The sequence below is a fragment of the Trematomus bernacchii genome, unplaced genomic scaffold, assembly GCF_902827165.1.
Source record: "Trematomus bernacchii unplaced genomic scaffold, fTreBer1.1, whole genome shotgun sequence".
Taxonomy (NCBI): domain Eukaryota; kingdom Metazoa; phylum Chordata; class Actinopteri; order Perciformes; family Nototheniidae; genus Trematomus; species Trematomus bernacchii.
This window is the reverse complement of record NW_022987342.1, coordinates 6,204,066-6,438,583: the sequence shown is the minus strand read 5'-3', so window position 1 is coordinate 6,438,583 and position 234,518 is coordinate 6,204,066. Positions and strand designations below refer to the sequence as shown.

Here is a 234,518-nt window from a genome sequence, read left to right as displayed (position 1 = left end):
TACAGTATATCCAATCTGACTGGCAAGACACACAAAAACTACATAGGATAAACCTGTAAGAAAAGCAGTGTTAAATAATAATACCAATAATCGGCTGTTATTACCATCTCTGTCATCATAATTTTAAAAAAGCAGTTGCAAGCACATCATAATGCCAAAATGCAACATGCACAAATATGTTGTATCTTCATGTGGTTATACTGACATAAATATAATGCACTACTCATCCAACGTGCATTATGCATATCTAGGCTGGGAATCAAACTTCTGAAAGTTGGACTAAAAATATAACTCAATTACATTTTTATTAGACTTTCCCAGTCTGGAAAATTCCCAAGTCTTTGAAACTACATGCCCGGTTTGTTTTGCAGGCTTTCAGTTAAACACTTGCAGTCTCTGAGTACATGTAGAAAAAATCAGAATCATGATGAGTAAATATCATGTGAAAATTGGTGGATTGTCAATTAAATAAAAAATGTTTGATTTGCAAGAAAGCCCTTTAGATGTATACATTACATAACTACAAATTAGTTTTCTCTCATTGACCCCTTGACAATCTTTGCCTTATTGGTAATCCATCCTTACATCTTCCCATACGCATATTAAATGACTTCACAACAAAGCAGTTCACACACAGTAGGCTTGGAGCTTTTAAATCCCCTGGGGCAGATGCCCAGTTGGAGTTCAAGCCTTAGGCTAGTGCTTACAGTAAAGTCATTATAATAACAACAGAACGTCTTAAAATGTGATACTTATCTGATCTTCATGCCATGAAAACCTGTTAAGGGGCTTAATTCATTTTAGGTGTTCAATTTAGTGAACTAAAAAGGAGTAATAAGTCCAAGCTTTAGCACCATGCCTGTGTTGCCGTGTGCACAGGGGGGCAGTGTTCGGTCGTTAATTGGCTCTTTCATGTAGAGCAGGCTATTTCTGATTGGTCGCCTGAGAAACATCTGTATCCATATCTCCAGCTGCTCGTGTCTCCGGCCAGAAAGCTGCTCGTGACTCAGAGACCGGAGAGTGTGAACAAAGTGAGCACAGCTTCATTATCACACCGGGAGAAGTAGGAACATTTCAATGAATAACCTGCAGTTCGTGTCGAATTCAGGCCTGCATGTTGAGACATTACGTTACTTTATTTAATATGCTCTGAAGCGGGAAGGAAAAGTTCTGGGGCCCCGGGGGAAGATTAGTGAAATGATAGGCCGAGTGTCTCCGCTCGTAACAAACACATCATCATTAGCCTTTGTCACAGTACGTTTCTTGTCGAAGAAGGCACAGGCAAATCTTTTTTTATTGGATGCTTCATTCCAAATCGCCCTGAGGACGTGTGTGAAGCCCATCCCACTCCGTTCCCTAAATTAACTGCGCCTGCTGGAAGGCAGGAGGAGGTTAGGCGCTGGATCTGCCGGCTCCCTTCGCATTCAGACACCCCGGTAACCTCCAGGTATACAGATGCCCCTCCAGTAGGCACCGCGGCAGACACAAAGGAACTCGCATCACTTTTTTTCTATTTTTAAGGTGACCGCCTTAACCAGCGCGCCGCCCGCCACCGGCCAGACTGTGCTGCTGAAGCAACGTGAACCCCACTCTGTGCTCGTATATTCGGCTGTGTGTTTCACCGCCACCGGCCAGCAAAAGCTCACATGTACTATTGATAAGTTTCTGATCATATGTATGGTCGTTGCGTCAGTCTGCGCCGACGAGGAGCTGCTGTCTTCATGGACCGCTGAATTTTTAAGTGACACAGCGATGAATGTGGTGATTTCTCTCCCGTGATACAAGATAGCTTATCCGGAGCCTCAGCAGCTGCCTGTCTGTCGCTTTTAATGCATAGCCTTTGCAGGGTCAAGATGCAGTTTAGGACTGTGCTGGACGTGAAAGTCGTGGACGTGCAGAAGAGGCGCAATCCGTCTAAACACTACGTGAGTTGCCTGCCTGCATATCACCTTATTCCCACCTTGTCCCATTCAGAGGTGTCAGCGGTGTCTCTGGCCTGTTCCCAGCCACAGCGTGACACCTAAACGCAGCATTTAGTCCATTAATGTAGCTAGCAGCTTCTTGGAGACCATCGCTAAGCTAACTCGTGTTCAGCAAGATACCTGCTTATAAATAATAAAGCAAACCGTTATTACTGTAGCTAACCCCCCTCAATATTTCAACAGACATGGTTCATTATCACAAGTGAGCTGTCATAAATGTGGACTGTCAAACAAGCAGCCTGGGCACCTTCAGCACTGTAACCTAATGCAGGCTATTACCTTCAATGTGTCAAGATGATCATGACTTCTTCACTAGTACTCATTATTATTTAGACTAGTCAGAGGTGTTTGGAGTCAAAACTAGTGTACATTCAGTTCTTTTTTTTAGGGTAAAGTGGTTACATATTTAATTAGTCACACCAAATGATTACATTCAGTAATGCCAGCTTACTGTACCTGTGTACTTCTGACAAGTTGTAAGGTGGAAGTAGGGTTGGGCAATATATTGATATTATATCTATATCATGATATGTGACTAAATATCTTCTTTGAATCTTCTTAAGTTAATTGTCATGCAATATGTCATTTTCTTAAGTGATCTATTATTTGCTTTACCTCTGTACATTTCTATCCACCTTACTGGTGAAAAAGTATTGATTGAATTGAGTAAATACTTTGTGAAAGCACCAATAGTCAGAACTATATTATTGTTGCATTATCGAGTTATTTGATCAAAACTATTGTTATATTTTTGTATAACTATTGAATAATTGATTTGCTCCATACCGCTTCCTCAACCAGATAGACAGATCAGCCTCATGGTGTTTTAGTAAACATACTATAGTCATAGTCCTATAGTACTACAGAAGTTCAGCAGTTCTATAATATAGCAACATTTTCATTATTCAGACTGAAATCTTAATGTGTATATCCGAATATTTCACACGCTCAATTAACCAATATTTCATATTATAATTTTAACTGACAATTTGATATACCTTCTCAGTGTTCAGCAGTTCCTGTCCAGGCTTCAAAACCTGTCAATGAACAGTTTCCAAAGTTATATAAGGATTATATTTCCATAAATGTTATCCTTCAGTTCAAAATTCAAGATAAGCCTGTCCGTATCCTGAAATGGTCTTGTTAACATTTTTTTTTGAATTATCTAGTCAACATTTCCCAAAATAATGTCAACACAAGGTTAATTTAGTTCTTGTTCTGGAGTTATTGTTCAAATGACATGAACTTCATCAATAGATGGTATCTGCCTAGTGAAATTGAAGATGTTTAAATAAAAACAATGTTTGCACTCGAGGGGCTTTTAGTCAATGTGTCTTAAAAATTAAGATTGACCTTGAAAACAGCAGTTGACAAACTAATATCACCACGTTCTGCATTAAGTAGCATATCTTTGAAAGATGTCAAACTAACTGTTTGAATGCACTTTTTGTTTTTATTTTAAGCTTGTCTGATCAATCCTTATTTTAAAGATGTTGGACCCTTAATTCTCCCTATTTCAGTGACTATCATTCCCTTCCTGATCCTTCCCTCCTGTGGCCTTCTTCATCAATACCTCACTTGTTTTAAGTGAGAGTCTGTCTTTGGGGCTCGGCTCTCCGTTAGATCCTATTTTGAGCTCAAAAACAAGACATAATAAATGACTTGCTCATATGCAATTACAGACCTGCAGACCCTTGGGCCTAACGATATGGACACAATTAACACTCTTATTCTCCTTGGAAAGTAGGAATTCACAGGGCTCTCCCCACATGTGTACTTTCTTTAGACATACTGCTACTTCTTTACAAGACTTGGAAAAATGATATGAATGTTCCCACCCAGAACATAACAGCATCTGCGAAATTGTCAGAGTCGATAATAGCAAACACTGCCCGTATATTTTTGTCACCTGGGGTGGCCCCTGTAAACTGATACCTCAACTCTTGACAGTGTAGAAGCATCACTGTACAGAACCAGGGGCACGCAACTAGCTTTGGGCCCCAACTGACAGCCCCTTCACTCCTTCTCCCCATTCACTGGGTGCTCGTACACTGTCGCCTTCAAGTACCCATCAAGTACAGTGCACGCAGCAGACTCCACATGGCAGCTTAATTATAGTTTGCCTGGAGCTCTTGAAACCACCAGTACTCCCATACTGGAGGACTACCTGCCCCAGGTTCACCGTGTGCCAATTAATTTGCGTTTATTTTATCAAACACAAACTTATCAAGGATGATATCAGCTGAGTTAATAATGGTCTTAAAACAAGATGTGGAAATGGATTTAAGATTAGTTAGCGATGCAAAAAAATATTCTTCTGTTCACATTGTGTTTCAGGCTAAATCACAAGAACACACTTTTTTTGGTTGAAAACTTAGCTTTTTTAAATAAAAACATGTGTACCTTTTAGTTTTAGAGAAAAACAAAAGCATTTTAGGTCATTGCAATTGCACCTCTTGTAAAACTCCTTCCACGTTAAAGATTAACCAACATTTATTTTTGGTGTCGCCAGTTTTGGAATAGATCCCCATATGTGTGTGTTTGTGTGTGGCCAAACTTAACTAACAGCCTTTTGATTGTATTTTGGTAGGTTTCTTTATGGAGATTTTTTATAAACTTTGCTTGTGTGGACAGGATTATTTTGGAAATGAACAAAGAAAATCCATGATTTTAAAAATAGCGGTGTACGCCTGGACTAGGCATGTTCTAAGTGCATATTCACGAACATATGTGTTTTCACATGACAACAAGCTAAACATGTAATTTGGTATAACAGCCTCTTATTGGCTTTGGTCTTGAGAAAATGTATGTTTTTAAACTGTATGTGCTTTTGTTTCAGACGGGCTTACAGGGTTGATTGGTTAGACTTGATGAATTCAGAAAATCTAACGATCAACATTTTATATTTTAAGATCCAATCAGTCACTTTAGAAAGAAGCGTCTGCAATATAGGCCTACAATATAATTTAAACAAATAATAGGAGGAATCTCTTTACAAAAACAATCTTGGTTGCTCTTGATGATCCTCAAAGTTATCTGTTTCAACTGGAACTCATTTCCATTACAGAAATAGTCCCTATATAAATAGCTTAAAGTGTGTTAAGGAGATAATACAGAGTAACCAGGCCAATGTTTCAGGAATGACACATGGCTATTGCAGGTTTTAAACTCATGTTGCAATGCTGTGCGCAATAACAAGCAGCAACAATAGTTTTAAAAGGTGGAAAATGAATAGCTTAGTATTAGAAATGGAAGCAAGGCAAATAAGCTAGTTCGGTCTAATGTTGAAAAATAGGCCAATAGGCGCTTTCACACCAAGTACTTTGCCGTACTTAGTTCCCAGTACTTAGTTTATCGGAACTCTGAGCAGATCGCGTTCACACCGGAATAAGTCCCTGAGGGAGGATTAGGCAAATGAATTTGCTGACGTCACTTCTTCTTCTTCTGCTTTGGGTTTACTGGCAGGCTGCAAACAACTTCACGGCGTATACTGCCACCCGAAGTCTCCGGCCGGAAGTCCCCGGAGTTGGGGACTGGCTTCAGTAGAAGCTGCTGGGACTCCAGCAGCTTTTACGTGTTGTTTTTGTTGTTAGCATCTGGTGCTAGCTAGCTGCGCTAACGGATATAAGGAGCTGTTTCAATGAAAACAGAGGAGCGACATTTCGCCAACAACTCCGCCGAGCACTTGACTTTATGCAGGTAGCCAGACAGTGGGACATTGTACGAAAAGTCAGCACACTCAGCACGGATAGTGCGCGCAACATGATTGCAGCGTCCAGGCAGCTCCCGTTCGAGCATATATGCCTTGAGCTGCACATAGCTCCAACGATCCATCACAGTGTCTCCACATTCACACACACAAACACACACACACACACACACACACACACACACACACACACACACACACACATACACACACACACACACACTTTGTATTGTATTATTGTATGAGAGAGGTTCCAGGTTGAATTGAGGCGAATATTTGTAATGTTCAGAGGTTGTTGTGTTTAATATTCATGAGAATATTTGTCATTGTTCAAATGATAATAAACAAACATATAAAGCATATTTGTCCACTCATATGTTGATAAGAGTATTAAAAACTTGAAAAATATCCCTCTAAGGTACATTTAGAACAGATAAAAAATGTGGGATTAATTTGCGATTAATCGCGATTAACTATGGACAATCATGCGATTATATATTATTATATATATATAATAACAATATGTAGGCTCAGCAGCAGACACACCTTAGTGCAAAGTGAAGTGTCAGTATTAATAACAGTGGCATATATATAATCACAATAATACAAAATTAACTGTCCCAGGTGTAGGCAATTTGGGGTGAAGTGTCTTGCCCAGGGACACAACGACATGCTGACAGCAGTGGGGTTTGAACCTGTGCTCCCCTGATCCGAACACCAACGCACCAGACCACTGCACCACACGCCTCCCAACAAGTCATTGTACAGTTTATCAACGACGACAAGTTTTTCTTAATTTTTTTATTGAAGGCCTGTTGGATTTAATCAGCTCGCTTTGCACTGCCAGAAGCCCAGCCTGAAAGGTATTTGGTTGCTCCACCTGGCGCGCCGCCGAGTCAGCATGGCGCGGCATCACCATGAGCAGCTGGTCGTCCGATTCCTGGGCCTTGTGTGAATGCAGCAGCCGTTCGTCGTGCATCTCCTTGGCACGCAGGTCCTCATTCTCCTTGCTGACCATGGCACGGCGGTCCATCGCCATGATGGTGTCAAGGAAGCTGTCATCCCGTGCCCGCTTTCCTAAGGAGAAATAAGCAAGATACAAGATCAGTTTAATCGCCTAGTAGGTTGTCAACAGAGACAACATTGGACATGGTGCAGGAAGGGACAGTGTACAAAATGCAGGTGTAAAGTAGAAGATAAGATAGGATCAAATAATATCAAATAAAAAATAAATATCAAAGTGCCCTTATTTATTGTTTTGTGCTTAATGTATGCTTGAACTTTGTTTTATAGGGATTAGTGGACATCAGTTAGATGTGTAACCTTCTTTCAAGGCCAGAGTAGTTACAGTGTAAGTGGATTGACATCTAACATAACATGGCTGAGTAAAATTATAACAATCAATAAAAAAAAAGGAAAAATAAATAGAATTTCAATTACATTTTTACTTAAATGTGCAAAGATATTAGAACATCAGTCTTTGTGGCATGCAGGTAATCAACAGTTTAAGCTTTTACCATTAACATGTAGAATGAATGTTGCAAATGACTTGAAATTATAGCAACTACAATGTATTGTTAGAGGTAGCATTATGTCCAGCTAGCATGCTAATTGCTAACGTTATATTATCGTTTTATCCCGGAGGGGAAAACTAGTTTCTAATCCAGAGAGAAACACCTCGCCTGAAACACACGATTAGTGCCATGAGTTAGTGAAGCAAATTACAGAACATTGCACACTTATTCACAAGTCAAAACGTGTTCATAGCGGGCACGGCTGAGAATAGCTAGCTAGCTAGATGTTGTTAGCTAGCTTGGACCTATGATAGCAAGTTCTAGCATGGCTAGCTCGATCTACTGAGCAAATAAAAGTACATCTAAGACCAGTATTGTGCAGATTAAAACAGTGCAGTGCATGTATTTTATTTTACCTTCGTAGTCGTCCCGACATGACTTTGCCAGGTCTGCTAACTTTGCTGAGCCACGGAAACTGCATTCAGTAGAAGCTTCTGAATGCGGCGCTTCGCATCCTCCGAGTAAATCGCCAGAAGCGCCGACACATCCTCATCACTCCACCGCTCCGATGATTTATTTAGTGTTGCTATAATAACTGCTTTCACAAAAGTAATCTCTTCGGGTGCGCTGCCCGAAGCGAGCAAATACATTGGCCGCTTAAAAAAAAAAAAATTCGGAGTCAAACGGGCGTGGTTTGCATTCCGCACAGCCAATCAGATGTATGAACTATTTTCTCCCATGACAATCCCTGCTCTCTAGCAGGGACTGAAAAGCGGGTCAGATGAACTAATTTGAACTACTTTAGTTCCTGGGGCTTTTTGGTGTGAACGCAAATATATCATAGTTCTGATGAACTATTGTGGGAAAAGTACTCCGGTGTGAACGCGCCTATTGTCTACTCTAAAGATCAATATTTTGAGACGGTGTGTTTGCAACATAAAAGCGTCCAGTAATAGTTCCACAACTTGTAATTTGGAGAGATTCAGGCTGGCTGTTTCCCCTTGCCTCCAATTTGTATTGCTAGTTAACATAAAAACCTAAGCTAAGGCTAATGTCTCATATGGTAAACAGGAAGCATCCAGTTAGCTTATCTAAGTCACTTCGTCTGGCCAAGAAGTTATCCAGCAGATAGCCTCGTTTAAATCCAAAACTTGTAATTTTTACATTATGGTTTTTTGGTTCCTTTGCCAAAAAGCAATGCAATTTCTCCATAGGATTTTGGAAAATAGCTCGGAATAAGGTCTGTGGTTGACACAAATTTAAGAGACAGATCACGTTTTGTTCTACGACATTCAATACATCAGCAGTGACCCCACTGGTGATTTTTGAAGAGTTTACGTGTCTGAAAAACGATGATTGTTAACATGTGGATGAATAGGACTACAGAAGTTGTCGAGGACGTTGTACGTCATTACACTGAACACGTAAACACTCCCTCTAAGTTTGTTTTGCCCTGTTCTGCTTGAAAGCAAGTACCTGCCTCCTGCAAACTGTTAAAACAAACACTTCAACTTGTACAATTTTGAATCTGTATTTTTGAATAGGGATCTTAAGTTGGCGTGACGTTGAAGCAGCGACCCTGCTGTAGTTCGTTTATAGCATAACGTTAGCATTTTGCTTCTGGCGACTAGATTTATGATTCGAAAAAATTATAAAAGTAGGGTAGACATGTGGATATTATCCGGCTGAACAAAACGTGATCCGTCTCTTAAATGTGTGTCAACCACAGACCTTATTTCGAGCTATTTTCCAAAATCCTATGGAGAAATTGCATTGCTTTTTTGTCGAAGGAACCGGAAGGAGTTTACTTCTGGGTTTTAGGACGCGTCACTGTGGCACTCTATAAACAAACAATATATGAAGTGCATGCTTTCGGTAGCTGTTTCCACCTGTTTCCAAGCTTTATGCTAAGCTAAGCTAGGTGTGTCCTAGCTGTAGCTAAATATTTGTTTTCTCCTCGTCTATCTTGGCAAGATGACCAACTATTCTTTTAAAACCCACACATTAAACCCACATTATATTTGCTTGGCAGGTTAATGTGACACTATCAGTGCTTAGAGACAGTGAATTAATGGTCTGCTGTTGATGATACATATAGTAATATGTGTTCGATGCAACTTGGGCTCTTAATGCACAGCTACTGCTTCCACAGAGTAGTTTAGTCGTGTAACTTGAGCCTCCCAAATCAATCCAACTGTACATATGATTGTTGGATAGTGTCTATAGTAGAGTTAAAGTGTAACAGGAGCTTCTCAGAGCTGTAGTTTGGTTTTTTTCTGTCTCAGTGGGCCAGCCATGGCCTAGTTTCCATTGCTCCCCTGTCTCAGGAGACAAGGAACAGTCACTGTGAGAAGAAAAAAGAGGGAAAGAGGGAGGGAGAAAAACAGAGAGAAAGACACAATCTGTGGCACCCATTGAATCTCATTTGTAATGTTTGTGAAACCAGCTGGAAATGCTTATCTTGGGAGAAGAGGGGGGGTGAGAATCAGGGCTTTGTGGATGGGAAGTGTTCGTTGGACCGTAGGGAAAGCCGGACCGCTGAGATGCGAACACACATCCTCTTCCTGTGAGCGTGTTCGTGTTTGCTGGAAGACGTGATAACAGAGAAGGCGAGGTGAGGCACGGCCATGTTTACTTTTAGCTTCTGTTTCAGTCTACAAGTCCCAGTCCCATAACATTTCATTTTCTAGAGACTCCTGTGCCGCGCAAAGGCCCAACCTGGAAGACGGTGTTGTTATTTGGAACGATAAAACATGTCTTCAGAGAGCTGTTTCCCACTCAAATATGTATTGGCCTATCAAACACAGACTGATATCTCGGCGAAAAAGGTCCCAGTTCTCAAATGCTCACCCCTAACTGGGATGGTCGGAGAGGTTTACGAGGGCAGTTTTCTTTTTTGGATTGGCAATTGTTTGGGAGACAACTGGCTGGAAGTGCTCAAGGGCTTTTGTGTGAGTGAGAAAAGAGAAGAGGGTGAGTCAGGGGCTTTGCTGACGTCTGTTTGTAAAGTCAAAGATGTTGATGCTCAGTTTGCAGAGCACTGACACTGATACTGACAGGCGGGTGTTTCTGTGCCACGAGCACCGGCAAGAGCGGTTGACAGAAGATGCGGATGTTCTCGCCCTTTTATTACCGGGACCTCACACACACGCTGGGGGTTGTTTTCATGTGTTCAGTACCAGATGTTGTTTGTGATTGTGGAACATTTTATTTGTCTCCTGTAGTATAGAACTCTTTTAAAGCATGACAGCAAGACGTCACCCACTCTTCTGTCTGTTTTCAGGGTAAAAGCACATGGAGTGGCGCTCGAATGTGGCCTCCAGCTCACGGTGTTCTACTCAACAGCTTGATTTAGGATTACGTCACCCAGAAATGTCTGTGGAGAGACATAGCATGTGTGGGCACCACATGTGCGCCAGTTCTGGTTTTGTGTTTATGGGAAATGGGAAATGGACTTAAAATGATCGTTCTCAACTCGTCGGGCCATTTTACTGTTGTCTAATGTGTGTTCTTTGTGAGGAAGAAGACAGAAATGTGAAGAAACCACAAGATCTTGCTCACAGCTCTCTTTACGAGATTATTAGATAGTCAGGGAAATTGGATAAAAGTTATTAAAATGGGACTGGCCTGATTAGCATGACAAGATATTATTTATTTACAAAAGCACTCAACGGTGATTTATTAGAAAATGTAGATCCGGTTAATAATAAATCCACCAGAAAGTACAGCAGAAGTTACTTCATCGTCAGAGATTCACACAAATACTTCAAGGGGCTCACTATAGACAGACTATCAAAAAGAATGGTTATAAAAAGAAGTTTACAATCTTTTTCATGTCGCATTTATCCAGAGACATGATAGACTTTCAGTCTGTTTATGAAGAATCATATATTTGTCTTGTTTCCAGAACCTGAGATTTCCATTGACTGACTTGACACTTGAACCGAATCGTCTCAAGTTACTTAAGACTTGAGTTGGACTTGTACCAACAGACCTAAAAACAGCTCTGATATATTCTCTGAAAAAAAGGGTTGACTTTGAGATTTGAACTGGAAGTGGTAAAATGCTAACTCATTTCTGGGTTTTGGGACTAATTTCTACACCAGTCTAAAATGCAATCTTAATTGGGGACAGCTGGGGTCTCTTTGGAAGGCTTTAGTTGTCTCATGTTGCTTTGAGAGTCACATTGTGCTTATAGCCAGACCTATACTTTTCTCATCTGGCTTTGTTGTTGTCTGATACAAAGTCACTTTAGGATTGTTCTCTTGGGAACAAATTGTGATGGTATCAAGAAGCCATGAAAGCACCTTCTGACCGGCACTTCCTTCAGCCACCACAACGGGACATGAGGCGTTATTCCATTACAAAATGTAAGTGAGCGCATTTAAGGAAAGTGGAGGCGTCGGCCTGGTGTGTGGTTAATAAAGGGCACAGTTTTGGCAGCTGATACAGAAACTCTGTCTTTAGGGTGTTTCCATAGACCCCCCTGCCAGAGCTTATGAATGGAATTGTCCTACTATTTATTTCACTCTTGTGACCATGTTGTTGGCTTTGCTGAGAAACAGCTTAAGCATTTGTAGTCTCATTTAGTCATTTGTTGGTGCTGTATTAGACATGTGAGTATATTTAGGTTGTGGTTCCATGTGGAAAAAGTTAAGAGGATTTTTCCAACCTGACTTTTTGTAGTTAAAACGAGTGAACTTTAATGGTCTGAAAGTATGATGTGTGTCTGTTTTATAGTTCACTTTAAATATAGTAGTTTAGGCGGGGTTCAGTGCATTTAGTGGCGGGGCCCACATTCTCTGCCCACCAAGCACTCACTCTTTGCCTTCTGCTCTTGAGAACTGTTGGACTAGTTCCTGGCTTTCCTCCGAAACTGTAAGTCATTTTCTTCATTATACTTTCTACACTACCTCTTACGGCCGTTGAACATCATATTATTAGAGAAATTATTCATCAGCAGAAGGGGAAAACAGTAAGCTCAACATGAATATTCATAGCCATCTCAGAAGAACATGATGAAATAATCAGAGGTCCAATTTGTTCTGTCGTAAGAATTCATGTTTTTGTCGCTGCTTCTGAGCTGAAATAAAACTTTTGTTTTCAAGTCTCGCTCCCTCCGTGGGAATATCAGATGAACAAGGTCTTTTTCTTGCTATCTGGCACATTCAAGCCCCCAAAGCTTTCTTTGAGTTGTTTAGTTTTTTTCCCCACTTTTGTGTTTTCCCTGCTTATGAAGCGATTTTTAGACTCCTTTGAAAATAAGTTGACAAGTCAGAAATGGAGTATTGACATGCTGTGTTAGGATAACTTGACTAATCTATGATCAGAAAGACTGGCTTTTAGCAAGTTGTCAAATATCTCTTGATGACAGGAGCTTTTTCAGTTGAACTAAAGCAGTACAATGTGGTCAAACATACTCATGCCGTAAACAGTCATCTACAGGGAGTTACTGTCCTGCCTCCTCATTGTTTCCTTATCCCTGTGTCGAACACCTTCCTGTTTCTAAATTGAGGTGTGGTTATTAACAGCTGAGTGTTAGAAATCAAGCGCTCATGAGGATCATGCTTCTCCATGTGAGCTTGCGTGGTGCCTCCGCGCCCCAAATTTCAGCCTTCATGTTGGAATTGCAGATATGCCTCATTGGTCTAGACATGCCTGCTGTGCAAAAAATGTCTTGCAGCAATCACAATATTATGCAGGACATTTTTATCTAGATATTATCTGGTTTAAATATTTCATTTCAACCTACAAAAGAAAGGAAGATGCATTTGAGACCTGTAGTTATTGTTGATCTCATGCTTGACAATATTTTTGAACATCTCATCTTCCAGTTCACCTTATTCAGCTTTTTTAAGATATTTAATAAATGGTTTACAACACTATAAGATAAATGTTTAACACTGTACAGTCAACAACAATAATTCATCCTGTGGGCAAACATAAGAAAATGATGATGTTTAAAGAGCTAATAGATAACAATATAGAGAAACACTGTTATAGTGATACAAAATGTGCTTTCATGAGAAGCTATATTTTGACAAATACTGTTTATAACACTTAAAATGACTTAAAGTGGTGGACAAGTACATTATATTGTTGTATGCACTATTTCTAAAATGTTAATTACTTTTTTGTTTAATGAGGACATATTATGCTAATGTTAAGGTTCATATTTGTATTATGTGTCTCTGCTGTGACATGTCTCCATGCTTTAATGTTCAAAAAGCTCTTTATTTTTCTCATACTGCCTGTGCTGCAGCACCTCTTTTCACCCTCTGTCTGAAACCAGAGCTCAGCCTGCTCTGATTGGTTAGCTGGCTGGCTCTGTTTTGACCACTAAGAGATGTTTTGGAAATGTCCTCCCCTTTAGCATATTACGTAAGATGTGTTGAAGTGCTAACCAATAGAAGTATGAGTGTTACATAGTGCTGTCACTATGTTACAGAAGTTAACAAAAGAGTCCAATGGAGGCGTTTCAGGCAGGGGGGAGTGAGTGGGAGAGAAACTCCTCGGAGGGAACTTTGGAATGTTAGCCTTTTGAGCCCATTTACATGTAGAAAAACCTATATAACACACTACAGGAAAGGGAAAAGCCCAAAAAGCATAATAGTAACATATAGTGGAATTGCCTTTCCATACCTTATTAAAGCTAGTGTTTGGTTATTAGAGGTTGTTCTGTAAGGGTATCTCTAGGCTAATAAGGGACAAAACATTGCGTTACAGAAATGCCAAAGATATATTTTAAGTAACTACCATGCCAGTGGCTCTGAAAAGTTGTACCAACGCTTTTCAATCATTAATGTACAATATGTATGGCCAATCTATCGATGTAGAGATATTTTGATGAATAAATGAAAGGGTGCAACAATCGAAATCGAATATCATCGATACAAAATGACAACATCAATATGTATAATGAGCTTTAAGATACATCTTTATTTTGGGAACATAAAACCTTTCAGGGCAGTCTTCATGATGTCAGCAAATAATGTATTGAGGTTGAAACACTATAGATAGTATTTTTGTGTGATGAAATGTTTGATTTACATCCCTTATGTTGGTGCTTTAAGATTAGTCACAGAATAACCAAAGCAATTAGAATCACTCCTCTACAGGTATATGTACCACATTTGATGGCAATAATTGTTATGACACTTTACATACAAAAACAACCCTCCTAGGGGCACCAAAGGGGAGCACCAAAGTCATTTGGATCCTCCTCTGGGGACCATGAATAATCATTGTGGTGGCTCAATTTCCAGTTCCGTTTGAGTCGCCGAGAGGCTAAGCTTGGCTATAAACTGTGACGCGTTTTCGAAGAGAAAGGCCACACTGAAGCAAGATAGTTTTACGATATTTAATAAACAAAATCAAAACACAGTAACTATGGACAAAACGGTCAACAGAAAAAATGACAGCACAAGCTCACCCTCTGTCATCCGCACCCGGCATGAAACAGGTGACTTATATACACAAACCACACCATGTGACAATTACCGGAAGTATTCAACAAACAAATAAAAGTGACGTAAACAAATAATAATAATACAAATAATGAACTTGGGCTAAGTAGCATTATGGGACCTACAATCATTATTGCCATTTCTAGAGCTACACCACCACTGTGAAAAAAACGTTAACTAATATATCGTTCTTAGACTGTAAAGCTCTCAAAAATAAATGTTGCTATTTACTAAATGTTATAACGGAAGGTCTTTATTACATGCTCAGTTTCACATATATTACACACTTATACACTTGCACACACACAAACAAGCTCTGACAAGTGCTTGGCCCATTCCCTCTGAGGCGTATCTCTGAATCATTTAGATAAGTGTTGGAATAGTATGCATAACAGCATAAAGGTATTTTTGGTTTCTCTGCCAGTGAAGTTAGGTCTTTACATAACATTTTAAAAGCTAGGATTACCTGAGGACACCTCAGCCATCAGCTACTTCACTTTTCCACCTTTTCAGTTTTTTCTGAAAGGTTCTCCCATTATCTTTGAAATGCTTTGTTAATGAGCTCTTTGCTTTACTCACAAGTCCTTGTTCTACAACAAAAGTCCCAAAGACACTTGAAAACCTCACTGATTGTGGCAGTAAGCCTTGACTGTTGGGATTTTTGTAACCTGGCAGTACCCCAGGGACCTCATTTTCATTGTAATAAATGCCAAAGCTAATCGCTGTAGTGACACACTACCGTGCTAAGAACAAGTTTGTCAGTGTAGCAGTCACAGCTTCTGGATGCCAGTAGCTGTGTTTGCATGGCAGTGAACATACTGGGATGGCTCCTTGCCAGCAGCAGCTGAGCCCCTTCCAGCAGCAACAAGGCCTTTTAACCCCCGGCTTTGTTGTGAAACCTCTTTTGTTTCAAGCTGCTGCCCTTCGTACGTCAACGTCAGGCTCTTTCACTCAGCCTCATTCATCTCGGCTCTGCTCTTGAGGCTCTTGGCAGGTACAGAGGTTGGGAGTGTCAGAGTAAGATCAGTCAGAAAGATGAAGCCTGCTGAAATAATTCGCAGGAATGCCTGATCAGTAGAAACACATTGACTTTATATAATCTGAATGCTATACAAGAGGCAAAGTCAATCGTTTCTGTGTTCACGGCAGCTTGATGCTAAGTGGATTTCTATTCGCACTGTGTTTGAGCCACTTAGCTGCAATGTTTGGGCTGGTTGACAACATCTTGTTTTATTGCAAATCACTTCTCAATGGCTGTTTTAACTGTACGTTCATGCTATATGTATAAAGCTTTGAATTTCTCAATGGGTGGTACATTTATAGAAACACCACAAATGCATTTTGTACAGGATAATCTGGCAACACAAATTGAACAAAAAGGTAAAACTAAGTCAGTATTGATGTTTATATTCTAAACAAAAGTCATGAATACATTCCCAATACAAACAGAGTCAACATTATGGTGATTGGGTATTTGATTATTAGTACACTTTATAGAACTGAATGCAAAAATGGATATCAATGGATAGTATTTGTATACACTCATACCATAAGATCGTAGTTAGTTACAATTTAAAGAGTACATGTGTTTCTCATTTGCAGGTTCATATTTGTATTATGTGCATCTATGTGACATGTTTACATGCTTTAATGTTCAAAACGTGCTATATTTTGCTCATAATAAATTGGAATAGAAGTGCAAGTGTTACATATCGATGTCACTTTGTTACAGCAGAAAAAGGTTAGGATGTTTTTTTAGCCTTTGCAGACCATTTACATGCACACAAACCTATAACACAACCCCAAAAAGCATAATAGGGCCTCTTTAACTACTTGAATAATTTGAAACCCAGAGCCCTTTTCTGAACAACTGTATATCAGCAGATGTGAGGTCCTACATTCTGTGAACATCACTGATGAAAAATTCCCGGCCTCCGGATCTGTTACCTTGGTTATCTATGTTTCATTAGATTAGAAATGATGGCGGCATCACTTACCTCCTCTTGACAGATAAATGGACTCTGTCTCAATCTTATCAGGCCTCTCAGGGCTACAGTGTGCTGCAGCGAAGGCTGAAGGCCAACAGGTCAGTGTGCTGACAAAGGAGGGATGATGTCACCATCTATTCTGAAGAAACAACCGGTGACATATTTACGAGTGTGTCATTGAACGCGCATGTTGGGGGAATTTGTATTGGGCTGTGTGTGCATGATGCTTGTGAGTTTGTTGATGCTACAAGCACACGTATGCCGCTACAATCAGTCCATTGGAATTTATTCATTTCATTTCATTTCAAACCTTTATTTATCCAGGTTGTATCCCATTGAGATCATTGATCTCTTTTTCAAGGGAGACCTGCTCAAGTAGGTTCCACATGAAACATTAAAAACATAAGCAGAACAACAAAAAGGACATCATACAGCATCATTACAGGGATTACAATTTACAATAGCTATCCACATGAACAGGTACCAACAACTTCCGATTGAGTAGCATCCAACCGAGCTTTAAAAACATTTAGTGGCACCAGATTGCTCAGTTTCCATTTCAATTGCAGACTATTCCACTTACTTATTGAAAAGATTAAGTAAAAGTCCGAAAACTGTTGCAAATCAACTCATATATTTGGGGTTTGCACTGATGGCTGGACAAAACTAGACAGTAAAAAGGAAAATAATTGAGTTGTAGCCACATTTTTAACCTTCTTCTGTGTTTCTTCTCTTGACAGGTATATCTCATCAATGTCACCTACTCTGACAACACCTCCCACATCGTGTACAGAAGATACAGCAAATTCTTTGACCTACAGGTAATCTTCCATCCCTCATTTATTCCTTCGTTCTACGCGTGTTTGTAGAACATTACCAAATTCTATTGACGCTGATGTATTTTGAACATGTCAACCCGGTGAACCTGCAGCAATGTTTTGTATAGATGAATGTGTAAGCCTCTCGACTGTTCACTGCCGCCGTGTCTATGCCCGTGTTCTCTACACCTCGTCGCCTCAATGAATCAATGTGTGTGTTAGTAATTGGTCGGGGAGCAGGGGAGACATGGTTTGTATCCCTCAGCCTCGTAGAGATGCAGCAATGCGCAGCATCCTTCTCTATGCTTTCTCTACACCAATACCCCTCCTTCTTTTGACCCTCTTCTTACTCTCTCATCTAATCTCTGCCTTACCCTCAAAACGTCAGGGAGCTGACAGGCCTTTTTTATAGTACAATGTAATGTTCCATGCTTTAAAGTGTGTTGCTGTTACATTCTCGGTTGCAGGCTGCTCTGATTTTTGGGTTGTTTAAATATAGTCTTATGTAGAGGAGTTTTCTTTTCCAGTTTTCCTGACTTTGCTATGATGCTTAACTCTCACATTTAAAGTGTTAGCTTCTCTCTCCAGGTCTCTATTTATTTTGGAACTGAGCAGAATGTGCAGTAAAAACCCTGCCTTGTATCTCTCAGATTGACTATTCCATACTGAGCGAATGTTTGCTTGTGTTTATGCCCATTGCACCCCGGGCCCACTGCAAGCTGATACCATATGTATATTGGACCAGAGGTCTCCAGGTCACTAGTAAATATGAAGAGGCCGCAGTGAGAGAGTTACAGGGGGCACATCTCAATAGCCCTAGTGTGCTAGTCCAGCAGGAAATGATGTTTCAATCAGTGGAGGAAGGTCCTTTCTGAAAGGTCCCATTGATAACCAGTGGGGCAGTGTGAGGAGAAAACGGACTCCCCCTGCAACTGATTACCCCCAATGTGGAGTAAAAGACAGATTCGGAATAAGAAAACACAAAAAAGCAAAGGTATCACTCAATGTTCCTCTATTCTGGAAAAGACAAATATGAGCAGAGTATGTCTTCCTCTTGATATTCAGCCTCTCAAATTGCCTGGGAAGAAACTAATGAACCTTAATGGTTCATGGATGGCTTGGCACAAAATGACTCCCAGTCAGCATTGGCAAGATTGATTTTGTTAGCTTTGTCAGATGGTGCGGTCAAAGGTCAACTAACTTGGTCTTTATAGAGTTGTCAAATAAAGCGGCTCTCAAAAGACCAAGGTTTGGCAGAGTTTGGTTCTTTTACTAAAAGTCTCTGCTACATATTTATGGGATTCACCAGATGTCCCTTTTAAGCAAAGGCTCTCGCATTATATCCCCACCAGCACTGCAGTGCTCACATCGTACTTGATTCCTTGATGTTTCCATTTGCACTGCAACACTCTAACTTCCGTGGCAGAACTGACACACCAACTTTCTAATGCTCAGTGTTCCTCCATCTCTGTTGGTATAAAAATAAATGTCTGCCCGCCAGCCTTTGAACTTGCTCGATGCCTTTGATGGTCCTGTTTGATCCCATTGTTTTCCCAGCAACCTGGAGCCTCTCCTGTCCAAACATGTATCCGGCGCAGAGACCCTGCTGCTCCCAGCAGAGAAACATGGATGGCAGCCCTGAAATCGTTGGAGAGCGTTTTTAACCAAAGCTTTGGCAAAGATCGCTGGGGATTTCAAGACTGTTTCCTAGTAATAACCAGAACAGGCTGTCTTCCTGGAAACACATTGGCGCTGGTTCTGGGCTCAAAAATGAGAGGGCCACAGATGTTGCATTGACTGACTTTGTTTAGCTTTTGTCCCCAGAAATAACTCTTTATGTTCTGTGTAAAATACATTAACTTGCCATTTAGACACACTTCTTTCATGTAACAGACAACAAGACATGTCACCTTGTCAGCAGCATTCCAACTTACTTGTTATACCCAGTTTAGTATGAGCGAGGGATGATGACAGGGAAGAGTGGGCAGGACCAAATGTGGATTGCACCGCAGCAGTGTAGCTGTTTTGTTATTATTTTTTCCTCGATTTTGTCAGTTGAGTATCTCAACATCGGCCCTTACAGACACAAGTTGTATTGTATTCCTGTAAATGGGCCTTCTTCTTTACCACCAGATGTTTTATTTCCTCCCATTTCACATCCGCCGTGATAAGTATGTCATCTACATTGTTGCAGTGAATCCCTTGGACAATTGTTATCTATTTACACATTGGCCTTAATTGGAAATGACGCAGACTTTGTAGGAAGGAGCTGGCAGGGTTATGTTCGTTGTCCAGTCCAAATGATTTAGAGATGTGCGTTCTCACATACAGCTTCTCTGGGTAGTGAATAGATAACTTCAGAGTTGCAGTGCATGTGTACAAGAGGCTTCTGTCTTTATCACCTTAAAAAAGGTTTGCAAGCTTGTCTTCTGTCAACACCTACTGGAAACTAATTCATTTGGATGAAACCAGTCACATTCTAAAGTGCCTCTGCCAGTGTGAAACAAGAAATGTAGAGAATGTGTTATGGTTAAAATACTTTTTTGCACTATTTATTTTCTTTCAGTGTAACATTATTGGTTCACAGCTAATAGAATGAATATATGAATGCAAAATGTAGCCAGACTCTCTGTTGTTTTGTACACTGATATTCTGTTAAGAGTGGCTCGGTTCACAAACTGTCCATGCCTTTTAGGAGAAATTACCATTTCTCTCTCTCCCATACTTTGCCATCCTCTTTCCAGTCGTTTTTTATTTTGACGGTGGTTTGGTTGGCTAAAGCTGCCCTGCTGGAAAAGAGGTTTAATTTGTATTTTCATTACCAAAGGAAAACAATCCCTGTACTAGGGCTGCACGATATATCGTGTTGTGACTTCCTTTTTTTTAGGAAGTGCGATATTAAGTAGGCAAATTAACTCAAACACGTCATGTTACAATTCTTTTGCTGCTTGCTACAAAAGGAAAACTCTCATGTCAGGGTTACTTGAGTGAGTGACATGCAGGCTCTGCATGCACAGCAAACCACCAATCACAATCAAATCTCCAAAGCAAACACTGAATAAAACACTGAATAAAGTAGTTTCATGTGTTTCTCCAGGGCAGTTCTGCGCTGCTAACCGAGCTAGCTCAGCTTGTTGCTCTGATAACTTAAGATCCAGACGTCCGTGACTAAAATCCTTCATCCGGTTAAATATAGTTAAAAAAATACCAATTGTATAGCATTAAAGTTCAAGAAAGGATGGTTTGCGGACAAAAAAAACTTTCTTCAATTCCTGTATTTTTTAATATCGCAATATATATTGCAGGGGAAGAAAAATATCATTTTTTTCCAATATCGTGCAGCCCTACCATGTACCTCAATTGCACTCAGGGAAAAAGGAAGACAAAAGTCAGTCAAGACAGAAAGATGCTTGTTTCTTTAATGTAAAACTATTTTTGTTTTACTGCTACTGAAATGTTTCTATTTCAGTACAGTTTTATTCAATGAAAATTGCTGACGTTTTAGTCTGTGTTAGCCACTAGATTTTATTGAACATTTTAAACAAATTGAGCCAAAATATCCTTTTTGATCATTCACCCAAGCCCTGTTGTTTTCAGCTCTAACTAAAGTAAGTAGGTTACTCCTGACTCTGCTCATTGTGTTCTGCCAATGAAGTCCTGATTCAGAGGAAACAGACATGTTCGATGCCAGCAAAATAATAGAGTTTTTGGTAAATAAATGTTTCCCTCCATTGTAAGTATTTAACCTGATAACATTGGTGCTATCTTAGTCATGGAAAGAAAATGTTGTTTCGGAACATATTTAGTCAAAATGAACGAAATGAAATCAGTTGTACCCTCATACCTGAAATATCAACACATATCTAGTCACCTGAATACCCTGCAGAATAAGGAAGGCCTTGGCTAGTATCCATCTCCTTATCCTTACCCTTAGTTTCTGTTTGCCCACTGAAGAACAGCTCATGGCTCTTTCTGGCTGCTCTGCTGTGCACTGATGTGGTTTTCTCTCAGCCAGACCTGACTAGTGAGTCGAACAATTTGTCCTTCTGTCAGAAGTAGGCCGCCATGGTCACTTGTCTGGAGGGAGGAAACCGGAACAGGGAGAGGAACGGGTCAGCCGGAGGGAGGACAATCACAATGAGGAGTTAGAGTAGGATGATAATGATTGTGGTGATAATGATGCAGAGGAGGACAGTTATGGAAGATATGAAAGCGATGATGGTAAGCAGAATGACAGCAACAATAGTGGCACTGATGACTAAGATTGAGGCTGTTGATCGTGACGACACTGATGATGCAGATGGAAGAATTTAAAGAAATTGTGGATTTCTTCAGGGAAACATATTCAAAATCAGCCTTTATAAGTGTGTTTAAGAAAACATCTGAGTAGTGGGCGATGTGCCCTTGGTGTCTTCGAGCCTTGAGCGAAGTGGTTATATTTAAAGCTGCGGCATGGCTTGCAACCTGAAAGAAGGACACGCTCTGACTCAAGCTTTTTACAAGGGCCTTTGGTTTGTATTCTGTCCGCACACGCGCTCACAAATCTTCTCTTTTATTTTTCCAAGTGTGCCCTCGTAAGAGCCTCCCCACAGCAACAGAAGATTGGTTAATGGAAAATTACAATATAACACCTCTTAACATCTCCTTTGTCAGTGTTTTGTTTACTTTTAAAGAACGATATTTGTCAGGTTTGCTCAGATAGTCATTCTCAAGGTCGATTTTCCGTCCTTTTGGAAAAAGCTGTACAGATGCTAGCAGCAGGCTGTCGGCACACAGCCTCTTATATTCAGCGCAGAAAATTATACAGTAGCTGTGGTCGTAGTGCTTAAAAAGAAGGTCACTGAATTGGGAATCGCTAACCCTTGTTTGATGGAAACATGTGTCTAGACCACAAGGCATTATCGGTATGCCATCCTCTAAGATAGATTGCTGAATAGTCAGGCCACTAGCTCAGCCCCTTGTCCTTGAGGTGTTCTATGGACATACTGTAACTCAACTCAATGAGGAAGCCCATTGTTTCAGGTCGAGGATAAAGGACTTTTTTTACTTAATTTATGGGGATCTGTGCGATAAAGAGAAGAGCTGGAAACACATTTCCGGCCCTTCTGAGAGGCAAAGGAAGGACATCCACCACCAATCACAGGAGCTGTTATGTGAGTTACAGTCAGGCACTTGACAGGACGGCCCAGGCCGGGTCCTTGCTGGATTGGGAGCAGAGAGGGGGAAAGTATGCAGTGTTTCCCACAGCTATGGCGAAGGGATCAGGAGAGTGGGCTAAATTTAGGATGAATAAGCACAGTTCAGCCGCTTGTGGGACATTTCCACAGTTCAAAAATCATGGCAGTGTGACGGTGAGGTGAATTGGACACATTCAGGGAATCAGACAGAAACATCGAGAAGAATGGAGAGTTGACTGATGATATTATGCATGGGAAAAGTAGTTATAGTTTGATCAAATATTTCGTAGGAAGGTACAAAAAACCTTCAGAGATGAGAGTTTCTTATTAGAACTGTTCTGAAAACCTCAGTACAATGCTGCAGGCTAGTTCATCTGAGAGCAGGATAAAGGTTTTTGTTGAACCAAAGTAGTTGCTAAATTAAACTAGAAAGCGCACAATTCTGGTAATAAGTCAATTTATGTACACAATGTTTGACTCAGCAGGCTGTCTAGATCTGGATCTACTCCATGAAAAAGAAAACGTGTTAACATATGTGCAAGAGTATTTAAATAGTGTGTTTACAATGTTTGAAATCAAGTTTCCATTCAGAAGTTATTGAGCTACCTAGCTAACATATCTGCCTACTGTATGTTGGTGGGGTGGATCTACTATAAGAAAAATGTTAAAGCACCAATCAATCTGTCTGTATTAACAATGGATCACATGCCTGCATAATGTCATAGAGGTTCCTTTCAGCTGTAATGAGGCTTTAAGCCTTGTTTAACGTTTTAATTTTATATCCATTTTTTGTTGTCATAGTGGGATATTTATAGGGCTATCAGCTGTTTTTTCATGCTAATCATTGCACCCATATCAACCTGGTTTTCCAGCAGCAGGTAGCTGTTTTTATTGACAAATAAAAGTCTAATGATTCACCTCTGAAATATTTGTTACAACTTACTATGTTGGGGTTCAACATTGCTATGCAGAAAGAACATGGATGTTTGTGGCAAGAGTGGGGCATTTTTCATGAGGCCATAACTCAAACTATTACCAGGTGATTTTTTATAACCAATCTCATCACCAGATGTGTCTGTTATATTGTCACTCGGCACATTTCAATCAGAAAGCCTCCTATACATAATGATTTAATAAAAAATGCAGAATGTAATCACCAACATAACAAGCAGTCAAGAATGCAATGCAAAACAGTGAGTTAGAAGCTTAGGCCTTTGCTCCATTGATACCATATATTAACTTGGAACATTTTGAAAAGAGGGGAAGTGTTGTTACTCTGTTCTTTGTGTCAAGGTGGAGCCCCCCCATTTCCAACAGCCTCTGCATGTAGGAGCATGAAGGAGTTCACAAAGAAGTGTCAGTTATTCTTGTTTGAATACCGTTTTCTGACATTTGTTGTGTGTTGTACAGCTATGTATCTATGACTAACTCGTCCTCTGGTGATTGACTCATTTCATTAGTTACAGTATAATGAACGGACAAAGTATATTCCCCGTTTGCTCCCTCTGTTTACACTGCTGCCTGTTATCTGGAGAAGTGTGTGGCAGCTGACAGACTTCCTCTGTTACTCTCTTCTCGTCTCTGTCTTGTTTTCTTTCCCTCTCTTCTCCCTTATGTTTCTGTTCAGCTCAAGGTCTCCCCCACCGAATAGCACGGGGAGGAGAGTCGATGAAAACTTTGAGCCCTTGTGCTCCTGGATGTCTGGCAGCTCTCCTCTGCCTCACACCGAGCCTCAAACAAAGAGGCTGTTCAAGGTTTTTTTTTCACATTGCTAGCTGCCTTTGTTCACTATTTGAGAAATCACAAAGTACTCATTCTATACTCCTAATGGGCAGCTTCTTCAGAGGGCCGGGTTGTGTTTTCTGTGCATCTGGATATTAAGAGCAGAGCAGCTTGAATGCCTCAAGGATAAATGTTATCAGGGACATGAGATGAAAGGAATATGAAACGCTATGAAGTTATTCACACAGCTTTTTGTTATCATCAGATATGTAGGTAGCAGCAATCCAGAAGGAGAACTATTTGATATGTCCTTCTGACATTATTCCTCTCTTCTTCCATAGTGGAACTTAGTTAATATAATATGTCATATTGACTCCTGTAGGCTAAAATCAGTTCCTGCTGTTTTGCTGGATCCATTAAAACATTCTCAAATGTCAGTCATAGCTCTTATTGGCTGATGTCAAACACAATTGGTTACACTCCATTCACATCTTCAATCTTACATTGCCTTCCCTTTAACCCCTTCTGATTTGATTTTCACTAGAGACCTTTGTTCCCTCCTCAACCTTACGGGATTTTGAGTAGCAGTGATGCGTAGCCATGGCAATACACTGCTTGTACCGGGGTTTCAAGAGCGAGGCGGTGCGAAAGTAAAATACACATCGTCGTTGGTGATATTGACAATACATGCGGTCTACAGCACACAGCTGACAATGCAAGGCAGAAGTTATAGTAAGCTGTTAGGCAAATCAGCCAGGGGAAGTTTTGGACCAAGGCAAGCACTTACATGCATTCAAACATAAATAGTCATCTCGAAGTGTGTTTCAGATGCTATAGTTAACCGTCAAAGACTTAGTTTGAATCATATTGGGACCTTAAAAGTGGAAACAAACAAGAGGTATGTTGCAAATTTCCAAAATGAAAGTTGGGGTTGAATGAAATCTTTCCTGCCAAAACGTTCGCAAAGGCACATTTTAAATATCTATGTTTGTTACCTTCTTATCTTCTTGTAAACTTTATTTTTGGGGGTTTTGCTATGTTACTTTGCGGGTTACTACCAATTTTAGATTTTCATAGTCACTTAAAATTGGCAGGAATGGGTATTGAGATGCCGGCTTTTATGTGCGTCCTCGTAGGAAACGAACCAAAACAGGATCCCTCTTGTAAAATCCTCGGTCCATATCCCTACTATTGGTCAAATCTATACAAGGTACCCAAACTGTTTCAGGTTGGAAACATTTACTTTTGGAAACCAAAAAAGGATGTTCCTTCAGTGGAAATACATGATAGTCTATTAAAGGTTTGTATCAAGCGCTTCTTTACTGACCTTTTTCTGACCACTTGCCACTAAGTCAAGACACTGATACTGGCCCTATGTGTTGTGAATGAATCTGGTCCTTTCTACATCCAGGACATGTTTAAACCATACACTCCAGCATGTGCACTCCGCTCTGCGTCGACCAATCGTTTGGCTGCTCCCTCACTGCGAGGGAAACCCTGCTTACCCTCTACCAAAACATACTTGTTTACTGTCCTGGCTCCAACATGGTGGAACAAGCTCACCATTGATAACAATACAGCAGAAGGTCTACACATCTTCTGTCCCTAAATGAAAACCCACCCGTACAAAAAATAAATAAATACGTTTTACTTCTGAGTGTAGCAACTTAGAAATGTTAGGCTTATTTGAAGCCAATGCAGTATCTATTACAATGATTTAGCTCATTGATAGCTAATGTTATGCTGGATTCTTGCTTTTTAAAGTTTGTATCTTAATGGTTGAATGGCCTATTGTCAGTCACTTTGGAGGAAAGTATCAGCTAAATGAAATGTTATGTAATAACTAGAGAATGCAATTCCTGAAGAAATTGCTAGTGGAAATGCTTTATGCTGAAAAGTAATGTGTAAGAAGAAAGTGAAGAATTTAGATTGAAATGATACATGAACACTGGGGGCTTGAATGTGTGATGAGAGAAGAAAAGAAAGTAAAAAGGCTTGGAAAAGCAGCAGAATATTTGAACTGCAAACCTTTGATCTAACTTGATGGTGAATGATCTGTCGCCATGCCAACGGCATTTGAAGAAATCTCAAAACTGTCTCGTAGATGTCTTCACGGCTGGACTGTTAGTACACATGTGAAGTTTGAGCACTTTTTGAACATTTTCATAGGAGTTATATCGTTATCGTCTTTTATGGCGAGGGATGCGTTTCCATGGAAACGGCATATGGTGAGATCTCAGATTTGGCGTAGAGCTGTTGAGGCATGGACCAGTGATATACAAGTGAAGATTGGGGGACGATCGGACCGTGTCCGTGTCACTTTCGGGTTAATAATGTGGCCTTTTTGGCAGTTTAAGAAAGGTGTGCGGCTGCTGCTGTGAGGAAATATCAGCCTGAAATTACAATGGGCTTTAATGGAGACATGTTGAACGTTTTTGTCACTTCATGCCCTCAAGAGGCATTTTGTGTAATTATTTTTGCTTAATTATTTGTCATTTTTCAAGCTACGAGATGTTTTCCTACGTTTCTCATGAAAAATTATGTCTCAGGAATGTAGGGTTTGGGAATTATGGCAGTTTTAAAAAAAAATATGAAGGGAAATTTCAAGATTTCCTACCCTCTAGCTGTGACATCACGCACTCTAACTTAACGAGCTGCGCAATGTCAAAGTTCAAATGTTAAAAATTTGATGAATTATGGGATGTATCTCTGGAATTATGAAAGTTATGAATGATAAAAGTAATAGCGCCCGATTCCCGACCGAGCTGAACGTTTTGATGTTTGAACGGAGTTTCTGCGATGTTGAATGTGGGAGGAGAAGACGGACAAAATAATTGGACGGAATAATAAACTTTTCGTCCGTAGCATAACATATAGTTGGAATGCTGTATCAGCATTCCCACTAAATTAAATAAAAGTCAATGGCAATACCCAGCAAAACCCATATATAAGAGTTATTCAAGCATGCGTTCCTATGTTAACTAACGCATCTATGTTCACCTGATGCCTGAACCCTACTCGTCCAGCATTCCAAACAGGTAAAAACAAACGTCCCTCCAGGGTTATTGCTTATAGTGGAATCTGTAGACTGCCTCTGCTTATCTGCAGTATCGGCCTTGCCCCTCTTTCTGCAGGTTAATGAACAGTGAATGGGTAAACAGCAGGCAGGACCAGACAGGCAGGCTTTCAATGCCACCTAAAATAAACGGAGAAACTGAGATAGAGTCACGCAGAGATACGAGGTGAGAGTTCCCACTGGAATTCAAAGTGAAACCCAGGTGTCTATCTTTCCTTCTGGAGCCGGTCCCCATCGGTCTCTCACTTATTCGTGTTCGCCTCCCTCCAAACACCCGACTCATCACGTCTTCCCCAGCATTCATATCTCATTCCTACAATTTCTCACTCTATCTCGCCCTGCTTCTCGCATATCTCTCTTCTCTCGTCCATCCGTCTCTGTCTCTTCTCAGTAGCTATTCTCTCAACCTGTCCAACCCCCCTCTCGGTCTATCTTAGGGGGTTTTCCCTGGCTAATCCTCCACGACCTGCACGTTCCAGGGGTCAAGTGAAATAGCTCACTCGAGCTATAGGCTACAGGGGTTTCTGCTTTCAGGCTGTTTAGCATGTTTTATTTGATGGTGTATATGTGCTGCAATACTGGTTTTTCTCCTGATTACCCAGGCAGTCCTTTTCATACATGATGATCCAATTTCCCCCCTAGTGGGGGCTCTTCATCTCAGTCGGATTACATTATATACTATAGTCACTGAAGGAGCTTCAAATTAAATAAAAGACCTTTGAATTAATCTCTTCAACATGATACAGTACCATTTAAGTTTGCCTATGGAGGATGACCCGTGTGGAATTAATTAGTGTCAAATAAAGAAACGTCATAAAATGAGTGACTGCATTGCAAAAAAAGAATAAGAAATATGTCAAAAAAGCTAAAATAATTGATGATTTTTTTCAAAATGTATCAGTCTTTGGTGAAGGTAGTTCCAAGCTGTCCAAACTACACTGTGTGCACAATTATTAGGCAAGATGTATTTTTGAGGATTCATTTTATTATAGAACAACTACAGTGCTCTGGGTCAATCCACGATCAACTTTTTGTGCAGCAGCAACCACAGCCTCCCAGACACTGTACACAGAGGTCTTAGTGTTTAATTAAGAAGGGCCCACAAGTTCTCAATAGGGTTTAGGTCAGGTGAGGAAGGGGGCCATGTCATTATTAAGGGGGCAGTATTTCGATGCCTGCGGTGGAGCATTGTCCTGCTGAACAATCATGGTCTTCTTGAAAGATACAGACTGTACCACTGCTTGAAGAAAGTATCTTCTAAAAACTGAAAGTAGGTTCGGGAGTTGATTTTGTGTCCATCTTTAACATGAAATGGTTCAACTAGCTCATCTTTAATAATCCCAGCCCATACCAGAACCCCACCTCCCCCTTGCTGTCATCGTGAGTCGAAGTGGAGCTCTGGGCCCGTTACTGATCCAGCCATAGGCTCATCCATCTGGTCCGTCAAGAGTCACTCATCTCATCAGTCCATAAAAGCTTTGAAAAATCGGTCTTCAAATATTTCTTGTACCAGTCTTGACGTTTCACTTTGTACTTCTGGGCCCTCCAGGTAGGTTGCAGTTTTGGAATATGACAGCACTGGAAGATAATGGCTTCCTGGTAGCTTCTCGTTTGATTCTTCTCAGATCTTTGGCAGTTCATTTGCATCTTTTTTCTCAACACGTCTCTTGCAACCCTGTTAACTATTTGCAACAAAATGTTCGATGGTTCTGTGATCACGCCGAAATATCTTAGCAGTTTCAAGAGAGCTGCATCCCTCTAAAATACTTTTGACAATTTTTGACTTTTCAGAGTCAGTTAAATAACATTTTTGGCCCATTTTGCCTGAGGAAAAGAAGCTGCCTTATAATTATGCACACCTTGATATAGGGTGTTGATCTCCTTAAGCCACCCACTCCATCATTACACAAATACACCTGATATGCTTAAATCCATCGCATTTAAGTTTATACAGCTTGGAGGCTGAAAATATGCAAAATAATTATGATGTGGTCAAAATACTCACTTGCCTAATAATTGTGCACACAGTGTGAATCTCGTTTGTGTTGTACTGCACATTGGAACCCATAGGCAATTGTTCGATTATGATGATTTAGCTTTTTATTAGAACCTAAAAACCCATATCTGCAAACAAATGCAGATACGCAAGCTGGTTGTAGACATTGTCTCACAACTCCAATTCCATTCTTGCATCTTAAAGTTTCTTAAAAGATGCTCCAACACACTGTACGTGGTAGGGTAAGGGGCGGAACCATTTTGTCACATCTCTTAGTGGTTGACCAATAACAACAGAAACTGACAACAATCAGAGCAGAATGGGCTCTGGTTTCAGACAGAGGGTGAAAAGAGTTAATAAAATAAAGACATTTTGTGTTGTCACAGAAAGAGCACAATATGCAATCACTGTGCAGCCCTACCAATGAAACCAATCTGCAGTGTTTTTATTAATTAATATCATTTAAAAACTTGAAAAGACAAGGAAAAGCTAACGCAGATAAGTCTACTTGTCTTTCTGGTTCCTCCCACTTAGTTTCCAGCATTTACTTCTCTCATCCCACTCACGGTTATGTTCCAAATTCCAAACATCCAAAACGTTTTCCCTTCCACACCCTTTTATTTGTGGCCGTGTTAGGGCGATGCCATCTGATTCTCCCCCTCTTGGAGAGTCTGTGGTTTGGCCAGGTTTACAGTATGGAAACTCTTGAGATTGTCAACACGGATAAATTAGATCCTGTGATACTCCGTTAGCGCTGATCCATGGCACAGGTGAGAGCCCTTCCTCTTTTCCTGCAGTAAATTGTAAATTGGCTGGCCTACTTAACGTAAGCCAAAGTGAAACCGTCCGAGTGTAAGACGACACTGTTCCTTTCCTCAGATCGAGGTTGCGGCTGATCTGGAAAGTGAGGCTGTTGTTCGGTTGCTCCTGCCAGCTGAGGAAGTAAATGACTTGAACAATACCACTTTTTAGCCAATACTTCTATTAAACATGAAGGGAGATTAAAAACTTTGGAATGAGGTGCAAAGCCAATAGGATTAAATGATTGGTTCTTCTTTTCAAAATGTAATCTTGGTTGGCGCGGTTCCTGTTTCCCATCCTTTCATAAGTGCAATTTATTATGAGCTAAATATAAATATTCATCTGTGTGCCAATGCCTGTGAATTAAAGTATGTGAGGCGAAAAGCAAGTGCCTGCTCGTTTTTCATTCTTCTCTTTCCTTGTTTGCCCACTGGACCTCTTCTCGCTTCAAGGTTTACTCACAGCTAATGCTGTTTTATCTCTTTGATGTATGTATTTTTAATGACTGTGTGTGTGAGTAGTGTTCTGAACGTCAAAACCCCCACCTCTACTGAACCCGGGAGATTGAGAAAGACATGTGAATTGTTCCAGAGGTTTAAGAACTCTGACTTTCACATTATCCTCAAGCAAGCAACGTTTATTTCCAGTGCAGTGTTAACACAACTGACACAATTACCAAACGTAGTTACGCAGTTAAACTAAAATCATTCAACAGCACCTTATTCTGCATTTTTTTTTAAACTATGCCCTTGAGTTAGAGTTAGAAGTACAATAAAATATGTGTGATAAAGTAAGGATTACATTTTACATATATGAATTTGTCAACAGCAAAATAAATTGACCATCATTTTGACAATGATATACTGTCCTAGTCATTTATCAAGCAAACCTTTTTCTACTTCTACTTTCGGACCTTTCAACAAAACAAGCAATTTACACATCACTTCCTTTCTTTGAGCTTCTTTTGTGTTCATTTCAGGTTTTTTCTGACATTTCATAGACTAAATAAAGAATCCAAGAGGTGAAAAATATAAGCCACAATTAAAATATCTTTATTGCCTTACTTAACATATTCAAAACAACCCGTCCTCCACCACTACACTATAGAACTTTTCTTATTGATACAAAACCATTGGTTCATATCACTCATGCAGTTACAGATGTCACCACATTTTATGATCAACTGGGATTCTGGTTAAGCCCCAGGAGAAAATGGGATCCTATTCCATTAAGGTTGTTTCTCTGTTGAAAAGGCCACAGCAGGCTCTGTAGCCCGAGAAGTGACGAATGAGCGACTGTGGACAGACTGAACAAACCGCATCCCTGCACCTGTTGTCTTCTTGAAACTGAGGGGAGCCTCATGGGGCGTAACACCCCACAGTGGTGACATGTCCAGGAACAGAGTTTATTCAAATCAAACTCCCACACATGCATCGACTGCATAGAAAACATTCAGGATATCAGGTTGCATCCAAATATAATGACAGTGATTTGTCCAGATCTAGTGCCAGTTTATATTTAGCGGCACAACTGCGAGTGATTGTGGCTGGAAAGGAACGCCCTCCCCCCCTTGAGCCCATCTCAGACATCTGCCTCTCTGAAACTGAATACTGCTGGGCGCTAATGCACGTTGAGACTTGATTTATGTACTTAGGTTCTATCCTGCTGTCTATAGGATTTTAGCCTTAGAAAAAAGGCATAAAATTGGTTCTATAGATGCACTCAGTTTTCCTTCCAGAGCTTGTGTTCCTCGAGAAAAAAAGGGGTCAGAGAGGCAAAGGGGAAAGTAAAAGTCAGAGCATGTTTACATCCCGGAGACAGGATATGAGATGGTTTATCATTACCGGGGCTTGCTTCTAGTGGAGCAGCGAGTGCAATGACCCTATCAAGTCATGCTGGGAGACCAGTGAGAACAAGCTTGCTATGTTTGTGGCCTTGCTTGCTTTCACCACATTGCCATTAAAAAAACGGTGCGAAGATCACATGGCAGCCTTGTTGTTCTGGTCATGAGTTGTTCCAGAGCTTGAATGCGTGTGTGTGTTTATTTCCATTCCATTCCGTTCCACAACTGCAAAGCAAGGAGCCAACCCTCATAGTCACATGATCGCTGACAGGAAGTCAGGCATCAATCTACTGCACAATAACAGTATGGCAGCCTCCCAAGTTTATGCCAACTGACTCTCACAGTTCCTTATATGGAGGCTCTATTCTTAGCACATGTGCATGATATGAAGAAGGAGCTGCAGTTGGTCCCGACACAGTACAACCGTGGCTCTGTTGTTCCTCAGGCTGTACAAGTTTGTGTATCTGGAACTAAGAAAAAAAGTATTTATGGACTACTCTGTATATTTCAGTTTGAATGAAACATTGTTCTTGATAATAAATAGGAAACTCTAAAGAATGTATTATGTTCAATGGAAGTTGCTTGATCTGTTAGGAAGTAGTTTGACCTAGAAAAAGGTTTGGTTGATAGTTAGTAGTTTTTTTCGTCAATTGTTGTCTCAGAATTTGACAAGATTTTTGTAACCATTCTGTTTGTAGTCCCAGTAGTATTGAATTGTCACAATTGAGCTGGCTCTGGTTGTTTTGAGGGAAACAGTCCTTTTGGAGAGCAACATATTTTTAACGCATTGGCTGAAATGCAATGTAGAAACTCCTCGACTATCGGTTTAAGATTATTTGGCTTCTTACTAACTTATAATAACTTATAAACTGGCTGCTTGTGAAAACAGGCTTGCTGAAGGTGTCATCCTTAACCTCCAACTTCATGCATCTCAAGGTGCAATTTGGACTGTAAACAATGACCAGCACACAGAAGAGGAAGTCTGGGCCTGGATTTCTGCTGGCTGCATTGGAATCCCTGAAATATTGTCCGTTGCGCTCGGAGGTTAAATCTTTGTCAGATCGATAGTCGATTGGTTCAGAGATTGAATCAGTTGTAAAGCAAACAGTCTCTTGGACCAGCATCTCAATGTTAACCTTTTCTTTATTGTGTCCTCAATCAATGACAGTAAATGGAATACCTTTGGATTTTGGACTGTTCTGACAAAAAAAGAAAACTCTCAGTCTCAGTTTTCTATCAATGTTATCAATACTTGAACAGCTATAAATATCTCATTATTAGCCCTGATTACTCTGTCATGAATGGTTCAATTCATGCATGTCATGATTGGGTAGGATTTTCATGATCCCGTTTTCGATAATATTCAACATTTCTAAACCCAAAACTGTCAAGGAGGACCAGATTATTGAATACTTAATGTCCAAAGACTATCTATGAAACTATTTTGAGTTATGCAAACAAATCGCAGGTTTTGTCTTCCCTTTATCAACTATTATTTATAGAGATCCTTAACATTCCTTCTGTGTGTTAAGATAATGCACTTATGCAGAGCAATGTAGTCCAGCATTTGGATCAGCTTGAATTCAAAGTTAAAATCAACAACAGAATCTCCTCCCTGATGTAGGAGCTTTGCAGAAAAGCTAAAGCATGAATTGGACAGTAGAGCAAACATTACGTCATTGTAATCTATACTCACTATGACAAGAGATAAAAGAACCTCTTGCCTTTTTTTTCCCTTTTTTTTTTTACCTGACTCCCAACATTTACACTAGTGGTCCAGAGCGGTGCAGCTTCATCCAATCACGTCCCTTCACAACTCTTCCTCACACTCTCTGTGCTGGTTACCAAGGAGACAGTGTGAAGGGAAGTCTGGGAAGTGGAGCAACGGTTTGGCATGAGTGTTTTTTTATTATTTTATTTATGTTCTTTCGCTTTCAACATCTTGGGAATGGACTAATACTACCTGGACTGTAAACAATTGTGTCATATTACAAGTTAAGGAAGTGAGACAGAAGTGCTGAAGAATTCCTCTACAGGGTGCATACATGTAGAAGAGCACTCGTGTCACCTGACTCCCACTGTCCCACATGTTCTCACCATTTTCTCTCTCTGTGATCCAACAATTCCTGGCAGGATAGGAGTACGTTTCATCTTGCCAGGAGTCTGTCAGCATTGTCAGGAAAAGTGTGAATTTTCGGAGGGCTCAAACCAACTGGAGAGCGTTTAAAATAATGAGTTGACCTTGCTCCAAGTGTGTGGGGGGAGGGGTGGGCTTGCTGGGACAAAGAATGCTGATCAAATATAGTCAGCTGTCATGTCAAAGAGGTGCTTCAGGGTGCTTCTATCCTGTGCTGTACTTGCACCTGTAAGCAGGATTGGGTGGGTAACCTTAAAAATGCATTCCTTTACAATTAGTTACCTGTTAAACATGTAGTAAGTAGTCTATACACCAACAATGAAACACATGAGCACATGCTACAGTTTAAAAAAGCAGAAATAAAAGCTGAGCTGACAGAAAATGCTCTGTTTTAGTTTAATCCATACAGTTAGACTCACACACACTATTTTATAAACATATAGTTTCACCTACTGAATTAAAAAAAGGACAAATTAACCAAAGAAAACCATAAAGCAAATTCAGGCAGCAGGAGTATATATTCACACTTAAAGTATTAACCTACAGAGCTTACAAAGAAGAAATAAAATCTGCCCCTTTTACAACAAACACTAAATGCTCAATACTAAAACATTTCGTTACAATGTTATCCTGCAAGCAATCCCCAATATCTTGAAACGTAAAAGTAATCTGATTACGTCTTTTTCTGACACAACCGTAAAGGAATACCTTTTTGTATCTCCTGATTACGTAATACTGTCATCCGTTACCCCCCAAGCCTGCCTGTACACACACCCCAAAATACTTACACACTCCTTGACCTTTTCCTCACCTCCAATCCTCCCCATTATTCACATTTGTCAAGAAGGCGGAGAAAAAGAAATGGTGCATTCACATTTGATATCTTTGCTGCAAATTCAGCACCTGCTTCTCTGCTAAATGTGTGGCTGCTGTTCTGTCATCCGTCGGGCCCTCTGTGTCTTTCAGAGTGGGTTGTAAATTCAGCATGAGTTCTTTTTGTTGTCCCGAGCAGCCTGGAGGGGGGTTGAGTTGGGGATTCAAGCATCTGGGTCTGCTGCAAGTTTTGTGCTGTCGCAGCACTGGAAGTTATGGTATAGATGCAGGAACCTGGCAGTTTAAGATATATATTTCTAGGAAGACTGGGAGTAGGGGAGTTGGGGAGGCTAGGAGACCAACCATGAATCTGGATCATGACCTATAGCATCTCTCTTCAAGTGTGTGTGTGACTAGACGTCTCCATACTAGATGTCTTGAAGCTTCACCAGGCTCTTAGCTCACTTAGTTCCCCAGGGTATTTTTCAGACTGCCCTCTGCCATCAGACACAGAGACAATGCTCCTTCTCATATATGTAATAAACAGTATGCTGCATTGCCGTACAGTACGTTTGCTAAACCTCTGCTTCTCTCCTCTGCTTTTACTTTCTCTCTAATCCCCCTCTTGAATGATTTATTTGAAGGGTGAAACTAGGTAAACACAATATGGCTGACACACTCATCTACACCCCCTGACCTCCTCTGCTTCTCTTCCTCTCTCTGTCTTATCTATTACCTTCTCTCCGTTTCTCTCTTCCCTTCCATCCTCCTTCGTTCTCTTTATTTTCTTCGGGCCTGCCCCTCCAGCTCCAGTGTCAGCACTTCTCCTCTCACCATGAGCGTGTCGCTGTGCTTTATGAATAAATCGGAGTGTGTTTGACTCCAGCAATCCCCAACTGCTCACGAGCCCCCGCTGCTCCTCGCGACCAAAGACAATTTGACAGGCTTTGATTTTTACAATGTGTGTAATGCGCTAATCTGGGGATTAGGTTCATATTAAAAATGCCATCCCCATAAGGAAGGTACCTGATTTAATAGTTTAATATTGTTTATTTGCTTATAATAGTCTTCGTTACCATATAATGAACCGTCTAATTTCAAAGAATACAGAGCATATTGTTTTCTTTCTGAGTGTAATGTCAAAATGTAGACATCAATATCATGTCTGTGCATTAGCTGTTGTGCTAGCTAGCTTAGCACTAAGACCGTTAACAGGAAAAATTGTGGTTTGTCACAAAGTTGTATAGGACACACATTACACATTTTGTTACATGTGATGGCCATGTTAGTACATGGCCATTTTAGCTTACATGCTAACGCATCAACCATTGATGGAAAGCGGCTATCTTCTTATTAGCTAGCTAGCTAGCGACTGTTGAGCTTGCAATAAGGAATCACCAAGTGTTGTTTAGAATTGGAGGGTGAGTGCTAAGCTAGCTGTTGATGGTCAGAGCATACTTACAAACCATGGCTGCTAGTTAGTTTTGCGTTCAGCAGGCTTCAGAGGTCTAATAAAGCCCCCTAGTCACAGTATGTATTGACTCCAGGTCCTATGGCTGTGAGGAAAACATGACATTTGGTCGAACACAACAACGTTGAAAATTGAATATATAATAAATGAATATATAATAAATGAAATAAACAGGGATATGGTCCACTATTATAATTTATAAACATGCAACACATACAGTTCATATGCTCTCCTAAAAGCCACCACACTTTGATGAGTTTGAGAGAAAGACTGGAGAAACAGATATAAAAAAAGGAAAGATGTTCACTACTGGCAAGGGTAAAGGAGTTTATTGCTTGTTTGTAATGTAAAAAAGTTGCGTGTTTGATGCTGTAAGTATTTTTTTGACAAAGAACAGTTTATATGTTTGCCCAGCATTTCTTTGCTGGTTGCCAGGCAACATCACTCTAAAGACACTGACTGCGAGGGAAGTTGCTGCTCTCAGCCATTGTTCACCAAGATATGGTTACACAATGTAACTCGTTCTAAAACCACTTATCGACGCTTTGCACACCCTTTTGTGTATGGATAAAATAGCATATTAATTGTTGGTAGGCAAACTTCTGAGCTTTAAAAGAGAGTGTATACAGATGAAACCATCTATAAACGTTGCTCCATCCTCGGTTGGACCTCAGCAGGTTCAATCCTGCCGGGAGGTCTCTGTGTTGATTAGGTGAAAGTGTGTCATAAATGTACCGTACCCTTGTCACATTGTCTAGAGTATTTTTGCAGGCCAACCTGGAATTGAGCATCCCTAGGGCTCCCTTGACAAAAATAAATGGGATTCTTTTGTTGGATTTTGGAATATTGCAGAAAATAAGATCTGTGGAAAACACAAGTTCAAGATACTAACTCGTTTCATGTTGTTAAAATCTTGTAAGGTTCGATTATCCACAGATTTTAATGCGGGAATCTTACCAAATCTCATAAAAGAAGAAGTTGACTGGGCATTGTAGCGCAGTAACACATTTTCTAAATCAGAAATCCTTTATTTGACCCGCAACGAGGAAATGTACATTATTACAACAGCAGAGAGAAAAATGGCTAAGTATGTACAAGTTATTATAACACAATAAGTACACAACTTAAAGAAAATAGCAGATATGTACACCATGGTAATAAACGTGAAATTGCAGATGGGTATATTGCATGAAGTTTCATATTTACAGACAGTGTTGTTGCACATCAGGGGTATTCCAGTCGATGTGAGTGGGGGGTCTACCAGGGGCCATGGTGGTTGTATAGCCTGACCGTTGCAGGAAGGAATGACCTAGACCTAGTTACGCTAGTTAATGACATGCTTGTACATTTTACATTTATCATAGTGCTAACGCCTTCAAGTGCTAGTCCTATTTAGTCACTTTTTAGCAACAGCTTTTTTTTTTTAAACTGAGAAGTTTCAAACATCCACAATAAGTGGTATTTACAGACATATTTTTAGTCATTCAAATCTCGGAAAACTCGTCTAGACGGATCATTGACATTGAGGAGAAGTGTTAAAAAGCGAACTAATTTCCGTGTATAAGACTCATTCCTGCACCACTCTCTTGGAACCAGCTGCAATGCTTTGAGCTGATAGACCTTTGGCTCCAACTCCAACAATTGAGAATTGAGATTGATATCGATCTCATCATCTCACTTTCAGAAATAGAGCCAAAAAAAACCGAAAGACATGTGATTAAAGTTGTTCTCTCCTTTCTTTGTTTCCCTAGATGCAGATACTTGACAAGTTCCCAATTGAGGGAGGGCAGAAAGACCCAAAGAAGAGGATCATCCCATTTCTCCCAGGTAACAGTGTGCTCCAGAGCTCCCAGTTATCTGAACAGGCTCCCATATTAATAATGTATGGCTGGGAGGGGGGGGGTCAATAAGAGCTGGTTTACTGATGCCTACCTGTGCTGCATGTGTGTGTACGCATGTGTTGTTACCCTGTTAATGCTGACTCGCCACTTTCTGTGACTTTCAAATTCCAGCTGTTTTTGCATGCAGGCATGTTTGCCAGTGTGATTTATTTTTCCCGATCAATTTGAATGTTGTGTCTTTCTGGCTGACATTGTGTGTGTGTGTGTATGTGTGAGTGTCCCAGCATTGATTGGAGTCCTTCCACACATGCTTGTCTCTGCTGCTGTAAGTCGGCGGCTGACATTCAGGCTCATGGCGACCTACAGAGTGGCAGTGATCGATGGTGGTGTTTGTGGAGGTGCAGCGTCGGGGGCAGAAGGGCTGACAGCGATTCTGCTAATCACAATCATGTCCTGTGTGTGTGTGTGTGTGTGTGTGTGTGTGTGTGTGTGTGTGTGTGTGTGTGTGTGTGTGTGTGTGTGTGTGTGTGTGTGTGTGTGTGTGTGTGTGTGTGTGTGTGTGTGTGTGTGTGTGTGTGTGTGTGTGTGTGTGTGTGTGTGTGTGTGTGTGTGTGTGTGTGTGTGTGTGTGTGTGTGTACACCTGTGTGTTTGCCATGCACATTTCTGCAGATTTATTTGGTATTAATATGTCTGTTTACTGCGGTTTATTTGAGTTGATGCTCTGTTTAAGCCCTGCAGCTGGTTGCAGCATCTACTGTAAAAGCTCTTCCATCTCCCCTCTAGCCCTCCTCCTCTTTCCCTCTTTTTCTGACACACACATTTGGAAACCACCTACCTCTTTTCTATGAAGACAGATGCAAACATTATTGACTGTCTGTGTTCGGTTGAGGATAGACTCTTCTCCCCTGCATGTATGACACTTGGGGGATTCAATAAAGGACTAACTTTCTATTATGGGGCATCAACTGAAATGAAAATGTTGCCTTACAGAGATATCTTGGTATCTAGGGCTGGGTATTAAACCTCAGCACTATTTTTGCTACTAAACAAAAGGGCCGGGGTGGTTGATGTTCTTAAGGTTAGTGTTGAATGACTTTGGTAAATCAATCAGACAATCAAATTGTATTAATACAGCCCAATATCACAAACTATACATATGTCCCAGGGGGCTTTACAGTTTGTACAGTATACGACACCCTCTGTCCTTAGACCTTCGCATCATACAAAAAGAATCTCCCAAAGAAACCCTACAATTAAAATATTTCTTTTTGAGAAAAACCTCTTAAAGACAAACTGAGGAGAGATCCCTCTTCCAGGACAGACAGATATGCAGTAGGTGTCATGTGTATATATTACAAAATATCCAAATATTAGAAAATAATATAATGTGTCTATATATAAAACATGGAAATGAAGATAAATCCAGGTGGATGTAAATCTTCTGGGTGCCTCCGAGAGTAGTTAGTTGATTTGTAAAAAACGGAAATGAGTTTGCATTTGACCACTTCCAGTTCCCTCGTCTTAAAGTCAACATTTCTTAATTTAAAAGTGTCTTTGGTCAGATGCCTGAAATAAGGTCTGTGCAAGCTAAAGAGATGTTCACAATTCGTTTAAGTCGTGAAATACGTCAGTAAACACGCCACTGGCAAATGTCTGAAGCTTCTATTTGTCTTAAAAACGGTGGTTGCATAAATACCTTAGTTAATGTTACCCTCCAAAATGTGTAACCATTGAATCGTTGACACTTTTCAGAAAACTCTGATGTTGGTTAAAAAAAACATATTGCATAAGTAGAGCTCCTTAAATAGGAGATCCATATACGCTTTTCTACGCTTGCAAAAATGAGTGCAGACTAGGGTAGGGTAGTGGTGGTGTGTCTTCGATGCTCCCCCTGCGTGGGATGAATGCAGCATGACCCATGTGTGTTCAATCCTATTTGTTATTTTAAAAGCCATGTCACAGGCAGAGGTCATGGAATCCATAGGAGGACAGCTGGGGCCTTGAGTCAGGGGCTGAGGCTGCTTTTGAACCACCAGCATAGATTACTGACATCTGCTGCTGGGCTGGGGGAATACATTCAGCGATACCTCACAGCTGGTGTATTTGTAGGGATGTATGTGTGATTATTACACCTCTTAGTTGAATACTTGCTTCTGATTGGTCAATCTGGACAGTCAGTGGTCTGTTCTCTTTTGATAGCAGACTGCAGCTAAGGACGCTCTTATCTTATGTGCAGTCATATCAATTGGCAGAAATGTTATATCAGCTGTGGCCAAAAATATATCAGTTTCCCTCAGTCAAAAAACATAATTGAATACCATTAAGTTTCATATTTGTGAAAAGTAGGAAACGTTGGCTTTGTTGGCTGAACTGTCCCCAGTAAAAAGAGAACAAGAAAACAAGAGAGGTTAAAAGACTAAAATCAGCAGAAGACAGACAGCTAGTAAACACTAATAGGAACAGCAGAAGAAGACAATACAGGAAGTAAACACTAAAGGGAACAGCAGAAGACAGACAGGAAGTAAACACTAAAGGGAACAGCAGAAGACAGACAGGAAGTAAACACTAAAGGGAACAGCAGAAGACAGACAGGAAGTAAACACTAAAGGGAACAGCAGAAGGCAATACAGGAATTAAAAACTAATGGGAACAGCAGAAGAAGACAATACAGGAAGTAAACACTAAAGGGAACAGCAGAAGACAGACAGGAAGTAAACACTAAAGGGAACAGCAGAAGACAGACAGGAAGTAAACACTAAAGGGAACAGCAGAATACAGACAGGAAGTAAACACTAAAGGGAACAGCAGAAGACAATACAGGAATTAAAAACTAATGGGAACAGCAGAAGACGACAATACAGGAAGTAAACACTAAAGGGAACAGCAGAAGACATACAGGAAGTAAACACTAAAGGGAACAGCAGAAGAAGACAATACAGGAAGTAAACACTAAAGGGAACAGCAGAAGAAGACAATACAGGAAGTAAACACTAAAGGGAACAGCAGAAGACAGACAGGAAGTAAACACTAAAGGGAACATCAGAAGACAGACAAGAAGTAAACACTAAAGGGAACATCAGAAGACAGACAGGAAGTAAACACTAAAGGGAACAGCAGAAGACAGACAGGAAGTAAACACTAATAGGAACAGCAGAAGAAGACAATACAGGAAGTAAACACTAAAGGGAACAGCAGAAGACAGACAGGAAGTAAACACTAAAGGGAACAGCAGAAGACAGACAGGAAGTAAACACTAAAGGGAACAGCAGAAGAAGACAATACAGGAATTAAAAACTAATGGGAACAGCAGAAAGAGACATACTTGAAATAAAGACTAAAGAGAACAGCAGAAGAAGACAGACAGAAAGTAAACACAAAAGGGTTTAAAGACTGGTTATTAGAAAATAACATTTTAACAGACTTGGACATTTATAAAAACCTTGATCAGCATTGCCGTCATTTTAAGTTACGACTCAGTTCAACGGATGACTTTTTCTTAGATTGAGCAAAACAGTAATTCTTCTATCAATAAAATCATGTTCAAATCAATATGTTGTGTCAAATTAATGATTTATTTAGTAAGTTGCTGTGTAATAAGACGGATGATTTTCAATCAGCGAAAAGAACCCTTTCAGTGGTGACTCAGGTCCTGTTAACCCTGTCAGATTCTTCCATCCCTTTTCCATCTTTTCTGTCTGTTAACTCCTCTACCTTTCCATCTATCATCACCATTTCCTTCACCTCCTCCTGATTTGTTTCTCCTTTCCCTCCCCTTCAGGCAAAATCCTGTTCCGGAGGAGTCATGTGCGAGACGTGGCCATGAAGCGGCTGCGTTTCATCGACGACTACTGCAGGGTAAAGAGACCTTTACTGTAAACATCCTTCAGTTCCTCATCTGACTCTGGGGAATGTCCTTCAGCCTGCGAGGGGTCAAAGGTCCTTTCACAAGCTCTAAACACAGCACATTGAATCAAATGTGGACGTTGAAACCTTTAACTCGCACTAAAGAGTTTGGTATCTGAGATCATCTGAGAAATCTTAAGAGTGGTGCTGCGTCTCATATTGCATGCATCTGTACTTGCACTTGCTGATATAAATGCATAAATGTGTCACAATGTGAAGTATGGCATGATGCACCACGAGTACCCAGATTGTGCCCTCGTAACGGTCCAAACATTTAGTGAGAAACACACTTTGCACACTCCACGACCGGCATTTTGGCTACATAACGAAATTACGTGATTTGCTAAGGGACGGGACATTTCCAACACATCTCTAAGCAGTTGACCAATCACAACAGAGCCGGCCAGCTAACCAATCAGAGCAGACTGGGCTCTGGTTTCAGACAGAGGGTGAAAAGAGGTGCTGCAGCACAGGCAGTATGAGAAAAATAAAGAGCTTTCTGAACATTAAAGCATGGAGACATGTCACAGTAGAGACACTAACACCTGAACATGAGCATAATGTCCTCTTTAAGTAATGTAGCACTATACTGATGGAAAAAAAAAAGCCACTGTTATTTTTATAGGGTAAATTTGGTACAGCGAACAATTGTTGATAGCAAGCTATCTAGCTAGCTTACATATTGGATCATCACTTCTGGAGCTGCTTTTAATTTTTTTATTAAGACAACACTACACAGTCAGAGTTCACTGCAAGTGCTCTGAGTGCAGGCCATGGCAGTTTACTTAGGGAAGTATCAGATTTGAGACACAGCATCAGTAATGTGCTCTTACACTTCAACTCTCTGAGGGTGCAAGAGCCCCGGCTCGGTGGGGAAATGTTATGATCTTTTCCTCCTACAGTCAAAGGGGGTTGTTTGTTTTCATGTGTGCCACAGTCAGAGAAGTGGGGCGACCTAGTTGTGCATCAAACTTATCCGTCACTGCACTACATGAGACAGACTTTGAGCCCTTCCATTATTTTCAAAGTCACGCTCACTAACGGCCATTTCCCCTCGTTTGCCACACTTAGTAAAGAAAGTTCTCCTCCAAATTAACGCCACCTTCCCAAAGGACGAAGAAACCTTGGAAATGGCAGCCTTTTGTCATTCTTTATTTCAAGGGAGACTCGCCTTGTCACTTCCTGTTCTCCCTTTTGTTAGTGTTTTATTTGATTTATGCCAGATTCAGATCCATTCATCCCAACATGTCCTTCCTTCCTTCCTCCTTTCCTCTGGTAGGAAGAGGGTGCATAAAATCAAATGTTAGATTGTTTCTATACACACAATTAGGAGGCAGAATTGTTGCCAAGCATTAGGAAAAGGTTAGCCCCAGAATTGGCTCAGTAATTGGAACCAAAAAAAAAGTTTGAAACCGAAATGCAATCACACACATCTGAAATGAACCTGATCCTTAGCTCAGCACACACAAAGGCCTCCTCATTACCCAAATAACCTGAAGCACTCTTATTTCTACAGTTGCTATAGCGAGACTGTTTTTTACCCAGTGTGCCGCACTGTTTACTTCCTGCATCCTGTTTATGAGGCAAACACGAGTAATTACTCCGTGTTCTCCAAGGACCGGCTCTGTGGAGATTGCAGGATGCTGAGTCCGGTGCACAGTGAGATACGGCCTCTTCAATCACGACCACAACAAGGCCCTTTCTCGCTCTATATATAATATATAGGATCTGATAAATGAAATATGAAGGCAGCTTGGACCGTGGTGATTGAAAAGGAAAGTCTGTACATACGTTATGGTCCAGCACCTTTGCTCTGTACATGAGCTGATGCATCATTAAATATAGATGGTTAGTCAGACATGTGATCCTCTCTTTGACTGCAGAGGGCCTTTATTAATGAACATACAGCAGTGGGAGGATGCTTTTGACCATTTGTGGAACTATACCTACTCCTGCACATTGAGACACAATTATTTTCCTAAAAAAGCCAAAAAATCTTCGGAGGCTCTGAGATGCAAAAGAGAACATTTCTCTCCTGTGTTTATGACTTCTTAGTAAGTGAACAGTATTGGTGATGTATTGTAATTGAAGCCCCTGTTCTTGACTTCTTTAAATCCTAACCTTGACACGGTTTTGAATCATATTCATCATTACGTTTCTAGTTATTTTCACCATAAGATTTGAGGTCTTTGGCCAAAATGTTTTTGGATAACTCGTATATATATATATATATATATATATGCTATAGAAAAAGATTTTGCTAGAATAAACTTTTTTGATTTCATGCTATGAATTTCTTTCATCTGAAAAGAAAATGTGGGTAAAACTGTTTATTTTAATTTTTTACTTGATGTAATATTAATTGAGTTTCCATAAAGTAAAGTTGGAACTGCAGAATTGGGTGATAATGCTCTGTTGGTTACAACATTTGATATATTGTAAATACAAAAACATTTTCTATAAACATGTTTGACCCCTTGTTCTCTCTCTGTCTCTGTCTTTAGGCGCTGGTGCGACTCCCCCCTCAGATCTCTCAGAGTGAGGAGGTCCTGCGCTTCTTTGAGACAAAAGCCGAGGACGTCCACCCCCCTGTGGAGTGAGTGTCATACACTGCACTGTGCATACACAAAGACACAGTACACATGTACACATACTCCATGTATAGACTAATCCACCATCGGATATGTGTAGCTATGCCATCATTATTGCTGTGCTAAACTCACCTGAATACACTTTTACGGCCAAACACAGAAAACTACGGTGGTCGACAGGACCAACGGCCCAAAACACTTACATTTGGAGAAACTTGCTGCACTTGCAAAAACTTTGCATATAAAAGAACAAAAATACATATGCAAATGAAAATACATCTTCACCAACTTGAGAAAACATGTGCAGCATTTACTAAAAGCACTGCCTAAACGGAATGCTGCAAATACAAAATGCTGCAAGAAGCTCAAAACACAAAAGAAAGAGGGTCACTAAAATAAGATGCACACAGCTGGGACCGGAGCGCTTGTTGATGTTTGAGGATTATAAAGTTGCCAAGTTTAGTCAAATAGGTGAATGTTTTCTAAATGTTGCGTATGTGTTGTCTAGTTGGTTAAGATGTTTCTTAATTTGCTTGTATTTTTATATTTGCATCCTTTTTAAAAGTGCAGCGCGTTCTATATCGTATAGGCTTCGCCCTCTAAGGCTATCGCTATTGGGTAATCCCACTGCGCATGCGCAGCACTGACAGACTTAATCCACGCCCACCTATCACGTGGGCCCCACCTACGGACTCACTTCCGTATAAATAGGAAGGAGGCCCGACGATCTGCTCCCATTTTTCTTCAGCACTGCGTTGCAGAAGCACTGTCAGGCACAAGCTCTTTTCAGAGCTGCAGGCTAAAAAGCAAAGATCCCTCTTCTAAAAAGCTTTTGTTCCAATTATTAAGATGCCAAACAGGATACATTATGAGTTACGACCGACGCTCACGGTGTGAGTCCTGCCTGGGTTTGGAGCACGCAAACGCGGCTCTCACTCCCCAGGTGTCGTGCACTCATTGTGTCCGTCTCCCTCTGGCCCACAGACAGTGGAGAGCGGACGCCGAGGATGATTGGCTAGTCCAGGAGTCTTATGCGCACAGCCTTAAGGCGTTGCACGGAGGAATGACAGTGGAAGACATTTGCAGTGCTGCATCTTGGTCTTCCCCCTGTTCTTTTATTTGAGGGATGTCTCCCATTCCTCTCTGACACACTCAATACTGAGTGTCCTGTCAGAGTGAGAAATGTCGGGGACTCAACTGTGCCCTCTCTCCTGCCTGTCGGCACTCAGAGAGCTGCCCTTTTTCCCTCTTTTATCGTTTTTAATAAGTAGGTCTCTATTTTTTATAACGACAGGTTTTTACCTTCATTCCCTTATGGAGGATATTCATTTTTTAAATGCTATATTTCCAGGGACTGTGATGCTCCATTACGCATTTACTGTCACCTCTCGGCCACTGTAGATGACGGTAAAATCAGTGTAAACAATCAAAAAGCTGGGAAACCTCAAAGATAAAGTGAAACAAGACAAGGCACGAGGAGAGAAACATTTTCAAAGTAATACAGGAAACACAAAAACAAGATCATGACACACACATACAGTATCTAAACTTGTTGAAGTAATCACTGCTTTGGTTACACATAATTGCTCTGATGCTAATATACCTAGCACACACACTGTTTCATTTTGTGGGTCTTAGCGTCTTTTGCATGTCATTGTTTCACACATCGGCCCAGAACTTCAGCATGGTTTGAGCGTGGCTAAGCTCATTAACTTTCCGCCTGTTCCCACTTTCTAGTCTATTCCCAAATCAGGTCTTTCTCTTCGAGTTCGTTAAAACCTCCAACAAGGCCGGGCTGACTGGGGGGTGTGGGGTTGCGAGATGGAGAGGATTTGATGGATGTGAATTTTGGGAGGACGAAAATGACTTGTTTCATAGCAGGAGATAGCCCCTTTGGGTAGTTTTTAATTAGAGAACACACTCTCCTCTCCAAACCTCATAGCAGTATCGCACCATTCATTTATAATGTGTTACTGTATGCATAGAGACAGCTGTACCCGAGGCCCTGTAACTCTGGTTAGACCTAGGATATGTCTTTTTTTGGTGTTTTAATTACTTTTCTCAGTATTTTCTCCTCTGCTCCTTTACTGTCAGTCTGTAGTTTTGTCCTCTGATTCTTTCCTCTTGGTAGATAGGAAAGGAACAAAGCAGGCAGGATTTAGTGACCTCTGCCTGCCAGTGTTTTTCAGCAAAGTGTAATAGGGTATCTCTGCCTATCGCCCTTCCTCCTCTAATTCTTGGTGTCCAACACGGCCTCATAAATTCAAACAAACGCCAATGCGGGTATTTTTTGATCAACATCTTTCGTTTCCTCGCTGTACACAGCTCTGTACACAGCTCTGTATACAGCTCTCCATCATGCCGGTGTTCTCATTTCTCTCTTACTGTCTTTCTGTCTCTTTTGACTTATGCCCTTCATCTCTTCCTATCCTTTTATTATTTTTCCCCATATGCATCATTCTCTTTTCCTTCTCCAACTCTCTTGTCACTGACTCTCTCTATGTATTTTGTAGCATAAATGAATAAATCTTGTTGTGAGGAGTCGTGGCAGATGAGGTCGTATACACATATGATGTGTATACATGCCAGCCCTATTTATCAATCACACAGTAGTGCACAGACAAATTGGGAATATTTCATTTTCAGCTAATTTTAACATGTAAAGGAATTTAAGGATTTCATCAAGAAATTCAGAAACACAGTAAATCCGACATATACATGTAATGCTAGCCAAAGTACCCACAAATGAATGTATAACAGTTGTATTTTAAACTTGGCTTACAATACCGTGTTGGTTAGCCTACTGTAAGATGCCATGTATTAACACCCGCGTTTATGATGAATATAATACTATGTATTCAAATATGAATACATAGTCGTGACGCACAAAGATACTTTGGTAACAGTAGCGTTGATGATAAAAAAAATTATGTCTGCTAATATGTTGGATTTATGTTACATTACATTACATGTCATTTGTTAGACGCTTTTATCCAAAGCGACTTACATACATTCAGTTCTGTGGACAATCCCCACAGGAGCAATTTGGGGTGAAGTGTCTTGCCCAGGGACACAACGACATGCTGACTGCAGTGGGACTCGAACTTGCTACCCCCTGATTCGAAGTACAGCATTCTATCCACTTAGCCACAGCCGCCCCATTATGTGTATTCTGGGACATTGTTTTGTTTTTGAAAAATAACGTATTATCGAGCAATATTACGATGGCCACTCTACAGAATTTTACAGTTAAACATTGGGAGCCAATATTAAAGAACCATGCCCTAAAGAGAGCATTTATAGAAAAAATAAAGGGTCTAAGGATTGACCCTTGAGGAACTCCACAAGTCAGAGCAGCATCATGAGTTTCTTTATCAGCATGGCATCCAGAGAACTAGTAATTACAGGGTGCGTACGGGTGCTGGAAATCCTTGAAAATGCTTGAAATTGTACGAGGTGTTTTCAAGGTTTGAAAAGTGCTTGAATTTTAGGAATGGTACTTGAATTTGGGATAAAGTGCTTGAAATTGTAAATGCTTTACTTCGCTTTTTAGATTAAAAGAAAATAAAGAAGTCGGAGCGCGCTTAATTGCTTCGCTTTTACATAAAACAGCTCCGCTCCGGCCTTCCCGCGCAATGCGCGTGACCGGCAAGTGTTTTTGTTACGTGTGTGACCTGGGCATTCTGATGAGAGTGATAGATGACAGTATGCCAGGAGGTTGCCGTTTCAACGAGCGTTGGCTAGCAGAAGACAAATACAAGCCATGGCTAAGACGAGGGTCAAGCGAAGCCCAAGAGTAGCCTCCTGCAAAGTGTGCAACAATAACGATGCGAGAGAGCATTTTAGATTAGGCTATCGTTGCATGTAAAATACATGACACTTTTCTCTGTGCGCGGCAAAACAAGCTCGCCAAAATGGCTTCACTAGTCTGGCAGTATTTTAAGTGTCCGAAAATGACAATAAAATAGCGGTATGCAACGTGTGTGTGAAGCAGAAATCCTGCAGCTCCACCCGCTGTGACGGACCGGTGAGCGGAGCAGAACACACATTAAGAGTTAGACCTAACACACTTAGCTATTTGATCTACCTCTGGAACAAGCTAAACTAGTTATAAATATATTTATTCTTCACTGTCGGGTCGCTCATTACTGGATCAGTGAGCTGCAGGAGATACTGACGGGCTGTCAGGAGAAAGAGAGAGGAAAAGAGAGCGATATCGGTATCGGCCGATACTGATTCCGGCGATCGGCTCCAAAATTGGCGATTAGCATCCCTAATAATTGTATATGATATGTTTTATAATGATTGATCATGAAAGTGTTATCAAAGCTGGTAAAGGTGCAGCTAGTTTGAATGACTTTGTATACTACAGAGTAGCTTGTGAATTTACTCCAGGTGGAACTAAAGTCTGATTTAACACTTGATTATATTTCACATCATTCATCCACATCTGTAAAGTAACTAAAGGTATTAAATACATGTAGTGGAGTCAAAGTACAACATTTACCTCTGACTTGTGTTTACTGCCAACCTAAAAGTACCTCAAAAATAGTAATCAATAATATATTGAAAAGTTATTTGGCTGATTGTTTTATATTGGCTCAGCCAGGTTATATGGGATGCCCAGTCTACGTACAGATGGGTCTCATTTTGAAATATTAAACTTAGTTTTCTTTTCTAACATTTTTAATTTTTCATCCTCATGTAGAATGCTATTATGAAACACACATTTGGTTGTTTATAGCATAAAGAACATCTGATTTAATGTGAGGTAAGGAAATAATCATTTGAGTATAAGTATGTGTATATAAATATGTAATTTACAACAGCTGTAAGATGCTTGAAAAGCTTGAAAATGCACCTTGAAAATGCTTGAAAAGTGCTTGAATTTGACTTTGGAAAAGGTGTAAGAACCCTGTAATTAGAAACATTTATAAATCATTATATAAATAATAGATTAAAACTGCAACTTTCAACAAGATTGGACTACAACAAGACCTTAACCTACCTCAGTCGTAACTTTGTTAACAGTGACAGTAAATATAACTTGGGTCTTGTCGAGAGAACATCTGGTTGGGCTCTCAATCTGAACATTACTTTATCCTTGCTTGTTTATGCTCACCATCCACAAGCTGACTGTTCCCTCGCTCACTGATTTCCCAGGGTGAGCACACTAATCGCCCGTCAAAAAAACTGACAGAGTGCTGTCAAAAGGAATTTGCGTTAACGTGTTGTTTTCGTGTTAAGTTTGATAGCCTCTAGAAAAAGGGGTTTCTTCCATCAGTTGTACTTAACAAGAACAAACTTTCTCTAACATTACATTTTGATGCATGGTGATGCAAGAGAATACTCTGGTTTGCTGGTGTTGGACCTTGCTGCATCTTACTGAGTACCACAGTATCCTAATAAACAGACTCAGGCAATGAGTGGGCATCTCTGGTTCTCCTCCTACCTCTCTGATGGGACCCTCAGTTGTTGCTGGTAACCTCTGCCCGAGAAATCTTCAGATTAAATGGAGCCAGAACCTCCCCTGGATTCTTTGTATACCTACAAGCCGTGTCTCTGTCTTACAGAAGGAAGAAATTACTCAGGGCTAACAGCTTTCCGTAAAAAAAAAGCCTTCTCAGTTAATGGCTGGTAAGACGTCATGATCTGACTGGCTACATTCAATGGGTTCCTTCCACTCCCTACCCATAACCCATCTACTAAATGATAATGAATCACGGGGGAGTGTGCTCAGGTAGGTGATTCGCCATCGATTTAAAGCGGGGATTGGAGAGTGTGTGTTAGTAATGTGTTTGTGTGCAACTGCACATGTGTGTCCTTGAGTGCTGTGGAGAAAGCAAAGTGATTTGAAACCCTGAGAAGGATGCTGGAGAATAATAGCAAACATCAAATACTTAACTGTCTTTTAGATCAAACCTGGTTGTTTACCTACATGCTTGGTACGATTAAATGTGCCACCTAATTGCAGCTTATTAGCTTCCCATGTGCAACTTGTTTTGTTAGTGTTTTCTTTTTGGAGTGTTGCTTTGACCATTTCTGCCGTCCATCGTTTACGGCCCGTCCACACGGCGGCGTGCATTGAAGCTTCAACGCTTCTGCCCATTCACTTTGAATGGGGTGACGTCACGCTTTGCCGAACTGCATTGTGGTTCCGTCGCTTCGCTTTGCTCGCGTTGCTCGCTTCAAAAGTTGAGCAATGTTCAACTTTTGAAGCTTCGACGGAAGCGTCAGCCAATCAAATCATATGCCAGTACAAGCTCAAGCCAATCAAACCGCGTGCTTGTGTGTCCGGGCCGGGAGATTCATGTGATTGGTTGTTGGTCGAGTTTCAGACAAGCCCGCCGGCAAGCTTCAACGCATGCCGCCGTGTGGACGCTGCGTTACACTGTTGTGATGAGAGCCATCCATGCTAACTTGTATCCAAAGAAATGCACACAATATTGCGTTAATGCCCTGTTTGCTAGCTGCTAGATATCTGCTCTGCTGCATCACAAGGGCTCAGCTCCACTCACATTTAAGCTTTTAGCAATTTCTTTTGGATTACACAGGTGTATGATGATGTCGTCACTGCCAAAATTGCGATGGCTATAAGAATGGGGGACGTTCCGTAGACTACGGCCATATTTATACATTATATGGTTTAAATGGCTCGTATTTCTTTACTTTTACAGAATTTATAGAGCACCTAGACCTGCTAATTAAAAAAAAAAACTCATATGTTACAATATGGGATCTTCACAATTAAATCTAGGTGTTAGTTTGGACCAATAAATGGACATTGACATGTTAAGTGTCGGAGATGATTTTTCATGATTTTGTTTCATCTTATCTGAACTAATCTGTGTTAGCAAAATGATCCTGAAATACTCACCAGCTGCAGGCATGTGTCAACAGAAAGGTTTCTAATTGGTGTTTGTTGAGTGTTCCTCACTCCAGGCTTCAAACTATAGGACATCTTCATTTTGGAACCATCTCATTTTGGACCTCAGATTTGTGCACCTTTAAATAAAAGAAAAAACAGCTCAAGTCCAACCTGTCTTGCCTTTAGTGAAGCACTGTACGACACTCTACACTTGAAAGGTGCTAAATAAAGAACTTCCCTCCATCTCCTTCCCTCCCAGTCTCCCACTTCTGTCTTTCTGCTCGCAGCCATCTGTCTGTTCCACTCCGTCTGCTGCGAGCAGAAGACAGGCGACAGACTAGCCAAGCTGTAATGGATAAGCTGCTCCATTCCCCTAACTATCAGGATCAATAGCACTAACTGGAGACAGCACAGCGCCGCACCGGCCTCTGCGGGGTTAAACACTTTACGTGTGTCAGAGTGGTGAGGAGTGGTCAGCCAAGCATGTGGCCTTCGGGAGGTTCTGTGTGTAAATGTATGTGTGAGCATTATCGACCGCTCGGAAACGGAGCAGTTGTACATTTCACGCAATTATATTTCAAAATGTGTGTGTTCACGGCCAGGCGATTATTCCAGGACTAAATTGCTCCTGCTTGTTTTGTGCTGCCTCTTTTGTTGTTCTCAGGCTATTTCAGTGGAGCTCCCATCTGCTTTATTTTCTCTCTCGCCGTAATCTTACATGGATGCACTCATTCACCTAGCCACCCACCCATCCGATGCGGTGTCTGACTCACTTGTGCTCACTCACTTACTCACAGGGTGTTGTCAAGGTGGGGTCCGGCTTGCTACAGTCATAGCTCTAGGAAGGGCCAGACTGTACATGAGTGTGATGAAGAGAGCGGGGCCAGGACAGCTGGAGCAGCAATAGTGATGAAATGTGTCCAATACATCACTTCCTGGAAGATGAGGAAAGAGATTTAGGGGACTGGGTTGGTCTCTTGAGAGATGAGGATAAATGGGGGAGTAAGGTTGCACCAAGCATCCCAAGATTACCAACAAAAGACTATCTACAAGGTAGTGACTGCAATATATTGACATTTAGGTAAACATATTTATGCCAAGCTGTGACGTCATATAATTTGTTTCCGTCTACATTCAATTTGATTAAATGAGTCATGCTTTGACAATAGCCAGCACCTCTCCTACTCCACTATGAAAGATTGAATTGTCTGACTATGATGTGATTATAAGAAGCAGTCACGTGTCTCGCAGCGCAGAACGGGAATCAATCCCATCAATCAAAGCTCAGAAAGCACACAGACCCTGGATGGATCCCATCAGACACAGTTTCATCTCTCCCTCCTACATGCGCCCCCTGTCTGAGGAAACAGGTACGTCAGCTCAGTGGAACATGAGACTCGGATCTAATGTCACTCATGGGCAATCAGCTGCACTCTTTTGAAGCCCAGCGCCCTTGATGTTTAATGTATTTTCAATGGACCCTGAGATGCATCACTGTTTTTGTTCGGTTTGCTTTTCATTCGTTGAAAGGATCTGCAGAACAAACACAGAAACATTTCTCTCCTGATATCAAAGGACAGACGTTATTACAGCTTTCTGACATTTTACGTGTTTTGCACAGATGTAGACATTTTAGGCACTTTCATAAACTTGGGGACTGCCAAGTGTAGCTCTGCTTCAGAGCAGTCTCTTCTTGATTTTCACCCTCTCGGTCAGTGGTTCCCAATCTATGGGTTTGTGCTACCAGAAGGAGTCCTGTCGTGGATCTAAGGGGTCACAAAATGTACCAGGGTCAAATGTTTTGCTATTAATTTTGTCAAAGCAACCCTGCCTGAAATGCCTCCATTAGACTCCTTTGTTTACTTCCATAACATAAGTGGAGTTCTCATTAATGTATATATATCTAACCACTCTATCCAGTATTGGTTTGCTAGGAGTTTGGAAAGCAGAGGGAAGACTCCTAATCGTATTTGGGCTCTAATATGCCATGATCACTGGACAGTGTGGGCGTGACCCGCTTATAGGTGTGCCTTCGTTACCACGTCTCTGTAGACTAATAATTCCAATGAACCTGTGTGTGGTTTTTAGCACTGATATCTGTGAATTATGCTCCCTGCAATGAGTCTTATTTGCATATAAAGGGCCGAATTTGAAGTCATATGTTTGCTTATTACCTAATTAAAAATATGTGTAAATAGCACCAGAAAACCGAGGCTGTTTGTTTGGCAGTTTAGTAAGGGGCTTTGAGAATTACTCTGTTTCGTTTTGTCTTAATTGGCTTTGGGCAGCTTTAGCCACAATAAACGGTGTATTCCTTTTATGAACTATGAGGCTGCAATATAATGCAATGCTGTTTTGTTCTTCATCGTGTTGACTGAGACCAAAGACTTCCCACATGGCTGACATTAAGTTAGGTTAAGAGTTTACTTTAAAATATGGATATACTGTATCTAAGGATAATAAGGACAAGAGGTTGGAAACCAGTGATATTTGCATCAAACTGCTGAAATCCCAGCGTTCCATCAAGCTACATTGTGTTTTACTGAACTTTCCAGGAACCATGCTTGGGGAGTAACGGATTACATTACATAATCACAATACAAAAGACGGTATCTGTATTCCCTGACAGTGACATTACAAAAGACGTAATCAGAATACTGTTGTATTTCTGAAGAATGGGGATTCTGTAGCTGTTCTGTTCTCTAATACTTTAAGTGTGAATCTATACGCCTACTGCCTGAATCTGCTTTATGGTTTTCACTTTCTTTGCTTCATTTGTTCTTTTTTTAATTCATTAGGTGAACCTTTATGTTCATAAAATAGTGTGTGTGAGCTTAACTATTCAACTAAAACAGAGCATTTTCTTATAGATTTTATTTCTGCTTTTTTAACTTTTTTACTTCCTGAATATGCTTCATGAAAGCCACGTTTTTAAAGGACACATTGCTGATACTAAATATCTTGGTTTCTTCTTTCTGAAGGTTGTTACAACTAGTAATTGTAACAGATTTCTTTTTTTTATATGAACCCTCCCAACCCTGCTGTTTGCTCTCCACATGGTGGTGTGCTTCACAAGAGTTCTTGGTGCCCTCAGCTGCTGTTTCCAGATCAGCCTATCCTATAGTCTGCTCTAAAACCTCCCAAGAGCTTCCCCTTCCTCTATAAATGTATCCAGTGTCTGACCAGATTCTGAAGCATTACTCTTTTCTGTCCCTCTTTCTGTATTTATGTCCATTTTGGCCCCCGCTTCTCCTGCATGAGCTCTATTTCCACTGGATGGAATTTCTCCCCAATGCTAGAGGTTGTTTCCCTCCCTTACTTGGCATTCTTTCCCCAGCATGTTGCATTTTTATCAAGTCAATTTGCATGGGGACGTGGGCTGTGATTTGTTTTATCTGTCTGGGCCTGTGGTTTAGCAATCATATAACTATCATCCTAAATGGCATTATCTGTCTTCTACAGACCATAACGGGGACAAATTCCCCAATTAATATGCGCATACGGCATTTCAGCCACAGTGAAAATATTGGACACTGCCCCTATAGGCTACCGTAGTGTGAGACTGGGGAGATGTTATCATCATTCATCATGCCCCCTCACAACCCTCCCCATGAATAACAATAGGGATCGACCTTGGCTTGTGCCTGGAGGAGAGAGATGCTGCAAGATTATCAGATTATTGCTGGGATAAAGTCATGCACTCGTGTGATTGGTCGGATTTTGGGCTCGTTATGGGATTGCCTAATTAGCAGGGCTGTCCCTGGTGACGGGGTGAAGACACGTTTTTTGGCAAATTAGGAATAAGTGGGTGATAATGTGTTTGTGTAGCTGAGTGAGGGTGAGGTACTGGGAAATTGGAAAGTTTTCCAGCTTTTTCACTGATAATGACATGATACTTATATTCAAATAGTACATGTTATGCTCATTCTCAGGTTCATGTTTGTATTTGTTACCTCTACTGTGACATGTCTCCATGCTTTGATGTTCAAAAAGCTCTTTATTTTTCTCATACTGCCTGTGCTGCAGCACCTCTTTTCACCCTCTGTCTGAAACCAGAGCCCAGTCTCCTCTGATTGGTTAGCTGGTCGGCTCTGTTGTGATTGGTTAACCACTAAGATATGTCCCGTCCCTTAGCCCATCACGTACAATGTGTTGGAGCGCTAGATAATAGAAGCGCAAGTGTTACATAGTGATGTCATTATGTTACGGAAGTAAAGAAAGGAGTCCATTCGAGGCTTTTCAGGCAGAGTGTCCCTCTGGAGAGAACTTTGAGATCTTAGCCTTTGCAGACCATTTACATGCACGAAAACCTATATAACACACTACAGGAAAGGGCTCCTTTAAAGGGCAACTATTTAACTTATTTCAAAGGAAGACATAATTGTCTTCCTCTTACAAAGGAAAAGTTGGATTCAACAGTAAAACACATGCTTGCTCCGTGAGATACACTCTACTGCAGCCCTACTTGTGACTATGTGGCTTGATAGGAAACTTGAGTTAGGTACCTCTACTAAGCTGTTATTATGAGGTCAATTTTATAGCAAATGTTACATCTCACATAGGTGTAAAAGTATTTTTTGAATAAAAACAGAAGTAACAAACACCCTATTTGTAACTGTACTGTTATAACCTTGTGACACAAATGGTCGGGGGAATGGATGCCAGATGTTATGTGACTTTATCTTATCAGTCAATTAAGTCAACATTGATTGTTTTACCTTATCATGTCTTTTCTGGACATTTTAAGAGAAACATCTTCATTGGTTGCAATTAGGGTTGCAGTTCTTCTTGCCATTTGTTTTACCGGCCTCATGACTCATGGTATGTTGCCGGACTCCATGTTGACTGTTACTTTGGTGCCTGTCATTAAGGACAAAGCAGGCAAGGTAGGGAGCTTGGATAATTATAGACCAATTGCTCTAGCCAGTGTGTTATCCAAAGTCCTGGAAAAAATGTAGTTTGATAGATTATGTTCTTATTTATGTACCTCAGATAACCAGTTTGGCTTCAGGGCTAAGCATGGTACTGAGCTATGCATCTATGCTTTGAAGGGAATGGTAGAAACATATAGAAGACAGAATTCCACTGTTCTGATTGGTTTTATTGATGCCTCTAAGGCACATGTGTCAAACTCAAGGCCCAGGGGCCAAATCAGGCCCTTGGTGGATTTAATTTCGGCCCGCAGGATAATTTCTAATTACTATTAGATCTGGCCCGCCGGTATATTGCACGCACACCTTCACTCCATCCTGAGGGTTTCCTCAGCTCAGAGCCTGACCCCAAACATTGATGAACTTGCACCCGAGATGAGATGCCAAGTATCTGGCTTGAACTAGCATCACAGAGCAGCACACTGAGTTTAATGGATGTTTCCTTCTGCACTTTTTGTCTTGTGACAACAGGGCATGTTTGTTTTTCTCTTTGAGGGAAATGGTTTTTTTGAAGCTGTTGTTGGCCTGTGGAAAAATGTAATCATAAGAAATGACTCCGGAAAAGCTGCAGATAGAGCCATAAGAAATGAATGCAACTGATTATTTAATGTTTAATGTTGTTTTTAGGCAATAATTTAAGCTTTGTTAGTTCCAGGTTTAATATGTGCAATAAGTTCATTTCAATACGTTTTGAAATAAACATTGAACCAGTCCGGCCCTCGACTAGTACTGATTTTTTTATTTTGGCCCACTGTTTATTTGAGTTTGACACCCCTGCTCTAAGGCTTTTGACCGAGTTAACCATCATAAACTGTTTTTCAAATTGAGACAAAGGGGTGTGCCCAACAGTATAATTAGGATCCTGGCTTATTGGTATGCCAACTAGAACATGCGGATCAAATGGGGGAATGCAGTCTCAGCGACATTTGGTGTTGGTAATGGAGTTCGCCAGGGGGAGCTCCTCTCACCATGCCTTTTTAATATCTATATGAATGATCTATCAGATGATTTAACCCTCCTGTCTTCGGGTCAAATCTGACCGATTTACTACTTTCATCAATCATAACTTTTTTGTTTTAGATTCGATTGCATTAAGGCTTTATGATATCCTTCACAGTAGACATTTGAACATATCAAATTGCTGATCACCACTTTCATTGAATTTTGGATGATTTAGTCAACTTTTTTTTTTTATGATTTAGTCAACTTTTGAAAATGACCGCCATAAAAAAAGGAATTAGTAACCATCCGGATCAGATAAAACACACACACAAACACCCACCCACACACACACACATACTCTAGATGTGTGTCCTCCCCTATGTGCCCAATCCCCCCATGTGAATCACACCTGGCACACACAAACACACACACACAGAACAGTTTGACACATATCCCGCTCTAGATTAGAATTAATCTAATAAATCTAAATATTCCAATTTATGTTTGAATCTAATCATAAATATCTTCTAAATACACCATTGAACAACATTTATGTTTAAGTGTTGTTTACAGAACATGACATTTAGATATCAGGGTTGGGGACAGCTACTTCCCAATAGAAATAGAAAGTACCCTAAATGATGTTTTTGTATATATTAAGCTTATCACTATCTAATGTAATGCCTTGTGTTTGAATAGAATAGTTTTTCTTGTTGTGGGACCGCACTTTGTAGTAATTCAGTAGAATGCCCCATATACACAAGCTAACATGTTGGCTAGAAAGTTCTCTTGGTGTTCAGATAAGGTTAAGGTGAACCTCTTTAGAGCTTATTGTACTCCTCTTTATACTGCCCCCTTGTGGGTCAAGTTTAAGAAGGCGAGCCTCCAGAAGCTCCAGGTTGCTTATAATGACTGTTTGCGTATACTGCTTAGAAAACCAAGGTGGTGCAAGTGAAATGTTTTGTAATGCACGAGTCAACACGTTCCATGCTCTCTTGAGAAATCTGATGTACAAATTCATCTGTCGATTGAATGTTTCTCATAACTCTGTCATTATGCTGCTTTCAAATCCGTGTCTCAGTGCTGTACGATACCAGTCACCTCTGTGGAAACATTGGTATAACTGCATTTTTTCATTTATATTTGAGTGTTGTATGTCTTTTAAATTTTTTTTACCTAGAGTCTCTTTAAATAAAGCTGATGATGATTGGTCATAATCATTTTCATGAGCAGCACACTTCAAATACTGCACTTCTCTTAACTTTAATAAATGAACCACACAACTGGGACTGTAATATGAGCAAAACAATAAACCAGTGAAATAATACAAAATAAATAAAAACAAACAAATAAAATAAATGGGATAATTAAGACCTAGCGTTCTGGTATCGCCTGCATCAAATGTTTCAAATGAATCAGGGCTTTGATGCTTCTCACATGGATAGGACACTCGTATGTAGTTAACAGTTCTTTATCCGCCAATTATTTTGTATATCTGCAACCTATGTGTTAACGTGGGTACTGCAAATTCGTCTGCACTTTGTATAATGGAGGGTGTTGAGGTTAATTGATTATCTGAACCCCATCTGGTGTGCTAAAGCCCCCTTTGAGCTTTAGCCATGGCCATGAAGGCTAAATACAGTGCATGGCTGAGAGTAATTTGGGGCTCTTGAGGGTCTTATAGGCGAGGGTTAGAGCTGGAGTCCGGATTTTGCGATGCTAAAGGACGGACTGTGGTGTGGAGTTCAGGGACCAGACACAGAAGAGCGAATGAGAGGCTAAGGCGATAATCTAGAGAAATGTTTGTTTACTGGTCTTGCAGGCTAGCCTAGCAGGAGGCCATTGAGAGCCATTAACTTGCAGCTGTTATGCTAATACTTGCAAACACATTGATTAGCCCTTTATCTGCCAACATTCTCATCCATTACCTAATGGATCCGACTCTTCTTTTTAAAAATGTATTCTAAGCTAATATATATAGAAATGTAGTTGGAATTTATAATTGCCCAAAATTAATCGTAGTAATACTGCTAGATTTGAAAGTATAATGCAACAGGTTATTATGTTGCCTCCTCTTCAAGCAGATCCAAGTTATTTTAGGATGCAAGAGGCATGGAGTTCCACAAAAACAAATGGCAAGTTCAAGCACGTATTTCTCTGTCTAGCAAGAACTTTATCAAAGCTAGTGATTTTCTTTAAGAGGCTTAACACAGCTAACAACCTCATTTCGTTCCCCCCCAAAAACCAACATAATCCTAATTCAGCGGCACTCCTTACTGCTGAGCCTCCTAAATAGTACAGTTCCATACAAATCGACTATGTCAATACATTTCCATAGAAACGTATTCAAGGGTAATTTGAATGAAGTTTAGTGGTATGGAAACTAAGCCTGGGCGATATACCGTAAACTATAACCCCACATATCAAATATACAAATATTTTTGACCAAATACCTCAATATTGATTTTGCGACGATATTTAAGGGCTGACTTATTTCATTAAACATTGATAGGCGATCTTCGAAAAATAATCATGAGCAATTTGGATATAATGAATTAGTAGGTAAAGACAAATATTGCTAATTGGAAAATGACATCACTTTACTGAAATGCAGCTTTTAAAAGCAGGGAAAGACACACATAATGCCATATTCAGATTTTCCAAAATGTAACATGGCATCTATTCTCATATCACTATATCGGTATATTATGTATATATCGCCCAGCCCTTAGAGTGGCCATATTATGCTTATTTTCAGTTTAATTTGTGCCTTGAGTGTGACATGCTTTAATGTTCAAAAAGCTCTTTATTTCTCTCATACTGCCTTTAATGCAGCACCTCTTTTCACCCTCTGTGTGAAACCAGAGCTCAGTCTACGTTGTTAGCGGCTGGCTCTGTTGATTGGTCAACCACTTAGAGATGTGTCGGAAATGTCCCGCCCCTTAGCCTATCACGTACAATTGTGTTGGGGCGCGTAAAATAGTGAGGTCACAGAAGTAAACAAAGGAGTCCAATGGAAGCGTTTTAGGCAGGGGAGGAGTTGGAGATGACTCCCTCTGGAGGGAACTTTCAGATTCTAGCCTTTGCAGACCATTTACATGCACTAAAACACACTATAAGAAAGGGAAAACCCCAAAAAGAATATTGGGCCCTTTTTTAAGGGAACATCGTTTTGTCGTGTTAGGGTTAAATCTAAATATGTGAGATTACACAATATGAAAAACAAAAAAAGAACTGTCTAAAAAAACCTAGATTCCAATCTTTGCTGTAAACTGTACATGCTCATTCATGAGGTTAAAATCCCTGACTAACTAGTGTGTAGTCAGCTGACCACTGACCTGCCTGACATGTAGACACTTGGTCTGCCTCCCCATACTCCCTCACATCTGTGTTGGCTTGATAATCAATGTGGGGACCTTGGGGCTCTGGAAATGATAAGACTTGCATGAAGTGCTCCTGCTTCACGGAGCCGTGGTCAAATGTCAGTATGTGATGAAAAGTGTGACCAAATGTATGTGAGCGTGTGTGTTCCACTGTTTTGCAACTGGCCCATCTGTTCATGTTTTTGTTCAGGATATACATACATTTCTTTACTGTGTCTGACAGATTTACACACACACACACACACTAAAAGAGATGCCATTCGGTCACTTAGTGAATACTGCGTGTCACTAAAACATGTCTGCTGTCGATATAACAGCCGCTTTTAATTGCACACGGAATTGTCAACATCAACATCTGTTTGTGCTAGATGATCTGTCTGCACAGATTCATTCTGAAACACAGCAAAACAGGTGTATTAGTGTTTGCCGCATCACTGCAGATCCTGGAGCTCATTAAACAGATATTCATATGGATGGCATTGATGGAAGCATGGTCATTTCTCTGTGAAATTCTGTATGTTTTTCACACTGAAAAACTGTATAGTCTTGGTAATTCTTCGCCTACTTCTCTCTTGGCTGCAAACAATGGCCTTAGGAGTCCACCTAGCTGCATAAAACACATTTTTCTGCATCACTGCAGTAGGTATTCTTCACGTCCCCTTTCACCCCTCGCTTCCTCCTCTCCATACCTTGAGGAGACGACGGGAAAAGAGCTGGCAGCCGAAGCTGGTTGCTCAGCCCTCGAGGGAAGAGTTGGATTTCAGCCTCAGGGACTCGGGTCACTGGATAGAGTCTGGACTCAGTGTTTCTGCTCTCCTTCCTCATCCTCCCACTCTTTATGTCTACGTTTCCCCCTCCTCTGCCCCTCCTTTTTGCCCTAATGCCTTGCAGATGCCTCCAAACCATACCTAAAAATAAAGCCAGTAGCACTACCACTGGCATGTCCCATTGTAGTGTTAAATGTTAGCAAGTCTTTTACTGTTTGGCAGAAATAATCTTCTTGATTAAACTAGGGTAATCTTTATTCTGATTAGCTTGCTAGCATGGCTAATGTGTTCATTTATGTTTGCTTCTTGAGCTGTTTCAGTGGGCTAATGATTGGATGTCATGCAGGCATGTTGTTCTAAAGCCCTTTGTGAATGCTTACTGCCCACAACCACCCACGTGTGACACGACCAAACCTTTACTCTGACCTGCTCTCTCACACCGACAGTCAAAGCACATGCTATTGATCCAATCAGCAGTCACTCTACTTGTCAGGATTAACAAAGGGCTTCAACATCTGTGTCTTCTGGGACCGTATGTGATCATTTATCAAGAACAATTAACCCCAGAGAATTAAACAGCTCCAGTTTACTTTAAAGTGATTGTGTTGACATCTAGAGTTGGAGCAGAACCTGCTCACACCCCTGCCTTTTTCTTGATTGGGACTTGTTTGGACTAGTTTATAGAGCTCGGAGGTCGTATTTGCCTTTCAAACCATGCACAGCATGTGTAGCTTAACAGGCTCCCTGGGAGTGTGCAAAGTACTTTTCATGCTGCTGCTGTTCTCCACCAAACAAAACTCATTCATTGGCCCCTGTCCTTACCTCCTTGATAAGTTACAACCAGCCATTTCCAGGTCCCACACTTACACCTATTGTGTTGTCACCCTGCGTAGATCATTCACCGTTAGCTTGTTCAATTAACCCAGCTGGATTGCAGCATGCATATCAAAACTACCTCTGCAGTTTGGCTGATGGACGGGCCATCCTTTTACACATTTGGTCACTTTTTTTCTTATTGGTTACCTGTCATGTATATACTTTGTGTAAGCTTGTTTCTTAATTCGAACCAGATGTGAACCATTTCTTTAAATAGAGTGAAAATGTATTTCTGTGTCAGGACTTGGGGTTTATTAAGCTGCCCAGTGCAGAGCTGGTTTTTAAGGTTCTTAAGGCTATTGCTACTGGCCTCTTGACCCTGCTGACCTGAATTCCTGCTTCCCAGTTAAGTCCTACAAACAGTGCTCCAGTACAACTGTATGCTCGTATTTAATGTTGGCAAATGAATAACCCGGAATAGAGGAAATGAACAGGAGTTTTCCTTTCCGTGCAAGCTTCAATGTTTGAGGAATGTTCCAAAATTAGGCCTCCAATTCCCAAAATAACTATTCCTCTTATTACATGAAAGCAATACTTACTTTGGAATGAAATGTAGTACCTAATTTTAGCATACCTAAATCATGACGATGCGTTTGATTGAGCTAGCAAAAGATCGAGGGTGGGTAAGAGAAGAGTACTGGGCACATGGAAATGTGAACACAGCTATTAACATTCCCTGAAAATGTAAAACATTCCCGACGCCGAAGAGAGGATATATCGGCATATTTAATGCCAGTGCTGCAAGCGTAGAGGGAAAAAGGGCAAACATCCTGGCAATACCCAGCCGACTCTGAGACTTCGTCTGTCCATGGAATTCTTTCCACTAAGACACTCTGCAGCATTTTGCCATTCACTTAAATCTATTATACCCAAGTTCCCATCAGCAAAAACACGTCTGTTTGCTATCCTGGCTCCAAAATGGTGGAATGAGCTCCCCATTGACATCAGGACAGCAGAAAGCTTACACATCTTCCGGGGTAGACTGAAAACTCATCTCTTTCGACTCCACTTCGAGCGATAGAATGACTAACAAAGCACTTATATACTAATAAAGGACTGGCTTATCTAAAGCCAGTTGAGTAGCACTTGAAATGTTTTGGCTCTATGAAACCTGATGTACTTATATGATTCTGTTTTCTTCAAGTTTGTATCTTCTTGGTCGAGTGCACTTATTGTAAGTCGCTCTGGATAAAAGCGTCAGCTAAATGCAATGTAATGTAATATTAACCGTCGTGTGTGGCTTGAGATTGCTGGGATGAGGGTAGGGGGGTCAAGTCCCGCTCTCTCTGTGCCCCACTTTGGTGACAATGAAGCACACAGTGATGGTGGTGGAGATGTCGGTATAAAGGCTTTATTCATCTGCTGTGGCTGGTCACAAAGAGGCAGATACATCAGATCACAGGATTCTGGATGAAGGGATGGAGGAAGAGCGAGTCAGGAAAAGCATAGTGACACTCGAGAATTTCGAGCTGGTGTATTTGAAATGAGACATGGCCTTGATACTCATGCATGTGTCATGACTGCCCTTCTATTTTTTCCTTACTCGTGTATCTGTGTGTATTCGTGTACACGGGCCGAGTTCTTAGAGTCATAGCGAGAGCCAAGAGGAGGTTTTCATTAACCTCCAGCAGAGAGAGGGCGCCATCTTGACTTGCTGCCCTCCTGGTACTGTATTATAATGTTCTGGGCCTATTTGCTCTGCATCATGCCTGACCAGATGAGAACTCCCTTATTAGTGAAATGGGCTGCTTTACAGGTGCTTGCCGGGTCAACTGTTCCAACCAGCGACGCGTTTAGCTGGGTAGTTGATGGTGAACATTGAAGGAACATCCACGATTAATCCGTTTGGAGACCATTTAAGTACAATAATGCAATGATAATATAGTAGCACAAAAATGCCGGTTCACCCTTTGAAAGAGTATAAGAATGATTCCATTATGTTTAGAAATTGGAATTTGATTGTTAAAAACATATTTAAATCCCATAAATAAACCATATACAATTAGGCCACATGTATGAGTCATTGCTTTGTTATCAGCTTTAATTTCATTCTAAATACATTATTGCTTAGATTTTTGTTTTTATTTAATTGTATTACTTATTTGTTTTATCTAACATTTTTTATTTAAGTTTGATCTTTTTTCTGGTTTCCTATGTTTTGATGTACCTATGCTAAATGTACAAATATGAGTTTATATTCTGAAAGTGCATCTCTTTAATGAAATTAGCTGATAAATAAAAAGGAAAATAAAATAAGACCACACAACCATAACCATCAAAATGGACTCTCAGGTGCTCTTTTTTAGACATTGCTATCATTTGTCGGGGTATAGAGAGACAATCACTCGTTAATGGGAATTTACTGCAAATCCAGATTAGTTATGGTTACGAATACTGTTAAGGAAAATATCTTTGTATTTGCTAAAATAATTGACATAATGACATCAACACTTTTAAAGCTTAAACCTAAAAGGTTCCCTTCTTGGTTTTAGGTAAACGCTAACTGGCTTAACATCTTCACCATTATGCGTACATACACCTATCACTGCCACACATCCCTCTGTTATCCTGGATGTACCGGTAGACCCCAGCTGCAGGGCTGGAACTCCTCTTGAAATGAGTCATGTTCCTATTAGTCATCCACAGAACACTTCACCTTCCAGCTCTTATGTTCTGTCTGGGGGTTGATATCACTGCCTATATGGTGGTTATTATAAACGACTGCAGATAAGTGGCATTGGGCTTTTCACTGCAGCATCATGCTTTCGTTTTTTGTCTGATTTTCAACCGTACTGCAGAACCATGACGTGGCAAGAGTTGAGGTTAGATGAGGGTTTCTGATTATTCCTGAGCAGCACAGGAGAAAAGGACAGGAAGAGTCAGGGAGGAAAGGAAAGGGAGGGATAATAAGGAGTGACGATGGACACAATGTCAGGTTTGCGTTTCTATAAATAGCTCACTGTCTCTACCTGATCTCTCCTTCGCGATCTTTTTTAACTCAATTGTCATGCTGCCAGAGTCCAGAAAGTCACTGTTAACAAGAGGCTGAGGCAGACTTCAGTAAACCTCACACACAATGCTGCCCCCCCCCCCCCCCCCCCATCTATAGTTTAACCTTGTAGCATAATCCCATTAAAATCCATTAAGCAATGCATCTTAAACTGATCCTCCTTCTTCCAAATGTGGGGAGAAGTCGCCTTCTCTGACAGGGTGAGGGAGGGAGGGAGTATAGGAAGAGGATGGTGGTGCCGCTGCCGAGTCACATGACCAATTTGTGTCTGTTGCGGGGAGCACGGGCAGCTGGCCAAAGTCATTCCTCCCTCTCCCTCCATCCTTCACTCTCCGCCTCTCTCCCTCAAACACATGCGTTTGTTAGCGGGCTAAAGCCGATTGCATGAATGTGTTTTTTTCTTCTTCGCGAGTGCAGTTGCCAGCTTCTGCCGTTTCAGGACTGTCAGAATCCACATGCGTTGAACGCACGCTTTTTTTGTTGTTGCTTGACCGGCATCTGCTGTCACTAACTATGTCCCTCTTGTGTTGCTTCTCCTTCAGGGACTATGGCTCCAAGCGCAAGTCAGGTAAGTCACCTGTTTTTCCTTCTCTATCCATTCCAAAAGATCATTCTCTCTTTCAACTTGTTGCTCCTAATAGAGCCTCTCCTTGAGATCTGAGAGGGTTGTGATTCTGCATGACGTATGACTCTCTCTGCGTCTTGTCTGTTATCCATGTGATGCCAGTGTGTGGTGTGTTTACTTGTCCCGCTGCAGGACGCTGACTTGCTGTCGGCTGTGTTTTGGGGTGGGTTCAAAGAGCTGTCAATCCCCCTCCTTCTGGCTGTAGATTTGCAATCCAGGGTGGGGTTTCAGAACTGCCTGGGGATGTCAAAATATAGTTATTTTTGTTAAGAGAGACCATATTTAGGTGGCAGTTTGGACATTTGACAGATTGTTTACCACTTCAGCTGAAGTCCTAATCTGACCAATGTTTAGTATTCCTAATAATTCAATAAGAACACATGATTGAAACAGGGATACTTTTGAAGGTATGTGCCTGTAAGGGGCTTTGGACTTATCCTGATCTGTGTGGTCTAAGTCCCTGGGTCTTAGGAGGTAAACAAAGCTGAAATACTTCCATTTGGTGCCACAATTGCAATTCAGTAGAATAAAAAGTAAAAACATCCAACCATGAACATGGTCACCAACATGTTCAACTGTTTCCAACATGCGAATCAGCAGAACTCGCCACTATATTGATTTTCATCAACTCATTAGCCATCTTAGCACATGTATGGCTCTTAGAGGGTATTAGCTACAGAATAGCTGCTTAACAAAGGCAACATGTGAGCCACTAACATATGCATCTTGGAACCCTGTGTGCTTATGGCCTGGTAGTAAATATCAGTCATACATATTATGAATTATTGAAGAGAAAATAGAGGAAATAGCTTGTGGTTGAATGGAAAATATGATCATCTTGCTACCTATGCCCTACAATATTGTCTTGATATTATAATAGCTTTAAGGTTGTTTATTGGAATGAAAATATCTTGAAATAGCTTTTGATTAAGTGTAGGGGTACAGCGATGCAAAATGTAATAGAGTGGTGCAGTGACGAGTCCTAAAACCCGGAAGTGAGTTAGCATTTTACCACTACCGGTTCCCTCGTCTCAGAGCCAATGGGATTTCTCCATAGGAGTTTGGAAAATAGCTCGAAATAAGGTCTGTGGTTGACACAAATTTAAGAGACGGATCACGTTTTGTTCTACGACATTAAATACATCAGCAGTGACCCCACTGGTGATTTTTGAAGAGTTTACGTGTCTGACAAACGATGGTTGTTAACAAGTGGCTGAATAGGACTACAGAAGTTGTCGAGGACGTTGTACGTCATTACACCGAACACGTAAACACTCCCGCTAAGTTTGTTTGCCCCTGTTCTGCTTGAAAGCAAGTACCTGCCTCCTGCAAACTGTTAAAACAAAAGCTTCAACTTGTACAATTTTGAATCTGTATTTTTGAATATCGATCTTAAGTTGGCGTGACGTTGAAGCAGCGACCCTGCTATAGTTCGTTTATATCATAACGTTAGCATTTTGCTTCTGGCGATTCGATTTATGATTAGAAAATTATAAAAGTAGGGTAGACATGTGGATATTATCCGGCTGAACAAAACGTGCATTTATCAAACAGGTTCGTTTTCCATAGACCTTATTTCGAGATATTTTCCAAAACCCTATGGAGAAATCCCATTGCTTTTTTGTCGAGGGAACCCATGCGCAGCTTATTTCCGGCTAAATATGTCATCCCTGCACCACTCTGTTCATATGTTTTGGCCCCTTTTTAACCTTAACACTACATTAAAGCAAATTCCTTGTAAGTGTAAACATACATAGCAATGAACCAGTTTCTGGTTTCTGATTCTGAATGTTTTGGGGTTTTCAATAGGTGAGTTTATTTTGGGAAAAAAGTAAATATGCGCCCCAACCGTACGGTGGTACAACGAGCGGATACAGATTTGCTGCCGATATGACTTAATTTTGGAAGGCGGACCCACAGAAAGTTGCTATCAGAAACAATGCCTGAAGTGTTTTGGACGTAATCTCGTCTTTGTTTACATTAGCAAGCCTCGCTAACACTCAGAGCTAACCTGTACTGGAGAGCACATGTATTTAAAAAGCAGGAAATAAAAAAAGGAACTCACGTTGTGGTAAACCCGCAAGAGAAAAAGCATTTGAGCTCCATACTGTTTCAAAAATAATCCTTAATGTGGTTTAGAACAGGATGGCGTTTTATCACAGCAGAATTTAACTTTATCTCCGGTAGAATTCTGATCAGGCATTAGCTCCGCCTCCTCCTCTCTTTTTTTTTTTTAAAGCTAAGGACACAAAATCCGCATTTCTCTAACAGGGCTGCAAAAGAGGGGTATGAGCAGTATGAGGCATGCAGTGGCGACTGGTCATTAGGGGCAGCCCCACCTAGTGTCAGCAGAAAGTATTAAAATAATAATTACAAAAAAATGCTAAAAAGATACATCTTAAAATATATTTTACGATCATGTTTAATCATCTGATTTGTCTGTAAATTGCTGTTTTAGTTTGTGTTCTTCTCGTTAGTGTCTACAGTGTGTGCCTATTGAGCCGTGCTCAGTCTTTTTCTATACAATGTGTGCAGCAAAAAAATAATCACCATAGGGGCACTGTGCTGACATACCCACCAAACGTCATCTCACATCCCACATCTGTGGGAAACGTACCTGTTAGATAAATGCACGTTTTGTTCAGCCGGATAATATCCACATGTCTACCCTACTTTTATCATTTCGAATCGTAAATCTATCGATCATAAATCTATCGCTTAGATTTATGATTCGACTTTTGAAACTACAAGAAGATAAGGAGGACTTTTACAAAAAAGTAATATAGATTTTTGTCCAGAAGGATAGGCAAATGGACTTAATCTTCAAATCAAGGTAAGACCACAATTTGATTGAAAATGGGATCTTACTAAGAGAGAACAATCCAATATTTAAAGGATAAAATTATATTTTTTGGGTATCCTTTTGTTGAACTGTCTGTTTAAAATTAATAGAAGCATCAGACTAAAAAAGCTTTTGAAAATAATAGAATATTTTGATTTAGGTCAAAATATATTATTTGTAAACCTGAAGAGTCAGTGCCAGTGCCTCACCAGCCATGAACCTCACTGCACGTCACTGCAGAAGCTTATATATAAACATCTACGTTTTTTGTGCCCCACCACTTTTGTACATATAAAAACGCCACTGCAGGCATATACAATGGGTGATCTGTTTGGTATTTTAAGCAAAAAACTTCACAGACATGTTTTGTATAGGTATGGCCCTACAATATATGTTTCCAATATAGCATAATAGGTCCACTTTAAGCCAGTTGGCGTGGCAACAGGTTGTCTATTTTTAAACCTTTGAACAGTTACATAAAATCTACATTATTTCTATGGGTGGAAACTGTAGGAACATTTATATTGAGAGAAAAATGAAGTGCACCTATCTTGGTTTGATTCTTGTAAAGAGACTAAATTGGTGTTATTATCAACATTATTACAGAACAAATCTCCATAAACCGAATGTCATCTTTAGGTTTTATATATATGTATAAGTGTGACTGTTACATAAAGTAAATTAAACCATATATTTATCCTAAAGGAAAGATAAGTGTATGTATTTATGGTGTTTCTTTTGTGCTGTCATCCCTCAGATGCTTTTGAACGCTTCCTGCTGAAAGTGTTTAGTAACCATTACAACCCTTTCAGCTTCCGCTATTCACAGAGAACCCACTAGCTGTGGCAGCATCTGTTCATTTGTTTCTATATAATCATACCCATTAGCATCTTCTTTTTCTTTTCACTTGTCACTGTGGTTCATACTTTGGTTTCAAAAGGTCTATTTTAAGAAATGGTTCAACATATTGCTTATTTGCAGTGGGGAACAGATAACATGGTACTGTTTAAAGTGAAATAAAACATCCACCACCTCTAAAGCTGACAAATGTACGTTATCTTGTTCTAAAGGAAATTGTATTTCAATTTCTTTTTAAATATTTTTAAGGGGGAGTTAAGTGTTGTAACTTAACTTCAAAAAGCTTTGACGGTGCGCAGGTTCTTCAGTCTAGTCTTGTTGTCATGGTGAGGATGCCATGGTGTCTGTAAAAGACATTGCATAGAAGTACTTGGCGGATTGGTTAACTGCTGTGTGTCCCTTAATATAGCACGATTTGTCTATTAACACGTCTGTACAAATGTAACTAATTAGACACATCACATGAGCTTCAGAGGTGCTGGTAGGCATTATGTTAAGCTTTCGGCCCTGTGTCCACAAAGTGTCTTTTTTGTGTGTCTTTTTTCAATTGTTTCCAATGAGGAGTGACACGTACAGTAGCATTTCAAAGCTCTGCACATTTTTGTGTGGCCTCTTTTCTGAAAAAAGTAACCAGTCGCTACTGGTTACATTTTTCAGAAAAGCACCCATCACATCACTGTAAAAATGAGATGAAATGCTTGTTTTGGCCGTGTCTTTCAGATGGAAACTATCATAACAAAGCTCATTTGTTTGAGCAGATTAGTTGGGCAGACATGGGATGATGCTGCCTTGTTGTGTAGTGTTGTGGCTTTATTGCCTATGTGCATCGTCATCCTCGCTCTATGGCTTTCAGACTGAGCAGTGAAGCTCATTCATACCAAGTATGAGATCAAGCATCTTCCGGTTGGTGTTCATGGTGGAAAAACAATTTCAACTAATATATAGTAGCACAAAGTAAAGGCAATAGGAGGATGCTAGTCTGTTTTATAAAATCGGTGATACCTTGTCTTTATGCTAAGCTAGGCTAATCACCTCCAGACTCCAGCTTTATTCTAACTAGACGCACATTTTGTCTAAAGATCTGTCAGAGAGAAAGTGTACTTTGTTGAACTGTTTCTTTAAAAAGTGGTTTTATTATTCTGTCAGTTCGGCCAAGATGACTATTGCTGCTTTCAACATCGGCCCTGCTGTTTTTCTGTTAAATCCAAACACATTTAGTTGTTGCTGCTGGAAAAACGAATGCATCATTTCCACTGCACCAGAGCATTTTTCTGAGGAAACAGAGGATGTTTGGAACATGTAAACTGGCTTGTTGACTCAATATTGTGTAATATCAAGATTCACATCAGGCAACTGTATTTATATTCCAAGACAATGTGACTAGGGCTGCACAATTAATCAAAATATTACTATTTGTAATGTACACATCGCTGAGAACAATAGTAATTAAAGACATATTTGTGAAAATATAGCTCTGAATTAGGTATAGTTGTGCTGCATACAGTAGATATCCCAACCTACACACTTATATAGACTTAGTAAAATATCCTTGTTTTGGTACAAAATCACACTATCATCATTTTTAAAATAATAATATGAATAGTGTTTCTTTCCCTACAATATCGCAAATCATATCGCAATTGCAATACCAGTCACTATAATAGAAAATCATTTTTTCCCCCAAATTGGGCATCCCTAAATGTGATAGTAACACTTTTTTGAAAGGGCAGTTCATCTAATATTTAAAAATAATTGTCCCCCCAAGAGTTTGTTTTTTCTTTGCAGCTTCCTGAAATAAAGCTAACACTTATCAGTGGGGTTACATAGATGTCAGACAATCTTTTTGCCTAACATGGGGTCATGGTAGTATAGGGAGTTTCAGGGTCACGGTTTGGACTCCCCCCTCTGTCCAGATGGAGCTTGTACTCCTCCATGTGAGAGCCACATTGAGAGGGAGCGGATCAGGGGGAGGGGGAGGGGGGGGTGCTGTTTGGGCTGAGGCTGCGGGGGTGAGCGACTGTCAGACAGGCGCTAGTTTGTTTACGTGGCGCAATGGATAAGATTTCAGACTGACGTATTTACATGGAGGTGGGCTGTGTCTTAATGTGTGTGTGTTTTTACAAGTGCAGTAAGTGGACAGTGTCACCATGGTTAATTATTGTATTTATTTATTTACTTTTTAAGAAATGATATGTCTACAGCATAGTCAAGAAAATAATATACATAAGAGGTGAAAAAAACAATGTATTGCCGTTAACAGATAGTGGATACATAATTATTTCTCATCATTTGTCATACCTAACCAGAGGTTCTGTGTTGTTTTTCCCATCTGTCTTCACAGATATTAACTTTATTTATAATTTGTATGGTTTTATTTTGTATTACATTTACAAGATCCTTCCTTTTTAAGTTAATGAAGTTATTATCTTTAAACCAATTCCTTTTGATTTCTTTAATTATTGCTGCTATTGTTATAAAAAAACAATCTTCATTTTTTTCTGGTGTTTTAAGTAGTAGGATAAATGGGTTTTTATTTCGTGAAAAAACACAAATAGTTGACGGTTCTTTTTTAGATATTCCCAGAAGTCACCAAATATATGACTATGGGTTGCCCTTTACTCACCGCATTCCCTCTAGCTTTTTGTAGTTACATTTCCTTTGAATTTACCATGAATTTGGGGTGTCTTATTTAATTAGAATCTTGCGTGTGTGTTTTTACACATCTGTTAAGCTGTCCCTGCTAATCAGTATCTTTTTTTTAGCATCAGGAGCTCCTCTATCCATAGACACATTTATTTGACACTTACCTGCCTCTATATAACAAGCCATGAGAATAAAACCCTCCTGTGTTGACTTTTACACATTTACCATCCAATTGAGCATTTCATTGTAGTAATAAAAATGTCAGCCCATTCTTATCACATCATTATAATGAAGCGTGAGTATTGATTTAGGCTGAACAAATTACTATTGTTTTTCCAAGCATTATAGCCGCTAGACAAAGTAATCTCTATATGGCAGAGGAGGGAGACTTCTTCACTGGGGGGTGACGGTGTTGCATCTGTGGCCGCTCCATTAAATCTAAAGGGGAGAGGTGAATAGGGGACAATATACAGTGTAACACCATTACATCTCCCCAGTTGTTGACTCACATAAAGATAAATACTTTTTGTTTGTGATAGTATGTTTAACTATTTAAATTAGGCATAATTTTATATGTGCTTATTAGCATACATTTCTGCAACATACATCGGAAAATTGGATAAATAATTTGCAAAATGTTTCTGTTTGTTCACATCATAGAATCAAAGGATTTAGGTGAGGGGATTTGGGATATCTTTTTGTGTCACTATAACTTAGAGAATAAGTACATTTGATATAAATCAGACTATGAGTGATATATGAACAACTCTCTCTCTAAAACCCTTCAATGAAGATAGAAATTAAACTAGAAAGGTTTCTGTAATTGTAATGCTACCGAAGTGGAGATTTCTGTATGATTATGAGAAAAAACATTGTCATATAATGTATGTAGGCTATTGTAAACATGCCATACATTTTTACAAGATGCTGGAAGTGAATAGGTTAAAAACTATTGACTAATATTGTATGATTCACCATGACAGTAACCCATTTGAATACTTACAGTAAGAACTTTTTAATTTATGACAAATCTTTTCCAAAATGTAATATTAAAATATGGTGAATTTTGGAGAAACCCAAAGACACAAATGGACAAAATTAGTCAAATAAACACCTATCTCAAAATTTTAAATTCATTGAAATTGCTTTAGGGTCTCTTATTAAAACCAAAATAAGTGAGTGAAGCACATAACGAGACAACAGGGAGAAAAAGAGAGTGAAAAGAGACAGATGTGGCCTGTAAAGTGATTTGATCATGTCACTCCGAGCATGCTACGGGAGCTGTTTGTCACTGCTAACGGCTACATTTAGCATTGTGTCACGGCTCAAGCAGGGCTCTTCATTGCTCCCCGGCCACTCTGTTTGCACACAAATGTCATTTGTCACCACAAACGTCAGTGTCACAATCACGGATGAACTTTCTGTTGTTCTCCCGTCCTCTAGCTAAACACTGTAACAATACTAGTTAGCTCCTGCCAGTGGTTTGACATTGTTAGCGTCTGTGTCACTTTCATTCGCTGCGCTTTTTCACAAGGGTCCATCGATACTAGTTAGCTGTAATTTGTTATTGGTCGCCTTTGTCTTGGTGTCAGGTGACAAGAGTTTATAATTTAAACTCCTGACTGTGTTGTGGCAGCGGCTACAGTTAGCTTTGGGTATGCTAACCAGCTAGCGCCATCATGAGGCTGCAGGTTCAGGCTGTTTTCTTAGAATTTACTGTTTTAAGTCCCCTTTTTATGTTTTTGTAGAGAAGACTGAGGGGCACAGAGTGAGTACATAGTGTTGATACTAACTGTCTTACATGTTTATGTGTAATTTAGAGCTTCAGTGACATCATTTGTTCCTCTATCTTCACTTATCCCCACTTTTAGCCTTGCCTTTCATTCTCTTTATTTCTCACACCTTGTAAAAACACCCTCATGGCAGCCCAAAGCAAACATATTTTCTCTCTTTTACTATACTTAGATGTTTTCAAAGTTTTGTAGTCCAGTTGTTAGTAAGGGAGTTTATTTAGCCACACTAGCAATGTAGCTTTATCAAAGGCAATATCAGTTTGTCTGTCTGTTAGCAGAAATTCACGGTCCCCAGAGGATGAAACTTCCTGTGATTTTTCACATCTAATCAAGTCAAAATTGTACGTTTACTAATACTTTTATTAAGTTTACGAACAAATGTCTGCATAACGAATGCCATAGGCCTATGGCTTTTCATGCTAATTTGTATGTCATGGCAGTAAGAAAATGATAGCATGCTTACATACTGAACTAAGAGGATGGTCACCAATTAGTGATTAAAGCTCGACTGTTACTGAATATTCAGCAGTATAACACATTTGACAAACAAAACAACTAAAAATCTTGATTAAGATCCTTTGTATTTGTTTGTTTTTAAGAATTGTGACCAAGAGGCATCATGAGACTGGATATTTTACACCCTCTGGTGGACCATAGTGTCACGTTTCTGCAGCTTCTTGCTAATTTATTTGGCCGACATACACACTGATATAATGTACCTGCCGATTTAGTAGCATGGCTGATACATTTGTCAAACTTTAAACAAAAACCTGCTAAACATTTTCACATTTTCATGTTGTATGTAAGCAAATTTACATTTCCACACACTGGCTGTAGATTATTGTTTATTGTTTTTCCTCAAAGCATTCCCCTTAAAATACTAATGTGTGCGCTTAAAATTGTTATTAATACTTTTTTTTTTGCGCTGGGGATCATTACAGGTGTTGCTTTATATAGAAATGTGTAATTGTGGCTTCTTTAATGTCCCTTAAATTGACTTAGTGAAGGCGTATTTCTGCCATCCACAGGAGAGAAGGTTGGGTATAAATTAATTATTTTGAGTACGATTTTGTCATTTTAAGCCTTGGAATATTTATACAAGGAAACAGAGTGGTTTACCAGGCTTTAGAGATTCTGCAAGTTCAAAGTCAGGGAAACATCAACAGTGTGCTTGGAAGCACTTCAACAAAACCAGGGAGTGTATCTTTAATGTTTCAGCATCAGCTAGTTTGTTTGATCTCCAAAGCAGAAATACCATAACGTTTCTTAATTATGCGGATCAGTTTGAACAGACAGATATCTTTCAAATCCTCAGGCTGCTGGTCTTAGCTTGTTGATGGACTGTAGTTGTTGGATGTGTGCGATGATCACAGCAACAGGAACTTTTCTTTCAAAACACAATCTACTAATCCACTCAACCGAAAAAACAAGATGGATGGCTAATAAGGCCCTCCAATCCAAACCTAAAAGAATGACTTGAGAGAGTCCATTTTTCACCGTCCCTAGGCCCTCAATTGCGGGGTAATGGAGACGTTTGGGGTCAGGATTCTAGGAAAATTACCCACTGCAGGAAAAGGACAGAGAAAACACTGCTGATTCTGCTGCTTTATGGCGTCATCACCCAAACCTGAAAGGAATTAAGCATCTGTATGTGTGTGTAGTTGTATGGAGGGACCAGAGCTGAGTTAATATCAATCAGATGTTGAGCGCTTCACTGGTGGGTAATAATCATGGTAGGGCATTAGTGAGCGGGGTTTGACCCTGGCTGACCTGGGACCAGCCTGTATCGCTCCCTCAGGGGCCAACATCAATCCAGCAAAGCTCCTGAGGTTCTGGTGGATAGCGAGAGGGGATTTGGCTTTTATTATCTCACGTGAGCCAACGGAGAGGCGCTGTCGGCCTCACAACAGGGGCAGCGCTCGCCAGGATCATGGAGTATCAAAACTGGGTCTCTTCAAAAGATGAGTTGATTATTTAGAAACCCACCCTGTTTTCACATTGTTAAATGTTGAGCATTTTCCAGGGGTTTCAATGTTTTTCATGGATCCTAGAGTGATAAAACTAGTAGTACTTTTTTAATGCTCCTCATTGCAGTTATAATGTGTTTAGCCTGCCTGCCTCCGGAGCATCCAGTTTAAAGTTTAGTTGAAAGAGAACCTCCCATTTTGCTTGTTTTTGCTAGAAAAGTCCATATGCTGTAGATCTAAGAACATGTAAGGTCAGCTTATTTTTCTCCTATGGTAAAATGCCTGAAGGGTAAAATATATTTGCTGTTTTCCAATTAAAAGCTCTTGAAACAAGATTGGTTACATCCAAATAAGTGAAGTGCTATGCAAAAAGATGATATTAAAAGGGCACTATTCTGCTTTTAGGAATTTCCCTTTCCTGTAGTGTGATATAGGTGTTCTTGTAAATGGTCTGCAAAGGCTGAATCTAAAAGTTCCCCCCCTGCCTGAATCGCTTCCATTGGAATCCTTTGTTTACTTCCTTAGTGACATCACTATGTAACACTTGCGCTTCTATTGGCTAGTGCTTTGTAGCACATTGTACGTGAAAGGCTACGGAGCAAGACATATCTTAGCGGGTGACCAATCACAACAGAGCAGGTCAGCTAATCAATCAGAGCAGACTGAAATACTTTTTTTTAACATTAAAGCATTTTAACATGTCAAAGTAGAGGCACAAAACACAAATATGAACCTGAACATTTGTATAATATGTCCTATTAAAGTCCAGATGAATGATGATAACAGACATTTCTCGTAATGTTGTGGAGGACATTCCTTCTTGTTCTCAGTGACCTGCCCTGCCCTGTCCTGTTCCAGTTCTTTCATATTGTTGTGACCTGTTTCTTTGGCCCAATCCCAAACCACTCCCTCGACCCTACCCCTCCGTGGCGGAGTGAACTCCGTCTGTAGCCACACTCGCAGCTGAATGAGGCTCCTCTCTCCGGCAGAAACAGGAAATGCCGTAACTGTATGTAACAACGGTTTCAAATCAGCATCTCTTAGACAAAAAATTTAAATTAATAACTCAAATAAAACTCCAAACATCTTTTATTGTGTTACTTTTTTGTAAAGCTCTTTTAGTTTTAAACCTGATGTTTATAAGCTTCTTAGTTTTTGCAACAGTCTGTAAATATACACAACTTTATAATAAAATGCACACATTTACCTTTTTCTAGACTAAACACAGGTATGATCCTAAGTTAAAAAAATATGAAGTTATCATGAGGTTGTTAACATCGCAATTTATCAGTGGATGTTTGCTGGAACTACTTGTAAACAGCGTGTTTCCTGACGGACACACACAGCGTGACTCCGGTCAGGTAGAGACCGGTCTCCAGTCAGCACCGCTGCAGACTCGCTGTTTGAGGGCTTGATAACCCACTCCCCCTCCACACCGCTCCACACTCGTTGGTTTGGAACAGCACTTAATGTGGCGGACCCTCCGTGCGAACGCGCAAACGGAGGGGTAGTGTGTAGGGGTAGGGTGTAGGGGGCGGTTTGGGATTGGGCCTTTGTGTCTGTTGAACTGCTGCAGTGCAAACGCTGGCTCACTTCCACACAATAAAATATTATTTGGATCTCAAATCATTCTTCCAATCGCGGCTTCCTTTAAATACACCAGGGTAGCTTTACCTTCTGCACTCCAGTCTTGTCCCTGTCTTCTCTGATGCAGGGCGTTTAATTTCCTGGTTGGGGCCTGAGATGTTTTTTTGGAGAAGGGGGGCTGCGGGGTCGGGAATGACTTAAGAAGTAGCTGACGCCCGTCTCAGACATTCCAGGAGGTCCAGATAGAGGGATGGAAGAAACAGAAAGATATGAAGAGGTGGAGGAAAGGGGATCATGGGAAGGGTGGAGCGAGCGTCTGAAGGAGGGAGGGTCTGGGTTGTTACTAAAACATTGGCCAGTCTCTTGCCCTCAGATGCACTTTATTGTCTTCAGCATGAAGCAAACAGGGAGCCAGGACTTTGAAGAATACACTTTGGATCCAAGATCCGTATAATTTGTGTTCAGTAGATGTTATGAAGGTCTGCTTCACCATGCTGTGGCTTCTGCATGCTGTCAAACTGAATAATCTCTCTCTGCTTCTCTCCTTCCTTCTCTCCGTCTGCAGTATGGATGTACGGCTTTACAGACAGCCCGAGGAAAGAGGCCTCAGGTAGCCTTGTGTGTCTATGTCAACATGTTGAATAAGCATGCACCACTGTGAGAGCGGGAGCTGCATCCCCTTTTGCTTTTTTGTTTGTTTATTTCATTTCACACTTCAGCTTTTCTCTCGACATCTGCTTTGCATGCGCTGTCCTGAGCCTCTCCTTCCACCCTTCTGCTTGCATTCAGCCTCTCTCTACAGTCTATCCATCCATCCTTCAGAGCTGCTTGACCAACAACAGCTGGGCACGGTGCCAGAGGGCCGGAACATGAACTTTAGTTCTGCATGTGGCAAAGCGCCTTGGATTGAAATGAGGTGTCAAGTCTGGTTCTTTACATTTGTCTGCATCATGGCTGTAGATCAGTGCCTGTGACCTCATTCAACTGTGGTTGTACAGTATAGGAATGATGGGTCAAGAGCAAAGAATCGTCCCTGTTGCAAATAGATGTCCTAGGGAATAACTTTGTTTCTCTGTCCTATAAACGACAAAAATACGATCGCCCATCTGGTGAATATTTAACCAATGTTCTTCGAGGCGCTTAACTGTGATTGAGGCTAAGCTGTATTTGAGACGGACACGCATATTGTTTCCTTATATTAGAGCTATCAGTGTGTCAATACTATTTAGGAATAACAAAGTGAAATCCCTTTTGAATGGAAATGACCATATTTCAAGAACTTGGAGGAAACAACTCCCCTGACATCAACAAGAAATCTTGTGCCATAAAAGTATTGGAATATGTAAAAGTGGTATGTAACAGGTCTTTAGGATTCATGCTATTTCTCAACAAGGCGTGGTTGCCATTACAACAGTGTAAAGTGTTTAAGTCGCTGGATCTGTGCTGCTTTATTACCTCAGGCTGACTTTGATTGCTCCCTCTACATAGGCTGCTTACGTTCTCCACAACATGTTTCTTTTCTTTATGCTGCCTCCGGGGAGAATGCTAAAGAAAGACAGAGATGAATGCCCAGCCTGAGCCAGTGGGGAGCTGAAGTTATGAGCTTTCCCTGCCTGTTTATTTGAGTAACAACATGTAGGGATGCTTAATTGTGTTTTAAGCACTGCGCAAAAGCTTCAACTATTCTCCCAGGCTGCCTAAATACATGCATTGCAACCTGTTTCAGACTCATACAACTATAACATTGCCTCTGTGAACATATAGCACACACTTGACTTTATGTTGACTCTTAGCAAGACATTTTCCTTTAGATGTGTATGGAAAGTGGCATCTAATGGCGCGTTTCCACTACAGCGCGGAGCACGGTTTAAGAGGGCTGTGACGTCAGCGGCCCGTCTTTGGTTGCGTTTCCACTTGGCCTAGTACCGGCCGGCGGGTCCTAATTCACAGTCTGGCCTCATAAAATCGTGGGTCTAGGGCCAGAGACAACGAGGCTGAGTCGGGCTGAGTATGCTAAACTAGAGAGAGCGTCGCTGGCAAGGGGGCTACAACTACAACAAGATGGACATATTTGACCGTGATTTAATTGTAATACACGTTTCAAAATGATGCCGAAGTAACAACATACTGATACCGGTTAGTAAAAACCATGAATTAATGCTTTGACAAGTCTGCAGACAGACGGCAGGCGGAAAACCTTTTAAAATGCGTGTTTTCTAAATGGAGATTGGCTAAGCTAACGCAGTATATGCTCCGACCATCCACACTCACAACAACGGCCTATACAGACATAAATAAAGCAGCGACTGTATTCACCATGACACAGGCAGTCTGTGGTTTGTACTTGTTTAACTTTTGTCTAGTTTCTGAACATATATAAGGAGCTGTGAGCTCTGAGTGCTAACAGCTAACGGCTGTGTTGTTTTTCTGGGGTTCTCATTGAAGATCACGTCACGGCTCCGCCTACACTGCGTTACTATAGATACTACCCCAGTTCCTAAACTGTAATGGAAATGCGCCATAAAGTGAGCCAGTCCTAACGAGGCCTAGCCATACCGAGCGAGGCCGAGCGAGGCCGTGTAGTGGAAACGCGCCATAACCTGCAGGATTTGCACAGCTTAACACATACAATTCATGTTCAAGGTCCAATCCCATTGACAATATGACAAAGAGGCTGACAGCAGAGAATTCTCATCTCAGATGCAGTCGATAGTGGGAATATGGAGAAACTTGCTGACAAAGAATGCTCCATACTTTTATTCTCAGTCGCAGTAATTAGCCAGCGTTCGTGTTTTCGCTCATCAAAGACTCCCCGTGAGTTCGGTTTTGTGTCATTGCTGGTGCTGACAGGCCTTTTTGTCTTGTCTTTTTTAACATTAGGTGAAGAATCTTCCATATCTCGTCGCCAACATGTGTCTTTTTATGTCTGATAGCTATCTAGCAAGCAAGGACTTATTTTCTTTAGGATTATTGTGCTGTGCAGGATTTACAATCAAAAAAGTTTTGAACACAGCCGAAGTTAAAGTAGACGGAGTTAAACATGATTTTTCTTTCTTTCTGGGGATACATGAGATTTGCTGAAGGAAGGAATGGGTTAATGATAGGAAGCAAAGGGATAACATCTAGCCTGAGTCTACATAAAGTTCGTAACAACTTAATAAACAGTAGTTTATCCGTCTAGCAAACACTTCTACCTATAGTGCAGGAATGATGGTTCCACACCAGGTCTTGTGATCTGGAGCCTGGGTGTTTTTCTCCAGTAAAAAGTTACAGCACATTCTGTTTCTGATTAAACAAATGAGATTCAACCTTTTAATTACTGAGCTTTAGAGGCGCTCGAAGGCCTTTTTAAAAATGTTGTTAACAGTTTTCCCTTTAGATTAAATGCTAATTTGATATGTTTCACTTACATAGATGAACACATGAGTGATTCCTTTCAAAAGAGTAACTTTTATTTATTTATTTTTTTAAATAATACATTTCATTTAAAGACATTTCAGTTGATCTTGCTCCAACTTTTGTCCAATCTTGGTAATTTTGTTATGTAGACCCTCAAAAGAGTTTGAAAACAATCTATGACATACATTGACGTGGTGGGACACAACACTTCTGAATCATGAAACACTTTTTTCTAGTAAGGAATATGTTTTGTGTAGTGCGAGGTAAATGAGGTGTTACAGACTGCTTTGTTTTCCTATTCTATTGGTCAACGTCCAATATTCAATAAAGCCATTCAAACTTCTGCATTTGTGGAGAGGCCATATTCAAGCTGAAGGGGGTTTGAAGTTGCTTGTTGACAAAACCTGCCATGTGCTAATGTTTAAAGAATAACTTATTAAATAAACAATTGGCATCCTAAGTTTAGGGCTGCAATAAGTAAATCAATAGATTACAGCATTCTGAATATATTTTATTTGGGGAGTAGGTGGAGTCATTTGATGATTTCTTATGATCAGCTGTTGGACACTCTTTGGACCTACTCACGTTAGGCTTAGTTATGGGGAATCATAACATTGATTAACCCACTGAACACATTTTGGGACAGATTCTTATGGCCAAACAAGATTTATTTATTTTGTCAGTATGTATAAATCTTCTGTCCCTGATCACATCATTGATACCCAGAACACAACAGGATGTGAAGTGTAATCTGCGTGGGTCATCTTTCTGTGGCCAAGGAGAAAGTCTTAGAGTCAGGCTCGGATCAGATCAGCACCACGTGAACTGAGTAAATGAAATCACTGCTGGTAATGAAGAGGTTAAACATCAGAGAGAAGGGGAGAGAAAAAACAGAGTGGCCTAACCCCAACTCAAATGCTTTCTTCTTTTGTTTCACATAAACATGGACCCAGCCTCCTTCCCTGTTCCTCTCTCTCCCCTTCTCTCTCGTCCCCTCATATGTTTCTATTTAAGGCCAGCAGTGCCGACTACCATGATTGGTGTGTTCGCCCCCCCTCCCGACCCGCCGTCCAACGGCTGCCTCCCAAAGGCAGTAGAGGGGAGGCCTTTCCTCTCAACCGCACTGTTGATTTTCCACAGGGAAACTTCACCATTCTTCCACTCATTGGCTCCCCAGTCTTCCCCTCCAAACTTTAGCAGCTCCTCCACTTCTTCTTTCTCTCCTCACTTGTTTTGGATCTTTTAAGTTTGGTCATGGATCTACTTTAGGTGTGAGATGCAGCCCCCGCAAATATTTTCATCCCGTTCCCTCCTTTTGTTTTGATTCCTTCCAATGCTCCTCTGTCCTTTGCTGTGGGCCGGGGGTCGACTCAGCTATATGGCCAGACGTTTGGGACTATGCAGCCAAGTCGTGAGCTCGCGTTCTGATTGGTCAGAGAGGAACAGCGGCAGGCAGCGGGGGTTGGCCGATGGCGGCGTACCGGGTGCGAGGCGGCAACAGTGTAGTTGGTTGCGGGGGACGATCTCGGGGGGCCACGGCTGGCAGGTGGCTGACAGCTTGTTTCTTCCCCTCAGGGATTGACAGCTCGGAGCCCATGGTGCTGGAGCAGTACGTGGCCGTGGCCAACTACGAGAGGCAGGAGAACTCCGAGATCAGCCTCAAGGCCGGCGAGACGGTGGACGTGATCGAGAAGAGCGAAAGTGGTGAGTGGACTCTTGTTTTGTTTTTGTGCCAAGCATGCTTCATTGAACTCTGACAACCATCAATAACAGAACATGAAAAGTAGGACAAAAAACGTGGCTCTGTTTAACATGACATGTTGTTAGAACATTTGGTTTGTTTCTTCCTGTTTGTATCTCCCCCTGTCTAAGTACACATTACAAGAATAAACATATTCTCCACATACACAGAGAGGCATGCTCACTCAGCACCTTCTCCTGATTTGACTCCCTCCTCCTGTAACCCCTTTGTCCGCATGATTCTCCTCATTGCAGCCTCCCTCTCGCTCCTCGGCTCTCCCTCAGTCTCTCCCCATCTCCCCATCTCCCCATCTCCCCATCCCCTAGCTGGGGCTTGGCACCACCTGGAGGTGCTGTTTGGCTGGCAGCAGTCAGTGTTTGAAGAAATTGCAGGGTTAGGGTTAAGGTTGCCTCTTGCTGTTTGAAACAACAATGTCAAGTTCAGTCAGAAGTCATTTTTAGGACCATTTTCAACTAAAGAAGTGATAATTACAATAAATAAGTTAATTTAGTTGATTTAATTGAGCTTTTTAACATGCAAAAGCACAAATTAAAATGTTGTGTTTATCAGAGGAGTGCTCATCGAGTTTCTTGAAAATAAAGCATTTAGCTTGAAAATGCATACACAATTACTAATCAACTAAAGAGGCTTTGGGTGGCTAAACCAAGCAAAGACTGGGAAGGCCTTTTATAATTCTTTTCAGCTGATGATGAGAACATGAAAGTTGAAATCTTTTAATTGGATGAACTGGGACCAAATGATGTAATGTGTCAATAGTGTGGATAGAGTAACTTCCCATATGTACACAGTGAACTACAGTGACAAATCAAGTGAACACTGCTAGTATTTGCATCACCACAAAAGCAGGCCTTCACTATTTACCTTGCCTCCCCACTGTCAAATCTTTTGTTTAGCACTCCCATATGCTTGTCCATACAAGCATCCACTAGCAGCCAGCAGCTTGCACAACTCAAGAAAGCTCAGCATAAGCTTGGCCCTGTCTTTATCCCCGCTCTTATCTTTACACTGATTACGTGCGTCAATACATTTTCTTTCAGATATCTCATCTTGCACATCTTTAACTGATTACGTGCCTCGATGAGTCTTTCTGTAATTTCGCTGTCTCTTTGTATGAGTCACATTTCACTTGATGCTTTTCAAATGTATCCCCTGCCAGGAGAAATTACATAATTGTTGAATTAAGTGTTGACAAGAGTAAAGAAGTTGCATGGGAAACGGTTTCTTTTGCGATGTGGCTTTTGGTCAGAGGAAGTCGAAGTCTTCAAGGACGTGGATGTCTTCATTTCCTGCTCTCTTTTCAGATTTGTTATTTGAGGTTTTCAAATGTCAAGTGTTAACTCTTAACTCGAGGGGAAATTAATTTTTCTCATGCAACTTTGAATACCCGAACCTCTTTGGAGTGATGCATTATTGAATGCTTTGTTTGATGCATATTCATAATTGTGCCTTAGTCGCACAGCCGTTCCTCTCTCTGTGATCCCGTTTCTGAAAGTCTGGCCTGACAGCATCTGCTCACCAGATTCATCTGAGAGCTCCACTTTGGATGTTAACATTTCATATAATTCAAAGTACTTACAGCAATATGAGCAACTTCTGAACTCAGAGGAACTTTTGCCAAAGTGGTTGATATGTAGAGCTGTCGTCATTTACTGGGCCTAAGAAGTGGAGCAACAGCCATGGTGATGATGGTGACATCACTCGGAGGCTGTGCCAAAACAAACACATCTGAGAGCTATAATATCCCATAACCCCCTTCGTGGGCTTTACTGCAGCCTCCTGTTCTGCGTGTGCTTACTTCCTTTGACGTTTTCTATGTAAAGACTCTGACTTGCTGTAAATTAGAGCTTATTTTTTTTATTTCTCAGTTGGGATGTGTGAACAGGGTACCGTGATATGGTTTAGTCTCCTCCAAGTCAGGCTAAAATCCATATTTTACCTGCTTTTTTCCTTAAAATGCTGATTTCTTTCCACCACACATTGAGCACAGATGGTATCATAGATTAATATGCTGTATCTCATTCCAGCACAGAGTATTTCAAGCAGTTTTTAAGTGTCTGCAGGCATGACCCTAGATCATTATGTGTTCAACTCCAGAGTCGGATGTTGTTGTTTGGCCCCTGTGAGAAGTTATTGACCTTGGTAGTCTAGACCCAGCTGTTTGATTGTAGCTACAGTGTCAAGAACACGCATTGTCATACTGCAAACTGGGTAAATGACGAGCTATATGTGAGGGGGGGGGTTGGTGTATATGTGGAAGAGTTTGCGTGGGCGGCCATGTCCCTCGAGGTTGACTTCTCGGTCAACGTATCTTGCAATTTAGGAACTGCTATCTAGCAGAGTGAGATTTATGAAGCACCAAGAGGGTGGGGGTGGACAGGCCATAATGGGCTGTCTGGGCCACTGTCCTGATTGCTCTGGTTCCTCCTTGGACATGGGAACCGTAGATTGTCTAGAGAGACGAATGTCCCAGCAGGAACAAAATAATCAGCATATGTGATCAGTTTCATTTTATTGTGAGTTTAACTAAGGAGAGATAAAAAGCCACAGACCTGTGTCAGATAGTGATTTAATTTTGAAGTCTCTCTTGGAATACCAGATGTTGCACATGGCGGTCAATTATTTGGAGAATGCACAACTTTGCGCTAATAACATGCTGGTACCAGGTCGCTACAATATTCACCATCTCAGAGTAGTGGGTTTTTAGCATGCTAAAATAATACAAATTAGCATTAAAAACAAAGTACGACTATGGCTGATTGGGGTGTCATTATTTTTGCAAGTTTATAAGACATACAAGTTTATTAGACACAAAATAGTAACTTCACTTCATATGTGGACATTCAACATTCACGGCAAACCAGTCTGAAGTTGTTGAGACATTTCACTGCCAGTGTCTTTAGGAATCATTGTCTCCCCAATGATAGAACTATCAAATTACATTGCAATCCATCCAGTAGTTGGGTTCTTTTATTCCGGGCCATAGTCGTAAACCAACGGACAAACGGACATTGTCATCCCTATAATAATGTCCATTTCTTATTCCTGCGTGGTCTGGGTTTTTGTGAGTGTATGAGGTTGAACACTGTTTGGTTAAATTGATCGATTTCGTAGAGGCCAATTCTATGAGTAGTTTATGGTACAGGTCCCTTTTTTTCAGATATGCAATTATTTATGTAGGACTTAGGTTTTTTCTTGATCAAAACCTCTACTTTGAGGGTTAGGGTTAAAGTAAACGCAGTTGGTAGTGGGTTGGCCGCTTATTTGTTGGTTTACGTGCCGAAGTTATGTACATTACATTTAGGAGCTTTGGCGTGTTGTGTCTGTCCTTCCGATCTGTGGCCACAGTGACAGATGTATGTAAGGAAAAAATGGCCTTTTTTTCCATGTCTCATCAGCCCAGACTAATGGATCTGCCAGGAGGACCTTGACACTGAACTACAAACAGGATCCTTTGGGTTGTTGTACCGCCCAAGCCACATCACCAGCCGGAGAAGCCATTTGCCCAAATATCTTGGCCTTCCTTGCTGCCAAGTTTCAGGGGCATTCTGTCACAGTGGATTTAAAAAGATGAGATCAATTGGTTTACCTTTCTCTAGACTTAACTGGACATCTTACAAAGAGTATGATCTGCTGGTATACTAATCCTCTATTTTGTAAAAGGATAGAAATTAGGCTTTTTGTGGACTTCAGTCAGAAATAGCTATGGTCATGAAAACACAAAAGACATATCTCAGTGATTTTATATTGCTTGTCAGGGGGTTCTAATGCTGTTTGAGGGAGAATAAAAGCCAGAGGTTTTAGCAACATTTAACACAGCACCATTGCCTGTGCTCCGGGTAGCACTCAGTCCAACCCATAATTATTTTCTAACGGTTTTTTTTGTGCTCTGCTTGGTCCGCCTCGAGACTGTCCCCTGTGCAGACCAGCTTCATAAGGAGAAAGCTTTCAACTCAAATGTAGTATCAGAACCTCACATTGAATTAGGTCATTTGCCCTGAAATCTCTAGTTTATGGTTAGCTTTACCCAAAGGCTATGAAATAATCACAGCTTTTGCAGTGACTGGAAAATAAGAAATCCCTCTGAATTAAAGTGTTGATTAATTCTGTTGTTTAAAACCTGGTTGTGATGTTTGAGCTCAAGTTCATTGTTATTGATTACTGTTTCGGAACGACAACAATAATCCAATTAAGAAAACAAAGATACAGGTAATACCTATATAAAGAGATAAATTACATATTTAGTCTATAAAACCATTGTAAAATGAATACTAAACACTTAACTGCATAATAAATGATATTAACTGTGGAAAACATCTACATAATCAAAGTGCAAATGGTGAAATGTGAAACAACTTTCTCTGGAGGGAGCTTTAAGAGGTGGTTTTGAATATAAGTATTTCTATACCCTTTGCCTTAGGCTGTCGAAACGACCTTAAGTGTTTAATCAAGGTGTTCTGAGGGCTAGCTTAAAGGATGTTCTGGATCAGAGAGGGCTGTGTTAGACAGAGTTCACATAGAAGGCTTGAGGTGAGCATTAGCATTGCTTTCAGGCTATAAAACAGACAGCCAGCATCAATCAGAGTGGTAAATCTTTAGCCAAGAGATAGCATTCTCACACTGTTGCTTACACGTTTTAGCTGAGTTCGCCCTCCGGCAGTAAGAAAGTTCTTAGAGCAGACCTCAGAGAATCTGGAGTTAGCAGAGGCTCAGGGGAGCCACTTTTAAGCTGAACAAGGAGCCACCTTTAGGGTTCAAAACATAATGTTTCAATAATCATAGCAAAGACATGGGTTCTGCATTTTGTTTTAATGGGCATGATGCAAGCCTGAGCACAGAGAGGTGTGTGCATGTATGTGTTAGAAGTCTATGGCTAGCATAAACACATGTAACATACAGAGGTTCAATGCAAAGGTTTAGCTTGACCCTACTGAACGTGATGTGTAGTCAACACTGGTTATTAAAGGCCTGCCAACGGCTATCCCCTTTCAGTTGTAACAAGCCCGGCTCAGTAACAAGACCCCGGAGTTTTATGAAAACTTCAACCAGGTAACATGAGCTTCAAACTGGGATGTAATGCTTCCATCTTACAGTGTCAATAAAGACCAGAACCTTGAAATCGGCACTGACTTTCTAGGAAGAAACAGCAAAGAAGGGTCTGTTTGCCCCCTCATATATCCGATGTTTAACTTAAGACAGGCTTTGAAGTGTCCTTAAGTGGTTTTCCACCCCAAAATCTAATTTTTTGAAATAGAACCCCTCTTTGTTTGAGAGGTAGTTGTAAAAAAAGTGTCATGTTGAATGGCAGTTAAAGGTTGTTGACAATACAAACTCCTCAGATAGTAGTGGATGGTGTGGAGAAATACAGTTTATTACCCATTGTAAGTTGACATTTCAAATAGATGGAGGAAACTAAAATAAGTCTCCTGGATTACTCGAACATACTATAGTTAACAGTCCTCATTTTTAAATATTTATTTATTTGGTTGGGCATTCAACTTGTAAAAATGTAGAGCAGCTAACCCCATTAATACCCTTGCCTAAAATAAATGTTTCCTATACACATTGTGGACTAACAATGTATGGATTCCCACTAACTCACTCAATTGTATAGATGTACTCAGCTGATGAGATATGATATATGTAATGGGGAGCAAAAGAAAGTCCCAAATGAAATCTTTTTGGGTAAAAAGTGCAGCCTATGTTAAAGGTAACACAGTAAGTGACTTCACAGCTGCTTTTCGACAGCAACAATCTTTGTGCTGCTATTTCAGCGATATTCTTTTTGAGTCTCCCCATCTGCTCACTCGGCAGAAAGATAAGACGGCAATTCAATACGTTGCCCTGAAAAGCAGATCTGTGTTCCAGCTCCTGCCGCTCTCCAGGGCATGTGCTTCTAATTAGACGCTGAGAGGAAGACACAGGGATGACAGTGACCTTGTGGACCCCCCCCCCCCCCCCCCGAACGCCACATTTCTAACACACGTCATTGTCCAAGCTATCTGACGAACCCTAGTGACGATCCCAGAATGAGTAACCGAAAGGAAAGTGTGCTGTGTTGTTTTTGGACTGGGAACTGGTGGTGAATACAACATCTTTGATACCCAAGCCAAACATCTGCTTTCTTTCTGACTATACCCATACCACTCTTTGAAATATCCTTCCTCCCCCTTCATTATCTTGCTCTCGTTCTAGCCCTTATTTTTCCCATCCTGCGTCACTTAATGTATCTCCGTTTCCTCCCATCTTCTCCCACGGGGCCCCGCTGGTGTCGTCAATGATAATCTCGCTCTGCTGAGTTGCTGTTACGGCTGTATTCACCCTGACCTCCGCTCTCCCTCCGCGGGAGAAAGCCGCCAATTATTGCCTGCCAAGACACGGTGTAGCTAGAAACCCCAATTAGAGCTCAACGCTGTACGAAACGCCAATTACAGCCTCGATACTGTCTTACATATTTATATTTTGTGCTGTGTGTGTATGTGTGTGTAATTGGAGGGAGCAGGTGTTGCTGCATAACCTTTCTGAATATTAGTCATTAGTTGCTCAGCGCCTCATAAATCCTCCAGAACAGTTGGGTCTGTTATGTCAGACAAACAAGAGCGTGTAAATCATTTTAGAAAAAATACAAACAACACAATTTAGATTTGCTCTATTTTAGGCTGTGCTTTAGTGATCCTCTTCCTCAGGCACCTGGACAATAAAAAGACCTGACACCTGACAGGAAATGAGCACTCAATGCTCTCATCCTATAGAATACCCACAGTGTAGCTCTGGTTCAAGTTGAGAGGGCTCACAGGAATTGCTTTGCTCATCGGTGTGACTAACACACACACACACACACACACACACACAGAGTGAACCAGCCACCAATAACAAGGTATGATGATTTCAACCTTTTAAATCCACAGTCCACCCCTGCGTTCTGCTGGTGTGCAGTATTCATTTCATTACCTGAACACCTTTTATTTGTCCTGTTCTTCATTTTCACAGCTGCCACCGCTACAGAACCCACCCACCCCACCTCCTAGGTCCGCTAGCGTGACTCTTGTTTTTCCACTGCATGCCATGTAAATGTACATGTGCAGTTATTTGTCATGCCCCGGAGGAAAAGTCTCCTATTTAAGAGGAACTTTGATCACTACTTGAACTTATTCAAGGGTGCACACACTGAACTCCGTAGTAGGCAAACATATCAAAACACATTGATTTTCATCCATGTGTTGAAAGTTCACTTTTTCCAAGACCAATACTGTACTTTTACTATGAACAAAAGATTAGCAATTTATTTTCATCAAATAAGGTCTGGAATCAGCAATGTTAATGTAGTCTTGAAGCTGATAACCAGTATCATGGGATATTACAAATATTTGGCAAAGTTCAGGACTGTGTTACTGTCAGATAAAGAGTAGCAATCTATATGCACATAATGAGACTTTGGCCTGACTGTATGTTGTTCTACAGGAAAAGTCCAAATTAAACCAATGACGCATTACATCATTGAGTTCAAATAAATCCCACAAAAGGGTTCGGCATGTTGCTTTGGTTTACAGTAAGATGACGAAATACAATCTAAGAAGGCAGATTTGAGTAGTAAATCCAACAGTGTGAAGAGTTATTATAGTTCAAACTATGAGGGAAATGTTTGGCAAGGTAACAAGTCGATTTTCCTTTTCACTAATCTGCTAAGAATGTGATCTTGCATGTAATCAATGGATGATGATGATGAGGCAGGGTCAACATTTTGAGTCTTCTGTTTTGGCACCCTAAATCAATGCAACCATTTCAGTATGATCAGCCCATTTAATGGCAATTATCACATGTTGTCACTACAATTATAATGCTTCAGGAGGTCAAACCTAAACCTTTCAACTTTTCAACTTGACCGTCGGCTGAAGTCTTTGCGGTGTGTTCCAGTGCGAAACATGGCCAAGACGCAGGAGACGTGAGGAGACGCGTCCCGACGGAACGTTCTTTGGTGTTATTTGGTGTCAGTTTGGTGTGTAAGAGGCTTTAACATTCCTCTTTCAGTCTCTTATATCCATATCTGCTTCTCCATTTAGTTTGTTCTTGTCTGTTCTACCCTCTGTGAGAGCAGAGTGTAGTTATGAGGGGGTCCAGCCCTTTCTGGTTCTCATTTATCTGCTTTTACTGTGCCCACATTTTGACCAGAGCTGGATTTATAGGGGAATTGGGCCCTGTCAAAACCCTGCCTTGCACTAGCATGTGTGCACGGGATAGAAGTTGGAGCTTGTCGTGTGTGAGTAATAGAAAGAGTTTCTGGGCTTCGGGATGTTTTGTTTTTGTTGTGTATACAATGTGTGAAGAATATAAAAACCCAGAAAAAAAAACATATGTCTACAACCAATTGAATTCACTTTGTTGCTCTGTTTTACTTGAACCAAGTACAATTTCAAAAAAGTTATATATCATTTTTATTCATGAGTTTAATTTCCCGCACTTGGTATCCAGCAAACCTCATCATTTTGGCATCAATCAAACATTTAGACATTGAGGACAGTGTTGCAGCTGTGATTTTGCCACGCAAGTCACATCATTACTGATTTGTGAATGACGAAGGGTCCCTATTATGTGTCTTATGTATGTACCAATGACAGCAGACTGAGCTCTGGTTTCAGACAAAAGGTGAAAAGAGGTGCTGCAGCACAGACAGTATGAGAACAATAAAGACCTTTTTGAACATTAAAGCATGTTACATGTCACAGAAAAAGCACCAAAAATACAATTGTGACACCTGAAATAGGCATTATAGGGCCCCTTTAATTTAGAATGTTTCACTTCCACACCTCGAGGATTATTCTAAAACCACACACTCATATCGGAGTATAAATCTCTTCTTACTGAAAGTAAGATACGTTCCACCACTGTTGACAACAGTCACCCTAATCCTCTATCACCACAGATTTATTTTTCAGTTTTTCCACTGTGTGGGCTTTGGAGATGAAGAGTTCGTGCGGAGCTACTCCTCTCCTCCGTACAGGTGGCTCCAATTCCTCTTTAGCTTTTTAAGAAGTTGCAATGAATCAGCCTATGAAAGCCCTAATGGGTTTCGCATGGAGAAAGCTATTCTTACTGCTAGGCAGACCTTTCACACTGCAGGAAAACAGCATCAATGAGAACCTTAAGGAATCAAAAGACACACTCCCCACTGAACTAGCCAACAGTTCACAAATGAACAAAGGAAATTCACAGTTCATAATTGATATTGACTAGTCAAGCCAGCTTCTCTAGGCTTTACCCCCCAATAAGAAAACCCTGAGTCCCTAAGTCCTTACAATGTGGCAATATCCAGTATAACACAGGACTTCTTAACCTGGGCTATGTTGTAAGATTTAATTAGCGCAGTGGTGTCAAATACAATTTGACTTGAAACCACAACCTCCAACCAGGCCAATTGGGGTCCCTAATTGCTTCTGACGGATCCAAACTGAAGTAAGCTGACCCCCCTGTGCAGCAGTCTACAGCACATTCACAGAAAGCTGAGTGTCTGGAAGCTCAAACAGGGGCTACACTGCATCTACTATGCATCACCCCCATGTGTATCAGCCCTCAGGTTGAATTCACTCCTGTGTTGACCGCTAGACATGACCCGCTGTGGGAGAGTTCAGGGGAGACAGTATTTCAGTTTAGTTTAGTGTGTGTGTTGCATGAAGGTGTTTTCATGCTGCACATAAGCTGTCAGAGTCCGGGTGGCTCAGGCTTCACGGTGCTTATATGTGTATAGGGAGGGACGAAGTGGCATGCAGGTCCTCTGTGCCGTCTGTTAAGTGTCCACTGTCCACCCGATAATATTTGAATGCATGTTATTATAGGTGTTGTTATATTCTGGCATACTTGATTTCATCACTACTTTCCTAGGAGGAACATTCAGATCCCTTTAGTGCTACTGTTTTAGCTCCTTTTCTTAATATATTCAGATTTCCTGTAAAATAACTATAGATTACCTTTAAATGAAGGGATCAACATAGATGTATCACCAATCATTGCCAGTTTCCCAAATAAGTACATTGTGAATGCAAAGATGTGTTTCTGTTTATCTGTTTAATTAGATGTTAAGTATATTTTCTCAAAGTTATAGTTATAAATAATATAGTAATATAGAGAAAATCGATAATGGATATAATCAAAGTGATCATTGCCAGCAGCTCTAAATATGTGAAACAGTAGTAATACAGAAGAGGTGCACAGTTATAATAAATTAACGCATACAAGCTGAAGTAGACGGAAGTGCATTATTTTCTGATAACCACACTACTCCATCTGGATTATACTGATAATATTATGGCCTCTAACAGTGATCAAAAATGTTGTTAAGGAATTGTTTATTTATAAATGCAAATGATCTCACAATTTCGTTTTTAGTGATTTACACTTTATCCTTGTTAGTATGTGTTTTCATTTATAGCATATGCGGTTATTTAAAAATAATGATCCATCTTTGTACACATTAACTCTTAGCTTCCCTGGTGCCAGGGTATGTATTTGCTCATAATGTTGTTGCGTATACAGTTGAAACACAAACACACATATAATACAGCTCATTGTCAGACAGGTCTTCCACACTTAATTTAATTTGTGTTTATGTGATTGGTTTCCTGCCGGGTAATAAAAAAAGGGCGTGATGGGTTAATCCGCCCAGGCTTCCCCAGCCACATTAGAGAGTGAGCCATGTGGCTGTAAATGTATTGGAGCAGTGATGACCTAATCTTTGGACTCATTTGGAGAAAGAAAGAAGGAATGGTTGCCACTGTTGCTCTACTTTTCTGCCTTTCTCCACCCATTGCTCTTATTCTGTCACGTCTACAGCTCAATTCAGGGTTCTTACAGTCATTAAAAACCTTGAAAAGTCATGGAAATTCAAAATGCTAATTCCAGGCCCTGGAAAAGTTATGGAAAACAATATTTTTCCCAAAGTTTTGGAAAAGTCATGGAAATGTAACTAAAGTTGCATAAAATATAATTTATATTTGATCTAATCGCCGAAATAGTAATACTATAATGATAATAAATGACTGTATCTTATTGTAATGAAACGTAAAATGGCATTTAACTGTCGAGGTATTTTGCTGGCGAGAGATTTTAGTTGCTTTAGCGTGTAGAAGCTAGTAAGCCTATTTGATTTGTTTTAGATAGGCACAACATGTTTCATATGCAGACCTTATTTTCCTGTTCCATGTTAAAATAAACCATTTTCAGTGGTACCGCTGAGAAAGAGTCATTTTTTTTGGTCATGGAAAATTAGCTAAAGGTCATGGAGAAGTCATGGAAAAGTCATTGAAAATCATTGGTGAAAAAGTGTATGAACCCTGTCAATTACACATCTATACACAATCTGACCATGAGTGCTTTAGTGGAGCTGCAGCGCCATCCTGAATACATTATTGTGCAATATTGTTGAACAACTTCCTATGATAAAAAGTCAAATCCTGAGATACACAGGAGTGGGATAATGCTATACATCACAGGATTTATACCCAGGGGACTGGCGTCTGTGTCAAAACATTATTTATTTGTTTGTCAACCTCCGTAGCTTAAGTTTCGTTACAAATGTACTTACTTTTACCACACTTTTACGTCACTAAGAAGTTTTGTCGCATTGACTGAACTGTCACCATTTCACAATGTTTTCCACATGCTAATACCTTACCCTTAACACGTTCTTTGCCAAAAGACTATGCATTATTGGTGGCTTCTACCCAAACAGGCAAACATTACAAGTTGGTACAAGATCATGTTGTTGTGAGAAAATAAGGGCACAGTTGGAAGATTTGTGTTGGAGGTTAGGAAGTGAGGAAGGATTGATCCCCTACTTTCCTCCCCTGGTCTGATACGGTGTCACGGCTAGTCCAATATCATCGGGTGACGGCCTGTTTTTGTTTTTGAGTTGAATGTCCCCACAATTATTGGATAAACAACCATAGCATTGTTGTGAATATTCATCTTCCCCTTGGGGTAATTGTTTAAACTTGGGTTAGCCCAAATAAGTATTATTATTGTGATCCATGCTGATAGTAGCCTTTCTCTCAATGCCTAAGTACAACCTCAAATTGCTATTTTCATCGCTGTAGACTTTTTTACCTTGTTTTGTTCGACTTGAAGACACTTAGCTCAGGGATGCAAGGGAGTTCTAGCTAAAACAGCGGAGGTAAAACAACTTTCAAATTGAGGAATAGGAAAAAATGAAGCACCTTCTTCATGCAACAAGAGCCTTTAACTTCTGTTGATCTACTGTATGATGAGCTTGGAGATCTCCAGCTTCTTCCTCTTTCCAGGATTTTCTTCGGTGTCTGGTTTAGTAATGATGAGAGCTTTCCAAGTAGGTGAAACGTCCAGCCATCATGAGCTCACATCAGATCTCTCTATCGTGGAACAATAAAAAAAAAAAAAATGCACTACGCATTTCAGTAGTTGAATGCAACCAATCAGATACTTTTCTGGGTCTCTGGGTAGCATATCCTTCAACCAAGGTATTCTATATCCTTGATAGAATGCCCTGGCCGTTACACTGAATGAGAGCGTACGGTTGGATTGACAGTTTGATCAACCAATCATATATTGATTTGTAGCCAATGGGCGTATTCTTTCAGAGTTTCCCTCGGTTCCAGGGTATTCTAGAAGGCCCGGTAGTTCACTGGCTCGAGACAGAGGATCTAGATGAATGCGACGTAGCAATTCATTTTTGCCGTTTGATTGTTTTTAAAGTTCAAATGGCAACAGGTGAAGATGATGTTGTTTCGGAATTGTTGTCAGTACCCTTTTCAAGACGGCAATTCAATGAAAAGACGGACATTATAACGGCGGGGGGTGTGTGTGTGTGCAGAAGGTCCCGTTGGGATAGACATGGTACGCCACTGGTATTAGATGTACTGTACATTAATATTAGATGCAGGGCCGCCCCTGGCCAACTTGTGGCCCCACGCAAATTTGTGTGATGAGGCCCTCTGTGTCGCAAGCGTCAACGGGGGGGGGGGGATGGTGCACGCGCCGGAGCCTCGCAGCGGCAAAACTGTGGCGCTTAAGATGAGGCACTCTCAGGCGGGCCTGATTAGATGTACAGTTTCACCACCCATACACACACTGAATTTGCTATATAAATGCTGGCTCATCTACTCTCAGTACATTGTGCTAAACTTGAGAGATGAGTAGCAATGAGTTGTAAACATCTAGGAACGATGTTCACAGCCATTCTTCATGCCATGATTAAAGACTAGTTTAGTGATGAATAGTTTGTGTGCCAATCCGGAAGTTTGCATTCATGAGTATTTACCATATTTGATGTTGTAGTACGAAACGTAAAAATCTCTTCAGCTTGTGTTAACCAGAACTCTTATTTCAGGCATTCAAAAAAGACTTTGAAAGACGAGTGAACCCGAAGTGTAAAATGCTAACTCATTTCCGGGTTTAAGCACTCATTCCTGCACAATTTTATTGTTAGCAATACTAATATGTTCATCTCTCTTTGTCCCTCTCCCTTTTTTCTCTCTCTCCAGGCTGGTGGTTTGTCAGCACAGCAGAGGAGCAGGGCTGGGTGCCAGCCACATACCTGGACTCCCAAAATGTAACCAGAGACGATTTGGATCTGGGCACTTCCAGGACTGGAGAAGGTTAGCGCAAACACACACGCATTGATAGATTCATAAAACACAGAAAGACTTTTGTCATTCTTGCCCAAATCATCCGCGTGTAACAGGCAATGCGGTTTCTCAATAATGGTTTTTGGTGCGCTTGTTTTCTATGCTTACACGTCACAGAAGTCAGCCCTAGACACAGACTCAAAACACACTTCCAGTCACACACTAGGAGCCTTGGAGACCACAGTTGCAGCCCCATGGTGAAACAGTACCAGACTGCAGCCAAAAGGGTTTGCAATATTTTGGCACCACAGAAAATTCCTGTCGGATCCCCCGGGAGGCTGCAACTCTTGGAGGACGCTTGTTTTGTTGTGACCCTAGTGTTCAGTCTCACTGCTGGGATGGAGCTTTATATCACTGTGTCATAAGCCCCTTCCGGCTTTTAGACCAAGGGGGATCCAATTGTCGTTAATTAAGTGCAAATACACAAATGTGCTCATATGCATGCTAAGATATACAGGCAACATTGATTATCCAACACATTTTTCATCCATCGTTAAGACATGCAAGCCTCCATGCTTCTTTGATCAGTGCATATTCTGTAAGACACACACAAACACACACACTCTGCTAGAAGGATGACAGCTCCTGCACAGCTGCCACACTCGCTGTAATTTGCAGTTTTCATTCCTCTCTTGGATCTTTCTCCCCACTCCCACACACACTCCCACACACACTCACACATACTTAATGGATGTTGTCAGGGCCTGTAACAGTGGAATCTCTTACAACCCTGGAGGTGAAACAACATTGAGTGTTGGCTGCCTGATGACTGGATGTTTTTATGGTTTCAAGGGGTTTTTCCATTTTTCAAATGAACTTAGATTTAATATAGTATTGTGATTGGACCACAACAATACATATATCCTTTCACATGATACGTATGTCTTAGGGTTAGGGTTAGGGCATAGACTATATATATAAATGGACGTAGTGTCCGTGACGTCACCCATAGTTTTCTGCAGAGTTGCTGAGAAGCCCTTAGTAGGCGGAGTCGGCCGCTGCCGTCTCGACAGTAACGTCAGAGCCTAACTCACGCCTGCTCCAGCCTGATCCAAATAAGGGCAAAGAGGCGGAGCCGGGGCGGCATTAGATACGTCCGATATTTAAATGAAGAATACTCCACCAGGCACCAACACAACAAACTAGTCCGAGTTCAAGTTGTGTTCCCCGGATCAGCCTCGCAGCTGAGCCACTGTAGCATCCTGGAGCTAACAGAGCTAACGGATCTAGAAGCAGCAGTCACCGCAGAGACCTGTCCATCAAAGTGACGACGCCCTAATTTATGCAAATAAATTAAAACCTAATATAACTAAAAGGGGTGCGTTATAAAAAAATGCACTCCCCAATCCATTGTCATAAAGGTGGAATCTAACTATATCCAGAATATTTTTTTTTGCATCCAGGGGTAGAAACATGTTTATTTCTGCTATAAAGTTGGGCATTTTAACATAGGGGTCTATGGAAATGGCTCCTTTCTGCAGCCATCCCCTATCGGACAATAGATGAACTGCAGTTTGTGGCACTTCCTTATGGGCTTCCCGGCTCTGCCCCAGAGTTTGCCGCTTGGGTTAGGGTCAGATATGCTCTTGGTATTATTTAGGCGACAACCCCTTTTTGAAAAGTTACATGGCAACACACTCAAATAACAGTGGTGGGATACCTTATTTTTACGTTTTGCAGAAACAGGCTCTCCTTAATAAAGCCCCTTAAAAACCTTAGAGGCCCTATTATGCTTTTTAGGGTTTTCCCTTTCGTGTAGTGTGTTATATGTTAGTGCTTGTAAATGGTCTGCAAAGGCTCAAATCCCAAAGATACATAACTTCCATAACTTAATGACATCACTAGGTAACACTTGCACTTCTATTGGCCAGTGCTTCGACACATTGTACGTGATAAGGCTAAGGGGGTGGCACATCTCTGATCGGTTGACCAATCACAACAGAGCCGGCCAGCTAACCAATCAGAGTAGACTGGGCTCTGGTTTCAGACAGAGGGTGAAAGGAGGTGCTGCAGCACAGGCAGTATGAGAAAAATAAAGAGCTTTCTGAACCTTAACCTGTTAAGCCCCATAGCCACCGCCCGCGATTACTTATCGGATCTGCACAAACAAGATATCAGATTAAAGCTGAAATTCCACAGATTCCAGAATCTATAAGTATCATCACTGTGCGACCAAAACTCAGGGCAGCGAAGGCGAAACCAGACAACTCACAACGTAGCTTTACGGAGCCAAAACGGCAAATACGTCTTACCTTTGCTGTTTTTCTGATCAAAAGTTGTGTTCAATGGCATTAAAACAATCAAAACGCTGCTGAAGGTTAATCCAATGTGTCTGTGTCACTTTAAAATGATTACTGATAATCCATCATTCCATTTTTGTCAAAAACTGAGATTTCATATTAGCTGCTATGAGAGCTACAACCCAGCTTCCGGTTTTGGGCAAACTGCGTGCGCATCACTCTCACTCCTCAATGGTAATGTTTAGATGGATTTAGGAACTTCCTCTCGATTCTATTGGCTCTCACGGTTCAAAAGAGGTGTCAATCATCAAAATCGACCGAGGGGGGCCAGAGATATGGCAAATCCACCCAAATGACCCCAGAAGTGGGTTCTTGTTTTGCATCAATCTTGATACAGGGTACTTATTATATGTTATAGTTTGGATTCCTAAAGCTTTTAGTCTACTTTCATCATTCAAGGGTGGTTTTCACTACAAGTAATGTTTTATTTTTGGACGGACACTATCATTTACATTTTTTTACTATGTTCAATCTGAATTGAAATTCTATATTGATTCTGACTTTTCTACATCCAACTCACAGGTTTATCATTGCTTTGAGAAAAAAGATTATTAATTTAACCCTTTTAGAAGTGAAGATATGGTCATCTGTTCTGGGAATGTCATTTTCGAGCCTGAGACCTGAAAAACAGGCTTGGGGCTTAACTGGTTAAAGCATGGAAACATGTCCCAGTAGAGCCACTAAATATAGATATCAACCTGAAATATTGCATAATATTTCCTCTTTAAAGATATCTGCTCCCACCTCTTATTATAAATGAAGTTCTGAAAAGGTGCACACTGTCGGAAATGGCAGTGCATGTAGCCTATAGTCTGTGTAATGTCCTGTAACTATTCTCCTGGTTAAAAAGCATTTTCTCTACCCCATAATTCCGCTATGGGGCCTATGACCGTAGATAGATTTGTTTATGTCTTTTTGTCAATTTTACTTTAGTTTTTACTGATGCAAACATTTACATGTTAATTCTCAATTAATGCAACAGTTTCATCATCAAGTAATAGTGCCAATTGTACACATTAAAGTCGGTTTAAAATTGATTGGGAATAAGACTGCAAAAACTGCTGTGACGTCTGATCTATCTGACTTGAGTCAGCGTCATTTTGGGACTTCAAAATAAAAAATAAAAAATTTAAAAAACTGAAGTTGTTGACTTAGAAAAAACAACAGAGTGGTGCAGGGATGACGTATTTAACCGGAAAAAAGCTGCACATGGGTTCCCTCGACAAAAAAGCAATGGGATTTCTCCATAAGATTTTGGAAAATAGCTCGAAATAAGGTCTGTGGAAAACGAACCTGTTAGATAAATGCACGTTTTGTTCAGCAGGATAATATCCACATCTACCCTACTTTTATTATTTTCGAATCATAAATCGAATCGCCAGAAGCAAAATGCTAACGTCATGCTATAAACGAACTACAGACGAGTACACGCCAACTTAAGATCGATATTCAAACACACAGATTAAAAATTGTACAAGTTGAAGCTTTTGTTTTAACAGTTTGCAAGAGGCAGGTACTTGCTTTCAAGCAGAACAGGGGCAAACAAACTTAGCGGGAGTGTTTACGTGTTCGGTGTAATGACGTACAACGGCCTCGACAACTTCTGTATTCCTATTCAGCCACTTGTTAACAACCATCGTTTTTCAGACACGTAAACTCTTCAGAAATCACCAGTGGGGTCACTGCTGATGTATTTAATGTCGTAGAACAAAACGTGATCCGTCTCTTAAATTTGTGTCAACCACAGACCTTATTTCGAGCTATTTTCCAAAATCCTATGGAGAAATCCCATTGGCTCTGAGACGAGGGAACCCGTAGTGGTAAAATGCTAACTCACTTCCGGGTTTTAGGACTTGTCACTGCACCACTCTATAGCAGACCTCTGTAGCCGTCTGCTCATCTCTGCTGTAGGCTTGAAGCTAAATAAGCTGTATCTACTACACAACTTATATTTGTGGAAACAGCAGTTGCCCAATTGCATTCTGGGTAATGCAGTGGCCAGGTATACATTTTTTACTTTTTAATCGGTGGACTACTATTTGTATAGCTGGGATCTTAAAACAGAGTGTTAAAGCAATAATTATTATAATAAATTACTATTTTTTATCAACTGCTCCCCTGTGTTTCCTTAAATGACTAAATCTAAAAAATATATTGTTTAATCCCCATGCTGAACAAAAAAAAAAAAACTGCAATACAAATAAAGGTTCATTTAAGTCTCATGTATCCATTTGCATGCTCACTATTTCACAAACGTGCACTTTCACTAGAACCTGATCATTTAAAACGCAGGCATGAGTATGTCGTAGTAAAATCTTAGTAAAACTAAATGTGGATAATAATCCCTTGATGGACAAGAAAACTGTGTGTGCTGATCTAAATTGCGCCACATCAAAGCTATGTACTTGGTGTGGGCAATCTGCTTATTAGTGTTGGGAAACTTGGCATATTCTACCAAATAACACCCAGGTTATTATAAAGCAGAATCATCCTGTTAAGCCTGTGGATACACACTCTCATTTGTTCTTTATACTGTCTCTGCTAACCAATGCACTCAGGCACATTTATTCGGGGAGTGCCTGAGCTCACAACCACACACACCTCCACCCCCCATCCTCTGTCAGTGGCCCCCATTTTCCCATTAGGGCCTGGTGTCTTTGTGTTTGCACACATCGTCACTTCTTATTTCTGATCTCCCCTTCGCGCTTCCTGTCGTCCCTTACATCTCATTATCTCTGCGTGGTCTGTAACCTAATTCCACTGACAGCTCGGCTCGCTGGAGAGGAACCGACAGGCGAGCCGGCCCCGCTGGAATTACCTCAAAATAACATTTCCCTTTGTGCCTTTCCTTTAGCTGATATTTCAATTAGGAGGTCAGCGGGAGTAGGGTGGTGCTCAGCGGGATGGGTGGAAGGCAGACAGGAATCAAGAGGAGAGAGGAAATTACAAGTAGCATAGGCACACAAAGGAAGAGAGGACAGCTGTGGAGCAGGAGGAAAGATGGCAGGACATGAGGGGTAAGAGAGGACAGGAAATGGAGAAGGAATCAGAGTACCAAGAGAGATGGAAGACAAGTGCTGTAATCCATTTAATGTGTTTGTTCTTCATGTGGCCTCATACAAGATAGGAAAACGACTCATCATGTTATTACTGAGACTTTGAAGTAATAAGGAGTGAAAGAGGTCACAAGTTCATCACACTGCAGCGGGAACTATGTGTAGACCTTATCAATGTATATCACTACCATCTTTGTCTAACTTCCTAGTGGAATCAATTCAAGAGATGGCTTTATGAGATGTAGGTTGGCAGTGAACACAGAAATAGATCCTTACTTAACATCATGCTTAATCTTAATCAGGTGCTAAAAAGAATTTCCCTATTTATGGATGTGTGGTGTTTTGGAGTCAAGTAACCAGAACAATCGTGCTGCTTTTCTCGGTTTTGCTGTCGATATAACTTAAAGCAATTCCTTTGTAGATGCTAAGGACTCTGGGGAATTGTAAGCAGGATTTTACCCCATTTAAACATGTCATAGTCTGAAAATAATGATGTTATTGGGGGAACAGAGTACCAGAAAACATTTGACTTTTGTGTGATTTGTAAGTACGGATGCACCAATCCAATCCGATTTTAGCATTTGCAGACCATTTGCATTTGCAGACCATTTGCAGACCATTTGCAGACCATTTGCAGACCATTTGCAGACCATTCATAAAACAAACATTTAACAGGAAAGGCCTGTTTTTTTATCTTTAAAAAAGTAATACATCACATTTCTAAATATGCAAAACATACTAAACATGCACAGTACACATCCATCTATAAGTAACATTAAAGTATAACTCGCATTGGCTAGCCTGATCCATCTTAAATAACTTAGGAAGAGTAAGCCCTCGAAATGAATCCTACATGCATTTTTGAGTTTTGACTGGTATATCTAGAGTAGATCATTGTAAACAATTGCATCATCCACCAGCAGCTAACTTTACTTTTAACATATCCTTAGCTAAAACACTTACAAACCCAGCTTACCATTCCAAGTGATGATTTGTTGACTCCATTGATGTGCCATTGTCCCTTAGAAACTATTGCTATGCTGCTAACAACTGCTTTTTTGTTGATAATCTTTGCTTCTCACACTAACGCTTTTGTTTCCTTATTTTCCTTTTGGTTACTCCTTAATCATCATCAGTTACAAAGAGACGCAAGGCACATCTGAAGAGGCTGGACCGCCGCTGGACCCTGGGGGGGATAGTCAACCGGCAGCAGAGCAGAGGTGAAGGCGGAAACAGACACACACTCACACACACATTAAACAGTGACAGTGGACTCACTACACATTCAACAATATGAGAAACCCACAAACCAACAGACATACCTATAAAAGACCCTGAGTCGCTCATTCATACCAACATACACACATATAGTGTTTATCTTTAGTGTGTGTATTCAAGCGTCATTACCAAACCAAACTGAAGCTGCTGTTAGCTAATTCTCTTTATCACAAAAATGCAGCATGCAATGTTAAAGGTGGGGTAGGTCATTTTGGAGAAACCAGCTTGAGTTTTGCGCTAGAATTTGAAAATACACAGCCGGAAAAAATCTGCCACTTCCTTACAAAGCCCCTCCTCCAACACACACGAACGCGCACATGACCAATGAGGGCACGAGATAAGTCTGTGCACAGATGGACAGGCAGGTAGGCCATCCAGTTATTTTAGTCGGGCCGGCTAAAACGATTGGTCGTGCTTTTTACAGTTCTACGGCTTCCACAGATTAAATGTTTTAATGGATTTTTTGTCAAAGCACTTAAGATATTCATTGCTATCGGGATGTTAAGAGCATTCCATGGAATATAACAAAAAGTGTATCTCGAGCCAGTTTCTCAAACTTACCTACCCCACCTTTAAAGGGGACCTATCATGCAAAATGCACTTTTGTACGTCTTTTATACATGAATATGTGTCCCCGGTGTTCCAGGGAACTCACCAAGTGTCAGAAAACACAACCCTCTCTATTTTCCTCCATACCCAAATCTCTAAAAAAGGGGCTGCAACGGATCTGATAAAAACTGATCCAGATTTGAACACTTTACTGACGTCAGGACAGTGGCGCTACGGCTATTGGGCCAACTCTCCACCTATCAGGGGAATGTGGGGTTGGGCCACGGCCGGCCATTGCTGCTCGAAAGCGCTGGAGACGCTGTAGTGCATATGCCAGGCCTGTAAGTGGTGCTGTAGTCTGCCACAAAAGCAGCGAAGAAGACTTCCCGCGCATGGTTACCATGGTTACCCTTCTGTTTATTCTCCGCTGTGGCTTTTTTTCTCCCTCCCTGAGGCAAGCGTTTGCTCCCGCTGCTTTAATTCAATGCAATCCCTCCCCGTCGAGGCAAGCACTGTAATTCTCTCCGGTTAGTCCACCAGCAGATGACAAACACCCACCTCTCCGCCTCTTCCAAGGAACGAGGGGACCGTGCGGCAGAGTTTCAGTTTCAGTTTCTTTCGCCGGTCAAGATGTCCGTTAAAGTTTAAATCTTCTGGACAAAATTAGAAAAGTGCCGGTCAAAGGTCTTCTTTGTTATTTATTGAGCTTTAAAACAAATGAATAACGACTCTATAGGCCTATAATAATATAATAAAACACGGAGGACGGAGATCTCTTTTTCTCCCCCTCTTCTGACTTGATCAGAGCGACTCCCCTCTCCTGCAGGGGGGCGTGGTCAGCTGCAGCTCACAGAATCAGCCCCCTGCAAAAACAGTGCTGGAGAACAGCAAATAGAGCAAAATGAGGCATGGCATGATCTGTTTGGTATTTTGAAAACAGAAACGTATAAATATACCTTATATTGGTATGGCCCTACAATATATCATTTAAATATAGCATGATAGGTCCACTTTAAGTGAAGTTATAACAATTACTCTTAAAAAAAGGAGAGTTGAATCCCACTTATTTGTCCCTCCTGGCCTTTTGGCAATAAAAAAAGGCGGGGAAGATAACAAAACTGAATTAATTTACTTAGATTTGTGCACATTGTTAGTAGCACATAAATATCAGGTGTGGGATTCATTTTCAGTTTTCAAGCCATGACAAAATAGTGATGGGCGAAATGGCAAAAACCTTACATCCATCCCAATTTGGTCATTTTTTATCTTGATAAAGATATACATCTGTGGCAATGTGCAGGTGAGTAGAGCAGGACCCAAACAGAGTACAAAGAAGGAGGCAGGTATACATAATTAAAGGCGAGCTGTATTGAAATGAAAGCTGGAACAGAACCAGGAAAAACACAAAACTAAGCAAGGAGGTTTATTAATACAACAGCAAAAAAAAGAAACTAGGGACAGCCCAGATTGGCAGAAGACAAACGGGGAAGCAAATCCACAAGGAACACTAGGGATAATGCAAGGAATAAACGTGCAAAACATTGAGGAGCAGAACCCCACCAGGGGAAACATCTACAGGAACTACAAACTGACAGAGAACACTGGGACAAACCGGCATACACCCACAGATGGAGAGGGCAGGCAAAAACACAAGTGCAGCAGCGTGAGAACACACAGGTGGATAGATCAGGGCGGGGCAAACAATCAAGGCGGTAAAAAACAGACAGGAAGTGAAACCAGGCTAGATACAACAAGAGAGACATTTTCTAAATAAAAAAGGAAACACAAAAATCAAAAAGAGCATCTTGATATAGCATGTTTCAAAGATAGTTTATGTGAAATACAAATAAATCACAACTTCTGTCCATAATGAACATAACAGTTTAAAGTAGAATAAAGAGCACATTTAAATAGAGCTAGCCGATATTTGAATAGAAATGTAATAAGAAAATATATACTGTACGCCGGACGATTTAATATCATTTTTACAGCCCTACAGCAAATATCAAAATGTAGCGTTTTTTTAAGCATCACTGATTGCTGAAAATGCCTTTTGCTACTGAAGCAGTTGTTAATGATCTGCGGCCCCCTGGCATGTTCAGATTGTGAAAAACAGCAACCATTAGGGGTCCTTAGCAAACATTCAGAAGTGTTCACAAACAATTATTTCAGCCTGCCCTGATGTGTCATGCACTATGCAAAAATAACCTTGGAGAGAGATACATGTATGATGTATGCATGATCTCCCTTCAGGCTTACCCCTGGCGGTGACTGAAACTCTCTCACCCCTACACATCTTCCCCATAAACAAACATTCAGTACACAGCTGAGCCCCTCCCATGGCCCCTCTCCTCTGCACTCTCACATATTTTGCGGCCACATGGTAAACAACCTCATTTACATCGTCACTAGCAAGCCAACAGCAACTGTAGCGGGAGCTGCATGTTGGGTGGCCATGAGTCAGCTCTGACACTAAAATCTCACTCCATCAAACTTGGAGCTGTCCTCAGCTCACACAGAGCAGCAAAAATAATTGGACTGCACTAAACGCATTTGGATAAGTAAAGCTATTGGGCTCCCACAACACAAACGCAACAACCCTGACGGCCACTGAGCCATGTGAACATAAATGATTGTATAACAGAGTTGCTGCTAATTAAAGCAAGCTCCCTTAGGTTTAAAATGCTGTTAATGACTTTTGCTTACACTTAAAGTGTTCTGGCATCCTCTTTTGGCAAGTAATCTGTGGTTTGGTGGAGTCATTATTGCTTTAATGCTGAAAGTGAGTCTATGTCTGAAAAATCACCTCTCCTGGGGGGCGAGTCGGCGCCTTCTACTTTTCTTAGTCCCACAGTTAGGCACCTGTCTGGCTCCAGGCTTAGTCAGAGCTTCAAACAGACACGGTTTAGGTCTAATGTGTTCATGTGTCAACTCTAGCAACTGTACAGGAGAGAAATGCATTGGTGTAAAAACAACCCGTCTCATTCTAAAAACGCACACTGACATACAGCAGTATTCATACGGTCCAAAGCCTCAGGCAGTTGACGCAGGGTAAGTTACACACATGGTCACTACCCTATGTAATCCAAGAGGTGGGAGAAGTACTCATATCTTGTACTTAAGTAAAAGTAGAAGTACCAGAATGGAGAAATACTCTGTTAACAGTAAAAGTCCTGCATTCAAAAATGTTACTCAAGTAAAAGTATACAAGTATTAGCATCAACATATACTTAAATTACCAAAAGTAAAAGTGCAGATTGGTCCATTTCAGAATAATATATATGATATGTTTTATAATGATTGATCATGAAAGTGTTCTCAAAGCTGGTAAAGGTGCAGCTAGTTTGAATGACTTTGTATACTGCAGGGTAGCTTGTGGATTTACTCCAGGTGGAACTAAAGTCTGATTTAACACTTGATTATATTTCACATCATTCATCCAAATCTGTAAATTAACTAAAGGTATTAAAAAATGTAGTTGAGTAAAAGTACAATATGTACCTCTGATTTGTAGTGGAGTAGAAGTACAAAGTATCAAAGCATTGAATTACTCTAAAGTACAAGTACCTCAAAATGGTACTTAGGTACAGTACTTGAGTAAATGTGCTTAGTTCCTTATCACCACTGTGTAATCCTGATTGGTTTTGTGGAGACTAATAGCAGTACATCCACCACACAGCTGATTCAGGAACCTAAACAGGCAAGTGTCAGCATTTACAGTATATCGTCATGGATACACTGGAATAAAGCATATGAAGTGTCTCAGGATAGGGAACAGTGTTAGGCAGGTCTTCAGGAATGTCTCCTAACTAGACATGTCTCCCCACACAGAACATTCAAGTTTGGCCCCAACGAGCTGGTGGAAAGTGTGAAAGTGGGACAGCCGCCCAATCGGCACACTGGTTTGAATCACGCAGACCTCAACCTCTGTAGAGCGAGGATGAGTCACCCGGCTAATTGTCGCCACCAGAGAATGAGGGCATGCAACTCGTTGGAGACCATGTTCTTGAATTCCAACACTTAATTTGTTAGTCACGTGCCATTCATTTTCTGGGGTTCTAGGTAGTAGACACGCCCAAGAATTCCAGCGCCCATAAAAGCTTCAGGCTTAGTGAGCATTTGAAGACCTTCATTACTACATTTTATAATCATAATATCCTGGGCCCCATCTATTGAATGTCAACCGTGCGTCTCAGGCCTCCACAGGGCACAGCTAACTTGCAATGCTTACTGATCCCTGTTAGCATGACTTGACATATCCTAGGTGTGATGTATTTACTAGTTTGTTGGGTTGTTCAGTATTGGTCCTTGGCCCGCAAACGGTCACAAATAATATAACGCTTGGTTGTTTAGAGAACTGTACACCACAAGTACCAACGTACTGGGGTTTAGACCAGTTTGTTAGCCTAAGCTTAACATGGATGAAGAATTGAAAACACTATTATGTGACTGTTATGATTTATTGGTTAAAATAAATATGTCATGATGATAAAGGCACACATAGGGTTAGGGAGGACTTTATAGAACTTGAGGAGTTCAAAACTTTTTTTTTTACTTTAGTATTTATTGAGTTCTGTTTGTACATTCAACAAAACACATTTTACAATATGTTTACTTATGGTTTCTCTTAGCTTAGAACAAAGGTAGAGAACTAAAGTACAAGAACATAAACAAAAGTTATAGAAAACAAAATAAACATCAAACTAAAATTCAACAGCCATGGGTACAAGTTGCTATCACCAGGGGTCGCATACATACATACATACATACATACATACATGCATACATACATACATGCATACATACATACATACATACATACTGTACATACATACATACATACATACATACATGCATGCATACATACATACATACATACATACATACATACATACATACATACATACATGCATACATACATGCATGCATGCATGCATACATACATACATACATGCATACATACATACATACATACATACATACATACATACATACATACATACATACATGCATGCATACATACATACATACATACATACATACATACATACATACATACATATATTGTATAGTCTCTTGAAAAGCATATAATAGTTTGTCTTAGACATTTTCCTCTGTGTCATAAATTATCAATTGTGTTCCATTTACTATCAAATATTTTATCTCACTCTAAGTTGGTAAGTCATTTTTTCCATGATATAGACTTCTCTCACAATATCCATCCACTGCTCTTTAGAAGGTGGCTCAGCCTTAGTTTGTTGTTATTGCTTTTTTGCTTGGTAATAACATGGATATCAATCACACAATCATTTATATTTCCAAAGTATAAAATACTGCAATAACCCAGAATGTCTCCATTAGTAGAATGCACATGTTCCCAAAAAGGTACTTAGAGTATGACATTCCCTGACAATGTGTGTGTGACTTGCATCTCTACTCCCACATAACCGCAAACATGTTTGTTGTGAACCAGTTTGTTTACTCTTTATTTTAGGAGTTATGAAGTATCTTGTGAGGTTTTTCCATCCAAACTCATGAGTTGTGTTGTGATTGGCCCATGTTGAGTCCTTCCTCCGTTGTCATTTCAATGCTCAGTTCCATTTTCTCTTGATACAGTAGAGGTATCTCTACAGATTTTCAAACGTTTTGAATCAGCACCACTCTTTACTTTCTGAGCAGTTTGTGGTTTCACTGTGACTCAATTAGTCCAAGATGAGACTCCTCTATGTGCAGGGAGACCCGTGGTTTGTGTTAGTGTTGAATGGCTCGGCACAATAAATGGCCTGGGTTTGCTATTGAGTATAAGACAAAAACTAAAAAGACTCAGAGGTATTTTATCCTAAAAAGTTACAGCAGTGAATATTTCACCCATTCCAAACTTCAATCTTTGCACCTTCCTCTTGTTCTTATCCATCCCACAATCTTCTCATCCCCGTTCCTCCCTCTTGTGCTTTGTGAATGGAGACACTACTGTGCCTGCCTGATAATGCATTGCTGAGCTAGCGATAAGAAACGTTTGAGTGAGGTTTTACAGCTAGGCGCAGACACTTGAGATACAGTTTGATTTAGGAGCACTGGCAAAGGACAAAAAACAAAGAGCCATCGTGCAGGATTTATGTCCCCGCAGGATGTCATTTGCTAATGGAGGAGAGCAGTGGTATACTCCGTGGCCTGTTTGCTGACACAGACTTCTTTGCCTTTCACGTTACACTTCATAAAGAAGACAGGGGCGTGATCCCGAGATCTCGAAAATAAAATAAGGGCGTGCTCGCGAATCAAATGAAATTACAGCACATCTTGCTCTGGCTTCTCTGTAGTCTGATTCAAAGCCAGGTCAGGGGGTCTTGACCTCTCTGGGGGTGTTGATTGGCTACTGACGGCGGAGTGACCTCATTGGTGGGGTTCTGTTCTCCGAGGTTCAATACAACCGCCTCCCTCCACAGAGTGCTATCACTTACAGCAGGTCCCTAATCTGATTCATAGAATCCCACTGACCGCTCTCTCAACTCACTGTTCTGTCCCTGAAGTGTGACGCTGGAGCCAACACACACACACACAGATGGATACTTAGGCACGCTCATGCATACACACAGATGAGATTAATAGATGCGATTAATTAAATCTTTCATTTTTCATTCCACTCCTTTAGGGTATTAAAAGTGACTACAAGAGAAAGAACAACACACAGAAGTGCCAAAGAGTTTGTTAATACAAACACATAACAATACACACATTTAGGTAGCGCTCCAGATTCCTCTGTAGGCCATCCCGTTTGATATTCCATGTCCATCTGCAAGCACTTGCCCCAACCCCTTACACACACACACACACGACATGCTTTGCGAGCTGAGGTTCGGGGCCAAACATTCCACTTTGCTCCACATTATTGACCTCAGCCGCTCTGCCCTGACAGGCAGGAGAGGAACTTGAATCCCGCCATCTGTACGCACCCCTCCTATTGAAGGCATGCATTCAGATGATCACAGATACCTCGGAGATATCATCCCTGCCCCTCACATTTCCTTCATTACCTCCAGCCATCTAAGGTCACATTCTCTTCTGTCTAACTAATGCATACATGTAAAGATCCCTTCCTTTTTGGCGCCTGAAGGCAGAATGAATAGGATTTGTTGCTTGGTCTGAGTTTCGGTTGGGGTTTGTAAACATGCTAAATTGGCCCCTCTTCTAGGCCAAATGACACCAGAAGCGACAGCCCTTGATCGTTGTTGGAGTTAGGATGCTTGTCTGCCTTAGAGCTTACATTAGATTTACTATCGTTTTGAAACAACCTTTTCCGCTTAGCAATATGCCTCAACATATATGCGTATTTTCAACCATATGTCCTCCATTTTTGTAGCTTCCTTATGGACGCATCTGGAACCTGTCCCAACAGTGCAAAATAAAAATGGTCTGCATTTATATAGATCTTTTCCAGCCATACACCTGCTCAGGAGACTAACATTCCTATACAGTACTTACACACCGTTGCCCATTGGGAGCAGCTTGGGGTTAAGCATCTTGCCCAAGGATACATTGACATGTTGACTGCAGGAGCTGGGGATTGAACCCCCAACTAGGGCTGCTCGATTATGGCAGAAATCATAATCACGATTATTTTTGGTCAATATTGATATCACGATTATTAAATACGATTATTCATTGACTTTGAAAACATCCATTTATTGAACTTTTAAAAAATGAATAATAATAATTTGAACATTATGTTTTTAACAGTTGATTACCCTGAACTTTAAGTATAATTCAACTGAAAAACCAATACAAAAATATCAACAAATATTTTGGAGCGCACTTCCACAACCTACTAAACATATATAAATATGATAACTAATGTCACTCACAACCTGTCATGTTTAATCTGCTACACACAGTACTCTTATTTTGGTAACCCCTTATCTGGAAACCGGAAGTAGCGAGCTAAGAGGCTATACTTGCATGGAGCACCGGAGAATAGAGACACGGCAACTAAAGCTTCCCAACGTGTTTATATGGATTTATTAAACAGACTGCAAGTCACAACACAACCTGGCCGAGAGGGCTTTTAGGGAGGGGTGAAAGCGCACGCACGGGCAGGATGTATAACGCAAGACAAATTGAGAGCATCATTGCGAAAGGGAATGCAGCAAAATAATCGTTTTATTTCGATGACGGTGTTTTCGTAATCGTTGCAAGCCAAAATCGTAATCGAAATTAAAATACGATTAATTGCACAGCCCTACCCCCAACCTTCCTATTGGTGAACAATCACTTTTCTTACAGCCATGGAAAAGACAAAATCCAGTCAAAAGGTTGGGACTTTGCAGGCACAGACACCAGTGCACACTTTAGGGTGGGTCCTAACTGAGGATTGAGATGAAGTGTTTTGTATGAGTCTATACATTGTTTTTAACATCAAACAGCATATGTTTTTCTTCCTCTTCATACCATACCAATTCATCCCCCACTGAAATAAACGATCCTGTTGCCCACTGAACATGTCAACCACTGCTCAGAAAGCTGGTTCCTTTGCCAATCTTCCTCTGCTCCTATCTTTTGCCTTGGTGTCTATAAATCCCCACTAAGCCCATTGTAGAACTTCCTTCCCTACAGGGTCCTGTGAAGCCTAGCAAAGCGTGAGAGAGGAGTAGCGGTCAGACAGGGGTCTGAGTGGGGAGATCCTGGTTCAAATATGTTATCTCCTCCAGGGAGGCCCGCTGCTATAAGACGAATCTCCCTTTAGAGCAAGATGGACACTAAATCAGGGTCCAACTAGCTTGAGTTGTTGTAAATAACAGGGAGTGGTTCAACCAGCAGAGGGAGCCCCTTGTTAATATTGTGTAAGACAAGCTGGGTTGTGTTTGTGTTGGGGAAAGTCGATTTAACACTAGAACCGCCAATCGGGTCAATTTGACCCAGAGCTGTTTTTTATTGTATGTAACTTTTTTTCAATAAAATATTAAAGTCTCCCAGTCCGTGACTTTTCCTGAAAGTGTGTTATGTAGCACCCTATGTTGTTAAAAATTGTCAATATGAAGTCAGATTGAAGAAATCGCCAAAAAATTGCCATTTATACCTATTTCCGCCCAGTGGGTCATATTGACCCCACCCCTTTTCATATAAACATGACGTGTTGCTATAGCAACGCCTTTTGTCTACTGCGGTTCCTTCCGCCCCATGGGACCTTATTTCGGAAAAATAATGTATTGAAGTCAATGGAGAGAGAAAACTTATCTTTCGATCCCGTTTGAATTGTGCCATGAATTACACATATGATGTTTGTCAATCTTAAAAAATCATTTCCATGTCAAAAAAGTCACAGTTTGTCGTAAAACTGTTGAAATATAAGACTATGAAAAATACGTAACTAGAAAGACTACAAATCCCAGAGTCGCGTAAGTGATGTCACAATTGTTTTCCTCCACTAAGAGATAGCTAAGATCAGCGCCATATAGATAGAATCTATCTATATGGCGCTGGCTAAGATAAGATAACTTTAACAAGATGCCTGTGTGCTTAGTACCAGGTTGTTATTATACCAGCAATGGGTCTTGCTCGTTCTTTCGCTTCCCGTCTGATGAAAGGACCAGGAGTGTCTGGATCAAGCTAGCTAGTAGCTAGCACGTTAGTTAGCATTACAGCCTTGTCATTTTTATTAGCCTTAACATGAAGTAACATTAAGTAACCCAAAATGTTAAACAGTAAGAGTAGTAGTCATATTTCGTGAACCCTTTGAATAGTACTGTCACCGGTGTGATCATTCTATAATACACCATTTAAGCCCGGGGGAGAAATGCTAACGCTAACGCTAGCATCGACGATCTTCTCTACTTCATGCTATCTGCACAAATGGTTGACATTAAACATTAAAACGACCAGGCAGTTCAGAGAGAATCAAAGGAAGGCAGGCAGGCAGCTTTGCATGACATTCTTCAGGACGTGTTTCATTGTGGTGATAGTGAGGGTAGTCAATCGTTTTGTTGACAAGACAGTAGTGACGGCCATCTTGGTGACGTGTGTTGTTGACCAGAGATGTAGTTCATTGAGCGTTTCACACAAACAAATGTGTTACTTCACAGTTTTACGACACATTTTATTTTTTTTGACTTGCAAAATTATCTTTTAAATTGACAAACATCATATGTGTAATTCGTGGCACAATTCAAACGGGATCGAAAGATAATCTTTCTCTCTCCATTGACTTCAATACATAATTTTTCCGAAATAAGGTCCCATGGAGGTCCACCGGAAGGGGAGGGACTTCGCCACTCTATAGATTGAGAGATAGATTGAAAGAGAGAGAGATAGATGGATAGTCTATAACATATATATATCTATCTATAACGATCTATCAATATATCTATCGAGGATAGATATATTGATAGATAGTTATAGATAGAGAGAGAGAGAGAGATAGAGACAGTCTGTAGTGAAGGAGTGCGCTGCCGCTCACGGGAGACTGCTCGCACTGCGCTCCGCAGCAAACAGCTGTGGGGCGAGTTGAAAGTACGTTATGCTGGCCGGGGTGTCTAAATAATACTTCCGGGCCAGCGGGCCATTTATAATGTCGAGCCCTGTCATATGAAAAGCTGAGAGTCCACAGATTCTATTGGTATACGTTTCATCCCTGTGCGATCAAAACTCACTGTTCAATAAAAGAACATTTTACCTTGAAAATCAATGCATTCTAATAGCGGGTCAATTCGACCCAGGTGGCGGTTTTAGGTATACAAAAACCTCTGGCGGTTCTAGTGTTAAGTAGGTCACACTCACCATTTCCCCCCCCCTCATAAGGCCCTCTGGAAAGATGTAAACTAAACGGTGGTCTAACCCCTCAATGTTTAATGATAACAGTTCACTCACTTGGCTACTCTTTGTCTTTCTTTCACCCCTCGTGCCATCCAGAGGAGAAATATTTGACGATACAGCCACACGCCAGTCAAGGGAAGGATGAAGTCAGCTTTGAGAAAGGGGTCACCGTGGAAGTCATCCAGAAGAACTTGGAGGGCTGGTGGTACATCAGGTGAGTAAACGCTGAACAGTCAAAGCATGGGTGTATTAAGGGGACTGGATACTGGATAGGACAGTTGCTCAGTGACACCAAAATGGATGGACTGCTGAGATTAAAATACCTGGATAGTATAGTAGAAAATAGTGACTTCAATTTGTCGCGCTTCTATTGGCTAGTGCTCCAACACATTGTACTTGATAGGCTAAGGTGCGGGACTTCTCCAACGTGACCAATCACAACAGACTCAGCCCCCACAGGCAGTATGAGAAATAAAGCACTTTTTGAATATTTAAGCATGTAAACATTTTACAGTAGAGACACAAATAATACAATTATGAAAGCTGAAGATGAGCATTATTGACTTTTTAAATCCAAGTCATTTGAGAGTAGTGGCGTGGTTGATAGTCCTCTTTGCTTAGTGCTGTGAGGAACGCTGCTGTTTCCTGCAGCTTGTATTTGCATAAAGACATTGAGATTCACACATGGCGCTCTCCACAGGTCAATTGCATGTCCCTTGTTGGGTTACTAATGTGTATATGTGTGTCTCCAGTTTGTGCATATGTGTGTTGTTTACCCAGCCAGTGTGTGTTTCCTGCCAGTTGTTTGTTTCCTCATATCCCCGGGGGCTAAAGAGAGTGGAGCTCCACTGCACAGCTGATTACTATCACATGCTGCCTCGTGGCATGTGACATACACATGCGGTGTGCATACACACACAAACATACACACAGACAGAGCCAATGTTAAAGATGCTAATGTGTGCTAGCATGATGTTTGTGGCTAATATGTGAAACAGCATTTTGTGTTTAAATGGAGTGTCGAAGAATACAGGGTGCTGTACAGATTTAAAACACTTCGAAGACATTTTATATGTAGCTTTATACATAAAATGTACTTTGGCCCTCATTGCAATGCACAACAAGTCGTTCCAGATCATGTTGTGCAACAGGAAATAATACTATTTGGATGTTTTTGCTTAGAGAAGTTTAAGCATGGGCCTTTCTCTGCTATGGTGACTCCTTGTGGTCACAGTAAGAGTTGTACAACAGGGGAGCTGGAATGATCACATCTCTTCTAAACAGAGAATGACCCACCTAAAGGCAAATGAGTCAGAGTTGCATTTGGAAACATTACTTATTGTTTCACAAAGCACCCTAAAATGACTCATTTAGCTTTGCAATGATTGTTGCAATGTGGGGAAGCTGATACTCTTCTGCATATATTATTGAGGCTGTTTACTTTCCCCTTGGCTACATCTGCGTCACTAGAATTAGAACAGTGTTCTGTTTTCAATACACAGGATTTCTTTGGTTTATTTTATTACACTCTGAAATACCAGTTAATATGGAAATGTAGTTGATTATTCATTCTAGGTATGATTTGCAGTCAAGATATTATTAATGCTTATTTATAAGTGGTGATCTAGTCAGTAAGTAAATGTTGCTTTGAACCTGAAGGCCGTTATAGAAAACCAGTAGTCAAAAACAAGAAGCAGAAGCTACTAGATTTGTTTGTTGTATTCGTCACGCTGTAAACATATCTGAATCCCTAATCCATGTAAGGCCTTTGTACAGAGCTTTTAAACTCAATGCCCCCATAACATGATGTTTACTTTATGTGTATCATTTCTTTTAAAGAGGCCCGATTATGCTTACTGGGATTTTCCCTTTCCTGTAGTGTGTTATAAAGGTTTTTGTGCATGTTAATGGTCTGCAAAGGCTACAATCCCTGTGTTCCCCCCAGAGGGAGTTTTACTCCCACACACTCCCCCCCCCCTACTTGAAACGCCTCCATTGGACTCCTTTGTTTACTTCCGTAATATAATGACATCACTATATACAGTTACACTTGCATTTATATTGGCTAGCACTCCATCACATTGTGTGTGATAGGCTAAGGGGAGGGAGATTTCCTACACAAAGTAGTTACAAATCTCTAAAAGATTGACCAAGCACAACAGAGCCGGCCAGCTAACCAATCAGAGCAGACTGAGCTCTGGTTTCAGACAGAGGGTGAAAAAAGAGGCAGTTGGAGAAAAATAAAGACTTTTTTGAAGAATAAACCAAGTATACATGTAACAGTAGAAACACAAATTACAAATATATGTCCTCTTTAAAAACTCCGTCTTTTTGCATTCTACCCACAGGTACTTAGGGAAAGAGGGCTGGGCCCCTGCCTCCTACTTGCAAAAGGTGAAAGATGACTTCTCCCCCCGCAAAAAGACGCTGACAGGCCCCGTGGAGATCATCGGCAACATCATGGAGATCAGCAACCTGCTGCAGAAGAAGTCCGTCAGCGAGAAGGACATCCAGACGGAGGGGGAGGGGAGCACCACCCCCGAGCGCCACATCTCCAAGAGCGAGATCAGCCTGCCCATGCCGTACAACTCTGAGATCAACGCGGAGACGGGCCGGAGGCTGAGCGCTGGCCGTGACACCAACAGCCCCTGTCTGGGGATAGCAGCAAGTGCTGCACTCAAAAAAAGTCTAGCCAGGGAAGAGCAAGGGTCCCCAGCTGTTGCTAGAGTGGCCCCGCATAGAGTGGAAATTGGTGAGTATTTGTAGCGTGTCAGAGTACAATTGAGCAATAAATGCATTGCAGCCAAGGAGGATTTATAGCTCTGTATGAGACATTAAGACGTGTCATTTTCCTTTTGTGTAGGCTTTGACTCTATAGGTAAGCTACGTCACTGATGGTGTATCTAATGGTGATGGTGGTGTAATCTAATAGCATTGTCACACTAATCTGTGAGAGTGTTTAACATGGGACAGTGGGTTTGGTGTGTGGATTTTTATTTTACTCACACACTAAGAACTGTGTGGATTTTGTTTTCAAGCTTATGTGACTTATGACGTTACATTAGTGCCTCATTCCTGAGCGTGTGTTTTGCATGTGCATAATCAAAATTGTAGGGAAAGTATCTTACTGCAAAAACATTGTTGATAAAGCAAACAAAAATATGTTTTGGGCTAATAAATATAGTGTGTTCTATACACACAGTGATAATCGTTTTTACAGAGTTTAAATATTACACTCAGACAGTTATATAAAGCAGTTTTATTTGTCAAGCACATGGGGGATTATAAATTAAAGTATATGTAGCTGGCTATCATCAAGGAAAACAACTTGCTTAGTTACATAGCAACCTACCAAGACAGCTTGGCTGCAATAGAAAAAATACACGTTCAACCAGATTGACAAAAAGGTTCATAAGGTATGAAGGATTTTCATGAAGCTGTGAAACTACATTACATTCTTCGATTGCTTTACCTCTCCTGTTTAGTAACCAATAATACTGTTAGCAAAACAACTGAAGCTTTCCTCATGCTCCATCGACATTATTTTGTGTGAGGTGGGCTGGAGGTCAGTCCTAGCGACAATTAAGAGTGGTGCAGGAATTACTCCTAAAACTCTGAAATGAATAAGCATTTAAGCCATTGCAATTCCCCGAGTCTTGGAATGTTGTAATACAAGCTGAAGAGATTTTTATGTTTTGTTCTTTGACATAAAATATGTTAGGAAATACTCCACTTGTGAATGTCCAATGCTTTGATGTGTCATCAAAATGGTGGTTGCTGACAAGTGGCTTAATGAGACTGCTAAACGTCATCACGTCAAACATTAGCTATCTGTAGTATAGCGGTGATTAAGTTAAAGGTAGGGTAGGTAAGTTTGAGAAACCGGCTCGAGATACACTTTTTGTTATATTCCATGGAATGCTCTTAACATCCTGATAGCAATGAATATCTTAAGTGCTTTGACAAAGAATGCATAAAAAATGTCATCTGTGGAAGCTGTAGTACTGTAAAAAGCACGACCAATCATTTTAGCCGGCCCGGCTAAAATAACTGGATGGCCTACCTGCCTGTCAGCCTTCCATCTGTGCACAAACTTATCTCGTGCCCTCATTGGTCATGTGCGCGTTCGTGTGTGTTGGAGGAGGGGCTCTATAAGGAAGTGGCAGATTTTCTCCGGTTGTGTATTTTCAAATTCTAGCGATCTCGAGCTGGTTTCTCAAACTTACCTACCCTACCTTTAAGTCATGTGACCGTGACGTAGTTCTTTTTATAGCCTAACGTTAACTTTTTACTTCAGGCGATAGCATTTACGGTTCAAAATGATAAAATTGGTGTTCAAATGTGGAGGTCAACCTGCTGAGCAATAAACAGTGAACAATTTCTGTCTTTGCATACACAGGAATGAGGCTCAAATATAACTCCATAATTCCTGTAACTGCTGAATGTTGGTTAAGGGCATTGCAAATATGTATTAATGAGATCTTTCTTTGTTTATCAGGGTCTCCAAATCTGAGACAAAAACCTCCCCCACGAAGAGAACCCAACTTGGTAAGACACTTTGCCAGTTGCTGCTCCATAACAATACCCAAGAGGGCTTTCTTTCACATGATTTGATTCAGCAGAAACATTGTGTTCTAGCACATTTACAAACACGAGTTCCTAATAAAAAGCAGAATAAATACAGTGAATTAGAATAACAACATAAGAAGAACGATTATTAATTAGCTCCCTGGTTACTGTGAGACTTGCCATAGCAACCATGAAAGCACAGCAATAACACAACAGTATTATTTCCGCAAGTCCTTGATCATCTCAATCCCTCACTGCACACTTAAATACTGTCCACACTAATACATATGTTTAATATTTTCATATGCAGCCATACAGCACATCACTTCATAATTGAACATCCTTTATTATGATCTATTCCTTTCTCATTCTTAAGATATAGTCAGATAATGATAGCTTTTTATGATGTCAGCTGCTCACCTCTCTTCCCATTTTCTGCACAGGGACTCCAGTTACCAAAGCCACCAGCACCCCCTGCTGTGGAAGCAGAGTATTACACCATAGCAGATTTCCAGTCCTCCATCTCTGATGGCATCAGTTTCCGTGGAGGACAAAAGGCTGATGTAAGATCCACACTGCCGTCATTGAGATTAGACAGCCAGGGCTCACTGAATATGTATAACTGAATACTCCCAAGATACAGAGAAGCAAAGGAGATGCAACCTTGAGATTTGTTTTTTGAACTTCATGATGGAGTCAGAATTTGCTCTGCGCGGAATTTAGGAGAGAGATGAAGATAACATAGATTCCTGTATGTTTTTTTTTCCGATTATGTTGTCCTGCAAATTCTACAAAGTGTTAAAGTGGCTCTTTTATGGTAATTTTTTTATTTGTATTAGTCTCCATGCTTTAATGTTCAAAAAGCTCTTTATTTTTCTCATAATGCCTGTTCTGCAGCTCCTCTTTTCACCCTCTGTCTGAAACCAGTCACGACGTCTGTCGCACTCTATTTGTAGCCAATAGAAGTGCGAGTACGTAGTGATGTCATTATGTTACGGAAGAAAAACAAAGTAGTCCAATTGAGCCATTAGAGGCTGGGGGGGGCTGTGGGGGGAGAATCCCTCTGGAGGAAACTCTGGGATTTTAGTCTTTGCAGAGCATTTCCATGCACAAAACATTATAAAACACACTAAAGGAAAGGGGTAAGCCCAAAAAGCATAAAGCGGCCTCTTAACCTCTTTAGCCCTGAGCCTGTTTTTCAGGTCTCAGGCTCGAAAATGACATTCACAGAACAAATGACCATATCTTCCCTTCTAAAAGGGTTAAATTAATAATCTTTTTTCTCAAAGTAATGATAAACCTGTGAGTTGGATGTAGAAAAGTCAGAATCAATATAGATGTTTTTTATTTTAAAGAAAATTCAGATTTTACATAGTAAAAAACTGTAAATTATAGTGTCCGTCCAACAATTCTTTTTTACTTATAGCGAAAACTACCCTTGGATGATGGGTTAGTAGACTAAAAGCTTTAGGAATCCAAAGTACAACATATAATAAGTACCCTGTATCAAGATTGATGCAAAACAAGTGACATTTGACCTTTTTAGAGAGGTTTAGCCAAAAAAACCCACTTCTGGGGTCATTTGGGTGGATTTGACCTATCTCTGGCCCCCCTTGCTCGATTTTGATGAATGAAATCTCTTTATAACCGCTAGAGCCATTGGAATCGAGGGAAAGTTATATACACACCAAAACGTTAACAAATAAGGAGTGAGAGTGACGCGTTACCAAAACCGGAAGCTGCATACACTCTGGTGGCTACCATTAGCAGCTAACTTTTCCGCTCCGATTTTTACATAAAAAATGGAATTATGGATTATAAATAATTTCTTCAAAGGCACAGGTACATTATCAACCTATGGATCAACAGTTGTAGCATTTTTTTTTTTCGTTTTAATGCCATTGAACACGTCTTTTGACCTAATTGACAGCTACGGTGAGACGATCTGCCGTAAAAGCTCCGTAAAGGTACGTGTTGTGATGTCTGTGTTTGCTTCCCCTGTCGCAAGTTCGGATCGCTCAGTGATGATACTATACCTAAATAATCAGTGGAGTCTCAGCTTTAATCGGCTATATTGTATGTGCAGCTACGATAAGTAATAAGGGTATCTTTATCTTGAGTTGTGTGCCGCAGTGCGTTAGAATTTTTTCGCTCAGGGGTCATTTAGACGCTTCTTATGAGACTTGTGTTTTGTTTTGGTAAAAATGGTTCATATCTTCAGTTAGCTGAGATTCTTCCCGTTAATCTGGTGCTACACATTAATAGTTTCATAAATGTTAAGAAGCCCTGAGACATTATCTCGAAAAAAAAACGGTGGGAGGGGTCCAATGGGGGGACCGCCGTGCTTAAGAGGTTAAAAAACATGAAACACTTCTGACAGATTCCATTACTTTAATTGACATAGCTTTTATCTTCCATTGCTTGCTGTGTAGGTGATAGAGAAGAACCCCGGGGGCTGGTGGTATGTGCAGATCGGAGAGAAGGAGGGCTGGGCCCCCTGCTCCTACATTGACAAGCGCAAGAAGCCCAACCTCAGTCGTCGGACCAGCACCCTGACCCGGCCCAAAGTCCCACCCCCAGCTCCGCCTGTCAAGAAGCAAGAACCGGAGGAGGCCCCCCCTCCTGCTAGCTCTGCTGCAAAAGTCTCAGAGCCGGTGAGCAGGCCCGTGTACGAGGAGCCTGAATATGATATTCCTGCAGTCGGATGTGAAGGTGAATCGGACACCGATTCCCTTAAGGATGAACGTGCCCTGGATGTGAAGATCAGCAGCGTGGTGAGCGACAAGTACCGCAGCTCCCCTCCTTCCTGCAAAGCCTCCCCTCCTTCCTGCAAAGCCTCCCCTCCTTCCTGCAAGGCCTCCCCTCCTTCCTGCAAGGCCTCCCCTCCAGTCTGCAAGGCCTCCCCTCCAGTCTGCAAGGCGTCCCCTGTGTTCACTCGTCGGAGAACTTCCTTCAGGTCTGTGGAGGAGGTCTCCAAAGAGGAGTGTATCTATGAGAATGACTTCAGGCCAAGCAGTGGTGCTGAGAGGACTTCAGTCAAAGGTTCCAGTGAGCCGAGTTCCCCAAGGAGCTATCGCTCCTCCACAGTCCCTCGCAAACTCTCCGGATCCTCGCCTTTAGCAGGTAGACCCATGAAGACCATGACGCCAGAGATGACACGGAGAAGCCAGACCCTGGGCAGACACATAGATATCAGCCTGAGCTCTCAGGACAGCAGCCCCCACTCTTCATCAGATGAATTGACCAGAGGTTCCAAGAAAGGTGCTCCCTTTAGCCGGGATGTGGAGCAGAGAATAGGTCAGAGCCCCTCCACCCGGCCTAAGCCTTCTGTCAGACCTAAACCTCTCCTGACCAAATCTGAGCCCCAGAGTCCTGAGAGGATGGACATCAGCTCTCTGAGGCGGCAGCTGAGGCCTACCAGTCAGTATCGGCCTCATGGCCTCAAACCTACTCGCGACGAATCTGAAACAGGCTCTGTCATATCATCCGAGGACTCCATGTGTTCGCGCAGCACCTCAGATCTCTCTTCAGTATACTCCAAAGGGAGCCGCGGTGACTCGGACGTGGAAGGCCCCACTCTCTACCGCTCCCTGGATGTCTATAAGAAGGTCCAGGACTCTGAGATCAGCTTTCCAGCCGGGGTGGAGGTTGAGGTTCTGGAGAAGCAGGAGAGCGGTTGGTGGTACATCCGTTGGGTATCTGAAGAAGGTTGGGCTCCCTCATACTACCTGGAGCCTGTCAGACAAGTGGGTGATGTGGGTGGGTTCGAACTAGAAGGACACAGGAGTGGCAGGAGTAAGTCCAACAGCCTGGAGAAGAACGAGCAGCACGTTCTGGCCCTCAACAACATCAACATTCAGGGTCTGAGCCAGCATCAGCAGCATCAAGGCTTGAGAAGGAACACTCCGCCAATCCCCTCCAAGCCTCCCGGCGGCTTCTCGAAGCCTTCAGCCGTAGTTAATGGCGGCGTTCGGATGAGGAACGGGGTACGCCAGGTGGCAGTGAGGCCTCAGTCTGTATTTGTGACCACATCACAGCCATCAAAGGATGGACACTACATGACGGGTTCTCTGAGGCGAAACGACACGCTCCACAGAAGCGATCACTACGGTTCCGGTTCTGCCACTCTTGGCGTCCGGCGAAATGCCTCGTTCAGCACCGTGCGGCCACATGTCGTTGTGGAAAGTCAGACGAGGCCCGCAGAGCGCTCCAGCCTGGGATCCTCGGGTAACGCGTTCAGCACAAGCAACGTAAACCAACGCAACGGCATCCCTGTGTCCACCGTGCGACCCAAGCCCATCGAGAAGAGCCAGCTGATCCACAACAACCTGGGCAGGGATGTGTACGTGTCCATCGCCGACTACCGGGGCGATGAGGAGACAATGGGCTTCACGGAGGGCACCTGTCTGGAGGTGCTGGAAAGAAACCCCAATGGATGGTGGTACTGCCAGGTTCAGGACAGCCTGCTTCCACGCAAGGGTTGGGTCCCGTCCAACTATCTAGAGCGGAAAAAATAAACCCCACATCCGTCCCCTACCCTTTCCTCTATCTTTCCCCTTTTTGATGACTCCAAGGACGTTGGTGGCTCCTTAAGAATGTTACCCGCAATCACCCGTAAGCAATATGTCCTTGAACAATGTACATTTATGACAGCTTGTAAAAAAGAAAGATGTTTTAATCTGAAAAGGAAAGACACTTTTAGTGCTGGTTTACTAAAATGTATACGAAAAGGAGTGTAAAGATTTAAAATATTTTGGCTAAGAGACAGGATGTCGGTTTGGTCCTCCTCGAGTGAGGAAATCTGAAGAGGTAATGTCTTTGAGATATCAAATGGTATGAATGGGAGTGATAACCTCTTAAAGAGGTTTGCATCATGTAATACAGAAGTTGAGCAGGGTAATGGTTATGCTTATTCCTGCCCATCACTGACTCTGATGGCCGATAAGTGCCTTTTGTTGATCACCTGAATGGAGGTCCTAAATGGTGGATTGCGAAAAACAATAAATCAACCAAATCTTTTAAGAGTGCCATAGGCCTACGAACACCACCAAGACAATTTGCATAACCAGTTAAGAGCTCCACTATAGAGTGCAAACAAAGTGCAAGATTTCCATCTAGAGTGCTCTGAATGGTCCAACACAGATTAAAGAAAGTAACTGAGGTTTAGACTCAGTCAGCAGAGAATTGTATTTGTGTTAAGCCACAAGCAAACTGAAACCTTTTAATCTCATTATAAGTATTCTTTAAATCATTGTATGTTATAATGTCTCATGTTGATGCAAGTCTTTCGTAGAGAATTATTTCTGCTTTCTTGTGACATCTGTTTACCACCGACAGCCTTGAATTGGAAGTGAAACTCCTGGAACACATGCAGGAGATGCTCAGGTTTCAATAATTGGCAAAGTTTGGTAGTAGATTCTTAAACCCCAGAAAAACATGCTAATATGTATGTTTTTAATCCCAGCTGTAACTGGGATAACAGATGTGTAAAACCTGTTCAACTTGAAAATAACAGACGCGTTATAGTTTTCTGGAAAAATGTAATTTGCTCTCCAGAAAAACCCCACCTCATACTGTATCTGGGTAGCAAATAACTTTAAACAATTAGTTTGCATAGTTCTGGTTTACTGTAGTGCTTTTGGCTCCAGGAACATTTGATTGTAAATATTGAGTTGTTTCTATACATGTAATAATACCGCTGTTGCGGGATGTATTGAGTACTGGAAATGTGGTGAAATAATTGAATCCCAGGGACATATTTTCAAAGCATTTATCCCAAATGTGATCAAACCAAAGAGATTGCATTAGCTATTTTTGTGATTTTTTAAATGATATATGGTAAAAGTAATACAGTGTATTCAACAAAACACCTTAAACAATTTTTTGAAAAATCAATACCTGGAATCACTTGATACAATTTTTAAACTAGAAGTAAGTTTTGATATTAAACAAAACAACATAGTGTGTAGAGTTGTTTCCAATTGTTGTTTGGTTACTTACCATATATTAAAAGATAATTGACAGAAGTTAGAGATAATTCTCCTCACAAACCGAACTGAAACATTTGAATTGAACCTTCTGAGCTCAAATCCAACTTTAAAAATTCAAATGGCTGATGTTCAAGACTGCTGAAATACATTTTCTATTGAGCGGTGTGAGCTCTCGGTATGAGGCAGCACTAGCTTTTCATTATGTTTCTGCTGGACAGTATCACAATATTAAACCAAGTGCAGTACCTGCTAGATCGCAGTTATCTATTTTAGCGAAACTATGTTTGTTTTTGTTTGTTACTCTGTGATCACACAGGGACAATAATGAGGAACGAAGTGGTTCTGTTTTGTGAATTAGTGCACTTTAAATCTGTTGTTTTATGGTGCATTAATGTGAAGATGCAGTCAATACTCAGCATAATATTTATTGAATACATTTTTTTAATTATTTATCTATTCTTCTTTCATCACCTCAAATGAGACAGTAACCTGCAGAGTTTGAGTATAATTGGATACATAGCGACCTCTAGTGGGGGGTCAGTGGTACTAAACATGATTTTACCCAGCCTTCCTACCTCAGTGCAATACGAAATGCACTGCTGGCCAGTGAGTCTGTACACATTGTTTTTACTTCATTTGAAATCTCGGTGCAGCTAAAATAATTTGTAACACATTTTTTTGTATTGGGCAATCATTTATTTTTTTGAAAGTTAAAAACTGATTTTTTTCTCTATGCTGTATGCTGCAACTTTAGCAAAAAAAGGGCACTTCCTTCATCTTTATTGTGCTTTACATAATGCCTGATTTATGCATATTTATTATGAATAGTTTTATATCTAATTTCAGTTTGACAATCACCTTATTCCCCCACTCAAAATATTACTGTATAGCTTATACAGATCATTCTTTTGAAAGAAATTGGACTTCACTCACATTGATATGCAAAATATCATCATTTAATTGAGTATGTGAAGCAATTGCATTTGTTGAAGTATATGAAAAAATGTAAGGATACATAATACAATTCAGAACTAATCAGTTGATTTGCTGTATGCAGTTCCCCTTCCCTACAAGACGAAGGCATTATGTAAATGTGTTAAATCACTTTGTACATTTCGCTCCAGCACTATTATTATTGCTTTTATTGATTGAGCTGAATTTACTGGCTAAAATAGCAAGGGAATCGTTTTGTGTCGAGCATACATTTAGCTGTGTAGCGTCTTTATTCATGCTTTTTTTTTGTGTGTCTTTTTTACCCTATTTGTCAAATTCTGAAATGTACCCACGAGGAAGTGTGCAATAGATAAGAAACACATCATGCTTCAACAAGAGGATGAGAATTACAGGTGTAGAAAGAAAGCCGTCAACAATGCCATTTCATCTGCTGGGAGTAGATACTCCCCGTCAAACTGCCAGTCATGAGCTTTTACCGTCATTTCAAGTGTATCGTTTCAAGAGGATCTCAAAGAGCAGATGTGTTAGCGTTGGAAAAGTAATCGGACCAAAGCCGTCGTATGTGACATCTCATTATCTCCTGACGGGACGGACTTTTATAATAAAAACTCGCATGAGAATCTCTGGACAGTGATTATGAATGGCATGGCAGAAACCCACTGACCCGTTCTGTACTGACTTTACAGCCATCTGGGGTCTTTCTTCACGGATAGAGAGTCAGGGGCCCATCATCAGGGGCCTCAGCGGCCTGTCACGTTCGTGCCTGAATGGAATTTTGATAGTTTCTTGTTTTTGTGTTGTTGTTTTCTCCTTTTTTGTTAGTTCTCTGGAGTGTGTCCTCTCAGCACCCACGCAGAAGCCTCTCTTGACATGTACCCCACCATTGTCAAACCAAGTCAGACTTTTTTCCTCACCAATCACCACAACGGAAGGTGACATTTGGAACCGTCTCTGCGGTAAACAAGAGAGCAGGGAGATGAACGCTCCTTCAGGCCATTTCAGTTCAATCCATCAGCTTCCAGGATTGTACCCCAAAAATAGAAAAACCTTTATTTGTCTCTGTGCTCAGCCCCAGGCAGGCCTTATCCATGCGCTACAGGTAAACGCGTCATTGTGCTAAATACTTACTGCGTGTACAGGCCAATACACATTGTTCCCTCTGCTGTTAGGGGGGCTTGTGTCCATATGCTTTTGTCCGGCTGGTTGTCTCCACCTTAAAGGATATACCCTGATTGCTTTCTTGCTGAGAGTTATATGAGAAGAAAAGGCCTACTCGTGTTGTTAAAACATAAGCCCCCCTCAACTCCAACAAATATGTAGCTCTTTGTTAACCCACTTGTGTGTTTGAGCTTCACTTCGCAAAACGATATAAGTGAGTTTTTTACTTTAATTACTAATAGGGGAGTGCTTTTCTAAACTTAGTTAAATTAGGGTTAAAGGTGTGTATGCGCCAATCGGCTCCAGCGTGGAACGTTTAGCTCCTCCCATACATTTCTTATGTGGAAAATGAAAGCCTCCCATTAATATAAACTGAGCATTACAAGAGTTTAGTGAATAATAAGCATTTTGTTATGCTCCAAATATATATATGCATATATTCTGGAATTTCAATGCACCAGAAAAAGTAGATTCAATTAGAGGACATTTTTAACAAGGTAATTAAAGTGTTTTGTTAAATCAGACAATCACTCAAACAATGTATTTTTTAAATGTCTTAAACCAGGTCTGTAGAAAATATTGTATTATGAAGCTACACGGTTATCTTAGCTTAGCATACATACTTAGAGTAGCGGGAAACACCTAGCCCTGAGAATGAAATAAAACGTAATACTTAATACCTAAGACTTCAAACACAAATATTTTGATTTTACACTTATGTTGACCAAATAAAATGCCATAAATCACTGCACCTGGCCAAGAGATAATCCCGGCTGCAACCACACATTTTCCCTGCCTAACCTTTGGTTTCTGTAGCCATCAAATCAATGACATAAACCCAGATCATATAATTATTGAGCTTTATGGAACGGTAGGTGGGATTTCTCCTCCTTTAGATAGAACTTCGCTAGCTAAGTTTACCCATCCTTCTAATTGTCTTGCTAAACTAAGCTAATTATCTCTTGCCTTTAGCTTTTTATTTAGCGTCAAGACATGAGAGTTGTCTCAATCATCTTATCAAACTCTTCTCAAAAAAGCAAATACGTTTATTAACCGAAACGACTAAGTGTTCTTTTAGGTTACAGGCTTCTTTTTCATACCAGCTCAGCCTCGTTTTTTTTTTTTTTTTTTCAAACCTTTATTTATCCAGGTTGTATCCCATTGAGATCATTGATCTCTTTTTCAAGGGAGACCTGCTCAAGTAGGTTCCACATGAAACATAAAAACATAAACAGAACAACAAAAGGACATCATACAGCATCATTACAGGGATTACAATTTACAATAACTATCCACATGAACAGGTACAACAGCTTCCGATTGAGTAGCATCCAACCGAGCTTTAAAAACATTTAGTGGCACCAGATTGCTCAGTTTCCATTTAATTTGCAGACTGTTCCAAGACAGAGGAGCTGCGCATCTAAATGCTATTTTCCCTAAGACAGTCCTAGCAGTTGGCACATTTAATAAAACCACAGCATGCGATCTCAGCCAGTAGCCACTTACAATTCGCCGTGAGATCAGGGAGCAGATGTAGGATGGAAGTTTCCCTAACATGGCTTTATATATAAAAATGTACCAGTGAGTGAGCCTCCGTACAGTTAGTGAAGGCAAACCAGCCCTTGCATACAGGGTACAGTGATGAGTTAATACTTTACAGTTTGTCACAAATCTCAGTGCACTGTGATACGCAGCATCTAACTTGACCAGGCAATTGGCAGGTGCATTCATATATATCAGATCACCATAGTCCAGCACAGGTCAAAAGGTCACAGTGACTAGCCTTTTACTGGCCTCGAGCGAGAAACAGGACTTGTTCCTGTAGAAGAAACCTAGCCTAACCCTCAGCTTTTTAAGCAGGTTATTGACATGACGTTAGCTACACCACTCTCAACCCTCAGTGCACCCCACGGCAGAATGGAAATGGGATTGGCAGCGGTAATGTTTCTGCATCCCGCATGCCAACACACTCTAGATGATGATGAAAAAGCAGCTTATTGATCAATCCCCGGAGGTTCACTGCACCGGCACTCTGGTTTTGTTCCTTGCTCTCTTTTTATTTTAACAAATGGACGGCACCTCAGGCGTGAAACACCTTAAACCCTGTAATCCCAAACACAAGCTGCGTATTCCTCCTGTTTCCCCTTCCTCTTTCTTTCTTCCCTCAACACTTATTTCCATATCCGTCCTTCCTCGACACAGCTGAGCGGTCCCGGTGGAACCATTGAGAAATCCAGAAGGGTTCGAGTGGGGTGTGTGTGTTTTTGGATGATGAGATGGATAGTTTGCAAGTGCACTTAGAAGAAGAGAATTTGGAGGTCAAGGAAGAAGTTTGTGAGAGCAGGACGCAGGGAGAAGGATCAGAAAGTGGATTCTAGGAGACAAGATGAGAGAAGCTCTGCTTTAATAGGAGAAGGCTAATGGGTAATGTTTCCACTCTGAAAACTATGAAAAAGAGTTCCTTCTGACAGGGAACCCATTGCATCCAACTCCGTATACCCGCCTTCAACAAAACGCAATGTAATGAGCTCTCAGCTTCCCCACCTTAGCTGTGATCTCATTGCTCCAAACGATGTTGTAATTGCAGCACTTGAAGTTCTCGAAGCTGCTTTTGCGAGAAACTGCAAGTCAGCGAGAGACGGGCGAGTTCTCAGCTCTGAAGCTCCTCTCAGTCTCACTCTCAATCCACAGAATAACTTTAAAAAGTGATCCCACGTCTTATCGTAGCTCCTTTTTGCTGTCAGAGTGCTCAGATCTTATGTAGCCCTGAGGGGGTGAGCGTCGAGCTCAGTGTTGGAAGAAAGTTTTTTGGAATGCCACGGTAAAAAAAGGCTTCAAATGGTGGATTCTTATTTGTTTTGCCTTGTGTTTTTGTTGAGAAAAGAATTGAATGTTGCGGAAGTGTATCACAGGATTGGAAGTGTTTGTTCACGTCTAATGAAGCTTGAATTAAAAATGAAAATGAATCAAGAAAGGGCTTTGAAAGTCACCCAGCTCTGGAATAGAGTGATGGAGTTATAAAGGTTGACAGAAGGAGGGGTAGGTTTGATAAGAAAGTTTTAGCAAGTGTGGGAGTGTGTTTGAGGTATTTAGGAAGATGATTTTGCATGTTATTTTATTAATTAGTTGTTTTAGTTTGAGTTAGTGTGAGGGAAGAAAGGAAAAGAATGAGTAAAGCTGCAGAGTTTGGGGTAAAAAAAGGAAAAATCCCCGGCGCTTACGTCAGAGTATGCTGATTATTTATGTCATTCTGAAAACTTCCTCACAGAATGCAGTTGTTTGAGGAGCCGGCGGGCATCAGCGGGAGCCTTCTCCGGGGTGGGGCTGTGTCGAGGAATGAGGCGCGCAGCTGTGTCTCTGTAACTCTTTTCTTTGTCTCGGTTTGAATCCCTGTTTCTAATTAGCACAACAGTGTGTCTTAATTAACCTTCCCCAGTCAGACGATACTCCAACGCTAACAGCTTCCTCCTAATCGCCAACACCGCTGCGGCGGCTGCCATCCTGCGTGGGGGCCTCAGCCATATTTTAGCGTTGGAGCCGAGCTGTCACCAGTGATTGATGTGGAGTTACAGCTGAGGTCGATTTATGAGAAAGTGGAGACTGTTTTTAGCCTGGATGTTGAATTTATAGAATATAATCTGTCACCACCCCGCTGTGGAGAGCAGTGTGCCAAACAACAACAAAACCTTGGAAGCCCGACGCCATCACGCTCTTGATCTGTAAACTGACTAAAACGATCCGTTACCAGCATGTCAAACACAACAAGAACTACAGGCCTCGAGTTGGACCAAAGGAGGTGCTATTCTTTCATTTCTGTTTTTCTTTATTTTTTTATTACCATTGTTGTTATGCAAATTGTGTTTAACTCTTGCAAGCTCCTTGTTTTCAAAAGGTATGCCATGAGGAGCTTTATGCCTCTGTTAAAGTGAATGTGTCCTCCAATGAAGAGTTGTCTGTGCTTATGGTGACAAGGCCTCATGGATCTGTTGAAAGCATCGTTACACTAGGACAAAAAACAAAGACATCTAAAAAACTGTCCAAATTCCTTTCTGATTGGAGACATTTTGCACAAGTGCATTCCTTTTGAAAACAGGACATTTTCTTATCTACCCCTTCATTTTGACAAGTCTTGTTCCTTTTTTTTGTATCTTGTAATGTACATGTTTACATTGTATCTCACATTGCCCAAAAGAGAAACAATATTAAATGTATTATCTTTGTTGTTTTAGACAGGCTCCTTTTCATTTATCTCACACTTCCAGTCACATATGCCACTTACTGCAGGTAGAGAGCCGAAAACCCCATTTCGCTGCTATAGCTAGATATTATGTGACAGTAATGTTACAGATTGAGACATTTATCTTTATTCTCCTTATTGTTCGGGGCAGATTAAATGAGTTTAGATGTGGGAGGAGCAGAACAATGCAGCTGGTTATATATAGAAAGTTATGAGAGGAAAGTGAGAGCGGGTTCAGTGGACGAATGAAGACGAACGAGCTCTCGGAGCCCCAGTTTGCTCCCCTGTTTCTAAACGTGTGTGGAGAGATTTATCCTTTGTGTCCAAAGTTAGAAGAAATTCAGCACACGCTCACACCTGCATCCCAAAGAATCACCACAGACATTCACCTCTTAAAGCACGAAGCTACAGTCCAGGTTTTCAGGAGGTTCATTCATAAAGTTTAGCATTTAAAGCATTGGCAACGGGTTAACATTGCTATATTATTACTAAGATGTTATGGATATATAGGCTCACATACAGTACGTAAGTTAGCATACGGTTGACAGTTGTTTGTCTATCACGAGAAATTGAAGTCCAATATTTACTGTACTTATAGCATTTAGCTTAGTCAGTTAGCACTAGCTTAGTTTTAGTATCCACTAGGGGTGTAACGGTATCCGTATTCGTCCCGAACCGTCACGGTTCGGACGTCACGGTTCGGACGTCACGGTTCGGCACATGCAGTCACACGACGAATACGCCTTTTTTTTATGAAGGGAAAAAAGTCTGTCACTCAGGGCAGTATCCATTACACTATATATAATCCAGGGGGCGGTATTGCGCCTAAAAGCTGTTTGCCTGCGGCCCTTAAACAACAAATGAAGAACAAGAAGAAAACACAACAAAACAAACAAAATACAAGAAGAAGAAAAGTTAGTATGGCGATTTCAGATAACACACAGGAGCTCGAAGACCCACCTGCTTCGTTTAAATCAGCTGTGTGGGAACATTTCGGGTTCCCTGTGGACTACAATAACGATGGAGTGCGAGTGGTGGATCGGGAGGCCGGTGTGTCGCCGTTGTTCGACAGCAGTGCGGTATCCTAACGGCTCCTAAACACGGCGGCGTGCGTTGAAGCTTCAACGCTTCTGCCCATTCACTTTGAATGGGGTGACGTCACGCTTCGCCGAACTGCATTGTGGGAGCAAAGCACAGCTTTAGAGCAATGTTCTACTTTTGAAGCTTCGACGGAAGCGTCAGCCAATCGAATCATATGCCAGTACAAGCTCTAGCCAATCAAACCGCTGCTTGTGTGTCCGGGGCGGGAGATTCAGGTGATTGGTTGTTGGTCTAGCTTCGGACATGCCCGCTGCTTCCCAGACACACAAGCAGCGGTTTGATTGGCTAGAGCTTGTACTGGCATATGATTCGATTTGGCTGACGCTTCCGTCGAAGCTTCAAAAGTAGAACATTGCTCTACTTTTGAAGCGAGCTACGCTTTTCTCCCACAATGCAGTTCGGCGAAGCGTGACGTCACCCCATTCAAAGTGAATGAGCAGAAGCATTGAAGCTTCAACGCACGCCGCCGTGTGTAGGGGCCGTAACACACGCCAAACATGCTAAATCATATCAGAAGGCATCAGCCAGATTTGCCAATCACCGGAGCCCGGCGAAAGACAACAGCAGTTCAACAGCTTCTCCCTGCTGTTTTTAAGATGCCAATAGACATGAAAGCCGAGAGACCAAAATAAATAACGGAACCTATTGGCATATATATTTCAACGGCTATGCACCCTTGAAACACTGTCTTATTATTTATTTTGTAATATTTTCAAGACATTCTTTTTTGTTTTACAGCTTAATGAAACCTTTTTGTTTGACATCAGCCATTATAGATAATATGGCCATCTACTGTTTGTGGTTTGTTTTTAACTGTGTAATACAGTTAATTATTCAAAATGTTAGAGTTCCTTATTTTTATACTGAAACTTGCACTACTGTTCAAAAATAAATAACAACAAACCTGGAATTATGTATTTGGGACTTTTTTAGCTTTTTCTTGTTGTACTGAACCCGTACCGAACCGTGACCCCCAAACCGAGGTACATACCGAACCGTAAATTATGTGAACCGTTACACCCCTAGTATCCACAAATATCAAGATAGCGCAAGCTTCATTTTTGGTCTTCACAGATATCTAAGTCTTTAGCTGCTGAATACTCTACTATGTTCACTAGCTGTAAAATGACAATGATGAGAGAGGTGAGAGTAAATCAATACACTAAATCTGCAGGGCTTCAAAACCGATAGGCCTACTATTAGCTAAAAAAATGCTAAAACGTTCCGTGAAAAAAGTCAGGGAAATGGTAGTCAGGTGATCATTTTCTGTAGGTTTTTCACTACGAGCCGCACCCGTCACATTGGGGTTAAATGATAAAAAAGGAATACACATTCAAATTATTTTCTGTTAAAGGAGAAATACAACTGACAACCAATGTGGATGCAGTTCAGGAAGTCCTGCTGGGATTGTTCTTTATTTAACCGACTGTATGGGCAGAGGTTCACATCACATTACACAATGTTTTAAATACTAAATTATTTTTCTAACATTGCTTGGTTATTACAGAAGGCTGACGTCAAAAGCTTCTGAACACTAACAGAATATGGAGTCCCTCTCAGTTTGACCCTCATGTTGCGTATTTATCTTACAAGGACTATCGACTTGGGTCCCTGCGTACAAAAAATGTGCAAGCTATACTGGTATTTTCAAAAAGCTCCTACTAAAACACACAACAGTAATATGAAATCTTTAGTTTATAGAATAAAGCACCTTTGACATATGATACAAAATAACACTACTTTGCAAGTTTACACATCCTTAATATAACAACATTCATCAGTGCAGCTTAAAGATGTTTAAACCATCTAAAACCAAGTGCTGAGCTGTCATAAATGTAAAAAAACAAAACAAAACAACATAAGAGCATTTGGTCACCCACCAAAGAGGACCTTTGGCTCCAGAAAAAGTGAATATTAAGATGTTTTATTAAATATATAACAAAACAATTCCATTGTCCTACACTGAAGAAACTGAAACGTTGACTTTAATTACATGTATTATGTTAAACTTAATATTATTTCTTTCAATTCATCTTATTCAATTTGTAATTTGTTGACATACACATTGAATTAAAGTCAATGTTTCAGTTTTGTTCAGTGTAATGAAACCCTTCATGTGTTGCTAACAGGGTAGAGGTGTAGCAGCGTCTCTCCACTAGATGGCGGTCTTGAGCCTCCCTGCAGACAGCATCAGTGCTGATGGGACGGAGACATTTTCATATGAATAGACCTGCATATTACCAACTCAATAAGTACGTTGTCATTGAGTCTCGTAATGAAATTCTGATATATGAATGGTATTTTCTTCTCTTCCACCATAACTACTAACATTGGTTTTGAACATTGAAGGAGGAAGATCTTTGGCAGGGTTATGAATGCTCAGATGAACAATGACAAGTATTAGATACACTTGTCTGGATGATTCTTTTCATGACATTATTACTCGTTTAATTTGAATGCCTCAGTCACTTCCTTTGTGTGGAGATGTCAGGAGTCGGTCTATTGCAGACAGATGGATATCAAGTCGCTCTGAAGAGACATCTGGAAGAGGTGCTTCATGAATTTATAGTGCAGTCATTTTAGCACATCTACATTTTATGTCTCACAGCAGTGTGCAGGTATTTCCACTGATCTCCTTATCCCCTGCCTGTCACTGTGAAGTCCCCCAGCAGCTGTGGCTGGGATAGGGGCTACGGCACATTATGTAACATTGGGCTGTGCCCCCACATGACTTAACATTGTTTTTCACCGGGACCTCAAAGGGCACTGCTGGCTACATCTATTACAGGCCAACTCACATTTCAGATCTTTTAGGTCTCAGTTTCAGAGGCCAAGTGCATACAAACACTATTAAAACTACTTTTAGAACTTCCAGTATTACACCAGTTAGGAAGAAAGTTCATAATGTGGAGTGGGAACAACTGTTGCAGAAAACATGCTACAGTAAACACAATGTCATATGTTTATTTATAACAAACCTCTGACAAAGAAAAAACAACACTTTGCACTGTACTGCAAGACTCACACGATGAATACCAATGGAGTCAAAGGAGTAGTCTTATCTGATCGTGACAGTTGCTTCTTTACCTTGAAATCAATAGTTAAAGACACAAACAAGGTTCATTTACCGGCTTGCGCTAGAGCTTTTAACTATCACTTTATCTTCATCAAAAGAGGGAGTTTTCTTGGTTTTCATGAGACTGTGGAAGAAATAAAAAATGTCCTGAGCCTTTTAAAGACGTTTCCAAGGAGCAACCTCTGGGTATAAAGTGAAGCCTGTAGAGTTAACCCAATTGTGTTCTTTCTAATGGCCAGTAAGGGGCAGCACCAACATTGCAAAATGTTCAGTTTGTATAGGAGTCTATGAGAAACATTTAAATAGTTTCTACATCATTACAACATGGTGTTATTTTTAAATGTTAGTCCCGTTAAGAGTACAATATTGCATTGCATTAAATTACGTAATTTTATCCAAAGTGACTATCATTCAATTCAGCCCGGTAGAAATGTATTTGGGTACAATTTGGGGTTGAGTATTTGCCTAATGACACATTAACATGTTGACTGCAGGGGGTGGGATCAAACTCTTATTTTTTTAACTTTAATTGTCATTACATAGTACAGGTACTAGTAGCGAAACGGTTTCTCTGCATTTGACCCATCCTAGTGTTAGGAGCAGTGGGCTGCCATTATTATGTACGGCGCCCGGGGAGCAGTGTAGGGAACGGTGCCTTGCTCAGGAACACCTCGGTAGCACTTGGTCTTGCCGGGACTTGAACTGGTGACCTTCCAGTTGCCAAGACAAGTCCCTATGGCCTGACCCTCTGATTGGTAGATGCCCATTCACCACCATCGTATAGCTGCCCAAACACACGAACAAGTAGGGTATGCTTTAGGGAGTTGCTAGTGATTGGCAGGTCCCTACCACAGGGTTGTCCGATTAGGGTTAGGGTTAGGGTCTTACATCTTTAACAGTCAGTGATTATTACAAAATGTAGCTCTTTCTCCTCCCTACCGTTTCATTTATGCTTCCAAATTAACAAGATGGCGTCGGCCTAATTGCCACGATAGGCTTCAAAACCATAGTCCACGAACCATGAGTGACGTCTTGGTGAGTACGTTCTTTTATATAGTCTTGTTTGTTTATTTAGCCTCAATAGGCAAGATTGACAGATCATTATTGACCATGGGAACAGCAGTAAACAAACACATTTGATTTACACAAACATATGCCATGTAAGCAAACTAAAGGCGAGTGGTCCTCAAAGTGTTTGAACATCTACAGATCCATGACAAATGAGAAAACTTCACACAGGCCTTGTGATACGATCGAAAGTCCCAGAATAAAAGTAGCGGACATCGACAACATATTCCAACCACTAACCACCTTATTCTCCACTTTGAGGTATTCTAGAAGCACAGCGATTGTATAGACCCTGGCTTTCTCTTTGCACAACCTAAACATTATTTACAGGTGAATCGATTAGTCATTATTCCAGTTGGACCTTGACCACTTGACTGCTAATCAGTCATGTGGTCACTCTATAGGTGATGTAAAGACTTACAAACTACTCTCAGTTAATCGATATGTTTGTATTAACAATGGGTAAAATGACTGTGTATTGTGAGAGGCATCGCTTATAGTGACAAACCCACAACATGATCAACTTACTCTGCAGTTTACCTTAGTTCTACACAGCGCTTTAGCATTCTTTAACACCTATCAAGCTGACTGAAGGTCAAAATTACATTTTTATATAGACACAAGTCACGTTTCTTGACAGGGCTTAATATTGGGGATATGATCATTAGATGTTAGCTACCCGTGCTTCTGACACTATATCGTGATACTTCTTCTTTCAAACAAAAGTAAAAAGCATTGTATGTATTTTATTTATATGGCTCTACTGACTGCCTAGTTACCTCCGCTCTCTGTTTACATTTATTTTCAGGACATTTTAATATAAGCTATGCCTATATGCTATTAGGTTGCATTGTATTTAAAAAAGTGGGTTTAATTACTGCATCCAATTAAAACAAGCTCCAAAAGATATGAATTGACATTCTCTTATTTCACTTGAGCCATAAACGCTTGTACTAAAGTATCACACTTGTAAAGGCTTTTCTTGAATCATCTGTCCGTCTGTCTATGCTCAACTGTATATGTTTATTTTGTTGGTACACAAGTCTCTCTTGAAAAAAGAGATTCCGATCTCAATGAGACTACCTGTTTAAATAAAGTATTAAACATCGTAAATCATGTTTCCAGCTGCAGCTTGCAGCAGTTTCCAGTGAGCAGGGGCCTCATTTATAAAGCCTTGCGTAGGATAGACGTGGGAAGGTTGCTTACGTAGGACAAAGCAAATAAATACGCACAGACATTTTCCGATTCATAAAAGACTGCGTACCGGCGCAGGACTTGCGTACGGCAGATCCTACGCCGGTTTCCCTTTTATAAATCACAATCAACTCGAAATGCGGAGCAGCTTTTGCGGGCTTCACGTAACGCCCATATTTGCCTATAAATAGTCAAAGAAACGCCCATTCATTCATTCATTGTGACTGACTGCATGAAGAAGATCGCAGGAAATGACGACAGAACAGCTAAAAACGACATCTCACACCGTGTCAGATTTGGGTTATTTTGGGGAGGTCGAGATAAATCATTTTAGCCGCTTTCACACTAAGTACTTTGCCGTACTTAGTGCCGGCACTTAGTGCCCCGGCACTTAGTACCAATCGCGTTCACACCGGAGTACTTTTCCCTGAGGGAAGATTACGCAAATGAGCCGCTGACGTCACTTCTTCTTCTTCTGCTTTGGGTTTACTGGCAGGCCGCAAACAACTTCACGGCGTATACTGCCACCCGAAGTCCCCGGCCGGAAGTCCCCGGAGTTGGGGACTGGCTTCAGTAGAAGCTGCTGGGACTCCCAGCAGCTTCTACTGAAGCCTTCCGAGTAAATCGCCAGAACGCCGACAACTCCTCATCACTCCACCGCTCCCATGTTTTTTTTTGTGTTGCCATAAGTTAGTCTCTCTGCGTTGGTGCGCGGGGCTAATGCTAATAATGCTAATGCCAGCAAATACAATGGTGGCTTCAAAAAACTTTTCAGAGTTTTACGGGGCGTGGTTTGCAATTCGCCCAGCCAATAGAAATTGGTACTTTTTTGGTACTTTTTTGGTACCACCTCGCTAGCAGGCACTAAAAATGGGGGTAAAAGTTCCCGGCACTAAGTACTCTTTTTGGTGTGAACGCGACATAAGGGGTACTAACGGAACTAAACGGGAAAAGTACGGGGTAAAAGTACTCCGGTGTGAACGCGCCTATTGTTTGGTGGATGCAGTTTGAACCAGAGTAGCAGCATGAGGTCGGATCGTCACCAAAATAAATAAATAAATAAGTGGTCCGAAAAAGGTTAATGACAAAAAAAATACACATAGCCTAACCTTCTTCAGGCAGTGTGTTTGTACCGGGGACAGGAGACACCTCCTTGATGAGAAACTGTAAGAAATGATCGGGGAATCCCTCCGGAGTGGAGTCATGACGACTGGATCTGAATCATTTGTTTGTATTTGATGGTTTGTGTTCCAGCTGTCGATCAGCAACAGTGACGTGCGGTGAGGTTCATGGCTGGTGAGGCACAGACTCTGTCAGAGTCAGATTTACAAATATTATAGCCTATTTTGACCTTAATCGAAATATTCTGTTATTTTCAAAAGCTTTTTTAGTCTGATGCTATGATTAATTTTAAACAGACCGATCAACAAAAGGATACCCAAAATCTAAATATTGGATTGTTCTTTCTAAGTAAGATCCCATTTTCATTACAGTTGTGGTCTTACCTTGACTTGAAGATGAATATAAGTCCATGCTATCCTTCTGGACAACAATCTCTATTACTGTTTTGTAAAAGTCGTCCTTATCTTCCTGTAGTTTCAAAAGTCTAGTTTGTTGTTTGCGGTAGAATAACAGTAGCAACAAGAACCTGTGGGCTCACGTGCGCCCCCTTCAGTGCGGCAGAGGTTATGGCTGCCTCCCCTGGTGCTTTTTTCATTGCCGTTGTACGATGAGACCAGCGAGCCTAAATATCATATATACGTGAAATAAGTTATTTAGAGACTATGGATGGCGAGGATAAATGTAATAAAGGGATCTACAAACATTACATTGGTGACCTACAGTGAGATGGTAACAGGCATGCGCTTAGGGCCCGCTTTCCAGCCAGTTTCTGTGGGGTGACGCATTCTGAAGTGAGGCAGAGCTGATCTGTGCCTCACCTCACCCCACAGTAAATGGCTTGAGCGCGCTCACAAAATAAGTGGCCGCGCTAAATTAGTGCCTGTGCTCCAGCAAGTTACTGTGGGCTTACGTGAGGCAGGGCTCGTCTCGGCTCGCTCCCGTAGCGGAGCTCGGCAAATTTGCTGATTTTGACTATAAAATGCGATTGGAATCATACAGAAATCACACTTAGAACACAGATCAGTGGAGACATTTTATTATTATTATGATTTAGTTTTTCTTTAGTTGTTTTTCCGTTACATTGGAGTATGACAGGTGAAGCTCTGCCTCCCCTGCCTCCACTGACTGCACGTCGCTGATCAGCAACTATATATCCATAATCCACCAGTTAAAGGAAATACAACTAATGTGTTGTGTTATATTAGCTGTACAATTGACCACATATGGTGTTCTTAGTTACCATACCTCCTGTGTTTTACGAGCGACTTATCAAGTAGGCTATTGGCGAACGGCATAAAACATGATTAAACATGATATATAAAACCATGCTTGTATCTATACAACCTATAGAAATGCAAAACGGCGTCAGTTTAAAGTAATTCTGTCCTCCTGCTTACCGCATCATTTATGAGAATACATTTCTTAACAAGAGAACATAATCGAAGGGTGATCAATAACATTTCCGTATTTATTTATTTCTCCAAGTTATGTTTTTGTGTGCACTGAGGAGTCTCAAACAGGCGTTTGTTAAATCATTTAAAGATTGGCTTTAATCAATTTGTGAAAATGAATTCTTCATATATGATAAATGAGAGGTAACATTCTATTTATGGTATTATTTCCACATATTTCTCTCCATTCTTCCTTCTGCCAACGGTGTCGCAGTTTCTCGTCTCTCCCGTTGTTGTGCTTAGTGCGTACGCATGGGTCAGAGTTTGCGTGGAGGACCGCACATTTTCCCGTCAAGTTTGTTTTTTATAAATCGCAAACATTGCGTAGAAACTGGCGTACGCCATCTTTTGAGCGTACGCACCGTTTATAAATGAGGCCCCTGGTCTGATATAGCCACTAATGGCGCGTTTCCACTACAGCGCGGAGCACGGTTTAAGAGGGCTGTGACGTCAGCGGCCCGTTTTTGGTTGCGTTTCCACTTGGCCTAGTACCGGCCGGCGGGTCCTAATTCACAGTTTTTCTGGCCTCATAAAATCGTGGGTCTAGGGCCAGAGACAACGAGGCTGAGTCGGGCTGAGTATGCTAAACTAGAGAGAGAATCGCTGGCAAGGGGGCTACAACTACAACAAGATGGACATATTTGTCCGTGATTTAATTGTAATACACCTTTCAAAATGATGCCGAAGTAACAACATACTGATACCGGTTAGTAAAAACCATGAATTAATGCTTTGACAAGTCTGCAGACAGACGGCAGGCGAAAAACCTTTTAAAATGCGTGTTTTCTAAATGGAGATTGGCTAAGCTAACGCAGTATATGCTCCGACCGTCCACACTCACAACAACGGCCTATACAGACATAAATAAAGCAGCGACTGTATTCGCCATGACACAGGCAGTCTGTGGTTTGTACTTGTTTAACTTTTGTCTAGTTTCTGAACATATATGAGGAGCTGTGAGCTCTGAGTGCTAACAGCTAACGGCTGTGTTGTTTTTCTGGGGTTCTCATTGAAGATGACGTCACGGCTCCGCCTACACTGCGTTACTATAGATACTACCCCAGTTCCTAAACTGTAATGGAAATGCGCCATAAAGTGAGCCAGTCCTAACGAGGCCTAGCCATACCGAGCGAGGCCGAGCGAGGCCGTGTAGTGGAAATGCGCCATAAGCTGCTAACAGACACAGCTAGCAACAAGCTAATGAACATAGCATACACTTAGCAGCTGAAGAGCTAGATGTTTTTTCTCAGCAGTTTGTAAATACAATTAGCTTGCTAACTAGCTAAGTCTAGATTGAAAAAAGGACATTCCCCTTTCACGTAAAGATAATTTAATATCATCCGTAAATGTTTCTTTTCAATCATGAAACAAACCATTTTATAACACATTTGGAAAGTTTATTAACCACAATCATCCGACTCACACTGAACAGAGTTCACAAACAAACACTTGTTTCAAATGAAAAAGAAAGAAAATACAGTTTTGCTGTGTCACAACAATGGCCATATACAGTATACAATATATATAGTATTTGCTGCCACAGTTTACATGAACACTAACTAAGCGTTCCCGCTCTGATGCTCGTCTACTGTTGGTCCCGATGTCCACACAGATTACTCATGCATGACACAAAGTTCTAAGGTCTACAGAAAGGATCTCTGACTGTGCGCTGACGGAGGAGTCATCTCCTTGTGGTGGCAATGTAAAGAAAGCAAACACACAGGAGAAGCAAATATGGAGGAATAAGTCCACACATGGACAAATAAATAGTATAATACAGGATCAATAACATTCAAGGAGCATGTGGTATATCCTGGATGCAAAAAAATTATATGAAATAATACCTTTCATTAAAAGGCATGTATTTAATTATGTACTGAGGAAAATCTTTAGCCAAATAATTTTACTTTGAATTTGTGTTTTGTAAAGAATTGATATCACTTATTAAAAGTCCAAAATTAATTCAGATTTAGCAAAATTTGTATAATGTATATAATAAAAATGAATTATTACATTTTGGTCTGAGTGTGTAAAGTAAGTAAAACATGCCATGGTTGAGTCTGGGAGAGCAACGCTGGCCTAAACATTTACAAGATTACAATCAGTAGCTTTATAAAGTGACATTTATCTTCGCCATACAGTGATGGCTTTCAGAACATATAATAATAAGAGATATAAATACAGAAAGGGGATAACATGGGCTGACACACAAGAAGATACATTACAAAAAATAACTCAATTCAAGGATTGTAATAAAACCAAGAGTTTTTATATCTTGCATCCCATAGCAATGAGCGTCTGATTGTGTACTGCAATTTCTCTTATTGCTGCACGGTACAAGAAACTCTCTATATTGTCACAATAAGAAAACAAGAATACGTTTATATTCTAAATGTTTAGGATGAACAGAATATTAGAATCATGATTATCAATCAAAAATAAAACTTTAAAAGAAAAACAGACATGTTTTTTTCAATTCAAGCACAAGCATATTTATCTCTCTAAATACATAAGTTAACATTCAATTGTGAATTAACACTTCAAGCAGTAGCGTAATCAAACTGTATGTGGGAGGCGGGACGTGTGAAACATCACCGTCAGTCCAGAAGGGACAGCTGGCAAACACCATAGCAGCAAAGGTTTGAGCCCCATTTGTTGATTATCTACAAATGTCATTAAAAACAGCCTCATAGCTCCAGTGGTGTCCTGTAATAAGCTATGGCTTACTGCTGAAATGCTGTATTTGACCTTTTTGGGGTGTGTATCAACATATTTTTACTGATATTCGGGGGTTTGGAATCATATACATATTTAAAATATTCAATTTCTTTTTTTAAACTCTGCCCCTGAACTGATGTATATAAAGGTTCTATGCTGCTGGTGAAAGGCCTGTCACAAAGAGTATTAAACGTTAATATGAAGTATTGGAAAGTATATTACAAAAATATTTCTAAATGTGTGTGCTTTTATTTTCCTCTGAGTTTTATGACAGTTTGTGCCGCACATTATTTGGTAACGTTTCGAGGGTTTTGTAAAACGGCAGCAATCACAGAATATGATACATCTGCAGCTAACAAATGAACCTTCTCTGGTTTATTAAGGCAGGAGGCTGTGTTGTATCTGTGGTGGCTGCTGATACCATGGCAACAATCCTTTGACTTCATGTGTTGTTATGGGAGCTATTCTAAAGGACCTCACAGTGTATCAGGCATGGTTGTAGGTGAAGTTTGGGAAATAGTCCACATCTTCTTAAAAAATATATCTGGCCCTGAGGAGAATCCAAATGTATTTTCCACCTTGTTTCCACTTCCTGTTTCCTTTTAAAGAGTCGGAGCTGCTGAGTCTCCTGGACGTAGGTTTGTAGATTGAATGTCTTTATCCTCTCCGTCTATAGCGGGGCATTTCTGAGAGGCTGATTTCAGTGCAACATACCACATTGCAGAGCAAGCAGCTAGCTAGCACAACAACATAGCTACCACCGACATTTGCAATAGCACTACCATAAAGGTACATTAGATTATACGAGTACAAGAGGTGTTACAATCCTACTTAATTTACTCAGCACTGCCTTGCATCTCTAAGCACATCACCTACTGATAATCACCACGACAATTACAGAAACCCATCACTTTATAATCACGATGCCAGGCTTACTAATCCTCTCCGATGCTCAGTAACACACAGACACAAGTTGTGACATTCTGAGATGATTACCTGTCGGTCAGAGACACCTCTAAGAAGACTATTATCGAGACATTCGGCCCTGAAGTAACTCGTTAGCTTCGGTGCAGATGGGTGACAGTCCCTAAATCTCACAACATGGCTCATCAAATGAAATCATTTTGGAATTGTTTCAGTTTTTCCCTCTCCGTAAAAGTCTTCAGAGAGCCAAGGAGAGGGCAAACACTTCTATCAAGTTCTCAGTGGAACCTTCCCGAGACCCTCCCAGCCAGGCGGTACCCCCTCGGAAAAGGTCATGGGAGTAAACCAATTGTATGAAAATACCAAATTTAAGTACCAGAGTTATTTTTCCCTGAACTTAGAAATGTCTTCCCCTGATTTTGTTGTTTTATTCCAAGAGGCCGGCCCACTGTCAGCCGTCCGTCTGCAGACTGTCAGCCGTTGTGTCCTACGTGCTCCGGTAGGTCTTGATAATGTCTTTGATCTGCCTCCTGCAGATGGGACAGCAGGCGTTGGACATCTTCTTGAGTTTGATGCCGCAGCTGTAGCACAGACACATGTGCCCACAGGCGTAGATAACCGTGTCCACCGTGTTCTCGTAACAGATGGAGCACTCATCGGACCACGGCCCACGGCCTGATGGGAACGTCGGTGACTTGGGGAGGCTCACTGGTGAGTTTGGGGTTGTTCCTGTGGTGAAATTGAAATAAAGTATTATATAAGGGAAATGGTAAAAGTAATGCAGCCAAATCAATTGAAACTTGACAAGGTATACTGCTATTTTACACAGCTGTGTTGAAATGGTGGCAAAAAACAAGTTTTGTGGTTCGAAAAATCGGAACCAATGAGACACTTTTTTTAACAACTTATATGTATTTGAATTGAAGATAGAGCGAGACACCATCAAAATGTATCTTCTATTTTGCTTTGTTGATGTTATTAATAATTTCCTTGACACCAAGCTACTGTATGTCCATTATAAAAGCTAACATGTCCACTTGCTACTAGCCTTTACCAGTCAACAGCAAGTGATGCATCCATCTTGGCAACATCATTTTCAGGCCATTGCAGTACACTTCAAGTACATTTAAGAGGCAAAACACCTCATAAGAAATTGGTTAACCAGAATCCAGCTCAATTAATAAATAATTGAAAAGTTACAAATGTGTTGGTACTAGGTTTATGTCGTGTACCATGTAAAAAATACATCAATTCCATTTATATAACATGTGAGATAAGAGCACGTGCCAAACATTCTTCTACATCCAGCTGCCGCTGCAGCCGCAGTGGGAGAATAAAGCATTGGCCATTGTTCCTAACTACTGCAGAAAGACATCTGCTCACTATCCCATAATAACTTCCACTAAGTCCCCTGTGGGGTGATTGATTCTCAGCTTCTGGAGCAGACAGTATCTCCCTATGCGCGTGTACCTACCCCCTGCTGAGCTGCAGTACGCAGCCAAGCTCAGGACTCCACTCAGGCCTCCGCTCAGCACCGGATCAGAGCTGCCGCTGCCCAGGGCGCTGGGGGGGTGTGGGGGGGAGGAGGGGGGCGAGCTGGGGTTCGACGTGGCTCGAGGATCCCCCACATGAGTGGATCCTAGTGTGAGCAGAAAGAGGCAAGGGATTAGATGTTTGCTTTAATAAGAACTCCAATTACTTCAGGACCAATTAAATTGTCACTGTGACATTACAGAAGATTTGAAAGTTATAATAGTCTGAATGTAATCACAATACAGGCATTGTAAAAATAACACATCATTACATGACTTAGTTTAGTACTTCTGATTTGTCAATTTGTAAATTCAGTACTCTGCTTTTTTCCAATAACGTTGCTAGGGACACTCTGATAAAGGACTATGTGCAGTCATATCAATCCGCAGAAAGGAGTCCTGTCAATCTAACGATAGCTGTAGCCAAAAGAACATTAATTGTCCTCTGTCCAAAAACACTGTGAAATACTTTTGAATATTCATTTTTATATTTGTGTAGAGCACAGAACTTTGGATCCATGATGGCTAGACTGTTCCCGGTAAAGTCAAAACAAATGAAGTATTTTAAAGGCTGAAGCGATATATTGGCACAAGACACAACAGCAAAGAATGAACTAGAGCAGGATTCTCTTTTTTTTATTATCCAGGCGTTACATTTATAGTCATGAGAGCACAGCGAGAGCCCTCCACTTTGTGAGGGCAGTCCTTTTATAGCGTGCACACATTCATCACTTCTTTCTGTGTATTTCAAAGCAGAGTCCTCGTTCCCACATACTATCTTGACATGATGGTCGGGGAAACAAATGGGAATTCCAAGAGCAAGTTTAGGGAACACATGTTGGAATGCCAGAGATGCCTAGAAACTGTTCAGGCTGTTATATGACCGACACCAGGGACTGCCATCAAAGTCACTGACAACACAAGTTCAGAATGTGACTTTGAAGCTGCACTAATCAATATTTATAAATTAACAATGGATCAAATGACTGTGGGTAATGTGGAAGGGGTCACTCGTAGTGGTGCATCCACGGGGAATCATTACCCTGCTTTTCTATAGAGCTTTAATCCTATTTGTTGTCATTGTTTTGGTTGTAAACACATTGATCTTCTCTATTTAGTTTCCAGATACAAGAGGCATTTTTTATAGTAAAAAAGCTAGAATGTTCCTGGTGTATACTTCATTCCTAGCAACAAAAAGGCAAAGTTAAAAGCTAGCTTAATAAAGAGAAGTTGAACATTAAGCTCCTGGAAAGCCAATATTTATCTTGGTTGTTGAAGGCTAAAAGAAAGCCTGAAGTAGAGTAAATATTGGACCTAAAATGTGTAATGTGGCTTTAAAAACAACTCCATATGAATGCTAATGTTGTCTTTAGGATGTGTTAAAACTACTTGCAAACATAGCAGCCTTATATTAATCTGTCAAATGTTAGTTTCAGCTTGATTCTCTGTACTAAAGTGACAAAAACAAAAAATATATATTTATAGGAGCTTGTAAACAGTCAATTATAGCCACACTGGTAGTATCTGGGATATGCAATGTGTGGTGCTTTAGGAAACATATTAAAACACACCATTACTGCAAATGTTTTCTTCATGTGGCGTCTAATGTCACTGATCCTATGGTGTGCTCTGTTATTTAAAAAACAACAACGTTATAGTTAACAATCACAGGTAGGGCTTTAATGCCAAAAATACCCAACAAATTAAGATGCAAATTAGCTGTCTTGCAGAGCAAGCGTTTAACCAGCAACAAAGAATTCCCTTCAAATGCTTTGCTGCTTCTCAGCGTAAATGCAGATTACTTTAATTACCTTCCCTGAAGCTTGCTGTCAAAAAATAGCACACTAACAACGGCATCAGAAATCAGCTGCTGTCTGCACATTGTATATTAAACCGTGCTATTTCAGGAATGGCTATTTTTCTCAAAGCATACCCACACTGAGAAACACTTCATGTTCTCCTGGACAGCTGACAGAGGACAAAGAGGAGTGAAATCGGAGTCATCTGCTGTGGCACTGACCAGTAACATGGTTATGGCAGCCTCGCTCAGTCTGCATCTGCCATCGGCACCGGCACTCTGATCAATCAGACTGATGCCCCGGGGCCCAATTCTTTCTAGGGCACAGCCAATAATGGGTCATTGGATTTTAGGGAAAATGTCCAATAAGCAGGTCATAAGCAGTAGCAGTGTTTTGGTCCCAGCTGGTGTGTCATCACGCCACTGCTGCTCATGACTCTACTACACTATCAGGAGCTGTCTGATGTGGCATTTTGCAGGGTGGTGCTGTCGGGGGTTAGGGTTAGTCAAGAATATATTTTGTTTGCATACCAGGGGTTGCCCTGGTGCTCCTGGCGCCTCAACGCGTGTACGGTTCAATGTTCAGTGATGATGTAACATGTTATCTGCAGCTGTAGTGAACACATTTTTAGCAGGGTACGCCCCGGGCACCCCTTATCCAGGCGGTGTGCGTGAGATGCTCTACACCATTGTCTATGTATAGATTCAAGTCTGGCCACCAGTATAAGCACATAATGTGCATAAGGAAAGGAAAAACCATCGATGCATTCCTACTTCATCACAAGCAAATGCCAAAATTAGGGTCTGTAATTTAGAATTCAAAATTATTCTTCTCAAGACCAAACAATGCCTCATTTCAAATCATATTTTTTCTAGGGTAAACCTGAACACATTTTTGGCGAACCTAAGGAAAACAACTGTGTATTAAAGTTTCAGTCGTATTTGCTTTTGCCATTGCGTGTGTCAGTTATATTAACACAGTACTCACCAAAGCTAGTAATGCTAACAAGCGTAAATGTTTTCGTTACAAACCTTAAAAAAACGATCTGAAGGATAGGGTTCTGTAGCTAGCCTCTCCGACTACCACATTTTACCAATCAACATGAACTACATTACTTGAAAATGTAGTTTGGTTACTATGGTATGTATTTCTGGGCCATAAACAGGTTTTGCTTTGTAAAGACCAAAATCTTTTAGCTCTTTTCTTTCCCTTTCTTTTTCTGATCAAAACGTCTTGTAGCTATGGCTACCCTCAAACGTGGGGTAAACCCGCTTTCACAGAAAAGCGATAATCACTCATATTAGGACACAAGCTTCATTAAAGTCCTGCTATGAATGCATTCATGGTGTTGCACTCATAAGTGTCTAAAAGAGTGAAGAATGGTAAAGAGAGATTCAGAGAGAACTTCAAACCCTGGTGTCCTTCACAAATATGCAATCCAGTCGAGGTGGCATGATTGTAGGATTGTTTGGGAAGGTAATACATATGGTTGGATACAGCCCCCAACTTCCACAGAAGGACCCAACAATCACTCGTACAACTTGTGACCCTAACCCTAACAGTACAAAGGCTCCAGATTAAACCATCCTGCTTTGAGTGTTGATCAGTAAATCACCATGCCAACCCTTCAAGGTGTTACTGCAGTCGCCACGTTTCACCAATCATCGGCTTACTCAAGCCTGATCACCCTGCAGCCCTGGAGCATGAGTGCTTCCCCTCTGAATCCTCCCCACGCCCCTCATCCCTCCCCCTCACTCTGTCCCTCCCTCCCTGGTAATCCTCCATGGCAGGCGGGCAGCTGAGGAAGGGTCCGTGGTGCCCAGCCCTGATCCAGCCTGTTCCCCACTAGCTTAAAGGGACCTGTGTGAACAGCTGTGAGCGGCAGGCTGCCTCTCTGTGGACACATCTCTGCAGCTCACTACCATCCATCCATCTTTAGCACACACCAGTACATCTATGGAGAAGGCTGGGGAGGTATGCAGAGTATGTGATGAGGGAGGTGGCTGAGCATGAAGCAGGACTGTGGAAGGCGCGGGTTAGGGGCATAGCGTGTATGAGGAGCACATTTGATAGCATTCAGGTATTGGGGTGAGGCACATATTTGGGTAGTTTCTGAAATACAACGTGAGGGGCGGGGTTAAATGGCCATATGCCAGGCCTGTTAATAAATGAGGCATCTAATCTCTCACCTGAACAGTTTCTTCCCCTCCGCTACCGGCCTCATCAACAAGGCCCGGGACCCCCACTGACACTTTACCTCAGCCACATCACAAGTTGAAGAGATGTTCACGTCTGTTTTACTACATAAAATACTTCAGTAACTACCCCACTGGTGAGTGTCCAAAGCTTCTATGTGTCATAAAAATATTTTTTGTAGAATTTCTTTTATATCTTCGACGTGTCATAAAAACCACGCTTGCTAACAAGTTGCTAAATGAAACTACTAAACGGCATCATGCTAAATATTAGCAGCCTTTAGCTTGGCGGTGCTTACATGAAGTCATGCAACATGCTTTCAACTTCTGCCGATTGCATTTACGCTTCAAAAGTCCCTAGTGTTGTGTTAATATGTGGAACAATCCCGTGGCCTTGTTGACGGACCCCTTCTGATTCTAACTTCCCGTCGGACAACAAAGATGCGTCATCCCTGCACCACTGTATAGCAAGAACAGAAGAAGAGGAGCAAAATCTCTCTTGAAAATAGTTTACATTTAAATTGATGAAACACTATCCCCAATCACAAATCGTTTCGAAACAACTGGCTGTCCATCTGATTGCAGAGGATTTCTTGCTCTGAAGTGCCATCAGGTCAAATGTGCACTTAGCTGGGCTCTTTGTATGTGTGTTTAGAGTGGATGAGAGGAAAGCGGCTCTGAGGGAACTAGTTTCAGGTCATGGCTTACCATGCTGCATTAAATGTTAAAAGTCTCCTTCTGTGTACGGCGGAGACACTATCTGCAGAGACAAAGGGCTGTTTAGGAGGGAGGACAAGGCCATTCATCCATGAGTTGTTTATCTCTTCGACATGTGTATAGAGGAGAGTGTGCTGTATGAACGTGTATATACATGGGGTCTCAATGTCGAGTAAAGCTGCTTCAGAGCCACTATTTCAAGCATTCTACGTCATCGAGTGCCGCCGAAGTACTGTTCCAATGTCCAGCATACTTGGAATTCTACCGAGGCCGGCGTACTTCGTAGCGAGAAATTTCGAGGCTGCACATGTGTAGACTCCGCGGTCTTAAAATCCCCACAATGCTTTGCGCACGGACCAATTTCCCCAAATCTGTGGCGGAAGATGTAAGAGGCGGGGCCTCTCATATGACGCACACCTGCACACTTGCTCGCCTGTTCCACTCTTTGTTTTCCGAATGCCAGGAAGTATTCTTGACTCGCTTCTGAAGCAAGATGCTCGGAAGACATGTCCTACCAAGCAAGCGTACTCGACATTGAGAAACACCCACAGTCTCCTGGATGCAGCTTTCTGAAAATGATAGAGGGAGTTAAAGAAATAGAAATATATGTGTTGTTGGTTTGGAAAATGTATCTGAATGTTTCTTTCTTTCACATTTCAGAATCACATTTTGTGTCTCAATCACATAACAGGTTTTAGTTTGATTGAATCAGGAACATTCATATTGCAGTATGCTTTACAAGGATTAGTGAGTTTCATCCAGGTTTCACCTCTCAGGCTGGAACACCTGCAGAATCTATTTAGGGATGTAAGAGTGGTACTAACTCTGTATTATCAGTCAAAGATAAGGCAATAAAGGAAAGGAGCCACTAAATATAAATGTATCATAAAGTATTAGCTAAGGTAAACTTCTAAGTAATGTTAGTCCATTCATAATAATGCAAGTTACATTGTTTTCAATTGACTACTACAAAATGGGAAACCTGATAAGTATTTTAATTTTTGGCTTTAAATAAATATCTAAATGCAGGAAATAACATTACATGTTTTAAATGTGTCTGTGTGCATGTATCCACACATAGCAGAAAGTTGTGAGAATATTTGAGAATTTTGAGAATAGCACACAACACTAAATGATCAGGTCATATATGCTGCCCCTTAGGCTTGATTATAGATGTCTAGTGAGCCTGTTAGTGCGGGATTCCAATATGTATTTTTGCAGGGATACATGTGTGATAATCGACTAAGACATATTGTACATAAACGACCATAATGCTGAGTAAAAACAGGAACATTTGAAAGAGAAGACACCAGCCAAGACGGCAGAAGGTGGGAAGAGGAGAGAGGAGCGTGGCAGCTGCAGTGTATAAGGATGTGGGTGGTGCGACGTTTCACTTCAGCATGAGCGCGCTGACATTTTAATAGAATCTATAATACATGCGAAGTGGGTCACTGGATGGGTGTCCTATTTCTACGCAACGAGGCACAAGGTCCCTTCAATATCTCTGTCCCAAAGTTCAGCTGCACTGTTTTCAGCTTTCTGTGCTATAATCACTCTAATAGGAGATACTTGGATATTGGCTAACAAAACTGTGCCATGCAGTCTATTAGCTGCTATGTCGCAGGGTTAAACTGTAGGTCACACACATTCTGCCTGTTTGTATGTTTGTATGATTATAACACTAACACGCAGTATATTGTGTGTTTGGCACTGTCATCACTAGCTAAAGGTCAGCTAATGTTCACTTAGCATTCTGCTCAAACCACATCTGAGGCTGAGGAATTACCTTTTAGAAAGACTAATCTTAAATTCTGTCAAAATAAAAACAAAATTGAGCATGACAATATACTTTGGCGTTTTTGATTTAGCTAAAACAAATACTTCAGAGTTATCTTTAACACTGGCATAACATGATACCCCTAAGTCATACACTACAGTATATCCACAATGTCTTCTTTAAAACTACGTTCCAAAACAAGTGCAATATCACTTAAGTTTTGATTTGATAAAGTAAAATGTCCAGTGCGATAAAATATAATAAATTGTTCCTAAAAACATAAGAAGAAATATTTGTTTCTGTAATGTCATTCCAGCACATTAAAAAAAGTAAATGGTGACTTTTGGTTTCGAACCAGACACAACAATGGCCTTGTGGGTAATACAGGTTGTTTATCCACCCTGTTCTCCTCAGTCCGCAGATCATACAGAATACTTTTCTTCAAATAGATTCAAGCAATAAGCCAGACATTTTAATTCACCATGATGAAGTAGGTATTAATAATGAAGTATCGATATCATTACCCTGTCCCAGCCCTCTTGGCTGACCTGATGTTCACTTTGCCTGTTCCTATTACAAAGCCCCCTCACTTCATGCTTTGTTTGAAGTGAGAGGCCTCTGTGATGAGCGCTTTATCTTGCCATCCTGAAAGCAGAAGCCCACTGGGAGAGGCGAGCCTTCAAGTTTAACATCCCTCACTCCAAGTCCGAGGCATGGCTCCAATTCAGCTCAACTGAAAGCTCAATTGCTCTCCAGTCAACACAAAGCAATAGATCAAGAGCTGCAAAGGCGAGATAAGAGATGCTTCCTAATTCAAAGCAGCCGGAAAGTAAAGATGATTCACACCTCAGTGGGAATTCCAAGATTTTGCTCTGATAAGGAAGATGTGCCTCAGATCGCTTTCATTGTTCTGCTATTCCGGCGCTGGTGTGCTGCCAAGGCTCTTTGGTTTCAGTAATGATTGTGAGAAATGTACAGAGAAAAACCAGGTGGTCTGTTGTGCACGGCTGCCAAGCCAAAATGTAATTTAACAGTAAGGTAAAAGAGATCTCTCTGTGTGATAACGGTGCCACCGAGACATTAGCTTTGCAAATGAAAAGATGTTAGGTGAGAAAACACTTACAATCTGAATTGCTGAGTTGCACATTTACTGTAAGGTATACATTAAAGCTAACTGTCATTTTTATAGAGGTGGCTGCATGGTCACTTTACTCTTAGTGGATGCTAAGTGGGTCAAGCTAACATAGCGTAACATTAGCCCAAATTGAAAGTAGTGAATCAATGTATTTAACACGCAAAGGGCCATGTCTAAACCCCTTTCACATTATGTTGCAAAACATTTTTACTGACTTAGTTTTTATTGACATGGCTGCATGGATAGTATTCTGGCATTAGCCCACAATGAACGTAGTGAATGAACTTGTTTAACATGCAAAGAGCCAGGTTTAAAATCCTTGCACACTATGTTGCAAGACCTGCAACAAGATAAAGTGTAATGACTTTATCTTAAGTGTTTCTCTCTCTCTCTTGCACGTCTAGTTAAAGCTAAGGTTGTTCCTTTCTAACCTATTTTAACCTCCGCTTCCTTTTCCTCCGCTGTCCCTGAAGAATCACAGGATGTATTTATAGATGCCTCTTCCTCCGCAGACAAACACTTGTGACATCTTTAAAAGGCCGGAGCTGTTGTGTGCCTTAAGAGCTGCATTAATAGAAGACGGCATTCACTGTTGCACGCCAGTTTGCATTATAGAGCTGACAAAGATACTGCCTTGTTACTGTCAACCCTTTGCTGTCACTGAATATAAAAGAAATGTTAAGAAATTCAAGAATATTTTTGCATGTGTAAAACAGTGCATCCAAAACAGCCAATACAAAAGGATTCTCCAGACTTTCTCAGGCAGATGCGGGGGCTCGGGGGTTAAATGGGCATCTACCAATCAGTGGTTCAGTGGTTCAATCACCAGCCATGTAGTCAACATGTCAAATTGTCCTTAACCCCATATTGCTCCCGTAGGCATTTCTACAGTATTGAAGATGATGTAAATCGCCTTGGATTCAAGCTTAATGACAGTAACGTAACAATTGACATTCAGAAAGGCACACATGAACATAGCAGGATCACCAACAGCTGCCTGCACCTGGTTGGGAGGCAATATGCTTGGCGGGGCGTGAATGAAGCATCACGGCCCACCACTGACAGGCAAAGTGTCCCCCCCCGCAGATACATCTTGTCCCTGCTGTGTGCGGGTCACAGCCCTCCCTCCCGCAGCCTCTCCACCTCTGTTTCCTGTTTTTCATCTCATGAGCATTAACTTCTCTCTACTAATGTGCGTAGACGCTTCCTGTCTCAAGACACCTGCGGTAAATACTGAGACAAACAAAGTAACAACCTCTTGACCCCTTTGTCCTGTCCATGACCGTGGCTGTATTTTCTAAACGGGAAGACATGGTTGGCCTCAATTGGCATTCTTTTGAAAACAATCGACACTTAGCGAAAAACATTTCATTGAAGCAAATTAAGCAAAGTTCACCAGCCAAATAAAGATCAATACCCTGATCTGTTGGTTCCTGACCCCATCCATCCTTGGCTGAATGGATGATTATATTCACAATAAATCACTCTTTGAAGAGGAATTAATCACACGATAAAACATGTGGTTAAGGAACTAAAAGGGGCTCATTACTCATTTAAGGACAGAAGGGGTATATCAAAGGAAGTTAACACTACAAGCGTTTCACTGTACTTAATCTGTGTCGGACATTTATCATCATGAGACTGCTCCAACTGACTTTATCTCTGTTTGCTGCTTTGCAACATTCAAGTAAAACGTTACTTTATTCCCTATTGGGCATTATACTGTAAGTAGAATGTAAACATCTCTTCAATGCTACTACTACTTTGGGGTCTGTTTACACACCTGCCTCCAATTTAGGGGGGTGGGCTGACTTTGTGCTACCTCTGTCTCAAAGTCAACAAAAGAATTAAGTTGTTCTATTACAGGCAGGAGTGTTCAAGGTTCAATGTTCATTGTAGAACAAAGTATTTCAAACAAAATGCAGGTTTTGCACCTTTATGCTACGTAGAAATAAGCTAAAAATAATAATAATGTTGAGCAACGCAGAGGCCGGATTATGGATGTATACAAAAGTTGAGTCTCTGGTGGTAAACACCCCTTATGAAATGGATGGGCTGTCTGGGTCGTTTTAACCAGCCTAAGTGTGTTAAAGTTTAAACGTTTTCTCTTCCGAACGAATACCACATAGCCTGTAAGGAGATTGTATAATGTTTTCTGTGACTCTGGAGGAGCTTTCTAAAGTCTGAAAAAATAACCCATGATGATGTCTTTAGGGTTATGTTAGCTTGGGCTTGGTAACAACAGATGGCCTGACTGATCCTGGATTTGTAAAAGCTCACGATCAATATTTGTGTGTTTAAAATCCAATATCTGGCACATTTTTCTGACAGGCTTTAGAACAGAATAAACTAACAGTTAGAAAGCCACTAAGGGAGTTTAACAGATGCAAGGCATTTATCAGGCAGAGAGGGTATAGCAAACACAAGCTAGTGGTTGCATTCTGGGGAGTGTGTAACTCAGTCCTTTTATTTATAAAAGGGACTAAATGTCTGGATATCGTAGCCTCTTCTGTATCGATATTGACCATTTTTTACTGTCCCCCACAATCCAAAACTATATCATGTTTTAAAGGTCCCCTATTATACTGTTTTTCATCAGTATATTATAGGATATATACAAAACATGTCTCTGAAGTGTTTGGCTCGCAATACCAAACAGATCATGCATTGCAGCATCCCATAATCCCCTCTGTTTCAGCCCTGTTTCAAAAGTGCTGATTCTCTGTCTGTTACTTTAGATGAAAATAAGGAGCCCCTCCCCACGCCCCTCTGAGAGATATTTGGTTAAAAAGAACACAATGGTGCTCTAGGAGGAGATTCAGGTGATAAGGTGAGGGGGGGGGGGTTACCTTGGTTGGTGATTGGCTAATGGTTACACAATCCAAAACAACATTATGAAATCATAAAGTGGCCAAAATCTGATCAGCTCATTTTCAGACAGGTTTTTATATAAATGGATCAGGACAAAAAGAGAGATAATCTTTGTTCCTGAAACTTTCAGAGTCTCTTTCCACAGAGGGGACACATGTTGATGTAGAAAAGACATGAAGAAGAGGATTTTGCATTATAGGTGACCTTGAAGTACTTTGGAAGACCGGGGCTGCAGTCGAAAAATCAGCTCCTATCCTCTATTCCTATCGTCTATTCCTTGACCTCTGTGTGAAACGTCACGGGGTTAAGGAATAGTGGATAAGAGAATTCAAAAGGACTTAGGAGAAGAGGCTGCGGTGCTTTAGAGAATCCGACTGCACTTTCACTATCCGACGTATTTATGCTGCGCCAGCAGACGTCATAAATGTGCGTCTGCTGAGGGGAAACTACAGTTTTCTATACAGCGGACTACAACATGGATGTATAATAAGAACGGCAGACTACTGTAAACGCATCTAGATACTCTGCACCGTGCTCTGATGCTGTTGTTTTATGCTTTACAGTATGAACGGGAACAACAGAGAAACATAAATTCTTCATGAACAAAGTTGGAATTGAAATAAAAAAGGAAAGTGAAACTTCACGTCACCCTCACCCTCCGGTCCACATTAATTCAACCCAATACATATGATTGTATGAAAAGATCTTAAAATAAATACAAATGTATTTATTATAAACGTTAGTCCTTAACATCTATCACTGTGTATATCACCATTCAAACATCTTTTAAAAGTTGAACAAACCCCACACAGCTCAGTAAAGACTGTGAAATGTTGACTTTATTTGATCATTTCAGTAAAAACTAACGTTCATATTTCTCCTTTTGATTATAATACTGATGAACGTTCAAAACAAAGCACTTTGGCAACTTACCACATACGTTTTAAAAAGCTTAATAAGCACCGTAACTTTCATGATATCATTTCTCTGTCATAATCGGTTGTTTCCGTGAACGGCCGACTGTTGTGTGACGGCAAATGCTGCGGTTGCAAGGCATTGTGGGGCAGCATTTTCTCCTCTCCTTTCGGTTAGGGAGGTCCAGTGGTTCCTAAGCTAAAGGAGGTTATAAAGGAAGTTTGAAACCTCCTTTCCTATCATCTAGAGAATTTGAACCGCACTTATAATGGCTGCCACTGAGGGACCTCCGGGTCATTTCACTCCGTTAGGAAGGTTCCTAAGCTAAATGGACTATTCGACTGCAGCACTAGTTTAGTATCTAATTTGTATCATGTGATGCTTGCTTACCCAGAATCCTCAGCTGAGTCACAGCCCCATGGAGACCAAAGAACATCCAGAGTGGGCGGGAGTTGTCCACACACACCTGCATGCCCACATTGGTGCCGTTGTGGCTGAGGATGACCTCCCCTTCCTGGTTGACCAAGAAGCCCAGGATGTCACTGCTTTGGAGGGGCGTGGGCACCCGACATACCGCCCAGAACTCCTTCCTGTCCACCAGAGCCTCGGGGTTGTAGGGCAAGTCGCTGGGCCGCAGCACCGCCGGGTCGCAGGAAGTCACGCCGTAGGACAAAGACCCCGAACGTGCAGGGCTGGACTTGGTGACTTTGATGAAGACGGTTTCTCCGGTGCGCAGGGGCCGGTTGGTGAAGACGAGGGTGCGCTCCTCTCGTGCGTGCTCGGATCGCGCCACCGTCTGCTCGTCCAGCGTCTTAATGTGGGCGCCACGCAGCTGGTGGAAGTGGAGGTCGCTCTCCAGGGCGGACGGCAGCAGAGAGGACTGCTGGGAGTTGAGGGAGTTCTGGGGTATGGGGCAGGTGGAGGATGTGGAGGCTGAGGCCAGGTGGAGGGTGTGGCGGTGGGAGTGATTGTGGGCGTTGCGTCCGTCCTCCTGCTGAAGGTTGAGGTCACACAGGCTGACGGACAGGCGGGAGTCGTCTGCTTCTCGGCGGAGAGAGGACGAGCGCACCGTGGTGAAGGAGCGTGGGCGTAGGCAGTCGGGAGGAACAATCTCACTGTCTGGAGAGAGGGAAGAGAAGAGGAAATGGCAATGAGCAAGAACAGCAGTTCATATTGCTTACCGTGTTTCACTTTGATTAGCAATTTGCCCGAGCCCTGTGGCGAATGATGAAGTTAGCAGTCAGCTGAATCCCAATAGAGAGCGTACAGTTCTAAGAAGAGCTGAATGTGCTGCTAGTCTGACAACAAGATAATGATCAAAAAGGAGAGAGCAATTTAACTTCAGTCGCACGAGTTGTCTGCAATGTAGGGTACTTGTAATTACCCAGTGCTGCTGCAAATGAGACTGTCAGAAAGTGTGTTTAAAGATAAGATATGCTGCTCCTATTTCTGCAGAGGGCTGAATCGTCGACAGTAGTTTGAGACAGAAAAAGCTGCGTGGTGTAGATTAGCAAAAAATGCATTTATCACTGTTGTTAAGGTGAGTGTTGATTGCATTATTGGCAATCCATAGTACGGATCACTCTACAGCTACCCAATGATATCAGCCTGTAATAGCATGAGTAGAAGTCACCTGCACACGAATAAACACACACACATGACTTCACCTCTGATAAAGCTACCCTCAGGTTACCTAAAAACTCATCCTACGCTTCGACACGGTTGCTCAAAATAACACCTCTAAATGTGCTCTCCCTCACGGCCCCACCTCCCTCTTCTGGGCCTGGTTGCGGGGGTAAAATTAGCCTGCCATTCTCACAGAGACCCCACTTACTCTGAGTTTTGGTGTGAGTGAGTTGTGTGATGAATACACACAAGGACTGACAGCTAGAGGAACCAAGAGACGGGGACGAAAGAGATGATTACCTCTTCTCCCCCCCCCACACAGGAGGTCATGGAGATACTAAGAGACCCTCCTCAGTCAAAGCAAGAGATGGAGGAGAGCAATTGAGACCAAAAAAGGGGAGGCTGGGGGAATGATGAAAGACAGCGACCAGCCGCTCACTGTCTCTGGAGTCCTGGTCAACTTTAGGCCCCTCTATCTGACCACGAATTGAGAGCCTGGATCAACATAAACCTCTTAGTTTCAATTAACAGTGGGTATGCAAGGGGGGGGGTGGGGGGGGCTACCCACCTGTCCCTCGTTAGCCCTGGAGTCACCTGACCTCCTGCACACCTGCTCCCACTCCCCCATTAGTCACTCACTGTTAGGGTTGGGAACCGAAACTCGGTTCCAGATGAGAACCGATAAGAAAATGCTGGGTACCGGGTACCCATACAAAATACACAATTTAGGTTCTGCTTAACGGTTCCTAAACGCGGTAGACCCTGTATTCCACCGGGTCCGTCTGCGCCGCGGCGACCCGGTGACAGGGGCGGACTGGCCATCTGTGTGTTCTGGAGAATCACAGAACGGCCGGTCGTCAGCGGGCCGCTGACGGTCGGCTCGGTACGCTGACGGCCGGCCCCGCCCTTAATGTTTTTAAACGGCATCATGTAAGTTGCGCTGACAGGCGACAGAGGTCCACAGTTGCCCCGCAGCGAGGCTCCCCCCGCCCTCCCGTAGACAGTTCACGAGCTCAGTCACTTCATAACACCAAAGATGGATGGCGGTAAACGCTCTAAAGTGAGGCTCCACTACACTAAAAAAGAAAAAGACAAGGCACAGTGTAATGCCTGTTAATAGCTTGCCACAGGCATAGCTCAGTTAAAATAAAGCACAGCTATTGTGCAATACATTTGTATTGCATGTATTTTTTTCATTTGTAAACATTTCAGTTAAAGCTTAAAAGAATAAAGATATTTTTGTTATCTAAACGTTTGACCTCTTTCTTTTACAATTTTGGAATCGAAACGGGGAATCGATAAGAACCGGAATCGATAAGCAGAATCGGAATCGATACATTTCAGACGATACCCATCCCTACTGTTCATATTAGCCCAGTTCCTTTGTTGATTGTTGTGCTGTGAATTGAGCAATCTTGTGCCTAATGATCCTCTTTAGTTTTTACATTTTCTTTGTTCAGTATTCCTAGTTTGTCTTGGATGAAATTCAGTTGCCGGCCTGTTTTTGACTCAGACAGTAAGTTATATTTTATTAACACATTAGAACTCTCCCTGCTACTCTTGCAATGATGATACAGTGATGGCGAGATGAAGCCTTATGAAGCTTTCCAGCCAATTGGTGCGCAAAAGGGTTCATCTCATGAGGCTTGATCATAGGCTTCATCTGAACACAAACCCCCTGGTGGTCAAAGTGTGTAAAACAGGCAGATTGGACATCTCAACAGTGTGCTCTATCTCATACCGAGTTCCCAATGAGTAAAGCCTTAGAATAACTGTAAACAACGAACATTAAATCATATTTTCATGTTAACAATATTGTTTTTATTCCAGTTTAATGATTGTGATTGAAAAGCCTAAGGAGGCTGGTAAACATTGCAAAGAGGGATTTGTATTCCTTAATAATATTCATAAACGTAACCATGTTGTAGCCTGAGAAAGGCTAAACCATATCAAAGAATACATTTATTAACTACATTATCTCATTTAGCTGTAGCTTTTATAAACAACAACAAAGACTTATGGACCAGTCTTTGAACCAGGGACCCTGCGGATGTGAGTCAACTGCTTTCCAGCTGAGCCACAGCACACACACTGAATCTATCTGAACACACTGCATCCTATTCCTGTATTTATTCATTTATTTATTCATGTTTTTATTCCTACATTTATTTATGCTTTTATTTATTTATACGTTATGACATGTTCCGACCTCTATATAAGTGAGGGTCTGAGCTCTCTTGATTCCATCGTGTCACCGGGCCCAGGTACAGGAGGGGTAATATCGTTCTTATTATACATCCATGGGTAATATGAGCGTTGTGGTTCATCCGATCTAAAGCACTTCCTGAAGCAGTCACGTGGTATCGACAGGCAGCGAGGCTTCGTTTGTCATCGATGACGTCACTGGCCCAAAACGATACAAGCCTCGATACATGCTTCACAAAAAGCTTCGGCGATTACTCGACACACGCTCCGAAGCCTCAGCGCAATACGTAACATCACTACCTGTAAGGTTCATGCTAGATCCCATGGGATGATTGAAGACTATTTCATTTAGAATTGATTTTAGGGAAAGGCATGTGTACAACTTTTAAGGTAAAAAGAAAGTGTAGATTGAAATAGTGTGGTTTATCTTTTTGTTTAAAGACATCTAAGATAAGAGGCAGGTCAATAAGTTCCCCAAAAAACCCAGCCCCAAGGTCACACCAATTAGGTCAAATGAGGACAAGGGTCATACACAGAGCAAGACCCAGACTCAGAGTACTCATCAGTGGCCAAAATATTGTTTGGAAATGCCAATCCTATTTAGTCTATAAATGAATGATTTGCCCTTGATTTGAGAAGTCCACATACATGTACACAGATCATACAGTAATGTACTATGCAACACACAAGAGAACATGTTTCATTCCAAACTCAATGCAGTATTGACTCTAGTTTTACATGATGGAGACTATGTATTGTAACTAACTCAATGGCTGTGGTGTGCATGGTTGCAGCTAATTAAACTATTCTGAAGTACACGATGACATAATCAAGGAAGTGAAAGAGTGTCAGGTCTACATTGTACCTGAAATGAATAAAATAAAAGGAGTATATATTTGTCACCCTAAGGTGTTACCCTGATGGGCTTGTTCATTAAGACTTCAAAGACTTCTCAGTGAGTAAAGGTAGTTCTGTAGGCAGCCAGCCCATATATGACTAACTAATGTCAAAGTTACAGTAAATAAACTACGAGCAACTGCACAACAAATATGTTTCTTTGAAAAGTCAAAACTAGTCTTTAGACAACAAATCATAAAGAAAGGAAAGTATAAACAGGTCGTTAACACCAACATTTCTGTACACATTTTGTGTCACTTTTGGATGAAATACCCATTTCCATGGTACCATATAACCCTAGAGGAATCATTCCAGAATCAAAGATCCAACTCCACGTCTTAAAACCAAAACTCTACAGTCCCCTATAGGTATTTAAATAAAAAAAGACAGTGGCTGACATCAAGCATCAAGCTGCAAATGTGTTCAACTTAACTGGAGATGACAGCGACCTCCTAAGTGTTTGATCCCATGGCAGTGAAGTGTCTGCTGTTTTGCATCATCACTGAACTGCTGTCTGATGAGCCCTTGTACTCTCTATATCTCTATATCAGAGATGGTATTGCTGCTGCCTCAAAGTCATGTCAGCCGTCAATTAATGTTAGCTGCTTCGCCCCGAGCACGGCACTTTGTGATGAATGTTTAATGGAACTAAGGCCTTGTAATTGTGCTAATTGATTTTTTCAGAGAGGCATCAAATGGAGCCTTTGGTGCAGAGGGCAACTCACAAAGACTGCTAATCAACCATTAAACACCTCTCTACTCAGAAGTGTGCAGCAGTTAGCCGTGCGTCCCAGAGGCTAGCCGAAGATGGCCAGCCAGCTTGGATTTCATCTACTATTTCCTCTGCTATCAATTCCCTTATGGACTGCATGAAAACCCACGCCAGAACTAAGAGGAAATGAAAAGAGCCTCCAACGTATGGCTGTAAAGTTGTAATAGAACGGCTCAATCTTCCATGTAGTCCATTTCTTGATTTTATGCCAGTTCTGCGATCAGAAAGCCATTTGCTGAAGGGAGGCCTTTAATGAAGTAGAGAAACCTCAATGTGGCTCGGGCTTTTTGATGATTAGGGAAGGCTGCTCCTTTGGCCGCAGACAGAGGAGCGGGCATGCTAACTGCTCAAGCACAAACCCATTTTGATGCCCGAGCTGGCGGCAGCCAACTCGCTCCGAGTTATTGGAGGATTTGAATGACATCACCCAATAAAATTGCATTTGTGTGTGTGTGAGTGTTTTCCAGAGCCAGCCATTTCTCTGCTGCCCATCACTCCATCCAAAATTGGATTACGATAGGACAGACGCTGCTGTAAGACCTCCGGGACATCGAGAGGACCAGAGCTGCTGAGAGGATGATGACACGTCTCAGGGGAGGAGAGGTAAAGCCAAGAGGGGAGGCGGCCTGTGACAACACTGGATCCAAACAAGCTCAAATCATCTCGCTGTGTGTGTGTGTGTGTGTGTGTGTGTGTGTGTGTGTGTGTGTGTGTGTGTGTGTGTGTGTGTGTGTGTGTGTGTGTGTGTGTGTGTGTGTGTGTGTGTGTGTGTGTGTGTGTGTGTGTGTGTGTGTGTGTTCACAGTGGTTGTAATGTGCTCTGAGGTCTACTTATCAGACTAACACCACCAGCGTCAGGTTCTCAGTCCACGCAGTGTTGGGGGAGAGTTATCTAATCATCACTCAGTGTGTGTGTGTGTGTGTGTGTGTGTGTGTGTGTGTCTGTGTGTGTGTGTGTGTGTGTGTGTCTGTGTGTGTGTGTCTGTGTGTGTCTTTTATCAGCTATTTTGAAAAAGCCTCTCAGAGGGTTTATGTTCCTTTTTACATCCTGTCCTTTCCCTTTACCTTGCTCACATTTCAAAGAGTCGTCATTTCAAACCCATCTTGGCTTGTGCTTTGTGCTTCTCTATTCCTCAAAGGCTTGTGGGATGGAGGCACTACGACTTCCTAATGCTTATTGTCAGCATGGAGGACAGACATTATCATGCATTTGAAAAAGCTTGTGAGTGTGTGTAATCGTGTGTGTGTGTACTCGTGTGTGTGTACTCGTGTGTGTGTGTGTGTGTGTGTGTGTGTGTGTGTGTGTGTGTGTGTCCAGATCTGTTTGTGACCTCACCAGCTGCTGCCCGCTAATCGTGGTGCACCTGCGTTTTTAGCTGATACAATCCCTTTGTCCTATTGGTCCCTTTCAAACCCACCTCTAACAGATGCTCACTCCCATTGGCCCAAGCCAGAATTTTGCACTTTGCATTACACAGTGTGTGTGTGTGTGTGTGTGTGTGTGTGTGTGTGTGTGTGTGTGTGTGTGTGTGTGTGTGTGTGTGTGTGTGTGTGTGTGTGTGTGTGTGTGTGTGTATGTGTATGTGTATGTGTGTGTGTGTGTTCACTTCTCTCATGTAGGAGGACATTGTAATGGGGCCATGGAAGATGCAGCTGCTGACACTGTGAGCCTTTTGGGGTGGGTTGAGGAAGGGGAGGGGGGGATTCATCACCTGATTCTTCACTTCTCCACTGATTGAATTTCAAACTAAATGTAGCACCTGTTGGGCTGAACCATTAATTAATTCATGCAGGGGAGTGTGAGACTTATGGGTCAGCTATTTTAACGGACATTTAAAAATTGAAACCCATTTGGAAAGCCTTTTCTCTCCTCGGAGCGCTTTTGATTAGAATAATTAAGCACCTGTTGGGCTAATCCATTGCAAATACATGGGGGGGGGTCTGTCTGTTCTGGCCCACACAGGCATTGGCTCGCGCTGAAAGTGTTTTTGATTAGGAAATAGCAGGAAAGCAGGTTAGCTAATGCTGAGCATGGGGAGCTGGATAGAGGCAGAGGCTGGCTTAGTGGCTTTTCTAGCCCGAGCAGACGCAACGTGCACAGGGTTTGAGCCAGTGTTGGAGAGGGGGGGTTGAGGGCAGGATTTACTCTGTCTCACGCACACAATCCATCTCACAGGGCTTATCTTTATCCATAGTCTCTGGGGGGTTTTATCTGTCAGCAAAGGTGAAGAGAGAGCTGGAACTAGGAAGAGAAAATAAAAAAGGGAGAGGCAAAGTGGGCGCAAAAAACGATCAAGAGGGATGGACAAGAAGGCTGCTATGAACAGATAGAGCAAGGAATCAGGGAGACAGCACAGGGAGAGAGAAACATGCAGTGTATAGCTCAGTGACCAACCCAGGGATTATGAAATGCAAACTGACCAACCAAGCGAGTGAGGGGCCGAGACAGAACACTACTAAGACAGAGAAAAGGGCGGTAGTGGAAAGAGAGAAAGAGTCAGAGGAGTCTTTGTGCTAGATGTTTGGGATGTTCTGTATTCCCTGGCGTTGGCCCAATCCCCAGTCCCTGATCCGGCCCGGCAGCTTTGAACCCGTAGCTTTAGGAAAGAGCAGCAGGCCCCCGAGGCGACACATGGCCCTAACAAAGAGCCAGGCTGAATGCCCGTCAAGTCACAGACGCCCTGTCCCTTAGGTCATCAGCAGAATACAGCATGTGCAGCCCCTCCTCTGCCAATCAGCATGCCAGGACCTCCGCGTTAATAACCTCCATCATAAGGTTCTTACATTAAAGCCCCCCTGTTTTATTCCTGTGCACAAGCGCCATTTGGCTGATATAGTTATTACTAGGAGAAGGCTGACATGTCAACACAGTGTCCACAGCTTTGCTATTATTCATATTTATAGAAAACTGGTTCAACAACAATAACAATGGATAGTGACCGTCACCAATTCCCCCTTATATTAGTTAACCGAGTCTTTTTGCTCAATGTTTTGGTTTTATAACCCTTTTAATATTACTTTCGACATTGTAATCTCAGACTTACCAACATTTGTTTTTACAATTTTACAACAAATAGATTCATCTGATGGTTCATTTCTTATGGGAATAATGAAATTGATTTATTTGATTTGCTTGGAGACCTTGCACCCCATACATAGCGCAGGCTTAGCTAGTAGCAGTTAGCGGTTGATTCTAGTCAAACGTGTTCTAATATACAAGTTTGACTAGAATCAGGGTTCGTTTTAAACCTTTATGATTGCCCCATCAGAATGATTATGTTGATGTTGTAATGCTCCTAAAAGGTAGTGCTTAGCTCAGTGAGAACATGGTTATTATTGGCAATAGGATGGAAATTATGTCCAAAAATAAATAAAAAAACGAACCAAGTTAAAATAAAGGAATAAAATGTGCTTCTTAAATAGAAGCACATGACTGACAGGTCTGCCTTATTTTGTAATCATATTTGTGACCAGGCCTGATGACGGTTAACCCACTTGCTTGAACTGAGTCATAAAGGAAAAGAATACACCATGTGACTTGTTTTGTCTCAGTCTAAATGTGTTAAAGCAGGAACAGTTCATATGGAATTCATTGCCCTGCATGAGGGGGACAGATATGTAATGGCTGGATGTTTCAGAGGATCTTCACCAAACATCACACTTTGAACTTTGAGTTCAAATAAGTTGAGCCTGGGAGAAAACAGGAAACTCCACGCAAATCCTAAAGTTATCTCTAGTTTACCACCAATGTAAATCTGTTGAATTTCTCACTACTCGTACAGTTCAAAATGAAACTATAACAATAATAGCTTCTGATATGATTCTTTGAAGAGTAATTTAGAGTATCCAGCCAAGCCACAGTGATGTTCAATTCTCAATGCCAAACAATACAAATGCAGTTTATTCTTCTTGGCCTTTTTTCCCCCGGACCAACAGCCATCATAAATGATATGTAGACAAACACGAGCCAAGAAACACTACGTTACCAATCCTGCTTTGCTTGATGCCTTCACAACATAAGCTACATTTCCTCAAAAAAGAAAGATTTACACCATCTTTCCTGCTTTGTGTGTTTTTGTTGGAGGGTCTATGTGAAGTGTCAGGATTTGTAAGTGCTGCTATTAACTGGGAGGCTGAGTTCTGCCAAGTTAAACACGAGTGCCAGTCAAGTGTGCGCAGTAATCAAATCATCATTTTGCTGAAAGTAATTGGTTTATCCCAAAAGTATGGGAACCTTGGACTGCCTCTCCCTCTCGGAGCTGGATAACACAACAAACGTTCCTAATAGACTTCTGACATTCCAGATGACTTCATGTTAGTGGAGTCCTCGGAGAGGAGCCAGAGCATAGTACTGAGAGAGGGCCAAAGCACAGCCAGTGACCCAAAGTACAAAAACACAAGTATTTCAGAAGTTATTAAATGTTCTTTTCTTGCAAATATTCTTTGTGAAGTGTCCTTAGAAAACCTGCTATATTTTTTACCAGCCTAGAATTTTGTGACATTTAAAAAGTGTTTGTTTCTCTGAACACTTGGGGACTTTCCTAATTAGGTTTGAATTTAAAATGTCTCTCATCTTGTCCCTTGCTAAGTTCTTCTAATTGTCATTAGATATTCAGTAAGTTTTTCATGGTAATTAGTCTGTAGCTGTGGGCTAAAGAAAACCGTTTCAACTGACGTGGGAAGAGAAAAGCAAACCAAATGATGCCACTGAAGAAGACTGTGCTTATCCACTCACACACTCTCCTGTTATCTCACCCCATTTCAGTCCAACCTCACACCAACAAGCTAACCCTAACTGACCGGTTTAGTGCAAACGTCATGTCATTAATACGTTAATACAACAATGCTCTATAGCTGATTGTGATTGATTAGCTAGTCATGCATAATATGTCTGAGGGTTTATAAAAGGACTGTAATCCTATCACTCGCTACAAGAAGTTTCATGTATATAACAATATTTAAACCTGTCTTCCTTATATTGTTTAACTGTATTTGTTGGCTCCAGGCTTTAACATATTCAGCGCTAAATGCTGCTTGACAAGTCCTGCATTGGATTAGTTCTTGGTCGCTGTTTTCTGCACCTGCAGAATCCGTAAAGGGAAACATCAAAGCACAAGTAAAAACTGCTTTTGACCAAACCGGCTGTCACGAGAACACGGGATTGATGTCATTTCTATCAGAGATGACATCTTTCACTTTAGCCTCGCCAACACTGACACATTGTGAAAGGTTCGAACAGGACGACCCGTCTCGCTGTCAGAGATAAGCTAGCTCTCCTCACGCGTCTTGTGAAAGACGTAAACAAAGAGTCGGAGACGGCCGCGCCTTCATCCATCAAGCCTTCACACATTGTTTTACTCTCGCTGAAGCCCTTTAGATTCCAGGATTCGTTTCCTTTTCACCTAGCCCACATCAGTCATCTTTACACAAAGGCACATTGATACAATCAATGGTGAATCGTCCTGCAAACAATCAACAGTTACATGAAAAGAGAGGAGGAGGAGGCAGAGTTATTTTTAAAGAAAGAGCTTTGAGTGTCAGGTAATGCTTGCAAGAAAAATGCATCCTATTTTCTGATAAAAATGTGTATTTTACAAAAGTTTCCTCGTAAAATCAGCCCGCCAATCATATAGAGTGACAGCAAAAAAAGTGGCTTCCTAATGGTGCAATGGGACCTCTTTCCTCTGTCAAGATCTAACGTGTAATTCAATCCATCACCTGAGGATCACTCATAACAGCTCTCGTGTTTCTAACACACAGTTTTCCTGATGGACTACAGAGATAGCCTCTCTTCCAGGACACTATGTTTTGTATGGACTAAATGAACTGCTTTGCTGCTGAGTTGACAGCTAGATTGGCAAAGCTTTTCTCTGAGTCTGCCCAGTTGAAAGGTGTTAGTAGCCTCAAGGCTTTGCAATCAGACTTTATTCTCTTGTCCTTCAGGGAAGTCCCACACAGGGCCCCTCTTGATTAAAGCTCCACTCTGACTGACTCATACAATCTGAGTCCTGCTGGCTTCACAACAGCTGGAATTACTCACTAACTCAGCCTCTCTCCCGATGTCAAGTAAAGTTCTGCTGCGTGCCTGTGTGTGTGTGTGTGTGTGTGTGTGTGTGTGTGTGTGTGTGTGTGTGTGTGTGTGTGTGTGTGTGTGTGTGTGTGTGTGTGTGTGTGTGTGTGTGTGTGTGTGTGTGTGTGTGTGTGTGTGTGTGTGTGTGTGTGTGTGTGTGTGTGTGTGTGTGTACATATGAGAGTGACAGATAACCTTAGGGGCCGGGACATTGGTATATATTAAGCTAGCTTTTCTGGCTTGTTGGATTTCAAGCCTATGGGGACCGCTTCAGTCTGCCCCAAAGATTATCCTGCCAAACCGACACAACATTGTATTTACCCGTTGAAGGCCTGGACCTGCTACCTCAGGCACCTCAGCAGAGCACAGTGGGGTTTTTTGTGGTACAGCCATTAAACATGAATGTGTTCAAGTATACTTGCCTATTTTCATTCATTTATGCAGTTGCTGCCAATGCCACATAACTTTTCTGTTCAACTTCATTAGCAGGTTGGAATGTAGGAGGGACAATTCTTAAATTGCTGTCATCATGCTCATGGGGGTGTGAAACCACTAAATGATCCTTGCACTTCTTGTTCCTGTCATGTATGATGTGTCCCTGTGGCATCCTTTGGGGGTGGATTATCACATGATATAGCTATACTATTCCAATCTTTCTACATCAAAGCCTTTTCAAATGTCGCCCGGCGGTCATCCTTTGCTCTCTAACTCTCGCTGACCTCAGAACAGCCTCAGGATGCTGAACAGATGATACATCTCAAGATACAAAGGCACATGCAAGACGTTGCTCTGAACACGTGAATAACAAGATTAAAAAAAAAAAAGTATTTATATGATATTTTCATATTAACAATGGATCATGACTACTTGTAGAATACCATTGGGAAATTATCCTACGACTCCATTGATTTATTACCTCACTAAACAATACAGCAGGATATGCTCTAGGAAGGGGCTTCCTTGTGATTGAGAGCTTGCTACCATGTTGTTTAGCATTCAGTTTTATTTAAACACACTATAAGGAGCCAGCTGTTCATTTCTTCCTGTAAACACATTTTGTTCAGGCACGTTTTTTTGCTAGCGAAAGAAAATTGCATTCCAATGAACAACAGAGTTAATGTAAATGACGGATGCTCATTGCTAAACAACTTGTGGTTTTCCTCACTCTTCCACCTCCACAGTCCTGTCCAAATAAGGTCACTTCTGGAAAAACAAAACAAGGTGGAGACTGCCAAGGTTAATAGGCTAACAAATGGTAGTTCACTGGTGGCGTCACAGTGACAGTATTTATATGTACTGATAGGATTCAAATGATCAAATCCAGCCTCTTGCTTTTAGTTGCTTGAGTTAAGTAATTCTTAAACCCTCATTTATTTTTTATCGATGGGTTTTAGTAGCTCCATATGAATTTGTATTTGGTGAAGGACAAAGAAGGATACAATAACATTCCTGTGGGTTTTAATAGAAGAGGAAACACTGAGCTGTAGCATACCATGCTGCGAGCCCCTGTGACAAGACTTGCCTTCTACTTGTCAGACCATATTCAAGCAAAACACCCATCATTAAAATAACTAAAATAAAAATACTCCAAATAAATACTGTCAGTGAGCTGAAAATACATAGGAGCCATTAACTTAAATGTATGACATGGAATGAGCTGGAAGAAGAAGCATATTAAGTGATATGAAGACGGTAGAATAGTTCCTTTGGACAGGCAATGGAAGCTACGCATGTGTCAGTACTATCCCTGATGAATGAAGACACTAGAGATACAACCAGAGGCCCCTAAATGTACATTGAGAAAGGCCTTAATACACAAGCTGTACAGAATGGCTTTGATCGAGAAACTTAATCCGGCGTAGAATTGTAATTCAATCTTTATGTAGCAAGGATTCAAGTATTTCCGAGGAGGCACAATGAATAATCTCACTAACTGCTGACAAATGCTGAAACGGAGAGAATATATATGTTATTGATCCTAAAGGTGAAATGTGATCATCACTTTGGCAAAGAATAGAGGTGAAGGCTCAAGAAAATAGAAGAATCAAGAAAGAATGTCATAAAGAGTAAAAACGGTTTATAGATAAAATTGTAAAAAAAAAAGGCTAAAGCCTAATTTATTTTAAGATGGCTATTTAGTGTTAAAAGACAAATAAAGTTATAAGGAAAAAGCTGCAGTTTTCCCACTTCTAATGCTCTATATGTTGCACCCCGAGATAAATTGATAACCTAAGAGAAAGCGAGGAAAAAGGCCTCAGATGTGGAAGCCCAAGGGCTTATCCGAGGATAGGGAAAGGTTCATGGAGCGTTGCGCACAGAAACGTGATGCACAGAAACGTGATGCACATAGCGGACACAATTGGCCATTCAGCGTCACAAAGGGCCGTGTCTATAGTCTGGATGATGTGTTTCTATCTTGACCTTCGGAGGCGTTCCACCCCTCTGAACAGGGCCCTGTTTGCGGGGGCAGATGTCAGTCAGTTGGCCCCCTGAGGAACATGAGCACCCCTCTGTTAGCAGCCCTGCATATGGCACGGCTGTAAAAAGACAGTGCAAATGACTTAGGAGGAGAAGCCCCGGTTTTGATGTAAATGGGGCTTGAAGCAGAGTTTCAAAGGGGTCAGACATATTTTAAAACATGGCTTCAATCAGAGCCAACCTTAGGGAAGAAAGCTTTACTTCTGCTATTTGATATTTGAACCATTTTCTGCACGTCTCATTATTTGATATATTCTTTTCCTATCTGCCAACAATAATTTATAAGGACTGTTGATTATGGCAACAGGACTTTGAGTTATAAGTGCCACTTGTCATCAAGGGAAGGGCATAAACTGAAAAATAGAATATCCCGCATATTTAAGACACTAAACATCCACCTGAAAAAATCAATCATTATACTACACATAACAATCAAATCTCTAGAACATGTGACCCCTGGTCTATTTTTACACCAGCAGAGGGGATGACAGCATTGGACGTCTAGGGAAAAGGAATATGTGTATACATTCTCTCACATCAAAGCCTGGGCAATACTATCCTGGGCTATGCCTTTGTGGCATGCTTGTTAAACTACACACAGCATACCTTGATAATGCACAGAAGCCATCCCCCCCATCCCACGCTGCTTTTGGGTAAACATAGGGTCCACATTTTGGTCAGATATAGATAGCCGTTGTTCTTCCATTGCTTCATGGAAGGCTTTAGTGTACACAAAAACAGAGGGGGTAACCTCTAGGAAGGACCTGTTTACAGTAAACATGAGGACACACATAAACATGTGTTGTCATCTGCAGAAAAGAACACAGCAAAAACTGCCTTAAAGGAAAAAATAGCAATGACATTAACAAAAAGAAAAAGTATCACAATTGTTGTTTGGTATACGATTGTCCCAAAGACATAGACCTGACATAATGTATTATTAGGGTGACTAGGTGCAGACAAGCCACATGTGGGACAAAGAGTATGTTTGTGTGGGACAATGTGGGACATGTTACTGTGCTGCTAAGAACTAGTTTAGATTTCGATATAATGTCCTTCTAACCCTTAAAAATAAACATTGAAATGACTAGATTTCAGATATTAATAACAGCGCTTCACTATTGTTTGATTTGTTTGCACCACCTTTGCAAGTAATGGACTTAATTATACTTGGTTTGAATTGATTTCTTTCCTAACAAACAACTAGTATGAATGTATCCATTGATCGTCATTTTTCTTTACGAGTCTCACATGTAGTGTCACTTCAAATTGTCATCACCTCTATTCGTGATTGAAAAAGAACTCTGGGAAATTCTACCAAAAACCCTGGGAATCGCCCTCCGTCAGCTAACCCCTTGTGTCAATACATTTCCAGAGTTAGTTTGATTGATTGACGTCTGACACAGCTCATTTGGATAGCTCTCTCTTGCTTTCTAAACAGCCATTGGATAAAAGTCAAGTCTTAGAAGGGCCACTGTCAATCAAATGCAGGACATCATCTCAATGTGTGGAACGAGGCACAAATGGTTAAAATGCTGGGCAGTCGTCACCCTATGTATTTTTGTTATGTCAATTATCTGGTCAAGTTAAAGACGAAGCTTTAAAAAATGTTTAATTGTCCAGTTGTTGTGAGCATAAAACGTATAGAAAGGTATTCTTCTAGGGCACCATTCACTTATCATTTGCAAAGCAGGCATTTGAGGCACAATGGACTGTTGGTTGCAGCGGTTGAGGGGACCAAAAAACGCCACCCCATTTTGGTGTGAGCTCCCCCTAGTCTTTTTATATGCTTTTTTAAAACTATCCTCCAGTGAACTCTTATCCTCCACCTGTTTCTGTCAATATAAACACAGTGAACACTATCTTTAGGCATTTATGAGGATGCTGCTTTATCTTGGAGTGCACATATAGTATAGTTTATATCTGTATATAGTATGTATCTGCAGCAACACATTTACTTTCTCAGGAGGCTGAGATTATTGGGAGCAAACAAACAGAAGTTAGTGTTATGTTTCCAATCTATAATGCAGGGTGTAGTGAAGTATGGAATAAAAGCATGTTCTCTTTTCCCCCTCTGTTCAGGTTAAAGCTAGACTGCTACTGATCGGCTCAAAGATTGCAGGTCAAATGCTTGAAATTGTCTACACCCAAGAATGTTGTCTGTAATTTTACATCAGACCCCTCTCTCATTTATTGGAAGAATACCAGCTTTTGCGATCACACATAAGATGTATAGTCCCACAGGCTTGAATGTTCTTGTTAAAGAAGTCTTGTGTTCCTCAGTCTGTCAGAGATGGATTGTAAGTAGGCCCCAAAGTACTGTCGAGTACCGTGTATGTATTGGAACACAAGAAACATTTTGGGAAATATCCCAATAATAATGTGAAACTAAATCAAACTATCAAAATATCAAAGCGAGCTCGGCAAACCTCCCTAAAACTTTCCAAATAAACATGTTTTTATATGAATCATTTCAAACATTTGTCTCTGAGTCTGACCAAAAGTAAACAAAAGAAGCTGCCCGGGCGTTCATCCAGGGGAATATCACTCATATTCCTCCTTGCACGTTGTTTACATGTTGGATGCAAACTTACTATATTGTCTTCTATGAAAACTCACAAGCTCTTAAAACAAGTAAGATGCTATGTGATGGTAGCGTGATGTGATATGTGTAACCCTACAGCAATAAACATAATCTAGTAATGCATATTCCTGGATCCAGTCGGATCAGAAATACCAACAGTATGAGCAAAGTTTAAGTACAAAATAAAACGAAATGAAAAGTGTTAAGGTCCATTTTTTTCATGAAACCTGTACATATATAAGTTAGGTTGCCCTGGATGTTGATGCCTCAGTTATCTCTGATCAACCTATCATATCCCTTTCCCCTTGCTACATACTAATATAATCCCATGTTTATTCATATACACTACCAGTCAAAAGTTTGGACACACCTTCTCATTCAAAGTTTTTTATTTATTTAATTTGTTTCTACATTGTAGATTTATACTGAAGACATCAAAACTATAAAAATAACACATATGGAATTATCTAGTAAACAAAAAAGTGTTAAAAAATCCAAAATATGATATATATTTTGCTGGCTACTGCAGAATGCTGTGGTAGCCATGCTGGTTAAGTGTGCCTTGAATTCTGAATAAATCACCAACAGTGACACCAGAAAAGCCCCCCCCCCCCACCATCACACTTCCTCCTCCATGCTTCACGGTGGGAACCACACATGCAGAAACCATCCGCTCACCTTCTCTGCGTCTCACAAAGACCCCGGAGGTTGGAACCAAAAATCTCAGATTTGGTCAAAGTCTAATGTCCAATCCTTGTGTTTCTTGGCCCAAACAATTCTCTTGTTGTTGTTGTTCATCCTCAGTAGTGGATCTTTGGAGCGATTGGACCATGAAGGCCTGATTCATGCAGTCTCCTCTGAACAGTGGATGTTGAGATTGTCTGCTCCTTGAGCTCTGTGATCATTGATGTGGGCTCTAATCTGAGGTGCTTTAATGTGCGGTTTCTGAGGCTGGTAACTCTGATGTATTTATCCTCTGCAGCAGAGGTAACTCTTGCTCTTCCTTTCCCGGGGGGGTCCTCATGAGAGCCAGTTTCATCATAGCGTTTGATGGTTTTTGCGACTGCACTTGAGGATACATTCAAAGTTCTTGACATTTTCTCGACTTCATTTCTTAAAGTGATGATGGACGGTCGTTTCTCTTTAACGAGTTGAGTGATTCTTGCCATAATATGGATTACAGCAGTAGTCAAATAGGGCTTTCCACTGAGCACTAACCCTACCTCTGCCCAACACAACTGATGGTCTCAAACACATTCAGAAGGCAAGTCATTCCACTAATTGAGTCTTGACAAGGCACACGTGTTCATTGAAAACCATTCCAGGTGACGACCTCATGAAGCTGACTGAGAGAAGCCAAGAGGGTGCAAAGCTGTCAAGGCAAAAGGGGGCTACTTTGAAGAATCTAAAATAAAAATCATATTCTGTATTTTTTAACACTTTTTTGTTAACTAGATAATTCCATATGTGTTATTTCATAGTTTTGATGTCTTCAGTATTAATCTACAAAGTAGAACACATTTTAAATAAACAAAAACCATTGAATGAGAAGGTGTGTCCAAACTTTTGACTGGTACTGTATATATAATCAGTAAATCAAATTGTCTGATACTACTTGGGGAAAGGGACCCCAAGGATATGGGTCCCCAAGGTAGTTTAGTTTTGCCTGGTTGGTAATTCAGCTTTTCACTTTTTTTAACAATCTTACCTAGCAACTGCACTCCGCGGGTCAGGCCGTAAACATCAATGAGGGCCCAGAGAGGCTCAGCTGTGCGGACTCCACTGAAGAACAGCATGGGACTGGACTCATTAATGCGGTAGAAAACTCGGCCCTTCTTGTCAACCCAGAAGGCGATAACGCTGCCCTCATTGGCAAACTCTTCAGGCAGGGCCTTGGCCCAGAAGCCACTCTGGGCCACCAGGTCAGGGCAGGCGTATTTGGGCAGGTTGTCTGGGTTTATCCTTGAGGGGTCTTTGGCGCAGAAGCCAAGACGTAGAGCCCCGCTCCAGCAACACTGCTTTTTAGTAATCTAGGAAGAAGAGAACCAAATGTGGCTTTATTGGTATTATTTGGTTATTTCCTAGAAATATGATACAAATAGTAAGGCCCTTTGACAGTTTCACAGGAAGAAGAGCTGGGAAGGACCCATATGCAGGAGAGTACTAGCAACAGGAACTTTTGACATAAAAGACTTGGGCGTATATCCAGGCAAGGCGGCAAGAATACCAGAAATGCATGCAGAACTAATGGGGGGATAAAGTGCAGGTGTACAGGAGGGGATTGAAGGTCTAATGGGGAACCGTCAGAACTAATAAGGCCAGGAGAGACAAAATAAAACTGGCGGGAAAACAAGAAAAGGAAGTAAAACAGACATATCATAGGGGAACTTTTTTAAATAAAAAAGGAAACTGATAAACAAAAAACTAGAATGATGACAGACATGAGGCTGTATATCAACCACGACATTCAACTACTACATCATATTTGACTTAAAGTAAAATAATAAGCAGTCCGATAGTTTGACAGTTGAAATGCTGCCAGACATTAAGGAGCTTAAGTTCTCCATTCGGACATTAAGTACCTTGAGGCGGACTTGCTCATACAGCACTATGGGCCTGTTGCTGAAGGTGATGGCGTTGCAGAAACTGGCCTGCCTCTTAACCGTCTTCTGGGTGAGGTCCATGACGATTTGGGATCCCTTGGCGTTAGGATGAAAGAGAAGTGGGCTGAGGGGAAGGGGGCCACCAGCGCTGCCATACTGAATAGGCAGGCACCTCTTGGGTTTGTGGTGGCATCGGTGTGACGTGGACGGGAATGGGCCACCGAGGGAGTCTGAGGAGGAGAAAAAAAGAGGGAGTTGAGCTCTACTGTGAAACAAAAACGTCCTAATTAGGAGCAGGAGGTTCAGTTAAGTAACTATAATTAGTGTTTCTAGTTTTGATAAAAACCTAGCATCACAGAAAATAGCATATCACATAATCTGAGTTCTTGCATTTGGCTTCTTTGCTGATTATTTGTGAGCAATGGGGTAATTAACTAATCAGCCATAATCACATGTGGCCCTGCAGGGTGAACTTCAAAGCTTGATGCAGGTATAGATTGCAACACTAATCGAAAAAACTGAAATGATCCTCTTCAGTTAATCACAAAATGAACTGTTCTCAGACCAAGGGACCAACATTGTGACCTTGTGATGTTCCATGTGGACTGAAAGCAGTTTTGGTTCGGCACCAGTAAACTCAAGTCTTAGTAGAAGCCATGCACTGGCTGGTAAATATAGTGACGTTTCAACATATTAACACACTAACCCTAAACCTTTCATACATATGAACAAAATCATCCATTATTCAGCTACATTCAAACTTTGTTAAAGATACCAATACTAAACAGCCAAATAATTTGATCTTGCTTGGTACAGCTCGACTGACTTTATAATTAGATGCATTCAGATCCAGTAAAAGTGTCAGATTGGCTGATGAGTTTGACCACAGCACTTGAGGGGCTACTGGAATTAACATCCATTGGAGCAATTTCACAGATTTTCCCGAAAGCTAGTAACTGGCAGTTTAAAATAGCAAAATTAGTATTCTATAAGTGAGCTGGAGACTGTGACAGAGAATTCTAAAACATCCACCATCTAACACTCCTTTGATTTGTTATACAATACATCATCATTCTGGGATGTTAAATGATTTCCAGAAGTTTTAGTATTTGTGTTAGAACATTCCAGTATTTTGTGGTGAGGCCAGTTTAATTTATGTTTTTGCTGTGCCCCCTTTCTCTCAACTTTCCTGGTCTACTCTGGCTCTACATGATCCACATTTTTTTACCTGGATATTTCATCTGGCAGAGTGTTTAACCAAGTGATAGCAACTGTGATTACAGGTTGAGAAACAGAATCCCATTCCGAACTCAAATCATTACTTTTCCCTCAGCTGTGTTGCATTATGGACTAGTCAAGCTGCTGTCAGTGGACTGGGATGTCCGTTTCTTCCTCGATTGATTCCACCCTGCGATTTACTGTCTAGAAATAAACCCTGGCGCTTAAAATCAGAGGAACTGTTACATCAGCATAAACATCAGGAAAACCCAATGTTTATCCTGATGTATCAGTTACTTTATGTTTTTTTTTCAATCAAGCTCCAGCCAGCTATGTTGGAGACATTTCAACACCAAATGTTAGGCCACGAACTGTCCATCAATACGTGAGATGCATTTCTGCTTGTAACATATCCTTTCTAGTACCAGATCCGTACTTGGTCCCATCTGGGATTAGAACTGGCGACCCTCCATTTCCCACACAGACTGGGCTACCTGTTCCGTTCTCGGACTTCAACCAGCTACCCTCCAGTTCCGAAACTGACTGAGCTACTGCCGCACTTTAAAAAAACACACACGTTGTTTTAGAGAGTACGATGTTAAGCTGCATTACAGCTAATATCAGGTGCTCACTTCAAAAATAAATATCAATGGCTATACTTGAAAATGTCAAAGTAAAATTAGAGTTATTATTCAGTTTATTGCACTTTGGATTGCCAGAGGACTGTTTGACAAACAAACTGATGAAAGCCAACAGCAGCAGATGTCCTGTGGAGTCCTGATAAGACCAAGCAGCCTTTTTCTAAAAATCTGCACGCTTTGTGTTCGCTTTCTTTCTTTGTCTCTGTCCTCTCCCTCTCATCTGTGTTTATCTAGTAATGACCCTGGCAGTGTTTCACCCTGCTGTACGTGTGTGTGCCATTCATTATGGCCCCGATCTAAGAGCACCGTTGAGGCCCTTTTGTCTTAGGCAGAGCCACAGGAGAGCGGTTGTTGAGTGTGTTCGCACATGGTCCTGGGCAGATTGAGCTGAATGCATTACTGGGCTCTAAAGAGGCGCAGCTGCTGTAGAGGAAAACAGGCTATGTGTGAATTCATGTTCCTTAGCAACCCCTCGTATCTAAAGGTCCTGATCAGCGCACTCTTTCACTCTGCGGCTATCAGCTAGAAAACGACAGATGCCTTTTGTTTACTCAGACACAACAAGATATTTATAGTCCTAGATTGTGGCTTTTTTGCTACTAAGCTTTTTTGGGAGTCAATTCAAACAAAAGAGAATAGCCGTCTACAGAGCAGAGATAACGCCTTTCTATATTTGTATCATTTTGATAGATCTCTTTTTTCTTCCAACCTTTTGCCAAATATTTTCACCAACAACATCTTAAAGACTCTACAGTTGTACCTTTCTGCTATCAAAATAAACATGTTAGGTCGTTTCAGACAAATTACACTTATAGTAAAAATAACTTGAACTCTTTCAACCTCATTTGTTGCAGCAGAGATGTTTCGCCTTTTTTTTATTTGTATAATTGTATTTTTACAGAGTGAGTAAAATCAATCTGTTACAAAGTTGAATTACTTCCAAAAACATTATAAAAAATACTTTGAAAAAAATAAATCAAAGAAAAATAGAAAGTGAGATGCAGTGATGTGTTTTCAGCAAACAAAACATCTGAAAAAAAACGATTGTACACTACCTACGAGGAATAAACAGACCTTTATTTATAATTGTCATGATTATTTATCTCTATATATATCTATAAACACTTACCCATCATTCTATTGTTGTTATTTTGATATCAGTATCATCTAATTCTATTGTTTCTGACATTCTTTATTTCTTATTCTTAAACATTTCCTTTAGCATTTAGTGGACAGTGAAACAGAGAATAAGAGATTATAGCAGTCACATTAATCAGGTAAACCAAAACTCAAAATAAATGTGAATGTTGCTAGATGTGGCAACTGTAAAACTGGTGCTCCAATAATGATCAGTTCTATCCCTGGCTTCTCTAGTCAACATATCATATGTTTATAATGATGTGCGTTATCATATTACTCATCTTCATAGGGTTTCCTGTAAAGGTCCTTCCCATATATATTATACTTTTCACGTTTTAGTGGCATCTCGGCTAACTGATCTGCTATACTGCACTCAATATTATCACACCACTGACTGTATGGGTTGAAGCTGCTGACGTTTTGTTCCAATCACATGTCACATTAGATCTTGGAATTGTGCGTTGATTGACTGCGAGCAAAACGATACAGTATATAAACACATACAGCCCAAAAAATAATTAGCCTGAGGGTTATTGTTTGTCTGAACATAGCTTACATGATTGTGACAGAAACATTTCTTTATGTTTACTTTGTAGAAAAAAACCTATTTATACCCAACAGCAGTTAAACAGTTTTAGATTCAGTATGTACTCTTGCATCCTGTAGTTTTAAGTTATTGGAAACACCAAAGCAGCTTCATGCCTGCTGCCTGCACTCAGTCCTCCAATTACTTCAGCAACACACATCCTAGATCATGTCCACGGAGCTGAGATGCGTCCCCTTGATGTAAACAGCTTGGAAATGGCTGCTGTTAACATCAATCTGACAGCTGCCTCTTAAAAAACCTCTTTGATTTTGTGCACACGGCTTTATGCGTGTGTTATCTGGAGAAAAAGCCATTTTACCAGACTCACAGGAGCCATTTCGCCAAAGGTCAAGGACGTTTTATTATTAACAAACAGTGTGAAAAGCTGCGTTCACCTGTGTCCGCTAGAGTTCTTTATCCAACTTATAACAATCCAGGATTGTTTGAGACTTATACCTGTCATACGCCAACGAACATCTCTATGGAGCAGCAACACTAATCTCCTACCATTTCATTTGGCTGACGGCTCAGAGGTGACGTGTGTGTGTGTGTGTGTGTGTGTGTGTGTGTGTGTGTGTGTGTGTGTGTGTGTGTGTGTGTGTGTGTGTGTGTGTGTGTGTGTGTGTGTGTGTGTGTGTGTGTGTGTGCGTGTGTGTGTGTGTGTGTGAGAGAGAGAGAGAGAGAGAGAGAGAGAGAGAGAGAGGGAGAGAGAGAGAGAGTGTTCCTGTATGTGTAATCTTTATCTAGAGCTGTGTAGCCATCACTGACTAACCTAAGAGGTTTACCATGCAAATAGGATTTTATTGGTGGGAAAAAAACGGTTGAAATATTTGCTCAGTATTTGCTTGCGAAATGACTTCCTGGTTCTGGGGAACAAGTGTATACTCCAAATGAAACGGTCACATGAGTTAAGCTGTATTATATGGAATTAGGTTGAATATTATTTGCAAATATTACATTCTTGGTATTTTTTAAATGTGTACCAAGAGGTCTGGGATTGGAGGCAGTCTAACATTTGCGAGTTTTGTGAATTTTACAAGGATACTAAAGATCATATGAAGGCATTTTCTAACAACTAACATATAGTGAATTAACTCTGTATACATAATCATTTTCTTCACTCTAAACACTATTGACTTGTATTTGCACATACCATTAAAGAGGCCCTATTCTGCGTTTGGGGTTTTCCCCGTCCTGTCGTGTGTTTTATAGGTTTCTGTGCATGTAAATGGTCTGCAAAGACTACAATCCCTGTGTACCCTCCAGAGTGAGTTTCTCTCCCACACACTGCCCCCCCTGCCTGAAACGTCTCTATTGGACTCCTTTGTTTACTTCTGTAACATAGTGACATCACTACGTACTGCTTGCGCTTCTATTGACTGGCGCTCCAACACATTGTACGTGATAGACTAAGGAGCGAGACATCTCAAAGTGGTTGACCAATCACAACAGAGCCGGCCAGCTAATCAGAGCAGACTGGGCTCTGGTTTCAGACAGAGGGTGAAAAGAGGTGCTGCAGCACAGGCAGTATGAGAAAAATAAAGAGCTTTTTGAACATTAAAGCATGGAGACATGTCACAGTAGAGACACAAAATATAAATATAAACCTGAAAATGACCATAATATGGACCCAGATTGCAACCATGTATAACCATTAATTGTAATTTAAGAACTATTCACAACAGCAGCATTGTTACTGTCACTCCCTAGGTAAAACCCTACCTAAAACTCACACAAACACGCACACACACGCACACACGCGCACACATGCGCGCAAACACACACACACACACACTAAAATATTTAAACCATTTTTGGGATTAGCAAGCCTGCAGGCTAGTGTTGGGTGAAAGATAAAAATAAAAATGTCTTCAATATTTGCATTGCTGTCACTGTGTAGCCATTAGTTATTATTTAGAATGTACTGCTGTACTTTAGATCCATCAACAAAAAAATAAACCATACTAAGAAACCATATTTAGCATTATTTTCATGTCATGTTGACTCTTGTGCTGATTACACTAATTACCCTAATTCTGTTCTCTTTGAGTAATTGCAATAATTACCATCTCATGAGGATAAAGCATGTATTTCAATAAATGTTACTCTTAAGTTCTTTATTTGATTTAGCTCTCAGTGTCATTTACAACGCCACCAACCAGCCTGGAGGGAGATGAGAAACAACATCTTAATGATGTTTACATAGCAGTGTCTGGATGATGTATTCAGTCCCACTGACTCATGGCAAAATGGCATTCCAGCCTGATGCAACACCAACTGTGAAATGAATCACACAATTATAGTGACGATTCATCACCCGCATTATCATTAAGGCTTTGCTACATTATAATACAACTTAGGGCAACATGGCTTAATGTATTCAAAGCTTCTATATGGAGCATTGTACATTGTAGTTGACAGGGTATTACATTTCCTGTCTTTCTAGTCTCCAGAGTTTATACATGTGTGACTGATGTTAGACAGATACAGGCCGAGTGTGTGAAACCCAATAGGAGGTGTGTGGCTCAATGACACTACTACTGTGGCAGTGATAGTAACTGAAGCCTCTATTCTACCTGGTGACAGGTAGCTGGAACTCATTACGGTAACGGTCTATATGTTGGTGGTAACCAAAGGGCTTGACGTGCTGCTAGGCAACATCATGACAAATCTATTGGTTAAGTGTACTGTAGATGTTTCGTGTCCATGGTGATGTTTCATAGTGGGGGGTTTTAATAATGACACTGGTAAAAGCAGCATCAGGTTGCTCAGCTGATATTTTGTGACTATTTCCTTATTGTTGCTTAAGTTGTAGCAGCCTAAAAAATAGGCTCATCTGCCATTTAGATTTTCTTTTTCTATTTACCCTTACATTGTCTTTATGTTGGAAATGGTGTTGTCTAGCAGAAGATTGGCTTTAGAGAGGAATTTAGAAAATCTCACAGATTACATTCTGCCCGGAATGGTCAAATGCACCCATTTTTTATGTTAACAGCACATTTAATGGCTGTTATGAGTTGATTTAACTACAAATTATATTGCTTCAGACAGAGAAAAATGGGCAAGCTGCACTTATATTGCAAAAGTGAATTTGAAAATGAATGGTCACAGTTGTTAAAAGGTGATAAACATTGGGAATCGAAACAGAAGACCTGTTTTTAGGTTAAGGCAACACAACTTCTTATATGTGTTTATGATACTTATCTTACTGATGTTAAAGGACACCTATCATGCTATATTTAAATGATATATTGTAGGGCCATACCTATATAAGGTATATTTATACGTTTCTGTTTACAAAATACCAAACAGATCATGCATTTTAGCCATGCCTCATTTCGCTCTATTTGCTGTTCTCCAGCCCTGTTTTTGCAGGGGGCTGATTCTGTGAGCTGCAGCTGACCACACCGCCCTGCAGGAGAGGGGAGCTGCTCTGATCAAGTCAGAAGAGGGGGAGAAAAAGAGATCTCCGTCCTCCGTGTTTTATTATATAGAGTCGTTATTCATTTGTTTTAAAGCTCAATAAATAACAAAGAAGACCTTTGACCGGCACTTTTCTAATTTTGTCCGGAAGATTTAAACTTTAACGGACATCTTGACCGGCAAAAGAAAACCTAACTGAAACTCTGCCGCACGGTCCCCTCGTTCCTTGGAAGAGGCGGAGAGGTGGGTGTTTGTCATCTGCTGGTGGACTAACCGGAGAGAATTACAGTGCTTGCCTCGACGGGGAGGAATTGCATTGAATTAAAGCAGCGGGAGGAGCAAACGCTTGCCTCGGGGAGGGAGAAAAAAAGCCACAGCGGAGAATAAACAGAAGGGTAACCATGGTAACCATGCGCGGGAAGTCTTCTTCGCTGCTTTTGTGGCAGACTACAGCACCACTTACAGGCCTGGTATATGTACTACAGCGTCTCCAGCGCTTTCGAGCGGCAATGGCCGGCTGTGGCCCAACCCCACATTCCCCTGATAGGTGGAGAGTTGGCCCAATAGCCGTAGCGCCACCGTCCTGACGTCAGGACAGTGTTCAAATCTGGATCAGTTTTTATCAGATCCGTTGCAGCCCCTTTTTTAGAGATTTGGGTATGGAGGAAAATAGAGAGGGTTGTGTTTTCTGACACTTGGTGAGTTCCCTGGAACACCGGGGACACATATTCATGTATAAAAGACGTACAAAAGTGCATTTTGCATGATAGGTCCCCTTTAAGTATTTATTTGTTGATTATACTACATAACAAATGAATAACGACTCTATATAATAATAGGCTATAATAAAACACGGAGGACGGAGATCTATTTTTCTCCCCCTCTTCTGACTTGATCAGAGCAGCTCCCCTCTCCTGCAGGGGGGCGTGGTCAGCTGCAGCTCACAAAATCAGCCCCCTGCAAAAACAGGGCTGGAGAACAGCAAATAGAGCGAAATGAGGCATGGCTAAAATGCATGATCTGTTTGGTATTTTGAAAACAGAAACGTATAAATATACCTTATATAGGTATGGCCCTACAATATATCATTTAAATATAGCATGATAGGTCCACTTTAAAATATATTAACGTGTCGAGTTTTGGTGTCAGACAAGACACTAACAGTGGTCTATCGGTGAAGGTCCTGTGTCTATTTGTGCCATCCATCTACCCTGAGGGAGGGACAGGTAAGAAGAAAGAAAAGAGGAGGCGGGGAGAGGAAAATTAAGAGGAGAGAAGAGAAGGGAGCAGGAGAGGAGATGGCAGAGGAAAGAGCTAAAGATCAAACTGATGACAAAAACATTCGGTACCACTTTACAATAAGACTACCCTTATAACGGGTTTACGAATAGTTTGTAATTCATTTATTAATTAGGTTGTGAACACTTTATAAATCATTAATAAGCTTTTACAAGACATGAGATATGGGTAACTATGCCCGGTTGTTTGCCAAATAGTGAGCCCACATTTATCTGTACTGCTAAGCCTTATATTGGCTACTTAGCTTATTTCGTCTTCTTCATCAGCCAGCATCCTTGGTATCTGTTGCTCACTGAGTTGATACTCCCCCCTTCCATCTTGAAGTTTCTTGGCATCTCTTATGACCATTTATGAATGAGTTACTAACATTTATAACTGCCAAAAGGGAGCCTTATTGTAAAGTGTAAAACACATTCCCATTCATTAATGAGTTACCATTTATAATTGGTTGTTTTTAAGTTTAATACACATGTCCATTTATGAATGAGTTATAACATTCACGCTGACCTAATACACATTTTTCACATGAAATGCAAAGTAAAATGCAACAGAACCAAGCAAAACATTTTATTCACACATGAAGAAAATCAGGACTCAAAATAATGACTATTTAGTATGACTGATACACATATTTAAACATAAAAGCTTTTCTCAGACATAAATGAAAGACTTGGTAAGACATACTGGTACTCAGACTGGAAAGGCTTTGTGTATACTATATTCTTGAACAAGCGTTCAAGCAGTACATCAGGGTGAGCAGAGCCAAGCCAAGATGACCATTCAAGAACCTTGAGGTGTTCCTCTAACAAACTCTCTGTACAGTTTCCTCTCAGTCTACGGACATGTCCTTTGACTGTCGACCTAGCTCTTTCTATATGTTGGGTATGACTGCCAGTCTGGGGGTTCACAAACCACCAGAGGCCTGTACTACGAAGCCGGATTTTCGCTTAGCGAGCTAACTTCAGGGAAAACTCTGGGTTTCCGGTCCTACGACGCTGGTTCACTTCTTAGCGGGCTAGATCTCCATGGTAACTTATGCTGAACGGCTAACCTGGTCCGGAGCAGGTTTGGTTCCAGGATAAGAGATCAACTCAGTGAAAGCACTGCCTGCTGACCAATCAGAGCTCAGTGTACGGAGTACCACTTTTTGTCTTTAACTCCCATCATTCCGAAGACCCATTTTTTCCTTCTTTTTTTTTTCCAGGTATGTCCAAAGCGTCCACGTGCATATAACAAAAAATAAATCATAACATCATCTTAGTTAACAACAAAATGCACACAAATTACAGTAAAAATTGTTGCACATCATGTTTCAAAATGCCATACTTGTTTATTAGGTGCATTGTATAACATAATTTAAAGGGGACCTATCATGCAAAATGCACTTTTGTACGTCTTTTATACATGAATATGTGTCCCCGGTGTTCCAGGGAACTAATCCCCACAGGAGCAATTTGGGGTTAAGTGTCTTGCCCAGGGACACAACGACATGCTGACTGCAGTGGGACTCGAACTTGCTACCCCCTGATTCGAAGTCCAGCACTCTATCCACTGAGCCACAGCCGCCTTATACTCAAATAAAATAGTTTACTTTATCAGCATTGGTATTACCAAGGCTTACTATTTATTTGATACCAATTTGGTAATACAATTAATAAAAAGAACAAGGTTTGGGTTCGTTCTTCAGATATGACTGTGACGTTAACGTGTAAGCTCAATAATGAACTCCCGCTCAACCAACCATATTGCAATATCTAAGTAATCATCTTGAAATATGACATTATTATTTGTAATATACACACATCTTATTGTGAGGTTGATTTCACATACACTACGCCGCTCTTCAACACTACTTTGACGTTAGCTTGTCTACATAATCGATCATAGCAAATTTAAATTAACCTTAGCAAGGCATAAAGTTACCTACCTAATAAAATATCTCTCTAACTTAGAAGGATGACATTATTTAACCAACCTCAAACAGAAGCCGTTTGTTCTACAGTATTATCCCACTCAGTGGCGGTTCTAGACCAATTTGACTGGGGGGGGGGCAGGCTGGGGATTACCACTTAATGCTTAACACTTCTCTATTACATTTTAACTTGGAGGCTACGATTAGCATCGTTAGCACAGATGTAGCTACCACTTGCTTACATGCTAACCCAAGCCTTAACATTCATTAACGTTAGCTGACTAAAAACATAAGCAACACATAAATAAAGTACTGAAATTTCACTTACCGCAAAACCGCATTCATGCACCGTCTGTTTTAACCGCAGAGCGAGTCATAATATTCCGATATAAGCATGAAGAATAGTCCACAAGGCACCAGCACCACAAACACGGCCGAGTTCAAGTTATGTTATGATGAAGAACACGAAGTAAGCTAGTGCCAATATAAGGCTTAGTCATCTTGCCAAATAGTGAGCCTGTGTTGATGTATGTTAGAACTGGTTTATAAATGGTTCTTAATGATTAATAAAGTGTTTACAACCTAATTAATAACCTAATTATAAACCCTTTATGAATCCTTTATAAGGGTAGTCTTATTGTAAAGTGGTACCAAACATTCATCACATTAAGTCTGGATGGGACCCAAATTGGGCTGAAACACCAAAATTCAAGTCTTGGTTGTACTATACTTCAACAGCTCTAATAAGGTTCAAGAACTATATTCCATTAACCTGTTAAGCTCCATTCCCCCGCGGGCGGGGGAGAAATTGCATCATCTGCAAGAAACAGCATCTGAGGGCTTCTTAACATTTAAAAACCTATTAATGTGTCATACCCACTTAACGGGAAGAAACTCAGCTATCAGACAATATTAACCATTTTTAGCAAAACAAAACAAACAAAAAATGCTAACACACTTAGCACAGAACTCACGTTAAAATACCCTTATTACGTATCGTATCTGCACAAACAAGATATCGATTAGCAAGCTGAGATTCCACAGATTCTACAGGTATTAGTATCATTACTGACCGATCTGAACTCGCGACATGAGAAGCTAACACAGACATCACACCACGTAGCATTAGGTAGCCAACACGGCAATATGTCTTACCTTTGTGGTTTTCTGATCAAAAGTTGTGTTCAATGGCATTAAAACGATAAAACCGCTGCTGAAGGTTAATCCATAGGTTAATCCAATGTGTCTGTGTCACTTTGAAATTATTTCTGATAATCCATCAGCAATAAACCTAGTTTTCAGTTTTCAGATTTCAGAGCGTAAAATAGGTTTCGCTTTGGGCAAACTGCGTGTGCATAGCTCTCACTTCTCAATGGTAACGTGTGTGTGTATGTGGAAATTCCCCTTCGATTATATTGGCTCTAATGGTTCAAAAGAGATGTCAATCATCAAAATCGACCAATGGGTTCCAGAGAAACGGCAAATACACCCATTTCCACCCAAATGACCCCAGAGGTGGGTTTCTTTTTGCTAAACCTCTCTAAAAAGGTCAAATGTCACTTGTTTTGCATCAATCTTGATACAGGGTACTTATTATATGTTATAGTTTGGATTCCTAAAGCTTTTAGTCTATATCCCATCATTCAAGGGTGGTTTTCACTATAAGTAATGGTTTATTTTTGGACAGACACTATAATTTAAAGAAAATTCTATGTTCAATCTGAATTTACTTTAAAACAAAAATAAATCTATATTGATTCTGACTTTTCTACATCTGTTATTGTCATTTGTTCTGGGAATGTCATTTTCGAGTCTGAGACCTGAAAAACAGGCTTGGTGCTTAACAGGTTAAACGCTCATAGGAAAATATTTTTGATGGTTCTCAATGAGAGTTTTTCCAGGTCTTACATTACATTAGATTGATATAGTGTTATGAGCAGTCAAAACCAACTAGTCTTTTTTACCTTAAATGAACATCTGTTTCTTGTTTCTTATCCTGTGTTATCAATATTTCACATTGCGATGACATGGCAGTGTAAGGTGAGACAGCGCAGATGATGAATTCTGGCTGACGTCACCCGTTACGCACCATTAGTCTCCCGGCTGTTAGCGCGTTCTCTTCACGAGCAGGATTACACAACCATGATCCATAAGTAATAACACGGCGAGGCCACATACAGTGGAGCAAAATGTAATCCAATGATGCTTCCTTGGCAGTGAAAGAAAGCAGGCTGGTGGAGAGGCGTAATGATATGCAAGGTGTATTGACTGACAGCAGGCAGGATGCTATTCAGTACTGGCTGCAAGTCATAATGGGGGCTCTGCCTTGAAGGTGACCTGTCGTGAGGATGAGGATGAAAGGGCTGGTTACCACACACACACACACACACACACACACACACACACACACACACACACACACACACACACACACACACACACACACACACACACACACACACACACACACACACACACACACACACACACACACACACACACACACACACACACACACACACACACACACACACACACACACACACACACACACACACACACACACACACACACACACACACACACACACACACACCTCCCCTGCTAGCTTGCCTCATACTGTACACCAGGGGTGCCCAACCAGTCGATCGCGATCGACCAGATTCCCAGTCGATCGCGATCGACCAGATTCCCAGTCGATCGCGAGATGTGTCTAAAAATAGAACAACAATATTCTGTTTTATCGTTAATGTCCTATAACATAATCTTCCTGTGCCAGAATAATGCACTTGAACGCATCAAAGCTTTGTGATTGGCCGGCGTGACCCCATGTGTCGGGGCGTGGCTGGTGGGCAGTGGGCACTATTTCGCTGACGTTGTCCGTGTCAACAGGAGTGACAGTCCGCACACACACAAGACCGCAATTATGGCAGAAGCAAAAAAGCCCAAAATATATAATTTTTCAGTGGGAGGATGATTATTTTTGTATCTATTCCAATTCAAAGTCCATCTGTCTCATCTGCAATGCGAGCGTGGCTTTATCGAAGAAGGGTAATTTAGGAGCGGCATTTCAAAACAGTGCACAAACGCTAGGAGACGGGATTCCGTCCTAATTCTGCCCTACGCTCCCAAAAGGTGAGGGACCTGAAAGGACAGCTAAATGCACAGCAGTCCATTTTCAGTCTTTCCAGTCCAACAAGAGCAAGGCTGCTACCATAGCATCTTATCGTGTCAGTCACGTTCTTGCGAAACACATGAAGTCTTTCAAAGACAGCGAAGTTGTGAAAGAAGCATTCCTGGAGGCTGCCGACGCACTTTTTGGGGACAGTAAAAATAACAGTAGCATTTCAACAGGTTTTTGATATAATAAAAACTCAAGTTAGATACCGTTATTATTCAGCAGTAAGTTTTAGTTTGTTTGAACTTATTCATTATAATTATTGTACAAAATGGTATAAGAATGCAAACTTAAATTGATTATAGTCTATTATCAATTCAGGTTAAGAAACTAGTGTTGCTTGCATCCTATTTTAAAGGCATTTCTTTTTATACTCTACTAAAATGCAACAAAAAAAGGGTTTGATTCTATTAATTTTGTCTTTTTATTGCACTTTGGCAGCAGATTCCTGTGTAGCTTCAGATCTGAGTTGTCTTATTAGTAAGCCTAATTTATACTTTTGTAGCAACACTATTTTTATATAATGGCAAAGAAAGGGTTCAGAGTATTTTCTTTTTTTCCTGTGTCATATGTGGCAGCACTGTTCAATGTTTCTTGAAAACATTACCCACTGTAGTATGTGACGTGTGAATAAACTCCAACTCTGTATGAACAACACTGTTGTGTAACTTCAGTTAAATACTTGTATGTGTGTAGATTAGAAAGAGGTAAGATAAAGGATCTGCAGTACTTTATGAAGTATTAATCGTACAAAGTCAGTTTTATACAAGTAGAAGTGTGTATTTACCTGGTAGTAGGCTGTCAGTAATGGCTACGCCTCTCTATTTGAACTGGTAGATCTCGGCAGACTGGCAACTTTAAAAGTAGCTCTCGGTTCAAAAAAGGTTGGGCACCCCTGCTGTACACCTATCATCTGATTTGGTTGGGGCAATCAATGTCAAAGCTTAAATAATTTGAACTTGAAGCGCAGCATTTTGCACTCATAAGGCGCTTTCAAACCGCAGTACTTTTCCCACAAAGGTTCATCAGAACTTAGTTCATGAGAAATCTTTAGTTCTCATGAACTAAGTACAGATCGCGTTCACACCGGAATAAGTCCCTGGGGGAGGATTAGGCAAATTAAGCCGCTGACGTCACTTCTTCTTCTTCTGCTTTGGGTTTACTGGCAGGCCGCAAACAACTTCACGGCGTATACTGCCACCCGAAGTCCCCGGCCGGAAGTCCTCCGAGTAAATCGCCAGAACGCCGACACCTCCTCATCTCCACCGCTCCCATGTTTTCTTTTGTGTTGCCATAACTTAGTCTCTCTGCGTTTGTGCGCTGGGCTAATGCTAATGCTAATAATGCTAATGCGAGGATAATAAAATGGCGGCTTCACAAAACTTTTTGGGAGTTTTACGGGGCGTGGTTTGCAATCCGCCCAGCCAATCAGAAATAGGAACCTTTTTCTCCCACGAAAGTCCCTGCTCTCTAGCAGGGACGGAAAAGGGGGTAAAAAGGTTCTCATTAACTAATTTTAGTTCCAGATTTTTTTGGTGTGAACGCGACATTTCGGAACTATATCGGAAATAAAGTGGGAAAAGTACTGCGGTGTGAAAGCGCCTATAAACTGCTTTCACATGATTCCGAAGGCATCTCATCACCACTGCTAAGCTAAAGGCGGACTCGTGTCGGCGTGATGACGTTTAGTAATTTATTTAGTCACTTGTTAGAAACCGCAGTTTACTGTATATGAAAAATAGAAGCTTCGGACAAAAACATGAAAATCTCTCAGGCTTGTTTTAACCACAGACCATTTTCAGGCTTCTGACAATAAACACAATCAACAAAATGTTGGCTTGGTAAAATCTTTTATTCATGCTTTAAGTCATTTATGAGTTTTAGGACTCATTCCTGCTCCAATCTAGCAGTGTGAACTGAGGTGAAAGTTTAAATAATTTGAGAAATGTATTTCAAAAAGTATTTTCAATGTTGGTTAGCATTCAATAACCTGAGGCCATATCCCATGACTAGACTGCAGTTGTGTCTGATTCTAGGAATTTAGAAAATGATACTTTGTTATGTGGCATCTCTTCAGCTCAGTCGAGCTTTGCATTTGAATAGTGAATCCAATTCACATCAAGCGAGCCAGACGCTCCATCCAATCAGCCTGTGCAGCTCAGACACTGGCCCACATTCAGTCAATCTGGAGTAGAGAAGTGGAGCTCCCACATACTCGGTAGACTCTATTATGCAACCATTTCAAAAAACAGTGTTCGGATGCGCTCTACTGCTTTTCACCTAAACAAAACAACCTGTGGAGGTGCGACTTTAGGAAGCAATATCTGTTCCTCAGTAAGTCACACCTTTCTACATGTAAACACTGTGTACATAATAACAGCACGGACAGTTTTCTGGAAAATAGATTTCACTTTAGGTAGCTTTAGTTCCGCAGCTGCATTTTATTTATTATTTTGAAGTTAAACATCCGTTGAGGGGTTTAAATATAATACGAGTTTCTTAAATTAGCTTTCTTCTCTTTTCCAGAAAGAAGAATCAGAACAATTCAGTGGTTTCTGTGAATGGCTTACCATAGCAACGATTGTACTTAAATATCAAATTCAGTTAAACACCATTTTTTAAACCCTTTCCATTCGCTTGTGAACACAACTGAATGTGAATCAGCAGCGATTATCCAACAGCTTTTGAACAGATCATTCTATTTGGTGGTTTAAAGCGGGCAGCAGCTCTAAGTTTATTTATAACTAGCCATAGTTGTGAATGGCTGACTGTTGATACGGATGCTTCATACCCAGTTATATCACTCTGGAAGAACAAATCAGGTCAGATTTGTCTGTTTGATAATCACTTCACTCGGTATATTACTAAAAACACTAAGAAACAACATATCTTTTGTTATGATTTCATAAGAACAAAAGCTCCAGTCAAGATTTAGCAGGCATGCTATGTTTTATTTAACTATGAATGCAGTAAGTATAAGTATATATTCTAATATCATACTCCTTTAAGTTAATAGTCAATTTCCTAATCCCTAAACTGCGTCAAATAACTTTCCCAATAAGTGATGTAATAATTGGGACTAAGCACAGATGTTTGGTTCAAAATATGTTGCAATAATAACTTATAATAACCACTTGCTAGCCAAATAATCAATGAAAATTGAGGTACAGATTAAGTTCAGGGCAATATCATTATCATGCGAAACCGGGGACAACAGATGGTCCTAAGCTGAAAATAGGGCAAGTCAGTGATTGTTTTCAAAGCAGCCATTTTGGTTTGCCATAGCAGGGCAAGAAGAAGGTCTAATTCAAAACGTTAATTAACCAGACCATTGAGACATAAAAGGAATTGGTATGCAACAGCTCTGTCATGGATGTCTGGCACGTAAAAAAAAGGGAGGAACCACAGATAAACAACATCGTCACATTTAGATAATGGCAATCAGTTGCAAAGGCAAACTGTAAAACGTGATGGTAGAGGCGTTCTCGTTTTACAACCCATTCCATCAGAACTGGGTGGCAAGGAAACAGCTCAAAGTTTAAGTTTATTTATACACTGAAACAGGCAGGGGAGTAACCATTTAAAATGTTTATGATCTGGAAAAGTGGATTACCTACCACATGTACACTGGTACAGAACTAGCTCAGACTGCGGTCTCAGAAATAGGTGGACCATATATCTCTAAGGAATCATTTTGTATCTGAAAATGTACCAAATGGCCTATAAACTGTAGTTCAGTGGTGTTATGCAACAAAAAAAAAAACTATTAAATACCCTTACACTTCATGGCAATTTTATTTATATATATGATTCATAACAAATCATACCACTATTATGCTGAAATCAATATTAGCTCTTACGGCCCGTCCACACGGCGGCGTGCGTTGAAGCTTCAACGCTTCTGCCCATTCACTTTGAATGGGGTGACGTCATGCTTTGCCGAACTGCATTGTGAGAGCGTTGCTTCGCTTTGCTCGCGTTGCTCGCTTCAAAAGTTGAGCAATGTTCAACTTTTGAAGCTTCGGCGGAAGCGTCAGCCAATCAAATCATATGCCAGTACAAGCTCTAGCCAATCAAACCGCGTGCTTGTGTGTCCGGGGCGGGAGATTCATGTGATTGGTTGTTGGTCGAGTTTCAGACAAGCTCACCGGCAAGCTTCAACGCACGCCGCCGTGTGGACGCTGCGTTAGAGATCCAGGAAGTAAATATTTGCATATTAATGCATATTGTGTTTGAATTTCCATGAGGTGTTAAACCTTCCTACTAAGGAGAAGGGGCTCTAGCTTCCTCTTCCTGCTGTCTTAGTCTGACCCTCTTTAGCTAATTGGATTAATCTTGGGGCTTTAATTAGAACGATAAGGTGGTCAACACCGGAACAAGCTGTAGGAACAGGGACTTACTGTAACTCCCATAGGTTCACTTATTTATATTGAGACAACAAATACATATCATCACATGTTATATAACAATAGCCATTAATTCAGAAGTATAGTATTATCATTGCTTACCTCCTGGACTGCTATTACACTCTTATAATAGGCAGAGTTTTACTTTTATCCATGGCTGGTGGGTAATGAAGAATACATGGCCCTGCCTTACTATTCCTAAGGGTCACAACAACAGTATTTAGTAAAACCACAGATACTTTCTGTAGTGATAATTTATATCATGGTTTTTGATTGTTTTAAACGTTGCATATGTACAAATTCAGTGGTTTTGTTTGCGTGGATGAATAATGACAAACGATAAGTAACCTTTGTTGCAAGGATGTAACGTTAGCATATTAGACCGACTTTTTGAATCTCATTGTTTCTGTAATTTATTGTTTGTTGCATCAGAATTCATTAGCACAACATTCAGCCCCCTGAAGATCATGTGCTGTGCGTTATTGTTGTTCACTAGTGTTGCAAATAACTTCTTGCGTGGTGTTTAAAACGAGTATAATAGTTGGCCTCACCCTCCATCTCTGCTTTTAGTGTATAAAAACTCATGATGGATATTGTTTTCTTACACCACAGGCATCAAACAAGACACACAAAGTTTGAAGCTAGTCTATAGTTTGATCAAGAACCGCGACAGAAGCTTTACTTTTGACTAACACCATTTATTTACTATAGCCACCAAGTCCCTGGAAGCTCTCCAATACATGTGAAGTTCTAGAGAATGTTGTATCCCACCTGCTTGGCCTAGCTAATAACAATATGTATCACAAGGTTAAGCCAATTTCAAGCTAATGTAAATGGCTTGAAGCAGTGTACCTGCCTGTTTCTTGCTGTTTTGAATCTTTATGGTTTATTGCACTGACTGTAAGTCGCATTGGCTAAAAGCATCAGCTAAATGAAATGTTATGTATTCCACAAAAACCCTGAAGACCATTTGTCATTATCAAAACAAATCAAACACTATCCCACTTCTAGACTAAATCAAACTATCAAATACTATTGTTTTCAATAGCTATTCATCATGCTGCCTCGACCTTTATGTCACGGTAGAGGATAATGCAGAAGAAAATCAGTACATTGATTTCCTAAAGCCCAGCTGTGTCTCTTTATTAATGAGGGGAATCCACAACACAGAGGAGGTAAACCCTGAACACTTTCCATCCCTCACTGAAACTGACTACTGAGCCCACACAATGTAAACAGTTTACAACAGTTTAATATGGGACATACATAGCATGTCCTTGTAAAAGACCTGGGAGGTGGTGACATTAATCAAAAGTGAACACAGCCAGATATTATGGGAAAGGGTTTTCCCTCATTTCCAATTATAGAACTTGATATGCAACAGAAAGAAGATTTTTGTTACCTAAAGTAAAAACAAATATGATGCAGAAAAGAGTGCATATCGTTCAACAGAATACTGAAAAATGGGGTCAAACTTTTGTTACTTTAAAACATTTTTTTAAATTGAACTGTAACCGTGTGTATGTAGATTTTTATAGCTGCGCGTCTGGAGCCCCCTATTCTAATTAGGCTACCGGAGTGACGTAACTGTGAGCGAAGAATAGGCTGTCGCAGCTCTGTGATACCTGATAACAGCCAGTGCTGTGAGGATAGCGTGAATAAAACACAATTTACAACCGAACGACCGTACCTGGATGCAACAACACAGGTTCAAATATAATACGGACGCAAAATATAAAGCCACAAATATTGATTTCTTACCGTAAAAGGCATTTCGCGTTATCTGGCCACCCATTGCTTTATTCCTGTAGAGTCGGTTTATCGCCTGTATGGATTATTCGGATGCTCCCGTTGCACGCTCTCTGTGCGCTCGTGACATGATTGCACTTTCGCGTCCAAACGCAGCCTCCTCGCGCTCCTGTCCTCCGAACAGATGCAAACACCGGAGACAGAGACCCGCACCTCCTCCTTGTTGTGAGCGCAGGGCCACATCCGTGAAGGCAGCAGGCAGCAGGCAGCAGGCAACTCCGCCCCCCCACCCCCCCATTCACTGAGCGCTTTCTCCGTCTCGGGTCCCACTCACTCACACTGTCATTTACATAAAAGGTGGAGACTGACGGAGCGCGTTTAACGCTGTCACTGCCGCCGCACAGAGCTGCCACTGCTGGGCTATTTCTGGAGGTGTGGGGGTGACCAGGGAGAACATGTTATTCTACAGCAGAGATTAACTGAATTCAGGGTTGGGAGGGGTCATGTAATTGATTTTATATTTGTAAGTTAATGTAATGTAATTATTAACCTTACTTACATTTACCTATTTTTTGTAATATATATATATATATTTTTTTTGGGAAATCTTTACTTACATTTCTTATAATTATCTGATCTTTTTTTAATTTACTTTAATTGTGTCCTTTCATTGCACATTCTAACTTTTTGGTTTTACACATTATTTTTATATATGTTTTTTTTATTTCATTCAACAAAGAAACAACTGCCACGATACACAAGTATTTCTGAATCTGATAATAAAAGAAATGCAACTTGATTACTTTCCGTTACTTACGGATTACTTCCATATTTAATGCAATACACATAATAATATCATATATATTCAATAAGTGAAAATAAATAATATGATGGCTTAAAATATTGTTTATTATGTAAAACAAGAGAACAATGCAACGTTTGAAAGGAAGAAACCAAGACATTTTGCATCAAAAATGCTAAGTGTTACTTTAAAATATGAAATAAGCTACAGTTTAAAAAACTAAATAAAAATGGAGTAAACAGAATCATTTTAATGTAATAAGTTCACACACACTATTTCATGAATATATAGGTTCACCTACTGAATAAAAATAACAAAAGTCACACAAATTACAAATTCATAGAAACAGAATATATGTCTACTACAGTTTATGAATCCACATTATTAAAAAAAAATCAGGTGTCCACCTAGTTAACTTAACTTTAAAAAACCTTTAAAAAATACGGCCACCATACAGGTTTTAAGATGCCAGATAAAGTTAGACCTATACAGAAAAGCAGTAATGCTAATAATCCCAATAAAAAAAAAAAAGTTATTGTAATTTGTATTTTTGTTCTGTGACCGTAAGAGAATACAGCTGCTTTTGTTTTTATCCTGACAACGCAATCCTGTATTATGTTACTACCCAAGCCTGCATGTATTAAATGTAATCCTTTTAGGTCATAACAAGCAATTACATGAATACATGAAACCGTAGAGGCAGTAAGTTCCTCCGCAAGTCAAAAATGCAGACTGACTGAATGAGCCTAAACTGGATCACTCTGAAACTGATGGTGATGGCCAGCAATCAAAACTGGACAATTCCGACTATAATCAGTGAAATGTGAGTGGTCTTTTGGATAAAACCCTAGCAGTCAAGAATACGACATTTCCCCCCCGACAAAAAAAACGATTTTAGAAAAAAAAAAAATGCTAAGATAGAGCACAATAAACAGGAAGGCTTCTTCAAAACTTGGAAAAATAAAGGAGCTACAAGCTAAGCGTGGCTCCAGAAGCACCGTAGAGCGAGTGGTCACATTCTTTGCTCTCAGCACTCACTCTTTCACCTCTCGTACTTCCTGATGTGCCTCAGGCCCCTGGCAGACAGACTGGGTGACCCCTCAGGAGTCAGGCCTCTGACTTGAGCTGTCATCACGTATCCATGGTGACCTCACGGCCCTCAATCTCAGACACCACAGTGTTGACTGTGGCCTGAAGCTAGAGGCTCTTAGAGCATGTCACAGGGAAGAGCAGCCTGAGCTATATGAACTATTGGAAATGGACAAAAGTATACTTGGTGAAAGTAGTATTGAGATCCTTTTGAGACTCTTGTTAATATTTGTGTTATTCACCCAATCTACAAGTATGTCCACATCATTATTGGAATTAAATACATTAAAGCTATAATAAACTCTACACTGCTGTTGTCTCTGTCAACCTCCCACTCTAGTTACAACATTCAAACTATCTTCAGGCAATTACATTTCTGTATTATACCTTTCAATTTTTTACATATCTACGTGGGTACAATCTTATAGTGTGTTGTACAATTTTTAACATTTATCTGATTTTATCTATATTTATTTTTATAAATCACTCAATCTTTTTTTAGATCACTATTAATCTATTTAACCACCGTTTACTTAACCTGTTTAGCCCGAGAGACCCCGGTACCGGGGCCCTCCCGCAACATCTTGCAGGAAACAGTGTCTGAGGGCATGTTCATTTAATAAACTATGAATGTTTTATATCCATGTAACGGGAAGAAACTCATCTAACTGATCATTTTTTTTTTTTTTCAAAATAAAACCCACAATGCTAACGCTGAGCCTCTGAATTAGCAACGAGCGAAAGATGCTAACAGATTACTGCACCGAAAATCACTCATAAAACCTTATTATTTATCTTTTCTGCACATCCAACACATCGATTCACATCGTGGGATGACACAAAGTCGATGGGTTCATACATTATCACTCTATGATACGAACTTGCGACTTTATAAACAAAAACAGACATCAAAACATGTGGCGCTAGGTAGCTAAAAACGCTAACATGGTTTACCTGTGTCGTAGTCTGGTCAAATGTGGTCTTCAATGGCATTAAAACGATAAAAACGCTGCTGAAGTTAATCCATAGGTTAATCCAATGTGTCTGTGTCCCTTTGAAATGATTTCTGATAATCCATAAGCAATAAAACTGCTTTTTCGTTTCCAGATGTCAGAGCTAGAGTATAGGTTCGCTCTGATGCAAAACTGCATGCGCGAAGCCCCCACCTTTTTTTGACCATGTGTGTGTGTGGGGAAATCCCCCTTCGATTATATTGGCTCTAACGGTCAGAAAGAGGTGTCAACCATCAAAATCGACCAAGGGGGGCCAGAGATATGGAAAATGACCCCAGAAGTGTTTTTTTTGTTGCTAAATCTCTCTAAAAAGGTCAAATGTCACTTGTTTTGCATCAATCTTGATACAGGGTACTTATTATATGTTGTACTTTGGATTCCTAAAGCTTTTAGTCTACTAACCCATCATTCAAGGGTAGTTTTCACTATAAGTAAAAAGGTTTTTTGGACGGACACTATAATTTACAGTTTTTTACTATGTTCAATCTGAATTTTCTTTAAAATAAAAAACATCTATATTGATTCTGACTTTTCTACATCCAACTCACAGGTTTATCATTACTTTGAGAACAAAGATTATTAATTTAACCCTTTTAGAAGGGAAGATATGGTCATTTGTTCTGGGAATGTCATTTTCGAGCCTGAGACCTGAAAAACAGGCTCAGGGCTTAACAGGTTAATCTCAATAAAAAGCAATATTACATTACATTACATGTCATTTGTTAGGCGCTTTTATCCAAAGCGACTTACATACATTCAGTACTGTGGACATTCCCCACAGGAGGAATTTGGGGTGAAGTGTCTTGCCCAGGGACACAACGACATGCTGACTGCAGTGGGACTCAAACTTGCTACCCCCTGATTCGAAGTCCAGCCCTCTATCCACTGAGCCACAGCCGCCCCTGTGTTCAAAGTTCACAATTTTTCATTGCTACATCAGAAATGATCTCTATTATATATTCTCTTTTATTATAAAATAAATTATGTCATCTCTAAAAGGGCCATATTATGCTTTTCAGGGTTTTCCATTTCCTGTAATGTGTTATATAGGTTTTGTACATGTAAATGGTCTGCAAAGGCTAAAATCTCTGTGTTCCCTTCAGAGGGAGTTTCTCTCCCACACCCACAGCTGCCTGGGATCCAACATCTCTCCTCTAGTCCAGTGGTTCTCAACTGGTCAGGCCTCGGGACCCACTTTTTACTTGGTCAATACATCGTGACCCAACATTTTGAAGCACTCAAATCTATTCAACAAAAAATCGTGCTGTAATATATATACGCTTTTGAGCATACAATATTAATAAAAGTGAAGTACAGTGCATATATCCCTTATATCCCTTCACAGAACTAAAGTATGCTTTTAAAAAAGGTTTAATGAGATGATGGAATCAAAGCTGAACTATATAAAAAGGCACACATGCTGAAACCCAACCCCAACAGGGGGGTCTGGGGGGATTCTCCCCCAGGAGATTTTTAGAAATACTAACATAAACTACGCATTCTGGTACACTCTGAGAAGAAAATCGGGCCTTCAAAATAAAAAATTGACTTTTTCCCAAAAAAAAAAAAAAAAAAAAATCCAATTATTTTTTTCCAACTTTTTTTTCTTCACTCACACATCCGCGACCCACTCGAAACGGGTCCGCGACCCACTTTTGGGTCGCGACCCACCAGTTGAGAACCACTGCTCTAGTCCATACCCTACCCGGTCTACCTCTACCCCTCCTTCTTTCAGACAGTATTTTTTCCACTGTATAGACTTAACCTCCGTCGACGATCCGGGGAGGTGGAGGGGGTGTGGAGGCGGGGACCAGTCTGCTCTCTTTGACCGGTTTCAGCTTGCTGACGTGAAACGTGGGGTGGACCTTGATGGACTTTGGGAGACATAGGCGGACATCAACAGGATTAATCACTTTTGATATGGGAAAAGGACCAACGAACCAGGGAGCCAGCTTCCTAGAGGCGACATAAAGAGGAAGATCCTTGGTGGACAACCACACTCGTTGTCCGGCCTTGTACTTGGGAGACGGACGTCGTTTTCGGTCGGCCATTACCTTCATGCGTGTTGCCTTCCTCTGCAGCATATGGCGAACTCCCGCCCAGACCCGGCGGCAGCGGCAAACCAGAGCATGGGCTGATGGTACGGTGACTTCCTGCTTGAGCTCTGGGAACAACGGAGGCTGGTAACCATGGACACATTGAAAAGGGGAGATACCGGTGGCTGATGTGGGTAAAGTGTTGTGCGCATACTCAACCCAAATCAGATGTTTACTCCATGTGGTAGGTTTCTGGGACACCAGGCATCTCAGACAGGTCTCCATATCCTGATTCATTCTCTCCGCTTGACCATTCGACTGACGGTGGTATCCGGATGACAAGCTTACAGTGGCTTGGATTAGGCGACAAAACTCCTTCCAGAACTGTGACACGAATTGTGGGCCTCGGTCTGAAACAACATCACTTGGGAAACCATGGATTCGAAACACATGGGACAACATGGCCTCTGCTGTTTCTCTGGCAGTAGGTAACTTGGACATGGCGATAAAGTGTACCATTTTAGAAAACCGATCAATAACTGTGAGTACTGTGGTATTACCTGCCGAAGGTGGCCATCCTGTCACAAAGTCCAACGCAATGTGAGACCATGGTCTGTTGGGAATGGGCAGAGGTTGGAGAAGACCTGCCGCAGCTTGACGAGAAGTTTTGTTCCTAGCACACAGAGGGCATGCTGCCACATATTCTGCAACATCCTTCCACATAGCAGGTCACCAGAATCTGTGTCTCACCATGAAGAGGGTCCTCTTGGTTCCAGGATGGCAGGTAAGTACAGATGTATGGGCCCAATGAATAACCTGAGAACGAAGTAGCACAGGAACAAACAAGCGATTCTGAGGGCACCCTCTAGGGACAGGATTCTCGCTGTTTGCCTGTTTTTACCTTGACTTCAATGGGCCAGGTCACACTCCCTATCACTCGGTCTGGCCGCAGAATGGGTTCTGGACTCTTGGGGACTGGCTCAGGATCATACATTCTGGAGAGTGCGTCAGGCTTTCCGTTCTGTGAACCAGGTCGATATGACAGAGTGAAACTAAATATGTTAAAGAATAAAGCCCACTTGGCCTGCCTGGAGTTCAAACGTTTGACCTTTCTGATGTATTGCAGGTTCTTGTGATCAGTCCAGACCAGGAAATCCTGCTCCGCTCCCTCCAACCAGTGCCGCCACTCCTCCAAAGCAATTTTCACAGCCAACAGTTCCCGATTTCCCACGTCATAATTCCTCTCAGCAGATGACAACTTACGGGAGAGATAGGCACAAGGATGAAGCTTGTTGTCTCCCGATGATCTCTGGGACAATATAGCTCCAACGCCGTCGTTGGAGGCGTCTACCTCCACCACAAACTGTCAGTTGGGATCAGGTACAGTCAGGATGGGAGCTGTTGTGAACCTCTTGTTCAGTTTCAGGAAAGAGTCCTCTGCCTGTGGAGTCCACACAAACTGAACATGGGGAGAGGTATATGGGCTCAGAACAGTCTCATAATACACACATGCACACAGAAGGATTCACACTTGTATTTCATGATCCGCAAAAGGATTCACACTTGTATTTCCAGATCCACACTTGTGTTTTTCAATGCACACACAAATGTGTTCCGTTTCATATACATGTAAATAAAATCCAAATACAGAAAAAAGTTTTACATATGTATTTTTGATCCACACATATTTGTTTTCCGTTTAAATCCCCTGAACCTGCAAACACAAACCGCTTTCTGTGCATGGATCGCTGTGCATTCGTGTGTGGGTTTTTTGAGACACCCCTGACGGTCACCCGATTCGTACTTGTAATTTTTTCTATCTATAGCCAATCAGATGTCTCCTCAATTCTAAGCCAATCACATGAGCGCGCCCCCACGAGGGTAGATTTCTTGCGTTCATGACGTAGCGCTTCATGTACGCATTTTGCGCTGTCCGGAGCTGACAGGTCCATGGAGCCTGGCTGCCTGCAGGCGCTAATCTCAGGACACCTCCACTCTCAGTACATTGCCACTTTCCGAACAGGAAATGCACGCAAATACAAGCCTTTATATTATTAAGGTACAGTGCCACTTTCCGAACCATTAATGAATGCTTGTGTACACAAAAACGGCAGGCAAAACCGTTTTAAATGTGTGTTTCCTGTTTGGCGAATACAGCTGCTTTATTTATGTCTGTATGAAGTTGTTGTGAGTGTGGAGGGAGCAGCTACAGGTTAGCTTAGCCTAATCGATCAGTGCACTACGAAGCCAGTGCTAGACAGTGAACTGTCAACGGGGGGAGCCCCGCCGGTCATTATCGGCCGATATTCACTCTTAATAGTTTGATCGGTACTCTCTATAAAGGCCGTTCAGGAGAGCTGGATCTGATCGATATGGACATAAACGCGAGTGAAGTTTTAGCGAGCTGCATGAGAAACTGACGAGCTGTCAGGAGAGAGGAAAAGAGAGTTACTCCCGTGTTATTAGCCATATCCGGTCATAGTCCGGTAATTACCTGCTAACGGAAACTCTGCTACACAATTCTTCTTCTTCTTCTTATTATTATTATTGAAACATGACCGGTAAGTTTCAAATTTGTCCGGTAAAATAAATTCTGTCAGGGGAAACCCTGCTCCGGACAGCGCAAAATGCGTATATGAAGTGTCATGGAACGCAATAAATCATACCCTCGTGGGGACGCGCTCATGTGATTGGCTTAGAATTGAGGAGACATCTGATTGGCTATAGATAGAAAAAATTACAAGTACGAATCGGGTCACCGTCAGGGGAGTCTCAAAAAACCCACACACGAATGCACAGCGATCCATGCACAGAAAGCGGTTTGTGTTTACAGGTTCAGAGGATTTATACGGTAAACAAATATGTGAGGATCAAAAAGACATATGTAAAACTTTTTTCTGTATTTGGATTTTATTTACATGTATATGAAACGGAACACATTTGTGTGTGCATTGAAAAACACAAGTGTGGATCCGGAAATACAAGTGTGAATCCTTTTGCGGATCATGAAATACAAGTGTGAATCCTTCTGTGTGCAGGTGTGTATTATGAGACTGTTCTGAGCCCATAGAGGTAAGGGCATGGAGAGGAGAGGCAATGGCACTGAAATTACGTATGAAACATCTGTAAAAGTTAGCAAACCCCAAGAATTGCTGAACCTTCTTTCTGGAGCTTGGCGTTGGCCAATTAGCCACGTCGCTGACCTTTGCTGGGTCCATCTCCACTTTGTTAGGGGAAATAACAAAGCCCAAAAATGAGTTGACATGAAACTGATATTTTTCGGCTTTCACAAACAAATTGTTCTCAAGGAGTCTCTGGAGAACAAGGTGAACATGGTTAACATGGGTATTTTCATCAGGAGAAAAGATGAGAATATCATCGAGATACACAAAGCAAAATATATTCAGGAAATCTCTTAACACATCATTGATGAGTGCTTGGAAAACAGCAGGTGCATTTGAAAGTCCAAAAGGCATAACCAAATATTCGTAATGTCCTGTAGGTGTATTGAAGCCTGTTTTCCACTCATCCCCCTCCCTGATGCGCAGAAGGTGATAAGCATAAGTCTAACTTGGTGAACATCTTAGCTCCTTGTAATAGTTCAAATGCAGTAGAGATGAGTGGAAGGGGATATCTGTTCTTTACCGTGATCTGATTAAGTGGACTGTAATCAATACAGGGCCTCAATGAACCGTCCTTTTCCCCCACAAAAAAGAAACCTGCTGCTGCTGGGGATGATGATGGCCGAATCAAGCCAGCTTTGAGTGAAGAACCTATATACTCTTTCATGGCCTTCCTTTCTGGACCAGAGAGAGAGTACAACCGTCCCTTGGGGATTGTAGAGCCCGACAGAAGATCTATGGGGCAATCATACGGTCTATGGCAGTGACCATCAACTGGCAGCCCGCGGGCCACATCCGGCCCGCCAGACATTCTCATCCGGCCCGCACGACGGGGGTGACTGTGGCGTTAGTGCGTTTTTTTTTTTACAACGTCTCGTGAGTAATGTGCAGTACCGGAGTCCAACAGAGAGGCAGCAGCTGCGGGACAGTAGACTGCGTACTGCGTAGCCTTCCCTGCCCTGAAGAAGAAGTGTTCCTTCGTTGTGAAGAGTCTGCTTTATGCGCTCCGCAGCAGTAGCCCCGCTGCGACAGAGTCCAACAGACATATACAAATATGAGGAGAAGTTTATGTTTAATCCGTTCGTTCTTTGGTTTTTCCGTTTCAAAACCAAATAAGAAAAAATAAAAACCAGTGTTGTTTTATTGTTTTGCTATTTTAAAACCAAAACGTAAAAAACAACACCGGTTTCTAGTTTTTCCCATTCGGTTTTGAAACGGAATTTACCGACCCAGTTCGAACTGCAGGTAAGTGTTATAAATATATCTGTCAGCTTATTATTCGGGAGTAGCCTGGCCAGCCCGATGCATGAGTCTGTGATTGCTTCTCGGGTTGTGCAGTTACCTACAGGTGAAAATACAACCAATCTCATCTTTGATTAATAGAATGCAGCTTGTTCAAAATCTTTATTCAAGAAAGGGGACTACAAACGTATAGCTGTCATTTTACATTTTGTTTTATTTTATTTGTTCACTTATAAAACAACTAAAACTTCTCCGTAAAAAAGAAGGTAATTGTTTACATTGCCAGTAACATTACTTGAAAATAAATAAACACAGGCCTATAGCACATTTGCGTGAACACGGCAAATTTAAATGACAGACACGTCTTAAATATGTTACCAGTCGAACAGAACCTCAAAAATAAAGCGGCAAGTCTCCATTTAACAATGTCTTGGCTACACTAGCCTGAATACAATAGACATACTATGGCTGAATAACTCAGAACTGGTGGTTTAATGCGAGAAGTTACATTTCCCCTCTGATACCAACCTCTTAATGTCAGGCTTGACAGCTGTTAGGCCTATACGCAAGCAGTCCTCCAAAGACTGGTGAGACAGTCGGTTCCTTTCATTTGTTTTGATACTCTTCATTTTTGAGAACCCAGATTCACATGTGTATGTTGACCCAAACATGGTGAGCACATACATAGCCAGCGTCTTCAGTGTCCCATAGTCTTGGGGACAAGACACCCAAAAAGTGCTCAAGCTTTCAGCACCCCGGAGAGCAGCTTGCATCTCGCTGGAGGCCTGCATGTCAATGAGTTGAATCTGAATCGCCGCTTCATCCAACTGCAGCAGCTTCTTCGCATTAGCGGAGTATTCTCCGCCTTGGCTGATCGAGAATGGGTCACGCACAAATTCGAGGACATCTCTGGTTATGGAAAAGTCATCAAATCTTGTAGAGAAGTTTTCCCTCAGCTGTGTCATGAATTGCTTCATATTATGAGTGACGTTGCTCTCCCCCACTGTCTTCAGTGTGTTGAAGTGCAGCAGTTTCCCTGATATCAAATCTGCGTTGAACAGATCCAGTTTCCTCCGAAAGGCATCAAGTTTTTCCACCAAATTCACCACAGATTTTTCTTTGCCTTGTAGTTGCAGATTGAGTGCATTCAAATGTGAAAATATGTCTGCTAAAAATGCGACGTTGCACATGTATGTTTTGTCTTGCATGCTGCACAGGTAGTCAGCTGCTCATTTGGATTTACTTTGTTTGAGAAACTCCACAACTTGATCCCTGAGTTCAATGAAACGCTCCAAGGCTTTACCTTTGCTCAGCCAGCGCACGTCATTGTGGAGTAAGAGGTCATCGTGGGTAGCCTCCGATTCCAGCACGAATTTGCGGAAGAGGCGATGTTGGGTACTTGAATTCCCTCTTATGAAGTTAATTATTTTCATTGTTTTGTCCATGACATCTTTCAAATCCCCGCTTAGCTTGGCGCACAGCACACTTTGGTGGATCAGACAGTGAAGGGCATTTGTCTTTGGAGCAACATTTTTAAATCTGCTCACCATACCCGTTTTTGCCGACCATGGCAGGAGCACCATCTGTCACAATTAAGTTGACTTTCAGTAATAACAGGCCATGTTTTTTAAATAGCTCCTCCTCTCCAATATGAAGATGATTTCCCCAGTGGTATTACCTTCCAGTGGAATCAAAGCCAACAGCTCTTCTTTAAAATATTTTCCATCAAAGTGTCTGACAAAGACGGACATCTGTGATATATCAGTGGTGTCAGTGGATTCGTCAATAGCCACAGATATATGTTCAGCTTTCTTGACCTCATCAAATACAAGTCGCTGAACATCCTCCGCCAACACATGAACCCGGCGGGCGGTAGTCGAAGCAGAGAGCGGTACTTGCTTCACGGATGCCACAATCCTATCCATGGATTTGTCGGTGGCGAGTTCCTCCAAAACTGCTGACGTGGCAAATGCTTTATTATTTTTTGTCAGAACCCACACAGCCTGAAGAGACGCACTTGTTGCCCTCTCTTGCTCTGTTGAAGTCCGGGTAATAATTCCGGTGGCATGGGCATATCCAGCTTTCAAGGTGGACATTTTAATGCGACGGGCCTCGGACTTCTCAGGATACGACTCAGAGAAAGTTGCATGCTTTGTTAAATGATGATGCCTGAGATTGTACTCTTTTGGAACAGCGACCGTTTCATTGCAGATAAGGCAAACAGGTTTAGCCTTACTGAACGATGGCATGATGAATGCATATTTATCTGTACATTCTTCATTAAAACTGCAGTTTTCCACTTCAACTTTACGCTTGAGGCTCTTTGACAGTGACATTTTTGCGTGCCTGCATGGCAAAGAACTTCCTTATATCCTGCAACCGTTTCCCACCAATCAGGACACGGTATTAATACAAAAGTTAATTCCTTTCCCTGGCAATCAGGACTGCTTTCAGTTTTATTACCCCAGATACAGGCTTATAAAAAAATATATAATTTTTTCAATAAAGTGAACATATTAATCAATTATATATAAAAATATATATATCATTTATTATGATCTATATATATATATATATATATATATATATATATATATATATATATATATATATATATATATATATATATATATATATATATATATATATATATAAAACAATCTCTGGCCCCCGAAAGTGTCTCTTGGATTAATTTTGGCCCTTGGACAAATGTAGTTGGTGACCCCTGGTCAATGGGGAGGCAACGAAGTAGCTCGTGTTTTGTTAAACACCTCCTTAATGTCTAAATAACACACAGGTACTTTGGACAAGTCAGGAAAGTCAGAATGTTTAGAAGAAGTGACACTGTCACTACCTGGCCCCTGTTTAAGGTTACTAGATCTGTGCAGTCCACTCAAATCTGTAGGAGAGGTTAAACATGAACGAGAGCACTCACCCCCCCACCCTTTAACCTTTCCTGTCTGCCAGTCAACGTGAGGGTTATGTTTAACAAGCCAAGGGTAACCCAAAATGAGAGGATGTTGAGCAGAGTTAAATAAATGAAAACTAATATGCTCACGGTGTTCCTGATATATGACTATTACTATGGGCTCAGTGCGATGTGTGACTGTACATAGAAGGCGGCCGTCCAAAGCGCTAGCCTCTAATGGCTGATCTAAAAGGACAATCTTTAAGTTCAAACTTTTAGCCAGCTCCCAGTCTAACAAGCTCTCATCAGCCCCAGAATCGATTAATGCATCCTGAGTCACAGTTTTATCATTAAGTTTCATTTGTACCTGAATCAATTTTCTAGAAGGAAGGTCGAAGGAAGTCACTCGGCTCACCAGCGTCCTCCTTCCTGCTGATGAGCCTGATCTTTTGCCGAACAGGCTATCAGAACATGACCCTGCTGGCCGCAGTAAAAGCACCGCCGCTCCCGTAGGCGGCACTGTCGCTCCTCTGGGGTGAGTTTGGCTCTTCCGAGTTGCATCTGTTCCTCCGCGGCGATAGGGGGCGCTGGTCGCTCTGGAGACGAAGTCTGGGAACTCCTCCGCCAAGTGTAGTGCTCCCTCTGTAACTCCCGTCTGAACAGTGGAGTGGATACTGCATTCCCTCCTTTCTTCCGATGTCTTTCAGCTAGATGTTGGTCCACCCAGATAGCCATGGCGATGAGCGAGTCCAATTCTTCAGGCAGCTCTAATGGAGCTAACTGATCCTTTATGGGATCCGCTAACCCATGCAGGAACGCGTCAAAAAGAGCCGCCGAGTTCCACCCACTCTCCGCTGCCAGGGTCCGGAATTCGATAGCGTAATCCGCTACTCTCCTCTGCCGCTGCTTGATGTTCACCAGGGCTCTCGCTGACTCTCTCCCGGGTGATGTCTGGTCAAAAATCTTGCTCATGGTATCCATGAATAGCCTTAAAGACTGGCAAACAGGCGAGTCTCGGGCCCATTCCGCTGTTGCCCAGGCTCCCGCTCTGCCCGTCAAGTGAGACAATATGAAAGCAACCTTAGCTTGATCTGTGGGAAAAGGCTGGTGTTTGAAATGGAGATCGCACTGTACCAGGAATGGACGACAGTTTCCAGAATCTCCAGAGAACTTCTCTGGCGAAGCGAGGCGGAGCGTAGACGATGGCATGGGTACTTGAACGGGGATATCAGCAGACCCGACCTCCGCTGGACCGGAAAACTCTGCCGCAGGAACAGCAGGGTAAGCCACAAGGTGTGTGAGTATGTCGCGCATCTTCTCAGCCAGGTGGTTTATCTCTGTTGACACTGTAGACTGGAAGTTGTGCTGACGGGCATTTAAGTCTTGGAACCCTTGGTTAATAGCTGACAGCTGTCCCTCATGTTGGTGAAGGAGTGTACCCTGCGCCTGCAAGGCCGTCCTTAACGCTGTTGAATCGGCTGAGTCCATCTTGTTAGGTCAGTTTGTTCTGACACGAAGGGCTCACAGGAACTCAGATGCACGATTCAGTTGACTTCAAAATATATTTTATTTATAAAAGACTTTTAAAGCTACAAACAAAAGATCACTAGGTTCTACTAGGATTCTCACAAGATCTCTAGGTTCTACTAGGTTGCTCAACAGATCACTAATGTTACAGACATGGACTCGACGTGGAGACAAAACGAACTGACAAAAGGAGAGAAGGGCTATACACACACACACACATTAGGTAATGGGGCACAGGTGGAAACAATCAGGAGCAGGAAACAACAATCAGCTGACAGGTGACACACAATGACAGGAAGTGCAGACACCTGAAACGAGAGGGTGGAGTCATTTACCAATATAAAATGAAAGGTGACAAGATATGAACTACTGTAGAAGGATTCTAACGCTTAAACCTTACAAGACTGGGCTCTGGTTTCAAACAGAGGGTGAAAATAGATGCTGCAGCACATTAAAGCATGGATACATGTCACAGTAGAGGGACTAAATACTAATATCAACTCTGAACATGAGTATAATAGGGCCCCTTTAATAGTCACAAGTGTACAGCACCAAACAAAGTGGAACAAAGTCTCTGCATCTATCCTTGTTAGGGTTTTGTATTTATGTTTTCTTTTTTCCACCTTTGTTTTGAAATGTTTCCTCCTTGTGTCTTCTCTGTTCCTTCTTCCTGTGTTTGCCTTCCTGTCGTTAGTTTCCCTGGTGTGTCTGATTGTCTGATTGTGTTCACCTGTTGCCCCTGTGTTTTCTCCTCCCTCCTCACCTGTGTCTTGTTTGTGTGATTGGTCTTGTGTGTATTTTAGTTCTGGTTTTTCTGTCTGTCATGGTTGGTTCCTTGTTCGTATTTGACTGTGTGTCACAGGGTAGTGTTCTATTGTCTACTTTGTACCTTGGATTAAAGGAATATTCTTGGAAATCTGCATTTGGGTCCTGCCTGCTTCACTCAACCCTGACAGAAGGAACCAACCAGAAATGGGCCCAGCAGATCCATTTGAGGTGGATTTACAAAATGTTACCTTTTCTTTGGCTTGCTGCTATGGTAGGTGGAGGGGAGCGTCCAGTGTTCAGCAGAAAGAGGCTGCTCTGGCAGAGGCTCACCAGGTGGCAACAGTGGGTCAATCTTTAGTTAAGTTCTTACCTGATTGGATTTTGGATTTCCTTTCGACGTGTGATTCCCGGCCTGCTAGCCCCAGGCATGCTAGCCCCCTGCCTCCCAACTCCCAACCTGACACCATACATCTCGGTGTGTTCCGTCTGGAGTCAACCCCTGCTTCTTCCCCATTTCCTGCTCCAGTCCAGGAGCCGTTCTCGGGCACTCGTCTGGCTTTTGGAGGTCCACGGAGCCTCCAAAAGGCTCCTAAGAGAAGGAGTCGCAAGTCCAGGCTAGCAGCCCGAGCCCCAGAAGCCATGTTTTGGGCTGCAGTACAGGCCCCAGCAGCCATGTTTCCGGCTCCAGAACCGGCCCACACAGCCATGGTTCAGGCTCCAGAACCGGCCCACACAGCCATGGTTCCAGCCCCAGTTCTGGCCCTAGCAGCCATGGTTCCAGCCTCAGTTCTGGCCCCAGCAGCCATGGTTCCGGCTCCAGAACCGGCCCACACAGCCATGGTTCCGGCTCCAGAACCGGCCCATACAGCCATGGTTCCAGCCCCAGTTCTGGCCCCAGCAGCCATGGTTCCGGCCTCTGTTCCGGTCCAGCACGCCATTTCTCATCAGGGAAATCTTCTGGGCCAACATGAGCAGATGATGCGAGCCTTAGCTGAAAGCAATCAGTCCTTGGCTCTACACATGTCAAACCTTGCTGCTCAGGTCTCAACTTGGACGTCTTCTGCTGCATTTCCTGCCTCCTCCAATCCACCTGTGGATTCCACTTCAGACCCTCGTGTCCTGTCGGTGGTCCGGCCGACTCCAGCATCTCGTCACCTGTTGGCTCTCCGGCCGACGCCAGCCCCCCGTATCCTGTTGGCTCTACGGCCGACGCCTACCCCATGTCCTGTCCCGTTGGAGGTCCCGCCGACTACTCTTCTGCCGGGGGTCCTGCCAACCCTATGTCCTGTCCCGTTGGAGGTCCCGCCGACTACTCTTCTGCCGGGGGTCCTGCCAACCCTATGTCCTTTGCCGTTGGAGGTCCCGCCGACTACTCTTCTGCCGGGGGTCCTGCCAACCCTATGTCCTTTGCCGTTGGAGGTCCCGCCGACTACTCTCCTGCCGGGGGTCTTGCCAACTCCATGTCCTGTCCCATTGGGGGTCCCGCCGACTACTCTTCTGCCGGGGGTCCTGCCAACCCTATGTCCTGTGCCGTTGGAGGTCCCGCTGACTACTCTTCTGCCGGGGGTCTTGCCAATCCTATGTCCTGTTCCGTTGGGGGTCCCGCCGACTACTCTTCTGCCGGGGGTCTTGCCAATCCTATGTCCTGTTCCGTTGGGGGTCCCGCCGACTACTCTCCTGCCGGGGGTCTTGCCAACTCCATATCCTGTCCCATTGGAGGTCCCGCCGACTACTCTTCTGCCGGGGGTCTTGCCAATCCTATGTCCTGTTCCGTTGGGGGTCCCGCCGACTACTCTCCTGCCGGGGGTCTTGCCAACTCCATGTCCTGTCCCGTTGGGGGTCCCGCCGACTACTCTTCTGCCGGGGGTCTTGCCAACCCTATGTCCTGTGCCGTTGGGGGTTCCGCTGAGGGTCCTGCCAACTCCACGTCCAGTATCGTTGGGGGTCCTGCCGACACCTGCTCCGCTGTGGGTCCTGCCAACCCCATGTCCTGTCCCGTTGGGGGTCCCGCCGACTACTCTCCTGCCGGGGGTCTTGCCAACTCCATGTCCTGTCCCATTGGGGGTCCCGCCGACTACTCTCCTGCCGGGGGTCTTGCCAACTCCATGTCCTGTCCCATTGGGGGTCCCGCCGACTACTCTTCTGCCGGGGGTCTTGCCAATCCTATGTCCTGTTCCGTTGGGGGTCCCGCCGACTACTCTCCTGCCGGGGGTCTTGCCAACTCCATGTCCTGTCCCATTGGAGGTCCCGCCGACTACTCTTCTGCCGGGGGTCTTACCAATCCTATGTCCTGTTCCGTTGGGGGTCCCGCCGACTACTCTGCTGCCGGGGGTCCTGCCAACCCTATGTCCTGTGCCGTTCGGGGTTCCGCTGAGGGTCCTGCCAACTCCACGTCCAGTATCGTTGGAGATCCCGCCGACACCTGTCCCGCCGGGGGTCCTGCCAACTCTGTGTCCTGTTCCGTTGGGGGTCCAGTCGACACCAGCCCTTGCTCCATCCGGGGTCCCATTGACACCAGCCCATGTCATGTTCAGGATCCTGTCTACGCCTGTCCCGTCGGCTCCGGTTCCTGTCCGGCCGATACTGGGTCCTGCCCGTCCTCCGGAGTTGTCCCGTCGGCGCCTTCCTGCCCGGCCTCCGGAGCTGTCCCGTCGGCGCCTTCCTGCCCGGCCTCCAGAGCTGTCCCGTCGGCGTCTTCCTGCTCGTCCTCCGGGGTTGTCCCGTCAGCACCTTCCTGCCCGGCCTCCGGAGCTGTCCCGTCAGCGCCTTCCTGCCCGTCCTCCGGAGCTGTCCCGTCAGCGCCTTCCTGCCCGTCCTCCGGAGCTGTCCCGTCGGCGCCTTCCTGCCCGTCCTCCGGAGCTGTCCCGTCATGGCCTTCCTGCCCGTCCTCCGGAGCTGTCCCGTCGCCGCCTTCTTGTTCGCCCTCGAGCCCGGGCCCCTGAGTGCCGCGGTCTTCGCCCTTTAGCCCGGACCCCTGAGTGCCGCGGTCTTCGCCCTTTAGCCCGGCCCCCTGAGTGCCGGGGCGTTCGCCCACGAGCCCGGCCCCCTGAGTGCCGCGGTCTTCGCCCTCGAGCCCGGCCTCCTGAGTTCCCCAGCCGTGGTCTTCGCCCTCTAGCCCGGCCTCCTGACTCTTCCAACCACTGCCTTCGCTCTCATGCCCGGGCCCCTGAGTTCGCCCGCCGTGGCCTTCGCCCCTTTTTGGACTCTGCCTTGCCCCCGGGCCGTCCGCCCGGGACCCCTTCCGGGCCCGTCCTCCGGACCCCCTCCACCCACCCTGTTGGTCCTGGTTGTGCGTCCCTCCTCCGGGCCCCCTCCGCCCACCCTTCTAGAGGTTTTGGACTTTTGGGGGTTTTTCTTGGGACGTCTGGAATCCGTCCCTTGAAGGGGGGGTTATGTTAGGGTTTTGTATTTATGTTTTCTTTTTTCCACCTTTGTTTTGAAATGTTTCCTCCTTGTGTCTTCTCTGTTCCTTCTTCCTGTGTTTGCCTTCCTGTCGTTAGTTTCCCTGGTGTGTCTGATTGTCTGATTGTGTTCACCTGTTGCCCCTGTGTTTTCTCCTCCCTCCTCACCTGTGTCTTGTTTGTGTGATTGGTCTTGTGTGTATTTTAGTTCTGATTTTTCTGTCTGTCATGGTTGGTTCCTTGTTCGTATTTGACTGTGTGTCACAGGGTAGTGTTCTATTGTCTACTTTGTACCTTGGATTAAAGGAATATTCTTGGAAATCTGCATTTGGGTCCTGCCTGCTTCACTCAACCCTGACAATCCTAGTACTAGGAGTGGTGTGGGGGTTTGTACCTTACTTGTCAGTGCCCAGGAGGCACATTTGTACCTCTCAGAATACTAGTCTTCTCTCTGTACTTTGTCCATTCTGGGACTTGAACTGGTGACCCTCCTGTTCCAATGCCAGACTGATCTCTTGCTGCCTATAAAATATCTTTCTCCAACCCATATACAGTATCTTATGGACGATACTTTAATGTGTGTGCCACGCATATACTGTGTCTCCCTGTTACAGTAGTATTTTATGCTCAGTCATAGATTCTCCCATCCCTCTGCATGCAGCGTACTCATGAGTACCTAGTGTCAGCTGTGATCCTCACTTCGAGGATTTCATATGGCCCGTTCTCTGCACTCAACAGCTGAGGTGAGAGCTGGCCTGTTATATGTGTAGCTATTATATTATAGCCTACAAGTTTTCTTTTAGCAAACATTGAAAACCAGAGTTTTCATTTTAACTTCTTTATGTACTATTTCAACCTACATGCTAATGCAATGCTATTGATATTAATCACATTTCCAAAGTGATTTAACATTTTTATTCAGCTTAATCAAAAAAGTAGTAGCTCCAGAAGTAGGATACATGTAGGATTACATGATGCGCCGGTGAAGATGGCCGCATTGTCGTTTGGCTCCTCTCCAACTTTGCCCTTTTTCGTATTTTGTGCGTGTTTATTTACTTTTTGCCGTTTTGCTTTTAACATGGTTCGCAACATGCAAGCCGACCGCACCAACTCTGCTATACAATATAGCAAAACTTCGTGGACAATAACCCACCGACAGACAATGGAGATTCACCATGGCTACCTGTTACTGTCCTACCTGAGAGACGCAGGAGGAAGACCAAGCGAGGGTCCCGCGCCGGGTTGCTGGTCAGACTGAGGAAACGAGAAAACCCAGTATTCTTCTGGCTAATGTTCAATCCATTGAAAATGAGCTAGATGAACTCAGAAGTCGGATGGCTTTTCAACGGGACATTAAGAACTGTAACGTGTTAATTCTCACTGAGACTTGGCTCAACCCCGCTATCCCGGATTCCGCCATTGTTCCTGACGGATTCACTACTTTTTGTCAGGACCGGACTGCTAACTCGGGGAAAAGTAAAGGTGGTGGTGTGTGTGTAATGACTAATAACAACTGGTGCACAGATGTGAGGGTTATTTCTTCGGACTGTTCCGCTCATTTAGAGCACCTCATGATCACATGCCAAGCTTTTCACCTGCCGAGAGAATTCACATATTTTGTGATAACAGCAGTGTATATTCCGCCGAGAGAATTCACATATTTTGTGATAACAGCAGTGTATATTCCGCCGCTAGCCGACAACAACATGGCACTCGATCAGCTGTTTGGTATTATTGACAAGACCGAGACTTCACGGCCAGAGGCGACGTTCGTTGTGGCCGGGGATTTTAACACCGCTAACATGAAGAAGGTCCTGCCGAAGTACTACCAACACATCAGCTGCCCGACGCGCGGGGGAAACATACTGGACCATGTTTATTCCCCTTTTCGACATGGATATAAGGCTCTCCCTCGCCCTCCCTTCGGCAAATCAGACCACATCTCATTGCTGTTGCTGCCTGCTTACAAGCAGAAACTTAAAAGGGACAGACTGGTAACAAGGACAGTACAGCGATGGAGTGAGGAGTCAGATTCAGCACTGCAGGATTGCTTTGCATCTATGGATTGGAGTGTGTTTGAGGACAATAGCATCAACACACACACGGATACGGTCATCTGCTACATTGGGAAATGCATCAATGACATGGTACCGAAGGTTTCTGTACGAACATTCCCAAATCAAAAGCCCTGGATAAACGGCGAGGTGCGTGGCAAACTGAAAGCGCGCACAGAGCTGGAGATTTGGAGGAGTTCAGGAATTCTAGGTATGAACTCCGGAGAGCAATTAGCAGTGCAAAGAGACAGTACAAAGAGAAGGTGGAATCTGACTTCAAAGGCTGTAACACCCGGAACATGTGGGCGGGACTAAGAACAATGACAAACTACAAAGGAGCAGCGGGGGGTGCTGCGGGAGTGTCTGTGTGCGCATCTCTCCCAGATGAGCTGAACAGTTTTTTTTGCACGATTTGAGAGCAGCCAGGCTGGGGGTGCAGAGAAGGATCAGGAGCCCTGCCCTTTTGTTTTAAACAGGGCAGATTCTCAGGGTGTGTGCAGTTCAGCTGGCAGAGGTGTTCACAGACATCTTCAACAGGTCCCTGCTGCAGTCTCTTGTCCCCACATGTTTTAACCTGTTACGCACGGCCCCCCCGGTACCGGGCGGATAAACGCGTCATTTGCAGGAAACAACGTCTAAGGAATCTTAATATTTAATAAACTATGAATGTTTTATATCCATGTAACGGGAAGAAACTCAGCTAACTGATCTTTTTAATTTTTTTTCTCCAAAAAAAACCCCACAATGCTAACACTCAGCCTCTGAATTAGCCACGAGCGAAAAAATGTAACCTAAAACGGCACTTAAACTCACAATAACTCCCTTATTACTTATCCTAGATGCACAACCAACCACTCGTTTTGGGTCTCCTGGGGACACAGAATCGTTTGGTGCCCACCTCAACACTCAGTGATAAACATTTGCGACGCTATAAACGAAAGCGTACATCATAACATGTGGAGCTAGGTAGCTAGAAACGCTAACATGGCTTACCTTGGTCAAAACTGGTCTTCAATGGCATTAAAACAATAAAAAAACGATGCTGCAGTTAATCCATAGGTTAATCCAATGTATCTGTGTCCTCTGAAATTATTTCTGATAATCCATAAGCAATAAAACTGCTTTTTCGTTTCCAAATGCCAGAGCTAGAGATAGGTCCACTCTGCTGCACATTTACATGCGCGCAGCCCCCACCTTTTCTCTTCACAACGTGTGTGTGTGGGGGCCTCCCCCTTCGATTCTATTGGCTCTAACGGTCAGAAAGAGGTGTCAACCATCCAAATCGACCAAGGGGGGCCAGAGATATGGAAAAAAAAACATTTTCACCCAAATCACCTCAGAGGTGGGGTGGTTTTGGCTAAACCTCTCTAAAAAGGTCAAATGTCACTTGTTTTGCATCAATCTTGATACAGGGTACTTATTATATGTTGTACTTTGGATTCCTAAAGCTTTTGGTCTACTAACCCATCATCCAAGGGTAGTTTTCACTATCTGTACAAAATAATATTTGGACGGACACTATAATTTACAGTTTTTTACTATGTAAAATCAGAATTTTCTTTAAAATAAAAAACATCTATATTGATTCTGACACTTCTACATCCAACTCACAGATGTAACCTTGCTTTGATAAAAGAAATTATTCATATAATCCTTTTAGAAGTTAACTTGTAGTCATTTGTTTTGGGCATGTCATTTTCGAGCCTGAAACATGAAAAACAGGCTTGGTGCTTAACAGGTTAAACACTCCACCATCGTTCCTGTCCCCAATAACAAAAATCACGAGCCTCAATTACTACCGCCCAGTAGCACTCACCTCCATCATAATGAAGTGCTTTGAGCGGTTAGTCAAATCATTCATCACCTCCTCCCTCCCTGACTCTCTGGACCCCCTGCCGTTTGCCTACAGAGCAAACAGGTCCACAGACGACGCCATAGCCCTCACCATCCACACTGCCCTCTCACACCTGGACCAGAGGAACACATATGTGAGAATGCTGTTCATTGACTACAGTTCAGCCTTCAATACCATTGTGCCCTCCAAGCTGGTCATCAAGCTCAGAGACCTCGGGCTGAACAGCGCCCTCTGTGACTGGATCCTGAACTTCCTGACGGGCAGACCCCAGGCAGTGCGGGTGGGAAACATCACATCCTCCACCCTGATCCTCAACACCGGAGCCCCTCAAGGCTGCGTGCTCAGCCCTCTCCTCTACTCCCTGTTCACTCACGACTGCGTGGCCATACACAGCTCCAACACCATCGTGAAGTTTGCTGGTGACATGACCGTCATCGGCCAGATCACAGACGGCGACGAGACGGCGTACAGAGAGGAGGTCGAAAACCTGACATCTTGGTGCCAGGATAACAACCTCCATCTCAACGTCAGCAAAACAAAGGAGCTGATTGTGGATTACAGGAAGCAGCAGAGAGAGGGACACACCCCCATCGCCATCAATGGGACTACGGTGGAGAGAATCAGCAGCTTCAGGTTCCTCGATGTCCACATCACTGAGGACCTGACATGGACTCTTCACACCACCACCATCACCAAAAAAGCTTGACAGCGGCTCTTCTTCCTCCGCAGGCTGAGGAGGTTCAACATGGACTCCAGGATACTCTGCAACTTCTACAGGTGCACCATAGACTTCATTTCTCCGGTGCGGAATGAGGACGCTGGCGTGTTTGTCGCCGCTTCACTTCGTAGCCAAAATCGTGTTTGCTGTGCTGTGTTTCCGTGCTATTTTGTGTTCTAACAACCACACAATCCACTGCAAATAGTCTGCTAAAGCTATCATAACTGTCTGGATCTATTTACTGTGTACCTATTACACTTAAACATTCTCCGACAATCAGCTGTCACTGCTAGCTGACGATCGGCTGTCACTGCTAGCCGCCGTTCAGCCGCTAGCTCCTGCGTAGCTACCAGCCATCCTCTTCAACCTGGGATCTCTGGAGCTCCATTTCCTTCTCCACATCCCCAGTCTGTCCCCTCAACTCAGCTGCCACCCAGTTTCCTGTTAGCATTTCGCTGCTAGCTGCTGCTGGCTTCTCAATTTAGCTGCCGTATAGCTTAGCAGCTCGTAGCTAGCCGCTGCTCCTCTGTGCTGCTGACATGGCTCTCCAAATCACTTGTTTGTCAACTCCGATCATGACATCCCCACTACACTGACAGACAGGCGGTCCGTCGCACTTCGCCGACGTCATCAGAGCAAACCTTACGTGCATAGTTGTAATCTGAGACCTCTCAGCTGTATCGACGTCATCAGCCCACTCACCCCCTCTGCCTCAACAACTACAAACAACAATGCAATATTCATGCTGCAGAATGTTCGCTCCTTGAACAAAAAAGCACCTCTGATCAATGACATCATCACTGATCATAAACTTCCTTCAACTTTCACTTAACTGAAACATGGCAAACTGGACAGGATTTCCTACTACTCAACCAAGCCACACCTCCTGGCTATGTCTACCTCCAAAAGCACCGCTCCACTGGTCGGGGCGGTGGGCTGGCTGTAATATACAGAGCAGACATCTCGATCAAAGAGCTTCCTGCACCCAACACCACCTCACTTGAATGTCTTGCCTTTACTCTGTCTGGATCTGCACAGCTCCAGGCTGTTCTTATATATCGCCCCCCCCCAAAGCCTCAGCCTCCGTCATCTTCCTGTCGGAACTATCTGAGCTACTCACCTCCATCTGCTCCATGTCCCCATCTACGCTCCTTCTTGGAGACTTTAACATTCATGTGGACTCACCCTGCTGCACGTTTGCCTCTGACTTCATGGCACTTCTGGACTGCTTCAATTTTGAACAACATGTCCATGATTCCACCCATGCCAAAGGCTACACCCTGGATTTGGTATGCACCACTGGCACAACTGCATCCCACCTGCAGTGCCTCAACCTGGCTGTCTCCGACCATCATGCCATCCTCTTCACTGTGCCTATCCCCCTCCCCAGACAACTTGTACTGCGGACAATCTCCTACAGGAGCTTAAAATCAGTGAGCGCACCAGCCATAACAGCCTCATAGCTACCCACCTGGCCTCCGATCCCCCCGACACCTCGGTTGACGGCCTGGTAGCCCAGTACAACACTGCTCTTTCCCAGAGTCTCGACTCACTTGCTCCCCTCATTACTCGTACTGTCTCCTTCACCCACTCAGCCCCCTGGTTCACCACCAGTCTCCTTGCCATGAAAGCCTCTGGCCGCCAACTGGATCGGCTCCACAGAAAATCTGGCCTCACAGTCCATCTGGAGGCTTACAGAGAGCATGTCAGATCCTACAAGGAAGCTCTCTCAAAAGCTAAGGCACAATACTACTCCTCTCTCATCAGGAACCAGCAAAACCACCCCTGTATGCTCTTCTCCACCATAAACCGCCTACTCCGCCCAATTGACCACCCCAACCCAGGAGACGCCCCCGAGCTCTGCACCAGGTTCCTTGACTTCTTTGAGGACAAAGTCAACTCCATCCACCAGGAACTCCGGGCCCCTGCCCCCTCTTATTCACACGCAACGCCACCTCTGGTCACTCTTCCCTCAACTTCACACCTGCCTCAATGTTGTCTCTCCTCCTTTGCACCAGTGGATGCCCTTCAGGTCGCCAAACTTGTCTCGAAAGCTAAGGCTGCAACCTGCTCCCTCGACCCCGTGCCCTCTGCCCTGGTCAAGACTTGCCTACCCATCCTCTGCTCCACCATTGTTAATATTATCAACTCCTCCCTGGAATCAGGCAAGGTTCCCGCCGTCTTCAAGATAGCAGCTGTCACCCCCATCATTAAAAAACCTGGTCTTGACCCTGAGGACCCCAGCAACTACCGGCCGATCTCCAACCTTCCTTTCCTCAGCAAGATCATGGAAAGAGCTGTTGCTGCCCAACTCCACCATCATATGTCCAGCCATGAGCTCTACGAACCCTTCCAATCAGCTTCAGATCCAACCACAGCACAGAGACTGCCCTCATTAAAATAACCAATGACCTCCTCATAGCTGCCGATTCAGGCCTCGTCAGCATCCTCATCCTCCTGGACATCTCCGCAGCATTTGACACAGTCTCCCACACCATCCTACTCAACCACCTATCCCCCTACCTTGGCCTCTCTGGTACAGCCCTCTCCTGGTTCCATTCCTACCTCTCCAACAGGCAACAGTTTGTAACCATCCGAAAATCCAGCTCTCCCCCAGCCCCTGTCAACCAAGGTGTGCCGCAAGGTTCGGTGCTCGGCCCCCTTCTATTCAACATCTACATGCTCCCCTTCGGTGAAATCATCCGCCAACATGGTCTCAACTTTCACTCCTATGCCGACGACACCCAACTCTACATCAGCACCCATCCATCATCCCAGCTGCCTCCGCGACATCAAAACCTGGATGTCAACAAATCTACTGAAACTCAATAAAAACAAAACAGAGCTCATGGTTGTGGCCCCAACAACACTGCTCCGGAAGGTCGGAGATCTCCTCCTCACTGTCGATGGCTGCTCCATCCACCCTTCCCCTGAGGTTCGCAGCCTGGACGTCACTCTGGACTCTAGCCTCACCTTCAACTCCCACATCAGGTCTACTGTCAAAACTGCTTTCTTTCACCTTCGAAACATCTCCAGACTCCGGACCTCTCTCCCCGACCCCGTCGCAGAAACATTAATACATACCTTCATCTCCTCTCGCCTGGACTACTGCAATGGAGTTCTGTTCGGGGTCACCAGCAAAGCCCTGGACAGGCTCTAGTACGTCCAGAACTCTGCAGCCAGGCTCCTCACCCACACTAAGCCCTGGCAACACATTACCCCCACCCTCATCCACCTTCACTGGCTCCCGGTCAAGTCACGTATCCAGTACAAACTCCTCCTGCTAACCTACACATCTCTCCACTCCCTAGCCCCTGCATACATCTCTGACCTCCTTCAGCCCTACACCCCCTCTCGTCAGCTGCGGTCCTCCAACAACGGGCTGCTCTCCATCCAGCGCTCCAAGCTGAAAACCTTTGGCAACAGAGCCTTCAGTGTCGCAGCCCCCACCCTCTGGAATGCTCTCCCCTCTGCTATCAGGAATGCCGACTCTCTGGACACTTTAAAAAAACAACTCAAACACCATCTGTTCACTCGGGCCTTTGGCCTCAGCTAAAATGCAGTACCCAGCAACCTGTTATTTTTCTAGTCTGTGTATCTGTGTGACTATTATTATTTTGTTGTTTTGTTTCCCATTGTGAAGCGTCCTTGGGTCTCTTGAAAGGCGCTATAAAAATTGAAATGATTATTATTATTAGAGAGTATCCTGACTGGCTGCATCACGGCCTGGTACAGCAGCTGCACCGCCCTCAATCGTAAGGCTTTACAGAGGGTGGTGAAAACTGCACAGAACATCACCAGGACGGAGCTGCCATCCATGGAGGACCTTTACTCCCAGCGGCTCAGGAAGAAATCCCTCCGGATTATAAAAGACCCCCATCACCCCAGCCACAAACTGTTCAGTCTGCTGCCGTCTGGCAGGCGTTACCGCAGCATCCGGACAAAAAACACCAGATTCAGAGACAGTTTCATCCCACAGGCAATAAGACTGTTAAACACCTGAACTGTTGAAACAACATCCATAACATTCATCTGCTACTTAGTAATTATTTATCTAATATATAATTCCAATAGCTTGCATAATAGACTGTTATTTCACTATTTCACTTTTTTTAAACTATTTTTCTTTTTGTATTTACTTTTTCAAATGTACTTGCACTATATTTTTCTGTTTATCTGTTTTATTGTGTTGCACTGTTGGAGAAGCCTGTGACCTAAGATTTTCATCGACATAACTACTCTGAAGCTATGTTCGTATGACAAATAAAGAACCTTGAACCTTGAACCCTTGTGGAGGATTACATGTCCTTCTGAGATGTATATTAGTACTTACAATTTGTATTTTAGAAGAGAGCTTGGGGGAAATGAGCCTTTATTATTACTTTAACACCATCCCATGTATAAGAAATGAAATATGGCGTATTTTATACTTTTTTGAGTAAATACGACAAACTGTTAAATCACGATTACTCAAATGTAAGGGATATGATTAATTTGCTCATTACTATCTTTTTGTGAACATGACAGAGGTGTAATGAGTGAAAACCAAGGGCTGCATAATCCTGTACATTCTTGTTTATGTTTAAAGCATTACCCAGTAAATCCTGCAGGTAATTATATTTACATGTCCCCATTTCCCCATCAATTTCAATGATTACGACCATGGAACCATAACAAACACTCTTGCCCGCCTGGGAAGTAGATAAAATCAGGACCACAACCTCAAGGTTTGGTTTGCTGAATGAGACAGTGTAGACACACACATGGCGCGCACATTTGAGGTGAAGACAGTCTGTGGAAAGGGCTCGTAGCACAATGAGAGGCTAACCACATTTTGGTTTCATGTATCACCTCTGCAGACAATACAAAAACAAATCTGAATTCAGGGTTTTGAAGAAGCCCGGTTGAGTTACTCCAATGCCATATCACTTCAAAACATCACAAATAACTCACATTGAAATTAACATCCTGATTGCATTAATCAATATATACAGTATATACAGTGCATCCGGAAAGTATTCATACCCCTTAACCTTTTTCACATTTTGTTATGTTACAGCCTTATTTCTAAATGGATTAAATTCATTTTTGGTTAGTACCTCATAATGACAAAGCAAAAACATTTTAAAAGATTTTTTTTCAAACGTGTTAAAAATAGGGCTGTCAAGTTAACGCGTTAATAACGCGTTAACGCCACTAATTATTTTAACGCGATTAACGCATGTGTATTTTTTGTCCTCGGCCGCCCCGTAGTTTCAGAGCGCATCGAGTTTAAAATACCATCTACAAGCTGATGCTGACAGCCCCGCTCCTGCCGCCCGCTTGTGGCACACCACACTTCCACGCTCACCGGCAGGCCCGGACTGGCCATCGGGAGGACCGGGAGGGTGTGTGTATGTGTGGAGCGCGAGCGAGGCACACCTTACGTGTTGTTATTGTTGTTAGCATCTGGTGCTAGCTAGCTGCGCTAACGGATATAAGGAGTTGTTTCAATGAAGACTGTGATATAGGAGGTCACTCGCCCCAGTGGAGCTCCCCTCCGCAGATTCTCTGGGGACCGCCCCGGTCTTCCTGCGACGGGGAGGCGGGGGCTTCCTGTTGAGGAGTGATCAATGACACCCCCAAAACGCCCAGATTATTGGCCGCCGCGGCCAGCTGTCCCCCGAGCCGGAATATCTTATCCAGATATTCTAAGGCCTCACGATCACGAGGCAGCGGGGGCAGGGGTCTTCTCCCCTCCGCCCAACCTGCTGCCTGGGGGAGCAGATGGGCCGCAAGGCTCTCATCGAGGGGGGGCACACCGGGACACGCTGTGTCCGAGTGGCCCTGCACCCTAAGTAATCCCACTATGCCGGCCACCGGAGCCCTCGCTCTCAGAGGGTGCCGCCATGTCGCCTCCACACACTGCCATATATCTGGCAACAGGGGCAAACAACAACAAAAGCCTGCTGGGCTGGCTGAACCGGGCCATAAAACCCCTGATGAAGGCGGCTCACCGGTCTGGGTGGTAGCGGAGGGGGAAGCGGTAGGCCCACACGCTCCGCCGCCATGGCCATCACCAGCGGAAAATCCTGGCGGGCAGATCTGTGCGGTGGACCCTCCTCGGCCACCTCCTGGTCCTCCATCTCCACCACCTCGATGTCCTCCTGGTCCTGTGCCTCGTCCGGCAAGACATAACGTGCCTGCTCGAAGTGGTCCAGGCGATGTTGACGTCTGAGCCGCGGGAGCGCCCGACAGGCACTCCAGACATTCGAAGCACCATCGATGAGGATCGGCGCCCGCGATCAAGCCAGGGCAGGTAGGGCAAGGCCGAGCTTCCAGGAGTGGTGAGTCCATTATTATTTCTTTCTTCTCTTCTTTACGTTTAGCTTCCTGTTCAGTTGTCTGCTCGCTGAAGAGAAAAAGGATGACGATCGGAGGGTGTAGCCGCCTTATATACTGTGGGCCTGCACGCTCATTCAGGTAGGCTCGCCCCGATTGGCCGGCTACGTTTACGTAACTCAGTAGGTGAAAGCATGCACAGCATGATAGAGAGTAGTACCCATAGAGTCCAGTAGAGGGCGGAGCCTGTGTGAGATATAACTGTCTATATGAGGTCCCACAGTTGACAGTGCATATCAGTAGGCCTGTCACGATAATTAATTTTGTTGGACGATAAATTATCCTGGAAATTATTGCGATAAACGATAATATTGTCGGCACCGTTGTAAGACCATTTTAGACCACTGACATAATGATAATATATAATAATAATTCAAGTACATCCTTTCAAACATAACTTTTTATTGAACATTCAACATTGCAAAATGAAATGTGAAATAATATTAAAATATATAAATGATATATAATAAATAAAACAAATTAATTAAATTAATTAAATCACACACAACCAAAACAATAAATTAAATAGACTCAGGCTGGAAAACAGAGCTCTCTCTCTCTCTCTCTCTCTCTCTCTCTCTCTCTCTCTCTCTCTCTCTCTCTCTCTCTCTCTCTATATATATATATATATATATATATATATAGAGAGAGAGATATATATATATATATATCTATCTATCTATCTATCTATCTATATATATATATATAAATATATATAAATAAATATGAGCACACATTGTCTCACAAGCAAAAAAAACCCTCCTTAAAACAACAGTCAAGTGTACAGTCCACTGTCCATACAAAGACCCAGATGCCTCAACAGGCCAAATCCAAATCTGTTTTTCAAAGTTTTCGAGCAAGGAACACCAACATGTTTGCATTGTCGGGCAAATGCATCTTTGATTGTAAACTGTCGGGAAGGTGGGGGCTCTCCAGCTGCCGTGTTTGCTAACAGCTGGGAAAACGGAATGGGGTGGTTGTGTTTTAGGTGTAGTTTAAAATGCGTGGTATTGCCTGCTTTTGTCGCTACTTTTTTTAAACAAATGTGACACACCGCCCGGCTCATTCAAGTCCGTAGGTTCGCCTCGTTGATTTGGCTTGAATCCAAAATACTGCCACACCGGAGAATCGAGATGTGTAGTTAGGTTTTGTAACCAATTCCATTTCACTTTAAATTCCCCGCGAATAAGTCACACGTTGTCTCCCGCTTGTCGCTATATTATTAATTTGGCTGCTACGCTGCTGCACGTGCACACGGAGTGTCCTGACCTGGCTGTGTGTCAGCCCCGCCCCTCATAGCGCGCGTGGCCGGCAGCCACAGCGCGCCTGGCAGCCACAGCGCGCCTGGCAGCCACAGCGCGCCTGGCAGCCACAGCGCGCCTGGCAGCCACAGCGCTCCTGGCTAAAATGCTGGTCACATCCTTATGTAAACGGCAATTTATCGAGCTCAGAAAAGTTATCGAGTCCATTTTTATTTATCGTACGATAAGTCAATTTATTGATTATCGCGACAGGCCTACATATCAGAGCACAAACCAAGTCATGAGGTCCAAGGAATTGACTGTAGACCTCAGAGACAGGATTGTATCAAGGCACAGATCTGGGGAATGGTACAGAAAAATGTCTGCAGCATTGAACGTCCCAATGAGCAATAAGTAGTCTCCATTATTTGCAAATGGAAGATGTTTGAAACCAACAGGGCTCTTCCTAGAGCTTGCTGCCCAAACCAAACTGAGCATCGGGGGAGAAGGGCCTTAGTCAGAGAGGTGACCAAGAACCCGATGGTCACTCTGACAGAGCTCCAGTGTTCCTCTGTGGAGATGGGAGAACCTTCCAGAAGGACAACCATCTCTGACCAAACCAAAATGGAGCATCATGTCTGGAGGAAACTAGGCACCGCTCATCACCTGGCCAACACCATCCCTACAGTAAAGCATGGTGGTGGCAGCATCATGCTGTGGGGATGTTTTTTTTCAGCAGCAGGAACTGGGAGACTGGTCAGGATCAAGGGAAAGATGAATGCAGCAATGTACAGAGATATCCTTGATGAAAACCTGCTCCAGAGCGCTCTGGACCTCAGAGTAGGCCAAGGTTCACCTTTCAACAGGACAACGACCCTCAGCACACAGCCAAGATAACAAAGGAGTGGTTTCAGGACAAGTCTGTGAATGTCCTTGAGTGGCCCACCCAGAGCCCAGACTTTACCCCGATTGAACATCTCTGGAGAGATCTGAAAATGGCTGTGCACCGACGCTCCCCATCCAACCCGATGGAGCTTGAGACAATCTGCAAAGAAGAATGGGAGAAACTGCCCAAAAAAAGGTGTGCCAAGCTTGTAGCATCATACTCAAGACTTGAGGCTGTAATTGCTGCCAAAGGTGCTTCAACAAAGTATTGAGTAAAGGGTGTGAATACTTGTGTTTATGTGATATTTGAGTGTTTTATTTTTAAGTCATTTACAAAAAATGGTTTAAAACTTTTTCCACTTGGTCATTATGGGGTATTGTGTCTCGAATGTTGAGGGAAAAAAAGAATTTAATCCATTTTGAAATAAGGCTGTAACATGGCTGTATGAATACTTTCCGGATGCACTGTATATATATTTACACAATGTTTTGGTCCTGACCAGTCTTGAGTAGAAACATGAAGAAAAAAATATCTGATTACTGTTACATGTCTAAAAAATGGGGATTACTAGCAGGATTACAATGTTAATATATTGTGTTTGTTGTAAGAGGATCAGATTGTATTTCTTCTTTGAAAGCTGTACTGGTCTGTAGGCTGATACTTTAAGTGTGAAAATATACGCCTACTGCCTGAATTAGTTTATGGATTTTACTTTCTTTGGTTAATTTGTGCTTTTTTTTATTCAGTATCTGAACCTTCATAAAATAGTGTGTGTGAGCAGGTAAATATTAAATGTAACAGAATACATTTTAAAGAAACACTCTCAACCCAGGTCCTAACTAACTTTGAATCTGGACAGTACCTTTTACTTCCAGTTTTATAATGCAGACACCAATAGTCCACACCGTCACAAAAAACTTAAATTGAAATTAGCATCCGGATTGCATACCTCTATATAAAGGTAAGATAGGTGGAAAACTATTTCCTTAAGGTAAAATAACAACTCCATTTCAGTTTGATAAAGTAAAGAAAGAATGGTCAGTTTTCATCATAGAAGGTTTAAAGGGGACCTACTGTATCATGCAAAATGCACTTTTTTATGTCTTTTATACATAAATATGTGTCCCGGTGTGTCAGGGAACTCACAAAGTGTCAGAAAATAAAACCCTCTCTCTTTTCCTCCGTACCTAAATCTCTAAAAACAGAGCTGATCCAGATTTGCGTCCGATATGACGTAATATCGGAAATGTGGACCCACGGCACTATCAGAAAGTTTCTATCAGAAACAATGCCCGACTGTTTTGGACATAATATGGTCTTGGTTTACATTAGCAAGCATCGCTAACACTCAGAGCTAACCTGTACTGGAGAGAGTACATGTGTAAAAAAGCAGGAAATAAAAAAAGGAACTCACCTTGTGGTAAACCCGCAACAGAAAAAGCATTTGAGCTCCATACTGTTTCAGAAATAATCCTTGATGTGGTTTGGAACATGATATGGCGTTTAATCACGGCAGCATTTAGCGGAGTATCTCGCACAATTCTGAGCAGGCACAAGCTCCCCCTCCTCTTTTAGTTTTTTCAAGCTAAGGACCCAGAATCAGCACTTCTCTAACAGGGCTTGAATAGAGGGATATGAGGGATGTATGATCTGTTAGGTATTTTGAGCAAAACACTTCATAGACATGTTTTTTATATATTTTTATATATCTGAGACCCATAATTTATGCCTACAAATAGCATTATAGGAGACCTTTAAAGTCAAGAGACTATGTTTTGTTCCTGATTTAAAATTTTACAAAAACCTCTGATTAGAGTAACACCAACAAGTCAGTTAAGTCTTACAGATCTCCCCTTGGTATGACATCAGAGCACAGAGGTATAACAGCTTTTTGTCACGCAACGGACAAGAGAAGAGCGGGGAATGGACGCAGGCCAGACACGTTCCAGGAAGAAACATCAGCCCGGGTTGTTAGCATAGGCATGTCATGTAACCTTGCAGACACACAGCAGAGGAAAGGCCTGAAGTGAAGTGCACTTCCTCGCCTGTCTTGATGTTGGTGCTGCACATGAATGCATCACTTGAACATCCTTCCTTTGTACAGTACCTTTTACTTCCTGTTTTACAATGCAGACTGCCAAGCTTAACCTTCAAACAAGAAAGCCGGCCTGAAGTCCCCTCTACAACATGATTGAGGTGCATCTCTTAGTGTCTGTACATAACTTACTCAGATAATGCGGTGAGCTGCAGGTCAGCTGTTATCAGAGGGGACTGTGCATCCAACAGATGCAATTATGTACTGCTCTGTTAAGGTTAGAGGTCTTGCTGAACCTTAATAATAAAAATATTTAACAAATGTAAAATAAAGGTTGTTGATATGATAATATATATGATAATTACAGCACATCTTTTTTTACAACATGCATTTTCTCCAAAGATCTTGGAAAAGGGAAGCTAGAAGAGCTGTAACATTGCAGACTACTTAAAAAAAAAATACAAGACAGTGCAGATCAATTACGTTTTGAGGATAACATATCACTAGTACATTTCCAATCAAAGTCCATTTACTGTATGTATAGGGTTTCGGTGGATGGATGGGTCAAACAACCACAGCTCTTTCTCCTGGGAGATCAGTGCTTGTGTCACTTAAACCAAATGTCAACATTGACTTTTTTTAGACGTCCATCGATTCTATAATGAAACTAACTTTTTCAGTCCTAACCATGATCTTTAAATAAAAACCTTAGTAGAGTTGTTTTGTTGCATTTTGTTTCCCAAGTGTCAATGCTGAGATTTAAATCCTGAAGAAAATATATTAAACATAATTTGAAATGCAGGTTTGTCGTATTAGAACATTGTTTTGTAGGAGAAAGGGTTGCAAATGGTTGTGGTGCTTCAAAAGAAGCCAACATTAGCCGCGTTCACACCGGAGTACTTTTCCCCGTACTTTTCGCGTTTAGTTCCGTTAGTACTGCTGGGAGTCCCAGCAGCTTCTACTGAAGCCAGTCCCCAACTCCGGGGACTTCCGGCCGGGGACTTCGGGTGGCAGTATACACCGGGTGGCAGTATACACCGTGAAGTGGTTTGCGGCCTGCGGCCTGCCAGTAAACCCAAAGCAGAAGAAGACGGAGTGACGTCAGCGGCTCATTTGCGTAATCTTCCCTCAGGGAACTTATTCCGGTGTGAACGCGATCTGTACTAAGTGCCCTGGGGTAATAAGTGCCGGGGCACTAAGTGCCGGCACTAAGTACAGCAAAGTACTTGGTGTGAACGCGGCTATTGACCCTACGCATGAACCTCCTTTAAGTTTCACCAACACAATCTTTATTTAAATGCACCTGGTAACCAAAGCTTAACCATAGGTGGCAGGTCAGAAATCAACTCTTATAAAATCTTAATGTTGTCGTTTAGAACAGAGCCAGGTCAGTAAACTACAAATATTATTTTGTTGTTGAATGGGGACATCTTTTGCAATTTCCTTCATCTTCGAGACTACTTCACCAGGAGGAGAGTTGGTAGCAGATGGACTTCCAGGCTCAATTCAAATCTGGCCCCTTCAACCTCTCCCTACCCACTTCCAACTTCGTTTACGCGTTCACGTGTAGGGTCTGCCATAATTTGTGCCATTCCTACCCAACTATAGAGACATTACAGGAAGTGTCTTATTCTACCAGAGAGAGGGAAGCTGTATTTAGACCCTCCAAATAAAGAAAGTAGTTTAATAATTACAGGCAAAGTCAGTCTGTCACGGACAAGGCGTGGGGGGGGGAGCAACTCAAACCCCACCACTGTGTTAATTGTATTAGTATTCATTGTGTTGGTGATTGTTTCATGTGTATCTTATTATATCATACCAGGCAAAGAACAAATTGGAAGATATTATGAACAAGTATTACATTATTTTGGTTTACTATCGTCTTCATGGTTTTATGTACAAATAGATTTGTGTTACCTCTTTGGCTCGAATTGCTAATTATCTGAATAATGCATACAGCATCTTTGGGATTAGTTACAGGCCTCCACAAACCCACAGGCCTCATTCTTCAGTTTATAGACGCAGCAAAGAGGGGGAAAAAGTTTGTCACCACATCTGTGACCTCATCTTTGACATGTTGGCTGACTCTGCAAACAAATTAAAACATTTAATGGTTTTTAAATGGAGTACAGCCATCAGATTTCATGTGGCTTTATATCTGCATGGTGGTTGGTGATTAACCAACCCTCAGCACCACATTTCCCATCATGCTCCAGTCTTTGACAGCAGCTGCACACCAGACCTGACCAAGGTTTCCAAGACAACCAATGATTGAAAGGAATTATGAACAGGTAACAGGGATGCATATGTAATCAGACTAAGACACACACAAACACAATTAGAGTCCATTAGTCCAATGAAACACAGTGTCCATACAGTAATAATAGAGAGGGACAGCCTAACAGAAAGCAGTTTAGTGGAGTAACAGGTGTGATATGTGATATACAAGGTGTGATATGTGCACGAAAATGAAAAACTAGTGGTGTAAGAATGAGTCCTAAAACCTGGAAATTAGTTTGCATTTAGTTAGCACTTCCGGTTCCCTTGTTTTGAAGGCAACATTTTTGACATGTGTTTTTGCGTAAGATCTTAAGAGACTTTTACGTTTTGTTGTACAACCTAAAATACATAAGTAAATACCCCACTGGTGAATGTCAGAGGCTTCAATGTCACATAAAAACAGCTGTTGCTATCAATTTAATGTCTAAATGAGACTACTAAAGGTAATCACGGAAAAGATTAGCCGCATTTAGCTTTGGCTTAGCGGTGGTGAAGCTTTCCAGTTACGCCAGTGTGGTAGTTCACGGTAGATTAGCGTTTACGTCAGCGATTAAAGTGGTGTTGAAACATGGAGTTTATCCTGCTAAACAAAACGTTTTGGCCACAGATTGTCCAGGGACCACTTGAGATGCTAACTTCTGGGTTGGCCTGCGAATAAAGACACCACTGCACCATTCTATACCAATCCAAAGGGGCAACATAAGACCCTGCATACATAAGAATGGGGCCTGCTGTATGTGTTTGTATAGAAGTGAAAGGGAATCTGGCAGCAGATGCCAAGTGGCGGGGAGGTCAGCATCGAGGGTCTTCTGCAGTTGGTATTGTCTGAGTGTGCTGCTCGGTGCGTGTGTGCAAACAGACCCTCCCATTCAGGACAGCCTCTCACCTATCACAGGGCCATTTGGAATATGAGTAACGGTGAAACTTCATACCATCCAAAAACAGGACAAGATGGGAAAATAATGGGAGCGGGGTGTGTAAAAGTGACTTTGTATCATTAAGTAATCTAAAGAAAAGAAAATTAGAACATTGGAAGAAATAGGGGGGGAAAGGTGAGTGATAGCAGGTCGGGGTCATTTGCAAAACTTCTGCAGCAAGCATTGGAATAATGATGGTCTCCTCCTTTTATAAATCCAGCCTTATTGCAAATCCCTATCTGTCTATTCTAAGACATGCCCTCAGCAGGTATTCCAAATAACTACACTCTTAGTTATTAGCAGAGGGGAAAGTTAGTTTGAGGGCATAGGATGTCTGGTGTAATGTAGTACTTTTCATCAGGGTTGGAGCAGAAGAAGTGGGGAGGTGATAATTAGATCTGTCACTCCGCTTTAATATCTCCCAGACCCGCTCGGCCCTGGGCTAGATTGTTGCAAAGAAATACCTCATTGTCCCTACTGCTCAGGAATTGAAAGTAGAGTTTTATTTCTGACACGCTCCCACAAAATTAGCTGGTGAGGAGTGATGGGCTTCAGTCGGGGATAACACTGGATATGAAAGAATTTGTATTATCAATGGAGCTGGTAATTTAATAAGGTCTACATGGTGGCTTGCCTGGTGTATAGACAGTACTTTATATTCTCTGTATTACATATTAACAAGTCTAAAGGCCTTAACATACCGGTGGTGTTATTCTTGTGCAATTGATTTTAATATCATAATATTTTTTTCCAAACTGTTGCTCTTGTCATAAGTATTACATCATTGTTTTTTACAGTGACGAGAGTCATCTAATAATCATGTTGTGCGGAACAGATTAAGGTTATGAGCTGTGTCTATATATCCTTATATAAGGATTATAAAACAACAAAACAGAAGCTCTAGTCTGAACCAAGACGGCAGACTAGACAATAACAACAAACAACAAACAACTAGAGAATGCAATTCCTGAAGAAATTGCTAGTGGGAATGCTTTATGCTGAAAAGCTGACGCTAAACTGCTATGCTGAAATGTAATGTGTAAGAAGAAAGTGAAGAATTTAGATTGAAATGATACATGAACACTGGGGGCTTGAATGTGTGATGAGTGAAGAAAAGAAAGTAAAAAGGCTTGAAAAAGCAGCAGAATATGCAAACTTTTGAACTAACTTGATGGCGAATGATCTGTCGCCATGGCAACGGCATTTGATGACACCCCATAATACGCTTAGATGCGTTGATGGCTGCATCGTTACCAAACCTGTGAAGTTTTGGGCCGTTTGGAACATTTACACTGAAGTTATGAGAAAACCGTGTTTCATGGCGAGCATTGTGTTGCCATGGCAACGGCATTTGAAGAAATCTCAAAACTGTCTCGTAGATGTCTTCACGGCTGGACTGTTAGCACACATGTGAATTTTGAGCACTCATAGGAGTTAAAGGGACATCGTGTTTTATGGAAACGGCATATGGTGAGATTTCAAATTTGGCGTAGAGCTGTTGAGGCATGGACCGGTGATATACAAGTGAAGATTGGGGGACGATTGGACCGTGTCCATTGGACTTACAGCGACATCGTGTTTCATGGCGAGTGGTCTGTCACCATGGCAACGGCATTTGATGACATCCCATAATACGCTTAGATGCGATGATGGCTGCATCGTTACCAAACCTGTGAAGTTTTGGGCCGTTTGGAACATTGTGTGAGAGAGAGAGAGAGAGAGAGAGAGAGAGAGAGAGAGAGAGAGAGAGAGAGAGAGAGAGAGAGAGAGAGAGAGAGAGAGAGAGAGAGAGAGAGAGAGAGTTTTGCCGGCTCTAACTGTTGGCCTCTTACTCAGCCGTGTATCTCATATCTTCACGTTTTTTTGTGAACACGTCTTTACACCCAATTCCTCTGATCTCTTACCTGTATGCAGCAGCTGCTACACCAGCTCCTGTAGCTAGCTGTAGCAGTTAGCTGTAGCAGCCACTCCGGCTCCAGGCTAGGTGATCTCTGCTTTCATGTCATCTCCCGACGGATTGCTCTGTCCTGCCTTCCCTGCATGCCCCGACTCTGGACTACCCGTCGCCGACTTTCGATCACTCATTGCCGACTCTACCCTGTGCCATCATCACCACTGAGTGCTCGACAAACCCACGGCTGCCCGCCGGTGCGGTTAGCCTCGCTGGCTAGCTCCGCTGCATCTCTTCGGCTGGGGCCTCAGCTACCCTCCACAGAA

General features: G+C 41.8%; 2 protein-coding genes across 3 annotated transcripts; one reads left to right on the top strand and one right to left on the bottom strand.

Annotated features, from left to right (window-relative positions):
- The first annotated feature begins 1,199 nt into the window (after nt 1-1,199).
- sh3pxd2aa (SH3 and PX domains 2Aa) lies at nt 1,200-127,371 on the top strand. Of its 2 annotated transcripts, XM_034130883.1 has the most exons (15): nt 1,200-1,925; nt 17,400-17,480; nt 38,265-38,340; nt 42,134-42,210; nt 44,763-44,854; nt 66,169-66,194; nt 82,916-83,044; nt 96,608-96,721; nt 103,244-103,327; nt 114,834-114,951; nt 117,086-117,489; nt 117,601-117,615; nt 119,236-119,285; nt 119,750-119,869; nt 121,739-127,371. In XM_034130883.1, the coding sequence occupies exons 1-15, from the start codon at nt 1,830-1,832 to the stop codon at nt 123,821-123,823; spliced, it is 3,567 nt and encodes a 1,188-aa protein (XP_033986774.1). In that variant the 5' UTR covers nt 1,200-1,829; the 3' UTR covers nt 123,824-127,371. The 2 variants fall into 2 exon arrangements, with proteins under 2 accessions (XP_033986774.1, XP_033986783.1); XM_034130892.1 differs by lacking the exon at nt 117,601-117,615.
- Nucleotides 127,372-142,045: 14,674 nt separating this feature from the next.
- On the bottom strand, nt 142,046-196,303 carry neurl1aa (neuralized E3 ubiquitin protein ligase 1Aa). The gene is made up of 6 exons (XM_034128248.1): nt 196,039-196,303; nt 176,454-176,704; nt 175,580-175,901; nt 157,631-158,359; nt 145,774-145,938; nt 142,046-145,028 (listed from the first exon to the last, which is right to left on the bottom strand). Exons 1-6 carry the CDS (start codon nt 196,070-196,072, stop codon nt 144,787-144,789), a joined length of 1,743 nt encoding a protein of 580 aa, XP_033984139.1. The 5' UTR covers nt 196,073-196,303; the 3' UTR covers nt 142,046-144,786.
- Between the last annotated feature and the right edge of the window lie 38,215 nt (nt 196,304-234,518).

Excerpts from the sequence above, each read along its gene's own strand:
- neurl1aa (XM_034128248.1), bottom strand. The coding sequence starts at position 196,072 with ATGGGTGGCCAGATAACGCGAAATGCCTTTTACG. Across the intron at positions 175,902-176,453 it reads ATGAGCAAGTCCGCCTCAAG|ATTACTAAAAAGCAGTGTTG; the intron begins GTACTTAATGTC and ends TCTTCTTCCTAG. Across the intron at positions 145,029-145,773 it reads GTACTGCAGCTCAGCAGGGG|GAACAACCCCAAACTCACCA; the intron begins GTAGGTACACGC and ends ATTTCACCACAG.
- sh3pxd2aa (XM_034130883.1), top strand. The coding sequence starts at position 1,830 with ATGCATAGCCTTTGCAGGGTCAAGATGCAGTTTAGGACTGTGCTGGAC. Across the intron at positions 1,926-17,399 it reads GCAATCCGTCTAAACACTAC|GTATATCTCATCAATGTCAC; the intron begins GTGAGTTGCCTG and ends TTCTCTTGACAG. Across the intron at positions 42,211-44,762 it reads TCATCGACGACTACTGCAGG|GCGCTGGTGCGACTCCCCCC; the intron begins GTAAAGAGACCT and ends CTCTGTCTTTAG.